We start from the raw sequence: 288,358 nt of genomic DNA, 5'->3' as shown, positions 1-288,358 counted from the left end.
GAACCTAACAATTTTTTTTTTATGTTAGTAGGAAAAAGATTTTTTTCAGTTGTACCATATTCAGAAAAAAGGGTTTTCCTGTGAACATAAAATAATCTGGATAATATATTATGACATATCAACCCTGCTTCTGGATCCAACTTCCTACTCCGTTCATTAACCCTTTAGAGCCGGTCGGAGCGGCACGCTCTGTTTTGCCTAACTATTTTTAAATCCTGGTAGCTCTGCAACCACGTAAGCTAGCGCAACAAATTTTTTTTCATATGAAACCGGAGGAGTTGTACTTACATCTGATGCCATCAGCTTGTCCTAGGTCACAGTTTCCTTCCACATATAGCTTTGCAAAAACTTCATAAAAAGCACTTGCATCAACAAAAACATAATATTCCAGAAACACGCTTTGGCGATCCGATCAGCTGTTCATAACACTTCCTACGTTGGAATAGACGTCAGCACGAACCATGACCTGCCCGAAACCGGAAGTGATGTCATTTTTGCGGAAATGTAGTTTTTTTTACCATCAGGGCCTCATGGCCTATACTGGTGTCTTTAAAAGTTATCTTTGACTTTATGACTTTCTGTGTCTTTTCTGGGATGCTTAGGACTCATATTGCACTGCTGGAAATAGTTTATTTTGATGCATACGCTGCTTTTTTGCAAATTTGCAGTATAATATTTATTTTCGTTTTTCCTGCAGTGTATAAAAATTGGTGTATTTCAAAAATAAAACTATGAAGATACTCAAAATAAATTTCCTGTGGTAGGAAACTATTTTGTGCAACTTTTTTGTATTTACAGTTTTGAGGGATAAGCCTCTTAAATTTCTCTAACTAGAAATATATGTTAAAAAAGCAAAAACGATTTTCAATTTCTTTGTAGTTTATTGCACTTTTTTGCAATTTATGTAATTACTATGCACTTAACGAATACATATTATTAAAATCTGGGCTATAATGGTTGTATTGATGTATAGCAACTTGAAATGCTTCCAAAAATGGCACTACAGCATGTAAAAATATAATATAAGCTCTGGCGGACTTGGTTCTATGGTAGGTCTTAAAGGGTTAAGAGTGTTGTAATGCTTTGTATCTTGTATTATTTACTATGTAGAGGCCCTTTATAAAATCATTGGTCATTGTTGGTTTCTCTGGCTTTTTATTAGCACTATTCATGCCCATCATGTCTTTCATAACAGTTTTTAAGACCTTTACAATGCCCATGGCTTCACACTTAACCAGACACAAAATGTCTGAATGCTTCAGCAAACAGTCACTCTAAGGCTAACTAAGATTTCAGTGGGTTATTGAAGCTTAGAATCATTTAAACCATTTAAAATGATTTTTACTAAATCTCTATCTTATCTGTTTTCACTGATGCCTGCTGTGCTGGTGTCTTCCTTCTGCTTTCCCTGCCTGTAGCTTTCCATATATTCCTGCTGAGATTTTTTCTGAATGATTTTCCATTAAAAAGAATTTGACTCTTCATTCCTTCAACGACATCTAGCCAATAATTCCTTTTGTCTCTTCAGTCTATGCCAGTTCACAGCATGTGGATAGTTCCTTCAGTTCAAATAAACACCTTTAGTTGATAACTATAAAATTCAATTTAGAGATTTTTTAGAACAATAAGTTTGCTCATCTACTTATTCTCCAGTGCTCCAACCAAACCAAAAAAGTTGACATAGCTAAGTCACACCATAAGTGTTTAACTAAATCAGCTTTTTAAGCATTTTTTTCACAGTTAATATATCCAAATCCATGAAGCTGAAATGAAGACAACACTTTAGTCCACAAATCTATATTAATGTGCTATATTGGTGCTTTTTTCTTTCTCACAAATATTGTCATGGTTTTCTGCATTGCACAAGCATACAAGAGCATGCAAGACCTTTGATACTTCAATCAATCAATGAAAATTTAAATTCTGGTATTTCTTTAGTTATTTTAGTGTCTCTGTATGTCCTCACTGAACTTTGGGGGATTATTGATATGATTTCAATCTCTTCTTTTCCCCCGCCCGTTCCCTCCAGATATTTCCAGGGTTTCTATCCAGCTCTGCTCTTCCGGTGATATTTCGGAAATTACAGATTTGGATTTTTTTGCACCACTGATCTCCAAGCCTTTATTACTATATAGCTTCACAATGTTCTTTAATTGCACTCATATGAATGGGCTTTTTTGTCTCTGGGGTCAAACCTACTTTTGTACTGACCTGACACTCGAAAGATGGTAAACATAGACTTTTTGAAACCAGCCAATCAACTTACAACTAATTACCAGAGTTCTGTGCATGCAATGTCTGCAAGGAATGACTTTTGGGAATCAAAGCCTTTATGTACATTCTTACGGGGGGGAAATGTACATGATTATGCACTCTATAATTTAGGTCACATTACTTTTTGGCTGAGAAAACAACAGGAAAAACACGCACGTTTTGATGGTTTATTGTGTTGCATTTTGACCAGCATGACCCTGTTGGTAGGGGACAAGGGCGTGCATGAAGGAGCTGTTAAAAGAAATCCCATTCCATATCTTTAATTCGGACTGCTTTAAACTGCAAAACCTTCAATTATATCTTTTCTAAATTCAGTTTTACTGAATGTTTCAGATGCGTATGCTGCCATTTCATTCCAAACATCACAGAAGGTTTTTTCATTTCTTATTGCTGTGTTTAGCAACAACATCTTGTGCTTTTTTTTTTTAATTCATGTTTGGCAGATTCAATGTTTTTACTAGTATACTGGCTTGTGCATGTTCAAGAATTTATATGCCGGATAAGAAAAGTAAAATTGTAAGAAATAATACAAATCTGTATCTTAAGACTTAGCTAAATGTTCACCTCTGTCGTCTACATAGAGAATATAGTTTTATTCAACTTCTAAAGAGTTATTTTGCTACGGCTAATCAACTATGCTATAGCTTGGCTAGTCATCAGTGTGTCTTGGCTTTCAACAAATCTTTGATGCTGGTTAAAACTGTTCACATTTAAGAGAAGTGTTGTGTTCATTTCTCATAGTCAGTAAATAAATCAACCAAAGCTATCTAGACTAGAGACCCTGCACACCATGTAGTACAATGATATTGTAAAGTAAGTAGCAGTCTCATTTTTAGACTTTTTACTAAAACAAAACAATATGGACCATTTTGAGAAAAAAAAAACAACCTATGTTTTACCCTTCTAAAATCCCTACTGTCTTTGCAACCTTGTTTTTAGTTGGGTTTTTTTGTTTGTTTGTTTTGTTTTGTTTTTTGCAGCCACAGAAATTGTGTAAAGTAAATGGGGGGCTGTCCGGGATCCTTTTTGTTTCCATGGGTGAGTGTTTAATTAAGAAAATCCTCTTCAGCAAGAGTATTTTAGCTGTGTTGCTATGCTGTCCTCCCATCTAAGCATGTGTTCGTTATTTTGCTTTGGTACATTACTAGACTTTGATAGTTAAGTGTATTTCTGGCCTGCTTCTGACTTTAGAGTTTATCATTAAAGGGCCAGACTGATATACACTGAAGAGATATGATACAGTATAAGACAATACAACGATAGTTTTTATTTATTTTTTTCTAATTTTTTAGTTCATTTTTATTTCTTAAGATGAGATTTTTTGAAATATTCCACGTTCTTGCTCCCAGTAGAAAGGTGACACCACTCTCAAGTTGGTACAGTAAATATGAAGCAACCAGCAGCATATCAGCAGACTGGCTTCTTGGCTTGTGCTAAAGTCACCTATTCACATAGCATGCTATATTAAATTTGTTCAATTAATTAAAACACATTTTCCATTTATACTTGAGAAGGCTTTGAGGATTGTAATCAGCAAGAAAGTACAGCAGTTTACCATAGTTTAAAGAAGGAATGGCATTATTACTATTAGTAACATAAAGCATATTGCTGCAGTACATATCATATCAAGTGTGTTTGAAAGGTACGTCAAAGGTGTCATTATAAATCTGTGATACTTTTATATTAAACTCTTGATATACAAATACCTGAAATCATGTCTAAACTTGAACTTAGTAAAATTGATACCCTTATGACAAAAAGTACTTACTGAGGCAGTGACTTTGCTAAGAGCCAAAAATACATATTCTCAAAATCTAAACTTAATCTTTCAATGTGTAACCTCAAGTCAAACTTTGAGGTGTGCTGCTGAAAGGAGGGCGATGGGTTTTTTCATTAGAGATGGGAGCAAATGCAAACTCTTGCAAATGTGTGTATGTGCGAGTTTGTGACACTCTGAGGATTCAGTCAGAGCTGGAGGTCGAGCCGGGGAATGATGAGGTGGCGCTTTCCTCCCTTTTATTCTTTTCTCCCTCTCTGTTCTTCCTGAAAGACAGATTGCATTCCATCCTCCCTGTAAAAAAAAAAACGAACAGGCAGACACATGGATAATATGAAGGTATCTGCAGTGTGTGTGTGTGTGTGTGTGTGTGTGTGAGAGAGAGAGAGAGAGAGAGAGAGAGGAGGAGGAGTGAATTAGAGGCTTGCTTGGCCAGCTTCAGACTGTGCAACGTGTCTGATGCTGGTGGATCAGATGGCAGAAAGCTACTGTGTGTCTCCCCACAGCTCATCTGCTCCATAATGTCTGCTTTCTGCTTAATTACAGCTCACCTGCAGTCGGGCCGGCGCTGCACACAGAATACTGTTGGGGGGGGGGGGGGCAGAGAACCTTCTATATAAACCTGTATTTGTACTGGGGGGGGGAATTCAACAGCAAAAAAGGGCTCTTATTATTTAGAGCCGATAACAATCATAATCTGTGCAAACCCCACAATTGTGCAGGTATTTCTAAACAGAGGCAGTTTTAGCCCACTGCAGCTGCTCACTCCAAAAATGCTAACATCTGGTTCAGTCATATGCTATTTTTTTAACAGTCATCTGTTATTTAATCTGTCATTTGATTGTTCCATCCTTATGGAACACAAGTTAAAATATCAAATACATAGTATGATGATTCAAGTAGATCTTAGTAGTCTTTCTAACACTTTCAGACATAATTAGAATGTTTGGGTTTTTTGTTGTTTTTTTCAAGTTTGCAGGTAAATTGTCTCTTTAAGGGTTCAGTTCTTATCAAGTCCTAAATTTCTAACTTCAGAGCATCTCAAAATGACTTATGTATTTGTTTTTCTCAAAACCTGTCGGGTTTTTGTTTTTTGTTTTTTTTACATTGACCATGGTGATATGATTTAACACATTTCTAAGCGTAAATGTTACACAAGATTACTATTATCTCATAAAGTGACAATTATTACACATGGTACCCTTTTTATGTACTGAGGCTCCAGTTCATCCAGAACTGAAGGGGACAGCATGAGTGGTCTAGTCTATCCGTACATGCTGACGAAGAATAAGAACACTCACAGTTGCAGAAAAAATTATTGTGCATTTGTTTACAAAAGTGTTGTTCAGCGTTTCTGTTTCTACTGTGGTGATGAAGGACCCACCAGAATTCTAAGGGGAATAAAACTGCACAATCAATCTTGTTAAAGCAGGTTTTTAAAATAACCTTCCCCAAAGTAAATGATTTTCTGTCTTCCCAGAACAGGTGTAAAAGAGGCTCTAATAGTTATACAGTGGGCGCATACACAAAGTTTAGACTATAACGACCACCAGAGAGTTTCTGCTCTGGACATATGTCCCATGGTTTCATGTTTTTTGACACAAAAGTAAAAAGTAATCACAGGACTGATTGACGGACCTACAGTATCTACTTTTTAAAATGGAAAATCAGAGTGTGTTGAGTTATGATGACGTATACTGAACCAACCTCTGCAGCCCATTCTTTATCTCTGCTTTGGGCCTCATAAGCTACCATTAACATGCGAAACGGCACAATCATAGCTAGCAATTTATGATTTTGGCCACCCTTAAGGTCATCCACCTTTATTGTCCTTTTTACTATAATCGGGGTCGTAATTTACAAAACAAACATTTTGTTGTACTCAGCAAGATTTAACAATAGCTATCAGAATTAAAAACTCCCGAGGAAACAGTTTACTAGGGTCTGAGCTTTTATATAGTCAAATTTCTGTTTTTAGTCAGAGGAGTCACCCTCTGCTGGCTATTAGAAATAATGCATGTTTAGGACATTTCCGCTGTTAATTCCCTTTACAAACCCAGAAGCTACCTCTATATTTTACATGTGTTCTGTGAATTTGATAAGGAAAAAGGCCCCAAAAAATTGTGAAATAAACAGGATGACATGTGAAGTGTTTGAAATTAACAATCTCTTTACTAAAGTTTCCTGGGCTTACTGACGTAAGCATGTATTCCAAAGTTAGGAGAAACCAAACATGCAAACCCCATATAGAACAGGTCTACCTACCCGAGTGTGAATCCAGGAGGCGATAGTTTTAACATATTAGCCACTATGCTCGGTAATGTTCTGAATGTATTTCCATCAGACCTGAATCAGGTGATCAAAAACAATGACACAGTTCTACAAATGCTAACTTTTCTTGTGTCACTTATAATCCTATAACAGAAAACAAATCCCTTCCGTCATCGACTTTCAGCAGATTCTTTTGGTTATTTATTGATTGTGATCCATGGACTGTCACAAGTGAGCTTTACTGGGACACTCCAGTCTTTTAGTTCTGCAGTATAGTTTGTGGACTTGTGAAAGGCAGATTTCTCTTTTTACACACATGCATACTGTATTAAAATAAGTCATTAGGTGGACTTTGTCAGTGTGATGATCTATGTTCCAGTGTAAATGTCTTCCTCCCCCTCACCCCAACTGGTCACAGCAGATGTCTGGCCCTCTCTGATTCTGCTGGAGGTTTCTTCCTGTAAAAAGAGCTTTTCTTTCCGCTGTCACCAAGTTCTTGCTCATAGGAGGTTGTCTGATTGTTGGCATTTTCTATGTTACTTTAGAGTATAAAGCATATTGAGGCCACTGCTGTTGTGATTTGGCACTGTATAAACTGAAATTGAATTAAATTAAATGGAATCTGATAGAATCAAACTGAACTGAATTGAAATAGTTCTAAACATGGAGCATGTTATTATACAGTTCTTTGAACAATTTTTCCAAACCTGACATGAAACCTGCACGCTGATCACAACGAAATTTAGAAACTAAAGCAGAAGATACACATACAGCCTGAGGCAAGTGTCTGTGAGGCTGCAGCCATGTTCAGGACATGTTAACACTCAAACAGATAAAACTATAAAAACACTCTGTTAAGCTGAAACAACTGGCTCAAATCTACTACCAAAACCCCAACTCAAACCAGAACTACAAGATGTAAAACTGGACTAAAACTGATAGAGTCTGAGACATCAGATTGTGAAAATAAACCCAGAAAACTGAATCTAAACAGTCTTAGCTTTAGCTCAAATCAAAGCGAATCAGGAAGTGGACCACAACCAGGAATAAATTCTGGATTAAACCCGTGCCTGTTGCAGGAGATCCTCCTCCAACCGTCCGATGCTCTTATGGATCAGGTTTCCTCCTGCTCAGCCCCCCTCCCCTCCTGCTCCTTCCTCTTCTGATCCAAACTATAACCCTTCTGGTGTGGAGGCATGGAAGGAGGGACCTTCTGTTTTTCCCTTCTTCTTTCTCGCTGTTTTTTTTTTTTTTTCCTTTGAAGGAGTCGTCCATTCTTGTCTTCCCTAAACGTGAGCAGAAGCAGCAACGGGGTAATGAGGGTGCGTCCCTACAGTCGGTCCAGTCTCGGGTACCTCCCAGTTCTTGAGGCTCCCATATAAAAACCCTTGTGGAAAGTCAGTGTAGGCAGTAGGGAGTTTTCTGCTGGGGTCAGGAGGATTGTGAACAGACGAGTGGATCCTGCCCCAAACACCCGTGTATGAGTGGAGTGTAGCAGAAAGAAACATCCCCAACTTTTTTTCCTCTCTTGCCTCAAAGAGTCTACATGTCTAGTGGCATCTAGACATGTTCAGCTTTGTGGATTTGCGGCTGGTGCTGCTGCTCAGCGCAGCAGTGCTTCTGGTCAGAGCGCAGGGCGAGGACGACCGTAAGTTTCATCACTGTTTACTGGAGCTTCTCAGACTTTTTCCCCTTTTACTTTATTGCATTTTTTTCTTTACTGGGTTTGGAAAGTGGATTTTCTCTACGTGGCTGGACGGCTTCTGAGATCTTAGAGAAGAGGAGAAAGGAAAAGTTTTAAGTAGAATTAAGTTTGCTTTGTTGTGCTCTATTGTCTCCAGACAGATAGACAGATAAAGCAGGGTGTGTGTAATGCATTGGGCATCTCAAGAAGGCCCCTGTCTCTCCCTCTCCTTGTGTTTGTCTAAGTCTCTCCAACCCCCACCTCCCCACCATGCATGCAGAGCGAGTTGCTGCAAGTTTTCCATTCTCTCCTCCAGGCGAGGGTTATCCAGCTGCATAGGTTTGAACCTCCCTTTACCCCAAAATTGGAGCATTCAAATGCCTAACCCTAATCCTGTGGCATTTTATCAGTTTGACACGACTACCTGCGTCACCTGTACCCATTCAAAAAATGGTTTCCACGAGATATGAGCCAGAAGGCGAAGCCTCTCACAGGCCTGATTGATGTGACAGGGAATTTGCAGCCTGAGGCCAAGTGCTGAGTTGGACAGGTGACTGAGAGGGAGAGTAGGAAGAAAACAGGGAGCGGAGGAGGAGAGGAGCAGGCGTAGTCTTGTCTGCCGGAGTATTTGACCTCCACAGCCTGAGCCAGCTTTCAGCTTTAGAGCCCACAAAAGCTCAGGTGGACTTTTGAAGAGATCATTTTGCACAGAAAGAGGGAAGCGGATGCCTCTGCTGGTGCTTAGAACAACCAGTATTCTCCTCTGAGAAGACAAAGGAAAAGCAGTTCAGCTCTGGAAACAAGAGCCCAGGAGGCGAAACTCGGTTTTTCCAGATGTTCCTCTTCTTTTGGAAAGGACTCAGCTGTGCATAAAAAGCAGATGTTTTCTGGCCCTCTGAACGATCTCACAACGCCACCCAGAGGCTGCTCTCAGCACTGCCAGACACATCTGGCCGCCACGTCCCCCCGTGCCATCCCCTCCCCCTCTTTTCTTTCCACTCTTTTTTTTTCTTCTCTAATTGCATCCACATGTGGAGTGTTTCCACCAGTCACTGCCAAGCCTACAGTCTGCAGTTCTCCTGGCGCTTCTGCTTTTCCCCTCTGAGCTCAGCACTTTGGTACGCTGGAAGATTTAAAAGCACTCTGAGCAGAGTCCCAGTTTGAGTTTTGCTGAGAATCAAATGCAGCCGCCACAGTGTCGGGGTGGAAAATATGACTTTGAGTTGATGTACAGGGAGATTAAATCCCATTTAATCAGTGTCTGTGTGTGCAATGATGGCGTGACCTGCAGACAGACACGGCACACTGGTGCCCTCTCTGTCACCTCTGACCTGTTCCGGTCTGATTCCAAAGCCCCCCAGTTCCTGTCCACGTCTTTATCACCGCTAAGCTTTGTGTATTTATGTTGCTGCTGTCATTATTTCCTGTTTCACACGTAGATTTTACACCAGTTTAGCAATCTATCTTTTTCTAACATTTTTCTCCAAAAAAGTGTTTTATTGAAACTATTTTTTCACTGTAATTCAAAATTCTCATCTCAGTTAATCCGTCTGACTAAATTTGAGAACAAATCAAATTTTTTAATTTGAGAAAATGATCCACATATTCAGGGTTTTTTCACAATTTATTTTTAGCTTCATAATTAAAGCACTTTAGTTTCCTGCCCTAGTTTTACCTGGACTCCCACCAGTGTAGATACTGAGTCTGCATGTGCGTTCAGGTAGCTCACCTGTCTCTTACCGTCCCTCTCCCTCTGTGTCGCCCCCCTCAGGCACGGGCAAAAGCTGCACTCTGGACGGCCAGGTGTTTGCAGACCGGGATGTGTGGAAGCCGGAGCCATGTCAGATCTGTGTGTGCGACAGTGGCACGGTGATGTGCGATGAGGTCATCTGCGAGGATACAACGGACTGCCCCAACCCCATCATCCCCCACGACGAGTGCTGCCCCATCTGCCCCGATGACGGTATAATAACTGCATCTCTCTCTGGACAAAGCACAGATACACAAAACAGTTTTTGCACATCACATGTTCTCATTTAAACTGCCCCCATGACACGAATCCATCATCTGTCCTCAATGACATGCCAAGAGTTACTGGTGTGAGTGAGACACTGTCTTTGAAAAAAAAAAAAATTTTTTAGTTTCTGTTTGAACACTTAAAGCATTATTATGAGCTTTTCTGGGTGCTTTCATCTGTTAATGCCAAACCTGTTTGCTCTCTGCAGGCTTCCAGGAGCCTCAGACTGAGGTAAATATACATTTTCCACTGACACTTGTAAATAAGTTTGTACAACTCCCATGAGATCAGATACACATTGAACACACTGTTTTCTTCTTTTCACCACAGGGAACCGTGGGAGCTCGTGGACCCAAGGGAGACAGGGTAGGTTCACACCCTCTTCTTTCCTTGTTTTACTTGTGGAGTAACTTTTGGTTGTGTGGTGAGCTCAAGATCTGTCACTGTTTTTGCTGGAGCTGATCAGTTACACTGATAGAATGTAGCTCCATGTGTTTTAAATCAGGCAGATGTGGAAACGTGACTCAGATGACTTTGAAATGCAGTGAAACTGCAAACTGCTTTTAGCTTTCATTACACATCATACTTAATCTAAAACCATACCAGATACCAGAAAACAGTATCTTACATGTAAAGTTTCTGTAAACTGTAGTTTTTGATTTGTGTTTTTAAATGTCACCCTAGGGCACTGGTTGTCCTTTGTTACATCCAATTTTGATAGTTTAAGTCTGTTTTTTTTACCTCACACAAAACATGATGAGGTCAGGTTAAATCCTGCAGAGCAGCATGACTTGGCTTACATTTCAAAATCAAACCAAATATTATCATGGAGAAATATTATTACCTATATAAGGATTTGGTTTTTATCAATGAAAAAAACAACTTCTTTATCCATGATTTTCAACCGTGGAGCTACATTCATTTAAATTGGCGCAATCTTAGGAGGAAATTATGACTTCTGATTATTTATTTGGATTGGATTTGATTGAACCTTCATTGGTCACTTTACAAGTTGAATCTTAGACTCTAAAAGAGGCTCTGTGGATCAGCTGTGTTGTTTTTAAGAGTGCATTTAATAGTGTAATAATAATGTATTTCGTGGTGCTATTTTGGCTACCGAGCATGATGGTGACAAACAGGTGACTGTTCCTGGTTAGTCTCATAGTCAGCCTCAAAGTAAACTGCACTTTTAATGATTTAAAAGACTTTGAAGACACAAACATGGAATCAAATATTAACCAAACATATGTCTTCAATGATAAGGCCAGACCATAGGAAATGCACATGATTAATGGTTTAACAAATCAGTTTTCTGTTTTAGAGTATTGGACTGTGGACATCAGAACTTTTAATCCAAGCGACCTTCTTGAGTATGACCCTGATTTCCTCTATCTACAGGGTCCTGCTGGTCCCCCTGGTAGAGATGGTATGCCTGGCCAGCCTGGACTGCCTGGACCTCCTGGCCCACCTGGACCCCCTGGCCTTGGTGGAGTAAGTTGTTGAATTTTAGTTATTCTGTATTTCACTCATTAAAGGTCAATAGTGGCCGGTCAGTTAGTAACGTAACTATGTTGTTTAATGTATGCAAATGATTGACAGCGTGTTAATCGTGCTGCAGCTAGAGCGGAAAAAGTCAACTGTCAAAGCTGAAGCCCAAATGTGATGTGCTATTAGTGTGATGAGCTGTGTCTGGAGTTTGGCACAGTGTCTCTGATCAGAAGGTCAAGAAGTCATTACTAAGGATGGAACGACGCCTCATTTCCTTTTGAATGGAAAGCAGACAATATTCTGGAAGTGGACAAACTTTAGAAAGTTAGAGTTTGCTAAGCTACCATTTTTAATTTTAGAGGTTTATTTACATTCTAATATACCCACTGACTCCAGGTCTGATTTAGAAATCTGATCTGGCACCTCCAAAGACTGAATTCTGCTACAGGATCATTGTTCCACATGCTAGGCTAGCACTGCATATCTTCATGCCTCTGTGCAGCCTGTTGTTGACATGACTGCTAATATACCAAAAATATTGATTGAAAATATTTTAAATAGTAACAAAATATAATTTATTATTTGCTGATTCATTTTACCATTTGCCTCTGTGCTAAAATATTAAGAGAACACACTGTCACACTCATATTCTTTAATGAGATACTTAGTTAACATTCAAAGCTAATTTGCATTTCTGTATCTTGCTTAAACATGAGTCCATACTTTTGTAGAATCAACTTCTAATTAAATATTCTATGTTTCAGTTTGCCAATAACTTCGACTACATATGTGTATGCTAAAGTAATAACTATAGCGTGGATAACATGTATAACTTTACCGAGGGTTAGCATGATGCTGTTTTAGATATGGTTAAATATCAGCGTCAAATTTTCCATGATTCAGGACTTTAACATCTATTAACATACTTCAGCATTCACTCCATGTAACCACAGTTCAGTAAACTCCTACAGTCTTCCCTGTGTATACATTATCAGTGACATACTTCTATGCCAATGGTCCACGTTAAGCTGGACAATTAGAGACTTGGCAGTCACCATTAACATATGTTTGACTTCAGACAGAATGTTCCCTATCTACATTATACAGTATGTATCCTCCAGAGACACCTTTAAATACTACTGTTGAGGTCAAAGGTCAATGACTTGATACGCACTGCTCATTTTAGAACTGGATTGTTATGAGTGGCATTAGCATTGAGATTCCATATCATCAAATCTGCTGCTGCAGTTTTGTTATTGTGTTTGCTTTTATTTGGAAATATGAAAAAATTATGCAGTGGGGAAGTGCATGGTAAAAGAAACAACAGACAACTATACTTGATGGAACATGACACAACTATGCATGATTTAGATATTTAATTTGGACTATGGCTCAGATGATCCAGAATCAGTGATTCTATTCAACTGGAAAAAGTACATTTAGTGTTGAGATTTGAAATGCATTGCTTTACTCATAGCTAACATGTAGCCTATGTCATGTCACAACACAGATGGAATTTAATATTTTTTCATCCTAAAAACAATCATTTTGGTATTTTTGTGAGATTAACATGTCTGTGTTTATTTTTTTCCAGAACTTCTCCCCTCAGATGTCTGGTGGCTACGATGACAAATCTCCTGCCATGCCTGTGCCTGGACCCATGGTAGGTTACATATGTATTTAAATACACTATATTCAAAATATTTCCATGCGCAGCATCTGAGCTTTTCTCTGTTGGATTTATAGGGCCCAATGGGACCCCGTGGACCTCCTGGACCTCCTGGATCTAGCGTGAGTATATGATGGGGGTTTCTATGCTTAGGTTAAAAACTGAAACCTGGAATGCTAGCTGGCATGAATCCAGTCCTTCCTTTTTCTGCTGCAAATAAGATAAGATAACCTTTATTAGTCCCACACGTGGGAAATTTGTTATTTGTTGAAATAACACAAAGACTGTGTTTTTTTCTGATTGATTACTATTAGGAAGTAGTATTGATATTGATTACTGTTAGGCTGCAAAAACACCTTTTATTTTCTTGAAAAAAATTTTGAAAAATTAACAAACTGCTGCTTACAGTGTGTTGAAAAAGTGAGTAGCATCAACATATTTGGTGTAGTGATGGTGTTTGTGTTTGTTACCAACTATAGGGACCTCAGGGATTCACTGGCCCCCCTGGTGAGGCTGGAGAGCCTGGATCTCCTGTGAGTATTCAGGACAGGGAAACAAATGCACGTTGCACTTTGCTGTGATGTTAACACTCTCACCTTATGTTTGATTTTCGCTTCAGGGTGCCATGGGTCCCCGTGGAGCTGCCGGCCCCCCTGGAAAGAACGGCGAGGATGTAAGTGCACTGGATTGATATCATATCAGTTCATCTACCTATAGATATATATATAGGTAGATATTATATTAAAAAAGAGACTGAGGAATGTCTTGAGACATCATTTCGTCCCCATCTCCCCAACTCTCTTTCTCTCAGGGTGAGTCTGGCAAACCAGGTCGCCCCGGTGAGCGTGGACCTTCTGGCCCTCAGGTAAGTTGCTGATTCTTACCACCGATATGTAAAACAAAAACAGAGCTGAGATAATAACTTTTGTCACCTCCTTGTTTTTTTGTTTTTGTTTTTCCCAGGGAGCTCGTGGTTTCCCAGGAACCCCAGGTCTGCCTGGCATCAAGGGACATAGAGTGAGTCAGAACTTGTGCCACCCCATTCAACTCATATTCAACTCAAAATAAAAAATGTTGAAAGTCGTGGCTGGAAACTTCATCTTTGCATGTCTCTTATTCTGTGTAGGGATTCAGTGGCCTGGATGGTGCCAAGGGAGACAGTGGCCCCGCTGGACCCAAGGTGCCCCTCCCTTTGTTATAACACTTGTTCTCACCACATAAGTTGTAGAAAAAAGTCACCCACAGGTGGGCTACTTCACTTATAGTGCAGTGTTGAGTAGCTGTAATCGTAGCAGTGCTATAAATGACAGTAGTAATTGAAAAAGTAGTTGTAATATTGGCACTGATATCTAACTCATAGTGGTCCTGGTGGTGGGAGCACTAGTGCCAGAATTTGAAGTACAATAAAATTAATCGCATTTAATTGTAATTATAGACAGCACCATATCACAACTCCCTTTTAACAGGAAGAGATCTCTGGCAGAACTATCAATATGGTTCTCAAATGAGTACCGTTTAGTGTTTAAAGACACACTGAAAAAATTAACCCATAGATGCAGAAAAATCATTAAAACATTTTCAGCATTTCCTCCATTATAACCAGTGTATTTTCTTCACCTACCACTCCACCGACAAGTTGGTCATACAACATATTTTAACCTAAAGCTAAATACTACTTCTATTAACAGCTAACAGTTTGAGTATCAGTGTGGACAGTAAAAGCTGTGGCTACAATAATGCTACAAAAAGCAGTAGTATCAACCATTTAAACACTAGCAAGTTACATTAGCAGTCACTGGCTACTTTTTAGTTATAGCAGCTTGATTGGCTAAATGCTGCATTGACGAGCATAATTTCTGAAAGTTTGATAAAGTTTCTAGAGTTTAATCAATGATTCTAATCTTCTCGCCGGCCCATGTGTTTCTGTCCATTTAGGGAGAGGCTGGCACCCCTGGTGAGAATGGAACCCCTGGTGCTATGGTGAGTAAAACAAGCACCCCATCTCTGCTACATAATTATAGTAGTATAGTTTCTTCTCTCCACAACTGATTTTGGCTAACTGACACTGTCTTTGTCTATCTCAGGGACCTCGCGGTCTGCCTGGTGAGAGAGGCCGTGCTGGTGCTACTGGAGCTGCTGTGAGTCCATACATTACATAGTTGCAGCTAGTGAAATCAATTTATTAGTGAATTGAGAAACCAGTCGACCACTCACGTTTGTCTTTGACCTGCAGGGAGCTCGTGGTAATGATGGCGCTGCTGGTGCTGCTGGACCTCCTGTAAGTCTTTCATTGTCCAAAGCTTCAGTTCTTAAAATCTCAGCTTTGTTAGCACTGACCCAAAAAGATGCACTATGTATATCTGAGTATCTGTGTTTTTGTTCTTCTCAGGGTCCCACTGGCCCCGCTGGACCCCCTGGATTCCCCGGTGGCCCTGGAGCCAAGGTATAAACTGCTCCTGACCCGCTCCAGTAATCCTCAGTGCTATCCATTTTTCTTCTGAAACGCAGTATAATCTATTTCCTCTCCTCTCTTAGTTGTGTTTTTACTGTGCCGACTTTGAAGAATTTATTTTCTGAAGCATGTAGGTAGCCAACACGTACACCTGACATGTAGAATGCAGGTCATAAAAACCATCTGAGCTCCCACTACTGTTTGAGTATAAACAGTAACTATTAAGAAATTAGATGGATGGGCGCTATTTTTATTTTTATTTTTTGCAGAGTTCTCAGTATATTTTAAAGCTTATGATAGAAATTCACAGTAATTGTCTGTGCATGTGGAACTGGGTCATAGCTGAAGCTGTGGGGTTCTTTTTGGCTGAGGTTAGATGTTGAGTGTTTTCTCTAAAACAAATCTTCTGTTTATGCCGACAATTTTATCTTTTTTTTTTTGTCTTCCACCACCAAGCTGTTTGTATTACTAAATAATCTTTTCTTTCTCCCCAGGGTGATGCTGGAGCTCAGGGTGCTCGTGGACCCGAGGGCCCTGGTGGAGCTCGTGGTGAGCCCGGAAACCCCGGACCTGCTGGCCCAGCTGGACCTTCCGTAAGTATGAGTGACTGTAATAAAGATCCTTGATGAAAACAACAACAAATGGGCCACAAAAAATAGGCCACTAGAATCTGATTCAAGGCAAAATAAAACAATTTACATTATCATTTAAATTGTTAAAAGAAATTAAAAATAATTCTGCCTTCTGGGACAATAAATAAACTTCCTTCCTTCTCCTCTCAGGGAAACCCTGGAGCTGATGGAGCCGCTGGAGCTAAGGGAGTACCTGTGAGTATCTTTAAACAAATTTACTCTATTTTTAATACTTTCTTATTTTTACTAAAGCTACAGATAGTCATCACTTTTTCTACAGCATGACATTAAATGACTGTATTGTTGTGTGCTGCCACCTACAGGGTGCTGCTGGAGTTGCTGGAGCTCCTGGTTTCCCCGGACCCCGTGGACCCCCAGGACCTCAGGGTGCTGCTGGTGCCCCCGGACCCAAGGGCAACACTGTAAGTAAAGATCTCTTAGATCCAAAAAAAAGCAAAATCACCCAAAATTTAAACTTGTATGTTTTGTGTGAATACTTTGACAGTTACAACCTACAGAGATAAAAACAAAAGTTAGAGATTTGTTTTGGGCATTTGTTGTTTGCTGAAATTATTTTTCTTTTAGATTTATCCAAATAATAGTAATTTCTCCCTAGTTTGTAGTTTGTTTAATTTTATGTTTTCTTGTTTGTTTGTGTCCCATAGGGTGAGGCTGGTGCCCCAGGATCCAAGGGAGAGCCTGGTGCCAAGGGAGAGGCTGTGAGTTCACCATAGATCATGACAGAGCACACTGCACTAAAATTATGTGTGTATCAGCCTCTTATGCCACATTGCATGTTACATTGCTCTTCTACAGGGTGTTTCAGGAGTTCAGGGACCCCCTGGACCTCCTGGTGAGGAGGGCAAGAGAGGAGCCAGAGGAGAGCCTGGTGCTGCAGGAGCCCGTGGCGGCCCTGGAGAGAGAGTATGCATCTCACTGGATTCCACTTTATCCGTACCCTAATCTGTAAAATGATGGCAGAGGGACCTCTAGTGGTGTTTCAACACAAAGGACAAAAGACTGAAATCTTTATACTGATGGTCAAATCTAAATGATTGAGATTACTTGTGTGCAGCTGTAAACATTACAAAGGTTAGTTTGACTGAAAAAGCAGATTAATCTCTGCTTGGAATGAAAACATAATAAACACCATTGGGCTCTTAATCATGATGTAACCAAACTACTGAGTGAGGTTCAAAATGTTCCCAAAACATTTGACCAAGAGTATTACAGATATGGACATACTGAGTGGTGCTAGTACTAAGATAGAAACATTCATTTCATTGGTTAAAAGCATTAAGTCTTTTGGATGTTAATTTAAGTTAAAAATGATGCCAGAGACCTGAGGCCCGGATCTCTCTGATGGAATTCGACTGTATGCATGATACAGGGTGTTCAATTTTAAACCTACAGTTTGAACACATTTCTGTTTAAACACTTTTTACTGTTCAGAGCTAAGCAGGACATGTTTGATTGTCTTTACAGGGTGCCCCTGGTGGTCGTGGTTTCCCTGGTTCTGATGGCCCTGCTGGACCCAAAGTAAGGAAAATGCACACATACATACAACAGATATAAACCTTAATTCCGCCCGCAGGCTTCCACAATTTTGGTTTAACTAATTTTTGAATTTCCACCATTCTTATTTTCTTCTTAGGGTGCCAATGGTGAGCGTGGTGCCCCCGGTCTTGTTGGAGCTAAAGGTGCCACTGGTGAGTCTGGCCGCACTGGTGAGCCTGGTCTGCCCGGAGCTAAGGTGGGATAGCATACTGTCTGTCAAATAATTCTCTGCAGCATCATTTATTCATTATACCCAGTCCCTCCTCTGACCTCTGACCTCTGCTTTGTAGGGAATGACTGGCAGCCCCGGCAACCCTGGACCTGATGGCAAGATGGGACCTTCTGTAAGTTTGTATGCAGTATAGTTAACCCTAGTTCTTATAATTTATGTCAAGAAATAGCAAAACCCTTAACATGCTTAATCTTCCTTAACAGGGAGCCCCCGGACAAGATGGCCGCCCTGGGCCTCCTGGCCCTGGTGGAAATAGAGGCCAGCCTGGAGTCATGGGATTCCCCGGACCCAAGGGTGCTGCTGTGAGTAGCGTTACAACATCTATACATTATATTTAATCATGCTTAGTAATAGTGGGCATCTAAAATATGGTCTCCGTGTTTTTTTGTCTATAGGGTGAGGCTGGAAAGCCCGGTGAGAGAGGAACCATGGGACCTACTGGACCTGTTGTGAGTGCTCAATATTCTGCTGTTTTCTTTCTTGTTATCTATCATCAATGGTAGGATTGTGTGTGTGAAAGCCTTCTATCTCTCTACCCAGGGTGCACCTGGAAAGGATGGTGATGTTGGCGCACAGGGCCCCTCTGGACCTGCTGTAAGTAAACAACACTAACTGGCTACACTTCGATATTAGCACCCAAGTTTGTGTTGATGTCTCTCTACTGAAAGCTACATAGCTGCAAGAATAAGTCACATCTACTCAATGCATTACTGCCACCGTTGCTGACTCTCCCTCTCTGCTCATCTTAAGGGTCCTGCTGGTGAGAGAGGAGAGCAGGGACCTGCTGGATCTCCTGGATTCCAGGGTCTCCCAGGACCCCAGGGAGCCATTGGTGAGAGTGGCAAGCCCGGAGAGCAGGTACTGATTGAAGCGGAACTATGACTGGAACAGCATCATTTCCAGTGAATAAAAGTGCTTATTCCTGTATTTCTGTTTTTCCTTTTAGGGTGTACCTGGCGAAGCTGGAGCCCCAGGACCTGCTGGAGCTAGAGTAAGTCACATATCCTCATAATTTTCACAGTTAGATAAGACTCTAATTGTGGTTTAAATATAATTAAATATATTCATTAGTTCTTTGTCCAAAATCCTACATGGTGTAGAAAACAACTTCCTAAGTTGCTAACTAGCTTGTTCAAACACATTAAAGTTATTACTAGCAGCTTATAACTGCTTTTTTATTCTTTAAAGTGGATTCTTGTCCAAAATGCTCGATGTTAGACCTGGAAAACAACTTTTAGCCTGCTAACTAGCCAGCTACTTTCAATATTAGGATTGCTAACAAGCTACTGTATCATTAATAGTGATAGCAACTATGCAGATGCTATCACTAGCTTCAACTCACATTACCTGTAAACAAAACAAAGGTACCATACCAGTGTCGATATGGTCACAGGAGGAAAACCCTTGCACTGCCATTTACAAAGTAGCGCTTCGTGTTGATCTGACATTCTGTTTTACCCTGTCATTCATAAATGAACAGATAAATTATGATGAAAGCTTCACCTCACATATGAACCTCCCTTTGGGGAATATCATCCAACTAGAACTGATATTAGATTAGATTAGATTAGATTAGATAGAACTTTATTAATCCCTCGGGTGGGTTCCTCTGGGAAATTCGATTTCCAAAAAGCACAGCACCGACAGAAGTTTCAGAGTTACAGAATATTATATATATATATATATATATATATATATATATATATATATATATATATATATATACACACACACACACACACACACACACACACACATATATAAATACAGAGACAATATAAATAAAAATATACGAAGGGGATAAATAGAATAAATAGGAATAAAAAATAAAAATACAAGTGAATGAATTGCACATTTCGAGTATTGAGGTCTATTGAGGTCTATATAGCAGATCTAGTTCTCATGGTTTCAACAAACCATCCAATAAACTCATTCCAACCTACTCTTCTCCTCAGGGCGATAGAGGATTCCCTGGTGAGCGTGGTGCACCTGGGCCAGTTGGACCTGCTGGTGCCCGTGGATCCCCAGGAGCCTCTGGAAATGATGGTGCTAAGGTGAACACATCTTATATAAAAACTAAGAAGTTCTCAGTTGTGAGTAGATTGACTAAATTGCACATATTTCACTATTCTGAACATCTCTTCCTCAGGGAGATGCTGGAGCCCCTGGTACTCCTGGTGCTCAGGGTCCTCCTGGACTGCAGGGAATGCCTGGTGAGCGCGGTGCCGCTGGTCTTCCAGGACTGAGAGGAAACAGAGTGAGTTGCCTTCTGTAGTCCTATTACTCTTAGTATTCCGATAGTACATTGGCGGTCACTGCCATTGTAGACTGCTATCCTAGGTGAGATTTACTTTAGCAATCCAACAAACACTGATCAGTGTTTCTACTATATGTCCATCCATTTTATTGTCATTACGACACAATTGGGATGCAAATGCCCAGTGTAATCGCTGATGGGCTTTACGGTGACTTAGCAAATGACCCCAGCATTGTAAGACCTGATATACTATGTGAATGTTCGTCTTATTACCAACATCTTTTTTCCTTTCAAACACACAGGGTGACCAAGGATCTAAGGGTGCTGATGGAACTCCTGGTAAGGATGGTCCTCGTGGTTTGACTGGACCAATTGGACTTCCTGGACCTGCTGGCTCCCCAGGAGACAAGGGAGAGTCTGGTGCCCAAGGACCTGTTGGACCTTCTGGAGCCCGTGGACCCCCTGTAAGCACTGCTGTGTCTGCTACAGATAATGTTTAATTTAAAGTTTTTAAGTGTGTTAATCTTTGAATGTTCGAATTCATTCTGATTCGTCTACCTACATCTTAGGGTGAGCGTGGTGAGGCCGGACCACCTGGACCTGCTGGATTCGCTGGACCTCCTGTAAGTAAATTCTACAATAGTGTCCACGCTATTTTTCTTACTCTAACACAGAAGTTACTAAAAAACTATTTGGCTTTTTCTTCACAACCACCAATCCACTCTAGGGTGCTGATGGACAGCCTGGTGCTAAGGGAGAGCCTGGAGATAATGGTGCTAAGGGAGATTCTGGTCCTCCCGGACCTGCTGGACCCACTGGTGCTGCAGGACCTCAGGTTTACACAATAACATACTCCCAGCATATCCCAGTTCACAAATTACAGCTATTTAGACATACATGTGACCACATTGTGTGCTGCTGTTTCTTTGACACTATGCTGTTGCCTTTCAGGGTCCCGTTGGAAACACTGGCCCTAAGGGAGCCCGTGGACCTGCTGGACCTCCTGTAAGTCACTCTTCCTACTTTCCCAAGCAACTTACATTTCTGACATTAGCTTAGAGGTGACAGTACCTCTAGCCAAACTGGCAATACTTCATAAAACTGGGCAAAGAAAATTAAAAAAAGGAAAGAAAGTAGTGAAAGATTTTATTTATTTTCCAAACACGTACCACCATCAAATCCATTGTTTGATACATGTCTGTTTTTTGTTTGTTTGTTTTTTACTGACTTGATGCAGTATTTTTGCAGCCTGAGTTAGCTAATTGGCCTCGATCTCCCTAGGGTGCTACTGGCTTCCCTGGTGCTGCTGGCAGAGTTGGACCTCCCGGCCCCGCTGTAAGTTTTTCTTAGGTGTTTCTGACACAGTGCGCAAAATCTATGTGTTTTCCTGGAATTATTTTCAATTCTCCCTGTCCTCCCCACAGGGTAACGCTGGACCTCCCGGAGCTCCTGGACCAGCTGGCAAGGAGGGACCCAAAGGAAACCGTGGTGAGACTGGACCTGCTGGTCGCCCTGGTGAGTTGGGTGCTGCTGGACCCCCAGGACCTCCTGGAGAGAAGGGTAGCCCTGGTGCTGATGGTGCTCCCGTAAGTTATATCAACTTTCAGTACATTCTAAAATGCTGTGACACAATTTATAATAAACCATAGCCTTCAATAATCTTCTTTCAGCAATATCATTAAATTTAATTTCCATCCTTTCACTGACTGCACAGTTTCTGCTACCTGTGTCTCAGTGTCTAACTACTTTCTGTCTGTCTTTCACAGGGTAGTTCTGGTATTCCTGGACCTCAGGGTATTGCTGGACAGCGTGGTATTGTTGGTCTGCCTGGACAGAGAGGCGAGAGAGGTTTCCCTGGACTTCCCGGAGCTCTTGTAAGTTCCTATTGGTATTCTAAAACCCAGAATTTCAAAAATTTAAAAATGTTCAGTGGATCTGATAAATCCAGAACATCAAGTTACATGATTCTAAATCAAGAGAAAAGTCTATCTACTTCTAAAAGACACAAAACAATAACATTTAATTCTCATTTAGCTAAGCAAAAAATAAGACAGACCAGTCTCAGTCAGTTAGAAATATGAATGAGGTTAATATAACTGGACTGACTGCAATTGTTGCACTAATAGGGAGAGCCTGGAAAGCAAGGCCCTGGTGGTCCAAACGGTGAGCGTGGACCTCCCGGACCCATGGGACCCCCTGGCCTGGCCGGAGCCCCTGGAGAGTCTGGACGTGAGGTATAAAGTCCCACTAGAGCAAGTGGAGAGCCAAGGGGTGGCTCTCCCTTTGGTTACCCTACCCAACCAACTGTGAAGCCCATTGAAGGGCCAATTATATGCTCATGAACATGTAGTTGCATCTAGTGACTGCTATATTCCTAATAGAACTTTTTGCGTGACAGTATTTTGCTATAAACACTATTTCTGACACATCTCGTTATGCATTCAGCCATATAAATTTTAAAAATTTTCAACAAACTTTCAGTGAAGTCAGTTCTGAAGGTTTTTGTTAAGCTTAACTTGCTCTGTGCCTGTGTTTAAGGGAACCCCTGGTAACGAGGGCGCAGCTGGTCGTGATGGAGCCCCTGGACCCAAGGTAAGATAAGCTGACCTCACCAACAGCACACAGCTATCTTATTTTTTGTTCCATAGCGCCAAGTATGTTGGCAGCCTACAAGTTAGCATGCTAACATGTTAACATGCAACTAAATAATTTGTGTAGCATCACAAGTTATCTAGCCTAAAGCTTACCTATTAGCCATCATCCACAACTTCTAAAATGGCAACCAGAGGAAGAAGTCACACTTTCTGTGAGTACTGCCATGATTTGTGAATCCCACCCTGGAGGATATATATGTGTGTTCAGCATGTTCATACATATTCATACACTACTAGAATTTTTAACATAAAGCTTAACGGGCAAATGTAGTCAGATACACTGTTTGAAGCTAGTGATAACCTAGTTTTTATTTTTCCTTTAGGGAGACCGTGGAGAGAGTGGCCCTGCCGGAGCCTCTGGTGCCCCTGGTCCTCCTGGCGCCCCTGGACCTGTCGGCCCTGCTGGAAAGACTGGTGACCGTGGAGAGACTGTGAGTGACAAATCTGCTTCATTAATGTTTCAGCTTGGTATGTCATGCCAGTCAAAGACAAGGCTGTAAGTCACTGCAACCCTGTCTCCACGTAAAACTTTTTTTTTTTTCCAATTTTCCAGGGACCTGCTGGCCCTGCCGGCGCTGCTGGCCCTGCTGGACCTCGTGGCCCTGCTGTAAGTAACAATATTGGTTGCAAAACTACACTGGATGGAAGAGCATGCAAGGAAGGTTAAACCAAATGATGTCTGTCATTTTTCCTTATGACAGGGGGCTACTGGACTTCGTGGTGACAAGGGAGAGGCTGGAGAGGCTGGAGAGAGAGGCATGAAGGGACACAGAGGATTCACTGGCATGCAGGGACCTCCCGGACCTGCTGTATGATAGTTTATGCTTGAGTCTGCATATACTATAGTCAAAGAAAGTAATGCCATACACCAGTAAACTTAGTTTTAAACTGATTGTCTTCTTTTGTGCACCCATAGGGACCTTCTGGAGAGTCTGGACCCGCTGGTGCTGCTGGACCCGCTGGACCTAGAGTAAGTTAACTTAGTCTGGAGCAGTTGTGTAGTTTCAGCTTTACCTAGTTTATTTTCAGATACTGACATTTGAAATTTCCTGGTATCTGTAGGGTCCTTCAGGAGCTGCTGGTTCTGCTGGTAAGGATGGTATGAGCGGTCTGCCTGGACCCACTGGACCTCCTGGACCTCGTGGACGTTCTGGAGAGATGGGACCTGCTGTAAGTCTAACAAGCTAATCTTCTTTACATTCAGCTGTTTACTTAAGTTGTGCCACGTTGTACCTTTATACCTAGGGTTTTTGAGGGTTACATTTTGATAAAAGCAGCACATTACTAATGAACTAACCAACCCACACTTTTTCTTTACCCTTCTCCTTCTGCAGGGTCCTCCTGGACCTCCTGGACCTCCTGGAGCACCTGGTGCCCCTGGTGGTGGATTTGACCTTGGCTTCATGGTCCAGCCTCAGGAGAAGGCTCCTGATCCCTTCCGCATGTACCGTGCTGATGATGCTAACGTTCTCCGTGACCGTGATCTGGAGGTTGATAGCACCCTGAAGAGCCTGAGCCAGCAGATTGAGCAGATCCGCAGCCCTGACGGAACCCGCAAGAACCCAGCAAGAACCTGCAGGGACCTCAAGATGTGCCATCCTGACTGGAAGAGCGGTGAGCAGTTCAATACAGTGACAGGAGAGCTAGTCCAAGGGCAGTCAGATGTAGGCCTAGCGGAGTTTTGAAGTTGTTTGTGTTTTGCAGGTGAGTACTGGATTGACCCTGATCAGGGCTGCACTCAGGACGCCATCAAGGTCTACTGCAACATGGAGACCGGCGAGACCTGCATATCCCCAACTCAGCGTGAGGTTGCCCAGAAGAACTGGTACATCAGCAAGAACATCAAGGAGAAGAAGCACGTCTGGTTCGGAGAGGCTATGAATGACGGCTTCCAGGTAAGCGTCCTAATTTATAGAACCTACCTGTTCTCTCTTCTTCTATTCTTCTTTATAGTTTCTTCTTCTGTCAATTTCCATATTTCTCTTATCTGCAGTTCTATTGTGATTTGCTGCAGCTTGAGTTCATTTCTCTTACCCACTTTCCTAAATGTCTGCTTAGGTTCCTCTTCTACTCCTCTCTACCCATCTCCACTTCTTCCCACTTTGTCTTTACCCAGTCTTTTTCAACACCATCACACCTTTGCCCATCACAGTCAGTAATCTATCCCCTATTCACTGTCTTGTGCAGTTCGAGTATGGCAGTGAGGGCTCTCTGCCAGAGGATGTCAACATCCAGATGACCTTCCTGCGTCTCATGTCCACTGAGGCATCCCAGAACATTACCTACCACTGCAAGAACAGCGTCGCCTACATGGATGCTGCCGCTGGCAACCTCAAGAAGGCCCTCCTCCTCCAGGGCTCCAACGAGATTGAGATCAGAGCCGAGGGCAACAGCCGCTTCACCTACAGCGTCCTCGAGGATGGATGCACGGTGAGGAAACCTTTTACATTAAACTCAATATGTTAATTATTCAAAGTTAACAGAGATTGAGACGGGTTAGAGGCTAGAGGTTCTAATCAGCACTGTTCTGAATATGAACCCTAATTCTGATTTTCGTTGTCTCTCCTTCCAGTCACACACCGGTACATGGGGCAAGACAGTCATTGACTACAAGACATCGAAAACATCTCGCCTGCCCATCATTGACATCGCTCCTATGGACGTTGGTGCTCCAGACCAAGAGTTTGGCTTTGAAGTTGGACCTGTCTGTTTCTTGTAAAAAGAGAAATCTGGACTTGAAATTGTTGTTGTGTGCGTGTGTGTGTTTAATTTTTTTCTAGCAGTCATCTCTCTCTAAAGCAAAAGCAAAAAAAATGCCCCCAACAAATCATTCTCCCGATGCCATTTTTCTGAAAAATCTGACCCTTCGTTCTACAAGTTTCCATTTGGCCATTGCTCCGATGGTCCGCTTTGCCTAAAACCTGCACTTCGACGAGAACAAGATGGCGGTGGTGTAGAGGCATCTGCATCGTCGCATTTGGGACCACTACTTTTTTTTTGTTTCTGACTTTTTTTTGTTTGTTTTTGCCATCACCAACACCAAGGATCCTGTAGAGAAGACATTTTGTTTCACTGGCAACAAGAAAATAATATATGCCTCTGTAAAGTGTAAAAGAAAATTGACTTCCCCTCATCATGCGGCCAAACCCGGCCTCTCTGGAGTTTACAGAAACAGACACAGGTGACTTTTGTATTTTTATACACCTCTGCGGTGAGAGGAATGAAAGGACAGTCCCAACAGACAGAACCCAATTGCTTTGTACCACGTTTCAGGTGTTGATGAATAAACGGTGAAACTGACAGCCATGTTTGTCTCTGTTGTTCTGCCCTTCCCCTTTTTCCACCTGCCCCTAGACAACGCCTCCTCAAGAGTTGTTCCTTCCTCACCTGCTGATGTTGTAGCTGTTGTGATTTGTTTGTTGTTGTGGTCTCTTTCATGTTTATTCCTCTCTATGTCTCCCTTTTTTTCCTAAAGAAAAGCCACATTAAAACCACCAGCAGAGAAACATGGGTTTAAACCTCTTTTTTTAAGGAAAAAAACACAAAAAAATCCTTATGCCTACCTCAGAAGTGAAAGGAATTCCAGCTCTAAAAAAAGGGCCCAGTGTTTTTTAAAGTGAAGCCTGAAGTAGAGTTGTGGCGGTCAGTGGGGGTAGTTGAGGTTTGCAGACACTTTAACAGAAGCAGAGAGGGCAAAAGCCTGAAGGTGCTATTCTTTCTTTCTCAGAGGTCTGCTGGCTGCTCAGTATGACTATACTGTTGTGTAGTAGTGTAGCTACGGTCACTCTGGCATGGCAGGGTCCTCCTCATGGTGCTAAAATAAAACCACAGTTTTTTTTCTTGGTGTCCAGAATGAGACAGACTTCTTCTATTTCCAGCTTTGGTAATGTTGGCAACCAGCGTAGCGCCTCTTTAAGCCTCTTTTTTTATGTTTTGAACTTCCCCCTTCACTTTTAACTGTCATCCAGATTCTAGTCCACCAACTATCTGTTGTGGTCTGTTTCTTGTTTTTCTTTTCTTGAAGTTTCTCAACAACAACAAAATTCGAGCTGTGATAAAATGCGCAGAAAGAGAACCATCAGTGAGAGTTTGTGAGAGAAGGCAGACAGACACACCCATGGGGGAAAACACCACAAGGATCTGTACCTATTTTGTATATGTATAATAAATTGAGATGTTTTTAATTATTTTGAATGCTGAAATAAAGCATGTTAAGTGGTCGAACAATGAATCCTGCCTAATTGCCTGACTGACCCCCTGCACTTCTCCCCCCCTCCAAAAAAAGAAGAGACTTGAAGTAAAGCACCTTTTGCCTTTTTTACAACTTGTACAGTAACAGAAAGAGACAAGATTAAAGAAACATGACAGAAAGATTTCTGCCTCTTGTTTAATATTTTGCTAATATATTCCTCTGTAGACGAAAGATGTTAGCAGATTTTGAAACATTTTTGAAGGTAGCACCTTGACTTGTGTCTCTTGATTATGTAAGCCTTTGCTTCTCTTTGCAGTTTTGAGTGCTACCACGTAAAATAAGCAGGTGAATAACGCGGCTTCTAATTGTGAAACCTGTCCAACTTACTGGGGGTCAGAAAAAATGAGGAGAGCAGCCTACCTTTCAGTCAGATTCCACATTGTGACTTCTTCCATGCCATTAAATCCATATAGAAAAATGCACATCCATAATCCGCCAAGAAAGTGTCAGCCTGATAGTCCATTTATGAGTAATTCTGTCCATCTTGACAAGTCCCTACAACAATCTTTTACCCCACTGTTTCCACAGCTGGTCAGCCCGTCTGCTCATCTCAGACTGCAGAACTGAGGGGCTTGTTGGTGCTGGAGGGAACCAGCTCTGCTCTCAGACTGTTGGCATCAACTTGGCTTCACAAAGACACTGATTGTCCACCTTGAGGGAGCCAGGGAAGAGAGGGTAGGTTTGCACTCCCCGGTGGGAATCTGGATTATTTCCGCAAGAATTTAGGCCTTTATTTGAGGCCTGGGCAGAGGAATGTTAACCTCTCCGGTTTCGGACAACAGAGGAGGTTCTGTTTGCAGAGAGGAAGCTTCTCTTCAGGCTTGTGTGACTTTATACCAAGAGTAAACATCAGAAGGGTGCGATGAGGCCAGAAAAAAGGAGAGAACAGATACAGCTAGAGGATGACTTTTAAGCAAGATCTTTGAAGGGACAGTTTCTGTTTATTCTTTTAGGCACCAGCTACTAAATATATGAACACATAAAATAAAAAGAAGCTTTGTAACAGATTTAGCTACTGTACCACCTAACTTCCATCTTCAGTGTTCTATCATCTAAAGATGGTATTGACATGAAATCCACACATGCAAAGAAAGCAAACCATAGATGACCGTAAATTATGTGTAATAATGCAGAACACACAGGGAAAAAGTATTGAGGCTGGTAACTGAAATTTATTAAATACTTTCTACTCAAGCCTTTGTTGGTGAGAACCGTTTCAACCGCTCCACCTCCTGTGTGGAGAAACTAGTCCCATGCATTGCTCCAGTGTGACTTTGGCCCATTCCTTGGCTGTGTGTTTGGGATCATTTAATCTTCATCTGTCTCTGTACATTTTTCCATTCATCCTTCCTTCAATTATGCGAAGCATGCCAGTACTGTATGCTGAAAAACAGCCCCACACTATGACGTTCCCACCTCCAAACTTTACTGTTGGTATGGTGTGTTCGGGTCATATGTAGTGACTTTTGACCTCCAAGCATGGTGTGTATCCAAAGAGTTTAATGTTGGTCTCATCTGACCAGACTATATTCCCACAGTATTTCTCAGGTTCGTCTAAATGTTGTTCAGCAAACATTAAAAGTCTTGCATGGTGAGTGTGCTTACAGGCCATGGTGGCTGAGTGCATCAGAAACAAAAACAAAACAAAACAAAAATACCACCCAGGACTCTTGAGAAGCTGCAATCCTCTATCACACAGGAATGGAACAACATTCCTCTCTCAAAAGTCCACCACCTCAGTTTCCAAATGTTTATGGAACATTAACAGTAAATATGGTTTTCCCCCAGTTACTTTCTTTCTTTTCATCTTTTTGGAATTTCTACAAACCTTTTTCATTGCTCACAGTTAACTCAGGATTACTCAGAGTTGACTGACTGTTGTTTGAGCTCAGTGTGTCACCTTTTGCTATCTTTTCTATTTTATTTACCATTAATTTAATACTTGAGTTAAATTTCAATCTCCAGAAACCCAACCTTATCAGTTCATTTTCAGTGGCCTTTTTTTAGGCATTTTTTTTATTGAAAGGTAAAGACGCTACAATAATACAAAAAGTACTGTTGTGCTACACACTCTACATTTATTTATATTCATAGTATCAAGGGTTCAGTACCCTATTAATGCCAAGCAGAGGCGCTAAATAATCACAGTTGTGTAAATCCATGCCACCACATGGAAACACCTCTTAGGCTGTCTCTGTATCACACAGTGTCAACAGCAGTTGCACAAGTACTCTTTGTGATTCTCTGGCTTTCACCTTCACAATAATGATGCTCAGACTCCTTCAATTAGCTGCTCTTCCACTATGTCTAGCAGGTAAATTCCTGAGTTCTGTAAGTACTGATTTAAATATTAATGCTTCTAATAACTCCAACTGTGTGCTTCAATTGTGTTTTTTCTGTAGGGCTCTCATCAAAAACTGTCCATCAGAGTCCTGCTCAGATGTTCAAAGTGGCTGGAAAACAAGTCCTGATTAACTGCAATCACAGTAACAGTGATTTTTACATGATCCAGTGGTACATGCAGTCTACAAGGAGGAATGAAATGACTCTCATTGGATTTGCACGATATGACAGTCAGGCTGTTGAAGGCCCATTCCAAGCACTTTATAACGTGAGCGGAGACGGCAGAAGTGCTTCGTCTCTTCACTTTTTAGCCCACGGCAGTGCGATATATTTTTGTGCTGCAAGTGAAGCACCCTGCTGCATCACCCGAGCGGTCTGTAACAAAAACCCTCACCACACTCATCTGCTGTAACCACACATTCTGCAAACACTTTGTCAATATCTGGTGTCAGACAGCCGATTATGCGGGATTAAAACAAAACTTTGAATGGTGGGGCATGGCATTACCAAAGACAGTTTGACACGTTTGCTCCATGAAAAATCGTCACTCTTCCCCAAACCCTGCAATTCTGGGAGCCTGACCAGCCCCTGGTGTTCTTCAGATGTTCAAACAATGCCAGTCCTTAATTGTTCACCTTTTTGCCATTCCCTGTTAGTATTATCACAACCTCACTTCTTAACAGTTAGCAGAGCTTCATCAGGTTCTTGACATCGTACTAAACCCCTTGCCTTGTAGCTACATTTTGAGTGCGTGCATGTGGGTGCAGAACATTCAATTCAATTTTATTTATATAGTGCCAAATCACAACAAAAGTCGCCTCAAGGCGCTTTATATTGTACACTAGATCGCACAATAATAGATACAGAGAAAAACCCAACAATCATATGACCCCCTATGAGCAAGCACTTTGGCGACAGTGGGAAGGAAAAACTCCCTTTTAACAGGAAGAAACCTCCAGCAGAACCAGGCTCAGGGAGGGGCGGGGCCATCTGCTGCGACCGGTTGGGGTGAGAGAAGGAAGACAGGATAAAGACATGCTGTGGAAGAGAGACAGAGATTAATAACAGATATGATTCAATGCAGAGAGGTCTGTGAACACATAGTGAGTGAGAAAGTTGACTGGAAAGGAAAAACTCAATGCATCATGGGAATCCCCGGCTGCAATAGACATAGGCCTATTGCAGCATAACTAAGGGAGGATTCAGGGTCACCTGGTCCAGCCCTAACTATATGCTTTAGCAAAAAGGAAAGTTTGAAGCCTAATCTTAAAAGTAGAGATAGTGTCTGTCTCCTGAATCCAAACTGGAAGCTGGTTCCACAGAAGAGGGGCCTGAAAACTGAAGGCTCTGCCTCCCATTCTACTTTAAATACTCTAGGGACAACAAGTAGGCCTGCAGTGTGAGAGTAAAGTGCTCAAATAGGGTGATATGGTACTACAAGGTCATTAAGATAAGATGGGGCCTGATTATTTAAGACCTTGTATGTGAGGAGCAGGATTTTGAATTCAATTCTGGATTTAACAGGAAGCCAATGAAGGGAAACCAAAACAGGAGAAACATGCTCTCTCTTTCTAGTCCCTGTCAGGACTCTTGCTGCAGCATTTTGGATTAGCTGAAGGCTTTTCAGGGAGTTTTTAGGACATCCTGATAATAATGAATTGCAGTAGTCCAGCCTGGAAGTAACATCTCACTCTTTTTTATTAACCTTTCTGACTGAAGACTTTCTGTTTTTATCTTCCTTGCTTTGTAACTGTTTGCCCTGTTCCCACCAATGTCCCATCACGTAATTAGTGTAAATGCAGTCTTGTCGTTCCCTTTATCTTTTTCCTTAGTCATCCATGTCTGCTCTGGTGTTCTCCTGGTTAAATGTATGCTCCTTGTGCTTACTATAATGTCATCACAACCTCAACAACCACTTAGAGTGGCAGTTGAGGCAAACCAGATTTGTTGCAGTATTCTGACTGATGGTGTTGCCACCTTAGAATCTGTGACATTGAGTTTAGACCAGGTGTAATCACTGTGAACCAAACGCTTCAGGCTGCACTTAATAATTAGTCTAGAGTTTTTCTTGCTCTTAAGCTGCATCCACACAGAGAACAGTTCACTTACCATGCATCCCTTTGAAGCTGTTGATTGGTTGTTTGCAAACATTTCCAGATCCAGTTGCCTAGGTAACCCTCTAATTTATTTATTTCCAGGTCATATTTTGTCAACTTACAGCTTCTTACACTCTTATTGGTAGCTACTTCAATATCTCGCCTAGAAACTGAGAAAATGTTATCTTGGGTCCCACCCACCTCACGTCGACGGGGGTCATTTCATCCACAGCCACCTGAAGTAGCATAATGTCATTCAGTGTCTCCGGTCAGTGTAATATAAACACATCGCATATAGCATAGTAGTTAGACTTTAATTTATATATATGTATTTGTGTATTTATACACTGAAATCAAACATTACATTGTAATCTTTTTTAAACCATGTGCCTGTATTAAAAAAACCAAAAACAAGCTTGGCTAGTTTAGTATTATTACTAATAAATATGTACAGTGGCCCTGACAGCTCAAAATGGTTTATACTGAACAATGACTCATCTATGATTCTGTCCTTCCTCTGCTCATGAGGTGGCAGCACATCTTTACATACTTACTGAACTAATAGATCATGGCAGACAGGAGAATGTCACCTCCCACTTTAAGACTTTCCGAGTATCAAGGATGTGGGTGAACAGTATGACTGCAGATCCACTGAGAAAAACAGAATTTGACCACATCAGCTGCACAATAACTAAATACTTTAAAATACCCAAGAATGAAAATTTTATTCCTGATTCTGATTCATAATATTCATTTGGTTTCAGGTAATGGCGTGAAAGAGGGAATAACCGCTGCCTAAAGCGCACACCTTCTTCTTATTGCTGTGTGTAAAGTATTTTATGGTGTTCTTTGCTGTTTCTTTCACAGGTGTCTCACTCAGTGACCAGGTCCACCAGACTCCAGCTGATATGTGCAAAAACCCAAATGAGACAGCCACACTCAGATGTTTGCACACCATTTCCACCTATAACAGGATCCTCTGGTACAAGCAGTCACAGGGTGGACAGTTACAGCTGCTGGGATACATGTGGGGAAGCCGTCCCACTCTAGAGGCCAATGTGTCTGCAACCTTGGATGGTAGTGCAGATGAGAATAAAAACTGCACCTTAACAATTGAGAAACTCCAGCAGGACAGCAATGCGGTGTACTTCTGTGCAGCTAGTTTACACAGTGTTATCTATGGCTGCTTCTCAGCACAAAAACCTCACCACCACACATAATATCATCTGTGTATTACTGTTCCTGCATCTACTCAGCTTTTTATTTCAGTTGTTACAGCTGGAGTTCTTACTGTAGAGAGATCAATTCCTATATGGAGGTACAGACTTTTATTTTGAAACAGCTAATGTGATTATACAGTTCTTCCTATCATGTTTTCCTTTTTCAAAAAATAATCTGTACATAATCTGTTATACAAATTTGCAGAATTGGAGAAGTAAAAGAAAAATGGCTACTCAAAATTTATTTACATGTATTTTTTTTCTTGTTTTATTTTACACAAACATGCCTCTAAAAATAATTAGTGGTAATTGTTGGCCTCTCTGGATTTTTATTAGCACTATTCATGTGCAGCACTTCTTTAAGCTCAGTTTTTAAAACCTTGATATGTGATCACAGCCCATGGGCAAGACACCAAATATTTGAACTCTAAAGACATCAGCGTGGACATCAGGATATCTGGAATTTTTCATAGCGTGTCATTCAAATCATACAGCATGATATTATCAATCAAAGCTTTATTCGTCACATGCAGGTTGCCCTGCAGTGAAATAGGACCCCCCCCCCCCCCCGACCTTACACATATAGCACAAACATTACATAGGGATACAGGTCGGAGATTGGTAGAATCAGAGAAAAACATTGAAATGTACACTACACTGGGTACAAGAGGAAAAAAAGAGACCCCTACTCATGCTATGCTTCCATGGTAGGACAGCATGAGAACAGGAAACAAAAAAACTCCTCTGCACAGAAAGCACATAAATGTCCACAGCACAACATTGTGAAGACATGACAAGCCACAGGGGTGGGTGGGGGGTGAGGAGTAATCCGAAGCGAACACAGCAGCCGCCCTGCACAGCGCTACCATTCCAGCGCGGCACACAGACCCGCCGTGTTCCCTCGCAGGAAACAAGCATCGAAGGCGTTGGAAGGGGAGGGGGGATGAGTTAGTGCCTATCAGTGTAAGTGTATGTGTGTGCGTGTACATAATTCAGCGGAGACACAGTGTCCTTCGGCCAATCAGGCTAAGTAAACAGTCCTCCAGCTGATCCAGGTGTCCTTGCAGGGATGGGAAGAATAGTCATCACACAGTCGTTATCAGGGAGTTGTTTTGGTGGGCTCCAGCCTTGGGCCTATTAACGGCTAACCTCATGTTGTGAATGAATCAATCTCCAACCTTCCTTTTATACCCAAAATTTTTGAAAGAGTAGTTGTCAAACAGATAACTGATCATGTGCAGACGAATGGTTTATTTGAAGAGTTTTAGGTTTCAGACCTCATCACAGTACAGAAACAGTATTGCAGAAGGTTACAAATGAAGTTAATGCGTAAGTTCAATCAGGAAGATCAGTAGTCACACATCTGTCTGCTTTTTCGGTATTTGGTGGCTAATTATGCTTTACATCACTTACACTTTTCCATACTGTCAAGCTCATTGCTGACATCACTAATCCAATCACTTTCCTGCCCTTCTTCGGGCCAATCAGCCTCCACTCCACATACAGTCTCACTGGACATCAAACATTCTCCCTTGTGGAACCAACCTGCTACTCACTTCTCCCATACTGCTCATGCTCTATTTAAGCTTCCATCTTCATCTCCACCACTAACGTCTAGACTGGGGTCCTACCCTGATGGGCCATCGGTGATGGGTTTGTAGCATAAACCCATTCGCTGGAACGTTCAAGACAATTCAGCTACACAGCAAAAAGCATTGAACACCAAGCAGAGCTCTTTATGATTCTCGTATACGAGGGAGACCAACTGGACACACGCCGTTCCTTCGCTTGACCCCAGTTGCTCTCGTCTGCTCCCCCGTAACACTGCTCTTTTATTGAGGTTACATTAATATACATAGGTTCATTAACATATGACGTCTACATACACACAAAGAGTACCTTGCCTGTGCGTTGTCTAAGTGTCTGTGTGTGTGTGTGTGTGTGGGGGGGGGGGGGGGGGGGTCAGTGTGTGACCCCATAAACGACTTCCCTAAACCTGGAAGTCCAGCAGTTCATCTAAACAAAAGGCACAGATATACGTGTGTTTGCTATACCATATATCAGCAAGAAAAGATACGACCTCTTCCCATGACCCTAAGATTGTGAGTGTGCATGCCAGAACACTCTGGAACAGACTATTAAGGATCAAACCTCTACCAACATGATGTTGATTATACAACTCTAAGCATATATGAGTAGATATTTCTAAGCATAAATGACAATCAACAATACAAATCTAACAATTGGAGTCTAATTGCAAAAAGTTTAATTAAATTCTATATATCAGTGAATCATGTTCAATTCCTTCTGTTGATATTTCCTTACTGAAATGATCTTCTTATGGCCTCTGACAGTGGACTCATCTCTGTGCTTGTCCTGCTAGACCTCAGTGCAGCGTTTGATACTGTCGACCATAATATCCTATTAGAGCGATTAGAACATGCTGTAGGTATTACAGGTACTGTGCTGCAGTGGTTTGTATCATATCTATCTAATAGACTCCAACTTGTTTGTGTAAATGGAGAGTCCTCTTCACACACTGAGATTAATTATGGAGTTCCACAGGGTTCAGTGCTAGGACCACTTCTGTTTGTATTATACATGCTTCCCTTAGGCAGTAGTGATGGGATTTCCAGCTCTTTTTAGAGAACCGGCTCTTTCGGCTCCGAACCGGCTCTTCAGGTTGTTTTGTTGCTTTAATTAATTTATTATTAACAATAATATAGAATTATGCAGAAAAGGAATTACTAATGTAAAAAAAAAAGTGGTTTTATTTATATATGTTTATATATAAATATATGCGGTGGCCCCTAGAGACAAAACACGTACAAACTCTAAAACACATTTCTAGCATGAACTGAACTTCCAAAACAGAGCTACCTAGATCACTTAAATTACACAATTGAAAGCATGAAAGCATATGTGTATTGCTTGTGTATTTATACACAAGCACTCAACTTTCAACTTTTAACTATTTAAATTTTCAGCTTTTTCCTTTTAAAAATTTTTTAAAGTGAAACAACACAAAACACTGCAAACCACAACACAATTAAATATAAATTAAAATATGAAAACAAAAAGAAGATGCATATTCTCTGTCATATGGACCTGCATGAATAAACTTTCTGAATCCTTTATCATCTGCAACTGAAAATAGTTGTGGATGATTACTATACCTTTCTAATGTGACGTTGTTGTCCCTGACTCTCTTTCTCTCTCTCTCCCTCTGGCTCTATTCCTGTGCTACCAGCATAAAGCACAAGGCTCGTATGCGGAGTGAAGCGGGGGGGGGGGGGGGGGGGGGGGGGGAGTGCGAGAGAGAGAGAGAGGGTGAGAGAAAGAAAAAAAAAACACGGCTCGGGATAAGGAGCCGGCTCGCGTCGTTCACTTCAAAGATTCGGCTCTAAGAGCCATTTCGTTCGCGACCGACCCATCACTATTAGGCAGCATCATCAGAATGCATAGCATACATTTTCACTGCTTTGCAGATGACACAATCTTATCTATCCATGAAGCCAGATAACACAATTAGTTAAACAGCAGACCTGAGTGACCTCTAACCTTCTGCATCTAAATTCAGATAGAACTGAGGTTGTTGTACTCAGACCTAAAAATCTTAGAAATATGGTGTCTAACCAGATTCTTACTCTCGATGGCATTACCTTGGCCCCCAGTAACACTGTGAGGAACCTTGTAGTCCTTTATGACCAGGATATGTTCTTCAATACACATATTAAACAAATATGTAGGACTGTTAAATCCAGAATCAAATTTGAAATCACATAAAATGTCTTGAATAATCAGGCTCCATCTTATCTTAAAGGCCTTATAATACTATATCACCCCAAGAGCACTTTGCTCTCAGACTGCAGGCTTACGTGTGGTTCCTAGGATATTTAAAAGTAGAATGGCAGACCCTTCAGCTTCCAGGGTTCTTGTATTGAACCAGCTCCCAATTTGGATTTAGAAGACAGACACTATCTCTACTTTTAAGAACTGTCTTAAAAATTTATTTCTGATAAAGCACATAGTTAAGGCTGGATCAGGTGACCTTGAATCTTCCCCAGCAGGCTTAGGCTGCTAGGGGCTTCAAATGATGCACCGAGCATTTCTCCTTCTCTCACCTTGTTTCACTCATGTTTTTATTCACCTCTACATGTAAACATTAGTTGTTAATAATCTCTGGCTCTCTTCCACAGCATGTCTTTGTCCTGTCTTCCTCCCCTTACCACCGACTGATCTCAGAAGATGACAACCCCGCCCTGAGCCTGGCTCTGCAAAAGGTTTCTTCCTGTTAAAAGGGAGTTTTTCCTTCCCACTGTCGCTAAAGTGCTCACTCATATGATTGTTAGGGTTTTTTCTGTATTATTGTAAGGTCTTTACCCTACAATATAAAGTCCCTTGGGGCAACTGTTGTTGTGATTTGGCGCTGTATACAAGTGAGTTGAATTGAATCAGCTCAGGTATTAAAGTGTTAAACTTTATTGTTTAACACTTCATGATTACTTCATGATCAGTGTGAATACAGAAGAAGAGTTTGGACTGGAAGACCCACTGTGGTTGAGCATCAGACACAACTCAAAACTATGCTAGAGAGCAGTTCACTTTCCATTGACCAGACTTTTCTGTGCATTAAATTATGAGGAATATATGGAGCTGAACACATCTCTGTGTATCACTCATGATGCACAGGCTTTGAATCACTTGTGGTTTCCTGTAAGGCAGACACCTGTTTCTGTGGCTGCTTTTATAATGTAGTCAACTACATACTAGACTATTTCAACATCACGCAAAAAAAGGAATCTTTCTGACATCACTGAGACTCAAAACAGGTAACAATTATTATGAAGATTTCACATTAAGAAAGTATCAAGTGTGAAGTGCTGATGGGACTGATGAAACCAACATGTGACAGAAGAAATTAAGAGGGAATCAGTTGTCACTTTGCTGTGAGAGGCATTTGAGAGTTGAGAATGATGTCACCATTTATCATCAGCACTGTTTCTCTCCTCTGTACTGCAGGTATGGTTTTAAAATCTTTATGCTATCTTTATGTATCTTTTTCTTCTTAAAACACATATATTGCTAAAGTTCACGTTAAAAAAATACTTGTTCATGTGCTTGGTTCTAGCTGTTATATGGACTAACGATGTCACACAGACCCCTACCTTACTCCTGAAAACCGGTGACTCTGCCCAGATGTACTGCCATCACAATCTGCGTGGCAGTTATTACCATATGTACTGGTTTCAGCAGTTACCAGGGGAGAGCTTGAGGTTGATTGTCCACATGCTGCCTTACAAGGCCCCAGACTTTGGAAACTTTAGTCAAGAAAAATATTCAGCCAACAAGATTGTAAGTGAGAGCGGAGCTTTCACAGTGAAACATCTGGAGCCAAGTGATAGTGGTGTGTATCTCTGTGCTGTCAGCTCACACACTGATGCAGATACCTGCCAGGCTATACCAAAACTCAACAAAGATGACTGAATATTGGGAAACTGTCAATTTGCGATCAAGGTAATGTGTCACGGAAGTTTGCAATGTGTCACAGTTCTGGGCAGGTTCGACCCAGCATTTTGAGTTCTTATGTTTTGTTTTATTTTTGCATGATTGTTTTGTTTCTCTGATGTTATGATGATTATTATTATTAGAGTTCCATGTTTCTGTTTATCCGCGTTTAAGGATTTGTTATTTCATGTATTGTTTGAGTTGCATGTGTTATATTCTGTCTGCCTCTCTGTCTGCGTCTTTGTTTAGTGGTTTCTTGTTTCCTGTTTTATTTTGAAGGTCTGTGTATCCATCATGTTTCATCCGTGTGTTCTCCCTGCTGTCCGTCATCACTTACCTCTGCCCATCCTTCTTCATGTTCGTGTCCTGGTTCGTGTTTCGTAGTTTAGTTGTTCCCAGTTCAGATAGTCTGCAGTCCAGTTTGCCGTTTTTCTATTTTGTACTTTACTTTCAATAAACCACCTTCACACCTTTACAAGTGCCTGCGTTTGGATCCTACTTCATTATCTCCACATGGCTCACTTCACTCGCCGTGACACAATGTCCACCCGATAGTTCATTTGGATTGAGGTTGGATCAAATTCATGCCATAAATGAACCACTCGGGAGTTGATTTGGAACTGTATCAAGACCACCTCCTCCAAAGAGTCTGGGTGGGATTGATACTCTCTAATACTAATTATAGGATTTGCATCTACTAGCTATGCTGAGGGGTAGCTCTGGCAGCCGCCTGTATTTTTGGTTGATTCCAGCCTTTTTTTTCTTGTTCTGACACAAGCGGCATCTGATGTGGTCTTCTGCCACTGTAAATCTACCTATATCAAGGTTCAACATGTTGTGTATTCAGAGATGCTCTTCTGCATATCTTGATTTTATCAAGTGGTTATTTGATATACGACTGCCTTCCCATCAGCTCAGAAAAGTCTGACTATTCTCCTCTGACCTCTGGCATTACTGCCACTCAGTGGATATTTTCTCAGTTTCAGTTTTCTCAGTAACTAATTACTGATTACTTCCCCCAAAAAGTAATCCTGTTACTTTACTGATTACTTATTTTCAAAAGTAATTAATTACTTTAGTACTTTTTAAAAACACGATTTACAACCTGAATAGGTGATAAAGTGATCTGTCAACCCAGTTCTACTTTTTCTGCATAATCCATCATACAAAATGTAATCAAATGGAAAAGTCTCTTTTTAACTTGTTTTATCAGTTTTAATCTTTTAACTTTATGCATCAAGCAAAAATTTAATTATATGCAACATTCTCTGACTTGAAGAAATTAGTTTAACATTTAAACCTATTTTCTACACATTCCAGCACATGAAAAAAAAATGTTTGTGTGTGTTTACACTCAGTCTTTCAAATAGATGCAAGTAAAACACAGCAGAAAATAAATAAAGTCAAAGACTCAGCGGTCCTGTTGCTCTATTTTCACCTGTAAAGCAGGAGTGTGCTCTGGTGCAGGTGTGGCGCAGCGGTCAGTGGAAGAATCCACGAGTTTCTCTGTGAATTTCCCATTACGTCGTTGCGCACTCGGTGCTTGTTTAGGGTTTTTTTCGGTGTAAAAAGAAGTTTTCTTCCCACGCACAACGGACGCTAATGTTTTTGTCACTTTATATGAATCAAACTCAAAGTAAGGTCAGTACTTCCAAGCTTTAAACGTTGCACGCTCATACTCTCTCCCACAATCGATATATGATCCATTGTTGATCTGCAGACAGCTGTTGTCACGAACGTCGCACTCGCTTACGTCACTGTCATGAGACATTCTCGCAAAGAAATCACGGTTTTAGTAACGCAGTAACGCAGCGTTCCTACGGGAAAGTAACAGTAATCTAATTACCGTTTTTGCAATAGTAATCCCTTACTTTACTCGTTACTTGAAAAAAGTAATCAGATTACAGTAACGCATTAGCGCGTTACTGCCCATCTCTGTATTATATGCATGGAGAGAGAGAGAGAGAGAGAGAGAGAGAGAGTTATGCTGTGAAATGCCACATGGTGGAGCCATTCTTACTTTTCAGAACATTGTGTAATTTTAGATTAATACCAACACCTGATATAAAAATGTACACAAGAATATGTTAAAGTGTTCTCATCTTAAAAAACAGGAAGGAACAACCAAGAACCAGATGACCATTCACATGTAAGGAGGTGGAGTCATGCTGTGCATTACCCACACCCCTTTCATCCTCTTTCCTCCTCAGACCTCAGAGACACAAGCTGATGTGACAAAACTGAGGAGGAGCTCTCCATTATAGAAGACATTAAAATGATCTACTTTCTCTTTTTCTTTTTTCTAGCAGGTACTGACTCATATTCCTTCTCTCATTTATTCATTGCAAATAATATATAACAAGAAAAAATGTTCTTGTGTTCTCTCCAGATTGCTGTGTGGGTATCCATCAGACTCCCCCGGCTCTCATCAAAAAGCCCGATGACATGGTGCAGCTAGTCTGCACCCACAATCTAACTGAATACAGAGTGATGCTGTGGTACCAACAGCCAGCTGGCCAGACAGATATGAAATGCATTGGATATATCAACTATCGGGATGTCACAGTGGAAGAGACATATAAACAGAATTTCGAGATCAGTGGAGATCTTAGTACAAGTGATATAAAAAATGTTTCACTAATAATCCAGTTGACAGGAGCTCAAGACAGTGCAGTGTACTATTGTGCAGCTCGTTTTGCACGGTGACACAAAATCTTTCTGGTATTTACAAAAACCCCAAAGCACAGGCTACAAGTGCTGATAGATTTGTAGATGGCACAGAGGAGCAGGCACCTGTTTCTGTGGCTCTCATTTGGGTTTATGTCCTATTAAGGCTGTTCTTTCCCTAAGACGTTGTGCAGAAATACAGTAGCAAGGTTGGTGTGTGTTTCCAGCAGCATTCATAGGGTTCCTTGGAAAAACTCCTGACAGCTCTTTCTAATACACCTCACTAACATGGCTACGGCGGGCTAATAATGTGTGACGATACTATTTAGTTATCACGCATTAACCAAATAATGACTTGGAATCAGCTGAGACTGAAATTTACATAACTGGGGCAATAGTGTGGAAACAAATGTGACAGTGCAAAATCAGTTTGTAATAGTAAAAAGTCATTTATTTGTTCAATGATTTCATTTTAACATTCTTTGTAATGTGTTGTACCAAATAAAACTTGGTTGCTTTGATATTCATTCTAGGCCATCTCTAGCAGTGGATGGGGATGGACACCAAATTGGCATTTTCTCCAAGCAATTGAATGTTTTAAAAGAAATCATTTTGTTCAGCCAATGGAAAAAGTACCATAACACAGCAATAACATGAAAATAAGCTTCTTATCTTATAAGATATTCTATTTTTTCTGATCACAGATACATATTTAAATGTGAACAAGAGGGTGAGACGTGTGCTGAAGGCAGATTACATGTTTACATTTTCTTTTTACTAGATATTCATTTTACTCACCAACATTTTTTTTGTTTTAATAATGATGTATTGCATTTATATAGCGCTTTCCTAGGCACCCAAAGCACTTCACAATTCCACTATTCATTCACTCTCACATTCACACACTGGTGCAGGCAAACCACAGTTGTAGCCACAGCTGGGGCAGACTGACAGAAGCGAGGCTGCCATATCGCGCCATCTGGCCAACACCAGTAGGCGGTAGGTTAAAGGACACTGCAAATAATGTAACTAATTTGTAATATCCATTTTCACACTATACATAATTATTGTGTTCCTCTTGCTACAATAATACAGGGAAAACCACTCGGCGAAGGAAAAACTCCCTTTTAAGAGAAACCTCTGTAGAGATGCACAGAGATGAATAGTCATTGTTTTTAGCAATTTCGATTCAAAATACATTCTTTGTATATTATAATGGGATGGGTATAGAAGCAGGTCATCTACCAATTGGTTGTGGTGGTTGGTGGTTCGATTCCTGGCTCTATGCAGACAACAGTGCCCATCCACATCAGAAGTTTAAAGGTTTAAACTTTGTTTTTTTGTTTGATTTTCTGTCAGACAAAATTAATTATTTCCTCTTAATTTATTAAGTGCAGTAAATCTCTCAAGTATTCACCAAAATTCCCTTTTCAGAGAATTTTCACTTGTTTTGGAGCACCTCAATATAAAATCTTTTCACAGTACGCTGTCCCCTAAAAATGAGACTTGACTTTTAACTTCTTCTAGATTCTAAATGAGACGGCTACACTTTAACTGGTGCTGACGTGAGACTTCATCATCGTGGTGAGATGCTGTTGCCACTTTGTCTCCTCCCTTTCCTGCACCAGACTCAGAGTTACTGTCAGTCAGCAGGTGTGAACATGAACAGTTTTTTAATATCAGTTATTATTGCACTGTTGGGGATCAAAGGTAATTATTTACTTAATATTTCTGTCTGCTCAATGCTGCAAGTTTCATGACAAGATTTGATTAAACGTTAGTATCTTTTCTACAGGGGCATCACCAAATCAAAATGAAAATGTTCATCAGACTCCGACTGATCTCCTGAAGAACATAACTGATGGAGACAAGCTGACCTGTAAACACAAAGTCAAGAGCTACGACACTATTGTGTGGTATCATTGCCCAGCAGGAGACACCTCTCTGAAGCTAGTTGGTTTTACAAGTTATAAGGAAATTCAGACTGTGGAGAAACCCTATGAGGGCTTATTCAGCGTGAGTGGAAATGGAGAGGTTGAAGCATTCCTGCACTTGGGCAAACTCAGGCACCCTGAAAACAGCGGGCATTATTTCTGTGCAGTTTCTAGTCCCACCACAGCAGAAAAGCCTGAAAGTCCTCTACAAAAACCTTCATCTGACCCTGAACACCTGCAGCAAACCACATGCCCACAAACCTTTGCAGACAGTGGGAGGAGCTGCGCTGGAGAAGTTGACAGAAAGATACAGCGAATTCTAGTCCTTTTCAAACGGTTGAGTTCAGCTGGGATTCGAGCTGGTTTATCACATTCAACATGAACTGGTCTCATCTCTTCATACACATCATCATCTGCATTAAAGGTATTCATAGAGACTCTCTGTCCTTTAGAATTTTGACTTAGAAGTGGTTTCCATGTTTTCTATTTGTATAAAAACTATAAAACTTTGTAATTTGGGCATTCATAATTGCATTCAGTTAATGGTTTTATTAGTGTTCAATGATCAGACTTTTAGTTTAAACCCTGAAGTCTGAATCCTCAGTTCTAACAATAGCTCGCTGTGCTTTCCCCAGTGTCTTTGCATTCAGGTAACAAAAATCATTGTGACTGAAATATATCAAAAACAGTTTGTGTTATTTATGTAGAGAGTTCTTCTACTTGTTGTCCAATAGATAGTTTAGAGGTTCGACTTGAGATTATTTCCTGTCGGTCTTATTTCCTACTACTTGACACTCTTTTTTTATACTGCCAACACTTTATTCACTGTTAGTCACTTATAGTTTTTTATTCACTTATTCAGTCACTGTCATTTAAAAACTGTGTACATACTGTATATTTTAAGTTTTTTTTTTTTATCTCACTCTTATTGTCTGTTTATGCCCTGTCCTTATTTTTAAAGTCATGCTGCTCTGTTGCATCTTAATTGCCCCTTGGGGATAAATAAAGTCTCTGATTCTGTCATCAATGAGGACCACAAAGGGTTAATCTTTTATTGGAAAATTAAGTGCTGCAAAGCATCTGAACTAGTTATTTCCAATTATTTTACCCTTCCATGGTCAGCCTTCAGCAGAGACATGTTCCAGATAGTCAGCCACATTAGAGTGATTAGTTCTGATTTTCAGTATTTCCCTCCCTCTGAGTCCGTCTACAAGACAGCAAGACACGGGACAATACAGACCAGGTTCTAAAAGATTAGGAATTAAAGTTGCTAATAGCTGTTATTTTAAATAGGGAGTCCAGGGGAATGTACGCACAAGCACAGGTCATTTAAAGAGGTTAAGAGAGAGAGTTAGGGATAGGGTTTATAAACTCTCTGATGTCTAATCGTATTATTAATTATCAATTAGCCAACAAACCCTCTTTTAATTCGTCATATTCTCAGATTGAACTACATTTTGTGTACTTTTTATTCTAATCCTATAATTAGCAGTTGTCTCAGTGAGCATAGAATCCTTCAAAAGAAATGCCATCAATTTACAACCTGTCAACTTTTCTTTGTTTCTCTACAGGAGTGTCCCTCGATAAAGAAATAAAGGTTCTTCAAACTCCAGAGCAGCTCCTGAAGCCGCCGAATGAGGAAGTCAGGCTGACCTGCAAACATAAAAACCAAAACTTTAACACTATTTTGTGGTATCAGCGCTCCAAAGGAGACACTGCTCTGAAGCTGATTGGCTTCATGTATTATCAGTCTCCAACTATTGAACCATCATTTGTAGGTCAGTTCAACATTAGTGGAAATGGAGAGAGTGCAGTGGATCTTCACATCCTGAGACCGAGACACCCTGAACACAGCGCAGAGTACCTTAGTGCCGCAAGATAGCACAGTAATGAATGCAGCTCATCTCTCTTACAAAAACTGCATATGCTAACAGATGGTAAACCACTGGTATCATGTGATGAGGTTGGAAAGCACTGAGATAAGAAGCTTTTTTCCTTCAACGATGCTTCAGTTTAGCCTCCATAACAGTACAGACTGATAAACAATAGAATTAAAGCGATACCCCACAAGCGTTTTACAGCTGAGGGGTAATGATGATGTGGTTCAAGCTTCTGGTAGTCAATAAAAGGTAACAGTTTTTAAGCATTTAACACTCTTTGTAGTTTTTAATGTTACTTATAGACTAATTGGTCTATATTATAATTTCCATGCTTATTTGGGAAACTGTAAAGGTGAAAATAAAATCTATTAAAAAATGATTATGTGTGTGCTTATGTATTATATTAACATAACTATGGCAAGTTATGTCATCCTCCAGCAATTTTATTTTGTGTGAATTCAAAGTTTACAGTAAAAGAAGTGAATGATTGTTCCTAAATCAGTCCAACCAGCAATTCAGTGTGAGTTTAACAGCTCCTGTGGTCAGGCACAGAAAAGGAAGCTAATTCTTTCTGCAGGTCCAGTGTATGTAATGTGTTACTGAAACCCTCCACGTCACAACTTCTGATGATAAGAAGAACAGACCAGACACACTCTGGTGGTTGAGCCTTGTGTTTTCACTGATACACTTTAGCCTCTGTGGAATGTTTAGTCCAAGTACACGACTCCTGGATCTCGACTCAGGACAGTTATATTTCTCTGTTAACCCAAATGTTTTTAGTTCACACCTACACCACACAATGAAGAAAAGATTAAGCTAATTTGTGCTATTTCTGAGGGTTGTTTGGGTTTCCTTTTAGGATGTTGCAAGCCAGTTCAGATGGGTACCATGGTTATGCATTTAACCCCATCAATTTGGTGCTATATATAAAACATATTTTAAACTAAGGTCTTCCTTGTGTGTGTGTGTGTGTGTGTGTGTGTGTGTGTGTGTGTGTGTGTGTGTGTGTGTGTGTGTGTGTGTGTGTGTGTGTGTGGTGGCGGGAGGGGGGTGCATTTGGAAGAACAAATCCCACAATTGTTAAGTCCCATAGTGTAACCACCCAAAAAACCATATGATGGCCCTGCTCTTTCTCATTTAGTATAACTATGATCCACTTATCAAAATAAACGATTCCAGAGTCTATTAAAGGTTAGATTCAGCCAACAGGTGGAGGTAGAGCACGCAGCATAGAGGCTTGATGAATTAGCACCTCCCCATTCCTTTTTTTTTTTCCTGTCCCATTTGGTTCTTTAGCCGTCAGAATTGTTGTCTGAAGACCAACAAGGAGGCCTAATGGATTTACTTTACCAAGTGGATCATCACGGCCTTGCCGTATTGGTCCATTTGATCAATCTTTGTTGTTATTATTTATTTTATTTTATTTTCAGTTGTTACAGACAGACATGACTGAGGGAAAGGAAAGGGAGAAAGAAAGATGAAGGAAAAGAAAAACAGAAGGGAAGAGGGACAGTGAGAAAGGGCACTTAAAAAGAGAAAGAAGAGGAAAAAACTCTCCTGGATCACCTGTTGAGAGAAAAAGAAGAGAAAACAAGCAAAAAAAAAACAGAGCAACATACTAAACACAACACCATCACGTTAATCTAGCTAAGTGTAAACAGCAGTAAATACTAAATATTGAATGTTGTTGTGTAGCAAGCAGGACCAACAGCGCACAATGTGCTTGGAAATAGCACCAATAGAGGTGTAGTTTATGTCTATGAACAGTGAACACCCGTGTGCACACCTGTGTGGATCAGCGCGCTTGTATTCAAAAGGTTTCCCCATGTAATGGTCTGCTAGAGGATGTAGAGAGCCATAGCCCCGTCCCCCAGGGCATGAAGCAGGCATGGAGGAGATCCAGGTTCCAGACTTCCAGAGGCCCCAGAGTGCGAGAACCCAAGGAGGACCACCGGAGGGGCATCAGTGCCACCCTCATGGGAAGAGCAGAGGAGAGCCCCAGATGAGGTGTCACCCAGTAGCCACGGAGCAGAAGCCAGAGGGGGCTGCAGTGGCGTGCCCGCCAGCTCTGCCGGCAGCCAGATGTGCCAGAGTGAACCGAGCCGCAGGCCCAGTGGCCGGAGGCCCGAGGGCCCCCTTTGCCCCGGAAGAGGCCTGACCGAGCAACAGGCACCAGGCCCCGCCAAGTAGTCACCGGGAGTGAGCTGGTACATACCTGAGTGCCCAGGCCCGGACACCAAGAACCACCAACGCACCGACCCCTGAGGGCATCTGTTACCAGCAGGGAGTGTGGTGTGGGGAGACAGGGGAGTTCCCAGAGAGGTGGAGTGTAAGACCCGACCTGACATATAGACACAGACAAACAGGCACACACAGACACAAACATGCATTCCCACCCTCATGCACACATATACAAATACTCAGCACTCACCCAACGTAAGGATTGACATAAATGACAATGACATCTACCTGAAGCTGCCGGAGGACACCGTAAAGAACATCGACTTCGATAGAGTACATCGCATAGCAGATATAACACCGTCACCCTCCGTCATTACTTTAATTGGAATGTTTCCGTTTCGTTTCTTTTTTTTTGTTGTTGCTCACAGTTCATGTGGTTTCTTTCTTTCTCTTGTCTTTCACTGCTGTGATCACCTACTTCCCCACTCACCTACAAACAACACCCTCTATTTCTCCATATTTTCACACCACGATCACGCAAACACATCCGCTCAACGGCAGCACATTCACAACAGCCTCACAGCACGCACAGACTTGCAGGACACATAAGCAAGCCATGCTTGTTCATATTAGTGAATATTCACACATAGTCAGACTTATGGAGCCTCTCACCACACTTTTTTTTTCTCTCTCTCTTTCTATTTACAAACAAGGGATGTTTCCACATTCTCTCCACCTGTCTAAACGAAACACCCAGCGTACATCATTAGACATACACACACAATTATGGGCATTCTGAGGCTTGTCACATGGAATGTAAATGGAGCTGGCTCCAGAGGAAAGAGGTTAAAGATATTTAACCAGCTTAAAAAACTACAGGCAGATGTTGTTTTATTACAAGAAACTCACAGACCTGTCACAGGTTTAAACGAACTTAAAACACCTGAGTTTCCTAACGTGTTTGCAGCCTGTTATAATTCTAGACAACGGGGAGTAGCAATTTTAATACATAAAAATGTTAATTTTACAGTACTCGATACAGTTATAGATCCAGAGGGTAGATTTCTAATTATTAAACTATCAATATTGAACAAAAAACTATGTATTGTAAGTATATATGGTCCAAATGTTGATGAACCCTCATTCTTCCACGGATTTTTTAGTGCACTCTCTGAACACCTCGATTGCGCACTCATTCTTGGCGGTGACCTCAACCTTGGACTAAATGAAGACATGGATAGGCTCAACACAACAGGAACTCAGCGCAATTGGCAATCCACAAATATAATCAAATGGTATATGAGCGACTTTGGCCTTCGCGATGCATGGCGCTCCCTTCACCCCAACAGTAAGGAATATACTTTTTTCTCGCATGTTCATCACTCTTGCTTTCGTCTGGATTATTTTTGGGTCAGCAGCTCACTGCTGTGTGACATTTCAGACACTGAGATTCATCCTATAGCTGTCAGCGATCATGCTCCTGTATCTTTAAAACTAATGCACAAGAATAATACTACGCAAAGTAAAAACTGGAGATTTAATACATCACTGCTTAAAGATGAAGACTTTATTAAATATTTTAAAAAGGAATGGACTTCATATTTAGACTTTAATGACACTCCCGGAATATCTGCTTCTGTTCTATGGGAAGCAGGGAAAGCTGTGATGAGAGGTAAAATAATTTCTTTCTCATCACACAAAAAGAAAGAAGAAAACAAAAATATTCAGGAATTAGAAAAAACCATCAAATCACTAGAAGAAGCCTACGCGTCCCACCAAGATCAGGAAACATTGAACAAAATATGCAAGACAAAACTAGAATTAAATGAAACTATTAATAAAAAAACAATTCCTTATACAAAGACTTCGCTTGCAGAATTTTGAACACAGTAACAAATCAGGTCGATTTCTAGCTAACCAGTTAAAAATAAATAAAGAAAAAACAACTATATGTGCTGCTAAAGATTTATCGGGGAACACAACATATGATCCTGGAAGAATAAACAACATTTTTAGGGATTTCTATGAAACTTTATACTCACCACAAATAAACCCATCTAAAAATGAAATTGATCTGTTTCTTGACAACGTAACTCTCCCAAAATTACTAGACAGTCAAGCAATGGCACTGGATTCACCACTGACGCCAAGTGAATTCCAGGAAGCCCTGATAAGTATGCCCAATAATAAGGCTCCAGGTCCAGACGGCTTTCCTGCAGAATTCTACAAATTATTCTGGACAATTTTGGCACCAGTATTCCACGGAATGTTGCAGGAAATCGAGGAAAATGGCAGACTACCACCAAATATGAACTCTGCCAACATTAGTCTCCTGCTAAAACCAGGCAAAGACCCTGTATATCCCTCAAGCTATCGTCCAATTTCTCTTTTAAATGTAGACCTTAAAATAATCTGCAAAGCTCTCTCAAAGAGATTAGAGAAAATAACCCCCCTCTTAATTCATCCTGACCAAACTGGTTTCATAAAAGGTCGGCACTCCTCAACAAACACTCGTAGATTACTTAATTTAATAGACTACTCATACAATAAAAATGTCGAAACCATAATATTATCTCTAGATGCAGAAAAAGCATTTGACAGAGTTAATTGAAAATTTTTATTCGCAACTTTACACAAATTTGGTTTCGGAAACTCTTTTATAAACTGGATAAGAATATTATACAATTCCCCAACAGCTCGTATCAGAACAAATGACCAGACATCCTCCAGCTTCTGTCTCCTGAGGGGCACCAGACAGGGATGCCCACTCTCCCCTTCACTTTTTGCAATTTTTATCGAACCTCTAGCAGCAGCATTTAGACAGGCTACAACAATTAAGGGCATAAAATGTAAGAACATAGAACATAAAATCAGTCTCTATGCGGATGATGTGTTGCTTTTTCTGCAAAACACACAAACCAACCTCTCTGAGGTAATTACTCTAATAAACTGGTTTTCAAGAGTTTCAGATTATTCAATTAACTGGCCAAAATCTACAGTTCTCCCCATCCCAGGATCCTCCAGCAGCCACCAGGCCCAGGCTCTTCCAGCAGCCACCAGGCCCAGGATCCTCCAGCAGCCACAGGCCCAGGCTCTTCCAGCAGCCACCAGGCCCAGGATCCTCCAGCAGCCACAGGCCCAGGCTCTTCCAGCAGCCACCAGGCCCAGGATCCTCCAGCAGCCACCAGGCCCAGGATCCTGCAGCAGCCACCAGGCCCAGGATCTTCCAGCAGCCACCAGGCCCAGGCTCCTCTAGCAAGGCACCAACAAATAAATCAACAGTGACTTCAACGGGCCATCACAAGGAAATACCAATCTCATCATTTTCAAAATGCCACCTAAAAAAGCAAACCCAGGAGTTGAAGAGGAGTTGGAGGAGATTAGGAAATCGCTTAATTTCATGTCTGATGAACTGAGCAAAGTGGCTAAACAACAAGGTATGCTACATGACCTAATGGATGAAATAAAACAACTAAAAAACCTCATAAAGGACAAGGACAAGAAAATAGACGACTTGGAACGGCGAATCGAGGACCTTGAACAATACACAAGAATGGATGATTTAATCATAAGTGGTCTGGAGACGCAACACCGAACCTACGCCAGAGTAACAGCTGGCGGAGGTAAAGACGGTGAAGATGCCCCGGTAGAGGAGCAGCAAACGCTTGAACAGCAAGTGATAAAATTCCTTCAAACGAAGAATGTAAGTATTCAGAGCCATCATATTGCAGCATGCCACACGCTCCCCAGAAAAGACAGTAAAACAAAGCCAGCAATCATTCTTCGGTTTGTGAGTCGCAAAACAAAGATTGAGTTACTGAAACAGGGTAAGAAGCTAAAAGGGACTGGTGTGTATTTAAATGAACATTTAATGAAAAAGACTGCTGAAATTGCAAGACAGCCACGCATCCTGAGAAAACAAAATAAGATACAAGCGACATGGACGAGGAACTGCAAAGTAATGATAAGACTAAATGGCAATCCCGAAGAAGCGAAAGTTGTGATGATAAGAGAACTCAAAGACTTAGAGCAATATAAATAATCAGGAATCTGCTATGGAATCTATTGGAAAAGTGACGATTGGATAATGAACAATGGGTATGGAAAGTATTTCTGGCCTTATGGCTCAAAAACAATGGAAACAACAACAACAAAAACACATAAATGACAAGTTTGGACACAGATTATAGGTTTCCATTCGGAGATATTGAAGAGGAAGACTTTGATTATGAAAAGGACTGTCAAGGTGGTTATTTTGCCACACACGCTGAGAAAACGAACTTCAAAACGTTTAACTATGCAGAGCACAACATGAATGACCCTGAAAGTAGCATTGACCCAGATACCCACTTCTACAATAACACCAATAATACTTGTGAGTACTATACAGATGACCAAGTCAATGTGAATATTAAAATGGCAAATGCATTGTCGGTCATACATTTCAATAGTAGAAGCCTGTATAAAAAATTTTCTAAAATTACAGAATGTTTAAGTAAGTTAAAAAAGTTTAATATAATTGCAATATCAGAAACATGGCTCGATAATGAGAAAGTTAGTGAAATGGGACTGGAAGGATACGAATTATTTACAATGAACAGGGTGAATAAAAAAGGAGGTGGTGTTGCTTTATATGTAGATAAAGTTTTGAAATGTAGTCTGATTGAATGCATGTCAAGCACCATAGATAACTTATTGGAATGTGTCACTATTGAAATTCATGTTGAAAAAGCTACCAATATAATTATAAGTTGCATCTATAGGACACCAGGTTCATGCCTTGAGATATTCAATGAAAAACTTGCTGCTATGTTTAGCAACCTAAATGATAAAAAAGTGCAAATAATTTGTGGTGATTTTAATATAGATTTGCTAAACCCAAATGGACATCAGAAAACAACAGATTTCATAGATACAATGTATAGTAACTCCCTTTTCCCTGTAATTATAAAACCAAGTAGAATAACAATTGATACAGCTACATTGATAGATAATATATTCACAAATAAAATTGACCATGAAATAGTAGGTGGACTTCTTATAACTGATATAAGCGATCATCTTCCTGTTTTTGCAATTTTTCAAAATTATTTTGGGATTAAAACTAAACAAAAGAATCAAATATTTGATATGATACGACATAGAACAACAAGAGCCATTGCTGCCCTCCAGGTGGACTTAAAGGAACACAGTTGGAATGAGGTTTTTGCAAATGAAGATTCAAATAGTGCATATGATGCATTCTTATCAACTGTAATTTCACTATATGAAAAACATTGTCCTTTAATGAAAATCACTAGAAAGCATCACAGATCAAATAAGCCATGGATCACAAAGGGGATAGAAGATGCATGTAAAAAGAAAAATAATCTATATAAGAGAGTCATAAAACCGAGGACAAAAGATGCTGAAATAAAGTACAAGTTATATAAAAATAGATTAGTAAATATTATAAGAACAAGTAAGAAAGAATATTACCACAAATTATTGGAGCAAAGTAGAAGTAACACACAAGAAACATGGAGGATATTAAACAGTATAATCAAAAAGGGCTCAAAAAATAAGAATTATCCAAATTATTTTAAAAAAGATAAAGATATTGTGCTTGATAAAACTAAAGACATTGCAAATGAATTTAATGATTTCTTTGTAAATGTTGGCTTTAATTTAGCAAAAGAAATTCCAGAGTCAAGAAATAATAACGACCTAAATAAACATATTACTCAGAATGTGTCCTCCATGTTTATTGGTGCTGTAACTCATAGAGAAATAATTAACATTGTGAAGACATTTAAAAATAAAAAGTCCACTGATTGTTTTGGTATTGACATGATATTAGTTAAAAGTATTATAGAATATATAGTGCAACCTTTCGCATACATTTGTAATCTGTCCTTTCAAACTGGTGTGTTTCCCTCACAAATGAAAATAGCAAAAGTTATTCCAATCCATAAAAATGGAGAGAGATGTCAGTTTACCAATTATAGGCCAATATCAGTACTCCCAAAAGTTATTTGTTAATAGACTTGATCGAGAAGCATAATCTCCTAAGTGATAACCAATATGGCTTTAGAGTGAAAAGGTCCACTTCAATGGCAGTGATGGAACTTGTTGAAGGGATATCTAATGCAATAGATAATAAGGAATATACTGTTGGTGTTTTTATAGACTTAAAAAAGGCGTTTGATACAATTGATCATTCTATATTAATAAATAAACTAGAGAGATATGGCATAAGAGGGATAGCATACAAGTGGATGAAAAGTTACCTGGATGAAAGATATCAATATGTCGAATTCAATAATGTAAAATCTAAGCAGTTGAAGGTAACTTGTGGTGTTCCTCAGGGCTCTGTGCTGGGCCCTAAATTATTTATATTATATATAAATGACATATGTAGTGTTTCCAAACTGTTAAAATGTGTATTGTTTGCTGATGATACGACTCTGTACTGCTCAGGTAAAAACTTAGAACAGCTTCTGACTACAGCGGAAAAGGAGTTAAATATATTAAAAAACTGGTTTGATGTAAATAAGTTATCATTAAATATAAAGAAAACAAAATTGATTATTTTTGGCACTAGACAAGTGAAAAATGTATCTAAAATAAGGGTTAATGGAATTGAAATTGAAAGAGTGTACGAAAATAAATTTCTTGGAGTGATAATTGATGATAAGCTGAGTTGGAAGTCTCATATAAACCACGTGAAAACAAAAATGTCAAAAACCATTGCTATTCTCTATAAAACAAAGCATGTCCTGAACAAAAAATCATTATACACACTTTATTGTTCTCTGTTGCTTCCATATATGACTTACTGTCTGGAGATATGGGGTAATGCATATAAAACGAACACTCTTCATATTTTCAAGTTACAAAAAAGAGCTATAAGAATTATAAACCAATCAAACTATATAGAACCAACTAACATTTTGTTTATTAATCTGAATACCCTGAAATTTTATGATTTAGTTGAATATAAAATGGCACAGATAATGTATAAAGCACAAAATAACTTGCTTTGCCCCAGTACTCAGAAGCTGTTCAAAGTCAGAGAGAGTCAATATGACTTAAGGGGAACAGATTTCTTTAAGAAAAACAAGATGAGGACAAATATAAAGCAGAGATGTGTTTCTGTTAGAGGAGTTAACCTGTGGAATAGTTATGACAGTGATTTAAAAAGGTGTAGTTCATTTTCCTTGTTTAAAAACATGTTTAAAAATAGAGTATTAGAAAAATATATAAATCAAGAATGAAAAGAACAAAAAGGAGAAAAAAAACAACAACCTCTTGATTCTTTACTTTGATGTAGTTACTTATTTAAGGTGGAAAGTTTTTTTTTCTTTGTTTTGTTTGTTTGTTTGTTTGTTTGTTTGGTTTGGTTTTTGCTTTGTTTTATTATTTTCTTCAAGCCCTGTGTACAGGAGCTGCATACAAAAAGATATTTTGTGAAAAGGGTTGGCGTAATAAGCAAATGCTTCAGCCAATACCTTTTGATTAGCCTTGTCTCATGCTTTCTTTCTTTATGGTAGATTTTTGTTCTGTTTTCACTGTTTTTTGTTTTTTTTTTCTCACTGTTTTCACTGAGATTTGAATTTGAATGCTAATCAATAAAATCAAATCAAATCAAATCAATTAACTGCTCCTTCCATAATTCTTCCTCTGCCCCACTGCAATCCAGAAATATTAAATATTTAGGTATTAATGTTTCTCCTAAGCTTTCAGACTTAACTAAATTAAATCACATCCCACTTCTAAAGAAAGTAGAAGGCGATCTGACTAGATGGAAATCTTTACCCATATCACTCATGGGAAGGGTCGCCACTATAAAAATGATGATCTTGCCAAAAATAAATTACTTATTTTTGATGATCCCTAACAAACCGTCACAAGATTGGTTCAGATCTCTGGATTCATATATTTCCAAATTCCTTTGGAAAGATAAACCCCCGCGTATCAGCTTAAAAACGCTACAAAGAACCAAGGATAGAGGAGGATTAGATCTGCCTAATTTTCACCAATACTTCTTAGCCAACAGGCTTCAGTTCATCTCAGAATGGTCAAAACATACCTTCCTAGATGAGCCCTGGCTAGATGTTGAACAGGCACTATGCAAGGATCTAGAGATTTCAGACCTACCATTTATTAGCTCAAACATCAAAAGACATGAATGCTTTAAAAGCATCAACATCAGCTTCTCTCAGAATCAGAATCAGAATCAGAATCAGAATGGGTTTTATTGCCAAATGTTGAGCAGGTTTACAACATTAGGAAATTGCTGCGGTGCTTCAGTGCAAACATACTGTCATAAAAATATAAAAATAAGAATAAGAATTAAAGGTGCTAAGTGGATAGATATATACATGATATATACATGAGTGCAGGTGGTGATCAGTGCCAAACATGGAATGATGCAGTGAACACAGCGTAGGGTCATGGGTTAGTGATGGGAACAGTCATATGGTTATTGTTCATGTGTCCAACAGCAGAGGGGAAGAAACTGTTCTTATGGCGAGAGGTTCTGGTGCGAATGGACCGGAGCCTCCTGCCTGAGGGGAGCAGGTCAAACAGACTGTGTCCAGGGTGAGAAGGGTCAGCTGAGATCCGAGCTGCACGCCCCAGTGTCCTGGAGGTGTACAGGTCCTGCAGAGATGGGAGTCTGCAACCAATCACCTTCTCAGCAGAGCGCACGACACGCTGCAGTCTCTGTTTGTCCCTGATAGTGGCTCCAGCGTACCACACGGTGATGGAGGAGGTGAGGATGGACTCGATGATTGCGGTGTAGAATTGCATCATCGTCCGTGTTGGCAGGTTGAATTTCTTCAGCTGCCTCAGGAAGTACATCCTCTGCTGGGCTTTCTTGATGACGGAGGTGATGGTGGGCTCCCGCTTCAGGTCCTGGGTGATGGTGATACCCAGGAAGCGGAATGAGTCCACAGAGGTGATGGGGGTGTCAGACAGGATGATGGGGGGGAGTGGAGCTGTGTGCTTCCTGAAGTCCACAATAATCTCCACTGTCTTTTGGGCATTCAGCACCAGGTTGTTGTGGCTGCACCAGGACACCAGACGTTCAACCTCCCTCCTGTAGGCAGACTCATCCCCGTCCGAGATGAGTCCAATAACGGTGGTGTCATCTGCAAACTTGATTAGCTTGACAGACTGGTGGGTGGAGGTGCAGCAGTTGGTATACAGGGAGAAGAGCAGAGGAGAAAGAACACAGCCCTGAGGGGAGCTGGTGCTGATGGTCCGGGAGTCCGAGACATTCTTTCCCAGCCTCACGTGCTGCTTCCTGTCCGTCAGGAAGTCAGTGATCCACCGGCAGATGGGATCAGGCACATTCATCTGGGAAAGCTTGTCTCGGAGATGGTCTGGAAGGATGGTGTTGAAGGCAGAGCTGAAGTCCACAAACAGGATCCTGGCGTAGGTTCCTAGGGAGTCCAGATGCTGCAGGATGAAGTGTAGGGCCATGTTGATTGCATCATCTACAGACCTGTTGGCTCTGTATGCAAACTGCAGGGGATCCAGGAGGGGGGCAGTGAGGGTCTTCAGATAGGAGAGAACCAGGCGCTCAAATGACTTCATGACCACAGATGTCAGAGCCACGACAGCATGGTGGGAGTTTCTAAAAATAACGGAGCCTTCATTAATCCCATGCAAACGTACACCTATCTGGAATAACCCTGACATATTACAAAACAATAATATGATTAATTTCCCAGAATGGAGTTGTAAAGGAATTAAATACTTAAAACATATATTAGAGGGAACAGAATTTATCCCATTTGACAGACTAGTTGCACAATATGGGATCAACAAGAAAAAAATTTTGGAATATCAACAAATTAAATCCATAATAAAAAAGAAATTTAACCTCAGTCAAGTTGAATTACAAACACCACCAAGTGCGGCACATTTCCTTACTCTTAAATCCCCCAAATTATTATCCAAAATATACAGAACACTTTCTAAATTAGATGAATCAATATCCCTTCCTATTGCAAAGTGGGAAGCAGATTTATCAGTCAGTTTAGACCAAAACTTCTGGTCTCAGGTATGCTTAAAAACCTTTAAATTGATTAAAAATCCCAGTCTGCAATTAATACAATACAAAATATTACATAGAGTGCACTATACAGGTCATCGGATGTTCAAGATGGGCTTTACATCTTCCAACAACTGCTCACACTGTCAAAGCAATACACCAGACACTTACATTCACGCTCTTTGGTTCTGTCCACCAGTGCAGAAGTTTTGGCGTGAGATATGTGAAGACTTATCAAAGTGTCTGAAATGTAACATTCCAACTTCCCCCTTAGTGTGTTTGTTGGGCAGCTTAGATAATGTCACTTCAGAAAAGAATATCGCCCATATGGTTTTCACTGCCCTATGCATAGCCAAGAAAACTGTCCTCATGAACTGGAAAAATAAAAACAATCTTAATTCTAACCAATATAGAAATTATCTATTAGATTACATTAGTTTTGATACAGCCTCGGCCACCACATCAGATCAATTGCTCTGGGCTCCTTTGATCGGCTCCATCACCTAGTGGGGGTGGGGGGTCATAGTTTGGTCCCGCCTTCAATGTTGTGATTGGTGTGGGGGCAGGGACAGGCTTAGGGCGTCGGGGGGTTCCCCGGAGGCATCTTCTTTGGGGGGCTCAACCCGGGGTAGCGGTAATGTCCGGTTGGGGGCTCTTTTCTGACTATTTCCTCGTGGCTGCGTGCAGCGGGGCTAGGGGAGGGTCTGTGCTGATGGACGTGGGTTACTGACCTGGTAGCCTGTCTGCCCCTGGGTGGGTCCGGGATGGGCATGAGGGTCTGGGGGCGCTCCGTCTCTGGGCCGGGGCCCTGGCCGGGCCTCGGGGCCTTGGGTCCTGGTTTGTGTGTTGCCGGGGTTGTGGGCGGGTGGGTGCATGGGGGCCCATCCCTGGCGCAGGGTGCCGCCGGTGTGTCGAGCCGCCTGTGGGGCTCTTCAACCGGTGGGGGAGATTGTGACAATCTCCCCCACCGGTGAGATTGTCACAAGGTGTGACACCTTGCAGGAGCTTTCCTCCCCTCAGGAACTCTCTGCAGGAGGGGGAGATACAGGAGAGGTGGAGGAAGATCTCAGCCTGGGCTTCTATTGTCTCATGTAGTCTGGAAGACGAGTGGATGGTGGGGTGGGTGCAGTTTTCTCTGTGGTGGGGTTGGGTGGACTGTGTGGGGCCGGGGGGCGCTGCTGCGCTGGGCCCCGGTCTGGATGGGCCTGGGCCCCCTTTCCCTGGCGGGTCGCAGAGTATGGGAGTGCCTACTGGGGTCAGCGGGGGAGCTGGCCCCAGGGAGGGGTCACCTGCCCCTCCCTTCCTTCCCTCCCCATCTCCAGCTGCCTCCCTCTTCCCGCTCCACCACAACCACCCACACATGCAGGGCCTTGGAGTAGGGGTATGTCACCAGGGTGCAGAGGAGGCTACCCCCCTCCCCTCTGTCCCCTTCTGGCTGCCTCTACCTCAATTTTATCCCACAACTTAGACATTCACATTACTCACACCCTCATTACACATACATATAGGATCTTGGGGGTGGGCACGGAGTCCAAATTACCATCAGGGTGTAAACCTCACCCCTGGCATCGTTGCCCACCTCTCAATTTTAAATACACGTAGACATTGAGGGCTAGCAGGAGGGACTATGCGCTTACCTGCTGCTCTCTGGCAGGTAGCTCCATGCCCTCCTGGGTTTTAATTGCACCTTAGAACACACATGCATCAACACTACAATGAGCGGGTGGAGGGAGGTTTGGAGTCTTCTCTCACCCCCATTCTCTGCGGCCTGCTGGAGCGGGGGGGCTAGGAGGAGTTGGCCGTCCGACTGCGGTCTGGGGTGTGGGGCATCCCTGCTGCTGCAGAGTCGGGGCGGTCTGCCTCTCCCCACCGCAGGGAAAAGGGTAACACCACCTGGGTCTGGGATGCAGTTCCCCCCTCCAGGGGCAAGGGTACCTAGACCCGGTTTGTAGAGTACGCTTGGGGAGTGTGATCGTGTATACAGCGTCTCTTTATGTCTGTCTCCACGTCGGTTGAGTGTGAAGTGCACATGAGAGCATGAGGGTGGGAATGGATGTTTGTGTCTGTGTGTGCCTGTATGTTTGTGTCTATATGTCAGGTTGGGTATCAGACGCCACCTCTCTGGGGACATCTCGGGCCCTCCAAGGTTTGGAGGCCTATCTCCACCCACCACCACTTCCCCTGCCGGTGGCGGACTCCCTCAGGTGTCGGTGCGTTGGTGGTTCTTTGTATCTGGGGGTGGGCGTCCAGGTACACACCGGCTCACTCCTTGGCGGCCGCTTATTGGGGCTCGCTCGGGCCACTTCGGAGGTGAGGTGCCCCCGGCCTCTCGGCCTGGGGCTCGGTCACTCAGGCACAGCTGGCTGCCGGCGGAGCTCACGGGCGCGTCACTGCAACTCCCCCTGACTTCTGCTCCGCGGCTGCTGAATGAGCCCTCATCTGGGACTCTCCTCAGCTCTTACTGGGACAGTGGCGCGGCTGCCCCTCTGTGGGTCTTCCTTGGTCTCTTGTGTTCTGGGGGCCTCTGGATGTCTGGAGTCTTGATCTCCTCCATACCTGCTTGATACCATAAAGGACAGGGCTGTGGCTCCCCACACTCCCTAGCAGATCATTACATGGAGAAACCTTTGGAATGCAAGCATGCTGATCGGAGGAGTGTGTTTCATGGTAAACAGAAAGTGGTGCGATGCCAGAAGCATTTCTACTCTCTCCAGCGGCTGCTCGCCACATCTGGAGTTCCTGAGCATTAAGTGCCGCCCTTTCTATCTGCCCCGTGAGTTCACCTCAGTCATCGCCACGGTGGTCTACATCCCACCCCAAGCGGACACAGGTATGGCTTTGTCCGAATTACATGATGTGCTGAGCTCGCTTCAAAACAAGGACCCGGGCGCAGCCCTCATTGTAGCAGGAGACTTTAACAAAGCGAACCTCAGACAAGTCATGCCAAACTTATACCAGCATGTCTCGTGTCCAACGAGAGGGGATCGGATTTTGGATCACTGCTACACGCCATACAAGCAGGGCTACAAAGCTGTCTCACACCCGGCTTTTGGGAAGTCTGACCACAATGCCATCTTCCTCATTCCCCAGTATAAACAAAGCATACGGAGGGAAGACGGGACCACGAGGGAGGTAAAACGGTGGACTGCCCAATCAGAAGCTACGCTACAGGACGCACTCAACGACGTCGACTGGGACATGTTCAGAGCATGCGCAGTCGACATCAACGAGTTTACGGAAGTAGCAGTATGCTTCGTCAATATGCTAGTGGAGGAGATTATCCCCACTGCGAGAGTCACCACATTCCCAAACCAGAAACCATGGTGGACAGATCGATCCGCACTGCAGTAAACGCCAGGACCGCCTCCTACAACGCGGGTCTCGCCACTGGCGATATGAGCGCCTACAAAGCTGCCTCATACGGCGTGCGGTGAGAAATGCCAAACACCGGTACCGGGAACGTGTGGAGTCCCGCTTCCACCAGGGCGACACACGGAGTATGTGGCATGGACTACGCACCATTACGGACTACAAAGCCAGGGACACTGCGCCGATTAACGCCGACTCTGCATTCACCAACGAGCTGAATCGGTTCTACGCCCGTTTCGAGGTTAGCCAGACGGCTAATGCTATCTACCGCCTGACTACCGAGGACAGTGACGTCATCAGCGAGAGACCGGTGACCAGCATCGCGGAGCATGACGTCCGAGCGGCACTGAGGAGAGTGAACACAAGGAAAGCGGCGGGGCCAGACGGCATCACCGGCCGTCTGCTGCGCTGCTGTGCTGCCCAGCTAGCAGGTGTGTTCACTCACATCTTCAACGAGTCCCTGGTGAAGTCTGTGGTCCCCACATGCTTCAAAAGATCCACCATCATCCCTGTGCCCAAGAACAGCAAACTCTCATCCCTGAACGATTACCGGCCAGTTGCACTGACCTCGGTAGTAATGAAGGTGTTTGAGAGGCTGCTGAAGAACATCATCTCCCCTCCATCCCAGACACCACAGATCCGCTGCAGTTCGCCTACAGATCCAACAGATCCACAGAGGATGCCATCGCCCACGTCCTACACACCACTCTCAGCCACGTGGACAAGAAACAGGGTAACTATGTGCGAATGCTGTTTGTTGATTACAGTTCAGCGTTTAACACAATAGTGCCCTGCAGACTGTTCACAAAATGGCCTGCATTTGTATAGCGCTTTTCTAGTCCATAGGACCCCAAAGCGCTTTACACTACATTCAGTCATCCACCCATTCACACACACATTCACACACTGGCGATAGCAAGCTACATTGTAGCCACAGCTGCCCTGGGGCGCACTGACAGAGGCGAGGCTGCCGGACACAGGCGCCACCGGGCCCTCTGACCACCACCAGTAGGCAAACACGGGGTTAGTATCTTGCCCAAGGATATTTGGCATGCAGCCAGGGTGCAGCCTGGGATTGAACCACCGACCTTCTGATTAGTGGCTGACTTGCTCTGCCACCTGAGCTACAGCCAGCTGTTAAGTCCCAGCTCAGGGATCTGGGACTTAACAGCCATCTGTGTGCATGGGTGTTGGACTTCCTCACTGGCAGAACTCAGGTGGTGAGGGTGGGCAGGTGCTTCTCCAACAGCATCACAATCAACACAGGAGCACCTCAGGGATGTGTCCTCTCGCCACTGCTCTACTCCCTCTACACTTCAGACTGTGTGGCCACCCATGGCTCCAACACCATTGTGAAGTTTGCTGACGACACAGTGGTGTTGGGTGCCATCTCCAACAACGATGAGGCGGCCTACATGGATGAAGTGAAGAATCTGGCATCGTGGTGCCAGGACAACCACCTCCAGCTGAACGTCTGCAAGACCAAGGAGCTGGTGGTGGACTTCAGAAGGGGTCAGCACAGAGACTACAAGCCCATTATCATCAATGGAGCTCCAGTGGAGAGGGTGCAGTCCTTCAAGTATCTTGGTGTCCACATCTCCTCAGACCTGACATGGGCTGCCCACATTCAGGTCCAGACCAAAAAGGCTAGGCAGCGCCTGTATCACCTACGACAACTGAGGAAGTTCAGGGTCTCTCCAAAGATCCTCAGGATTTTCTATACAGGCACTGTGGAGAGCATCCTCACACAGAACATGACATCGTGGTTTGGGAACAGCTGTGTGAAGGACCAAAATTGGGCAGGGATAGCTCAGTAGGTAGAGTGGTGGCCCCATGATCGGAAGGTCGGGGGTTCGATTCCCCTGAACAGCTACCCTGAGGTACCCCTGAGCAAGGTACCGTCCCTACACACTGCTCCCCGGGCGCCCAATGGCTGCCCACTGCTTCACTGAGTGAATGGGTTAAATGCAGAGAGGGATTTTCCCCACGGGGACCAATAAAGTACACTTTCTTCTTCTTTCTTAAAAAGCTCTCCAGAGAGTGATCCGTACAGCAGAACGCTGCTGCAGGATTGCTCTCCCCCCGCTCCAGGACACCTACACCAGGAGATGCCGGACTAGAGCAGCGCAGATACTGAAGGACCCGTCCCATCCTGGCAACAAACTGTTCCAACTTCTGCAATCTGGTAGAAGGTTCCGCATCTTCCGGGCAAGGACAGAGAGACTCAAGAGGAGCTTCTATCCCCAAGCCATCCGTGCCCTAAACACACACATCCGCCCTCTCACATCATCTATAATTGACTGAGACAGGACTCTTCCAGACACTCTAAAACCAGGAACAATGTACATTTGAAATTCCTTTAATTTTAAATATGTTTATATTGTCTATCCTGTAAAATAGTCAGATGTCTATTCATATTAATGTACAGAATTCACCTGCTTGCTGCTACCACTGCACATTCACCCAGTGTATATACTATATGTATGTATGTATATATATATATATAATGTTCTTCCTCTACACCCCCCCCCCCCCCCCCCCCAAAATTTTTGCACATGTCGAGGAGCGTGTCAGGCTACATTTCACTGTGTGTTATACTTGTATAACTATGCATGTGACAAATAAAGAACCTTGAACCTTGAACCTGATCCACACAGGTATGCACACAGGTGTACACATGGGTATTCACAGACGCGGACTACAGCTTTCTTGGCTGCTGCATCAAAGCACACTGTGCGCTGTCTATCTTGCGTGCTGCACAATATCGTTTATTATTTAGTAACTATTGATATCTATGGCTAGCTAGTTTATTGTGATGGTGCTTTTTTTTTCTATTATTATGTTGCTCTTTGTTGTTTGCTGTCTCCTCTGTTTTTTTCTCCATACAGGTGACCCAGGAGTTTTGTTTTTTTTTGTTTGTTTGTTTTTTTCTCTCTTCCCCCCCTTCTCACCGTCTCTTCTCCCCTTTGGTTTTCTTTCTTTCTCTCCCTCTCTTTCTTTCATTCTTTCTCCCTGTCCTATCCCATAGTCATGTCTGTCCCGTTTGCAACTGAAAATAAAATAAATTCATAATTATAATAAAGGTCAATCAAATGGACCAATATGGCAAGGCCATGATGATCCACTTGGTAAAATAAAAAATTTTAAAAATTTTTAAAAAAAAAAAGGATTGACATAAATGGACATGTACACACAATCACACTCCCCAAACATACTCTATACCCCGGGTCCAGGTACCCCCAGCAGCAGGGAGGCCCCGCATCCCAGATCCCAATCAGATGGCCAACACCTCCTTCCAGCCCCCCCCCCCCCCCCCCCCGCCCCGATGGCCAGCAGAGAACAGGGGTGTGTGAAGACCCCAAACCTCCCTCCTCTTGCTCATGTGTACAGGGAGTGCAGAATTATTAGGCAAGTTTAATTTAGCAGGTTTTTACACCCTTTCTTATGCAACACCCAATGGAAGTCTGTTCACTCACAAAACACATCTTTGCATGTCTGTAACTCATAATGTAAAATAGAAAATTGCAAATAAATTATTTAATATTTAATAGAAGGTTTCTTGAACATACTCTTTGTTCTTTGTACAGGGAGTGCAGAATTATTAGGCAAGTTGTATTTTTGAGGAATAATGTTATTATTGAACAACAACCATGTTCTCAATGAACCCAAAAAACTCATTAATATCAAAGCTGAATGTTTGTGGAAGTAGTTGTTAGTTTGTTTTTAGTTTTAGCTATTTTAGGGGGATATCTGTATGTGCAGGTGACTATTACTGTGCATAATTATTAGGCAACTTAACAAAAAACAAATATATACCCATTTCAATTATTTATTTTTACCAGTGAAACCAATATAACATCTCCACATTCACAAATATACATTTCTGACATTCAAAAACAAAACAAAAACAAATCAGCGACCAATATAGCCACCTTTCTTTGCAAGGACACTCAAAAGCCTGCCATCCATGGATTCTGTCAGTGTTTTGATCTGTTCACCATCAACATTGCGTGCAGCAGCAACCACAGCCTCCCAGACACTGTTCAGAGAGGTGTACTGTTTTCCCTCCTTGTAAATCTCACATTTGATGATGGACCACAGGTTCTCAATGGGGTTCAGATCAGGTGAACAAGGAGGCCATGTCATTAGTTTTTCTTCTTTTATACCCTTTCTTGCCAGCCACGCTGTGGAGTACTTGGACGCGTGTGATGGAGCATTGTCCTGCATGAAAATCATGTTTTTCTTGAAGGATGCAGACTTCTTCCTGTACCACTGCTTGAAGAAGGTGTCTTCCAGAAACTGGCAGTAGGACTGGGAGTTGAGCTTGACTCCATCCTCAACCCGAAAAGGCCCCACAAGCTCATCTTTGATGATACCAGCCCAAACCAGTACTCCACCTCCACCTTGCTGGCGTCTGAGTCGGACTGGAGCTCCCTGCCCTTTGCCAATCCAGCCACGGGCCCATCCATCTGGCCCATCAAGACTCACTCTCATTTCATCAGTCCATAAAACCTTAGAAAAACCAGTCTTGAGATATTTCTTGGCCCAGTCTTGACGTTTCAGCTTGTGTGTCTTGTTCAGTGGTGGTCGTCTTTCAGCCTTTCTTACCTTGGCCATGTCTCTGAGTATTGCACACCTTGTGCTTTTGGGCACTCCAGTGATGTTGCAGCTCTGAAATATGGCCAAACTGGTGGCAAGTGGCATCTTGGCAGCTGCACGCTTGACTTTTCTCAGTTCATGGGCAGTTATTTTGCGCCTTGGTTTTTCCACACGCTTCTTGCGACCCTGTTGACTATTTTGAATGAAACGCTTGATTGTTCGATGATCACGCTTCAGAAGCTTTGCAATTTTGAGACTGCTGCATCCCTCTGCAAGATATCTCACTATTTTTGACTTTTCTGAGCCTGTCAAGTCCTTCTTTTGACCCATTTTGCCAAAGGAAAGGACGTTGCCTAATAATTATGCACACCATATATAGGGTGTTGGTGTCATTAGACCACACCCCTTCTCATTACAGAGATGCACATCACCTAATATGCTTAATTGGTAGTAGGCTTTCGAGCCTATACAGCTTGGAGTAAGACAACATGCATGAAGAGGATGATGTGGACAAAATACTCATTTGCCTAATAATTCTGCACTCCCTGTAGTGTTGCTGCGTGTTGTTCTAAACACGCATTTAAAATTTAAAACACGGGAGAGCATGGTGCTGCTGCCAGAGAGCAGCAGGTGTTAGCACGGCACCTCCCGAGAACCCTCAATGTCTACATGGATTTAAAATTGAAAGGTGGGCACCGGCGCCAGAGGTGGGGTTGAATACACAGACGTCCACTGGACGCCGTTAACGTGCCCACCCACAATATATGTATATGTTATGAGAGCGTGAGTAATGTGCATGTCTAAGTTGTGGAATAAAATTGAGGCACAGGCGGCCAGAAGGGGACAAGGGGACTGCAGTAATAATCGTATCCAAACATCCACAGCAGCATCATATTTAATCAAAGTCTTCCTCAGATTGTGAACGTGAGCTCTAAGGTCCGCATACATGCAGCCACGGTGACGGGACCCGCCTTGTGATGATCTGGTACCAGCAAAGAACAGGCAGTCAGTCTATGACCCTCATTGGGTTTGGATATGGCACACGAGACCCGACCTACGAGCGTCAATATAAAGAAGAATTTAAGCTTGAAAGAGAAGACAACGTCAAAGGAGCTCTGATTATTCCCACAGCAAACCTGTTACTCTGCCAGCACACAGGGGTGTGGTTTAATACTGCTCCCTCACAAAAAGTCCCTCAGTGTCGTCTTCTTTTCTTCAGCTCTTACGTCAGAGGAAGCATGTCTTCACAGAGCAGAGAAGATAGGCAGTCGGTCTCATACTCGAAGATGTGTTCAGCTGGAATCACACTTTTTTTTCTGCTCTTATTTCCATGTAATTTTTCTTCAACAATAACAACCTTCAGAATTTTTCTACTTGTTTTTGTCAACTAGTATTAACCACATTTTAAATCTCTTTCCTGCAGATCAAGCCAACTGTGTGACATTCCAGCAACCTCAGTCCAGGATAGTCAACGTAGGCGAAAGAGTAGAAATCCAATGCAGCCACGATGATGACAGTTTATATGTGATGCTCTGGTACCAGCAAAGGGATTATGGAGCGATGAGCTTAATTGGATATAGCTATGACACAAACAAACCCGACTATGAGCCGGCGTTTCAGAATCACACCGAGATTTTGAGAGAGACCAGAGTGAAAGGAGCTCTGAGCCTCCCCAGTGTCAAACTGTCACACTCAGCTGTGTATTTCTGCGCTGCCAGTACACAGTGATGTGGTTCAGTGACACAGACTTACTAAAACCATCTGTGCAGCCATGCTGTGCGAGACAGCATATTTCTGCAACAGTTTTGTAGAGATCGACATCTCTCATCACTCAAGTTTTTGGAGCTGCCATGTTGACCTGTCCAAAGCACATGAGGAGAGCAGGAGGTCAGACACAAACCAGCACAGAGAATGTGCTCTGGTGGTGGTACTCGCCTTCTCCACAAGGGCTGCGTCTGGATACCTGTGCCTCCCTGGATCTCCCATCCTTTATCTGCTCACCTGCTCATCCTGGCTGATTGCCTTGATCTAATTTAAGGCTTCGCTGGATCATTGTACTCTTCTCAGTTAGTGTAGCCCAGCTCTCTGTTGTATTCTTCCTTGTGCTTATGGTTCTCTGGCTAATCGTTGTTTCTCCGTCTCCCCTGTACCCTGGACCCCAGCCTGCCTTTCCTGGAACCCTTTTGGATGAGTGAGAGTGTGACTGAGGCACAGCGTGGATCTTTTGGACCGAGTGTGTTTCTTTCACGAGTGGAGTGAGTGTGAGCATGTCTGTTCTCCAGGCCTGGACCTGCCCACGGAATCTCTGGACCCCTCTTCCCCCTCTCACTGTACATATGTAAATATTCCACTTGCACTTCAGTCCTACCTAGTAATTGTGACAGAATCAGGTTAAGTTAAAGAAATAAAAGACCCCACTTTCCAATGAATTGCAATAATAGATTTGAGATAAATGCAGGTAAAGTAAAGGTAATAATTCAGTTCAATTTCATTTATACAGTTCCAAATCACAACAGTCATCTCAAGGCACTTTATATTGTAAAATAGACCCTACAATAACAGTCCCAGAAATAATAATAAAGTAAAGGCAACAAAGGAAAAGACATCTCCTACTGTTTTTGTTGGGGTTTTTTTTTCATATTTGAAGAAGAAATAAAATATCATAAATCACTTAGGGGGGAAAAGGACATTTGGACAAAAATGTAGTTGTGGCAGAGGTGTCGTCTCTGGCTCAGGGGAACAGTAGGGCAGTGAGCTCAAGGGGGGAGTGCCAAGGAGGCTGGAGGGACAGGTGTCTGGGATTCCACTAGCGAGGTTTCTCCCTCTAGAGTGAAGCCTGAGACCTGGGGAAGGAGGTGTGAGTGCTGGAGACCATCTGAAAAGCTGAAGTGGGTGCCAAACCTGTCAAGAAAGCATTTTGTGCGATTTGCAATAAACACTACTCAAAGTAATACAGTGTGTCGGGTCAAACACTACAGTATCGTAGAAGACGATCTTGAAGAATGTGATCCTATGAAGCCATCAAAAACAAACTTTTGGAACTTGGTTGAAAAGGAAAAGGACATTCTTCAGTTCACTAACTCTGTATCTAACTAGGGCTATAGGGCAGCGACTGAGGGGGCACTGAAGTGTTTGAGTACACAGAGGACCAGCCGATCACAGGTTTACCACAGAGTGCACTTATATCAGCAGCTGCAGAGGACCAGCACATCCATCTCCAAATTGTTCTTGCTGTGAGATGACAGTCATGGCACAACAACAATGTACTTTGGACAATTAACCCAAAAAGCACTTTATAATGTTTTTCTTCAGTGAAAAAAAGAAAAGCAATGGTGTTACTCTGCCTCACAAAGATTTAAGATATATATATATATATATATATATATATATATATATATATATATATATATATATATATATATATATATATATATATACATACATACACATACATACAATACTGCTCAAAAGGAATAAATGAATAAACGCGTTGTTCAAACTTCAAAAACCACCTTTTGCAGCAGTTACAGTCTGGCAGCTCCTACACATTACAGCTCATGTTTTAAGGTAATCTGATGACATTTAACCACACACTTCCTGGAACATCTCCCACAAGATTGCCTTCCTGGAGCGTCCTCCCTACCATCAGTATGTCAAACAGTTCCCACAGCAGCTCAGCAGGGTTCGTACCCAGAGACTGTTCTGGCCAATCCATTTCTGTCATTATTCTGGCTTACTGCTTATTATCTTGCAATATAAAGCACCTTGAGGTGGAATTAATTTGAACTTGAACTAAAGGGTTTCTGCTTATTAATTAGCCTTTTATAATGACTTGAATTAGCAGTCAGCAGCCTCCCCACAGAGGCCACGCCACCATGGGCAGGGCTGTAGCTGTTCTCAGTGACTGTGGGTGGAGCACTCGTGGAAAACTCAGGAAACATTCAAGCATGTGAACATTCCTTTTGATGAACCCTAATGAACATGAAGCTCTTCTCTCTAGCACTTCTCCTGTTTTCCAGTAAGAAAATTGTTTTTGTTTGTTTGTTTTACTTGACTTGATCTCTACACCAAACCCTTCAATTAACCTTTTTGTTTTCTTCGTTGTCCAGGATTCTGTTGCAGTGTGAAAATATATCAACCACCTTTTACTTTGAGCCGTGAAGGAGAGAAATCGGCGACGCTGCAATGTGAACAGGACAATGATGAATATTTATACATGTTTTGGTACAAACACACAGACTTTAGGCAAATGCAGCTGTTAACGTATTCTATTAATAAAGGTATTCAAACCACTGAAGCTCCATTTAATGAAACAAAGTACTTCATGTCACGTCCTGCGGTGCGTAATTCTAGTCTGCACATAAAGCGAGTGGAGCCTGGAGATTCAGCTGTGTATTACTGTGCCTCAAGACTGCCACAGTAGCACAGACTCACTCTGTGGCTCATCAACAACCCCAACATCACAGCAGGTCGACGGCTGACAAGCAGCTCACTCAGTCTCCCTGCAGATGTTTGTTTTTGTCAGAACTCTTTGTGTTCAATTAGTAAAGCTTTGGCCTGACTTTAAGAATTTGTCTTTAAATTATATATTAGATTTGATTATATTTGTATATTATTTGTTTGGAAGGTGCTGGGCTCGACTCAGGAAGACCTCCAAAAGTTGACCGCGGCCCTGCAGAGGGAGGCAACGAAAGTTGGATTAAGAATCAGCGCCAAAAAAACCAAGGTACTCCGAGTTGGCTATGCACGTGCCCGCATTCCTGTCATGATCAACCAACAACGTGCTGAAGAGGTGGAGAATTTTACATATCTTGGCAGCATCATCTCGAATGACGGGGTCTCTGATCGGGATGTCGACGCCAGAGTAGGGAAGGCAGTTGGTGTCCTGCGACGTCTCCAACCTATTTGGAACTCGACCTCCCTGAATGTTAGGGTCAAGATCAGACTACTAAACTCTATCGTCTTCCCTACTGCACTTTACGCTAGTGAAACCTGGCGCTCAACAAGTGCAATTATTCAACACCTGAATGTGCTTCAACAACGTGGCCTGCGGCGAATCCTGAGAATTTCCTACCGGGACCGAAGAACAAATGAGGAGGTCCTACGAAGAGCAGGCACCCGCCCAGTAGCCAAAGTTGTTGCAGAAAGGCGCTTTCGCTTTGCGGGACATATTTTACGCCTACCCCCTCATCGCCCAGCTAAGATTGCCATGACATGGCGTCCACGCACTGGCAAGCGAAAGCAAGGCCGACCAAAGACCACATGGCGTCGAACATTTATGGACGATCTGAGAACTGTCGACATTGCCTGGGACGAAGCTCGAAGCAGTCGCTGCTGACCGACATCGATGGAGATCACTAGCTGCCCGATGCGCCGCTCGGCGTTGGAGGAACTAAGTGCTAAGTTAATTATTTGTTTAAAAGTGTAATTTAGAAATGTAATGGTAGTATTTTTCTTAATTTTCTTAATTTTTTAAGAAAAGAATAGAAAATAAGGCTCTTGAATTTGTTACAATTTGAAGGTAACATGATTCAGATTTCCAGTTTATCTATAATTTTTCTGTCCTGATTAAGATACATAGATTATTTCAGCATCCTGTTTGTTATGAGACTGAAATTTTGTTTATTTATGTAATTTGTAGAAAATTGTAATCCAATTTTTTTTACTGTTGTTTTAATCATTTTACTATTTTTTCTCTAAATGTACTGTTGTGAAAAGTTTTGTTCATATATTTTGTTACACATTGAAATGAATCAAGCGTTATACATTACATAAGGCCATTTTTGTGCATATTATGTTTGCATTAAAATGCCTCAAAACCCTGCTATATTTACAGCACTAAATATAAATATGAACCTGTCACGATCCTGGGTCTTAGGAGCCAGTGTTTTGAGTTTTAGTTCATTTTGATGTTTAAAGTATGTTTAAGCTCATTAGGTCTCCTATGTTCATTTGCTTATTAGTTCCCCCTTGTGTTTCCAACCCATGTTAAGTCTCCCCTGCTCTTCATATGTTTCATGTCTGTGTCTTACGTTGTCAAGTTCTGGTTGTCATGTCTGCGTCTTATTATGTTACCTATTTTATTTTGAAGAGATCTTGTGTTTTTATATTATGGTTTATGTTTTGAGTCCTTTGTACTGTTTCTTGTTTCCCTAGGTCTCAGTTATGGTTATCATAGGTTTAGTTCTTTGGCTTTGTAATATGGCTTCCCTGTGTTCCATGTTGTGTCTACTGGGACCTTTTTGTACCATGTTTCTGGTCCCTATGTTCTGTCTCCCCAGTTGCTGTTAAGTTTGCATGTCTAGAGTTCAGTCAGTGTGTTTCCTGTTTTACTTTGAAGGTCCGTGTCTCATGTCAGTATTTCTAGTTTTGCTTCCCTTGTCTCGTCCGGCCTGATTACTCCCAGCTGTGCTCTCCTTCTGTGTCTTGTTCCCTCCTTATCCCTCTGTGTATTTGAGCCCTGTGTTTCTCTTTGTCAGTGTCGTAGTCTCCCTCATGGCTGTGTTTCCATGTGTGTTAGTCATCCATGTCCCAGTTTAGTTTTCCACGCCATTCTGCAATAAAGCAGCTTTTTGAGTTTAATTTCGTTGTCGTGAGTTTTGCGTTTGGGTCCTTCTCCTGCCTGTACACAGCCGAACCATGACAGAACCTGAAACAGTCACAGACAAAAATCCAAGGCAGACCTGCAGGTAGTCACATGACAAAACACATTCAGTGATATCAAAAGTCATAAAAGGCGCTGCACAAACACGAAACTGAAAGTAAAAATCAAGCACAAGTTTAAAAAAATAAAAAATAACAGCAGCACAAAGACAAAATAACAGGAGGGAGGCCTAACAAAGACTGGTGACCAGTGTTGGGCAAGTTACTTTAAAAAAGTAATTCGTTACTGATTACCTCTCCAAGAGAATATGTTACTTTTCTGATTACTTGTTTTCAAAAGTAATTACTTACCTTATTACTTAGTTACTTTTTAAAAACATGATACGCAACCTGAATATGTAATAAAACAACAGACCTTTCAGCCCAAATCTATTTTTTTCCTGCATAATCCATATAAAATTGAATCAAATGAAAACATCTTTTTTAAAATTGTTTTATGAGTTTTAATCTTTTAATTTTATGCACATTGCATTAAACAAAAATGTAATTATATGCAGCTGTCTTTGACTTGCAGAAATTATTTAACATTTAAACCTATTTTCTGCATATTTCAGCATATAAAATAAGATAATGTTTTTGTGTTTACACTCCCTCTTTCAAATAGATGCAAGTAAAACACAGCAGAAAATAAATAAAATCAAAGACTCAGCAGCTCTGAGTCCTGTCGCTCTTAAATCTAATTTTCACCTAGCAGGAGCGGGGCGGATGGAGGTTTGCCGGTGCAGCAGCGGTCATCACAGCGGGGGTTTCTCTGTGAATTTCACATTCCCGTGGTAGCGTGCTTGGCGGGTACTCAGATTTGAAGTTTAATTTTTCAAAAAAGAAGTTTTCTTCCCACTCAGAGTAACAGCGGACACTAATGTTTTTGCCACTTTTACAGAATCAAACTCAAAGTAATGTCAGTACTTCCAAGCTTTAAACGCTGCATGGTCGTACTCTCTCCCGCACTCCATATTGTTCATTGTTAATCTGCACACGTCTGTTGCTGCCTCATACGTCAATGTCATGAGACACTCTCAAAAACAAAATCACAGTTTAGTAACGCAGTAACACTGCGAGCTTACGGGAAAGTAACAATAATCTAATTGCTTTTTTGCAATAGTAATCCCTTGCTTTACTCGTTACTTGAAAAAAGTAATCGGATTACAGTAGCTGACCATCTCGTGACTGAAATGTTACATTTGCTCTAGTCTGCCTAAAAACAATTCCACAGTGTGGAAAAAGTCCCTGCAGCAGTGTTTGCATACCAGTTGAAGTTGAAATGAAATAGAAAATGACAGCATCCCCTCACTGCCACTCAGGAATCGCTCAGCTCCTCAGTTGAAATATCACTGAAACCCTGGTAGATGATGTCCTTGTGTATAAATTGTACCTGTTACACCTCACAGTAATTCTCCAATTTTGAAATGATCTTCCTGCTTGTGTATACTATGATAAAATAAGTACTTTATACTATACGTGCAATTGTGTACATTAAGACAATTATGGGTTAAAGTGGAAATTAGCAAGGGGGAACCCTCAGTCACAATTCATTCTTCTGTGGTAGATTTTTCTTTGCATAGAGATCAGCCGGCTTTCTCTGCTGATACCAAACTACGTCTTGGATTTAGACATCCCGAGCCATCATGCCTAACCTTTCACCTCTTGACACTATAGAACTAGTGCAAAGGTCTTATTTAGTGAATGAATCAAATCAGCATTTAAACTGATGTTAGGTGGGGCTAAGGTAGCCTTAGCCTGCTCTGCTGCAGTCCAACATAGTAATTGACTGCAAACCTCAGCACAGTACAGACAGACATTTCACAATATGAATAAACCAATACGTGATTAAAAACGCTGAAATGGGACATTAGCTAATATTTTCACTTACATTTCCAGTTTATCAAAAATTACTAAAGTGTGAAAATAATCTCTGATCCTTCTCGTCTCTCTTTGAGCATGATTGATATTCTAGTTGCCACACGCTGCCTTCCAAATCGAAGGTCACAAGCTATCTGTTTATCAGCTTTAGTTTGCTCTGCGGTTTTTAGATTTCTGACATGGTGGGGTAATCCAAAAGTACAAGCTGCTTGGACTATGTTCTCTGGTTTTACCACATAGAGCTTTTTCTAGAAAAATTTAGCTGAAGCAAAACTTGATCAGCAGCAGAGGAGCAGTCGCTGATCCATGAAGTCATAAAAACGTATCTGTTTCAGTTCGCTGACGTGTCTGCAGTACCACAAAGCTGATCAGTTAGATAAGTACACAGGTGCTATAACAGAGGGAGCAGTGTCCCGTACAGTGTAGCTTCTCAGCATCCACATATCTTGCATTTTGCTATTCTGCGTTTCTTTTTCTCTTATTCTTTAAGTGTTTGCTGTCTGAGCACACAGTTGTTTTGTTTAAGAACAAGTTGATCACAGCCTGACCTCTGCTGGCTGAAGTTGGGGTTACATATGTCTGAAAAATCATGCTGATGATGACCCTTCAATGAGCCGATCTCAGATTATATTTATGTCTAAAGTTATACCAGACTGATTTAACTTTGTGCTTAAGCATGATCTGAGGTCCAACTGCATCACTGTTAAAATTCTTTAAGAAAGAACAACAAATGTTTTATCAGTTGTCCCACAACTTTATTTCTCATGTCGCGTTTACGTTTATATTTTTTGATTACAAAATCACATAAGACCTTTTTTTCCCCCTTTTTTTCCTTTTAGGATTGTGGCACTAGTAGTAACATCAGTATTAATGTGTTTGATATGTTTTTATTTTCCATCTAAAAGTTTAGTTGTGGTTAGAAAACAGTAAAGTGAATAATTTGAGCCTCCACAGCAGTGTGTGTAATTCTGTCAGGATGAACAATCTGAAAAGAAAGCAAACAAAATGTTGTCTTGACTGCGATTGACTTTGAAAGGGTTTCCCTTCATATCTGATAAGTTTGATCATATACTTGCTTTCCTTTTTATTCATCTAAAAGCCTTGTAGGGGTGTCAAACCATAGGTTTAATCACTGTAATTTGGGAAACATTATCACAATGATGATGTGGAACTGCTGATTTCCTCCAGTTTTATACTGACTGGGCGGAAATAAAGAGGTGTGACCAGAGAAGACGTCACCGTGCAGCTACTGTATATAGAAACACGGGCTTCGTTTTCTTTGTGCGTCTTTTCTTAGCAGTCACAGAAATAGCAGCATTCATGCTCACCTCAGGCCTCCAGGCAGCCTGCACAGCTGCTCTCATCCACCAACAGAGAAAGATGGAGGCTGAGATATGGAGATGCTGGGTGGGGGGAGGAAAGACAGCAGCAAAGTGAAGTCAGGTTTTTGTCTAGTGCTTTTTCACTGTGGGGACAGGGGGGGCACGGTGATACAAACCAATAGAGCCGCCGTACAAAAACCTCCTGCATTTAAAATGCACAGCGAGGAGCTCTGCAGATTATTTTCAACACCTGACAAGCATAAAATGAGCAGTATTTTAAAAAGTGCAGGTAGCCCTGCTCTTACTGCACAGAAATATGATTAGTGAGGGAATTTGTTTAGAATTCAATAAAAATTTTAAACACAGTGCAGCTTCTGAGTTTATTTCACTCATCTTTTTTTTTAACTAAAACTCAGTTGGTGGGATTAACATGTCCTTTGCTAAAATTCCAAGTGTTTAGTGGGAATTTAGTCTCATTTCAAGTGCCTGCTCTGGACTGTTTGGTTACTTTTTCACAAAGGATGCGTTCAATGTGACACTGGAGCTGAAGCCTGCTTTGGAAGTGGAACTAGACTAACTGTTCTGGGTAAGTTGGGGCCCTCACACTTTCTGTTCATTGAGAAAAAAAACACCTTTGCAATGTTTAGACTATGGCTGAAGCAGTGACCTACAAAAATGTGGTCCTGTTTATTACTGGTCCAGCTCCGTGCTATTTGATATTAAGCTGGTCCACAGTGCTACTTACGAAGCCTATTTTGGTGCAGGCAGAAAACTGACCGTTCTCGGTGAGTAAAACGCCCGCTCGTCCCTTTGGAAGCGTTACAAATGTGTAGATGTTGGAAAGTATTTGGATATTAGCCTGTGTGTACAAAAGAAAGCAAATCCGGCATGTTTAAGGTGATTGGAGTAAAGTTCAGTTTACTGTGCTGGTGGTTTTGTTTTTGAGGCTTTTTTCGATGGAGGCACCAGGTTGACTGTTTCAGTTAAGAAATAAAGTGAAAGAACTAGAATATAAATCAGAATATCATTTAATGGTTGTTTTTCATCTGATGGCAAAATACCCAAAAGCCTGAATGACACCTTCAGGTAATGAGTGATGCAATAATAGCCATAAAACTCACTATATTTATATAGATTTATATATATCTATATAAAAATGTGTCCTGTTGCTGCCGTTTCAAGGGCGATCCTTAGCAGACTCTAGCTGTCGACTACTGTCGATCTCTATGAAACGCTCAATGTCTGAAACTATGACAAAGCTTGATAAATTGCAAAGAGGAGCCCCAAGAGACAAGGAAGAGGTTTTTGTAACAGTCTGAGAGCTCTGTGTTCATTCAGCGAGGCTTATTTCGGCGCTGGAACTAAACTGACCGTCTTAGGTAAGATAATCTGCAGCGAAGACTCAAACTGCACGTCTTAATATGATAGAAATAATGTGTGATAAGTGTGCTTCACTTTTTGGGTGGTTTTATTAATCAGCCATAAACATATTCAAGCTGTTTTTAAAAAGTGAAAGCTATTAAAGCACAAAGTTAGTCTTGTGTCAGTGCTGATTAGTCTTCAGCAAAGTGCTGCAGCTATAAAAGAATTGGCTCTATGCCCAGATTATCTGTGGCTATATGGAGTTCTGATCAGCTCTGTGAGCGACTGCGTATTCCCAGTCCGAGGCTCACTTTGGGAACTAAACTCACAGTTTCAGGTAAGGTGCAAAAATAGAACATTTTAACAGGCACAAATTTATTTTATCATGCAATAGTCCATAAATTAAAACCTAACTGTAAGTAAGTTGAGTTACTGTAGCATCATTTAAGGTTCCTGACTTTGTCTAAAATCTAAAATCTGTCTAATTAGGTTTTGTTATGAAGAGTAAATTTGGAGAAATTAGAATTTTTCATAAAGAGAAAAAAAAGATCGTTTCCAGCTGTTGATAGCACAAACAATTTTTACTACGCTGCATATCAGTGTGGCAAACTACAACCCAGCTTACTTTGGTACTGGCACCAAACTGACAGTTTTGGGTAAGAAACCTTATGCATGTTTTTTCTTCCACTGCCGAGAACCTCTGAGAAGTTCTAATGTACGTTTAGGGCTGTAAAAAGAGCAAAGTTTGAATGTCGTTTTTCATATTTGGGTGTAGACAGAATCACAAAGTTATAAACATGTTGCTGTGGATTTAAAACAATGTGCCATGAAATTTATTTCAAATGTCTTCTATATCTAAGATATATGTTGCAAAAGCAGCATTTTGGAAAAAAGAAAAAAAGAAAAAAAGAGATGTGGCGTCAGAAGCTTACATATTAACACCTTACGCCATTATTTATTTCATTTTACTTTCTTTTTACCCAGTAATCACCTGCTGTTTTTCCAAAAGATCCAAAAATCCAAAAGAAAATGATGAAGCAGGGTTTTTTTTACAAGTGTTACTTTTTTTATCTTTGGGTATTCAAAATGGGAATAATGAGACTGTTTGCATTCTAATGATTCGATTCTCTTTGTCCCACAGCACCAAATAGAACAGTTGAGCCACCAAAGGTGAAAGTGTTTAAACCTTCAACAAAGGAGTGTCAAAATGAAAAACACAAGAAAAACAAGAAGACCTTGCTGTGTGTGGCCTCTGATTTCTACCCGGACCATGTGAATGTGTCCTGGCAGATTGATGGGGTGGACGTCAAAGATGGCGTCGCCACCGATCACTCTGCCCACTGGAATGGTACCCACTACCGCATCACAAGCAGGCTGAGAGTCTTATTTTCACAGTGGTTCAAACCAGGCAAGAATTTCACCTGCACCGTCGACTTCTTTGATGGGGAACAGACGGTTTCTCGTGTAGGCTGGGTCGCAGGCATTCGAAGTACGTTCATTTACAATCTTTAAATGTGTCAAAATCATCTGAAATAGTTTGACTTGATTTCACTGAAAGAAATCGTTTTTCTTTTTCTTAGATCCAGGAGCTGCAGCAATAAGAAGTAAATATTATTAATAATATTATTAATAACAATAACCCAGTGTGTCTGCTCTATACTGAGCTGGGAAAATAATACAAATCTTACAATTTTGTGCAGACAAGTATCTGAAGACCACCCACAATGCCAAGCTGTCATATCTGGTTTTGATCATCAAGAGCAGCATCTACGGACTCTTTGTGATCATCCTGGTGTGGAAACTTCAGGTTGGTCCAAAACGATCCAGCTCCTGTTTGTGCCACGAGCAGTGGTCGTTATATGAAACATATCTCAATACAAAACAATCATTTAACAGCACCACGTGCTTCTTCCTCCAAAGGAACCTGTCTGAAACTGAATCTAAATGTAATGCAGGATCGATTTGTTAGACCGCCGTAAAAATTAGCAGCTAAGAAAAACATCAGTTAGCCTGTTTATCTTGAATATGTCTTTTTTCTCAGCAACTATCACTCAACAATTAAAACCTATTGAAAACATTTTAAAAGCTAATGAGCTAAAACTAATGAATATAAAGGTATCATTTAAAATAACAAGGAAGGGGTTTTGTTGTTGATGTTGTTTAAAGTTTATAGATTTATAGATTCTCCATGACAATATTTCAGTCACCCCAGCAGTATTTTTCATTAAATATCTCAATCAATCACTTTTAAAATTAGTGTAATAATATTTTCTCAGTAATCTCAGCACCGGTGGTAATATATATGTAAAAACTCTGACAAAGTGCTCATTATTACCACAGAAGCTCTGAAAAGGATTTCTTATAGTTATCATTTAGTGTATCCAAGAAAACTACTTTACATCCACGTCATTTCTGAATTTCTTTGTGCTTGATTGATAATTAAAAATTAGTAGGAAGGTGAAGCTTGCCTTCTTTATAGTCAGTTTGTTTAGTGAAGACTCACTGAAAACATGAGGCTTTACATTTAAACCTTTGTTTAAAGAGCGACTCTGTAAACTGAAAACGTGTTTCCTGTCTTCACAGGGGTTTTCAAGAAAACCAGAGAAATGAGAGCTGAGCTGAACGACTGAGCTGCTTTCTGTGAAAACAAAAACAGTCACAGTATCCTAAAGCTTTGCTTTCCATTTGACTTTCTTCCATTTAGTATATAAATAAGTGGACATCCTGTGCTGTTATTAGTTATTATTCTGTTAGTTTGTGTAAGTGCTTTGTGCTCAGTTTGCTTCTTAATAAAAGTACTCCTTAAACACACAACTGTTTATTTCTTTCATATATGAGTCTGAGGCAGTTCTACCTGACAGTACAACATACAGTTACTCATCAGGTGCAGTTTCAGGTATTATTCATTTATGTCTGAGCCTTCACTACACTGCATGGCTAGCAGGGAGCTATTTTTAGCAGCCTGTTATCTGTTGGGTTTCTGAGAACTCACCCTTATATTTTCCATTTTCTATGAACTCCAACTCAAAAACATTGGGCCATTTTTACTGTGACATGTTCCCCTATCTGTAAAACCTGTTCAAGATTCACTTTTTCCATTCTCAGTGAGTAAAGCTGTGTTTTTTTCACAGTAGGTGGAGGGCTATACATATTGAAGTATGTGTGTAAAATGTGAGTCAACCACAGCTGGTAGGAACAGGAAATCAATACTCTCCTCTCTCCAGAGAAGGAGGTTGAAGCTGTTGTTTTGTGAGGAACAAACCAGGTCATGACAGCTTACGGAGGCGTTGAGAGCAACAGCAGAGCACAGGATGTGGTCACAGAGTGAGACGAGCGAGCGGCAGATTGCTGAGAAGCTTCAGAGGTGCAGACTTCCGCTTCACCGCAACCTTCACAAGCATTAACACACACCTGTGCACCAGCTCCCCACTCTGCAGCGCTGCACCAAGCACACTAACTGTGTCAACTGAAGCTACGCTGGGAGACAGCAGCTGCTCTGTGTGCATACGCATTACTGCAGCCTTTTATTTAGAGTTTGAGGTCACATAAGTTCATCAGAACTATCAAACACAATAAAGTGCTCATTTCCTTTTTCCTAATCAGAGGATGTTTATATCACAACAGAGTTTTGATCTCCTAAAGCTGAGAGTTCTGCTTCAGAGTTAAGAGTACTGACCGTAATCCTTTAATGCTCACAACAGCATTACATAACAAGAAGGTAACAATAAACTACAATGATTATAATAAAACTATAATATAATAAATCGTTTTGGGGGGCTTGACTTCTTATTAGTACATAAAGCTAACATCTGTCCATCCACTTTCTTTTGTTAATCCAACTCAGCCCAGGGCTGGAAAAAAACAGCTCATTTAATTCAATAAAGAACAACCTCATATTTCCCCTTAGTCTGCATTATCAGATGAAGGAGTGTTTCATGGGGATATGTTAACTAGTCTATTTTATTCTCCCCACACGTCACATCCTTCATATAACAGCAGTCTCTATCTGAAAGTGAGATCAAATCTAACTTTGTTAAAGTATATTTACCATTAAAACTGGGATCTGCCTCTATCGCCCGATAATTGCTCTCATTTTTAGACTGCGTGAGAAAGACTGAACTCAAACACGCTGCCTATTCTTTACCAATAGCCACCTCCTGCATCTGCTGGAAGATATTAAAATAATACATTAAAATGTCCTTTAAGAATTCACACTCTGAGGTGCTTTTCCAGTTTAAATATGATTGTAGTTTAAGTATGACACTGGGATGGTATTCACTTTGTGCTATTTTTACTCTTACTGGCCACCAAAGTGCTTTGTAATAAAATAATTATTATTGTGTATGTGTTTTATCTGTCAGAAGAGTAACAGATGTGATAGTAAAATTACAAAACTTATCACAGTTCAACACTCTTTTTATGAACATGCTCAGGTTATACATTTAGAGTTTTGAGGGAGTGTTGATGGGCTTAGTGTAGGAACAACTCAGGAACAACTTCAGTGCTGTGTTCATCTATCAGCTGTGACTGATGGGAAATGAAACAAGCTGTACATTAATAAATTATAAATATGTTTACCTTAATCAGAGAGTGCTAGTGTTCCTGAGAGTAACACACCCAGGCCTGCTGGTCTTTTAATTAAAGAATAACATCGTACAGCCATGCATAGGATGCATCTGCACTATATCAGTGTCTCCATCTGCTGGGCAAACCATGCCACTACATCAAGAGCTTAAAGGCTACTATAGACGGTAAGTTTAACACATAAAACAAAAATCAGCACAAATAGTTTTCAAATGTTTTAATGATTCAAAATGAACATGATTGATTTTATTGGCACATTTGGGGATGAAGGAACAAAGTGAATCTTAAATATTAAAATGTTTCTTAAAGAAGAAAAGCTATCAAGCTCCAGAAAATTACACTAGAATAAATGCACACACGGTTGCAATTAATCCAGGAGGATCCAGCAGAGCTGCAGAGCGATGGCTAACAGAGACAGAGTGATGCTCCGGGTTGCAGAGCCGGTCAGCTTGTTGCTACCCAGAAGGGCACGAGCTATACTTCACTCCTATCATGGACACACCCTCACTTGCCAGCAGCATGCCAGAGAAGACAATTGATTTTGGGTTTGTGTCTGTACCTAGGTCTCCTACACTGACATTGAGCCACTTGTCACTTTCTTTAATACATATTAGTCTGTTATCCTCAACAACATACTGTACATGTGCTTCTAGGAGGGTGGAGCACAGCTGGAAATGACTAAGCTTCATATATCATATGAACTGTTAAACACACTGCACCCTAGGAAAACACCAGCAAATAGAAAAATGCTGGAAGAGCACAAAGTGTATTCATTGTGTTTCCATAAAAAATACAATGGAAGCAGAAATTTAACAAAATCACACCAAACACAACATTTTAGGGACCTGGAAACAGCTATCATGCCTTTGCTCGACTGCTGCAACTCTATGTGTACAGCAATGCCTATTCCACTCCCTCCCACAGAGAGTTCCAAACTGATCAACTCTTAACAAAGAACGATCTCATAACCATCTCTAAGTATTGATTTTGTTTCATTCAGTCCAATAATGTAGGCAGACCCTACAATATTCTATGTATTATTGTCGGGTCTGCCTTACAATATAAAGCACCTTGAGACACTTGTCTTGTGATTTTTGTGCTGTATAAATAAAATTGAATTGAAGTGAACATTAGGAACATCCTGTTCACCTAGAATGTCATTTTAAATGCAGCTGTCATCCAGCAGATAAAACATCATCATTAGCTCCCAAAATTCACTCTGCCACGTCCTTTCTGTCAGTCAGATGTGGAGTGAATCTCACTCTAATCCCTATTGTTCCAGCTTTAAAACCTGTTACCTAAAAGTCAAAGAGAGGTTGACTGTATGACGTCGGTTCATCAGTTCATTGCTCTAGATTTTACAGGTGTTAGAGGAAAAATGATTCTATGCTTCTTTACCTTCTTTAAATGTACAAAGATGCCCTTTGTCTGTGTTTAGATTAGTTTAGAAGTGCCTTTTAGACTTTCCCAGCAAGGACATATTGTTTCAGATTGTTTTATCTTTCCTAGCTCTCTGCTGACTAGACTAGCACCATATATGGAGTTGTTTTATTTTATCTGTTTATTATTTTCTTATCCTGTTCTCACTGTCTCTGTGATCTGTGCCTATAAAAAATGCCAAGCCTCTGTTCATGGTGTGAGTTGTTCTCAGCGGCTCACCCGTGTACACGTTTAGCACAGAAAGTAATTTTGTCTCATTGTGTCTTTATTCCTCCTGGGTTTTTTTGCAGGGTTTTCTACCAACAACAGGTCTACAGCAAATGGGCTAATAACTGCATATTCACTCTTTATTTATTCAATTTTTAACATAACACTCTTGGAGTTTGACTTGATCAGAGGTGGCAGTAATGCGCAGGAAAAACAACACGAGTCCATCTACAAGGAGGCTGTGGGGTAGCACGGGCAGTCACCAGTGTTTTTAATTGTCATCAGGGGTTAGATGGTGGGGTGATATTTGGAATAATGTGTATGTAAGCAGACAGTTTGGTCGATAACCATGGCTGTATAAAGAGAAACTAAACTTTATAAATAGTGCCCCATTCACTGCACTGTTGAAAACCCTCCACACAGCTAAACAAAGCACCATATACCAGACATTAGACAGCTCCTGCAGAGCTTCCATTACTTATTCAAAAGAATTCAAATTAGAAAAATTATATCTTGTGGGGTGAAAAAGCTGCTCTTTTCTTTGGAATTTTGGAAAATACTGCAGTGCATTTGTCATGATCTGAGTGTTTCAAAGAATAAACAGAGTAAACATGCCTGGGCTCGGTTCAGTTAAGAATAATTCAGAAAACCTAAATTGCTGTTGCCCACTTAGCAGCTAAACATTCGCTTGGTTTGAAGTGCAAGCAGTTAGCATGTACCTAAACTGGAGAAATTCATGTTCTGCTAACTCCAAACTGGTCTGGTTCCACTTTAGCTTGCTCGATATTATTAATAACTATTATCAATTATTATCAGTCTAAGTCCACTGAATATTTGTAGAGAGCTGTACAGTCACAGAGGCTAACAATAAGCTCAGTGCTGGATCAGTAGACCAAACTGTGGGGCTAGCTGCTTATTAAACCCAAATTTCTCATATTGAAATTAAAGCTGCACCCTAGCAAACATATTGGAAAATATTACTAAAATTAAAGATGAAACGACACTAGGGACATTATCACAGTGTCAGTTTGACATATATTTTCAATATCACTAAGAATTTGTTTTCAGTAACTGTTTTCTATTATCTATTTGGTAATGAGAATAAACAAAATGTAAAACATTTTAACGTTTCTCAATAAAAAGAACAAGCAGATATCTGATGTTTCAAACAGTGTTCGGCCCACTTCTTATCTTGTTAAACTAACTAACCGCACATAAGAGCGGCAGCATTCCTGAGTTTATGATGCTGACATCTCAGACAGAGCGAGCATAATCACACGATGCAGAATTTAGAAATATTAAATCATCAATAGCTTCACAGTGTCATTTCTTTTCCTAAAACAGGCTCCAGTAATACTAGTCTGTGTACATGGAGACGACTGACGTCTGATCACCATCAGTTCTACGCATATTAGTTGTTGTTTTTTGAGAAAAAACAAAGGTGAACACTTTAATCCTTCTTTGCAATAATCTGATGTGTATTTCTCGAGTTGTAAGCCAAGTCAAACCCAACCTCTACTCTGCTTGGAAATAAGACTGACATCCATCTGTCCACCATTCTGTTTTTGGCACAGTACCACGATCAGCTTTAATCAGAGGTGAGGTTTGGGTTTCAACCCTGTTTGCTGGAAACTGTGACAAAGTTTCCAATACTGGTCCTAATAGTTTCATTACTAAAAGATTTTTCAAAAGGACAGAAAAACACAACAATTAAAGAAGAGATGGATGAAAGGAGGGCAGTCTACTGCTGGAGGCCAGACGGCTCTCTTTCTCTGCCTGTTTAATACCTCCAACACACACACTCACAGTTAATAACTGTATTGCAGATCAGCAGTAATCATCTTGACATCTTTGACCTCTGTGGGACTTTGTCCTTCTCTTTCCTTCCATCAGTCCTGCACTAATCCCCTGTGGAGTACAGACACATATGGTCCTCATGACCCCCTCTATCTCTATTGCTGACTCTCGGTCTGACTGTCAATCAATAGGTTCAGACATTCCTGGGGCTTCTATGGTGATAAACTACAAAGAACAAAGAGTATATTCAAGAAACCTTCTATTAAATATTAAATAATTTATTTGCAATTTTCTATTTTACATTATGAGTTACAGACATGCAAAGATGTGTTTTGTGAGTGAACAGACTTCCCTTGGGTGTTGCATAAGAAAGGGTGTAAAAACCTGCTAAATTAAACATCTACGACAGCTGCCTGCTGTGGTGATCCCGTGAGATTAAAGAAAAGCTCAAATTAGCGTAGGTATTATAAAATAGGTGGAAACGAGATCAGTGAAAGGGAAAGAAAGAAAGCACAACAGAAGTCAGATTATATGTGAACATTCAGCTGTATCCACACAGGGAGCGATTCACAGTGATGTGTGACAAGAGACCGCAGACAGTCAATCTGACATTTGGTGACTTCAAGAGACTACAGGTGAATGAAACCTCGGCAACTGTTAATACAAGTCAGACATTTTTTTACTCTTCAAACTCCACATTATGTGTATTGGCCTTTGGTCTTTACCAAAGTATGGCTTTTATTGCGAAAAATCCCATTGCTGACAATGGTCGTTCTTAAAAATTCATCGAAAGAACCACATTTTTACAGCAGTTCACTGGTAGCAGCAGATCACAGCTGCAATATTAAATTTGAACAGATACTCCAGGTCTTCTTCAGTTTTAATTCCAACTCTGTTTTTCACTTTTTGAAAGGAAAAAGAAATCAAGTACGATCCATTTGTGGCAGCAGTCAGGAAGTGTGTGCTAAAAGCATTTTTGTAACCAGAGGAGCCAGAAACATCTGCTTATCCTCTCACTAATTTTGCCTCAGGATGGAGGGCTGTGAGTTTGCGTCTGCGACTCGGTGTCCCAGTTCTTCCCTCGGTTCCTCTTCCTGTTCCTTTCCGCCATCACCAGAGCGGCCACCACGGTGACAAGCATAGTGACAGTGATGACGAGTACAGTAGCGGTCTCAGCCACGCAGAGTTGGCTGTCTACCCAGGCCAACGAAGCCCCCATCAGCTGCGGAGGGTCCTGGCATGTCACGTTGCGGTAGTCGTCAATGTGGAGGTGCCGGACGTGTAGGATCTTACTGAAAACACGATGCAGCTCACAGTCACAGCTCCAAGGGTTCCCTGGCAGGGAAAGAAGGAAGGCAGGTATACAGAGTTCAATTAAACAAAGAATGCAAACCTTAAAATTGTGTGTCAGAGTGTTGAGTCAGAACTTGATTGTAGAAGAGGGGGTGTTGATCAACATCATCTATTTTATATTGCATGATAATCAGTCCAAACGTTTTAAACATATTTCAGTCTGTTCCGTCAGTTTCTGACATGGAGAACAATGAATGAAATAGAATTAAAGTATTTCTGCAGACCTGACAGCTGTATGTGTGTTGCTGTTGTATGAAGGCTGATGAAGGTCTTAAATTTGAGGTTATGCAGGTTGTTTCCCTCCAGATCAAGAACAGCCAGGCTGTACAGAGGTGCCAGGGCATCAGTATCTATCTGAGAGATGTTGTTGTTGCTCAGCTGGAGTACCTAGGAAGACAGACAAACAGGTACTAATTAGAAAGGCAGACATACAGAATAATGAAGTCATCGAAAATGGTGTGCCACAGGGATCTGTTTTTGAGCCACTTCTTCTTACAATAATTAGACAATTCTTCCAAAGCAGCACATTAAAGTGTGCATTAATAGGTAGAGATATCATAGTACTTTATACTTTATAACTAATGATGAATTTCAAACTTATCATTATTCAGTGTACCAAAACACTAGCTGTCTTACGTGCAGATGAATTAAGACATGAAATAAGATTCATTTACATTATTATACTTTTTAGAGGCTAAATCTACAACAGTCCACAATCAAAAAAAAACTTTGAGGTACCAGTTTATTTACCCATTTAAAAAAAAGTCTGTTCACCTCCAGTCCAGGCAGCATGTCCAGGCTCCCATGCTGCACCACAGTCAGTTTGTTGTTGTGTAGATAGAGTTGTCTGAGCCGGGAGAGGCCTCTGAACACGCCGGGGCCAACAGACACCAGTTTGTTATAACTCAGGTCCAGCTTTTCCATGTTGTCCAGAAACTCCAGGCTGGCAGCAGAGAGACAACGAGAGCGTGAGACAGTGAGAAGATACTGTGAGAGACAGGCAGAGAGAAGCTCTGTGCTGAATGCTACTGTCTGTAACTGTATTCGCTATATAAATCCAGTCCATTATTATTATTAAGACAGCTCCTGGTCTTTTGGATCACTTTAAACATATTCCTGTTAAGCCAGACGATAAACAGAAATATGGAAGCTGATGGAAAAGTGAGATGGAGTTTCACGGCACTCTGATGACCCACAGATAGCCATGTACCTGTATCCAGATAGATAATGCAAGATGTTGTGCTCCAGTCGCAGTTCTTTGAGAGCAGGCAGACTGGATGAGAAGTCCACAGGGAGAGTTTTTAATTTGTTCCAACTGAGATCCAGTTTCTCCAGAAAGGACAATGAGAAAAATGCCTATTCAAAGACAAAAAGCATCAATTAGGTGTGCTGTTTCAACTTTCCTACTGTCAGGGACCTGGGTCTGAGGGTCCATGAGCAGTTTTGAACTTGTTTATTTGTTGCTGTGTGTACCATGATTTTGTGTGGTGCTTGTGCCCCTGGTTTCCCTTTGTATTGTGTATGTGTGTGCGTGTGTGTGATGTCCTGGTTTTCCTGGCCCACCAGGCCTAGTGGGTGTGTCCTGTTGGGAGGCTGGCCACACCCGAGGAGGAGTAACACACACACCTGCAGCTGATAAGGATCGTTAGGGGAGCTACATAGCAGTGTGGCTGAGTGCTTCTCAACGCTGGATCATTGAGTGACTTCACGTTAGTCTCTTTGTCAGTTAGAGAAGGTTAGTCTGCCGCAATTGTGGTGTGTTCTGACAGCTGCCTTTTTGTTATTTCTCAGGTGGTGTGTGGAGTCGAGAGGGCAGTGAGCACGGGGTGCTCGAACACTGCCGAGCGCAGACACACTGGGCACTACTCTGGGAAGAGGACACAGCACGGAGTCGGGAATGCACTGTGTCAGTTTACTTCACTGTAAATAAACACACTGCTTTGCATCGAAGAGCCCTGCCTTTGGGTTCTAATTTCCCCACATCCCCACGGTCTGCCAGCGCGACCGTGACAGATTCAGTTTTTATATGACATATCAGTGACTGGCAGTGATGTAGTGGTAAACACATTTCCTTGCAGTCCATGTCTCTCATTTCTGTTATTTTCTGTAAATGTGTTTTTTAAATATAAAGTATTATTTTTTATATATACAAGTCGATTTCTATACAAATACAAAGTTGCAATTTATTTTCTATCTATCTGTGAGCTGCAGACAGATAGTCAGTCACAGGCAAAGAGGCAGCGTACATCCTGGACCAGCACCAGCCTGTTTCAGAGCTTTCACTTAGACACAGACAACCACCCACACTCACATTCACACCTAATGCCAATTTGGGATCTCCAGTTAAGCTAACTTACTTGCCTTTGGCCGTTGGGAGGAAGCCAGAGTAACCGGAGAGCAGTCAACCCAACCCTGGAGTGTTTTCCATGCTTGTGATAATTTGCTTTAGTTACATATTAAATCTCTAAAATACGTCTTCGTATTATCCTTACAACTGTAATTGTGCAACATTTTCAGATGCATAAATAGTTTTTCCACCACTTTGTTCTTACCTGTGGTTGGATTTCCTCTATCTGGCTGTTGGTGAGCACCAGCACCCGTAAGGACCACAGTCCTTTGAAGGCTTGAGTGCCTATCACACTCAGATTGTTTCTTCCTAGCTCCAGCAGCCACGTGCCGTGCGGGAGACCCCTGGGAACGTGCTCAAACCCACGGTCGCGGCAGTCCACCAGGTCAGCATGCTCATAACAAATGCACTTGTGTGGACACAACTTTGAGCACTGAACACATGGGAGAAGGGACTGCGGGGAGTAAATGGCAAGAAGGAAGAAGAGATGTGTTGTGGAAAGAAGATTCATATTTCCCAGGACAGCTGAAGGAGGGTCAGGAGATTTTAAGAAGCAGAAAGCTCACTGAAGGGCGGGAGTTTAATTCTGCTGTTCTTTTTCCCAAACCTCGCAGTCCATGTCAAAGCAGCCAAAGTAACTGGCAATAGAAAGAAACAGAATATATTTTCTATATCAGAATATAATACTATACTCAGTACTAATAATAGTGTAGTCTTCACTGGCTCGCTGTTAAATCCAGAAATGAATTTAAAATCATTTTCTTTAACTGATAAAGCTTACAGATATCTGTGAGCTTCATGAAACAACCCCCCTGATCCAGTTCTCCCTTATTCATGCTGTAATCAGCTCAGGCTGCCGTGGAGAAGCACTCCGAGAGCACAAACCTCCACCAAGGTAGCTCACTGTCTGGACAGCATTTACTTTTAAGGGAATTGTATTGTTTTTTTATATATATAAGCATTATGTAAGATCAATAGATAATATGTGCTGATTTGTAAATAACTGGACATGAATAACTTGAGAGTGCCTAATTAGTACATTTGTAACTGATAACCTGATAATGCTTTCTTTAAACATGTGACACATTTTGGGGTCAACTTGGAAAAAAGGCAGATGTGACATGTCAAAGTGAGGTCAGAGGTTATGGACGCAAACCATAATGTGATATTGAGAATCCCTGTGTATCCCTATATGCCTGTATGTGGTCAATTCATATAGTGGCAGTAGGAAATATCGTTTTAAAAGCTCTATATTATCATTATTATCGCTTTGGCGTTAGGATCAGTCTGTTGACCTTGAAGGGGAGTTTAAAGGTCAAATGTGACATGATAGTTCAAATTTTTATACAGTACTTACTATATATCGATAACATATTATATATGTTGATAATTCACACCAAACTTGTAAGAATCATAGTTTCTAAGGCTTTTTGCCAATTTTCCAGCCAATAAATCACTGAGTTCACTTTCACCCTATCCGCAGGTTTTATTAAAGACAGAATAACATGCACACATGGAAACAGTACCAAAGAAATTATGGCTTTTGTGGAAGTAGTAAGCTATATTTATAAAACACCTTTAAGAATAGAGGCGAGAAAAAAGAGAACTGTAACAGAGTGAATTTAAAAAAGAGAAGAAAATGTAAAGTTGCACACAAAAACTTACAAGTTTTATCTGGTTTTTTGTTTGTTTGGGTTCCTACTTGTCCTGACAGAAATGTTTGGATCATTAGCTGTTAATTGTTCCACTGTACTCATCAGTATACTGTACAGTTTATTATATCAATTCTGCCTCCTGCAAATGAAGGCACAGTTTATGACAGTTGAATTTGTATGCTTAGAAATTAAAACAATGAGCATAAAAGTTCTGAAAAGCTACGACATGATAAACATGACTTTCTTCATTTTTTTTCTGTAAATCTCCAAAGGACAGTTTTACCTAACAGGCTGTAGGACTACAGGGATACGTCTTTATCTCGTCTCTCCATGCCTCATCCAGATATAGCTGCATAATCAGATCATGAATGAATTCAGCCAGTCTGATGAAACTGCTATTTTTTTACTGTATCAATTTTTTTTTTTATTTGTTAGCATGTAGTTTTCTAATGCTTATTTTGGAAAAACAATCTCCAAAATAAAACATTTTCCATGGTAAAAAATAAGAAAATAAAGACAGCAAACAAAGAGGATCAATAAAGTTAAAGTTTAACAAGTGGGATATTTTTTATCAGTTATTTTGACAATGGATACCTGACTCACCCCTTCTGCTGCTGAAGAGCCAAAATATATCCATGCTAGCTCCTCAACTTGTACATGCCCTCGGCTTTGATGGATGATGCTGAGACAACAGGCAGAGGAAGGAAGGAGCGAGAGAACCAAAGACAGGACGACGATGATGCTGATGGAGCCTTCCAGTGCAGTCAGCTGCGTTAATAATCCTCTAATCCTCTCCAATCGCCAAACGCTTTCTCTCTCTCACTGAACTCGTCTGATGTTTGTCATGGTGTTTCTCTCTCTGTCCACCCTCCCTCTGGTTTCCTAGGCATCGCTCCATCTGTCCCTTTTACCGACTTAAATATTATATAAAGACTTTTAACATTTTGAGAATATTGCGTGTGTGTCTCTGTGTATATTTTTGTGTGTTTCTTTATTAAGTAAGTAAAGAAGCACACAAGTAAGGATAAGTGCAGATTTAACTATGAAAATTCACTTGGGCTATTTATTAATTAATTATTACTTTAATACAAAGAGTCAACTGTTTCTACAGCTTCTTTAGCTAGCAATGCTAGTGACTACTTGCAAATTTAGCCCCTATTAGCATCAATATAACAACTGATAAGAACTTCTAGAAATTGTTGCAGTCATTAATTCTTATACTAGATAAATTAGAGAGGAGAAGTACAACATGTTAATTTACTTAAGGCTCATAAATCACAGAGGAAAACTCTGGAGGTCTACAAGGTTCATTTCCTGGGCCTTGCAAGACAGATGCAGCTTACAGTTCTGAAAAGACAAGCCTTTGTGGAAGCTCCTTAAACTGCCATTCTTTTTCATGACCGGCAGGGGGCCAAATACTGTGGATATAAAAAATAGTTAAGATTGTAAAAAAGTCTATCCAGTCGTTAAGTGATGGCGTGGCGAATCCTACTTCCGGGCCTAAAGTAGTCTGCGTTTAATATGGCTTTTGTGTTGTTAAAATTTTTAATGTTATGTATTTTCTTCTATTTAATCTCAAAAAGCTCCTAAAACAGTCAGTGATCACTGTTGACCTCCCTCGGCTTTTATTACCGCTAATCATTTATTTAAGCTCAGTTTTTAAAACCTTAGGATGTAACTACAGCCCAGCCCATGCAGCAGTTTATGAACGACTAACCTCGTATTGTGGATGGATTATCTCAGTTGTTCTCCTGGCTGAAGTTTGGTCCTTTTACAGCATCCTGCCTTGCAATTACATTTGTTCCTGACCACCGAGAACACTCACATTAACTTTTATCGAGTGGAAAAAAAGTTAGCTTGTTTATATTATGCTAACATAGCTGTGTCGTAGTGATGTTCGATTCGTGAACGAATCGTTCAATACTCGAGAATCACTTTACTGACTCGTGAATCATGATTCACAAGCCCAACTGACTCACCCCTGTTGCTGTTAGCAAACTAATTCCATTAGTAGAAATATATCTAGCTTATAATTAAAATTGTGGGGGGGGGGGAAACAACAGCCAGTTTCGTAACAAAAGCATTTCTGCTCGGAACTGGAAGAAAAACCCCTAAGTAGAAGCTCACATCAAGAAAATAGCTCCTCGGTTCACAGTAGCATCGCGCTGCTAACATGCTAACACCACATTTGAGCTACTCACTAGTGATGTTCGATTCGTGAACGAATCGTTCAATAATCGAGAATCACTTTACTGACTCGTGAATCATGATTCACAAGCCCAACTGACTCACTGACTCATCCCTGTTGCTGTTAGCAAACTAATTCCATTAGGAGAAATATATCTAGCTTATAATTAAAATTGTGGGGGGAAAAACAACAGCCAGTTTCGTAACAAAAGCATTTCTGCTCTGAACTGGAAGAAAAACCCCTGAGTAGAAGCTCACATCAAGAAAATATCTCCTCGGTTCACAGTAGCATCGCGCTGCTAACATGCTAACAGCACATTTGAGCTACTCACCCCCTCCCTTCCTGTGCTGAATCGTAAGCATAAGCGAATCACTCAGGACTCGCTAACCCCCTCCCTCCTGTGTTGAATCATAGAGCGAGCAAACGAATCACTCACTCACCCTGTCACTACCCGATCCGTACCGGAAACCCAATCGGTACCCCGCATGCGCAAATCTTACGTCACTTCCTCTCTTTGCCAACATTGCGACATTCAATATATTTGAACGATATGGTTAGCGCCCAGTTAGCTCCTAGCATTTCTCTGCAGCTCTGCCTCCTTTTCGACTACCAGGACATTTAAACAATGAATAATCCGTATCCGCAACAAATTTTTGCTTTTCTCCTCAACAGAAAGCGTTCCACAATTGAACAACAGCGCCGTAAAATAAGAAGAATGGTGCCTAATGACAGAGTTAATAATACAGACTTTATAATATGTCACGTGAAGATTCAGCAGCCAGATGAAGTGTTTACTGGCAATTGACAGTGATAGCGGACATTATCATCACTTTTCCAACAATCCTCTCCCACAGACAAGCATAAACACACTCGATTATCACTAAATCAAATTTAACACACATTTGTAATGACGCTAATTCAGTTTACAATAGGGTTCATTCGCTCAGTCAGCAGGTGGCGATATCCTCGTACACTGGGGAGTACACTGCCATTAAACGAACAGAAGAAGAAGAAGAAAACCCCTGCACATGCGCGGTACGGATCGGGTAGACCCGATTTGTACGGTCTGACTTTGCACATGCGCAGTAAGGATCGGGAGTCCCGATCTGTCACTATCTTTTAATTTTTTTATTTTTGTCTACATTATATTAAATGTTTCATTATCGGAAACATGTTAAGAGATACTTGTTATTCTTAACATCTTAACAGATACTCTGACCTGTAACTATCGTAAAATGCTTCGACCGGAAGTAGACACCTTTCGCGCATGCGGGGTACCGATCGGGTTTCCGGTACGGATCGGGTAGTGACACACCCCCTCCCTCCTGGCTCACAGCTTCTTCTTCTTCTTGGTTGGCAACCAATGTTAAGGCGCATTACCGCCCCCTGGCTCACAGCGCAGTGGACATTTAGATGAGAAAATATATATTTGACACACTTAAGGAAAATACTAATAAAATACAAATAAACAAAATAAATGTTTATTAAGCAATTTTGATAAGAAATTGCTTAATTTTAGAAATGTTTTTGCTCTTTGTTCTCTATAAAATAGTTGTTTTTTTTAATCATTCATGTTAGCAGTGGGATTTACATGAAAAGGGAAACAAATTAAGTTTGAGTGAAAATGTAAAATTTTTGCACTCTGTGGTCAACTGACTCAGTGAATCAAATGACTCAAAACACCCGATTCACTTTGGTGAGTGACTCATTAACACTAGATTCAGTAAAAAGAATCAAATTTACCATCACTACTGTGTTGCTAGCGGTCACGTAGCACATCATTATATACCAGCTAGCCCAACTTCAGTAACCCTACAAACGTCACTGCTGTTTACTTTTCTGTCTTCATTTATGCTGGAAGTGATAGCAGAGCTGTACGTTTTAATTTGTTTCCAAAACCCTGCAGTCAGGACATGCTATATTATATTTAGATAGAAGCTAGCGAGCTAACTTCCTGCTAACTTCTAACTCCGTTAAATGTCATAAATTCCGTTTTCATGGATGCCTGGATGTTAAACTCAATTGTTACACCTGGTAGAGCAGAACGCTGATCATTTTATTAAAGATGAAAGACTTTAGACAGTTTTTCAACTCTCAGTAATGCCATAGTGATCGTCTGATATATGGACCTGCAGCGGAGTTTAGACCCAGACACGGCTAGTGACGTCAGACTTAACGACTGGATAAGACAAGCCTTTAGCTCCCTTTGCTCTCAGTACACTTTCCCCATATGGTCGTTTCTTTTAAAATACAACATGATTTTGTCAATCAAAGTCTGTTTTAAAGTCAAAAAAGGACAACGGGGACTAAGCTTTATCATGTGATCAACAACATTAGGTTACTAGGATGTAATGCCTCAGTTAGGTCGGCCCCTAAATAACCACATCTGATTTCAACACACACCAAGATGGTGATGGCAAAACATTTATTTTGAGGGTTCACAAAAAAGGTGTCCATTTTTATATACAGTCTACGATTTTATAGTATCTACGCAGACGCATGCTTGATTTATTGTAACTAGCAGTAACTAATTTCTACTGTGCAATTTCTGATGAGGCTTTGGTGAGCTTCAGAAATTACAAGTGAGCCAACATTTTGGCACAGCACTGTAAATGTGCTGTCAAGTTGACTGTGTTTTATTTTACAGAATAAACGATAATTCAGTGCATAAGTGAAGAAAAGCCACAAAATGTTGAATAATGTGTAATGTTGGAATTTATATTTGCATATATGAGGATTAAACTGTTTTGTCTTCTTGTTTGTGCACAACAATTTCAGCACATTATGCAATCAAGAGGTTAAATACCCAGCATCCATTCACCAGGAGGACTGCACAGTCCCTGAATTCAAGGTCATTATAACAAGCTGCACTGCTGCAGTGATGTTATTGGGCCTACAGATTTTTGCTTTGTTATGTGTTAAGCCTTTACTGAACTCAGACAACTGAGAGCAGGCAGAAAATGAAGAGGATAGAGAGAGAAGGGCATAGGATCAAGAGATTAAACCAGACTCAGACCCACATGGAGAGCTGGATATTGTTCATGTTTAATTATCACTTTTTTTGTTTTTAGGTACCCATGTTAGACACAAGACAACAAGGAAAAGAGCACAAAGACAGCCTCCAAAATTCCTTCCTGATTGATTGAGGAACCTTCACAGGCTAAATGTGGGCAGAACGGATAAGGAAGCAGAACCATCACGTTTCACAGACTGTATATAAAATAATGTGTTTTATATCACCTGCTGGTTTGTCACTGCTTCTAAAGGCACAGTGGCTGTTTGATAAAACCAGAAATAGATTAGATGACATCATATTAAGAGAATATATATAAGATGATCAAAAAGAAAGAGAAAAAAAAGAACCCTTGGACACTGCTAGCATCATTGACAGGTTTTTGACGGGGCTCCCACACAAACGCAAAGCTGGAGATGAAGCATCGCCAAATATGTTTCCAAACCAACTTCCTTCCAAGCCAAATGCTAGTAAATATGCTGAAGCTTATCTTCCCTTTGGCTTCACCTGCACAAGTGCCAGGTAGGTCTCTGCGACAGAATTAGTTTCCCTTTCGTCGGGAGCATGCTCTGTGCTCTCGAAATTACGGACTAACAGTATCCCACAGTTGTTTTTGAATCCATTTTGCACACAGAGGCATTTTTTTTGAGAAATGTATTGATATCAATGTTGAATATTATTACACAGGAAAAAAACAACTACACATAAAATAATTACACTGTGACGCCTCTGCCTTTCTAAATTGGGGGACAGTAACTGCGTGTGTATAGAGTGTAAAACTGTAGATAGTCAGATTAACCGTATTTTGTCTCTATCTGCCATTCTGCAATTCATCTCATGCAAACAATAACGTGACGCACAGCGTGACGTGAAAAAAGGCACATACCTTTGAGTTGCATGACGAACTCTGTATTCCCCGTCCACACGTAAACGCTAAAAACGGCGTTTTAAAAAAAAAATCTCAGTTTTCGGTGATTCGAAATGCCGTTTACGTGTGGACGAAAGGTTCGAACAGCGGCGTTTTCAAAAATACCCGTTTAAGTGTGGACGTAGAGTAAAAGAGTTAGTAGTGGGGGGGGGCGGCGAACATTTTTCTTGTAAAACAAAGTAGCCTAAAATTTCTATCAGTGCCAAACTCACATTAGTTCACCAATGTGTATTATTAATTTCCACAATGAAATAAGGTGTAGCGTAAAAATAAAATAATGCAATCTTAATTTCTTGTTTTAATTAAAATAAATGTTACATTCAAAAGTATAAAAAATGGTCATCTTTAAGTTAAAATAAAAATAATGAAAAGATGCAGCTGGTTTACCCTTTTCTTCTTCCTTTACTACATGTCCCATGTAAACTATGAGCTTCAACTCCTCCCTTCTGTTTCCTTGACTTTGCTACTTCGGACTTCTGCATCTCGTAAGATGTGTTACAATTTACCTGATTGGTCTATGTGTTTCTCTGTGTTATTTGGACTCGGTGCTTTGTTCGACTGCTGTATGTATAGAATAATGTAAAGAAAAACGCTGCCCAGATTAAAATCGACGATACATCAAAATCAAGTAATTAATATGAATCCGTAAATAACGTAAATTAAAAATATGTTTAAACAACTGTTATTTTATAGTTGTCTAATAACTGCCCTCTTGACTCTCCCTCTTCCTGAGGTGGATTTTTAAGGTCAATTGCACTTTTTACCTGTATAAATAAAGGATGTAGCGTCGCTTTTGCAAAAAACTGGTTGCATCTTCTACCTTGTGACTAGTGTGATTTTTTGGGCTGAAAATTACTTAATATAATTAATGACAGATATGTTTGGGAGCTTATAGGCCAACAAGTCATTTACAACGGTTTAAATACAGGCAATCATCTTTTTTTGGCAGACTACCATTATTTGGCACCGCCTGGCTGCGTCCACCTATCGGTGGCCTAGGATCTATAGCGTCATCGGTTGCTTGATAGCGAAACAGCCAATCACCGTAGAGTTACAGGGTAGTCGCATACGTATTCTTGCGCGATGACGTTGTTGAAGAAAAAAACAGAACGTGTGTAAACGGAAATGGTGAATTGTTGTGGACAGTACACGTTGTGGGGCGAGAGAGGAGAGAAATGGGACAAAATCAAACTCCGTCCTAATGTTTTGCTCAGCGCTGCCGTGTGAGTTAGAAGGAGCCTAAAGAGAATCGACGCTAATGCAGACCTGCTAGCTGGGAGCTAGCAACCAGCAGAGGAAGGTACGTGTGACCACAGAAATAAAGTAGTGAAAAGTAAATGCTACCCCGCGCCGTCAGTACTTCTTACTGTTTAGTCTATTAAACTGTGTTAAACTGGTAATAGCACCTGTCCAGTGCTTTACTTACCTGGCGTTAGCACTGAGTAAGATGCGACACTAGCTGGTGTTTACCAGCCGTCATTTCAAAACGTCACTGACATATTAAGTGTTTCACAAATGCTCATATACGCGGCTTGCGTTTTAAAGACTTTAGAGTGTTGCACTGAAGACACCTGGGCCGTTTAACGACACATGCAGCCTTCAGGGACAACTCACGCTGAAGTAGGTCATGCCAGCTTTGCACCTTGTACCTCGGTTCTAAGTTCATGCAGCAGCCGCGTGTATCCGTCATGTTGCTTACTGAATCTCTGTAAGGGAGACAAGATAAGTGTGAATCACAAAGCCCCGATAGAAACCTCCTTTTTTGTGCTCCAGCCACCTTAAAATAGTTCCTAAGACTCATTTGGGCAGCAATTTTCAAACTTGAATTAGGGCTGCTCGATTATGGCAAAAATGATAATCACGATTATTTTCACTGAAATTAAGATCTCGATTATTTGACGATATTCATTTAACCCTTTAAGACCTACCATAGAACCAAGTCCTCCAGAGCTTTTTTTTTTTTTTTTTTTTTTTTACATGCTGTAGTGCCATTTTTGGGAGCATTTCAAGTTGCTATATATCAATACAACTGTCATAGCCCATATTTTAATAATATGTATGCATTAAGTCCAGAGTAACTACATTAATTGCAAAAAAGTGCAATAAACTACAAAAAAATTGAAAATCGTTTTTGTTTTTTTTTTACATATATTTCTACTTGGGGAAATTTAAGAGGCTTATCCCTCAAAACTTTAAATACAAAAAAGTTGCAAAAAATAGTTTCCCACCACAGGAAATTTATTTTGAGTGTCTTCATAGTTTTATTTTGGAGATACAGCAATTTTTATATACTGCAGGAAAAACAAAAAACAATCCTATGATGCAAATTTGCAAAGAAATCAGCAGGTGCATCAAAATAAACTATTTCCAGCAGTGCAATTCGAGTTCTAAGCATTCCAGAAACAAGTCAAACATGACTTATAAAAACACCAGTATAGGCTTTTAAGGCCTACATGTAAAAAACTAAATTTTCCGCGAAAAATGACGTCACTTCCGGTTTCGGACAAGAAATGGCGGACATGCGATAGTTCGTGTTGACGTCTTTTTCAATGTGGGAAGTGTTACGAACAGCTGATCAGATCGGCAAAGCGTGTTTCTGGAATATTATGTTTTTGTTCCTGCAAGCGCTTTTCATGCAGTTTTTGCAAAGCTTTATGTGGAAGCAAACCGTGACCGAGGACAAGCTGATGGCATAAGATGTAAGTACAACTCCTCCGATTTCATATGCAAAACAAATTATTGCGCTAGCTTACGCAGCTCCGGTTCTACAGGGATTTAAAGGGTTAACAATAACAATGTATTGAATAATGACTTTAAAAAATAATATAAAATAGTGTGCAAATACTGATTACAGTGCAAATGTTTGCAATATAAAAAATAAATGAAAAATGTAAACATCTATGTTTAGTGAACTTTGCAGTGTTGCTCTGTGGTGCAGCTACGACACTGTAGCAAAGTTTACACACTATGTCTACTTGACCCACGTCTCGACTCCGCGAACCCAGAACCCACTGAAGTTTTTTTTACCTCTCTTTTCAACCAATGGCAGTCACTCTCCTCTCCAAATAACTTCTGCATAGCTTTCCGAGCTTCCCTTGGGTCCTCTTAATTGTTGTGACGCGTGTTCGAAATGCAGAGAGGTGCGCTCGATTTGCCACACGGAGCAGCGCCAGAGTAAAGCACGAGGGAGGGGCTAATAATCGGCTCAGTCATTTTTAATGATCGTTGAAAGCCCAGATCGTAATCGTGATTAAAATTCGATTAATTGAGCAGCCCTAACTTGAATAAATTTTAGTTTTAGTGAGCGCCGGGACATAAAAACTGCACAATTGCCCCTCAAACGGGAATTAAAACTGTTTAAACGTGACTGACTGACAGATTTCAAGTTAATATTAGTCGTGAGATTCCCAAGAAAGTGCATTTCAAGCTGTTCCTCAAACGCAGCACCACATGGTGATTTTCTTCTACCATGCCAGTGTAAACCCTGCTTTGCGCTCTGTGTTCAAAGATTAACAGAAAGGTGGAAGTAGGGCTGGGCCATATTATACCGTTCACGGTAATACCGGTATAATGTTAGGCAACGATAGGAAAATGAAATATCGCGATAGAATGGGAGTAAAACGCGCATGCACAGTGCCTTTGTTTTCATACGCACATGGCCGATTGTTGAGTGAAACAGATGAACCAGAATTGGTTTGTAAAAATGGTGCAACTTCCGTGATGTGGAACTGGTTTGGTGTTTGTCCGTCAGATACACAACAAAGCACATTTTTTTGCAGAACATGCAAGCGGCCGTTGTTATTGTCATATTTGTCGGACTAAGATGCTCTTAAATCTGGGAGTAATCTGGGTCCTAAACTCCGTATGTTTCAGGTCAAACAACACTGCAGCATCACTGAGAGTTAAAAACTGTCTAAATTCTTTCATCTTTAATAAAACGATCAGTATTGCTGCTTTACCAGGTGTAACTATAAAGTTTAACTTCCAGGCATCCATGAAAACAAAAGTTATTACATTTAACGGAGTTAGAAGTTAGCAGGAAGCTAGCGGAAGTTAGCTCGCTAGTTTCGCTAGTTACCTAAGCATGATATAGCATGTTCTGACTGAGAGATTTCTGAAAAAATTCAAACGTACAGCTCTGCTATCACTTCCAACATAAATGAAGACAGGAAACTAAACAGCAGTGAAGTTTGTAGGGTTACTGAAGTTGGGCTAGCTGCTATATAATGATGTGCTACGTGATCGCTAGCGACACAGCTATGTTAGCATAACATAAGCAGTGAAGCTGGAGGACGAACACTAACACTTTTCCACTTATAAAAGTTAATGTGAAGGTTCTTCATGGTTAGAGACAAATGCAATCGCATGGCAGGATGCTGTAAACGGACCAAACTTCAGTCAGGAGAACAACTGAGATAATCCATCCACAATACCAGGTTAGTCATTAATATACTGCAACAACATGGGAATAGAGCAGCTGCCAGAGAATTCAACATTAATGAATCAATGGTACAGAAGTGGAGGAAGCAAGAAGAATGAGTTTAATAAAGTTTGATTTATCTGACTGCTTTGTTTCGCTTAATGTGCCTTATAATCCCGTGCACCTTATGGTCCGAAAAATACGTACTGCACACTGCAGTTTAATGTTGCAAAGCACCTCTTTTTAACTTCAGTGGATATTATACATGGTGATGCTCAGGATATGTCAGCCCATTTCTACTGGAAATGCCTTTTGGTTAAACTTTCAGCAAGGAATTTGCATTTGCACTGATACATTTTTATAAAGCTTTAATGTACATAAAAAACAGCTTCTTGTTTAAGTGAAAATAAATGGAAGGTTGTCTTTTTGCGCTAGTAATGTTGTGGAGTTGTATTTTGTCTCGCATCAATTATATCGTCTGTTATATCGTTATCGCAAATTTTCAAATATATATCGTGATAAATATTTTTGGCCATATCGCCCTGCTCTAGGTGGAAGATACAGATGGAAGAGTCTCTCAGTCTGGACTTGAGTGCAGTGGTCATACAAAAGGCAGTAAAAGGTAACTGTGCTGTGTTTGTGCAGCAGCCATGGCTGAAGCCGGAGCCCATCTCACATCCACGGTTGTCAGTGAGCAGCCATCAGTGTTTGAAGTCCTGGCACAGGAGTCTTTGATGGAGGCGGTCAGACCGGCACTGAAACATGCAGTCAAAGTGAGCGTGTGTGTGTGGTGGTACTTATACTTTCCATAGATCAGTGTTAGGGTTCTAACAGCCTAGCTCCTGGTGTCCTTTCCAGGTTCTGGCAGAGTCCAACCCATCCCGCTTTGGCTTCCTGTGGCGATGCTTTGATGAGCTCTACCTGCTGCTGGACCTCCTCCTTCAGAACCACTTCCTGTCTAACTGCAGTGCCTCCTTCTCGGAGAACTTCTACGGACTGAAAAGAGTTTCAGGCAGGCAGAGACTTCCTGTGCGCCTCGGGATGACCAGGACATCCCGCTGGTGGTCTCTTCTTCTTCTGTGCCTGCTGCCATACCTGCAGGCCAAGCTAGAGGCTACATTGGCACGGCAGAGGGATGAGGAGGATTTCTCCATCCGGTTGGCGCAGACGAGGAGCCAGAGGCTGTACCGGGCGGCCGTAGCAGCATATCCGTACGTCAGCTCAGCCTGGCAGACCTGGATCTTCTGTCAGCAGCTGCTGTTTGTCTTTGGAGTCTCCAGGACCCACAGTCCTCTCCTGTGGCTGGCCGGGGTCAGACTGGAACGACTTAACACTCAAGATATCAGAGACATGGAGTGGAAAGCCAGGACTCCCGGGAGACCAGCTGGAGGAAGGTACAGCTCGCAAACTCCTTGCTGTCTCTGTTTTTACCCACAGTGGTGTCCTAACAGGTGTGCTTTGTACCCAGATAGATCACCAGTTGCAGATTCTAAACTGAAGGAAGTTTTTCATGCAGCCTGTTTAACTCTATGTTGCTGATACAACGTTCCATGCATTAAAGTGCATTTAGTCAGTGATGTAAAAACCACAAAACTGTTGTGTCCTTATGGTCCAAGCCTGTCTGCTGGGATGGCTCAGATCCAACACATTAGAAAACAGATGTTTTTCACAGAGAATATTCAGACAGTGAGATTAATTTCACTTTGTTTGGCCAAAGGTTTAAGTACTTTAAACACTTATCAAGTTTAATGTTTGCTGATGTGCACTGTGTGGCTTTAGCTCATTTGGTGAATTGATTTGAGGCCACACAAACATACACTCAGTGATATTTTTTACAGTTCTTGAATGAGGAATGTCATAAAAAAAAAAACATTGCTAAACACCCACAATGCATTGTTTCTGTGTTCACAGCGTGATGCAGAGAGCGTGGTGGATGATGTCACAAGCAGCGAGGGGCATGGCTGTGTCTGTCTCCTCTTCCCTCTCTATGGGTGTTTTCTTCCTGCAGTTCCTGGAGTGGTGGTACTCGTCGGAGAACCTCAGCACAGTGAAAGCTCTCACCTCCCTGCCGGCTCCTCCACCCCCGCTCCACCTGCAGCAGGATCAGGGCGGGCTGGGCTCAGAAAGCAGGAACTGTCCTCTGTGCAGGAAGCCCCACACCAATGCCACCGTGCTGTCCACCTCGGGCTTCGTGTTCTGTTACCGCTGCATTTACACATACGTGAAAAGTAACCACCGCTGCCCAGTCACCGGATATCCCACCGAACTGCAACACCTCATCAAGATCTACTCACCAGAGAGCTAAAGCATCAAGCAGTCAAAGCAGACAAGATCAACTGTGTGAGAGATGATATACAGACACAATATGAAAATTATATTTGAGGGATATTCACAGCTGTTTTCCTTTTTCTATACAATAAACTAATAATGTCCTTAAAGTTTCTGAAAAAACTAATTCATTTTAATAATATTTCTTTTTTACTAAGTTTCAGCTCTTGTCAAAGTGAAAATTGAATAATAATAAAGCCTAATTAAAAGAAATCTAATAGGAGTGTAATTGTTTTTGTTTTTTTGAGGAATTTGCAGGATCCCTTAATTTGGTCACCAGTTGGGTTACTGGTTACAAACTGGCTGCATTTTAGCAGCTTTTTCCAGTGCTAGGACCAGATTTAGGCCTGTCACAGTTAGCATAAAAGCAGATCAGTCAGTGGGTCTTTTCCTCACAAATGAGTTGTTCACAAATAAGTTGTCATTACTGATAAAAATGTCTGTGACCTGGCAAAGATGTTTAAACTCCTACATGGTGGATTGTAAGATGCAACTTCATTTTTGTGGCCTTGTTGAACCGTTGGCCTGGTTCTGCCCAAAGAAGACCTGAGGCACGACCAGTTTGGGAACTTGGTTCACTTCCCTTTTACCCAGAAACCTAAAAAGTGTTCTCCTGCTGCACAGAGAAACATTGTCGAGCTGCTCCTAGTAGAATCAGTTTCTATGGTGTGAGTGCTCTGCTGCATCCCATAATGAGGACACATGCTAATGGAGATGGATTAGAATGAGATCTGGCCCTTTCCTCAAACAAACTGCAGAGGAGTTGGAAGAAAAATAAATATACTAATCAATAAGGTTGTGTGAACACACTCTTAGAGGAGCAGATGCATTTTGAATGAGCCTAGAAAGCATTTGTGTGTGTGTGTGTGTGTGTGTCCTGTTTCCTTTTTGCCTAAGCTGATCTAACAAGTAGAAGAGTTGTTTCAGATATGACCTTACGATCACACTAATGACTGACAGTAGGGCATAAACAACATAACAAGGTTAATGATGCTCTCATGTCTACACCAAATATAAAACCTTATCCAAATGCGATTCAAAGGCTCATAGCGATTTAGTGCTAAGCTAACAGTGTCCATAACGATGATTACTTCAAAAGTTTGGTCTCCATTCTCCAATCCAGAGTTTTCAGAGGAGGGTTCTCCTCGTGCACTGTATGACTTTTCAGCAAGCAGCCAATAGGCTGTACAACCCCGAGCACTTGCTCTACAGGCCACTTGAAAGACAAGTCGATCACATCAAAAACCCCAACTTCAACAATGAAATTCAGTCTATGGCTAATTTCAGCTGCTGTTTTGTTAAGGCTTAGTTAGCCATGGACAGATGTTCCAACACAGACCTCATCTTTGCTAATTAGAAGTGGACTTGTGAGTCATCTTTAAACCATTTTACTGGAATCATATGAAACAATATGGTTCGCTGTGTGGTACAGACACGCCTGAGCTTCAGTTTTGGCTTGCTTCAGCTCAATAACCACGCTTGCTAGCTCAAATATGCTCACTTCTGGCTCGAGAAAATCAAGACAGTCAAAAAGCTAAACTGAACAAAGAGTTCAAAAATACTGCCACCCACCAGGGTAACTCCATCTCAGCCTCCCAGTGGACGCGCCTGTGGTATCAATTTCAAAAGCCGACTTGAATTCCTTCAAGAGTTAGCGCCAGTTGATCACATCATGATGGCAACTTTCAGGCTTTGCAAATAATCCATAGTCTGTATACAGACAGCCTCTTGCTGTATCTGAGACTAGAAAAGCGCTCTGTAAGTTTCAGAATACAAGTTACTGCACAGACCATCGGTGAATTGCTTTATTGAGTTTCCAGACAAATTTAACAACAAGCCCACTTAAAAAAAAACAACAAAAAGAAAAAACAGAGAAACAGGTAATCAGGGTCAACATCACAACATTACAGCGAGAGTAATAAAAAAAGGGCTTCGTTAAAATGTCCACAAACCCCTGAAATGAAACTGAGCGTGAAGAATCACAATAGTCACCTTCCCTTTTTAGGCTCCTGCAACACAATCCATCAACAGCAAATCAGGACGAGGAGGGGAACAAAAAATAAACAAAACAAACAAAAAACAGGCTGAAACTTCAAAAAAGGGACAAGTATCATCATCAATAATAGTCACAGTAATAGATTGCTCGAATAGCGTGTATTGCACATGTGTACACATATATGCACTTTATATACATGTGAGTCAGCAAGAACTAGACACATGTTATATCGTCGCAACAGGCAAGAATCTGGAGAAAACAACAGCACAGACAGAGAAGAGTCAGGAATGTGCTCGTGATCAGTTTCAACAAAAATGGCGTTTCCCGAAAAGAAAAAAACAACGTTTCAGGCGCGAGCTGAAACGAGTGAAAGGTAACAGAGAGAACGCCTCCCCTCAAAAAACAGGAGGTAAATGAGGGAGAGAGGGCGAACCTCCTCTGTCTCCCTCCCACCCGACAGCCCAAATGTACCGCTCTCCCACCCCCGCCCCTGAACACCGCATGATAGCAGGACACTACATTTACACCACAGTATCAAACATATCAAGAAATACACAGTATCAACTCGTAGCAAAATAGTCCGAGTGTGTGTGACTGTGTGCGTTTCACCTCAGTGTCGTGTGGGTGGCAGCAGCAGTAAAGCTATGTGGCCTCCAGGCTGGGGAGGTGCCCTGACAACCCAAACTATCTCTCTGCATCAGCACGGTGTCCTGAAAGAGTTCTCCATTCCCTTCCCTCTTCTCTTTGGGCTCTTCCAGCTAGCGCAATCAGCCCCCGTGCTGAGGCAAGATCCCAATGTTTCCCACCTCGATCTGTGCTCATAAGTGTCCTCGACACCAAGCAGCAACCACTACAGCTGAAGGGTTTGGCCGTCTCTTGGTAACGTGCTAAATCAACGCAACCACAAGTGGTTCATTCAGTTTTTCCAAATTAGGCCAGGTTTGTCCATCGCATCTGTCGACTACGACGACACAGAGGAGCTCACTCAAGCTCGAATCTTGGACAGTAATGCTAATATGAAATTTGGGTATTTTTAAAGATGAGCAAAGTTTAGAACTGTTCACAACCATGTGTGAAGAAAGGGATAAACGTTTGCCGTCATATACTTTGGAAACTTTGCTGGTGTCAAGTTTTGCTCGCTTGGCAATTCCGTTTCTAGATCCGACTGAGTTTGCAAGAAACCCATCTGAACAACATCTTGGGAGGATTTTCCTGTTATTTTTTTTCTAATTCTTTTAAATCTTTAATTTTTATTGTGGAACTAATAAAAACCACAAAATAAGTCTGACCTAGCGAGATAAGGTAGCTAATCATGAGCTCTTATAGGTTTACATGTTGACTTGTTGGGTCAAGGCTTTTTTTTAATGTGATTTTAATTCTTGAAAATACCTAAATTGTTATCCAAACTTGATTTACAGGAAATCAACTAACAATTTGTTCCCTTTGTGAATGCAAGAACAAGGAAAATTGGAAAAATTGTGTGCACTTCCAAATCAAAGGACTTAGAAAACCAACATCTGATTTATTGGTTGTTTCCATTTTACTGGTTTCTCTTCACTTGTTTGCATCTCAAAGGAAAACCTACCAATTAGATTAGATGCTAATTGCTGCTACTGAACCTTTTTCCTAATTATTACAAAAAGCAAAACTACATTTCTATATCATCTTTTCTAAAATGGAAAACAAAGTCTTACTGTTTAACTACATCAACTCAGTCTTTTCTTCTTCACTGGTTTAACAGTTTAGGCCAGCGGTCCCCAACCCCCGGGCCTGGGACTGGTACCGGTCCATGAGTAGTTTGGTGCCGGGATGCGAGTATTGAGGCTCAGGTGTGAAATTCATGGTTTTCAGGGTTTTTTAGCATTATTTTTTTATCGTTTTTTTCGTTAACTCGGTTTCCCTGGGTCCTTTCCGTGTGTTATGAATAAATCTTCTTTTTTTTGGTACTGGTACTGGTTTTATTTTGTTGCATTTACCCGCTACACCTTAAAGGCCAGTCGGTGAAAATATTGTCAGACATAAACCGGTCTGTGGCGCAAAAGAGGTTGGGGACCGCTGGTTTAGGCCACAGTGACCATGATGCCCACAAGATGCTAGTCTAGTTATTGAGGGAATGGAAGATCCTTTAACAAAGTGAATCTTTTACTTGTTGTTACTCATTTTTATAAATGTTAAGGTATTTTTCATCTGAACCAACACCTGTGGTAGTTGCTGCTTGCCTCCAAAGTTCTTCATTTGCTCCCTTTGTGCTTGCATGAACTCCAGTCGAGCTCAGAAGCTGACCCCGTGTAGCACTGCGGTGTCGGGTCATTAAAATGACCGACCTGTCCAGCTCTCGCTCACTCTACGGCCCCCACGAACCCGACGCAAGGCGCTGCTATTACTGACTGCGTGTTAAATGGACAAAATGCCCTTAGTGTTTACAATAGTACAAAAAGACTACACTAAACCACCTGGAAACACAGGTCAATAAATCAATCAATCAATACTGCCTCTCCATTCCACCTGACAGATAATATACACAAAGAGCACTCAACCACACTGTGTAAAAAGGTACAGAGAGTTCCTCCGATCATCGGTTGCTATGGCCTTCTCGCTCTCTGTTCCCGTCACTGCAGTTCTACCACTGTGGTATTGCTTTAAATGGACGAGACCCAGAGGTAGCAGCGTCGGCTAGAACACCACAAAGGGTCCTGGGAAATGAAGTTTAGTGAGGTTGACAATTACGTCGATCAGAGTTAGTCCCCTGACGTCCCAGTATAGTGTTTCTGAGTTGAGTTTCAATAGGTTTTCATAATAGGCCGGTCCAGCTCTGAAGCTTCTGTGTGATTGGTCAGAATGGGAAGGTGGTGGCCAAACAGCAGTCAGCAGGCTTGAGCCTGAAGTTGGGTAGGTTGAGTTTTTGAGACTGAACAAACCTCAACACTTTCAAACATTCACTTTAAAGATTTCATGAGTGGTGCAATTTGACTGCACTTTTTTAATGAGGATGTGAGGATTATATCATGTAACAAAGCACTCGCTCCTTCATTACTGCACTGAAAATAGTGGATTGTCAGCACTGATCCAGGAACAGCACACGATGCATTCTCAGTCATTGTCACAGAATGGAAGCGAAATTTGTGTTAAAAGTTTTAACAGCCTTCATATGCGCTCTGTTCATTGGATGTAAGTCACCATGATATATAGTCGTGGTAATAAGAAAGTACGCCCTATGTAACTTCTAATGTTTCACATATCAGTACATAATCAGATAAAGTGCAACCTCAGAATCACCCCAAGGTCAGAGAAACTGACATGAACCCAGGCAGAGCACCTCGGGTATGAACTAAAGCAATGTTGTAAAGAAGAGCTGTTCCTCCAACAGTGTGAGGAAATGATAGTCATACAGCGGTTACTGCTGCTTGTGCTTCTACAAACTACTGAATTATCCCAGCTTTTATTTATCTGACTTTGTAATGACCTCATTTAAAGAGCTGGTGACGACTCAGTCATTTTGTTTATGCCCGATACTTAAAACCTTAGAATAAACAAAGCATGTACTTTTTTTTGACTCAAACGAGACTGTTAAAAAATCTGAGCAATGCTCTTAAGTCTTAATTTGAAAAAGAACAAGCTTGAAATGAGAAATCATCTCGACACGAGGATGCAACTAAACAATATGAGAAAACAGAAAATGAATCTATCAAGAAATTCTAATTCTAGGCGGATCTTCCTGTGATCTATTGATGTAACAGTGATATTGATAAGCCTGCTGAGTTGCACATTTTTCTGCCAGCTTTGGCTACAGCTGCTGTGTAGCTTTCAGCCTGGATTATATCTTTAAATTCCTCATATTTGTTTAGGATTATATATGCAGGATTATATTTGCTCCCATTAGAAATACACACCTTTAGACCTGTGTCTGTTCACCATTGGAAAACTAGTGATAACATCCCAATTTGAACATGCACAAACTGAGAATCATGTAGCTTTAACAGCAATTCAGGCAATCCAAGTGCCAACCTGGACATTTACTGCTAACTCGTGCATGCAGCTTCCTGATGTGTCCTCAACAAAAAACGGTCTTCTCCATTAAAGTTGGTGCAAACCACGTCCAATAATACCTGAGGAAGCAGGTTTTCCTCGCTCTCAGTACTTACTGCTTATTTCACCTTGATTGTAATCAGTTTGTAGTGAGTTTATTCAAGTTTACTGTGGACAGCTGGGGATGAAATACCAATATCCCAGTCCAGCCTCATGGTCTAGGCTCTGGCTGATCCCCTGGTCCTCACCCAGGACCACTTCACCCTGACAGACCCTACAAGGGGCAACAATGACTTCTGAACCCATGGGATCACTCAGCCAAAGCCCTCCACTGTGGTAAGGTGGTGATTATGCTTTCTGGGTGAGGTGTTTTGGGCATGTCCAACTAAATGTGGGGCAGAACCAGGGCACGCTGGAATGGGAACACCCATTTATCACCCCAGAAGAGATGGAGGGCGTGGCTGAGGAAGACCGTCTTAGCATGTCTGCTTAGACTGTTGCTGTGACCTCTAGAAAATGGATGGTAGTGAGTTTAACAGCATTTAAGAGGTCTGACTGTCATCCATCCAGCGAGGCTGTTTTCAACACTCCTGCTGTACCTCATTTCACGATCCATCAAGTGACCATCATTGCTTCACTGCTTCCTGGATCAGAGCTGATACAAACCTAACGTATGAGAATTACAGGGCTCATGATTTGGTACCATCGTGTGATATGTAGAATGAATACCACAGTCTCTGGAGGAGCTAGCGTCATTTGGACTACAAAAACACATAATCACTGGACCAGCCTATTTTACTCAGCCATGACTTTTGACCTTAATATCACCTTTCTGTAGTTGCTGCTGTTTGCCTGCGGAGGGCAGCGCTAGTCCTGCTAGAAGAACTAGAGCTTGCTGACCACCCCCCCTCCAACACAACAATATTCAGCCATCCTGAGCATCTATAAACAAACAAACAAACAGGTCGTGGTCTGATCGCATCAGACCATGTGCTTACTTCCTGTCTAACAGCCAAACCTTTTCAAACTTCAAATCTTCAAATAGAATATATTCAGAAATCCAATCTGATTGGATAAAACACTGTTTACATATATATATTTATATAGAATATTGTTTTTGCTTTTTTATACAAAAAGAGAAAGTCTTTTGTGGTTTTATACATATGTGTATGTACAGATATAGAAAAGTGACCACACCAAACCTGCTGTGATGTAACCATGGCCAACAGGACAGGAGACGCTATTTACACCAAACAGGAAATATTACAATTATTTTTTTTAAAAAAGAGAGAGAGAGAGAGAGAAAGATAACGTGGGACGTGGTGGTCACTGCGGTGTTTCAAAAGTACAATCCCACAGTCCCCTCCTTCAAAGAAGAAGGGGCAGGGTTTAGGTCACATGACTAGATCAACACAAATGATAAAGACAGAGCGAGGGAGAGAGAGGACTGATGGGTGTTGCAGTTTCATTAGTTACATGAATCCTGCTAAAGCTGATCTGATCCTGAGACGCTTCCACCAGATTCCACAAAAGTCTGATTGAATATTATTTTAATCTTATTACTAATATTCAACTGAGATTTTTACTGGAGAGTTCTAGTGTGTGAGGATGGCTTTAGAGGGGTTTCTTCCCTCAAAAATGTGAAAAAAAGCAAAACTCAGTCTTTTGGAATATAGCCAGATATTAAAAAATAGTCAAGAAGCAGAATATGTATTTACATGAGCTCATGAGTCTCTCTCTCCATCTCTCTACAGGCTGCTAAATAGTGAGACTGGGACAAACTAAGGCATCCAGATGAAGAAACAAGGACTCAGAAATGAAGTGACCAACTGGATCAACAACAGCGTGTGTGTGTGTGTGTGTTTGCGTGTGTGTTTAAAAGTGTGCTTCTTCAGTCCTGATCAGCTGGTTGCTGTACTGAGGTGCTGCGGTGGTGGTTTGTGTTTTCTGGACTTAGTTTTAGTTTTTGTGGACAGAAAAAAAGGCACCTAGTTCCTCCTCCTCCCCTGCGAATATTAAAACCAGTTATTTCCTCCAACGGGCAACCCTGCGCTCGACACACGCAAGAGGACCAGTCGTCCGCTTGGTGTGCGGCATTTAAGATTCAAGTTTTTCCACAGTCATCGTCCCTCAGTGGAAACAAAGGAGCAGGGATGGAATAAAAAGGTCACGAGAATGATTGGAGGGTGGAAGAGAACATTTCAGTGGTGCTGTGTACAGGTGGTCAAATATTCAAGGGCTCCCTCTCTGCTGAGACCCACGGAGGTGCTAACAAGTCGTCTGCTCCTCCTTGCATGGACGAAACAGTAGAGAAAAGAAGTGCATCCATGTTTTCGCATGACACGGTTTCTCCTCCGTTAAGTTCTCCTTTGCCAGTTGGAGTCCTCCACAACAGCACGACTGCGCTCTGTGTGTGTGTGTTGTGTTTACCAATGCACACTCCATGGAGGAAGAGGAAGAGAAAGAGAGGTGCTAGAAGGAGATGTAAGTGGAAGTTTGGTGGGCTTCTTGTTTAAGCTCCTCCTACGAAAAGGGCTCCTCTTCCATTGGTTCCTCTGTGGACCTGAGAGAAGGTCAAAGCAAAACAACATAAATGAATAAATACAAGCCTGAGAATTTGTTTGAAAACATGATTCGTTTCATTTCATTGTGAATTACAACACTAATGTTCTTGGATGACATGCGTGCTCTCCTGGCCCTGTAGCATAAAGCTTTCACTGTGCACTGCTGACCTGCTGGTTTCTGTGCTATCAGGAACAGAGCCTGGCTGCTCAACATCAACGCTCAGAGACGCCATGGCGCTGACCGTTTCCGCCTCATCCTTCTCTGACTGGCCTTGAGCCCCCAAGGGGCCGTCGAGTAGTGAGTGTCCACTGGTCTGAGACAAACTCTGGAGACAGGACCAGTGTTTACCTGCAGGGACACAGTGAGAGAAAGAAATACAATCAGGAAGTTGAGAAGATACGATCTCATGGGTTTCTGGCAGTTTAGCGAGCGTTTCTTACTCTGGATCTCTATTACTCTCTCCAGGGAGGCGTAGGCTTTTGGACAGGGCTGCTCCTGAGGCCACTGAAACACAGAGTCGCACTGACGGAGACAGAGAGAAGGGAAAACCAAAAAATAAGTGCTCAACACTTCAAGAAAGTCTGCTGACCAGTGAGGAGTGATGTTCTCATCACTGAATCACAGAACAGGCTAGCTAACATGCTTTATCTCTTTATTAGTTTATGAGTTAGTGGATACTCTGGCTTCCTCCCACAGTCCAAAGACATGCACTACATGGTGTGAATGTGGTTGTGTGTGTATCACAGTGTAATCGGCTTCATAGCTTTTGTCCCAGTAAGAAAGCTACGAAGCAGAATTTACATCATTTGAGTGAATTTATTTGGACAAAGCAGTAATTGCAGTTTGCGCTCAGTCACCTCAAACCATCACAAAACCTTGTAAACACTGGTGTTGTTGTTCCATACTGTTGTGGCTAACACCTCCACGTGGTAAAAGTCTAAGGTTAAGACATAAATATTAGACTCTGACTCTCACCGGGTCTCCCAGAAGCGCAGAGACGCAGGCCTCCGATGCGTCACAGATAGCGGTGAGGTCATGACCGCCCTCCAGCGCCATAACAACCCGCCCACCCGCCAGACCCATGAGCAGCTGCGTTAGCTGACCAAAACCTGCCAACACACAACCGTCACACGTGAGAAACACTGCATGTGAACCATAGTCACATAGACTCCTCAGAAGACGGCTCTGTACAGAGACAGCATGTTTCTATTCGTTTGTTGTCTTACTGTTGAAAAACAGTTGTGGTCAAAAAAGAAAAAAGAAGTTGAGCAAAAACCCCAAATTAAAACAAACTAAAGGCTGTACTCACATTTGGCAGAGACATTGTAGCCTCCCAGAGGAGACTGATGACCCTCCACTGCATCGAAGCCTGCTGACACCAGGACCACATCTGGACTGAACTGTTGAGCGATGGGCATCACCACAGTCCTACACACACACACACACACACACACACACACACACACACACACACACACACAACAACAACAGAATTTGATTCCACTTATGTTGCAAACCTGAATTAACACCATTCAAATGCATACAAACATCACGAAACGATGAAATCTCCACGTTGAAAAGTTTTACCTGAAAGCAGTGAGGTACTCCACATCACCCATTGGGGGATCTACTCCCCCGGTCCACGCTATGTTCACATTAAAACCAACACCTGCACCTGATCCCACCTGCAGACAGCAGGACAAACAGGGACAGAGCAACAATCATCATCACGTGTCTTTAGCCATTCTGTTTGTAAACTCTGCTGTCTTTGCATTTCTGTCAGTTTCACTTTGTGTCTTTGAGCCTCCAGCTGTCTGCCTGCCTGTTCACCATCAGTTAATCTCTCTCTGTATTCTTGTTGCTTTCTCAGTCATTGGCCTCCTGCATCCTGCAATCAGGTCTTTTCTCTCCTGTGACCATATTTGCCATTTAAACTCAAATAGCCACCGCTTCGCGTTGATTTGCCTCTTGTTCGTTCCTGTGCACTACATTATGCAAGTGGAGATCTTTTTGGCCAGTTTGGTCAGCCAAGGTTGAAACTTTTGGTTTGTCGAATCCTCACACCCACAGAATGACCGGTGGGATTGTGTGATTACCTCCTCTGGAGCGCCGCTGCCAGGAAAGAAGTTTCCGTCGTCGTAGCGATGGAGGGAAATGTAGAGGACGTTGGGGTCACTATAGAAGGCCTGCTGAGTGCCGTTGCCATGGTGAATGTCCTGCAGTGACATATCACAGCAGCGTCAGAGAGAAGGTTAGAGGGAACGTATGGTACAGACGCAGTGGACACACAGGGACGGGTTAGCCTTTCACTCAGATTCATTTCCCTTTTAGTTTAACTTTTTAAAACCTTTTAAAAAAATGTTTTCCCAAAACTCTCAGGGATCGTCAAGATGCTGTTCTGGTAAATGTGAGACATGGCTTTGTTTTCCTTTTGCTCTAACTGTTTTTCACTGGAGTCTTAAAGCGTTAGAAACGGTTTTATAACCATTTCCAGACAGATAGATGGAGAATACTTCAGCAGCTTTCTGAGAGTTAAAGCGGGATAAATAGAAATGACTGTGTGATAACATTGTGTGAGTGAAAGGACCGATGTAGAGGGTGTACTGACGCTATAACTGATGTCTTGATTCGGCAGGTCTGCTAGGAATCAGGTCTGGGTGTGGCTAGCAAAACTGAACTGTGATATCCTAATAAAATGTGGTGAATCACAAATAATTCATAATTTAACAAAGATACAATGAGTCCACTAGGTTACATACACAAAAGGTAGGTTTGGATAGCTTTTCTTTATCCTTTAACACATGAAATCATTATTCAAATAGTGCATTTTGTATTTACTCAAATTATCTTTGTCCAATCACGTCACTTCACCTGCAATAATGAACAGTCACATTTAACCCTGATCTTACCCCAGTAAGCCTAAATCCTGCTTCCAGCTGCATCATTAATACATTCATCTTTCAGTTCATTGATAGATGAATGTATTAACATGAATCTGTTTCACCCAAACTGAAGAAGCATTCATCTGTTCAGGGGGGGAAGTTTGGAGTAAAAATGAAGTTATTATTACACTTTCTATTAAATATGAAATGCCTAAAAAATGTATGCAAATATAATGTTTTCTATAGTCATAGAGAAACTGTGTGTTCCTGTCTAGCTATCTTTGTGAGGACCGAAATCTGCATTCTACTATACTTGTGAAAACCAACAGTCACTTGTGAGGACACACACACACTGGTCCTCACACGTTTGAAGCCTTTTTGAGGCTCGAAATGTGGTTTTAGTGTCAGGGTTACAATTAGGTTATGGTTAGGTATTAGGGTTAGGCATTCATTTTTAATGGTTAGGGCATAGGTGTCAAACTCTGGCCCGCAGCCTAATTACATTTGGCCCGCGAAACCATACAAAATTACTATCAGAGCTGGCCTGCCAGTATTATACAGTGCATGTACTGCTAATACTACAATTCCCAGAATGCTCTGTTGGTGTTTCGGCGCGTCAGTCATGACAGGACCCATTAGCACCCTCTCCTCTGTTGACCATAGCCATAGCAACCATGCAAATACTGCCATGCTATCTATTCCAAAATGGCAAAAAGAAAGGCAGAAAACAGGAGCTTTCTGGACAGGTGGGAGAATATGATGAAAATCTGATAAATGATAAAATGATCAAATTTAATTCAGAAGGCTGCAAATACATTTTTATTTAAGAAATGAATTCCACTGATGTGTTATTTAATTGGAATTTTGATTTTGCATGTGTGCAATTTTAAGTTATACATACGTTTATATAGTTATATATATTGTTCAGTATTAAGTTTGCTTGTTCCATATTCAGATTTTCAGCAAAACTTGTTTGAGTCCATAAGAAAAGATTCCTTGCTATATTTGGAGGAAGATTTTTTTCAATGAATATTAATGTTAGCCCGCGACTTTGATCCAGTTTTGAATTTTGGCCCACTGTGTATTTGATTTTGACACCCCTGGGTTAGGGTAAGGGGCTAGGGAAACCATTATGTCAATGAAGGTCCTCACTAAGATAACTGAACGGGCTTAAGGCATTTTTGAGATGTGATTTTAGTGTCAGGGTTACAGTTAGGTTTAGGTTTAGGCTGACAGCATTATGTCAATTAGATGTCCCCACAAAAATATGAAAACATGACTGTGTGTGTGCGTGTCTGCCCTCTCACCCAGTCCACAATGAGGATCTTGCCCACTCCAAGTTTCTGCTGCAGCAGCTTGGCAGTAATGGCGACTGAATTGAAGAAACAAAAGCCCCTGTGCAAACACATTAAAAAAACATATTAGTCAAGCTGGAGATGTAGTGAGAGAAATGTAGTCAGAATTCTGTGACAGGTGTACTGACATAGCCGTGGACTCCTCAGCATGGTGCCCTGGAGGACGAACAACTGCGAAGCCATTCTAGAGAAACAAGCAGAGAGTGAGGGGGACGCGCACGCAGCATGAGCTCACACTCATGGTTTGTGGTTGCCTCGGTGAAAGCCTTACTTTTAACTCCCCTGCAGCCACTCTGAAGGCCAGCTCGATGACCGAGCCCACCGCCATGCGCACTGCAGCCGATGAGTGCATCTCATTCCACACTGTGTCGCTGTCCACCTGCAGGGGGCAGCACACAGTTCAGACCAGGGCTAACACTAACACAGGCAGACCAGCTAGAAAGAGAGAATCTCACCCCTATTCCTCCACAGGGAAGAACAGCGTACATCTTCTGGCTAATCGGACCTGGAACGAAAATCAGCCAGAGTTGAGGTTACGGCACAGGAAGTGCTCGATACATTTATCACAAGTGGAAATAATAATAACAGGCAAACAGTAAAGTGGGTACGACACCCACACAGGCAACAGCCAAACACAGGATGGAAGGACCATAACTGGGTTGTCAGAACACACACTCAGTCATCACGACATCTCAATGTTATCAACCTTTATGTAATTACAAATGATGTTTCCTGGGTAAAGTATTCAGTTACAGTGGACACACTGCTGGGTCCTGAGCTTATTTACAGTAAGGATGCTGTGACATTCCTGTCTTATTTTCCTCTGTGGAGTTACTGTGAGGATAATTGATCTGGGTGTCTGATTGATGTATTGCTTTATTTCTAAAAATTAAACAGGAACATTTAAAGAAGCGATAAAACTCATGCTAACTCGTACAGCAAAAGTTAAGCCAGGGCTGCATTTTTCTCTATAATTTACTCTGTAATTTATAATTTACAGATTTACTGTAGTCAAGCTTCAGTGTATAGAAAGTGTAGACAGACAGTCAGACAGACAGACGGGTACCGAGCAGCTTCTTGTGGTCCAGTTTGTGCCGATTGAGCGGACTGGTTCCATACAGCAGGGTGTGGAACTCTGAATGGACGGACTGGATCTCATCCAGAGATGCTTTACGCCCACGAATCCTCTGCTCACACACAGACAGAGAGTAATGTTTGCATACAACAAAATCAACTTTGCAAGAAATGACAGATGTGCTGTACTTGCTTTTACACAGTGTATAAATCAATAAACTGAATTGAACAAATCATTGCAGGCTCTGCTGTCAGTGTGAAGGCCTTATCTGAAACTTAAGAATGTGTGTGTACCTCACAGCGGCCCAGCAGGCCTGTCTCCTGCAGTCTGGACCAGATGCTCTGAACTCTCCCAGCATGCTCTGGGTGGATGTGAGCGTTCCCACACACACACTGATGTTTCAGCATCAGACTGTCATATACGAGCCCTGGAGAGGGAGAGGAAAAAGATACACACAGATATTGCAATGAAATAAAAGCCTGTAGTTCAGTGGTATGGACACCGGGTCAACAGCAGCTGTAGTACCCAATGATCACCACAAGATGTCAGGAGCAACTACCAATTACATGTATTTGTGTGCAGCTGCATAAAGTCTGTTTTTATATTCGTAAACTGGAATTTAACACTGGTTGGTCTGTTACGGAGTGGAAAACAAAAGATCCACTTTAAGCATGAAATGAGTCACAGCAGCACAATAAGAACACAATCTATGAAGATTTAAGATTTCAAAATTTACAGCCACACGTTTACTCTGAAATAACTGTCAAAGAGAGACGGGTCACCTTAATCACCAGCTTTCATTATCAGGATTAACATGAGCATGCTCTCTGGAGCCTCTGTTTTCAAGCTTGCATTTTTACAAGGCCACATCTGTCAGATCTGCCCTCGTTTCATCCTGGTCAGACCCCATCTCAGGCTAAGCTCATGTTAAAGTGAACCCTTTTCTACATAAAAGAACTGGACTAGGAAAACAACAGCACAAAACTCATGGTTTGAGTCTTTATTTGGTACCAAAGACTTAAAAGCTAATTTAATACCAGAATAAATCTGTTTAATAACAGACGCAGTGTGAGATGAATAAGGATTACTTATGAACTATGATTCAAATCCAAGAATTCAAACTTGGAGCAGAACAGGTCATTACTGTGACGCTCCCTCTCTCTGGCTTTGAAAATGCCAAGAACGCAGCTTACGGTCTGAATAAACTTTATAAGTGTGCCAGCTGCACAGTGTGAGCTGAAGTAAATCTAGGTGAGGCGATTAAAACGTGAAGTGCTCAGACTCCTCTGTGTAACAGTTTAGTTTACAGTACTCATGCAAGGAAGTCTCATATGGAGCTGTTGTCCTGTGGATTCAGAGCATACAGTAAAGAACACCCTGACCTGACCTGCACGTTCTCGTCCCAGCACATCAATGCAACATCAAAACAGGAAGAGCTCTTACTGGAAAATAATCAAATATAAAACAAGGTACGAGTGATGGGCTCATGCGCTGTTCATCTGAACCGTCAACCGAGAGAGTCAGCTCCCTGTTGCTAGGCAACAAGTATGGAGGCCTCCAGTAGGCAGACTTGACACCATCACATTGTTAACCAATGGGAAACCAGATGTGCGCACGCACAACCACATAAGAAGCGCAAAGACAGAAAACTGACCGGTAGTGAAGAGGTGTTTGATGGGATTAACGGCAGCTGCAGGAGAGGACTGCGCTCTACCCAGGGGTCTGTGGGGCAACGAGGACTGGAACACACCCAGCTGCTGCAAGGCCTGATGGGACAGGGATGGAGGGAGAGAAGAGATAGAAAGTAATGATTCGCTGCAGGAGGATGAATCAGAGATCAGCTCATTCACTGCAGCGATGGAGGATGTGTGTGTTTAAGAGGAGAGCACACTTAAAACCAGTCCTGTCTCTCTGTCTCTGCACACACACACACACACACACACACACTGAAATCACTATTCAAAATATTGTATCATTCACAAAAATTGTGTTCCGTTTTCATGACATTTGGACTGACTGTCCTGAAATCTAACTGATCACCACCCCCTCATGGTATGTGTGTGAGATTTCAGGTTTGTGTAACCACTCCCCTCACACACACACACACACACACACACACACACACACTCTGTGGTGTCTATATATAGGGAGTGTTGCTGTGCTCCCTGCTGCGATCTGGGTGACTCATCACGCGTGGGTGGACACTAAAAGACACACACTCGAAGATATACAGACATACAGGACACACATACACACACAGCGGTGAGTCCAGTGGTTGAGTCATCAGCTGGTGATGTCACTGCGGCATCAACAAGTGTGTGTGTGTGTGTGTGTGTGTCTGTGCATCATTATCTTGAGGCTGGGTCAGCTTTAAAGGCTTTTGTCTTTCCTCCACTGTTCAACAACGTGCCCCAAACATCCAACCTGATACTTGCAGTACTGAGCAACAACAGGTCCTGCAGCAGAGGACGTGAACCCCTGCAGAGCCCTGATCTCATCATGCAGTCTCCCAGGAAGCATCCTCCCTCTGATTTTGCATATTACTGTATACGCTGCATAAAAGCAGTGAAGTTGTTCATATTCAAATGCCATCTTGTTTTGTTTTGGTTAAGCATCTGATTTCTTCTTCTTCTGATGACTCATCAAGTACCGGTGCAAAAATAAATAAATAAAGCTGTTTCTCCACAATCACAGCATCCACTTTAACCCTCCTCTCAGTAAGTACCACCCACAGTGAACACGGGTCAGAGGTGTCATGGGGCTGGAGAGAGAAAGATGACTGAAAAACACAGTGAAATGTGCAGGTTAAATGCACTTAAACTCAATGACCGCTAGCACGCACGTCACACACGGACCTTTACGGTCGGGTCCAGAAGTATTTAGACAGCAGCACAATTTTCCTACAGAAATGTTGCCTCCGTACTAAATCAATGAAATGAAGCAATCAAGATGCGATTGAAGTGGAAACTTCAGCTTTAATTCAAGAGGCTGACCACAAATCTTGCATTAAGCATTTAGGAATTACAGCTATTTTTATACACACTCCCTCCACAGTAACAAGAGCAGTGTACCATAACTGAGTATATCAGAAACCTTTAAACATTCGGAAGCCAAACCAAAAACTGAGAGTTCTCCTTCTGTGGCTTCAGTGTTGTGTGCTCAGGTAAGCTGGTAACCACTGAAGACCTCTCCATGTTTTGCTTTAAGAGGTGCTTCTGTTGGACCATTGCAAGGCTGAACTGTGAAGCACTATCTTATCAGTTTTGCAGCATCTGATTGAAAGTACAGTTTGCACCTGCAGTCACATAATCAATAAAGAAGAGTGGTGACCTGAACTGAATGATTGTGACCATAAACTCATCGCAGAAGTGTTTACAAAAAAAACGTCGGCACTTCTTCAGAGCTGGTGAAGTCGCCCTCTGTTGGCCATTTGATAAAAGGCAGGCTTAAAGTATTTCTGTTGAGGCTTTACTTCTTAGATATGACAGGTACGTCCTTAATGCCGTCTCTACTATGTTGGAGAGGCGATCAGGTGTATGAATAATGATGCTTTCTTGTCCCTGTTCATGCTCTTATCATGTTTCACATTTGTAAGGCTGTTCTAATCTGGCTGTTTGTGCTCGTCACTGCAGCCACTCACTTTGAGGTTAAACTCTACTTACATTCACTAACTGTAGATTTAAATGTTCTCAACTTTACTCAATGTTATGTAGGGCTTTTGTTTACCAGGGAAACAACTCAACTGTGATTATCACCTTTATCTGCCATGTGTAGTCTCCGTGGTCTTTTGGTGTTGCTCAGCTCATCCTTCTGTTTTTGGCCAATTCAACTGTTGATACCAAATGTTGGCATCAGAGTCTGATTGTGGAACGACATATTTAGAATACCAGATGGCAGACTAAATAGGAAAGAATTCATGTAGTTAGCATCACTGATCCACTTTGAGCAAAGTGATCCTTACGTTCAGTCAGAGTCCTTGAACAGTGTTGTGCTCACACAGTTAGACGTCACCACCCTGCACACTGCCAAGTGGTCTGAGCATCACATTGTATAAGTTGGCTCTTCAAGAACGCTTAGCCTCGTCTAAGACGAGAAAAATATGCGTTTGGCAAATTTTGGAAAATTCAATGTGTGTTCTTTTTCCTGAAAGCAGATAAGACACGCTATGCAATGAGCTCAGCCCAAAAGGAATACTCTGAAGTGATACGTAAATGTACTGCAGCTCAGAATTGCTATGTGTGAAAACAGTTGCGCGTGGGTGAAAAACACCTGAAGCCACCTCAGCTTTAGACTGAAGTAAGAGGCCGACCATTAGCTGGGATGAGTCAGATCACTAACGCAAAGCAACCGCTGTAACAGAGCAAACGCAGCGAGATACAAAACAACAGGAAGGCGGTCAGTGATGCATTTGTGTGACTCATCCCTCTGTGGGATGACGCTGTGGAACCAACAAGTCCTGAGTTTTAAGACAGACCGTGGGCTTTGAAGGAGCTCCTGTTGGACACCTTGTCATTATCAGATGAGCCCAAGCTCACTAACTGACCACACCCATTTACATGAACCAAGCTGATTATCAATGATGCAAAGCTGCACTGTATTCACACACAAACCTGACTGTAACTCCCTCTCTCCTCTTCGTCGCCCTCCCTCAACTGAATGATATCTTCATCCTCTTCCTCTTCTTCCAGCTCACTCTCGGTGCTCTCCCCTTTGATATGCACGCTTCCACACTCCTCCTCACCCTTCACGTGCACGCCGAGACGCTCAGATGAAGGCGTGCTATCATCAGACCCCTCCTTCTGAAGCCTGATTGGATGAGAAGACAGAACAGAGGGAAAAGGTGTGTCCAGGAGCCAGATACACGTGCTCTTTACGAAAACTAGCTTCTGGGTCAGATTTACAAAGCAGGGCAACTGATCGACAACCTGCAACTGAACAACGCACCAACGAGAGTGTAAAGCTATGCGAACAGGCACAGCCGGTTCATTTCAATAATGATGTCGGCATGATCTACCAAGAGCAGCACAAATTAGCAGGCTGGACACAAGTAGGACCTGGTGAGAGAATGAGTCATCTATTGTTGCTGAAATCTGACAAACATAACAAGCTCATGTTTTACAGTGTTTCCTTCCAGGAAAAACAGCAATTCAGAAAAATGTTTTGATTCAAGAGCAAAACCAAAGGAAACTGAACAAGATCCGTTCGGGTCTTAAGACTGAGTCCAGGGCTGTTTCATTTCCACCTTACAAACCTGAACTCTGACAGCTGACTGATGGGATGATTAGGCAGTCAAATATCTACATCAATAATAGAAGCGACACACTTTATGTTGTTATGCAAGTCATAGAAAATTCCTAAAAGCTTAATTGTGATGATGAAGAGCTCTATAGCTCTCTGCAGTTTTCACTCCCAACGTTTGTACAGAAATCTGACTATAAACCAAAAACACTGCACACTGCACACTTGACTCTCTGTAACAGATCCATGACCTGCATGTGTTTAGCACCAAAGCACTTGGGTTCACAGTTTGAGCCACCCATTATAAGCTTGTTCCGCTAACAACCATCTCAGCTATGCCAGGAACACCAGTTAAGATAATGTGTAGAAATAATGGCAGGCAACCACAAACCTAAATCGTGTTGTGAGTCACTTAAATATTTCTCAAAACTCTGAGCTCAGAAGAGGAAACTGTGATGACTACGTCAGCCAACAAGATCAGTAAAAATGTAAAAATAGGAGCAGCCACACTCTTCATTTCTACAGATATATAATAATATATACATATATATATATTTATATTTATATTGTTATTAACCAGCCTAATAACAAAGCCTAAATAATAACAAACTGAATTCATGTTTTTATACTCATATTTGAGCTAACGGAGTGGACATCTCTGAGAACAGAACATTCACTTTTTATATTCAGGAATTGTATTTGTAATTTCAATTAAAAACAAATAACAGCTTTTCAGCTTCTTTGTAAAGCAACAAATTTGAAACATCACAGATAAAAACAATATTTCTATTTAGCATTAAACAGCCTCCACATACTGCTGGAGGAACCATTACTGAACGAGGATTTTGGCATTGGCATAAACCTCACATCAGGCTGGGGCTAATAATGTGTTAAGCACTGTGTGTCACACAGAGACACACAAACACAGAAATACTGGCACACCTGTGAAGGCCCACCCCTTCATCCTCCTCCTGCATGTCATTGGTCTCTGTAAGCTCCTCCTCTGTTTCCTCTGGGTGAGTGGGTGGTGGCCTAGGTAAATCTGTCCCCTTTGACAGCATCTACACACACACAAACACACAAAGATTATGTGAGAATCTGCACATGTGCTCATCTGTGTGTGTGTGTGTGTGTGTGTGTGTGTGTGTGTGTGTAATTGTGTCTACCTTGTAATGCTTCTCCAGGAAGTGATGGTGCTGCTGTTGAACCACCAGTTGCTGCAGGGCCTGGGGGGACTGGGGCAAAGGTGCGCTCTGCGTACGAGCCAGCGGCCGGTGGCGAGGCAGCTTGTTGACGGCCCGCATGCCACCCGACACACCTCTCTCTGCCGTAACCAGCGGCGATTGGCTGTACATGGGCACTGGACAGGTCAAGGGTCACAGAAAAAGGTGATGAGTTAGGCGCTGTCGTGAATTTTTGTGTATGTGCTGTGTGCGCGATTGTGTTTGCACCACCTAGCATAGCAGTCTGTTGCCTAGCCTGCTCCAGCAGTAGTACGTGTTGCAGTAACGAGGAATGGGCTGAATGAGAGCTGGGGGGCGGAGTCTCCACATCATGTCCCACACCTGCAAAGAGATATTAAATCATAACTAAAGAATTCAATTTAAACCAACTACAGTCACGATGCACTTTTATGATTAGTGCACAATGACTCACTAAACTCTGATATGAGCAGCGGTCCAGCTCACCTGCTGGAAGGGAGGACGTGGAGAGAAACTTTCCTGTTAGAGCTCCACCCCCCCGCAGCGACTGGATGGCCTGACGCTCTGCCTCTTGCTGGGCAGACAGCTTCTGGGAGGGCTTTAGAGGGAGTATTACCATAGTTACCACACAGACACAAATTGACAGGCACCTCATATAATAGCGTGGCATTTTTTCAGCTGCTCAGCTTTTTGCTTAAATCCTCTCCTTGAACAGGAACTGTTTATTTAACACAGAACTCAGAACAACAAATCTATGAAGTGCTGGATTCCTTCTGATGGTACAGATTTCCTACAGTGGTGCAAACAGAGCTCGGAGCAAACGGAGCAACCAAAACTCATCATGAAAATGTATCCAAAGCCAAGACCAAAGAAGTCTCAACACCGTGTTTGGTTGTCTTAGCATATTTTACCTTTATAAAAATGCAGGAATAACTAGCTTTACACTGAAACACAAGAATAGGACTCTTTATTGTTTCCATGTATTCCATAAGAAGCAGCCTGTGGATATCTTTCCACTGGGTTCGTGTAGAAATGTGCAGACATAAAAATCCCACTGGAGAAAGAGCTTTTAACCAAATCATACATTTTAAGGATAGCACTCGCTTACACATGCAAGCTAGAAGTGATCTCTCACCAAAATGAACAGTCATGGAAATAAAAAGGCCTCCTTTGGTTTACTTCTGTGTGGAAAACTACACACATATAGAAAAAGAAGAGCCACTGCTTCATGGATCACTTAGTGTAAGTGAGTAAGACTGACTGCTTTGTAACAAAAGTGCACGTCAGCTAGACGAAACTCCTGGGTTTAAAAAGCAAAGCAACAAGGAGGCGACTTCTACGCTCACCACAAGGAGGCCAGTTGGAAAGAAGTGACTGATTGACACCCTCAGTAAGCCTTTTCCCAATTCATTCATACAGCTCCATTTAACAACAACAGCTGGCACAAGGTACTTTATATTGTTAAGTAAAGAACCTGCAGAGGTAAGCAACCCCAGCAATCACACCAATCCCACAACTGTCTATGACTGAGCATTTGGTGACAGTGGGAAGGAAGAACTTCCTTTTAACAGGAAGAAACCTCCACCAGAACCAAGCTCAGAAAAAACAGGATACGCAGATACTTATAGAACTACAGGTTACTGTGTAACAGTGTGTGTGGCGAGTCCATCAGTGTGGGGGTGTATAGTGTGTGTTTGTGTGTTCTTGTGTCGATGGGTACATGCAACGCAGTGACTCACCGTGATATGTGTGTTGGCAGGGAGACCCAGCGAGATATTCGGCAGGGAGGGTGAGGTGTAGAGACTCAGAGGACTCAATGTCCCATCAGCCCCCAGCGTCTGATGGAGAGACCTCAGCTGCAGAAAAACAAACACGCAAGCAGTTTTAGTGTCCTGCACAGGGAGAACTCAGTTTGTTAAATTTAGCACATACTGGGGCAAAATATAATTAACTGCTTCTTCTTCTTGTTATAGAACAAGACCATTTCCTGGAAGTTTCTTGGAAGAGCACAAAAACAGGAAACTTCCATGGCATTTGTTCCACACTCGCTCAACTTAAATAAACAGAGGAGTATTGTCAGCCTTGAAGGCCTTTAAGAATTACTCCATACAGCCTGCTTTAACATGCATTTGATACAGTTGTGCCCAGTATATTATCCATATTCAACACCACTCTTAGAAATATGCCTCTGGAATAAAATGAAAAAATGAAATCACACTGTCTTTGGCCATGCTTGTCTTTAATCTCTAACTAGAGCCCGACTGATATCTCAGTATCAGTGTTTATAATGCCCAACAAATGAAAACTCAAAAGGTAAAGAGACAGGAAACCATGTTATGAGCACTGATGTTGGATAGTTTGACCACCAGAGGGCGTTCTGCGTACCTGCTTGTAGCCAAACACAACAACCAGTTAATTCAAGTGGCAATGAGTGTAAATGAGTAATCCGAAACATGACTATTTAACTGCTTTGTCATATTATCTTCATAAAGACCTACAACGAAAACATAAAAAATGTCAGGGGAATCATTTCATGTGTCTTTAAAGTCATATACTGAAATAACCAATCAAAACCAACCAACTCTGCTGAGGCTACAACTAGGATGATCTGATACCCTCATGTTGGTGTTGTTCCCAGACCATCATGAAAATGTTGTTCCAGGTTCAACATTGCAAGTGACCAATCACATTGTTGTGACGTTATTCTTTTGCGCGCCAAGCCATTCGTGCATTTATGAAATTCCAATGTTGCAAGGACAATATCAATTCTGCTTACTGTTTATTAAAGGGTTACGGTTAGGGTCAGGGTCCGTTGATCGGCAGACAGAGGCGGTTTCACGCAGCTTAGGTACAGTTTTTTGTTTTACGCCGGTTTTTCCTGAAGTCGCAAAAGTATGACGTCACAACATTCTGATTGGTCACTTGCAATGTTGATCCTGGAACCACATTTAGTATGATGATCTGGGAACAACACCAACACGAGGATATCAGATCAACCCTACAACTACGGTTTGTCTGTTAGGTGAACTCTGGATATCATCTTAGTATAGTTCCTTTCTTATCAACAAAACAGCAAAACTTATTGCAGATATGGCACATCTGGTGGTGTACCACAGGGTTCCATTATGGGACCTATGTAATTTGCATCACACACTCTACATTCCTAAAAATAAGGGCACAGGAAAAGTGTATTATTCCACTGAAACCCTTTAACACTAATCACTGTACCTCATTCATGAGTAGTAAAGGCTACATACTTGAAATTCTTCTTGATTTTATTCTCCAGTATCGAGAATCAATACTCTGTCAAATAAAAAAAGAAATTATGTTAAATTATAATTTTACATTTAGATTTGTAGGTTTTGCTTTATTTTCTCCAAAAATAATTGTAGACATTACAGAAGTTTGATCTTGTAGGGGTGGTGCAGATGCCTCACAGCAAAACGATTCTGGGTTTTCTGTGGCCTTTTTTAAATGTCTCTTTTTATTCTGTTATACTATTGTGAAACTGTAATTAGAGGTTCAAGATTTGTTTCTGTAAGCACAAACCACAAGGGTACAAATAAAATCCCCCCTCCAGGGTGCAGGGAGTACTTTAGAGTTTCCCTCCAGTGACTAGCTCTGAACCACTAAAGGTACAGTTAGATATTTATAACTTAGTATTTTTGCAGCCCTATTTCTGCGTCAAAGTGAGCAATTTTATCTTTGACATTTGACAAACAATAAAAATTCGAGAATGTTTTCTTTTCCAAGATTGCAGTGCTAAAATGGTTTATACTTTGGCTGTGACCCAAACAGCATCAAAGTATGCACAGCAAACACAACGTACAGAACAGAAAGCACAACTACACGCAGAAACACTCTGCAGATACAGCAAAGAAGACAACACAGGGGCAAAGCCAGAGTTCCTGCAGAAGTTCAAGGTGATTAAATGCTGCCTTTTGCTGCTCAATCATCACTTTCACACAGCTGCTTACATGTCGCCTGTTACAGTTTCCCCCATATCGTCATTTTTGATTCAGTGCTCCACACTGAACTGCAGGGGGCAAACTCGAGCTTCGTGTCGAGTTTGAAGAACTGAAAATGAAGCCAGCCTGTGTGTGTGTGCACGTGTACCTCAGTCTGTATGTTTGGGACTGATCCAGTATTGCCGTTGGCAATAGCTGTATTGGAACTGTTGGGACTGCTGGGACCTGACCCCGGAGCACTGTTACAGAGAGAGGAAACTGGTGGAGAGACACAGACACAGGAATAAATGAGCAGCAAATTCATTTTAAATTTCTGATTAAAGCAGCTATTCACACTAAACACTCTGCACCTGAGAGCTTATTTGCACTTCTTCTCAGAATGAAAACGTAAGCGTCTCTGCTCACCTGATATCTCTATGGCTCTCTTCTTGAAGGTGCTGATGACAGTTCCGTCCTTCCTGCGGAGGAGAGGGGAGCTCCGCCTCTCTGCCACCTTTTGCTTCAAGCGTGAACGCACCTTCAGGTTAGGCTCAGAGACTGGACGAGTAAAGAGAGAGGGGAGATAAAACTGTTCAGCGCAGAGACATCAGTGTAACGCAGACCATTTCCTGTAAATACTAAGCTGTGCTCGGAACGCAGGTGAAAGAAGAACAGTTATTTTGTCGGCTGCTGATCTGTCTTGTTTCTTTTTCATTATAGGTCACTGGTAACATGCAGTGGTTTGTTTTGGCAGAGGGCTTCAGTGATATTTTAAGTCACCTGGTGACTTGCCAACAAGATTCTATCAGGGCAGACTGAGAAGTCTGCTAATCCTACATTACAATTTGGCTGGGTCGTTTGCTAAACGAGCAGCCACAGTGGAGTTTAAGCTATTTTTGGTGTATGGGTCAAGGTGAGGATAATAAACAGTAGAAGGGAAAACATGAAGTTTTCAGTGGCATAAACAGTATCTGGATCCAGAGGGATGACATGTCACTGCTTACCCGGTGGCATCAGGGCAGCCAATGACAGCTCGGCCTGGCATTTGTTATGCTAAAAACCATTTGTCATTATTGTGAGCCAGGCAGCAGAACCTGCACACAGTATCCCGGGACACACTGGAGTATATTTACAAAGAGTGAGTTTAATCTGGTCTATGTGATTTACACAAGTGCCACTGAAGAGCACCCGTGTCATGCACATCTACAAAGTGTTCCTGCCTCTATATTTGGATGACTGGCTAAAAGGAAGAACCCTTTAGAGCTGAAAACATCACGGCATGGATGCTTCTATCTGCAATTGTAGCCAATTTTCCATCTAGCACAAATTTGAACCTCTTAAAATCTGGCAGGTTGCTGGGAGGTTAGGGTACGTGCACATCTACATGGCATAACTGAAACAGAAACCCTGTAAGAGACAAACTGTGAAGCCATGATGCATGAAAGAGTGCATGTGGCTAAAATACAACCTCGTGCTAACCTTACACCGAAACTGCTTCACCCTGGTGTTGGCTATGATACAGACTATGATTATAATTCAGTGTAGGAGCATCAGAAGCTGGGTTTATGGACATGTATATGATCATATCACACACACACACACACACACACACACACACACACACACACACACACACACACACACATATATATATATATATATATATATATATATATATATATATATATATATATATATATATATATATATATCCATCACATTTTAGCTTTACTATATAAAGTAAAGCTAAAATACCTCAGACCTATGTGCTGTGCACGAGTGACAACTACAGTCTTTGCGGGTGGTGCAGATCCAGTACGGAGGTCCTGCCACACATCCATGTGAGCTTCACGTAGCCCAGCTGCTGCGCTCTTGTCTGTCTTGGAGTGTTGTGGCTTTGTACGCTGAGCATTTAAACAATTTAACTACAGAGGCAAACATGTTATCCGGTAACTGCTACTTCAGCTGAGACCACAACAGTCAAAAGAAAATGATGTTTCCATCTGCAGCCATTTATATTTGGCGGCATCTATTTGAGAACCTCCACTTTCCATGTGCACACATGAAAAGCCTTAGGCGGGGAGAGCAACAACAAGATCCCACCACAGGACAAATGACGACAGATAGGACAATTCAGAAATAGCATGAAAGAAAGAGCTGGGGTGGAGGTGGGCTGCAAACTCCCTTCCAGATGTCCAGCATCTGTGTGCAGGCTCAAGCAGCTTAAACACAGCTCCCTGTGTAAGAGTTAGCAACTGTAAATCGTCAGCTGACGTGGGGACCAGCTGATGTGCTCTGACTGTGACCGAGCTTCAGTTTGTGGGCTTGTCGCTCATCGCTTTATGGCGGACGGCCGGTCCCTGTTAGACACAGACTCGGACTGTGCAGATGACTGTGTCATTGTTTGACGCCCCTTCATAAGTAAAATGAGGTTTTCTTCACCTCCATGGATGCTGCTGAGTAAAATGAACCTGAGACGTGCCCACAGTTGCTTTGCATGTAGCATATCACAGCTACATTGTTACGTGTGTTTTAAACTTTCTCCATCAGCGAGTCCACTAGGGTCCATTTGGGTCGAACAGTGAGCGAAATTTACTTTACTCACTCCGTCTTCCACAGAGACTTTGATTACACCGACTACTCATGCACCCAGGCAGCAGACTGCAAAGTATAACAGGAACAACTGCTCGGCCATCGGGACTCCACCTGTTGTCATGTGTGGATCCACCTAAACACCTTTAATATATATGAGATGTGTCTGGTAGGTTGGAATTGTCCGTTGCATTGGGGAGTATCTACACACTTTTGTTCCAGGTCCAGGTAAGGCAGTCTGCAACACTTATTTCACAAGTAAATAATTATATGACAATACTGCACCACCTTTGCATACCTTATGAATTGTGTACGTGCAAACACACACACACACACACACACACACACACACACACACACACACACACACACACACACTCGTACCCGTCTTGCGGAGTGGGAAGTCGTCTTTGCCCTCATAGTTCCCCAGGAGAGGGGGCAGTTTATAGGAAGGAGGAGTCCCCGGTGTGTTGCTCTGCGGAGGCGAGCTCTGCTCCAGGGAGGTGTGCTGGGCTCCCCTGCAGACACAAACACCCAAACAGACGGCAGATTAGCTGCCTGGGAAAACCCTTTTATCGTACCATGAGACCAAGCGCTGAATGTCATTTTCTGCCCAGGTTCTCGAGGGACGTGTACGTCATTTAGTCATTTCCTACACTTCCTAGAATGCTGCGTTATTTCCTTTGATTGTCAGTGTGGAAACATTCTCTCTGTGCTTCTTCCTTTAATTTCCTCCTGTGTTATAGCTGCTGCAGAATGGGTCTGAGTAAAAGCTTATGACACTCAAACCTGACCTTTTCTGTTGTTGTTGTAGATCAGTGAACATTGCCGGTTGCTTCTGGCCCTGCTGATTCTAACAGGACGTGGCATCGTGTTGTCTGCGGCCCTTTTCAGACTGGGAACTCATTACGTTCATGGGAAGTGACAGCTTTTTGTCATTCAGGCGTAGGTGTCTGGTATGTTAGCGTGTGTTATGGAGATGTGTCTGAGGTGTTGGAGCAATATTTTTTAACATGATTCAGGTGATTATCCACACATCAGACTGAAAAAAACATACATCACAGAACGATGGGTTTGTGGCTGTTATTAATAGTAGAAAACGAAAAAGAGCTCAGCTCACTGAAAACACAACGCGAGCAGCTTTGGGATCGACGTTTTCTATAGGAGGATCAAAACTGGACAATCTTTGGTCTGTTCTGCTGTAGGAAAACTGAACATGTGATGCTTCTGTTAGAACAGGCCATAATGAAACTTTAATACAGGGGTCCCCAATCCCAGTCCACGAGGGCCGGTGTCCCTGCAGGTTTTAGCTCTCACCCTGGGTCAACACACCTGAATCACATGATTAGTTCATTACCAGGCCTCTGGAGAACCTCAAGACATGCTGAGAAGGTAATTTATCCATTTAAATCAGCTGTGGTGGATCAAAGACACACCTAAAACCTACAGGGACACCGGCCCTCGTGGACTGGGATTGGGTCCACACTTTAATAGCTGTCATAGACAGCGCCTCATTAAGATAACACAACCAAACTTTATTTTGAAACACTCGAAACTGCTGGAGTTTTAATACAGGCAGGAACTTTTATTTAGATAAACAGCACTAAAACACTCGAGAGGCCAGTTCAACAAAGTGGGAAACATTTACTAAAATAAAAAGGGGGAAAGTACATGACTCACTTCCCACCCAAATTCAAAAATGCTCCTGCTAGTCTACATAAGAGTCCCGTCAACTAGGGCTGGGTTTAAAAATTGATTTTCCAGATTCAAATCGACTTTAGCTTCAATAAAATAAAGTAAATCCTGAAATATTTTTAAATAAAAATGCATTTTGCCAGAAATGCCAGAATCTCAGGTTGAAGCTCACAAAACTACTTCAACAACCGCTAAACAGCTACAACAACAAATGAGAGCAGGTACACGGATTCCACACAAAGATGTAAATACAAAGCGCGGATCGTTCACCCGACGGCACGGACACGGACACGCCGCCGGGCCTGAGAGCCGACAGCTCACAGATTCTGATGCTGCAGGTTTTGTCGCTCTCGCTGAACCAGCAGCAAAAGATCCAAATTTTGCTTCACGTTTGATAAACATCGTCATGGATTCCCTCTTACTTTTGCTGTTTTGCTTCCACCACGATAAAATCATACTTCCTCTCTCTCTCAGTGTACTTCAAGAACGGTTTCCCATCTCAAATCTCTGTTTTCTGCATTATTAGCTTGCTTATTACCGTTTTGTACAGCGCTGTACACAAATGACCTCCGATAAGAAAGCCTGATTTCTGCTGTTCAACACCGAAGAAATGTCAATGTTTTAAAATGATACCAAATTCCAAATTGCTTTGCTGTGTCTCTAATGAAACCTCTAACTTTGCTCTGCTTCACGTCAGCAGCATCAGATAATGCTCATATGTCGATTTATGGTTTTCTTCAGTTTTCGATCTAATGCAGAATATTTTTTAGGTCATCTGCTATAAAAAGCCAGGCCAGGAAAATCTGCTTCATGTTTTTTCTGTTTTATCCTCAGTTACTTTGACACAAAGGCATCTGCTGTGATGTTTACACCTCTGATGAAATCTCACAAGTGTCAATACTGATAAATAATCAGAAATATAATACAGTGGAACCCCGACTTACGAATACCCCCTTTAACAAAAAATTCAAGTTACGGAGGGACTTAACGGCAATATTTCTGCCCGTGTTACGGCAAAATGCCCACGTAACGAAATCCGCTGGCTCTGATTGGCTGAGCCCAGAATGCCTTCTGAATCATGTGACAACCCCCTTGGCTTTGGTACTTGCACTTCGCTGTTCCACTTAAACGACGTATTGTTGTTGCAGTTAGCAATTAGCCTGTAGCCTATCGTTCACTGAAAAGGCGCGATGGGTGCTTCGACTTACGAAGACCCTCGGGAACGAATTAGTTTCGTCAGTCGGGGTTCCACTGTATTTCTGACTGTCAGTCAAAATTGATTCAAATCAAATCGATTAGAAATGGAAATCGATGCCCAGCATGACCCTCAACGTCTCTCTGTTGCATTCAGGATCCAGTCTGAATGTTTCCTCCTCCAGAGCATCACACGCTCCCTTGCATGGTGTCCTAAATGCGTCATCTTCACCCTTGAGCTTGCTCACTCAGCTCTAACAGTGTTACATTATTGTTGGAACCATGAGTCCGGCCTGTGGACGGCTGCACCTGCACCGGTGAGCTCTGCTGTTAAAGTCAGCTGAAGACAGAGCAGTGTCCTCGGATGTTCGAGTAACGTGTTTCTTCTTTGCTGTGTACGTTGCTGTCTTTGTAACTTCTCTTTAACTAATGTCCGCGTTCTTTAATTAGCCGAGCAGTATTTTTGCATTCTCAAGTTTTTCCTCAGGTTTCTTTCTCACTGTTTGCATTATTCACAGCGTTTTCCATAAAACACTTTGTGACTCGTGTCTGGAAAAGTGCCACATAGATAAACATTGCTTACTATTGCTATTGCTGAGCCATAGCACAGAGGATTTGCATGTGCATCACTGCACCATGCACATGCCGCGGTGTCACAGTGATTATGTTACTATCCAGTGACCTAAGACATGACTCTAGTACATTAACTGCATACATAACATCAATTTAATGAGATAGAGCTGCTCACCAAATTGCATCATTTTCCCTCAAATACTACATATAACCATGGTAACGAGGTATAACTGCGTAAAACCAAAGCCATGTGTGTTTTAATGCTTATTTCTCTACATAAAGACAAACTAAACACAACTTCATGATATCGCGGGTAAAACAGCACCCTCACACTCTCCTCAGCTTGGAAAGTGAAGAGTGCTTCCTCGATATCTCTCAGGTCCAGCTTTGTTTTATTTCTGTTTTGTTTTCATAGCGAAGTGTGTTAAGTGCATGTTATATTAGTTCTGGTGCAGAAGATCAAACCATCAGTGGGAAACACTTTCCCATTTCTACACACACACACACTCTGAAACAGTTTTGGTCCTCACCAGCACTTTGGGGAGAAGGAATGGTTTAGTCCGCCAGAACCAGGCTCCTTCTTACTGAGAAGGAACTCCTGCAGCTTCAGCTTCACCTCTGTGCTGGCAATGGCACCTTCCAAAACACACACACACAAACACACAAAGCAATCAGGCCACTTCCCTGTCTGTATGCAAACAGCCTGTGGTCTGCGAGTAGCATCAGGATGACCTACTCTCTTTGCCTTTCTCCTTGTTCCTCAGCAGCAGCAGTTGCTGCTCCAGCCGTTGTTTCTCCTGCTCTTCGTGTCTTTGCTGCTCCAGCTTCCTCTTCTGCTCCAGCTCCTGCTGTCGTTTGGCTGCCAGCAGCTCCTGTTGTTGCTACACACAAATACACACACAGGTTATTGAATGGTTCCTGGAATAAGGCAGCGGGAAAGAGAGCTGGTGCTTCAGCTCACCTTTAAGTGTTCCTGCAGCTGGACTTCGTGTTGTCTTGTTAGCACTTCGTGTTTTTTCTGAAATTCTGCAAACAGCAGCTGTTTCTGCAGCTCCTGCTGCTGCTTGAGGAGAATGAGTTCCTGCTGGAGCTGCTGCTCTCTCATGGCTGTGTCCACCACTGTCCCCCCGGACACAGACCCTACCCTGGGCTCAGTTCGCAGGTCCACCGGGCCTCCTCCTCCTCCCGGGCTTTCTCCAGGACTCCCACCTGGAAATGTCAAAAACAACATGGCATCAACTTTAGCCAAGTGCACAGCTGAGCTTCTGATTCTGTATATCTGCAGTCTGATTTGAATTACTGCATTTTTTCCATTTCCTAATTATTAATTTTTTTATTTCCTTCGAGCAAAACTGTGTGAAGAACAGTACAGCAGCCATCACACTGGACACTATTTAAAAGCTAAAATCTGAGACCTTTTATTTATTTTATGAAAAATATTATATTCTGGCAGCAGCAACAAAAAAGAGAAACTAAAGGCTGCAAAGGTAAGTGTTAATAAAATGAGCTGGAACAACATTTTGCATCTAATATTGGTTTATTGGCAACACGTCAGTAACAGGATTGGGTCTTTGGAAAAATTCCTCAATGTATAATTGTGATGACTTTGAATATCTTATCATCTAAAGCAGTAGTATCAAAAGATTATGAAAATCTGAGAAATCTCTGTGCAAAGAGGATAAGGCCAAAAACCAGTCTTGGACGACCCTGATCTTCAGGTTCTCAGCACACAGTGCACCGTCCCATCCACAAACTTAGGTTAAAGCTCTTATGTGCAAAGAAGAAGAAGAAGCACTATGTGAACATGATCGCTAAACACCACCGTCTTCTCATTTAAAATGGACTGAGGCAAACCTTTCTGTCTTCAGATGATTAGAAATTTGAAATTCTTTTTGGCAAAAACAGAAGCTCAGTCCTCCAAACTAAAGATCATCAGTATCAGTGCTCACTTGGTATGAAGGTATGAAGCTTGCACATCTGTAAATCATCAGTGCTGAAAACTATACACAGGTTCAAGAGAAATGTGTGCTTCCATCCAGTTGATGTTATTTTAGGAAAAGCCTTACATATTTCAGCAAGGCAATGCTAAACTGTACCCTGCATCTATTACAGCAGCATGGGCGCATCGTGGAACAGTTGCTTCATTAAACTGAAAACTATAAGAAAGTAGAACCAGGACTCATGAGCTGCTCAAATCTATCAGGCAGGAATGGCACAACATTTCTCCCTCTGAAGTCCAGCAACTGGTCTCACAGATGCTTACAACCTGCTAAAATAAGAAGGGATGCTTTGGAGAAGGTTTTATCCAATCAGGCCTGTGCTTGAAATGTAAAGGCTAAGCACAGTCCTGATTGGCTGCCTCATTCCTGCACACTTTTTGTGGTCCGTGTGAAAATGACCTCTGTAAAAACTTTGAATATGAGTCTAGGTTAAGCCCAGTTTTGGTTATTCTGATATTACTAAAGAAGGGTTTTACACTTTACACTGGCTCATGAATGGCACGCTGTAGTCAGACCCCTCGCTCATCACAAACACCAGCTCTGATTTGAAAGTTTCGTACCAGGAAACAAACCGGTGGGTGACATCACGATAACTACATCATTCTTGCACACTGTCCATGATACATATGACATACATAACCATAGGTATGTATATCATTCGCTGGGGTGAGGAACGTTAGGCACGCTGTGAGCGTCAAATTTGAAGCATCAGACACTTCACTTCCCACATTCTGGTTATTTTTTAAAATTTGTACCACCACACACACACAGACACACACCTCCCACTTCAAGGACTCTTAGAGGACTCCCTACTCACCACCTTCTCCACCACTTCCTCCTCCTCCTCTCTGCTCGCTTGCTGTTCCTACTGGGCTCTGCATGCCTGATGGGAGGCTGCTCTTCACCTCCACTACTGCAGGAAAGAGAGCGAGAATAGAGAAATGAGTGATTGATTAGTGTGGAAAATGTCAGGGACACAGCAGATTATTGCATCACTCATCGCATACACACCCACATAGAGACAGCTTCCATGTCATTCAGATGGGCTGTGATAGTGTTGTAAGAAAAGTGAGGGGGACAGTCCTGCTGCCTAAAAATATTCACAAGCAGCAGTGGGTAGCACTGAGCTCCAGCGCTGAAGTCAGCCTTTATTCAGCATGGCTACACTAAAGGACACTGCAGCAACATGCTAACATGTGCTTTACATACTAATAGTGACAGATTATTACAGTAGTACGAGTAGCAAGCAAAGAAAAAGGAACAAAGAAAAAGTGTCTTGTAACACTCGTTTCTGTAACACTTGTTCTTAATTGAAATGCCAGATTCATATTGATTTCCTGCTTCAGACAAAGCCTAGCTAAGCCCAGCAGCTGACTTTTTTTAAGTGTGTCAACAGGCTATGACCTCTGATTAATAATTACGAGCTGTGATACTGATTAATTGGTGAGCTTCCTTAATATAACCTACAAACAAAACCTGCTTTTGGACACTGGCTACTCTCTTAAAGACTTTTTCACAATAACTTATAAGATCGGCTTCATTTTAACAGAAATGAAGCATCATTTGTGTACGTACAGAAATGCACTCAGTTTAAGCTGACTGTCGTCACTCGCTCGCTGCATTTGTTGCAATGTACTCTTCTTCTTTTTTTTCACAAGTACATTTAAGCTACAAGCCTCAGCAGCGCTTAGATCGGAAGGTTCCAATCAGCTTAGCAGCTCCAATCAGCTTATACTGATCACTTGTGTGTATAAGTGAATGTTAGTGAGAGAGAAAGAGGAAGAGGGGGGGAGAGTTTGTATGATCTCATTTGGACTGATTCTTTAGTTTTGGCCCTTGGAAGCGCAAAGAAGCAACAGGTTAACACTAGGGATGAGTATCGCAAAGGTCCTGCGTAGCTGTCCGGGACTTTGGGAGATCAGATGACGTTTTAACCATGTTGGACTCGATGCACGCACCCACAACAGTCTGTCTGCTAATATTTACTTAGATCATTAGCCCATGTTTATATTTTAGATAAGATAACCTGTAATTTAGATAATGATGTGCTCTCCAGGCTGCTGCTATAAGATACCTGGAGCAATGCTAGATGAACTATGAGCCAGGCAGTGGAAAACTCTCCTTTTCTCACTTTGAATGTTTAAACGTTCCCTAAATGTTTTCATAGACTATTTGTGTTTTTCCCTTACAAGACAAAGAAGTGTTACATTTGCACCAACAAGCACCGTCAGCATCAACACATAGTCTGTACGCTGGGACGGAGAAGCTGCAGATCCCGCACCTCAGAGGGTCTGAGCAAGACACAGAAAACCTTCTTCTTCTGTCTACGTTCTGTCTACATCAGTGAAGGGGGTGTCAGATAAAATGTGAAAGGTAACTTTAATAAACCAATAAAAATCTGTTTTCTTACTTTCTTCACTCCCAAAGGCTGCCATATAACGGAGACTCTGGTCATTTGTAATTTAGGGCTGGGAGTAAAAGATGAGAGCAATGAGAGAGAGGGGCAGAGAGGTCCTCGTATTCCTGCTCCATCAGCAGCCATCACTGTGTCCGGGAGAAGGGCTGTAACCGTGACCTGCCTTTGCTCTCCTGGTGACCCCTATGAGAGGATCAGGCTATTTCTTTGGAAACGCCACACACGGCAGCACGCTGTGACGTCAGGACATTTCCTGTCTGCAGACCAGGGAGGAAATTTAATTAGGTTTTACCTACTGTGAAGTCTGACCTTTGACCTTTCTGAGTTGGACCGATTGGTCTCTGATGTCTGACGCTTCCCATGTGGCTTCTAAGCTAATCAAACAGGAACATCGACAGTAGGGCCAAGCCTGTTAGATTGTGACGACTTTGGCTTCAGATCATAGCAGAGCTGAAGAGAAACATGAAGTGGATCTACAACGAGTGAACAAGTGCTTCATGACACAGGTATATGAAATCAGCAGAAGCTTTTCAGGCTGCTGGTTTGTGACCAAAAATGCCCAAAAAGTGGGAGCTCTGGATAAACAAGTGTGCCTGTGCATATGTGTGCAGCCGTTCACAAATTACCTAAACAAATATTCTGGAGTTTCACTGTGACGCACGTGTCTCCCCTTCCACTACAACACACACTCTGTCTGTATATGTGTGTGTACGTGAGAGACCGGTCTGTGAGTGTGGGTACAACAGTCCGTTTGGCAACAGAGCAGCATTCCACAGCAGCCAGCGTCTGACGTCAAACTGAAGACATTTATAGTCTGGTAAACACACACACTAACGTACAGTCTGACACAGAGGCAGGGCTCAGGCAACATTTTAGTCAATCATCCAGTATCGGCTTCTAACTGACTACTGCTCACTGCAGCACCACGCAGTCATTCATGCACCACGGCAGATGCAGTAAAAAAGAATGAAAGACAGACTGTGGGTCCACTTCGTCCAGTCAATGAATCTGGATGGAAACAAGACGGACTGGTCATTATACCCTGGCCCTAATAAGATACACAGGCACACTTCTTCAAGAAAATGAATGAACCTCGTAAAACCAGAGAGTTTATTATAAAGCAAGCTAAAAATGAAGGCGTGAAGAACTCCAATTAAATAAATGTGTATCAGTGGCATTCAATCAGGGCAAGCAAAGCCACCACTGCATGTTACTGGACAAACATGTTACTGCTTTTCCAGTAACATGTAAAAAATCAACATCAATATTTCTCCTTGCATCTCAAAGAGTGTTCTGTCCCATGAGCTTCTCTCATTGCATGTGTGCACCATCCTTTAAATTACTGTCATCATGCAGCCACAGTTAGCTGTTAACTCTGTAAGCAGGCTTAAGTATGCTTGCCTCCCTAGAATACATAGCACCGGTCGATTTGATGAGCATGTGCATGTGCCATTAACACTGGCTTGAGCTGGGCAAGCTAGGAGGACTGTTAATTTGTGCATGCACATTGTGAACAAACTTCTGGTCTTTGAGGGTAGATTAATAGTGGATAGACAAACTAGATAACCCGCTGCTGACTCTGATTTACCTGATCCGAGATCAGGTACTATCTGTGGGTTGATGGAAACAGCTAGCATTAGTAATTTAGCAAGCATTTTGTGATTTTCTATTACTAGCCATGTCCTCTTTATTCAAACAGCAAGTTGAAGTGGCTAATCAATGGACCACAAATTGCAGTTTAATTAATGGATAAGGACCAAGCAAACAAATGCAATGACTGTTAGCTTCCATCGCCCAACGCTACGTCCATAAAAGCAAGTCTGTACACTCTGTGCATCCATCCATCACACAAGGAAGCACTGAAATCACCAGCACAAGGAGATTCCATTTGGCCAAAGGTACTTCAGGAAAATTGTCAAACTACTGGATAAAAAGATTAATTAACAGAAAAGTAGAACAGTGTAAATGTGAGAGCAGTAACTATTGACTTCATTTTGTATTAAATATTGTTACTTTTTTAAAAAAATGAATTTTACATTTTTCCATTTTCTTCTAAGAATTGGCATAATGAAACTAAGATTCTTCAGTATTTACTATTATTTGTCAAATGGCTCATTTTAGATTTTGCAAACCATATAAATATTCTCCATAATAATGAGCATGAAGGAAATAAAAATGATCTACAGCCGCTCAACTATAAATTCAGGATAAAAATCCCCAAGTACTTTATTTTGTTGTTGTTGTTGCTTGGACCGGTGAAATGAACCATTTGTGTCTTATTCAATTCAATTTTATTAATAAGGCGCCAAATCACAAAAACAGCTGCTTTATAATAGAACCTACAATAATACAGAGAAAAGTCAACAATCATATGACCCCCTATTTGCAAGCACCTGGCAACAGTGGGAAGGAAAAACTCTCTTTTAACAGAAAGAAACCTCCAGTAGAATGAGGCTCAGGGAGGGGCGGGGCCATCTGCAGTGACGGGTTAGGGGTGAGCGGAGGAAACGGGATAAAAGACACACTGTGGAAGAGAGCCAGAGATTAATAATAACTAGTTATTAAATGTAGAGGTGTAAAAAAACATGATGAGTGAAAAGAGGTGGCAAACGCTCAGTGCATTGGTGAAGCCAACTGCACCATAACTAAGGAAAGATTCAGGGTCACTTGATCTACCCCTAACTATAAGTTTTATGAAAAAGGATATTATTCTTAGAAGTAGCAATCAAATCTGGGATCTGGAAGCTGAAGGCTCTGTCTCCCATTCTACTTTTGAATATTGTAGGAAACACATATTACCAAATCGCCCTAATATGAGGTCTTTAAGATAAGGTGGGGCCTGATTATTCAAGACCTTGTTCATCAGGAGAAAAAACGTAAATGTGATTCTGGATTTAACAGAGCCAATAAAGAGAGGCCAGTATTCGATAAATCTGCTCTCTCTTTCTAGTCCCTATCAGTACTCTCACTTCAGCATTTTGGACCAACTGAAGGCATTTCACAGAGTTTTTAAGACATTCTAATAATAATGAGTTACACTCGTCCAGCCTAGAAGTAATAAATGCATGAACTAATTTTCCAGCGTCACTCTGAGACAGCATGGTTCTAATTTTAGAGATATTGTGCAAATGGAAGAAAGTGGTCCTACATATTTGTCTAATATGCGCATGTGCTGGTCAACAATGACTCTGACTGTTATTGGAGGACAAGGTAGTGCAGTCCAGAGTATCTGGTTAAACACCATGTTTCTAAGGTTTTTAGAGCCAAGTACAATATCCTGAGTTTAGAAGAAGAAAATTAGAGGTCACTCAGGTTTTCATGTCTTTAAGGTATTCTTACAGTTTAACTAATTGGTGTGGTCATCTGGCTTAGTAGACAGATAAAGCTGGGTATCATCTATATAGCAATGAAAATGTATGTAAGAATGTATAATGTAAGCAGAGTCCTGCGGAACTAATTAACATTAGTGTGTTTATAAGACTTCCCCCATTTAAATGAGCAAACCAGAGTCTGTTAGATAGATATGATACAAACCACTGCGTTCAGCACCTGTAATACCTACAGCATGTTCTAATCGCTCTAATAGGATATTCTGGTCAACAGTATCGAACGCTGCACTGAGGTCTAGCAGGACAAGCACAGAGTCCACTGTCAGAGGCCATAAGAAGATCATCTGTAACCTTCACTAAAGCTGTTTCTGTGCTGTGATGAGCTCTGAAACCTGACTGAAACTCTTCAAATAAGCCTCTGCAGATGATCTGTTAGCTGTTTGACAACTACTCTTTCAAGGATTTTAGAGAGGAAAGGAAGGTTGGAGATTGGCCTATAATTTCTACGCAAGCTGGGTCAAGTGATGGCTTTTTAAGTAACAGTTTAATTACTGCCACCTTAAATGTGTGTGGTACACAGGCCAGTAATAGAGATAGAGACTGATTATATTTAAAACTGAAGCATTAATTAATGGTAGGACTTCATTAAGCACTTTTGTAGGAATGGAATCTAACAGACACGTTGATGATTTGGAGGAAAACAATTACTGAAGTTAACTCAGAAAAATGAATCAGAGAGAAAGAGTCTAAATAAATATCCGTACTACTGAAAGTATCTGTAAATAATGATATGTCTGTGAGGTGGTTTTGAATATTTTTTGAATATTTAATATTTTATTTGTGAGGAAATTAATGAAGTCTACTAGTTCAGTTTAAAGGAATGCTTGGCTCAGCGGACCTCTGACTCTTTGTCAGCCTGGCTGCAGCGTTACAGTCCTACAATCTACTAACTGGGAATTTCCCACTAATGCCTCTGACAGGAATACCTCATGTGGCTGCTTTAAAGCAACTGTGATCCGGTCAGTATCCAGACAGAGTCAAAGATGCTTTACTAAGTGTTGGCCAAGATTTGTCACTGCAAATATTTTGAAAATCGCATGATGTATCCCATCAGGGATGTGGAGTTTGAAGTCCAATTTGGATTACTTTACACTCTTTCTCTGGTTCTATCACTCCTATTTCACACTGGTGCTGCTTCTGCTGGGAGGTATTTCTGCAAACCAATATTTTTCTCCTGCTTTCTTTCTCCCCGTCTTGTTCACTCTGCATTGCTAAAAGAAAATAGGCACTATGACGTCAGCCCTGCAAAACACTCTAAAAAAAGCCATGAGACAGAGAGACAGAGCAAGAGAAAGAAAAGGCAGAGGAAGAGGGAGAGTGAGGTAAAAATAGTATAATGGCTGTGTGTACTTTAGACAAATTAGAAGCTTAGAGAGAGGGAGAGGAGTCACATGTGTGGTGTTGCTATAGAGACTGATGGGTGGGTTAAGCATTATGGGATGGCAGACTGTAGGTCATCCACAGTGGATCTTGTCTGTTGTGTTACACTGGGCTGAAAGTACCTGAGAACATCTGGTACAATTAATTGTGCCACAGAATATACGTAGCTTTAAAGATGCACCAAGTTATGTTTTTATATTTCAACTTCAGTGGTCACGTACAATGTAAAGTGAACCAGTAACAGTAACGAAACCTCAAAGAATTATCACCCCATGAAGCAGGCCTCCTCAGCGTTTAACACTGTACATTTCGTCATTGTGTTTTTACACTCTATAGCTTCTGGTTGAGTCTCACGGTTGTGATCTTGCTTGGTCATTTCAGCATCCGACATCAGTTTAGAGTACAAAAAGCTCTCATTGAATGCTTACAGTTAAGCAGATGGAAAAGTTCAGAAAGTATCGGATGAACAAAGCAGAGCACATTTCCTACAACAGGCGGTGGAGACCAAAACAGACAGTGGTGGATTTAAACATGACTGAACAGATGCGTCCACACAGACTAGCACTGATTATAGTTGTGAACGTCAATGAATTTAAGCTACTTACAAAGCCAAAATAACCTTTACTGACACATAGTGGGCAAGGACTAATTTAAACTTTCAACTTTGAGACAAGGGATTGGATCAACTACCAATAGGAAAAAAGGATACGGCTGATGGGTGGTAAATACATTAAAGGGTTATCTATACAACAGGAATAGCAATAGGTGACAGCTGCTGTTACTTACGGTAGAATATCATACAAAGTTCATTATTTTTCACAATCTCATTTATAAAGGTAAACCTTTACTTTGTGGTTACATAAAGTTCCAGCCTACTAGAGCAAGAGAACTGTCGTGCATCTCTTGCGCTAGTAGAATACAAATAACCACAATCAAGGGAAAACTACCGACTTGACAGTTGTTCAGATTACAGTCACTGACGCCTGCAACAACGAGAGTAAGCCACATTAGGTCATTGCTGAAAAGGCTGGATACACAGGATTCACAGAGTGCCGTACCAAAGCATGGAAAGTTTAGTGGAAGGGAAAAGTGTGATAGGAAAAGATCCAAAAGGAGCCCGGGTGACTGACGTCTTGAGATGATGGTCAAGAAAAGTTGATTCTAAACTTAGGATGGACTGAGGCTGTTGCCAGTGCATCGAGAACCACCGTGCACAGACGTCTTCAGGAAAAGATGCTACATCTGTCACTTCCCTACGATTAACCCACTACTGAACCAAAGACTTGAGAAATGTCTTACCTGTTCATCAGTGGCCCAAAGTCTTTTCAGATGAAAGTAAATGTTGCATTGCATTTAGAAATCAAGGCTCAAGAACTTAAAGGAAGATATCCCAGTGTTTTAAGTGCAGTGTGAAGGATCCAGTCTCCTCGAGATGTTGATATCTTTATCTAGGTATTAGCACTTGCCCACAGTGCAAAATGAAACTGGCCAACGAACTCACCTGACCTGAACCTTACAGAGAATCTCTGGAGTACTGTCTAGATGAAAATGACAAACTCCCAAAATCCAGAAAAGCCAAAGGCCACTATCAAAGAAACCTCAATAACAGCCTTGCAATGCCACAACTACGATGCACTGACGCAGTAATCCACAGTAAAGGAGTAACGGAGTAGAGTCATGGGTGTACAGACAAACATTTCTTTGAACATTTTGGCCATTTGTGTGTTGTAATATATCTCTTCTAATAATAAAAGAGGCTGGCTTTGATTATAAGCTATAATCAAAATTCAAACAAAAGAAGACTCGATATATTTCAGGTACAATTGAAAGTTCTTTTTTTAAGTTCTTTTTCGTGACATTCTCTTTTTTTGAGAAGCTTAAGATGTGCACATAGTTCACCAGTTATAATGATATAAACAAACAGGCGGTTATCAGGTGTGTTGATCCAGGAGTTGTTTTCATTTTGCAATCTAAGAGGAAATTCATTACTTCATTTAAAGGAATTTTGGGCCACTACACATGTAAATCTAACAAATCTTGAGCTACTTCATTAACAGCGTCTTCAATCTCTGCAAGTCTTTTATTCTGAACACACACACACACATGCACGGAGCCAACATTGTAACTGCAGCCAAAAGAAGATTAGAGTCAATATACATCCTCTTTGTTCCAGCCTGCTGTCATCAAGCTACATTTCAACATTGCTTTACCTCATTTTGGCACCATTGTTTGGCCAGTTCTACTCTACCTAAAGCTCAGAAAATCCATTTTATCACCCATGTTTCCTACTAGTGTACATTTGTGTTTGGCATTATAGGAGTAGCCAAAAATAAATAATTAAAACACTGTCAATTTCCTAAAGATGCCCAAAGGATTCCCAAAGCTAACTTAGTCTACAGAATGAGACGGAATGACAGAAAGTGTGTCCAGACAGAGAAAGCCAAAAAGAAACCATCTACATAAACTACAAAAATACTCAGACCTTTTACAAGAGATCAAGAGAGACTGGTCGGGGCTTTCTGCCCTTCTTCTCTAAGAAATGTGAAGAAGAGCGAGAACTGCTTTTTTGCTTTAAGAGTGAAATATTCTTCTTACAAAGAAGACTGAATCTCATCTCTCTTTGACCTTCTGTCAGGCTCGTCAACTTGCACTTTATTTCTAAAAATCTGATTCATTTTTCTTTTTGTTTTAACATAAAATGTGGAGCTTTCTCTTTCAATGTCAAACGAGAGACTTTTACACATATTTCGATTTTTTTTTAAAGAGTTAAAAGTTCCAATTGTGAGAAAATGTCTGTTTAACTGTACTGCAGGGATAAACTATGGAACCAGGATATTTTCTGAGGTTGGGTATCTTTTGCGTTGTAACACTGACGCCTAGCACTGGAAACCTGCACACAGTTATTCCACTTAAATCTATGATTTCTAAACACATCCATCAATATTTATCCTCAATGTGTTTGCTGGAGAAGACGATACAGACAAGATGTGGGAAGTCACGTTGAATCTAAAAATACGTGTATGAGGTATCTGTGGAGTGCACAGTTTGACGCAAACTGTGGACACCGAGCACTTAGTGTACTCAGGTACCACCGTCTCCTCAGCGAGCTGCGAGTGCTGCTGCTCCAGCTGACAAACTTCAACACAAATACCACACAGGCGTTACTTATGAGAGAAAACATCAAATTATTCATCAGTTTTAATCAAACTCCAGCACACCGCAGCACCCCCACTCCCTCCCTCCCACCTTCCCTCTCCCCCCACCCCTACTTTCCCATAGATGACTCACCAGCAGTGGGCATGGCAGCGCTGGAGCCCCTGTTGCCGCTCAGGAGCTCCAGAGGCTGATGGTGGCTGTCTGTGCTGCTGGAGGAAAAACAGGACTCAGTCTCATAGATGGTCTGCAACATGGCGCACAATCCTGACACGGTGGGATGCAACAGCATGCCAAGGCGAGAGCCGGCGCTTTATTTTATTAAACCAGTCACTTCTTCATCCGAGACGCAGGCATGCCGTAGACCCATACAGTTAAACTGAAAACTTCAAAACTAACTTCTGCAGGGAACGGCCGCAAATTACAAGAAAAGAAAATAATCGAACAGCTCTGTGCTTCTCTTGTGTAATCCAGTCTCCATCGGACTCCTGGAGCTTCTGCCGTCTCTGACTGCTCAGCTCGAGTTGTGATGACGAGCGGGCGACACTTTGAGCAAACTCCTCCTTTCTAATATCGTCGTCTCGGCTGCAGCCCACAGAAAGCCTCCCCTCCGCTGGGTTTCGTAGATCAATCAAAATGTCAACAGCCAAAGGAGACCACCTGAAAAGTGTCTGTGTGGTCTTTTGGTTTATTTCTCTGTACCTACATCACCTGGAGTCCTGATCCATGCAGAAACACAGTGCTGGCTCCAGTGCTGTTGGGGTGTGTTGCAGATGGAAGGAACAGAAAGTTTGTTTCTTCCATTCAGCTGCGAGGGAAAATCCAGTCACCCACAGGCTGTGAGAGCGAGGAGCGACGACGAGAGGAGCTGCTGCAGCCTCGTCAACACAATAAAAATACAGACAGAGGAGCAGCCCAATTCCCCAGCTCTGTGTGCATCAAAGAATCCTCACGCTGTTCTCCTCCTGGCTGACGAGAGGGAGGAGGAAGAGAAGGAAGAGGAGGAGAGCAAGGAGGAGGTGGAGGAGGAGGAGAGGCGAGGACGTAAATAGCTTTGGGAGAGCGCTCCCCGAGGTTCCATGTTTCCAAAATTAGAACGAAGCACTGAGAGAATGACAGACAGAGAAGGAAATGGAAGAACGCTGGGACGGCGAGTTTGGAGTCCTCACTGAGAAACTGAGCAGCAGGAGAGGAGATGGCACGCTGTCCTCTTATCATAAGACAGAGGATAGTGGAGCTCCACACAGCGACCACAAACAGCTGCTGGTCAGACGGCTAATATTCACTGACTGAGAGTCACTGATGAGTGTGTGTGTGTGTGAGAGAGACGCTCACTGAGCTACTGAATGAACGTCGACAGAGAGACAGGAGACGGAGGGAGGAGGGTGACCGAGAGAGAGAGAGGCTGAAAGTAGATCACTGGGTGGAAAGGAAGTTAGACGGATACAGAGAAAAGTCAACAACAGCTCATTTTACTTCATAGAAAGGAGAGGGAGCAAGGACACGAGAAGAAGAGAAGAGAAGAGAAGAGAAGAGAAGAGAAGAGAAGAGAAGAGAAGAGAAGAGAAGAGAAGAGAAGAGAAGAGAAGAGAAGAGAAGCATTTACAAACACAGGCGATTGGGGTGGGGGAACAGTGCTGAAAATAGCCTGCTAGGGTAGAGGAGGAGCTAGAGATAAAAATAGACAGAGAGAGGGGAGAGAAGGAGAGAAGGAGAGAAGGAGGGAGCAGTAAGCCTGCAGCTCTGGGGTGGGGATGGGAGGGTGGCGCTGGGTGCTTTCATGTTTCTGTGCTGTGCTTGCCAAATACTGTATGTCAATCAAAGAGTGTGGGCGGGCACTGTGGACCTCTTCTTGCTCTGCTAGCTCCACGACCCCCCTTTTTTTGGGTGCACAAATTGTGGCCGTGCAGGTGTTTATGTTAGCTAGCAGCGGGCACTGGGGGATGGCACAGTCAGTGTAAGATCGCAGTGTGATATCAGCTCCAAGCATCCACAGTGCCAAGAGGATAAAGCCTGCTCATCTGCTGAATGGTCATTTAGTGCCACCGGCTGGCCGATATGTCCACCTGACCAATAAAATATGTCAACATTCAGCCAAAGGATTGGCCAACATTCATGGCTCCCAGAGGAGGAATCATGACAACTGTTCCATTTAGTACCACCATCAGGTTGGTGCTGCGAATGGTTCTGCAGCTTTAAGCTGTACTTGCTGTTAAATTGCATTAACAATATTGTTAATCATTGTTTTTGTGAGGCTTCATTCACTTAACCCATAAACAGGTTTTTATTGAAAAGAAACGTTGAAGCCTTAAAGACACTTGTTTGAATTAGCTACAACTTCCACCATCAGGGGGCAGTGTTTTACTAGTTTAAGATGTTATTATTTGATGGCTGCTTAACTTTTTTTTATTCGCTACCACCATTTCTTTAAGAGGATCTGCCGCTTGCCAGGCTGCCAATACATCTGTGGTCTTAAGGACTTGCTGGGTTAAACAAAGAGTACACCGCCTCACTTGCACCATCTTGTGGTTAAAAGCTGGTAGTTAAAGTACAGCCAGATCTAGTTAGGCTTTCGTTAAAATCTCTTAAACACAATACAAAGACGCTTTTGGACACAAACTCACAACAGTTTCTTCACATTTTGTTGAAAACTGTAATTTTCAAAAAGGAATTTAAATTAAGTATAACTACAAGACTGTGCATAAGTCTTAAGTCACCTCTGATTTCTTCCCATTTTGCTTCCAGTGAGCCAGACTTTTGTTTTCTTATATTCTGATCCTGAGCAGTCGTTCTCCGTGCTTCAAAAAAAATTTTCTATTCTTTCGGACATTTTTCAGTCACCTCACTTCCAATAGAAAACTGTCACAGAGAATCCTGCAAAGGCTTCTTTGTAACCAGAAGCTACACGCCTCACTTTGCTGTCAGCGTGGATATTATTCATTGAAACTGCTCTTTATAGAATTTGTTTGTTCCATTCAGTATTCAGTCATAACAGAAGCTAGAGATTAAGAATAGGTTTTGGTCCTCATAACGAAATATAATGGGATGTCTCAGCTGCTGGCAAATGCAGAGTGCAAGGATTAGAAAAAGCAAAAGAGGAGAACAAACTGAGCTCTGTGTAATCAGTGATTTTACATTTAACAGACAAACAAATCCAGCAGACCAGCTCAGGACTCGTCTAATTCATGTATTTGTCTGCTTTTCATCTCTGCGTTGACCACTGTCGCTGCTGTTTCCTTTCCAGAAATGTTTCTTTGAATCATTTTATCATCACTTCTATCCCACCTCCTCCTCATCACCTTCATCTCCCTCATCATCCTCACCTCCTGTGTAAACAGCTCCCTGTGTCCTCCAGCAGATCTAAGGCTGCCTCAGTATGACTCACAAGTAAAGACTATATACACAGCAAAGGGAGAAAATGTAAATACAGAAAGTTAACTTGAAGTGTCCTGTCTTGTTGAAACTGAATGGGCTGCTGTGTTGCTGCTCTGTTATCCAACACTATGATTATTTATTAAAGACATGCGCTGTTAGCTTAAAATCAGCCTTTCGTGTGTTTATAGTAGCAGATGAAACTGTCCAGGCAACATGTCTGACATCTCAGTGGTCTAACATACCAAACACATCTACTAAAGGTGAGTGTGTGTGTGTGTGTGTGTGTGTGTGTGTGTGTGTGTGTGTGTGTGTGTGTGTGTGTGTGTGTGTGTGTGTGTGTGTGTGTACTGCAGCAGCTTGGCGGATGACTCATCTCTGCGTTTCTATTTGAGGCGCATCAACCCCTGGAGTCACACTGCTGTCTGTGCGTGCTCGTGTGCGCGTGTATCTACTACATCTGTATCCATGACAACCAAATTACAGCCAGTCAGTCACCCCGTCACTCGTCCCAAGACAAAGCTGTCAAAAAAGCTGTGAGAAGGACGCACAGGTACCTACTACTCACACATATACAAACATGAACGGAGTTAACCAAAGCGATCCAGCACATGGAGCAAAGCAGGAGCTGCCGTTACATTCACCGTGAATGAAAAATGTCTCCCTCACCTGACTAACTCCATCAGTAGCAAATATCAAGCATTTTTTTTAAATCATGAGGACTGTCGACAACTCGATTTAAAGACTCCAACCTGGTCCACTCAGATTTCTGACATAAGCCATGTGTCCCAACATTTAGTGCCCTTAAACATACACCTACCAGTGATGATGTAAAACGAAGATGACTCACAAGTGTTCAAAAACGTATTGCTTTCGTTAAAGCACACGTCTGCAACGACACCCAGAGACTTGTAATATATTAATATATGCTTTTCTTTCCCAGCATGCTAGCAGCTTGACATAGGAATAGCAATGATGCTCAGTTCTCCACGTGTGCCTTTAGTCCAAACAATCATAGTCTATGGTGCAGAGGATGAATTCTATCACGTGTGCTGATCCCCTCACCTTTCCTCTCGCACCACCATGACACTGGCATTTTTGTTGCCATTCAAATGATATGCATTAATAAATCCTTCTGCATGCTCTGGTGTCATTGTCAAGGCCGAATTTTCATTTTTGTTTATAGTTGAGATGAGCAATGAATGAAAAATGACATAAGTGTGTGTGAATAAAATAATCAATCAATAACTGTAAACTGTTCAGTTAATCAAGGTTTTACACTGAAGTTACACTCCACTAGCTAAGCAAATTAAACAAGCACATTTCAAGAAAACTACTTTTCATCCTTTCAAAGACCCCAAACCACTCTCACACGATTGCACATGCTCAATTTAGCATGTTTTGCCCAATGTAATGATTTAAATGCTGTGGTCGCCTTTAGATTTGCAGGTTGCTCCGGTGACCGTACCATCAGATCCTCATTCAGTTTTGATTTCTTTCATTTTCATCTATAATGTCCAGAACTAAGATGTAAAGAAATAAATATCAGCTCTGAGTTAACAAATAGCATCGTTAGCACAAAGCTATTACAATACAACTTATAATCATCTGTCCACGGATTAGTCCCATACTTTGCCCAGTATAACAGCTGCATCATAACTCAAACATAACTGTTTATATTATGCTAACATAGCTGTGTCGCTAGCGGTCACGTAGCACATTATTATATACCAGCTAGCCAAACTTCAGTAACCCTACAAACGTCACTGCTATTTAGTTTTCTGTCTTCATTTATGTTGGAAGTGATAACAGAGCTGTACGTTTGAATTTGTTTCCAAAACCCCGCAGTCAGGACATGCTATATTGTATTTAGATAGAAGCTAGCAAGCTAACTTCCTGCTAACTTCTAGCGGAGACGGCGAGCAGTAGTGTATTTTGTGAGAAGCTTGGATAAATAATCTGGGGCTTGGCCATTTAGTGCTCTGTACGTTAAAACAATAATTTTAAAACGAATTCTAAAATCTATTGGGAGCCAATGTAAAGAACATAAAATAGGAGTGATGTGAGCTCGCTTGCTAGAGCGAGTTAGTAGTCTGGCTGCTGCGTTTTGTATAGCTTGGAGGCGAGAACGAGATGATTTATCCAAGCTGGTAAACAGGGAATTACAATAATCTAAACGCGATGACACAAATGCATGGACAATTTTTTCCAGTTCAGCTAAGGAGACCATATGTCGCAATTTAGAAATATTCCTTAAATGAAAGAAACAGGAACGAGACAGAGATTTTACGTGTGAGTCAAGGCCCAAAGAAGAGTCAAATATTACTCCAAGATTTCGAATGTTTGGCTTAGCAGAAGAACAGAAAGAGGCAAGAACCTGACTGATTTTAGAATGTTATTCAGGAGGAGCTATGATCATGGTCTCAGTCTTGTTCATGTTTAAAACAGGGTGATTGCTAGAAATCCAGTCAGAAACCTGAGTTAAGCACTGGAGTAGAGTGGACAACCTATCCAGCTGATGAGGCTTAAAGGACATATACAGCTGAATGTCATCTGCATAGAAATGATAAGACAGGTCACTAAAAGACTGAATAATGCCAGCTAAAGGAAGCATATAAAAAGAAAATAATAATGGACCCAAAACTGAACCCTGTGCAACCCCGCAAGTTAGGGCAGCAGTGTTAGAGGAGAACCTATCAGTCCTAACAGAAAAAGTTCTGTCTGATAAGTAGGAAGAAAACCAGTCTAAGGCAGTGCCAGATACACCAGCCAGAACCTTCAGCCTGTTGAGTAAGATTTTGTGGTCGATGGTGTCAAAGGCTGCACTAAGATCAAGAAAAATGATCACGGAACAATTTCCTGCGTCAGATGCCATTAGTAGATCATTATAGACCCTTAAGAGAACGGACTCCGTAGAGTTCTGCTTTTGAAAGCCAGACTGAAAAGGGTCAAAAATCTGCAATCGGCATAGTAAGGGCCTGAACTGATTTTCTACAATCTTTTCTAGTAATTTACTTATAAATGGCAATCTTGAAATAGGACGATAACTACTAGGGGAGGTAGGATCTAGATTCTGTTTTTTTAACAGAGGGGTTACCTCAGCATGTTTAAAATAGGACGGAACACAGCCTTGCCTCAGTGAGTTGTTGATGATGGATAGTAATGTGGGACCAAAGCTGGTGAGAGTCCCAGACAGGACAGAGGGAGGTAATATATTTAAGGAGCATGATGAGGATTTCATTTTACCTATTACTACAATTAAGTCATTGAGTGTGATTGGAGAAAAAGAAGTAAATGACCCTGGACACTGTTGTGTAGAACAATTCCTTGGGATCCTCACAGTTCAAAAGCTGTTTTTTACGAGTTATGGTCTTGGATTTAGATGCAGTTTTTCAACAGGTGCACCAAAGCAGATTTGACAGGGTTTTGCCACAGAATAAGATAAGATAAGATAAGATAAGATAAGATAAGATAAGATAAGATAAGATAAGATAAGATAAGATAAGATAAGATAAGATAAGATAGAACTTTATTAATCCCTCGGGTGGGTTCCTCTGGGAAATTCGATTTCCAAAAAAGCACAGCACTGACAGAAGTTACAGTTACAGAATATATATATATATATATATACACACATACACACACATATATAAATACAGAGACAAATATAAATAAAATATACAAAGGGGATAAATAGAATAAATAGGAATAAAAAATAAAAATACAAGTGAATTGCACATTTCAAGTATTGAGTCTATTGCACTGTTGACTATTTACAAAAAGTATTGCACAAGGTATTGTACAGTGAGGTGCAGAGGCACTACAGCTTAGTTGTTCCCCCCTCCTTTGTCCTCCTGTTTCCTGTTTCCCCTCCCTCTCCCCTCCAGAGAGGAGTTAAACAGTCTGATGGCGTGTGGGACAAAGGAGTTTTTAAGTCTGTTGGTTCTTGTCTTGGGGAGAAGCAACCTGTCACTGAACAGACTCTTCTGGTCGTTTATGGCCGTGTGCAGAGGATGCCCAGCATTGTTCATAATGTCCATCAGTTTCTTTAATGTCCTTTTCTCTGCCACTGTCACCAGAGTGTCCAGCTTCATGCCGACCACAGAGCTAGCCCTCCTGATCAGTTTCTCCAGCCTGCATGAGTCCTTCTTTGCTGTGCTCCCCCAGCACACCACAGCATAGAAAATTACTCCAGCAACCACCGACTGGTAAAACATCCTCAGGAGCTTCCTGCAGATGTTAAAAGACCTCAGCCTCCTGAGGAAGTACAGTCGGCTTTGGGCTTTTTTATACAGGTGCTCTGTGTTGCATGACCAGTCCAGTTTATTGTCCACCCACAGCCCGAGGTACTTGTACTTGTTGACCACCTCCACCTCCTCCCCCTCTATCTGAACTGGCAGTGGACCTTCTCTGGACCTCCCGAAGTCCACAACCAGTTCCTTAGTCTTTGAGGTGTTGAGTTGCAGGTGGTTTGTGTGACTCCATGCGACAAAGTTCCTCACCAGACTTCTGTACTCCTCTTCTTGATCATCCCAGATACACCCCATGATGGCCGTGTCATCTGCAAACTTCTGAATATGGCATAATTCAGAGTTGTAGCAGAAGTCAGAGGTGTACAGGGTGAAGAGAAGAGGGGACAGCACAGTTCCCTGTGGTGCTCCTGTGCTGCTGACCACAGTGTCAGACGTGATGTCCTTCAGCCTGACGTACTGTGGTCTGTCGGTGAGGTAGTCGGAGATCCAAGCCACCAGGCAGGGGTCCACCTCCATCCTGTTCAGTTTTTCCTGAAGCATACAGGGCCGGATGGTATTAAAGGCACTGGAAAAGTCAAGAAACAGGATCCTGACCGTGCCTTTTCCCCCATCCAGGTGTGAGTGGGCTCTGTGTAGGAGGTACAGGATGGCATCCGACACCCGTATGCAAACTGTAGTGGGTCCTGGGCATGTTGTACCTGTGGTCGGAGGAGGTTGAGGAAGAGCTGCTCTAGAGTCTTCATAAGATGTGACGTCAGTGCCACGGGTCGGAATAACAGTATGCCAGTAGTTATTGCAGGCCAGCTAAATACAGCATTCTGATTGGCCCATTAAATTCAAGCTTATTGTTCATTGGTGGTTCAGATCTCGGCAGTTGAAGTCAGATGATGACTTAGAATCATCTTTTCTGACTGAATCTTACAACATTTAGTTGTCTTTAGTGGATTTTCCCATATTTCAGTCATTCAGAGATTTAAATAATATAAGGTTTCATATTCATTCAGATGTTTTCTGACTCTAAATTTTCTTTTGTCTTTACTCAGGTTTTTCTAATTCACATTTTAAACATGTTCACCTACTTTTCAACTTCTGTGTGAACGTCAGCTTTCAACAGTTCTCAACTTTTGTTTTCAGGTGAAAATTTCTGTATTTTTAATCTCATTCAGCATTTTTTACTTAAATTCAGCATTTGCTTCATTTCAGCTCAAAACATTCAGCTATCAGCATTAGGGCTGCCACAAACGATTATTTTGATAGTCGACTAGTCACCGATTATTTTTGCGATTAGTCGACTAATCAGATCATCATCCATTGGACGTACAGCGTACAGCTTATTGCACCAGCAGCATCTGGTCTTATATAACTATCATTAGCTTACAGCTTGAAGTGTTTGTGCTAACTAAAAATAAAGACAAGATGGTAGTTTATTAATTTTTAATGAAATTTGCAGATTGTTTTGGTAAAGTTTAATAAACTCCTTGCTTTCTAAAATATAACAGGACACCGGAGTATATTCTCCAGCGTCTCACACTTCTGATAATCAGCTGTCTGCTTGACAGTTTTAGCTGTGCAAAAACTATAACTTTAATCTCAGCCAAACCGATTTACTCAGGAACAAATAAAATACTAAAGAAAGCCAAACAATAACATTTTTAAGTTATCTAAGTGACTTATATATATGTTTAACCTGAGTAGCGAAAGACAGCGGTGGGTTTGAAAATGATTTGCCAGGAGTCCGGTGTTCTCACGGCTCTAGTTAGCCTTGCCCCCGCCTAGCTAACGAGCTAGTGGGTAACAGACGTCTCCGAAAACGTCGGAGCGCTTTTGAAAATATGTGGTGTCCTGATAAACTGAGCAGATATTTGAAGTTTACACAGCTACATTCTCGCCTGAAAATATGTTAAACGTTTATTTTGTGACCCAGAAAGAATAATAAGAGTAAAGCTAAAACTAACTAGCTGCCGCCATTGTTGACAACTGCGCTGGGCTGCGCTATGAATTCTGGGACACAGCTTCTTCTTCTTCGGGGTTTAACGGCAGCTGGCATCCTTGTACATCTTCTGTTTCAGTCTGTTATTACATTCTTAAATCCTACTACTCATTCCTGCGTCCTTTGTGATCTTACAAAGCTTCAAACGATGCGTCGACTATTAAATTAGTCGTCGACGATTTTAATAGTCGACATAATCGTGACTAGTCGACTAATCGTGGCAGCCCTAATCAGCATTCACACTGCAGTTTCTTCAGAAAATGCATTTTCTAGTTATTTATTGATGTCTTACGTAGCAACACAACCACACGATGCATTTTCATACATGTAACACACGATCATGTAACATGGTCATGTCACATGTAACTCATGTAATCAAAGACTGATACCGATGCTAGCCACCAAATGCACAGACTGAGCTACAAGCTGTGTTTTAACACAGCTGTTAAGGTTCGCTAACACTTACGTATTCACTTTTATTAAATGACAACCAATTAAAATATTTGCATTCAATTTACTAAGAGGAGCATTTTCAGGGAACTTTATAGTAGCAACATTAGCATGTTAGCAAAAGTAGCTTTGAATGGAACTAATTTATATCTTAGGTGATCTCTACCATTGCTTAGTATTCATGCAATGAATGTGACTGATGATTATATGATTTACACTGACCGAGTAGGTTCTATAAGGGGCGAGGTGTCGATTGACTCAGGAGGGTTTGTGCAGCTCAGATAGAAAAAGGCCAACTGTGCAAAATCATTCTTTCTGAATAGTATTTTACGATTCCCTCTAGAAAACGATCAGGTTGACGTGTTTTGATCTGTGTAGATGATAATAATCATCACAATATCTGTGTAACAAAGGCAAAAACCAACATGATGTAACTAGAAAACCAAAATAATGTAATTATACACTGTACTGTGACATGTGCATATTATCACAGTTATACTAAACGAGGATGGGAGCACCCCTCCTAGGTCTGTTTTGCTGGTGTAAACACAGTATTGTTTTGTATGTTCAACACAGACAGTATATTGTTGTGCAGATGGATGAAACACAGTGTAACAGACTGTAACTGGATCTAGCTTGCTCCTTATGCTAATGCCACAGCCAGTATACAAATCAGTAAATATAACTGTTCAAGATGTACCTACAAACATGCTGCCCAGTATGGCACAAGCTCTCAAACCAACACAGCTCTATAAAATAAGCTCAAGTCTTGCAAGGCTGTCAGTTTTGACCTGGACAAATCTAAATTTTGACCTGGCTTGAGAAAACACTGTAGATAAAGCACAGAGCGGGCTTCAGAGACACTTTGTCTGCCACAGGAGGAAGTCACACACACTTAGCGCTGTCAGGCAGCTGGAGTAAAGCTACCTACAGTATGATGACATGACTGCTTTTGATACTGACAGCTTAGATGAGCCAAACATCTGCTAGAAAGTGCCACTGAAGCATCGAGCCTTTTAGTCGTACTCACAGTGTTTACACAGCACTCAGCACCTTATTGAGCCAGCGCTCAGTATAATTGACCTGAGCTCAAAGCGCAACAACAAAATCACACTGCACAGTAACCCAACCACAAGAACAAGGCCAAAGTTTGCATTGCTCATATGGATTTATCTGGGAGCTTAGAACTTCGACACATTAAACACAGACACTGCATGAAAAAATGAACATTCACCAGTCCAAACTGGGCAGTTTTACGCTTCCAGGATTCAGGACCACTGTTAACTAATTACATATCATGCTGTTTGAAGAAGACTTTACCTGAGGGGTGTGATGAATTCATGATGGCTGAACCTGGACTTCTTTCCCCTGCCCTTACACTGTGTGTGTGTACGTGTGTGTGTGGGTTAAAGCGGGTCCTCTGAGTCGGCCATGTGTAGAAGGACGCACGGATGATTCAGACCTTCTTCTCGACGTCTTTCTGCAAAAGACAAAATTGCGTTTTTCAGCATTCACACTCAAAACAACCAACACCTCAACCAAACAGCTACAGCCCAGTCACAGCGTAGCAGACAAACTCGGACTGCAGGTTGATTTGATCCTGCTCGACAGTTAACTGCAAAGATTAGCATGCTTAATGTCTCTCTTGGCTTCTGTTCTTCTGTCTGCCAGAGGTCAAGTCAGAGCCACAGTATAGTTGGAGTTCTTTATTTCCCTACTTTTCACAGATGCATCCAAAAGCCTGAGAATGCCTGTGAATATGTTTTTATTGGCATGTGTCAATAAAATATTTCATTCAAAACAATGATGCCAGCTTAAACATTTTAGTGTTGAGTTAAATCTCTGAAATTTCCCTATTTGACAGCTTTTTATAGCACTTGCTCACGTCCAATAATCCAGGTTACTGCAGCTACTGGTGATGTCTGTAAAGCTTCAATAGGTCCCATTAATGTTCAGTAGGGTTTAGGCAGTGCTGGGCAGTCGTTCACAAAACGAATCAAAACTGACATTCAGAACATTTTATCCATGTTGGTTATTTGTTTTTTATTTTATTATTGCTTCCGTTATGTACTGTCCCCTTTAAAACACACTAGAGAAAAAGTATCATGAGGAAAACTCAAACACTGAGCCGACAGCACAACCCGAGCAGCTTGTGTGTGTGTGTCTTTGTGCAAAATAATAAGTATTTATTCAGTAAAATGATGGTAAAATGTTCAATTAATCGTGATTTTGATTTGAGCTTCAGAGTAAAGTCCATGACAGGCATAAGTCTGAGGTCTTTTCTGGTGTTCTTCAAAGCTTTGAGGTGTGTTTGGGCTCATTATCCTGCTGTGAATCCTTCTCCACAAAGATGAAGTATGAAATGCTACTTCTCCTTGATCAGGATGCACTGCAGGAATCCAAATCAAGAGACTTTAATATTTCCTCCATCATATTTCCTTACTGATTTAATCTGCCGTGTCATTTCTTTCATGTCTTTTTACCTATATTCTACTCTTGCTGCAACAAATTCTGTCAAACATCAGAAAACAGGATTCCATCATCTGCTGTAAAGTTCAGGTTTATCTTAGTCACTAAGATAACCTTAGTTACTGATCCAGTCCTGTCATGTTTTGATGGTGAGAAAGTCTGACCTCTCTTAGTACCGATACCTCGCATCCCCAAAATTGCCAAAGCCATATAATACAGCTGTGCCTGAAGTTTAATATGGCTACAGGTTGATGTACTTTATGTCCTAATCTGCCCTCATCTGAAAACAGCTTCAATGACAACGAGTAAAGGGAGGTAACACAGGTCTGAACTGCTAACCAACAAATACCTCCAGATCCTTGGGTGACTTGAAAGGCGCTCATAAATAAAATGTATTATTATTATTATTATTATTAGGTGTTTTTGATAGGGTTTCACATTCCAGGGCCCAACTGTACATGTTGTATTATCTGTGGATTAACTGAAATATTAAAATGAAATGTCAATCTTTACACCAATAAAAGCCATTCATCAATAGCACAAATGAATACAGAAGTAGTTCAAATAAAATCTTTATGCACACAAGCTGCTGGTACACTTTTCCACAAGCTTTCATTTTATGTTTTACTGAAAGCTGCCATTCCTTGTCCTCTCTGTCTCTTTCTAGCAGCAATGCCTTCAGGATGCAGCATTCACTTACTACTGTTTACAAGCTTTAGCTACTTATATAGACTATGTCTTATTCTTACAAACGCTAGCAATACATGTAGTAATAAAATCTTCTGTTTTTGTGACAGATGCTCCCGTCACCTCTATGCACTTTTGCCAAATATAAGGCCTGGGGGCCACAATTGGCCCGGCAAAGACTCCAATCTGGACCGCTGGAAGGCTTTGGACAATATGAACCAGTGCATAGCTGAACTGTCACAACTTTTATAGGTTTTCCTGCTGATAAAGAGTCCACACATTCATACTACACCAAAGCCACAGAAAAATAATCAAATGACACAAGACTTTTTCCACTATCTACTACAGAAATTTCTGCTTTTATTATAGTGGGTCCACATTTTTTTTAAATGTAAAAAAAAAAAATCTGTGAATTAACAAAACTTTATACATTTTCTGTCTTTTCACACATTTATCATGTCAAGAAACTGAGACGTGCAGTTGAAATCACACTTTGTTTGTCTTATATTAAAACATTGCAGGGATTAAATGTTCAGTTACGTTTCTCTACACTGACAGAAAAGCTGTTTCATTATGATATACGACAATAACATCACAAAGAATCATGAAGTACAGTCTGATATGATGACATTCACACTGGCTATATGTCAGACTGTTCTGATCTAGAATAATGAGCACATTTGTTTTGTTTTATTATTTTAAACACAGAGAAAACCCGAGGCTCGCTGATGCTGCTTGATCCTCTGGCTCCACCTACTGGTTTTGTACTGAAAAAGGGTTTATGGAAAATATACTGACACCCTAAATAGTTCCCAATAAAGTGTGTAATAGGTGTGTGTGTGTCTAAGTGTTGCAGCTGAGTCCTTGGCTACTTAGCTGTAATGTGATTTAAAGTCCCCTCACCTCCTCCATTCTTTTTGTGTCACTCAAACCACACACACTCATTTGTTCTTGGACACATCACACACACACCGACATAGAGCAGCGTGGCGGCAGTTGTGTGAGGACTGCTGGCTCTCAGCCCAAACACTGATAGCAGTCGATTAATGCTTTTAACTGATGGAGGGGGACATCTCAGCGTGGGTGGATTCTTCATCGCTGTCATAATGTCACATACATCCAACATTTACTCGCCTGTAGATGCAGCTGAATCGGCTCAAAATAAACCTTTTTAACACATGTAGTCAACTAACCTGTATGTACAATATAATGGCTTTGACTGGTTGAAAGTACACTGGACTGCTTACAGACGCAGATAAAAACAAGCCTACAGGTGCGTGCCTACGTACTGTATGCCCACAAATTCAATTTAATTCATTTATATAGCACCAAGTCACAGCAACAGTCGCCTCAAGGCGCTTTATAGTGTAAAGACCCAACAACAAGCAAGAAGGAAAAACTCCCTTTTAACAAGAAGAAAACTCGAGCACAACCAGGCTGCATCTGAGCTCATGTGATGTCAGACGGGGTCAGGCCTGGTTAGTACTTGGAACTGGAGACTGGCTGGGAATACACATTAAACTGGAATAACTGGTGGCCCAGCAGAGCATTAGTTTTCAGTGTCAGCTCACAACAAGGTTTTTAAAAGCTCTTTTTATTTGGAGTCAGGAGACAGATACCTTCTCTACTTTTAAGATTAGACTTGAAACCACGCATTTAATCACTAGTTACTATTCATGTCTGCCTCGCTTCCACAGCATGTCTTCATCCTGTCTTCCTACCCTCACCCCCAACCTGTGGCAGCAGATGACCTCCGCTCCCTGAGCCTGGTTCTACTGGAGGATTCTTCCTGTTAAAAGGGAGTTTTTCTTCCCCACAGTCACCACAGTGTTTGATCACAGGGGGTCATTTGATTGTTGGGGTTTTCTCCGTTTTCTTGTATTATTGTTGTTGTGATTTGGCGCCATATAAATAAAACTGAATTAACTGAACTGGTAAATGGTAAATAGTAAATGGACTGGTTCTTATACAGCGCTTTGAGGCTGTTTGCCAGCACTTTTCACACTCTCCCTGTGTCTGCATGGGTTCTTTCCAGGTTCCTCCCACAGCCCAAAGACATGCCTGTTAGATTAAAAGCTGATGCTAAACTGGTCATAGTTTCTGCCTCTCTGTGTTAGTCCTGATAGGCTGATGAACTATCCAGGGTGTACCCCAGTTCTCAGACTGGGGTAGCTCACGCAGTCTCCGCCCTCTGTGAACCTTTACCACACAGCAATCCATACTTTAGTCGTGTAATCCATTAGAAATACATTAAAATCCTCAAACAGCACACCCAAAGTAAAGAGGTCCAGATTAATAACAAAGAAAGGAGAGGCCAAGCAGACACCACCTACTGCTGCCTGCGTTGCACACCTGTCAGTCAAAGCAGCCACACCACTAACTACTGCTGACTTCTAAAAATATACCAGATTTGTGTGAAAAGGGAAATTAAGCACAGAAGCCAAAACCACTCTAAAAATATGTTTTTAATGCTGTAAAGTTGGCTACTTTATGATGGAAGTCTACGGGGACTGACTCGCTTTTGGAGCCAGCCTCAAGTGGCCATTAAAGGAGCAGCTCTGGAAGCTGAAAAATGAAAAACCACTGAAGAAAACAGCAGAGCTGAGCACAAAACTGAGGCATAAATCATGAGGAAATAAATCATTCAGCTGTCATTTTCCTCTACCACCTTAACAATCCCACCGACTGAATAGCTTCAGCACATTTAAGAAACACGACCTGTATGTTTGTGATTTTTAGTTCAGACTTTTTAAGCAGTTATTAAGTGTTAAAAAGGAACTGAACATATTGACCTAGCACTACAACACAGTGGAGATCAGCTAGAGGAACAAATGTTTCCCAGAGAAGCTGCTGAAGAACAACCATATGAGCTCCAAATAAAGTCACTGTTGCTCTTGCTGACAACAATACGACACAAATGTAACCGACATTACTGATAGCAAACACTAGTTTGTCGCATTCACTGATTTTGAAACAAAATGAGTGCATTTACGATAATGCAGCTGTGGCCGGATCATTTCCCGGCAGATATGTAAACATGTTAAAAGAGGAAAAACAGAGGAGTAATTAACAGCATTAATGAGCCAGGTCCTGGGTTTGCTGGTGCACATGGGACCTCGCTGAGGCAGAAATGAACAGAGCTATTGTTGAAATTAGCAGCAGCAGCTGCGCTTTTCCAGCTCTGAAACACGTTGTCCTGTTGGACACGTTAAAAACACTCACAGCTCACAACAACCGCTACGCAACACCAAACTACTGCAACACAGGTGCACTTCTTTAATCACAACTGAAAGCACAACAATGCAAATGATAATAATGAGCTGCCTATTTACACAGAGGTAGGCTGGTGTTACTTACTAATAACGACCGTGCACACTGCAAAAAAAAAGTGTCAGGCAGTGGAGAGAAAACAGGCCAGGAATGAAAAAAGAAAAGCGACGGCTCGCACTCTGCGGGGCCCGGTTCTCACCTATTATGTTAACTTTGTTCTGTGTCGTTTTTTGTTTTCCTTTTAGATTGCTTTCAGAAAACTGTAACTCTGTATAATTAGCTCTCGCATTAAGTCCAAACAATTAGTGAAAATAATTAGTCAGAGGGTCAAAATGATTTAATACGATTAGTCACAGCCTGGAACAACAGTGGATTTATTCAACTTAAACTGGTGGGGAATGAACGTGGACTTTTATGGAGGAACGGGATGTCCTGACATGCAAAACAAGAATTATTGCAAAGCTTGTGTAACACACAACAGTTCAATAATATCAGAAATCAAACACAACAAGTGAAACATTTCAGCCTATAATTAGCTTGGGACTGACTGTGTTACTGGCTGCTGTCCGACTGGAGGAAAGCTGCCTTTGCAGCTCTCCTCCAACTTCGCTAATTCCTGAAAGAAGTCACAGGATGTCAGTGTCAGGGCCTATATAATGGGATGAAACGCTGTGGGTGTCAGCATGTCTGCGTGCCTCAGTGAGTGTGTATGTGTGTGTGTCTGCACTCAGGCTAAAGAGCTAACTAGCCATGACAGACTAACCTGCTGGCCAACTACTCCATTAGCCTAATAACATGCACACACACACACACACACACACACGCACACACACACACACACACACGCATGGGGAGGTCGGGAGAAAGAAAGAGGAAATACGTGAAAACAGAAGAGCAGAAGCTGCTGCTTCAGTGTCCAAATGTTGCCAGAAAACCAAGAAACATAAATTACTCTGTTTCTCACTCTGCCACCTCCTCCTCCTCTTCACACTATCATTTCCTAAAATACCTGGCCCCTCCCAACCTGGAAAGGAGCAGGAAGTGCTGCCTGGCAACCACGGAGCTGGGTGCCGTGGTAACGGTTCACCTGAACGCCTCTTCCCTAAACAAACAGCAAGCCTGAGCAAGGGAGACAGGGGGAGCAGGATGTGGAGCTAATGTCAGAGGCGATCTCCTGCAGGATTTCTTTGGAGTCCCTTTGTCCTGCTTGCTCTCACCTGTTCTCTGTCACACACAGCAAGCTGCTGGACCATGACAGCATTTAACACCGGCCCCACTGCCCGCCCCCCCGCCTTGAGTCCAGCACATTCAAGGAGAAAGGAGACAGCAACTCCAACGCGCCAACACACACATGGTGTAGCTGTCTTTACCAAAGTGACCTTACTGTATCAGCACATATTTAAAATAACTGTTAAAGCTTCAGCGACTAGCTTTTAATCCTCAGGGAGTTAATAATGCGCAAACATCCTGACTGTTACAAAACTGATGCTTTACAGCTTTTCTATCTCTTAACATAATAACTAGTCCTAACCTGAACACGACAGGGACAAACACCATAATCACACATTTATACAACCATTAGTCATTCCTCCTTCGAGTGTTATCAAGATAATTCTCAATATTCCTCTGCTTCACTCAGTGTTACACTGTCCAGCAGAACAAAAACAACAAACCCTGAGGGCTATTTTGTGACCTATTTGAATGATATTGAATCATACTTGTTATTAATCTCTGGCTCTCTTCCACAGCATGTCTTCTATCCTGTCTTCCTTCTCTCTCCCCAACCAGTTGCGGCAGATGGCCCCGCCCCTCCCTGAGCCTGGTTCTGCCGGGCCTTTTTAAAAGGGGGTTTTTCTTTCCCACTGTCACCAAAGTGCTTGCTCATAGGGGGTCATATGATTGTTGGGTTTTTCTCTGTATGTATTATTGTAGGATCTACCTTACAATATAAAGCACCTTGAGGTGACTGTTGTCGTGATTTGCCGCTGTATAAATAAAACTGAATTGAATTTGTTACAGTGTTGACATACTGCTGGGTTCACTGCAGGGCCCTTACAGAGAGACGTAATCATCACAACAACCTGTCACTAAAGAAGGCTCTGAAGTGGCTGAAAGCTCTAGAAATAGAAAGCAAGAAGCATCAAAGTTGGAAGGCAATGAGACAGAGTAACATAACAGAGCAAGAATCCAATTATTATGATCACTGGAGGTCAAAATGAATGGCAGATGATTATCGCTCTTACATAACTAAAAGGCTGGCCTTTACCTCCAAGATCTGACCTCTTGACTTTGGAGGAAGGACGGAAGAAATAAAGAAATATCTGCTAACATGATGGTAGAATTCACAAAGTGTAACAAATTCTAACCAAACATGAAGGCAGATAATCAATATCATTTAAGCCAAATCACTATTCTGTTTTGTTCTGATCTGAGTAACTGAGCCAGAGCTACTGAGACTTTAATACCATTACATTACAGACTTACATCACCGAATGAAGAAAAGCTCTGCTAATATTTACTAAACACATTTTAATATATATTCAATGACTTACACATAGACTCTTCTCAGTCTGAGACAATTGCCTTACTAGTTTGAAAGTTCAGTCCCCGCTAACTAGCCAGCACCGCCCCATCCAGTGTCACATTTCCCTGCTTGCAGGATCATCAAGTCACAGTTTTCAGACTGTCATCCAGCAGTCTGCAATGAAAATGTGCTGTGAGGTGGAGGGTCGCTCTAACCAGAACCTGCGGCAGGGGAGGAACTAGTTCATGTGATGCTATGCTGAGTTTATCAGAGCTGTCAAACAAAGCGCAGTTCAAGGCTGTTCCCACACTGCAACTGATTCACACATTGTTTTGAAGCTGACTGCCTGTCACCTGTGGACATTAAAGCCTCCGGTTGCCTTGGTAACTCTCTAATGTTTTTACTACCAGGTCACATGTCAATCAGCTATACTCTCAGTGGTAGTCGCTTCAGTTGCTCTGCTGGAAGTTGAGGAAAGTTTATGTTGCATCCTGCTCACTTCATGTCACCAGCAGTCACCTGAAGTCGCTAAACATCCTTCACTTTCTACAGTCTCTGGTCATGACATCACTGACATTCACTTCCAGTATGGATGCAGCCCAGTCAAAGTCCAGACCTAAATCACACTGAGATGCTTTGGCACGAACATGCCCTTCTTCCTCAAAAACCCTCCAATGTGACTGAATTAAATATATGTGCAAAGATGCAGGCCCAAATCCCTCCATGGTGATGTGAAAGACTCATTGCCAGTTATCGCAAATGCTGCCAAGGATAGCACAACCACTTATTAGGTTTAAGGTTTTTAAAATATTGTGATGATAAAGAAAATTCTTGCTTGTTCCTTGTATTACCCTTGGGGTTGTTATAAACTCTTCGTGAACATCTACAAATCAGATATAATGGGTAATTATGCATATTACCTACAGTAGCAGTCAAGAGTTTCAATACACTCTTAGAGCAGAGCAGTTAAATACAGGCAGTATGTATAATTACCTGTATGGCATCCAGTTACCTTGGATTCTCAGGAGAATGCAAATCCATAATGACAGGCCTTAAGCTAAGTGTTTATTGTCAAACCAATCATTGTCCTATACTACTACTACTAGGCTGTTTTAGGTAACAACAGAAAAACAAGACTGGCAGAAATAACCTCACCTTACACATAGTACCTGTTCAGTCTTACCTAGGACAGGCCGATATGACCTCATGAACCCTGTGTTTGCGTAGTTTCTCTCTGGATACTCCGGCTTCCTCCCACAGTCCAAAGACATGCAGTTAGTGGGGATAGGTTAACTGATGATTCTAAATTACCTATAGAAGTGCTGGGTATTCAGTACCCTTCAGTACCCTTAGATTGTTTAGACTTAGACCTTAGACTGCTGTTAAAAGTCTAAAATTCAAAGCCACCATAAGCAGTAATAATGAATCTGCACACAGTGATGTTGCAATATTGCAACATCACTGTGTGCAGTTTACCCCAAGCTATAAAAGACATGACCTCACCAATAACTAGTAACTAACAAAATAGTACTAACCAAAGACAGGTAGCATGGTAACAATTTAAAAAAAACATCTTATGGTAGCATGAGTGTCCCGGGTTTGATCAATGACCATTAACAGAACCAATAAAGCTTTTTTCATTCTTTAGGGAAGAGATTTTTCTGTCCACACTCAAACACACTGTGGCAACTGTCCATCGTCTAAGGCCCGTTAACCCAAATGATGGGTTAACAGGGAAAATTTTCACAAAAATCCCTGGAAGTAAACCATGTCTATAGATGATACATCCACTTCAAAGACTTTCATACATGTGCCGTGTTATCTGTGTGACATGAACTTATTCCTTCACTCACTGCTCTTAACACACTAGCCTCTCTGTGAATGTTGTTTTTCCTTTACCAATGGCTTTTAAAATAGAAAGGCAATCATTGGTTGATCTCTCTCACACACATTGAATACATGTAAAAAAAAAAAAAAAAAAAAAGAAGCCCTATATCAACCTGTTATCATTTTTTTTTTTTTATTTCTTCCAGGAAACACCAATTAAGAGGAAGCTATGATCATGTAGCAGTTTTTATGAAGTAAATGAATAAGGGGCACATTGTGGGGTCCAGTTATGAATACAGCAATTATATGAATTTGAATCCTTAAACTAAGGAAGAATAAGAGTACTGATAAGAGTTAATACAGATAAGCATTACCAGTACTGCTACTATTCAGTCCTTGTGACTGAATAGTAGCATCCCTACCCGTGAAATGTGTTCTACCTCAGCCTGTGCTTTGAGTTGCTGGATGATCTATGGCCAAACAACTCAGCCTCTAGGTGTTTTCACAACAGCTGATGCTGACGCACAAATTTGTGCTCCCTCTTGGGAGTAGGACCAATACTCAGCAGAACCATGCAGGATCAGTGCAATGAACTTTAATCCCTTTTCAAGTGGTTTTGGCAAAGCTTTTGGATTTTTATCACCATAACCGACCTGCATGATTTGCGGATGAGTCCCTAGTCATACTGGTCACAAGCATTAGTGATGAGTGCTACTGTCCAATACAACATCAATTTCTTCAGATTGTTCTTTGTTTGAAATAGATTGAGGTTTAATATTGCCAGAGGGCAAAATAAAAGTAGACAAAGACACTGTCATCTAGTCCAACTGCAAATCACTAACTTTCCAGCAGAGATGCAAGGAGGCGGGATTACAAATCTAATAATAAAGACAGACTGTGGTCGTCTTATTTTGCAAAAAGGAAACTAAAACCTTGATGTTCAGAGAATTCCATACACGATGACTGATTGTCATTTTGGCTTTCACATTAATATAAAAGTACTAGTTTTTGGTTTAGCTGGGCGATAGAACGATAACGATATGTATCGCGATATAACTTTTACTCGATAGAGAAATTAAGCTATCGCGATAGACCTCGCCGCTCTTGTCCTCTTAAAAAAAAAAAAAAAAAAAAGGTCAGCCGATCCAAATTAAGTAGCGCAGTGCCGAACCAATCACAGCCGCAGCGTCACGTCGCGTGACTTGTTACGTACAGCACAAGTGCCAAGCCGCACGTGTGTTTGTTTGGGAAGCAGCCAGCGGGTAATGGAGCCAGCGCATAATGGAGGAAATGAGAAAACAGATGATGGTTCCAATGCCGGAGAGATTGTCAAACGGAAGAGCCATAGAAGTTCCGTAGTTTGAAGGTACTTCGGCTATTTCAAGTCTGACAAAAAACAGAGTAGCGTGCACTGTAAATTGTGCCGAAAGCAAGTCTGGAAATACAATAAACTGGTGCATGCGTCACACTGTGCGCCACGTTATTGTTTCGGTGAAATGAATTTCTACAATACTGTTAATTCTACTCTCTGCAGTGTTTAAATGCTTACATATACACACAGTTACTGTCCGTCCACACATACGACTCTGTTCTGCTTCTATGCCCCAGCTTTGTTTACTTTTTCCCACCGAGGCTTCTAGACTTCTGATTGGCCAACATTTCTGCACGGTTAGGAATCTAGCGCCACCTGCTGCTTTGGCATGTTCATAGCAGCGTTTTCCTTCATTTCTGCCTTTATGTGTGGACGGGATTATTTTTTAAAACGAAAACGGAAAATCTCCGTTTTCAAAAATACCCGTGTACGTGTGGACGTAGCCTCAGTCTCTGACTGGAAGCTCTAATTCGTCATTCGGCTTTTGTCAGACTAAAGTAACTGTTAAAACTGTTTGAAAAGCTCAGCTATACAACAAGGAGAGATTGAGAATTTCCTTTTAGTTCTCAGTTTATTTGATACTGACAAAAGTTAGTCAGTTTTGTCTGTTCTTCTGTAAAACAAACTAAGATTTATTTTTAGAATTAATATTTTGTTTCTAAGTGGAATTGACAATTTAGTCTGTTTCATTTGTTCTATTTTGAAACTTAAACGCTTTAGCAGCTGCCTATTGTGTAGTTTGTAATATTTGCCTTTATTTATCTGAAAAAGTCTCATGTTCCTTAAGTACATCTACCCTGTTGAACTTATTATGGGAAATAAATATTTAAAAACAAGCTGCTGATAATTTCACATTTTACTTGTGAGCAACGGCACATTTAAATCTTACAAATATAGTTATTTGGCTTATATCGTGATAGATATCGTTATCGCCTGAAATGAAAAAAACATATCGTGATATGAAAAAATCTCATATCGCCCAGCTCTAATAGAAACCATAGAATCTAAACACTGCGTATGTACCAAAGCCAGTTGGGGCACCTGTCTAACTTTACATACCGAAAACAAAGGACACCCACAAGCAAAACAAAAAAAACATGGCGAGTAGCCCTGCCTCATTGATAAGAAACAGTCAGGCATGAAAGTACTTTGTGTCGAAAGTGGATGACCAGGACATGCTAACTGACACGAGGCAGTATGCAAACAATCCCACTGTGTTTTTTGGACAAAGGAATGAAATGCTTCTAATTTAGCAAAGCACCTGAAAGATCAGCATTCAGATCTGTTCAAACAATTCAAGGTGAATGAGTTTCAGTTCATATTACCAACATCCAAAGTATTATGTTATCCTCAAAAATACATTACCATTTTGTTTGAGACAGATGTGAAACCATCTATGTCTTCTCAACAGAATATATCATTAACATTTTAAATAAATGGTCTGCCAGCATCATGTAAGTGATTTAAAATCACTTTTTAATGAAAGAGTTTAAGTAGATGGGATACTGGCTTTGTTTTGTTTTCAGATTAGGTATCAAGAATCATGTAATTCTGCTGGTATTGGCAAAGACTGCAAACGTTCAGGTATTGTGGCATGCCTATAATGCAGTGCTATGACCAACTGTGGGGAAGAAGAACTCTGACAGCAGGGGACCTCCAACAGAACCAGGCTCACAGTGGGGGCAGCATATCTGCTACAGCCAGCTCAGGGGTGAGAAGAAAATGTGGCTGCAGGTTAGCTTGTTGGGTGTGTATTTGTGGCGCTCTGTTTGAGACTGGTGACGATGTAACAAGATGTCCCATCACATTACAGAAAAACATAAATATGATGCTTTTTACTGACAGAACTATGATATTTTATCAGCATTAGGGTGATTTTATTATGTTATGCTATAAAGTGTTGTAATTTTTTCAAACATAAATGTAACATATTCACAAATAAGTTTTGTAATATTGCTGCAACCAGACCCTGGTCTGCGATTTTTACATTAGCACTACTGGGACTAAAAGGTAAAGCAGACATTAAAGATCAGCACTGAATATTACTTCTGTAATGTAACCATATTTTGTTTGTATGGATCCAGTGTAGTATTATAAATCTTGAGTATGTGATACTTCCATAACATCAATGATTACATGGGCTGCCAAACATTACAAAGCTGCCTCTTGATCCAAAAAAGGGAAGAGAAGGACTGAACACTCCAGATTCGACTTATGAGGCGCTTCACTTGCAACTTTGCAACTTGCAAGTTATCAGGTTAATTGAAATCTCCATGAGTCCTGTAAGGTTCTGCTTAAAATCTCAGACGCGGTTAGCATTAGGTAAGCAAAATAACAGAAATAGTGCCATATGAAAAGCACTTTACAGAGATGTGTGAGGGTTAACATTTTAATGTAAATTACTTGAATTACTTCTATATTTACTTTAGAGCCCTTTAGAGCCATATTGTTATGATATTACTTCATTGTATGCTTTTAGTTAGCATGTTGTTGTTGTTAAATGTAAAATATAATTAAGTTTTATAAGATGTAAGCAGGTTATGACTATTTGTTAATGCTGTATTCTCACTGCAGAGACTTACAGGTTAAGAGCTGAGGCTTGCTTGCTTGTGATTTTCACAAATATCTTTCTACCAACTTTACTTACCCCTCTTATTCTTAAACTGACTGTCTTACACTCTCTTGTTTTTATGCTCCTTCTATTGCCTAAAGAGTAATTCAGTGAGCTCCATAATAAGGAGTCATTAATCATGAGATGACACAACTCCTGAACTGCAGCAAGATGGCAAAAATGCACATACAAATTAGACATTTTTAGTCAGTATACAACTCGACAATGATGCTTTAATGGCACTGCAGATGCAATAAGATTCAGGGGAAAAACTGGACAGCCTCAACATAAGTTAGTGTCTGAATACATGTGAAGACTTCATACCAGCAGTGGTAGTGGTACCCATAACAGCTACTAGTAGCAGCTGTTATGTTCTTCATTGGTAGCCCCTGGCAAGTAAAACCACCATATTTGTAGTTAATTGGTGCCCATTGCTAGCTCTTAGTTTATTAACTTGTGGTTGTCAGCTGTTTGTTCTGTACTAGTTAGCTGGAAGCTATCATGTCACTCCTGGCACGCCGCTAGTGCCTGTATGAAGCTGTAATAACTGTTACCTGTTTGGTAGCTAGTTAGCTGTTGTATCTGTCAGGTGTGAGCTTGTGTATTTTAGCTAGCCTTAGCACTAACTACACAGTTTCCAAGTTAGCCTATGCGTTAACTGTACGGCAGAAGTGAGGACAACGTTATAGCAAAAGCACAAAATGTTACATCTTAGCTCTGCAGCAAAATAAGACCAAATAAATGTCTACGCATAATGTTCTTGGACGGTCACGCACACACGCACGCGCCTCAATCTCTCGCTCACGCTCTCCCTCTCTCCCGCTTTCTCCCTCTGATAAAACCCCACGGTACCGTGGATGTCGGCGGCTCCTCTTGGAATGTGTATTAGAGCAGAGGTCGCTTCCTCCCGGCTTTGGTTTCTGCCGAGGCACGGTGTGTCCCTCCGTGGAGCTCCTTTGCGCTTCTAATTCACACGAAAACGCGTAGTTTAACAAGCGGGACGCGTCTCACCTCCTACCGCTTCACCTCCTCCATATTTACCGTCTGCCTCTCTCCCTCTCTCTCGCTCTTTCTCCCACCACCAACAACAACATTATTGACGTCCTCCTCTTGCCACGTGACCAGTCTGCTGAGGCTAAAAATAGACTCAATAGAAACCAATGGAGGCAGACAGACAAGGCAGAAGTAGACAGACAGACGTAAAGTTTGGCTTGTTTGCCTGCTTCACCTTACTTTGTCAGATAATCTTCGTTAGTGGAGGCAACCGGACAGCGTCTTACTTTCGAGCAACAGATAACACAGGAAAGACTTTCTAAGAGTATTCCCTTTAGTTGCGCAATTCATGAGCAATAAATAAGCTGACTGCCAGGTTTATGAACTTGTGAAGAGTGCTAAGATTCTTATCATCTATGAATATTTTTTGCTTTATTCATGAGCAAACTCTCTACTATCACACTGCAGGGCCTTTTTTGTTATTTTTTTAGAGCTCTAGTATGGCCATTACACTAAGCTAATCATTTGATTTCACAGAAGTCGCTTTAAAATCCAGACATGTTTGAAGAAGTTCTATAAAAGGTTAATACAAACTCTTAGTGATTTGATAGTATTTTCACATCCAGGAGACCAGGATTCAAGTAGAAACTTGGAATACAGTGTCTACTTGTACTGAAGCGCATCCCTGTCATAAGATGTGTCCGATCTATTGCAGGGCTAACTGAGAGGCAGACAACCACAAGTCTTACAGTCACAGGGAGAACATAGAAACGCCACACAGAAAGGTTTTGGGCTGAATTCAAAACGGGACCTCCTTGCTGTGAGGTAAGGCCACTGCACCACTTTGTCATCCAGTGCTCTTTGATAAGTTGTTTTTTTTCAGCTTCTTGTTTTTTTTTGTTTGTTTGTTTGTTTTTTACCACATCATACAACCCTAATTATACATTTAATTGTACTCAATGCACGGTGTTTGCGAAAGCATATATCATTTACAACATCAATATGTTGTAAATTATAGATTCACAGTTTATAGCTTTTTTACACTGACTGCTCACTGTTAGTTACACCATGCTAATACCAGGTTAGACCATTTTTGCCTTCAGAACTACCTTAAGTCTTTGTGGCATGCATTAAACATGGTTCAGGAAACATTCCTGTGAGGTTTGGGTCAATATTGATATGATAGCATCAAACAGTTGCTGCAGATCCGTGAGCTACACATCCAAGATGTGCCACCATTCATTTCTCAGCTCGTCATTTAATTTGTTTTTAAGTGACTGGTGAATTACAGATTTTATAAACACAGCAAAACTCAGAAACAAAGTGCATTTCCAACAGAGCTGCTAACAATAAAAAGTGTTTTGGTAAAAATTACTATGAATGGCATAATCTTTGTCTTGTCCTATTGTGTGCAGCAGTGTGTGTGTGAGTGTAAATGTTAGGCAAAGTGCTTGAATGGGAAAATAAGACTTTGTAGTAAGAAAATGCTTTGAGTGCTCAAATTAAGAAAAAGCCTTTATATATGTATATACACTAGGACATACATCCAGAGCATGCATCCAATAAGGGTCCTCAGGCTACGCCCATGGTATCAAACCCTACATCGGAATCTGAGCGAGAGACATATAGCTGAAGCCATAATGGCTCAGATGTGGCCCTGGTTTGGGCCAGGTGATAAAGAACCAGGATACTCTAATGAGAAGTGGGCTACTGGAACAATATATGCATGTATGCCTTGCCTGCTAGCATCTTGCACCCTGCTGTTATGTGCTGGATTGTCTCTGGGGCATCTTTACACAGCCTGCACCTGGGGTCTTGCCTGGTGTGATAGACCCCAGCCTCTATGGATCTTGTACTCAGAGCTTGTTCTTGTGCTGCCATGATTAGTGCCTCTGTGCTGTCTTTCAGTCCAGCTTTGTCCAGCCACTGGTAGGATTTCTGGACCATTCATGGTAAGGAGCTTTCTTGTCTTTATGTCAGTGGCTTCTATCTCCTCCTTTGGCCAGCCTATTACCCCAGCAGGGTACCTGATCACGGGTAGGGCGTACGTGTTGATGGCCCGGATCTTGTTCTTACCATTCAGCTGACTCCTCAGGACTTGCCTGACCCTCTGCAGGTACTTGGTGGTTGCAGCTTTTCTAGCGGCCTCTTCATGGTTCCCATTTGCCTGCGGGATCCCCAGGTACTTGTAACTGTCCTCTATGTCTGCAATGTTGCCTTCTGGTAGTTCAATCCCCTCAGTTCTGACTACCTTCCCTCTCTTTGTTACCATCCGACTACACTTCTCCAGTCCGAACGACATTCCAATGTCATTGCTGTATAGCCTGGTAGTGTGGATCAGTGAATCGATGTCTCGTTCACTCTTGGCATACAGCTTGATGTCATCCATGTACAGGAGGTGGCTGACAACTGCTCCGTTCCGTAGTCGGTATCCGTAGCCAGTCTTGTTAATGATCTCACTGAGAGGGTTCAGGCCTTTCCTACGTGTGTGTGTGTGTGTGTGTGTGTGTGTGTGTGTGTGTGTGTGTGTGTGTATACACATTTTTACAAATTAAATAGTAAAAAAAAAAAAATAATAATAATAATAATAGTAATAATAAAATATATATATATATATATATATATATATATATATATATATATATATATATATATATATATATATATATATATATATATACACATAATCCCCACCCTCTAGATTTGATACCAAGCTCCAAGAACACCTGGTGCGTTGTAGGCATTGAATGCAAGAGCAGCTGGCCTGAAAAAGAAAATTGTGGCTAAGCTGGAAACCTGGCCCTTGTGGTTAACTACAAAGACTAAAGAAAGTACCTCCTGAACGTCTACTAGAAGATATGAATGCAGCATTACAATCTCTACTGCGCTGCAATCATCACTGAAACCAACCAGATGGTTGACACCATGGCAACAGTGACTCCTGAGATGTTTGACTACAACATGAACAAGGACAAGGAGCAGTACTCTCCTTGAAAAGGGAGACTAGAGGCCAAACTCAAGGTTAGTACAGAGGGAAGTTAGCCAACTATCAGGACTGAAGAAAGGCAAGCTGGCCATACCTGAGACCTTAGAAACTGCCAAGGAAAGACTCATAGTCTTGGCTAACCCCCGAAAAAGTATACCAGAGAAATAGTAGCTAGGATAAAAAAACAGATGTCCTCCACTGAACCATCCAAAGTATACTCTCAGTGGCAGGGAAACAGTATAAGAACAATGCCACTATGCCTGGAGACTGAGCAATACTGTAAGGATATATGGAAGAGAGGATGCAACACATCAATACTCAGTTGCTAGTGGATCTAAGAACAGACCACAGCAACCTCCCTGAACAGGATCCAGTAAGCCAAGAACTGTCTTGAGTCTCAAGTATGAAGCATTGGACAGCACCAGGCCCTGACATGATTCACACCTATTGGCGAAAGTATAACTACAAGTACCTTAGAATCCCACTGGCAAATAGGAACCATGAAAAGGCCACTAGGAAAGCAAAGCAGCAACCACCAAATACCTGCAGAGAATAAAGCAAGTCCTGAGGAGTCAGCTGAATGGGAAGAAGATCCGTGCAATCAACACCTATGCCATGCCAGTCTTTAGATACCTTGCTGAGGTCATAAGCTGGCCAAAGAAGAAGATGAAAGCCACTGACATCAAGACTGGAAAGCACCTTGCAATGCATGGAGGGTTTCAGCCCAGGTTCACCTCCCTGATACTGTACTGTTCCAGTGAGTGTCAGAACTATGATCCAGGATGAAACAACAAAGATCCATCCAATAATGTGCTTAGTGAATACCTCAGGAGGCAGAAATAAGAGAAAGAAAAGGAGCAAAAAGAGGAACCATCATGGAAGAACAGGCTCTTGCTGAGCCTACTATTTGCAGGTAGAAGCAGTGGCTGATATTGGAAAATGGCTACCAACACCAATAGCTGAAAAAACTGGACTGAAAGACACCACAAAGGCATTAATCATGGCAACACAGGAACAAGCTCTAAGGACAAGATCAATAGAGGATGGGGTCTACACCAAGCCAGATTCCAGGTGTAGTGTGTAAGAATCCATCACATTATGGAAGGGTGCAATATGCTAGCAGGCAGGGTATACATGGGATACCATAACCAAGTGGCTAGCATAGTATGCAGGAACATCTGTGCCAAGGCTGGCCTGGAAGTCACCAGGTCAAAGTGGGATGCGGTCCGTAAGGTGGTTGAGAATGACCAAGTTAAGATCCTTTGGGTCTTCCAGATACAGAAGAACAAATGGTGACGGCTAACCAACCTGACATCATAGTGGTGGACAAGCAGAGGAAGCAAGCCTTAGTGATAGATGTAACTATTCTAAATGATATCAACATATGTGAAAAGGACCACAAAAAGCACGAGAAATAGCAGGGACTGAGAGAGGAGCTAGAGAAAATGTGGAGGCAGCAGTGGTCCCCATGGTAATCTGAGCACTCAGGGCATTGACCTCCAAAACTGGGTGAGTGGCTCCAGCAGATCCCAGGAACAACATCTGAGATCGCTGTCCAGAACAGCGTAGTCTTTAGACCTGTCCATAGGCAGTGTTGTGGCACTGACACATTTGGCTGCCAATAGAAATGGGTCACTGCTGTTTAGTGATGGTGTGACTGCTTATAAGTAACAGGGTAGATTCTGAAGCAAATAAAGCTATACTCTGTGCTGAGATTTAGTAAAAATGCAGAACATTTGACACTACTTCACAGTACACATGGACAATGAGCCAAAATGAACTGTAAAAGTGACTCAAAACAAGGTAATGAAATGTTCTCAAATGGGAAATTAAGGAACCTGAACTCAATTCATCTGAGCATTATATTACTTACTGTAGACTAATCTGATGGCAAAAAAAACCCATAAGTTAGCAATAACTGAAGGCAACTGTAGTGAAGGCCTACCAAATTATTTTAGGGAGCAAGCTTAGCATTTTGTGATGTCCATGTTCTGCTGAGTTCAGACAATCATTCACTGAAAAGGATACGTTGTTACAATAAGACACAATAGTTCTTTTTTTCATTATTATTATTATAACTACCTTTATTGAGGGCAGCACTTCAATCATGTCAGTCATGTCAAGTGTGCGGAGGTGCATGAAAATGTTGCCATTTTTTAGGCATTTCTGAATCTCACTGTAGCCCACTAAACATATGGTGACATGGATAAGATGTAGTAATACATCATAATGGACACCAAATTTCTAATATTAGGCCAATCAGAGTCAAAGTCCTGCATATCAGTAATGCAGGAGCACTTCAGTTCAAATTTGTCAAAATCTGATTTTTTTTAAAAAGCAATTAGTCTGATGTAAACAGGTGAAAACAACTGTCAGATTTAATTGGATAGCTCAGAAGAAACGCTGCAGAATCTCACTTTCATTCACAGTAAACAAAAAGAGAGGAGAGGAGGAATCATAGCTGAGGCTATAAATATATTCTCTCTTTGCACAATGTGAAAATGCTAAATAGATACATGCGGAGGAGGTGGACGGAATAAAAAATGGAGACTGGGAAAAAAATGAGGGAGGAAAGGTTTGGAGAGAGATGGGGTAGAAAGGACAAAAAAGGAAAGAAGGTGGGAAATGGAGGAGAGGGTTGAGAAGGAGGACATGAGGAGGAGAGGAGAAACAATGTGCATTAAGCCAAAAAGAGGAGAAAGGATGGGTTGCAATGAAAGGTCGGAGAAAATGGAGAGACAGAAATAGAGAAGTAAAGAGCTATTCTGGTAATGATGTTGTTGCCATGGAGATGCTGTCCTCGCTCAGGCTACTCCACAGGTGCCTCGTGGGTATTTCTAAGGAACTGTGCTGATTGGAGGGGTTTATGGAAGAGAAGGCTATGGATTGGTTGGTGTACATGGATGTCAAAGGTCGTGTCATTGCTTCCGATTACTCTCCACATATTTTCTTATCCCCTCCTTTTATGTTCTCCCTCTGACGAGTCATGAAATGAATTGAAATAAAGCTAAAATGAATGAGGTGCATCAGTGATAGTAAAATGTGTATCACACCTACACACTGTTATGTAGTAAATTACAAGTGCGTAGAGCGCTTAATGAAAGGGTTTCCATGGCCAAGCAGCTTCACCCAAGAGCTTGCCACCATTGGACTCTAGAGCATTGGAGATTTGTTCTCTGGAGTGACAAATCACACTTCTTTGTCTGGCAATCCAATGGACAAGTCTAGATTTGGTGGTTGCCAGGAGAATGTTACTTACCTGACTGCACTGTGCCAAGTGTGAAGTTTGGTGGAGAGGGGATTATGGTGTGGGGTTGTTTCTCGGGAGTTGGGCTTGGCCCCTTAATTCCAGTTAAAGGAACTCTTTATACGTCAGTACACCAGAACATTTTGGACAGTTTCATGTCCCAACTTTGTTGGAACCTTTAATGAGCAAGTTTGGTGTAGAAGAACTTGACTGCACAGTGACCGCTACCCAATAGAACACCTTTGAGATGATTTAGAGCGAAAACTGAGCCAGGCCTTCTCATCCATTATCAGTGTGTAACCTCACTTTCTGGAAGAAGAAAACGCCCATGAACATTCTTCTAAACCTTGTGGAAAATCTTTCCAGAAGAGTTGAAGCTGTTATAGCTGCAAATGGTGGGCCAACAGCATATTGAATCCAATGGATTAAAATGGGATGTCACTCAAATTCATATGCATGTGAAGGCAGATGAGCAAATTCTTTTGGCAATATAGAGTACAAGAATTATTTATCAGGGTTGGGGTCACAAGGGCAGCAGTCTAAGCGGAGATCCCTCTCACCCGACCAGCTCCTCCAGCTCTTACTAGAGGACACTAAGGTGGAGGACTGAGCCAGTCAATTGACGTAACATCTGCAGCGGGTCCCAGGTCGAGCCTTCGGCCTTCTCTCAGTTGGGCATGCCTGAAAAACCCCACCTAGGAGCTGTGAAGGAGGCATACTTGTTGCCTGAATGACCTTAACTGGCTGTACTCTGAGCCCCTCCCAAATTACCAAGCTCCTCATCCCATCTCTAATGCAGGGCCTTAGATCAATACCTGGCTGCTCCAGTCCACACTTCAGAAAGGACTTTGGCATAGAAAAAAATGCTTGTAAGAATGGGTGAATGAGGCATTTTGTAGAAAATGCTTTGAGTGCTCAGATAGAGTAAAAAGCTCTGCGTATTTACATTTACTCATTCAATATAGTTACTGAAAGGGTAAAAGTAGTATTGGGTTAAGAGTTTGTTTGTTTGTTTTTTTACTTTTGACCCTAATACAGTCATTTATGAGAACAGAAGCCCCACCCACATACTGTTCAAACTTTCTGTTTACAGGGGGTAACTAATCAGAAGAAAGCTAGCCAAAGGCAAAGGTAAACGAAACAGCTTGTTCAGACAGCAATAAATTGAGGGACTGCACCAAGGCCTGCTAAGTTTCACTAGACCAAAATGCAGGAGAGGACAACAGGTAAAAGGTAATGGGTTTATTTACAACAAACAGAGAACAAGTTTGACAGAGGTATCCAGGTGAGTGTTGCAAAGGTCAGGGGCAGGCGTAATATCCAAAAGTACACAGCAGAGATGTGACACACACGGGAGAAATCTGCAGCAGAGAAGAAGAGATACAATGTAAGTCTTTGTCAAGAACCAGAATTACTAAATACAGCTGAGAGCGAATGAGGATTATTTTCAACTGTGAATCATTAAACATAATCCAGTAGAGTCCATGAGTAAATATCCAAAGCTTTAAATGAGTACAATGCTCCAGTGGTATTAATATACTCATTAGCAACTAAAAGTATTTAACATAGTTTTATAAAATGAAAAAGTGAGCTTTACGTGCGAGTGTTTCTTTAATTGTGACATCATACAGCACCAGTGGGTGGAAGTACAATCTTAGAGTAATAGAAATGTGACAGGTTCAAACCCACAGCTGTAGGAAAAAAAGAAAAAATCTATTCATACTGAAGGAGGGTCAAAGAGACTTTATTATTAGAGTGAAAGAAGAGGGGGAGAACTGGGCACATGGGTGTCATTAAAAGTTAGAAGACATTAAAAGATGAAAAGAAAGGAAGGGGATGGAGGCTGTGAGGCTGTTGAGGACAGATTAATAAACAGCATGTCAATATGTGGCGCGCGCGCACACACACACACACACACACACACACACACACACACACACACACACACACACACACACACACACACACTTACGCAAAAGGAGCAGTGGTGAGTCAGCCTCCAGTGAGTCACAGGAGAAATCAGAAATGTCAGACTGAAAAAGAGAGCGCGCACACACACACACACACACACACACACACACACACACACACACACACACACACACACACACACACACAGGGCTGTAGCCACCCATTTCTGACATTAATGAAGATATCCTTGACAAACTGTTCTCTTTCCTTCTTCTAAAAAAAGGTGACAGCGTAAGGCTTTAGGCACACACACACCTGAGAAACATGTGAGTTTAACACATCCTGTGTTGCAGTGCAGCTGGACGTTTGGATAATATTGAGTATATGCAGATATTAGACCTCGTCGTGGAGGATGTATATTTTCTGTCATCTGTTGTTGTCCCTTAACAACTCCCCAGAACCCCAAGATCAACACCATCAAGGATTTGGCTGCTGCTCATTAAACACACGATCACAAGGTGAATTATCGGAGACAGCAGCGCCCTCAAGAGGAGAAGAAGGCAGAGTGCAGGGATGTTACTGTGATTGCAATAACGCAGTACTTTTACTACATTTTAGGAGTAAACGCAGTATTTTTAAGTGCACTTCAATCGATAGTTTTTGTTTTTTCACCCTTTTTTCTGCTTGTCCAAGTCCACTAGAAATGAGTGCATCTGTAAATGTGAAATTTACAGTGGAGCTTGTAATTGTGATTTAAAGGCCAAACAGCCACAAGCTCCCAGAATGCATTGTTATTTACAGAATATTACTGTGTTAAAAAAAAAAAAAACAACACAGCAAAATCATGCTGTGATTTTTGCAGGAAATTATTAGAACATATAATGTTGGGTTTTTTTAGTCTGAGTACAAAGTCTCCTATTCTATTAGTCTACTATTTATGAAGTTTAGGAGCGTTGGTGGTGACTAATCCTAAGGATTTATTGGCCTGACCTTCTTGTCTTCAGTCAGCCTCAGTAACACTGAGGAGATGAAGATGACTACTAAAAATCAAAGCTATGTTAAACCTTTTTTTTCATGAGTAAAACTGTACTTCAGCAGCTCCACAGGTTGACACTTTTCCCAACTGACAACTGACAACACGGATAAGGCTTCAGAGTGACGCTCGGCTCTTTGAAGTAAATTTCAATCTCTTTTCCTGATGTTTATCAAGAACGTATATTCACTCCTGATAAAATTTACAAGACAAGAGCAATGACTCATGATCACATTGAAACAGCAGCATTTGCTCCTGAGCCACAGCCGTCCAACAACAGCTAACAGGAAAAATTTGACAGCGACACAGAGTGCCACAGAGCCTCACTGTTATATTGTAGCTGATGTTATTACCTGCATGATTTGCTTTTCTTGTGTGTGTGTGTGTGTGTGTGTGTGTGTGTGTGCTTTCCTTTACTGGAATAAATATATTTCTGCTGTCATGCACATATTGATGCTTAAAGGTTTAAGAGAATGCAGGAAATGATGCGCAGAACGTAGATCTGTATCCGTGATTGTTTTAAGAAGTTGGGAAATTCTATCAGAAATTTTTTTTTAAACAAACAAAAGCATCTGATAATTCAATGAATTATAATGATTTTAATGTGCACAGACCCACCAGAATTCTGTAAACATAAAAAAGAAGGTTTAATGGTGACTTAATAGGGCTAGAGCTAATAATAAGATGTAGTGCTGCTTCCATCTATTAACCCAACATATTTCATCGATAGTGTTTCATAGTTATACATTTACAGCGATACACTGGTGAATTTTTCCGATTACTGTGCCACATCAACACCCCCGCCCCCTTCCGCCCCTGCGTCCATTGTCTTCATTACTCTGAGTGAAACTTGCTTTCTGGAAGGTAACGCAAACTGAGAATCCACACGAGTGGGTAGTGCCTTTAAAAGCACTGGTGGCTATGACTGTCTGCGTCTCCACTAACGAGCTGCTCTCATTCAAAGACGAGCGCTCCCATCTTCCTCCTCCTCTTCTTCTCGCTCACGCACCCACCTCCATCTTTCCCACTCCAGCGTTGTCAAGGCAACAAACCTTTACATCGAAGCTGTTAGTCATAAGTCCACGCAGACAACCCCCTCCCACCCCTCCCTTGACGCTGTCGTGACGTTTTATCACGTAAAATCTCATTTTCATGATTCATTTTTCTTGGAATCCTCTGTGTGAGCTGTGTGTACATCAGAGTTTGATCCCCATATCATCATCCTCATAATAATATTAATATTATTAACACGATCACATACATATATAAACATAAGTATGCTTTCCACTGCTCATCGCCGTCCTAAAGTCACGTGGGCTTTTTTTTTTTTTGGTCTAATAAGGCCACCCAAAACAAACACACACACCCACACACAGGCGCACTTGAGCCCGGTGGCAGGCAGGGGAGGAGGAGGAAGGCGGATCTGTAAAGTCCACTCTGCAGGACTTCCTCGCTACAGCCGAGCAGACCGTGGAGCGCAGTAAGTACTCCACGCTTCCTGTCAACCTTATGCTCTGTGCCTTTCCACAGTCACTGTGAACATAACTCAGACACAGCTAAAGCAGGCTGGAGAGTCCCGTTGATCCCACAGGTAACAGCGCACCGTGGGAGCGTGAACACGACTGTTTGACTTGCTGTCATTCTTCCCGTGTGTGTGCGCGCGCGCCGTGTGCGTGGAAGGTGAATTGTAACAAAGAGGAGCTGATAATGGAGTTTGAGCTGCAGTCGTGGAAATCCGTTGGATTCGGCTGTTCTGTGCTCCAGTCCTCATGTAACAGCTGTGACACACTTCCTGTTATGCATTGGGAGCGTCATTGATACCTTGTGCCTTTTGGGTTGATATGAAACATGATAAAACACAGCACACACGGGCTCCTGTGTGTTTTTATTTTTAAATCTTCCGCTTCAAGCCAGTGTGGTGCTGGCTGTGTTCGTGCCATGGTGATTCTGTTCTGTAACAGTGACATCAGGAACTTTAAGATCCTGTTGTGAAACGAAACAGACTTTTTGCTCCTTTTATGCGTCAGTAGTTTAGCGCAGTTCAGAGCCAAAGACGTGTAAGTACATGAAGGAGCCATTACAAATAGGTTATTCCATTTTATGCTATTTTTATACCTTTTAATGCATTTCTTAGACGCACATTAGGGAATGCCTAACAGCATGAAAACATCAACCCAAAGAAGAAGCACGGTGGCAGTGGCATCAGGATTTAGGCTTGTCCAGCTGATGTTTAGCAGAATTTCAGTGAGAGGTTAAGAGCAACAACCACAAGGTGAGCAGAGACCATAGAAAGTCAATGACGTTCAAGTGACTATGGGTGAAATAAGTGCTGGCACCAGAACAACATTTTCTAAACTTCCAGGCAAACTACTTCCTGTGAAACAGAAGAAGAACACCTGTTGCCTATTCGCTGTCCTATGTCAATCAACAGTGTTCTGCATTCCCATTGGCTGTTCCTTTAATCGCTTGCCTCAGAGTTGAGAATAATTAAACTTGGGACCAACAGCTATTTTGACTAATGCGACTACTAACATGAGAGCAAAGGATAACAGATCTATGTCAGGATAGCAAATTCATTAATTCAGGCAACCAGAGCCTGGAATGGCCATAAACAACCGACTATCAGTGACAAAGTAGAGCACAGCAGGTGATTTCCTTCCCCTGGTGGACATCCATTAAGAAACTGGAAGTTCAGAGAGCAAGAACGGTCTCCTTTAGCAGCAGTAAACCTTTTTTTTAACCTTGTTATTGCTGCTAAATGGAGGTTCATTGTTGCATTGCGTTGACCATGAACACCCTTTCATGGTAACGGTATTCCTTGATGGCTGTAGCTTCTCTCAGCAGGAAAATATGCCCTTCCACAAAGTGAATATCTGTGGGACGCGCTGGACAAACAATTCCAGTCTCTGGAAGCCCCACCTCGCAACTTCCAAGTCTAAAGGATCTGTTGCTAACTACTTGGTCCATGCTTTAGTGGGTCAGGGCTGCTTTGGCAGCAAAATGGGACCAACACAATAGGCATGATCAGACCTAATGTTATGCCTGATCAGAGTGCATGTTGTACTTGCATGTTAATGTAATTGACATGCTCTATGCTTATTTTATACACTAATACGGCATCTTATGAAAAACCTACCCAAGAAACTGAAACTAACCCATAACTCTTCTCATTCCTTATTGTAAGGAATGAGAAGAGTGTCGTTGCCGGATATTAGCACACGATAACAGACATGTCATGATGTATGTGTAGTGCTTTTTGTTACCAGTGTATGAAGGGTTTAGAGCCTGATTTTATGTTCTAGCAGGCCTGAATCCTGAATCAGTCACAGAGGGCATTCAGTATATCTGTTTTTAGATATTTATATTTCTTTTTATAGATGGAAGACTGTTCAGCTAAATCCTTTTAGCATGGTAGACGGCCCCTTGGTGAGTCTTTTCACTGCCCAGTCTTTGACACTGGCTGGTGAAAGACAGACCCTAAAGATGGAATACAAATGCAGGAGTGATGTTGGCTGATGTTATGTTTCATGGGTACAGATTTTCTCGTACTGCAAAATTTCCTGAAGCAAATATGAGTTCTTTTAGCTTTCTTTCCTCTCAAAAGCTCAAATAAGTCAAACTCTTTATAATGTGACATGATGAAAAATAATGTTTATGAGGTACTTTGTTGATGCTCTGTGTTTATCTTTGTCTAACCCATCCTTCTAATTGAATTTACTTTGATTTTATTCAGCAAATGGTGCAGCCTAAGGCATCGGTTCTAACTGCTCTGTTCCTGTCTCTCAGATCATGGAGGACTCTGCCCCCCGTCGTAGTCGCGCTGCGTTTGCGGGGCTGGTGGGAGTGTCCCAGGTGCTGGGTTTGGCATCGGTGGTGCTAACCGGTGTGTGGATGGGTCACTTCCGTGGAGGTTTTGCCTGGAATGGCTCAAAGCAGGAGTTTAACATCCACCCTCTGTGTATGGTGCTGGGCCTGGTCTTTCTGCATGGAGATGGTGAGTCCACACTGATCAATGAGTGTACAGGTAGAACCTCAGCCTAATCAGGATGTGGCTCAAACTGAGTGATGCATCTCTGTGATTGTATTATACTTTTTTCATTGTTAAAAAAAGGCTTTACTTTCCTCACCCATCACTCCCCATCAGGTCAGGCTAGATCGCCGCCCCTCCCTGAGCCTGGCTCTGCTGGAAGTTTCTTCCTGTTAAAAGGGAGCTTTTCTTTCCCACTGTGGCCAAGTGCTTGTTCAAAAGGGGTCGGCTGATTGTTGAGGATTTCTCTGTATTGTTGTCGGGTTTCTACCTTACAAGATAAAGTACCTGAGGCGACTGCTTTTGCAAATTTACTCTGCATAAATAAAATAAAATTGATATAAAATGTTTGTTTATTATGTATTTGGTTTTTTTCCAGCAGACATACCGACCGTGCTACTGTCAAACATTTTAGATCCCTAATGTTAGTGTTAAGCAATAATCCAGGGAAGTCATGAAATATCATCTGTATCATCTATAAAAGATTTATTGAACAGAACACATTGTACGAAGAATAAAGATAGAGACAGGAGGTTATTAATGCAAACAAGTGCTAACACACACACACACACACACACACACACACACACACACACACACACACACACACACACACACACACACACACAAAACCCAGAATCAACATGAAATCAAACAAAGACATCATGTTCAATTTAAAACAAGTTGAGCATTTTGGTAAGTGTTTCAATGTTATTCAAGTTAAACTCTTAACTTGCACCACCTGGGGTAGAAATAGGCGACTTAATTTAAAATGTAACATCTCGTAGCTGATACTGATATTTGTTTATTGAGCATGTGGCTAAAACACAAGCCAGCCCTGCTCCCAATCGTGGGCTTGTTTCCATTGAGCACCATAAATGCTTTATAGAAGCAGAGCAGAGAGTTCTTGCTGAAATATCAAAGTGCTGTCCAGCTGACCAGTTAGCCAGAGCTCAGCTGAAAATGTTAGAATAATTTGAAAAACTTGCAGTCAGTGATTGTTCCTCTCTCTTTTTTTCCTTGCAAAATGCTCAACAGAAAATGGCTGCTCTAAATTAGTAGGACTGTTGGTGTGTGTGTGTCTGAGCTTATGAGTGTGCACCAGTGCATCGTAGCCTCAAGCCACTGTTTTGCTGACTTGTTACATTAAGCTAACACTGGCCAGACACCCATCAATCCTCCCTAACCTGACCCAGCAGGACTGAGACAAACAGAGGAAAGGGGGAATGGTTTGCATCACTGAATGAATGTAAACAGCTTGCGTGTGTGTTTTTGTCATGCATCCAGTAAAGGTTTGACAGGATGACTCTAAAGGGAAAAGTGGCACAAAAAAAGCACCAGTCAGCAAACAACAGCATATTTTTCACTGACAGCAGAGGGCCTCCACTCTATTGGTCTTTAAATTCTCTTGTCCAATTATGGTATTTCTCAGAACTGGGTCTTCTTGTTTGTTCATGCTGTAGCCTCCCTGTGCTGGATATATTGAGCTAACCGCTGCTAGCTGCACTCCACCAGTTTTAAAATGTGTCAGTTGGAATTATTATGTTATTTGCACCCTGACTGTCAAAATTGTATAAACAAAATCAAATATTCTTGTGTTAGAGTTCAGGTTAGTTGCAATTGACCTTCATGCTAATTACCAGATTACCAGTTAATTTGATACCTGACATTAAGAAGGAAGTTAGTTTGTTAGATGAAAGTGAAATAATATTTTTGACTCAGCTTTTTCATGTATTTACTCTGCCTTTTGTCATCCTTTATGCACAAATGTAGCTAGTTATAACTCGATGAAAACAAAAGGATGAGGCTCTACAAAAAAAAATAAAGCAACACTTTTTAATCAGAGTATATCATCAGCTGCCCAACACTGCCACAAGGAGGTTCTGGGGGACAGGCATTTACTGTAGGAGAGCTGGACAGGGTGGTAGAAGGCCCTCAATCCATCACTGGGACTAGTATCTGTTCCTTTGTGCAAGGAGGAACAAGGTGTGCACTACCAGAGCGACAAAATGAACTCCAGCAGACCACTGGTGTGAATGTTTCTGACCCAAAAAAATCATAAACAGACTTTATGAGGGTAGAACCGTCTGGTACCGTAGAGCCCTGTATGCCATCAAATACCAGAACTGGCCGGTCCACCATTGAGAGCATGTTCACCTTGAGTGACACACGTGACCCTGGAGAAGCTCTGGAGAATGGGATGCGGCCTTTAGCATTGTTCAGACTGACATCTCTGGTGGTGGGTCAGTGATGGTGTGGGGAGGCATCCCCATGATGGGACACACTGACCTCTACAGGCTAGTCGACACCATCCTGACGGCCATTGGGTGTCAAAAAGAAATCCTTGGACGGATTGCCAGAAACTTGGGTTACTGCTAGTAACTCGGGAAATCACCTTGTTGGTGCAGGAATATTATTCTATATCTGTCACACTGTATTGTTGATTTTTTTTTTTAGGCCAGTGTTAAGTGGCTCAAAAAACCAAAAAACATTCCTCTTCAAACGGTCAGGTACAAGGACTGGACTGAAAATGGGTGAAAATGCAGTCAATGTAAGACCTTCAGAAAGCTGGAAGAGTTTCTGCTCAAGAAGACTTAAGAAAAACATAATGAAAGTCTGACTGCTGAAAACGGAAAATATAAGAAAATGAAGAGTGGCTTAAGATGTCTGCACAGCACTGCATGCTTTTGTATGTAGTCTTCATGTAGCTTTAGTCTTAGTCACTCTGCAACAGCACGATGAACATCATTCAAGACTGAACTCAGATCACCACAATACAACGTTACAACAGTGAAAAATGCAGAACACACTTGACCCCACACATTAAGACAGTTGGATGACACGCCCACACGACATACACATCCACACAGCCAGATTAAAGGAAGTGCAAATGACAGCTGAGGTGAAGTTGCTCTGTCACACACAAATGTTTTGTGAGGTGACCTAAATACTTAAACAGCATAAAAATTGTAGGAATTTTGTCAAATCTGACTTGAACTTCAGATGTCACATGTTCATTTGATCCAGACGCTTGGTATGTGAACATGATGTGGAGAGACTGCCCACCAGCAATTACTGTGCCACACAAGCCATTAATACGTCTAAATGTATTCATTCATTCATTGTTTCTAAATGACACTATATAGCAGCTTGGTTAGGCCATTCTTTCCAATTCCCGTGTTCAGTTTCTTTTTAATGCAGATTTTCCCTTTTGATGGTGCCGTCAGTCATCCAGCTCAACTTGATTTGTTTTGGACACACCGTCACTGTTTTTGACGTATTGCTGCCACCTGCTCATGCTGCAGCAGACTTTGCTTTGTGTCCGCAGCCCTGGGTACCGTTCTAATGAGAGTAACCACATTAGCTCAACTGGTTCAGTGCTAGATTGCATTAGAGCAATAAAAACAAAGGTTAACTGGACATTAGAATGAGATTGAGGAAGGATCTTGATGTGAAATGGAAACCTCCTGGGGGTGTTCCTCACACAGAAACAAACACATGTCCACACTAATGCTGTTACACTTCAGCTCATGCCCCCCTCCTTCGCCTTTAATATTGGGTTCTTTTGAGTATCTTGCACCCCCATGAGGTGGCTTAAATCTCTGTGACGCTGTGAAGTGGAAATTAAACAAAGCTGTTGGCTCAGGTGGGTGAATGAAGGATTTATGCTGAGAACAATTAGAGAGTGTGTGTGGTAGAGCTGGAGGCTCAGTTGCTGCACAGTATTAATGCTGACCTTTTACCACAGTGTCCCCTCACTTCCAGCTGGACCGTCCTGACTCTGGTTCTGCTGGAGGTTTCTTCCTGTTAAAAAGGAGTTTTTCCTTCCCACTGTTGCCAAATGCTTGCTTATAGGGGGTCGTGTGATTGTTCATTCTAAATTAGTGTGTGGCTGTGAGCTTGACAGATTGTCTGTCTGTATCTGGTACCCTGGAACAGGCTGGCAGTTTGTTTTGGGTGTACTCTGCCTCTGGAGCCATAACCATTGAGATAAGCTCCAGCCCCACTGTGACCTTATACTGGATAGAAGGAATGAAGGAAGGAATCTGTAATTGCTTTATTTTATAGAAAATCAAATGTTAGCTCCAATAATGGTGTCACTGCAGGAAGTGACACACAATCATGCTGTTTAGTTGTGTTGCCTTGAATTCTGAATAAAATACAGATTATGTTTCTAGCAAAGTAAAGATAGACCTCAAAATAACAATTGTTTCTTTTTACTTGTGATTCCTTCCATACTTTACATGGTCTTCTAATTTTGTTGCCCAGTGGTCAATGCAAACAGCTTACAGGCGTGCACCGTGTTAAAGACTGATTGCAGACATCTTCATCCATTAGTAACGTGTCACATTCTGCCAGGCACCTTTAAAAATGATGGACAATGGGTCCACACATGGCAGCTACATTGTAGCTACAGCTGCCCTGGGGCGCACTGACAGAGGCGAGGCTGCCGGACACTGGCGCCACTGGGCCCTCTGACCACCACCAGTAGTATCTTGCCCAAGGATATTTGGCATGCAGCCAGGAGGCAGCCTGGGATCGAACCACCGACCCTGAGGTTATGAAATATGAGTATGAATCATGTTTTGCTGTTTCAGACTGCATTGGATGAAAAAACAAAAGTCTGAAAAAGAACAAACAGCAATTAACATGTGTGTAATGTTTGATCAGTGTTAAATGCACTTAATGGATTCTATAGTCTTCCCTCTGTCTCCATGTCTCTGTCTGTCTGCCTCTCCAGCCATCCTGGTCTACAGAGTGTTTCACAATGAGCCGAAGAAGAACGTAAAGCTGCTTCACGGCATTATTCACCTGCTCGCTCTCATCATGAGTATTGTAGGTAAGGGAGCTACATCAGCCGGCGTCTGACTGCTGCAGATGTTTTTTTTTTTTAAATAACCATGTGTGTGTCCGTCTGACATGTTGCTCTATGCGTGCGTGCAGGTTTTGTGGCTGTGTTTGACTACCACAGGGCAGCCAAGATTCCTGACATGTACTCTCTACACAGCTGGTGCGGTATGACTACCCTAATCCTGTTCTGCTTACAGGTACACACACACAGACTGAATCTCTGCAGCAAATGTAACACATTACAACACTAAACTTTTTATCCCTCCATTTTTGCCAGTGGGTGATGGGTTTGATGTTCTTCCTGTTTCCTGTTGCGTCGGCATGGTTACGAGCCTCATACTTGCCTGTCCACGTGTTCTGTGGCCTGGCTCTGCTGGTAATGTCCGTAGGGACCAGCCTGCTGGGCATCACGGAGACGCTCCTCTTCAACATCATGTATGTCTGTACTCGAGTATCTGCCCCCTCGTCTCCTCTTCATTTCATTAGTGATGTTCTTTAGGCATAAACCACAGACAATATGACATCACACGAGTGGCTTGTGAAGGTCGTTGTGTTTTTGTCATTTCTTTTTGAAATCATTTCTTGCTTAAGTAACTACATTTATTTGATTATTTCCACATTATTGTATAGTCAGCACCAGTGGTTTGATCTGAAAATATAAAGCTGGACATTTGTCCAGGGAATATAACATGGCCGGTTTTAATGGCTTCATATCAGATATTATGAGTCTGGTGCGTAAAGGCCTTTTTAGTTAGGGTCATCGCTGATTACAGCTTGGATCTCAGAAGTCAGATGGCTCTGATAAAAAGAAATCCACCACTCTAATCCAGTACATCCGCACACTGCTCTTGTTGCCTACCATGGTGGACATGGTACAATCACCAGTTGCTAAGGAAAATGTGTAGTGGTTCCTGGAGGTTGTTGGCTGCATGAAATTGGTTGCAAAGAAGGCGCTACACCAAAGACCTCCTAGCAGGCTGCTGAGGTTGTGAGCAATTTTTAAAAATCGTTGTCTGTAAATACTTGCTAATGACATGCTAAGAGGTAGCAAAACTTTCCAAAATGCAAGTTTGTCATTTCCATTCTAACTACAAACACAGCAATATGATAGTGACCAAAGCAATCGGAAGAAGGTCATTGCCAACCGGAATAAGTTTTTCCCTGGTGACACGTGGTTGCCAGGTTGATCACTGACCAGTCTGTAGGTCTGTGTGATCCTTAAGCAATCATTTCCCAGCAAACTCCACCAACCACTCGCAGTAAAGTCGGGGAGTACTAAATTTTCCCTCACAACTGCTGGTTGAGGGATGGTCACTGAGTGACCTACATTCATTGATCCCACAATGTCACAAGTGCAGAATGTCAGACAAGTTAACATCACATGGTTTGTGGTCACATGTCTGCAAATTCTCAATAACCACCATCTGCTCCTGATTTATCTCAACTAACCTTAAATTTTACTATGCCCTTACCCACTTATGATGTCTCCTTGCTTCCTTGGGGCCAGGCCGACCTACTCTAAGTTCACCCCAGAGGGAGTGCTGGCCAACGTCTTGGGTATCCTGTTGGTGTGCTTTGGATTGGTGCTGGGACACCTGATGACGAGGGAGGAGTACAGACGCCCACCAAACCCAGAGGAAGAAGCTCTGTCCGTCCATTTCAAGACACTGACTGACGGGGGATCACCAACCACGCCTTAATCTCACTCTGAAGCCTCTCTGTGATCTACATCTACAGAGCCAACAGACCACCTGTGCTACCAGTCTCTGTTAGTACCTGCATACCTGTCAGAAAATGAGTTCAGCTTTAGGTTCAGTGAAGTAAGAACAGAAATCTGTAATAACTGTCCTTCTCATGTTATTATACCAACCAGCTCTGTCAGCTTTGTCATGAAAAACATTTATACAAACATAGTTAAAAATGTACTGTTTCACTACACATTGTGATATGGATGTTTGTGTACGTCATGTTTGTGTAGTTGAAGGGCGCAGTTTATATTTTATTGTTTCCTGTTGTGCAGTGTTCATGGTTAGGTTGGGATTCTCGTTTTGCTTAAATGTGTCTTGGATTCCTTCACTTGTGTTTTATCATTGTGTCTTAACTATATTAAAGATGTAGCATCAGCTGACCGGAGTAGCTGCAGTGTTCTCCTCTCCCGTCCTTTCCTCCTCAGCTCTGCTCTGTGTCGGCTTTGTGAGGACAGTTATTGACATTAATGCACTCCCAGCGTCTCACCCCCAATTTTAACCATATTAACTACAGTAAATCTCACACCTAACATAACTCTAAAACCAGGTCTTAACCCTCAGACAGACAGCGGTGTGAGAAGATTCAAGTTGTACCTTCCAGAAAGTCACAGCAGATGGCTGCCATGGGCGTTATTTGGTGATTGTGCTGATGCTATCCTTTTTAGTAAATCTCGCACCTTATCAGGGGAATTAAATTTGACTAAAGAAAGAAACCACAAACACAAATTTCTACTTTGACGCTCAAAAAGAAGCTACACTACCCTCAGAACAATTGTACAAATCCTGCAAACGTAGCCTTTCTGTGAGCAGGGTGGAGCATGGTGGTGCAGGGTGGTGCGCTGGTGCTCTGCTGGAGAACCACGTGTTCAAAAACTGTTCTCCGCAGCCGCTGTCTACTCTCCGTGCTGCTTTTCTGTCTGTGAACATTGGTTGAGTTCCCCTCATGTTCCTCTCTGCGTAACTAAAGAGCCACAGGTCCACGTTCATTTTGGGGTCAATATGTGGCATTAAAGGTGGTGTGAATTGGTTGTATGATAAAATTTCCTCTGCTGTTGCTCCGTCTTCGTGACCTGCAGTACCATAAAGTCCTGTTTTCTGACCGAATCCTATCATTAACTGTTCCTGTTTAAATGCTTCAATAACCTGTTGTGTGTATTCAAATACCTACATGTATGTTTTAAATCTACTTATTTTTGTTTTGCTCGCCTTCGGCTCGGACTTCAGTCTTTGTGCCTCAGAGAGAGCTTGGTGGAGGTTGTTCATTTTTCTGTAAGTTGTGACAGTGTCGTTGTTCACAGGAAGTCGCGATCTCATCAGGACAACCTGAAATAAAGTGTTTGAAATTATTTTCCCCAGATTTTTAACATTGGATGTGAAAGCAGCAAGAAAGCATATTTGAATTGTAGATTGTTTTAAAATGAACATTCTAAAACAAACATTTTTACTGTACGTAACAAGCTGTTCACGTCACCTTTATGCGCATTAAGCTGCACCAGTTTTGTCGTTTTGCCTTTGTACACCAACATAGTGGATTTTAAATCACACAGGCAAGATGTCATTGAAGTGCAGACATTCAGTAATAATCTAAGTGGGGATCACGTTAACTGTTCAGGGTTTACATTTTCTAACGCTCAAATGTAACTGGACATGGAACTGAAAAGCAGTTTGATGGCCAGTTCAGGTCTGTTCCCGCTTTATTTCCTGAAAGGTTAAACAGATAAAAGATCTGTAGTTCACCCTGAGAGCTGCACTTGCCACTCCTAAAGTTTTCCACAGCAAAAAGTTTAGGATGGCCGAAGGAGCAGTCTGGCTCATTCTTACAAAGCAATCATAAAAGGCCCGATAGCCCACTGACTGGTGCTTTATGTTAAAATCAATATTCTATTTAGATTGCTTCTGCTGCCCCCAAGTGGCCAAAAAACAATCAGTTATTGTAAGAGCACTGCATATAAGATCAACACAACAAGAAGGTAATGTTGTTGTTCTAATGTAAGATTATACCCAAAAAAGCTTTTCCTTGTTGGGTCACACAATGAGAGACAGACTTACAGTTCAGTCTTTTATTCAGCTTTATTCCTCTTTCTAACTCAGTGATTCCACATGAGCCAAAAACACATTCATGTTGCTTGAAATGTTTGATAATGAAGCTCTTCTCGTCACCATCCTTGGTTTTAAATGTAAGCTCATCTTACACACTGTGAAAGAGCCCAAAGTACACACTGACTTGGCTCTGTTCTGACGGGATATTTCACAGTCAGGCACCAATGCAGACAGAAGGTAAACATCCTACATGTGATGCACAACACACAGTTTTGCTAACAGATTTTCCACGTTTTCACTTTGAACATCAAATTGCTAATATCATCTCACAGCTGCAGTCCTCTGAGCAGTACGAGATGATGGCAGTGGTCAGAGACTGTACTGTGTGTGCTGTGTCAGACATCACTTGTTTCATCAGCAACAGCAACTGAAAGTGAGAAGTTTGGGGGAAAAAAGCACTACAAATGTACAAAAACTGGCATTCATGTTTATAAAAGACAGTTTTAAAGAAGCCTGATCTTAATATATCATTAAAGTGAAACTTGTCCCTCTTTTAAATATTCAGCTAGCCACCTCCCCTTGTCGTTAACAAGGTTAAGATGGAAAAGCTAAATCATTCCTTGCTGACATAGACAAAAGCATTTTGAGCAGTAAACCGTGTCTTTTGCCATAAATATGTTGTCTGTTTTATCTGTTTTAGCAAGCTAGGCAAAATACTGGTTTGAAAGGAAAACCTTGTAAAGACATAAATAAGCATGTGCTTGATGGATTCATAAACGATAGTGTGCTAAAAATTGGTAACATTCAAAATCCCAAGTAGATGGTGATCACTTTGGGAAACGCAAAAAAGAAACAGCGTAATTTCTGTATTGCAGCAGATGTTTGTTAGCCCTAGCATCTAAGGTACGATAAGAAAAACGCATTTTCCATTCAAAGTAACGACTTTTAAAACCCAGTAACGTGGCACAATGAGGAAAACTTTTTTTATGTCACAGTTACTGTTACTGACGCCTAGTCTTTGATATCACATAAGCAGAAACACTGTCGACAACTATAAATGTTTGTTATATAATAAGACTTTTGATTATTGACTTAAAATCATTTGTTGCAGACAAACATTTTAATTATCATCTTTGATTACGACAGTTTTTTTCCTATTTAACATCCAAATTTAGGTCTATGTTCTGACCTAAACTTCCTTTTTTTAATTATACTTTGCAAATTCTAACAAAAACTTTCACCACTTTTAAAAAAACTTTTCTTGTCTCTTTTTATTTCTGCCCTTGTTGCCTCAAGAGAATTTGCCTTTTCCCAGAACAGCACTATAAATAAGAACATTATTAAATAAAGGTTATATTGATTCACTGCACCAGCTCATGGTACAAACCGATTTCACATGAAAAGTCCTGCCTGGCTCTAGTACAACTTAAGATGGTGTTACTCCAACACAGTACAATGTACATGTTTTGGAGAAGTTGTTTCTTCACATTTTGTTTGAAGATTTTAAACTTTTTCTGAGCGCAGGCGTTTATAACAAGCACAGAAACACACCAAAGTTGGAGGAACCATCTGAAGAGTAAGTAAACACACGGCTACGTATGCTAATGTTTGTGAGACTACGATTCTGATCTGACTGTGAAATACACAGTGGATGATAAGATGAAAAGAGTGAACTGAACTTTAGTTTTTGAAAAACAAACAAACCTCAACACAGTAAATGAATGTAGTTGAATAGTGGTACATTTTTGGGCCTCATTGGTAAGGCTCTGTGGCTGCTGTTGGTGGTAAGATAGTTAGCTTGGCATGGTCATAAATTAAGCTGGTTTCGCGCAGATAAATAGATTGTTTCATTGGAATTTTACACAGTTATCTTTGGAAAGGCAAGAAAAACATACAACACCATCCAAAGAGTTCAAATGCACATTGTTGAGGACAAATATCCAGAAATTACATGTCAAGCCTAGTTAATGGTCAGAGTGAGAGTGACTGACAATACTGACAACCGAGGCACATACAAGCAAAATGTTTCCAACATAATACAGTATGAAGAGCCCTGGTGTATCACTTGGAATCATATGGTTTGCATAATTAGACCATTAGGACTACAGAATATAAAAGGCCTTCAGAGAGCACAGAAAAAGGCTGAATGGATGACCCTTCCAAAAAATCCAATTTTTACAAATGCGCTATATCGTTCTAATTGAACCCAGAAAGAGACCAATGTTAACCCAACATCTTTAGAGTTTCTGCTTCATGTAAACTAAAACTCTAAAGTTTCAGTTTACGTGTTCTCACAGACGATCCCCCAAAATAAACACGATGGCAAATCCCAAAGGAATACCGTTTTAAGAAAAAACAAAAAGAAACTTTACAGTTTAATACAGACATAACTTAAAAAGATAAATACAATTTTTTCTCCTTTTTTTTTTTAACTCAGTGTTTATTCAATGACAGTATTTTCGAGTTTCTCAAACTATGGCTTGGGTCTGGGTCACTAACAAGCGTTTGACTGGTACAATGACGCGAGCCTGGATTCGTCCATTTCTTTCAAGTCAGTGTTATTTAAGCGCTTCAATCTTGAAATGAGATCTTTATTAAAGGCGTCGGCAGCAGGCAAAGGTAATTGCGGTGCTTTTTCTCTCCTGTCTGGACGTCACCATTTAGACTTGAACTGCAGTTTTAAAATGTAATTCAAGCCAGAATTGTGCAAGAAGAAGAATACAGTCTTACTCCATAATTATCTTCTTCGTTCTTGTGCTTTGTGAGGTGAACACCTGTTAATGTTTCACTTCCAAATGGCAGAACCAGTTCATTATTGGTGAATATGTTCCATGCCGTTCTTATAGGTTAGGCATCTTCACCATGAAGGAGTCAGTATGCCTAAGATGAAGTGGCACTCTTTCCAAAAACAACATAGAGCAATCACTTAACCTAGCAAGTGAGGTGGAGTTCTCTGAAGCATACTAACAAATACAACCAAATGAAAACAAAAGCTTTTACCCAGTCTGAACTTGGTGTGTCTTGCTCTTATAAACATTCCAAGTACTAAATGTAGGAACTTGACATTACTTTGTTTCAAGAACAGTCTTCCAGTATATCGGTACAGTGACTTCATTTATACCACTTTTCATTAATGTTCTTGTATTGTCTTTACACATTGGACTCTACAAAGGGTCTTTTTGGTTTAACCGGAGACGTAGGACCCGTACGTCTCTCAGTCGGTCTGTCCGAGCAGCTGTGGATCATGGGCAGCGTCCGAGCCACCTTCACATCCATGTAGGAGAGATTCTGACAGGCAACCTGCACTGAGCCCTCACCCTGATGAACATTTCCTGGCGTCACGTCATAGAAGTCCAGCTGGTTATCATAAGAGGCGTGACCATTGTGGGCATTGTTGTTGCTGCGGTTGTGGTAGGCAAAGGATGAGAGCTGGGGTGGAGGGGGGTTTTTGCTGGGCGAAGTGACAACTGTGTCCACTGAAGACACGGCCCAGGAGCGAGACGGACTGAGACAGGACGCTGAGCTGGACGGAGCCTGTTGCTGATACTGCTGGTGCACCCTTGCCGTCTTGTCGATTACTCCCATAAAAGGAGTGTTCCTAGATGAACGTCCCACCTCTCCAGGGTAAGTCCCGCCTCCTGACATGCATATTTCTGACTGGGGAGAGGCGATCAGGAAGTTATCATCATGGTAACCACTAATGCTTCTAGCAGAGGCCAGATCTGAAGGTAGATCCATGTGCTGAACAGAGGCCGATGTCCTAAAGCCTGGCCCAAGATTAGCTGGCTGTCCAGTAGCAAGACTACCACTGCTGGGGGAGAAACGGACGCTGACACTCTGGGAATGGATGAGAGGCCTAGGGGAATGACCAGAGGAGGAGGTTGGGTGAGCACTGAGTGGACGTCGAAGACCACCCTGGTGTTGATACTGATAATCGTGCGATGACTGAAGCCTATCTGAAGACCCCATTGCTGCCTCTGTAACTTCCAAAGGGTAGTAGGCTGCTTTGGATTGGTTACGGCTGAACTGACGGGACTGGCCAAAACGGTTTACCCCCGCCCACTCGGCTCCTGCTGCTTTCCCATAGCCAGATGTGCCTCTGGCCTGGCTAACCAGGTCAACTTCTTCTTCTTCATCCTGTACATAAGAAGCTCCAGAGCTCAGACCAGGCTGAGCCAATGGGCTAGGCCTGACATCCATAGGATTTGAGCAAAAGCCTTCCCCAAGCTCTGCTAGTTCTTTGGGCAGATGGGCGAACTGGGAATAGGCAGAACTTCCCAAAACCATGCTGGAGTGGGTAGAAGAACTGGGCTGATTGGTTCGGACCACCTGTGCTTTGGCTGGTTGGAGCCAGTGGCCTTGGACGGGGTTCTGCTTCTGGAACCTCTGACCAGCCAGATGGGGGTGACGCTGGACTCCCTGGTTCTGATCTAAGTCAGACTGTGGATAGTTTTGTACACCTCCACTTTCGGACAATGTAGGCATACTTTCAGACACTATGCCACCTCGCTGCTGATGCTGGATTAGGGAGGAAGTAGGGCTGAAATCGTGATAAGATGTGGAAGGAGGGGGAGGTGCAGAGTGACTAGGTGAAGAAAGGGAGGCTGCGTGGGTGGGACTGGGGAGGTGATGATACAGATGAGTGGGGGAAAGGGAGGAGGGCGATGGTACCCCAGAGTGGCAGCGGGTGTCAAGACTTTGAACCGCAGGTTGAAGGTGACAGGGAGAGGAGTCTCTTTCCCTGAAACTGCTCTCTGCTTTCTCCTCTTCCTCCTCTTCCTCTGTAAGCCCCTCTCTATCCTGTACCTGCAAACAACCTGAATCTCTAGACCTGGCCTCGCTGATGGACATGTTCTGCTGATAGACGTGATTAGATGATGGAGGATGAATGTCCTTTTGCTGTGCAGCCTGCCGACACTCTTCTTTGACCCGTGACAGCAGGCGCTGAATCTCCCGGTTGGATGGGCACAAACGGCTGGCTTCAATCAGGTCCTCCAAAGCAGCGTGGAATTGTCTGGGTTGTGATAGTGACAAGGAGTGAAAACAGGACAAACTTCAGAAGATGACAGAGAATGTGTATATCAGAATGTTTCCGGAATTATAGGTTTCATATTGTCAGTGTTTAGAAGGTCTGTTCCAATCTTTCGATGTCTGGTTACCTGAAATTTGCTGCAATCACATTCACAAAGAAAAAACAGGCTTAAAAATGTGTCCCTCCATCTGAAATCTATGCCTTCAGTCACTGTGACTGTAAGGCAATGCTAGGTCAAAGCTTTAGGTCTTTACTCTCTGGTGAACGGTGCCAGTCAGTGACCCCACGGTAACCACTCGTCACTAGTGGAAAGTGTGTCTGGTTGGCAAGCGGTTGCAGGAAGTTGCATGTGGTCACAGAGTGGAATACTTTTACTTTGAAGGGAAATGGTCTCCGTTTCTGGTTTGTGCTGTACTTTTTCATGCTTCACCACTACATGGTGGTTAGTTAGTGACTGAGTGCAGACAAGCTGGCATCTTCTATGCAAACTATGAGTGACCGCAGTAATCTTCTAGCAATGAAAGCAATCACAAGATGGTTTTTGGTCCAGCACCCTTTTTGCTTTCCTAGTGATTGGAGGTTAACAGGGGATTGCCAGCTGGTCTCTGGGCCTGTGTAACTGAGGCCTTAGCAAACTGTGTAGAGCCTTAGCATGGAGGTAACTGGAAACTGACAACACCCCGCCAAGTTAAAACACATGAGACCCTTACCTGACAGCACATATGTCTTCTACTTCTTACAGTTCAGGTCACTCTATCTCTCAGGTTTTCTTTACATGGTAGTGAGCCTAAAACTACTCAACTCTTTCTCACTGCAATCTCGTGGCTAAGTTTCAAATAGTTTAAAAATGTCAAACAATAAAATCATCACAGTTCTACTACTGAAGATCCAAAGAACCCAAACTCTCAGAAGATGACGATCAGTTAGTTTTATTCAATTTCTCACGACACTGTTTACCTGCGGCTGCGTTTGGCACGGGCTCTGGCATAAAAGGCTTCATAAGATTTGGCTTTTAGCTCCAGGGCCTTGGTAGCAAACTCCTCAGCAAGGCTGAAGTCCTGTAAGGAAGATTAACGATATATCAATACTGAAATAAAGTTTTCGAGATGAGATTTGTTTCAAAATAATAAGCAAAATATTCTCAACATGTGTGTGTGTAAGAAGAAGCCTCACGTTCATCTTGCGGCGGCAGCGTGAGAGGTTGAGCAGCACGCACACCCTGAGCTGTTTGAACGTCTTCAGCTCGTCTCCTGGAAACTTCTGGAGAGCTGACTGATAGGAGTGAGCGGCTTCCCTCACTTTACCTTGCTGGAAAGAAAAAAAAAGAAACTCTTTCAGAAAGAACTTTGGAATATCGAATCAAATCGATATCGAGTCAATCAAATCAAATCTCATCAAGATGGAAATGTGCGCTACCTTGTACAATTTATCTCCTTCTTGGATCAATTTACTGAGCAGAACCATTAAGATATCTGGCTTAGAGGTCGCCATGGCCCAGGTTGCAGGTCCTACACACACACACACACACACACACACACACACACACACACACACACACACACACACACACACATGCAAGTTTAGTTTAGGGATATATGAAGGATGATTTAGAATTCATGAAGGTTCATTCTGCAGGATGATGTATTGCTAATGGAAATGAACTATATGGGAGTCCGGCCATGCAGCAGTGAAGATGCTTACTGCATAACTACAACATCCATGGTTTAATTCTTGCTGTTAAACTGAACATGCTTCATGCTTCTACCTATTTTGGCTCCCTTTTTCAGTAGAGCGATGACTGCAGAAGTGTTTCTGCAGCCGACTGCTCGATCCAGAGGGCGCATCCCGCTGCAGTCCACATGCTCCACTGACGCACCGTGATCCACAAGGTACTGCACCTGGACACGGATCAAAGCGACATTTTTCACCACTTTTATAAATTCTCCTCCGGCTACATTACATTGCCCTCTGCAGCGGCTGCAGAACAGGTAGGACAGGTAACTGTTCTAAATTAACTAACACAATCATGGTTACTCTGGCTGTACACACCACATCTGGGTCTCCGCAGAATGCAGCCAGATCCAGAGGCGTGCGTCCATTGCGGTCTGCATGGGTTGTGGCTGCTCCTCTCTCCACAAGCTCTCTGACCAATGAGAGCTGGCCTTTTAGACACGCCCAGCTCAGTGCCGTTAGCCCTTCTCTGTCGGTCTGTTCGAGGGAGGCTCCTGGAAACAGACAGATTCATTAGGGTCGGAGCTATTGTCAGGGTCAGAGTGATTAGAATGGGGGCTCTAAGGACGACCTTATAAATAATGGCTACAAACATGGCCTCACTAGTCTCAGCACACATGCCATTTCTGTTAAAACCGTCAATTCCTACAGTGGAGTGTTTGATCACGAGGACAACAGATTCATTTCATATTTCTTCTACTTTTGTTGTCAGTGTTAGGAAAGAGGAAAACACGTTTTTACAGCAGTGTACACGCTGAGAATACTGTACAGTATCACAGCTGTCCTCTAAGATTAGCGTTTGTAGTTAAAGTATTATTGATTAGGACCAATCTCGTTTTCAAGGGTTTTTTAACATCTGAATCTCCTGATCAAAGAAAAAGTAAAAAATACTTTCTGACTGCACTGAAGTTGGACATAAACAATGTTACTGCTGGTTTAATTGCATTGCTGCAGCAACTCTTGCTGTTTTTCTGGCTGCAGAGTGCAGTGTGTGATTACCATGATCCAGCAGCAGCTGGGCAGTGCTCATGTGTCCCTCTGAGGCTGCAGTCATCAGAGATGTTCGCCCCTGCTGGTCCACCATGTTCACCTCCACCCCCTGATTCAGAAACAACTCCACCACCTGACCGAAGGATGCAGGAGGAGGAAGACTGCAGTTATCTGCTGCAGGTATCGTGTGATCATGTGCCTGTTTGCTTTCTGGTTCCACCATACCTGCCAGTGACCCCGTCTCACGGCGCTGAAAAGTGGAGTGACACCCTGCTTGTTTCCTTGCTCCACAGCTGCCCCCTGATCCAACAACAGCCTGCAGACAGACAGACAGCCACATCCTGCTGCTGCTGTCAGAGCTGACGCAAACACACAGAGTGAGACAAGGGAAACCAGACGATTACAAACTTCAGCTCTGTAACTGAACACATGGCATTATAAAGCTGTGTTAGAGAACAAACATTAAATATAGAAGCCAGAGTTTACTTTGAAATGACGCGACGGATATTAAATGAATCCACGTCTGAGCTTTGGTAAGAAAAGTTTGCAATGAGACAGAATCACCCAGGTCTGATCCTGGCTCTGCTGGAGGTTTTTCCTTCCCACTGTCACCAAGCGCTTTCTCACCGAGGGGACGTCTGATGTTGGGATTTTCACTGTACTACTTTAGGGTCTTTATCTTACAACATAAAGGACCTCGAGATGACTACATAAATAAAACTTCTGTATTTCTTAGGAGAACCTTTTGTTTTCAGTGTAGTTTTCTATTGTGTATTTGCTCGTTTCCATTTCGTTTTTATTGCTTCAGTATAGTTGTTATTGTATCAGCTTGTTTTTCACATTTACTGTATGTTTTTATTTTTATTTATTTATTTTTTGTCTCATTTTAATTATATTTTTCAAAGACTTATTTTATTGTGTTGGTTTTTTGCTCTTATATAATATAAATATAATAATCTTGGCCAGAGGAACCAAACATGTAGAAGAGTCTAAATACTTATTTTTTCTGTTTTTACTGAAGTGAACATTTTCGTCCACTAGATGCTACTAATGTAAAGTATAGTGATCAGTCATGTTGTCTCCTGTTTGCCTCTCATTAATTATGAGGTTGTGGTGGGAAAATGATCCTGCTACATCATCCGTTATTGTAAATGACCTTTTAAGCAAACCAAAGCATGTTTATGAAAACATTGTTTCCCACCATGTTCCACGTGAATTTATCACACTGATGGCGTCTGGTTGACAGAAAAACAAAGCCTGCCGTGACAAAGTAGTTACACAATAGTAGTTACATGGTCATTACCTGTCTCTCCCCATAGACTGTCATATGTGTTGATCTCAGGTCTCTCCTCCCCTTCTTCATCTTCCTCTGGAAGGTCCAATAGGTATGACACCATCTACACACACACACACACACCCGATTATGTGATTGTATATTCTGTACCACACAGTGTTATACATTAAAGGTGTGTATGTGTGTGTGTGTGTGTGTTTGTATCACCTCTGTGTGTCCCATGCTGGCTGCAGCAATCAAAGCCTGCTGCACTGCTTGGCTCCTGCTTGCCCCCTTCTGTCCACAGCAGGTAGTACAACTCCACTCCGCCCTCTTTAGGAGAAAGCGCAGCACCTCGAGGTGGCCTCGCTGGGCTGCGTGAACCAGCACGCACCGACCGGAGCCGTCCACGTGACCCACCTGCACCCAAGGGGAGACAGACACTCAAAAACAGGGTTGGGACTCTTTCTAGGTTAAATTGCAGTGATGCCACTGACTATCAGAAAAGGTTATGAGACCAAGAATCAAAAGAAAAAGAGCAACTGAACTGCAACAATCTCAATTTTCCTTATTTAACATATTTCACTGTATGTATAAGGTTGGCCCCTTGCATACCACAATTACCTTGGAACAACGCGAGGGACAGAAAACTATTACTTTTTTCAGCAAATGGTGGATCTACAAGCTACTGAATTATGGGATGTACTGCACAGAAGCCTGTGAAAATCCTGCTGTTGTCATTCTTTACATTAGCTGCAAACATCTGTCTGACACCAAACTGCACATGTGGAGTAGAACTGGTAGCTACCTTGGCTCTGTGCTGACTCAGCATTGTGACGATATCCAGGTGACCAGCTGCAGCAGCGAATCCCAGTGCAGTCAAACCGTCATGTGACCAAGCATCCAGCTAAAAATTGAAGGTGGAATTGTGGTTGGAGTAAATCTGCTCTTGTTAACACCCAATGACGCGTCTCTATGAACTCACATGATGTTTAAAAAGCTCCACGGCCTTTTCTTTTTCCTTACCTGTGCTCCATGATCAAGCAGCAGTGCTACAGCATCAGTGTGGCCCAGGTGAGCGTGGACACACAGCAGGGGGGCGTTGTTCAGGACATCGCTACAGTAATCCACATCAGCCCCAGCCATAATCAGCAATCTGCTCACCTGCAAAAGGAAAAGAGGAAAGTTACAGCAGAACTGTGGTGGGAAATACACTCGTGTGTGTGTGAGTATGCATTGTTACCTTGATATTGGGGGTGTAGAGGTTGCGCAGTGACGCAAGAACAGGGCTCAGGCTCTGGGTGCTGTATGACAGCCACAGCCCTTGCAGAACTGAGGAGGAAACCCCTAGCTTCCTACTCAGGCCCTGGATGAGGAGAACAAATGCGACAGAAACCAACAGTTAGACATAAAACAGTGGCATCTCATTGGTTTGTGATCTGTAAAAAAAATCTACTGGTGTGGTTTCCAGCCCCATGTATCTGCGTATGCGTGTCTAACTTTGTGTGTGAGAGCTCGCCTTGTAGATGTGCGCCTTCAGGATGTGATGCCCGAGCTCCAGTGTCTGCTGTCGGGTCAGCTTTCCTGCCTGTCTGCAGAGCCAGAAGGACAGGAGAGTGTGGCCACTCCTGGAAACAGAGACACACAGCTCAGTGAGAAACATCTGTCCCTGTTTTCTTCTCTCTCCATTTGTCACTCATGCCCTCTGGCCCTCTGACTATACCTGGGATCGCAGAGGAACCGGTCATCCTGGCCCTCCTCCCTCCACATGAGCCACTCCCTGAAGGAGGTGTGGTTTAGCATCCGACTGCCGTCGCTGCGCCGCAAAAGGAACGAGGAGAGCTGCTCCAGGCGCTGTGAGAACTCCGCCCACTCCAGCGAACCTCCGGCCAGGGTGCCCGCATTTACCACCTCAAACAGCTGTGCATTGACAGTATTGTATCCACTGTTAGCAACTATTAGCATGCTAGCACTAACTGAAGCACAGCTGAGTCTGAAAGGCACATCAGGAAGTTTGATGATATTTGTTCATAAAAAAATATCCTGATAAGGTCACTGATTTCAAAGGACGGTTCTTACAAGGTGACACAATTATACACACAATCGATGCATTTCAAGTCATTACTTTGAGGGCTTAAATCTATTTGCAATATCAAATATGGCTCTGTGAGTAATATCATGGTCTAATTATAACGGTGTGGTGTGAATGAGACACGGCGGGTCCAGGGATCCTAGGTTTGAGCCATTTTATTCAATATTCACACCACAACAAACCAACCCCTGAGTCCCCGTGTTTATAACTAGGCGGGCGTGATGAAGGATGCCGTGCAGGTGCGTCCGCCCTCCCTGCACAACACCGCAGACCACGCCCCACCACAAACGGTGATAAAGATGACAGAGGAACATTGTACAGTTCCCTGAAGGAGGGACCAACAATCAATTTTGAGCCAGCGGGGGAAGAATATGTTGTCAGTATTGCTAATGCTCACTAGAGTTATTCGGTGTGTATATTTGTTAAACAGTCATCTTCACTGAAGAAAAAAGTATCTCGTGTATGTGTGCTCACAAAATTCAGTAGTGTTACAAACGTTACTTCCAGTAAACTCATCATGTTCCGAGTCCACAGTATACTACATAAAGTTTACCAACGTGAAAATGCTGGTGTGCTATGCTACAATCACACTGGGGACCACAGCCCACAAATTACTAAATTACTACAAACTTGTTGCCTTTGAAATGGTTGTTTTGAGACGGTGACCAGGCCTGTCAGCTCAGTCAGCTGCCATCCTCAAAACAACTTTGCTGTGTCAAGATGGCAGAATAACAGCAATAAGACAGAATCAGTCTACAACTGATTGGCGTCAAGTCAGCAATTATATGCAATGTTTTTCTGATGCTAAAACGAATAACTATGATAAATGTACTACCTGCAGTCAATTACTGATTTTTCCTAGTTGCAAGGAAGCTGCTGTCCTGTTTTTACTCTACTGCGACTGAGCCTTTACCTGCTGGTCAGTCAGCGGGTGCAGCGATGCCACAGTAACGTTGAGTAAAGGTAGAACCCTCTGGAAGGATGACTGGGTGGGAAAGCGCATGTTGAGCTGCAGCAGGTAAACCTCTGCTAGACTCACAGGAACCACCTGCACACACACACGCACGCACGCACGCACGCACGCACACACACACACACACACACGCACGCACGCACGCACGCACGCACACACACACATTAAAAGCCTTTTCGGTATATCAGATGAGCTACAAAGAGTGCACACATTTGTGCTTTATGGTTACACATCAGTATCTCTTTGTTTACATTGAAAATGCCACGCCCACTATTTTCCGCAGTGTCCAATTGTTTAAACTAACATGCTCTCGCTCTTGTACGCTTCAGTTATTTCAGCTGACATTTGTTTATATTATGTTTACACTGAAACTTAAACAAGTCACAGAATCGCTGCTAGTAAACTTTTTGGCATGCACATTTCAAATACAGATTAAGTTCAGGGTCGACTGAAACTGATGTTGGTGATTTTCAGTGGAAAATATGTTGCTGAGTTTCAGAGACTGTCCCTATCACAAAGTTGTTTGACATAAAATTCAATGACTGAAACGAATTTTAAAATAAAATGTAGTCAGAACAGTCAGTCCCTTTAAATACATTTACTCAAATGCTGATATAATCTCCAAGAGCCAACTGTGACGGACATTTTTCCAGCGGTATGGCACGGTAACTGACTGAATGTGTCTATAGCTTTTTAAACAGTAGCACACACTAAATATTTCCAGTATGGGGAAGATTAGTAACTGTCCTGTATTTTGGCTAAACAAATCTGGTAAAAATGACAAGCAGACAGTAGAGAAAATAATTTTTGCCGTCCATGTGGAGTTCCTGTAACAATGTGATGTCATGTGGAAACTATGAATACTGCTTGATTTATTTCATCCGTGTTTAAATGAAAGTGCTTTAATCTGTGTCGATTATACTTCAACTGTCAGTTACTTCTTTAGTCTAGTTTGTAGCAGTCTCGACTTTCTTCAGGACTTTATTTGACCTTTACCTTCTTTCTCCATCTCACCTTGAAGCTGGAGCTCTTCAGAACAAGGTATCCCCCCTCTATCAGGTCCAGGATCAGTTTTAAATAGAGATATGAGCCTCTGCTCAGGCTCTTCAGGTGGCTGATCAGTTTGGACAGTGCAGTGTTATCGAGGCGGCCATTGCTCAGTGACACATTGCTTTGGATCTCAGTGCTGCTGTGGATACGCTGCATCAGGTAACCCTGAGAAAAGACAGACCGATGCAGTACAGATGTGCAGACAGACAGAGAAATAGAAATCTATTTACACCTTACCTGCAGGTCCTGGTCTATGGCGCTATTCTCATCCATTCGGTCTAAAGAGATGCGGTGAAAGGGCAGAGAATGAGTGATGTCCTGATTGAATAAAAACACAAAGAAACAGATTTTGTTAGTTCAGAAAAAGTTGTGTTTATTAGCCGTGTGTGCTGCTCACAGTAATTTGGCAGCACAGACAGTATTTGCTTCAGAATAATATGATTTTAATCATATTCAGAAGGTTCCAAACTGATAAGAGATATTCAGTTAACACTGGTAACAATGGCAGAAACCAACACAACTCAAAATAGTCCCCATGTGCTTGTTTGTATGTTTATGCTCTCTTCACAATGCCGGGAACCTAGGACCCACTGCACTAGCATAGAGTCTTTCTCCTTTAATGTGTTCAGGGTGAACCTGCTCTCATCTATGGAGCTGCTAGTTCTGGATTTGTATGGCAGATGTCTATCAGGCTCCACAGTGCTGGGCTGTGACCAAAAGGCCCACTAGAGGACATCGGGCCCTGAGACCACCCTCATGAAGTCTGTTTCTGATTGTTTGGTCAGAATCATTCACACATGTTCTCATCCTCTTCAACCCTGTCCAGGTCTCCTACAGTCTCCTGGAATCTCTTCGATGTTCTTGAGACTGTGCTGAAAGACACAGCAAGCCTTGCAGGAATGGCACGCATTGGCAGGAGCCGGACTACCCGTGTGACCTCTGTAGGGTCCAGGTATCACCTCATTAGACCACTGTTACAGCACGATCAGGGGGGCCTATCGTGCGGTGCCCCGCGCTTCACTCGGACTTTCTGACCACGTCATGATCCACCTAATCCCCGCATACAGACAGAGGCTGAAGCTCTCCAAACCTGTCGTGAGGACCAAAAAACTGTGGAGCAACGAGGCTGTGGAGGAGCTTCGCACGTGTTTGGAGTCTACAGACTGGGACACATTGAAGGCTGCTTCTAACAGCTTGGACGAGTTCACGGACACTGTCACCTCCTATATCCACTTCTGTGAGGACAGCATTGTGCCATCACGCACCAGGGTGAGTTATAACAATGACAAACCCTGGTTTACTCCTAAACTCAAAAAGCTGTGGCTGGAAAAGAGTAAGGCGTTCAGAAGCGGAGACAGGGACTGCTACAGAGAGGCCAAGTACAGGTTCACTAAAGAAGTGGACGTTGCTAAACATCAGCACTCTGAGAAGATGCAGCAGCAGATCTCAGAGAATGACTCGGCCTCTGTGTGGAAAGGTTTTAGGAATATCACCAACTACAAGCCTAAAACCCCCCACTCCACTGACGACTTGCTCTTAGCCAACACCCTCAACGACTTTTACTGCCGTTTTGACGAGCCATCAGGCAGCCTTCACACCTCCAACGGCCCCAACAATAGAGACACTTTGGACACTCATTCCCCCACCTCTCCCCCCTCCATAGAGCCATCACCACCTTCAATCACTTCACCTGCTTTACCCCCCTCCTCACCCCACACAAAAGAGGATTTCACACCACCTCCTCCCACCACAACTCTTCATATTCATGAAGCAGATGTGAGGAAGCAGTTTAAGAGTCTGAATGCTCGAAAAGCTCCCGGCCCAGACGGTGTGTCTCCTGCCACCCTCAGACACTGTGCAAACGAGCTGGCCCCAGTGTTTTCTGGCATTTTCAACTCCTCACTGCAGGCATGTCATGTGCCTGCCTGCTTCAAGTCCTCTACCATAATCCCTGTCCCCAAGAAACCTAGGATCACTGGACTAAATGACTACAGACCCATGGCTCTGACATCTGTGGTCATGAAGTCATTTGAGCGCCTAGTTCTCTCCCATCTCAAGACCCTCACGGCCCCCCTCCTGGACCCCCTGCAGTTTGCATACAGAGCCAACAGGTCTGTAGATGACGCCATCAACATGGCCCTACACTTCATCCTGCAGCATCTGGACTCCCCAGGAACCTACGCCAGGATCCTGTTTGTGGACTTCAGCTCTGCCTTCAACACCATCCTTCCAGACCATCTCCAAGGCAAGCTTTCCCAGATGAATGTGCCTGATCCCATCTGCCGGTGGATCACTGACTTCCTGACGGACAGGAAGCAGCATGTGAGGCTGGGAAAGAATGTCTCGGACTCCCGGACCATCAGCACCAGCTCCCCTCAGGGCTGTGTTCTTTCTCCTCTGCTCTTCTCCCTGTACACCAACTGCTGCACCTCCACCCACCAGTCTGTCAAGCTAATCAAGTTTGCAGATGACACCACCGTCATTGGGCTCATCTCTGACGGGGACGAGTCTGCCTACAGGAGGGAGGTTGAACGTCTGGTGTCCTGGTGCAGCCACAACAATCTGGTGCTGAATGCCCAGAAGACAGTGGAGATTATTGTGGACTTCAGGAAGCACACAGCCCCACTCCCCCCCATCATCCTGACTGACACCCCCATCACCTCTGTGGACTCATTCCGCTTCCTGGGTACCACCATCACCCAGGACCTGAAGTGGGAGCCCACCATCACCTCCGTCATTAAGAAAGCCCAGCAGAGGATGTACTTCCTGAGGCAGCTGAAGAAATTCAACCTGCCAACACGGACGATGATGCAGTTCTACACTGCAATCATCGAGTCCATCCTCACCTCCTCCATCACCGTGTGGTACGCTGGAGCCACTATCAGGGACAAACAGAGACTGCAGCGTGTTGTGCGCTCTGCTGAGAAGGTGATTGGCTGCAGACTCCCATCTCTGTAGGACCTGTACACCTCCAGGACACTGCGGCGTGCAGCCCGGATCTCAGCTGACCCTTCTCACCCTGGACACAGTCTGTTTGACCTGCTCCCCTCAGGCAGAAGGCTCCGGTCCATTCGCACCAGAACCTCTCACCATAAGAACAGTTTCTTCCCCTCTGCTGTTGGACACATGAACAATAAACGTACGACTGTTCCCACCACTAACACATGACCCTACGCTGTGTTCACTGCATGATTCCATGTTTGGCACTGATCACCACCTGCACTCATGTATATATCATGTATATATCTATCTACTTAGCACTTTTAATTCTTATTCTTATTTTTATTTATTTATTTATTTTTCATGTCTATTTTAGCGTAATTTATAACAGTATGTTTGCACTGAAGCACCGCAGCAATTTCCTAATGTTGTAAACCTGCTCAACATTTGGCAATAAAACCTTTCTGATTCTGATTCTCATGCTACCAGGTGACCCCAGTCAAATGCAAACAAATGCAGAAGTAGTGAAAAAACAGTCGGAAAAGATGAGGAGGGAAAAATGTCTGTGTCCTCCAGTTGTAAAACCATTCCTGTTTTGGGGGTTGCCTCATTGTTGCCCCTCTAACGCACCTGTGTGCTCTTTTGTTCCCATTTCACGGCCACCTTTGTGATTTTACACTTCTGTGTGTTTGTGACTTGTGTTTACCTGCTGACTGGTCCTGACAGTGGTAATGACCTTCAGCCAGGAAGGAAATCTCTGGATGGTTCGGGATAGAAAGGAGGTCAGCGTGTCGCCGTAGTCCGGCCGGTGGAACTCTGCCTCGTTTAGCCCATCAATCAGTACAATAAGGCCCGCCCCTTCTACATGCAGTTTATTTTCTGGAAAACAAACAAAACAAACTCACATTGCATCACTGCACATCAGTTAATGTGCCACAGCAGAATGTAGTAGAAGCTGTACCTCTGTAGAGAGCATCGAGCGGTTCTAGTATTCCTTTCTGAAGGGCAGAGATCGGATCCTGGATACAGGAGCGCAGACTGAGCATGCTCTGGAGCTGTGGCGCCCGGTGCAGTAGTTCACGATAGGTGGCCAGCTGAGGCGCGCTGCTTAATGTAGCCGCCATGTTGTGGACAAACTCCGGAACGAGACAGGTGTGGCAGTTATCGGCCTGACAGAAATGATATGAGACTACCTACAAAACAGAGGCAGAAGAAAGTCGGTGAATCATCTGTAGATTTTCAGTAAAACTTTGCTGAGGTGGATTCACACGCTGGCCTTTTAGCTTGAGAGACTAAGTGATCATTCATTACACTGGTTGGTATTACAGCAGTCTAATTCATGTGGGTCTTTTATGGTCATTTCCACTGCTGTACACAAGCAGCCTACAGAAAATTATGAAAAGCACAATGGGTCATCTTTGATTAAAAAGTAGAAAGAGGAATGAAGTAGGGACACTACCTGTCCCGCGAGCCTCCTCAGCGCCTCCTCCTGTCTCCTCCTCATTTCTGGTGTGCCTGGACAGCTTTCTCCTGACCCCCCTTCATCTCCTCCTCCACCTCTTCCCAGGGAGTCGTGGGAAAAAGTCTCCACATCTGGGAAATTCAAACATACAAACGTGTCATTCTTTCTGAGCAGCTGTTGCCTTCATTAACTGCATGATTTTACACTGTTTTTCTGATGCCTGGCTCAGCTATGGGTCTGGCTACTGGCCCTGTGGATTTTATTGGGTTACATATGATGACTCTGTTACTCTGAGTGAATTTAAGTACATAAACATTTTTGTCTAAACTGGTCAAAGACACTCAGAGCCTCGTCTTGGCTGTGTGCTTTGGCTCTTTATCTTGCTGAACCTCTTTTCCAGTGTCAGTGGTGAGAGGCTACACAAGAAATGAACTTTCTGATATGCAAACGCAACCAGAAGACAGTTTAACTCTTGCATACGTTTTTTCTAGGGTTCTGCTAATATCCACATAATGTCTCTTGTACGACACAGTTTACAGAGCTGTGAAACAGGAGGGATCTTTTCCTCTTACGTTTGTTTATGGTCTGGCTGCTAGAAGCATTTGGCCACATACGGTTTCCATGACAACTAAGTGCCACCAAGCGAGCAATGATGGCCGTTTTGCCAAATCCCATGTTGCCGATGATAACCGCGCCCCGGCTGGTTGCTGGATCATCACTGCGGAGGCAGGTGTCCATTTCTTGGAAGAGCCACTCCCTGCCGGTGAAGAGCCAATCAGATGAGAGACCAGGAACCTCAAAGTGAAGCGGCTTCAGGTTCAGAGAGGGAGTGAAACGAACTGCTGGAAGAGAGGGAAGAGAGGAGCGCGTGTAATGCTGCCATTTATTATAACTGCATCTCAGGATGTTTGGCACCATGTGTGCATTTACCTCTGTGGTCCTGTTGACTACGAATCCCAGAATTCTGTCTAGGCATTCTGAGGGATGTCCTTGAAGGGATGTGTCTCTGCTGCTCATCAAGATAAGCCAGGTCTTCAAGGTGGGCTGAACTAGTGGCTAAAGAGAAATTAAAAAAAAAATGCTGTAATAAGACTGCTGCAAAATAACTGACATAATGTGCTTTATACAGATGCTAAGTTGGTTATAGAAAACTAAATTAGAGCCGTTTGTAGATATATTTTTTTCCACTGAAGAAACTCCAAAGTTTAAGTTAGCTATGGTGAATGTGTCCTTACTACTTGGTACAAACAGGTCTGGCCCTTTGGTAAACCGATGCATTCACGTTCTTGCCAAAGGTTAGATGAGAATATTCTTATAATTCTTGTTTCTGTTAAAGGAGGACACAGCTAGGAGAAATTAGTCAGTATAAAAGATGGATGTAGCCAACATGATGTCACCATCTGCTTTGTGAAGTCTTTTTATGTAGCCTAGAGCTATATATATGTAGAGTCACCTTCATCAGCGAGACTCTTGTTTTACATTCTATGGACTCATATAGCTCCTAGACTTTAAATCTCTTTTAAAACTGTTCTTATTGTTCATTTACCATTAACATACCTCCACAAATACGCTCCACAACAGTGAGAAATATTTAAAAACTCTCAGTAACAAATATGTTACAAATCGCTGTATGAACAATTTAACAAGTTAATCTTAACATAACACCAACCAAGCAAAAGTACTCATGTGTCTTCTAGCTTGTATGAAGACAAACGTGTTTATAGCTTTAGAACAGATTTCCGTATCTGTTGTTAGCAAAGCAAACAGGCAGGATTACTAGGATTTCAGCATCTTGACAGTTCCTAAAAAGTTGATATAAAACCTAACAAAGGACTAATACAAGTTAAAAACTTTAACTTTCCCTGGCTGCAAACACAAAGCTGTGAGAAACCTACCAGAACTTTTGTCTTAATGACTCCAGTAACAATCCTGTTGCACTGCAGAGAATACGAGTGCAGGCTGTGCCTTGTATCCTGTGTGTCACTTCCTTCCTTCCCCAAAGTGCTCATGACTTTTAGCTTTTATTGAAACAGGAGAAGGAGAAGAGGAAAAGGAGAATGGGCTCTGAACACGTTACCCAGGCACCATCTCCATTTTTCAGCTTGTTGCCTTTTATCAGCAGTTTATAAACTACCAATGACGAGCTTGTTAACACACCTGCCTGTGTACACATGAAATAAACCAGAAACTTGAAAGAAACCAGACAGTCTTAATAGGTGCTCTTTTTAAGGTGTTAAGGATTCTGTATTAACATCTGCCCGTGCCTCAGTTATGTCTCTGGTGAAGTATGGCCTGGATCCAGGACTGTGATTTTCTATGTGTGCTTCTGAAACACTGTCTTTAACTCTCTGTGTCTAACTGTAGCCCTAACCTGTATGATTATTATATATTTATACTGTATATATTTATTATTATATTTATGTTTTTACATAAAGGTGAGGTTTTTTTTTTAAAGACAGATTATAAACTAGAGAACAAGCTGTGTTTTAATTCCTCACTACTGCGTGCATGTGATCCAATCACACTGCAAAGTGTCCTGGCAGGTTTTTACAATAACAGCAACATTAAAAAACAAATTTCATGTTTTATTCAGTTTGATGCAAAATGAATGAACGTGCCCATAAAGTCCTTCGTGTCACTTATTAATAATATAGGAATCTTTTTCTAACTGTCGCCCCCACAATTCACTGCAATTGTTTGTATATTTGTATACAAATTTGAATACAAGTGCGTTGCGTATGCACTGGGACACACTCTGAATTCACTTTTGCAGAGCAGAGGGATGCACTATGAAGCCAGATTATGGGCTTAGTGAGCTGTGCTGAGTTTAAACTGAGTTCCCTGTCCTGCCGCTGGCTCTCTTTTTACCAGGTTTTCTTTTACGATTTGGTCTAAAATGAAATTATCTGTAAGCAATCTGCAAAATTATAGATTCTTTTATATGTGGAGCTTGTTAAGCTGGACTTTTATGGTTGGTTGGTGTCAGCCAGTTAGTTGTGACTTTTCTAGACCACACTGACTATAAATATCTGGTAAAATGCAATAGAACCTCACACTGTGCTGAAAGGCAAAAAAGGCCACATCGCATTCATCTGCCATCTTACCAGCAACCGAATTAGGGCGAGGCATGAAGTAGAGGGGGATGGAATAGGTGGAACCTGATGACTGGGTGAGGCCAGTGCCTCGATCTGGATGGAGTTTGTTTAGGCTGTAAGTGGAGGCAGCCATGCTGTCGTCCACCCTATACAGAAAACCCTCATTTCTGCTTCCTGACGCTACCACACTGGTAGACGAAGTGGACGCCACCACTGGTCGACCCCCCTGCTGCCACAGGTTGAGACTGCTGCCATGGTAACATTCTCCTGCATACTTAGCGCCGTCATCCCTCTCTGCAGCTGAGTCAGCAGAATAGCTAGTCAGCGTGGCTGAAAATTAGAGAGAAGGGGAAACAGGGGGCATTAGCAACAAGAGCTGGTTGTTTAATGGCCCATTTGAAGACAACTGCCCCTTACCTATGATCCCACTGTCTCTGCTCTCCAGTGTTGAGGTGGGGGAGGTGACGGAGGCGTGGTTCGGGGAAGCGTGCTTGTTGTTACTACTGCCTTCAGCACCAGTGGGAGGGTGCAGTGTGGAACTGGGCGAGGTGTTGCTACTAGCCAGACTGGAAGAAGGAGACATCCTCTGTGGGAAAGGCAAAAGAAAAATAGAAATATTCTTCTATTATTGTGCATTATAGGTATTAATGTTATATCGTACAGTTCTCATTCTTATAGTTATCATGTGTCTGTATAAGTTAGCATTTTTTGGCAAAACATCTTTAAATATTCAAATAGAAACACAGTGGATGGATGAAATAGATTTGTCAGTGGAACGAGACTTTCCACGACCTCGATAAAACATCGTATGGCAGATTCACAGTTAAATCTCTGAACCTAAGAGCATTCGATGATTTAGGTGGAACAAAAGCGTGTGTGTTACTTACCTGCCCATCCTGAGCATGGTAAGGGGAGCCTGGCTCTCCACTGATGACCTTTTCTCCAAGTAGAAAACCAAGCCTCGTCATCAGGGCATCAGCTGCCTCATCTACTGAGGGGGGTGGTCCTAACTCCTCATCTTCACCTAACGAGTGAAGAAAAGGGAATTAAAAAAAAATACTATGCTGATGATGTCATCTGACTGTTGACTGTGACATGTTAAGCAATGGAGACCGTATACCTTCATGTATTATAATCACATTACATTTTTTCAGTAATGCAGTAACATAAACCATTAGTGAAAAATGTAATTCCAGTTGCAATTATGCCAGTACTTGTGTTACAAAGATTTCAGCTTGTGTGCAGCAGAAGGAGAACGATGAAGTCTACAGCTTGTCAGGAATGAGATATGGACATTCATTTTATTTTTATGGCACAAAGGGACGAGAGCGTGATGATAACGTTGAATCTGCATGCAGGACAGAAACAACTGGATTATACTGGTGGCAAGATTTGAGCTTTTTGCAAGCACGGACAACATGCTAACGCAGGGCTAGCGAAAAACCTAGCGTGATGAGCAGGGAGAGGATGAGCTTCAACACAAGACAAAGCAGTGATGAGCAGTCAGCCTCTGTTTCTACCTGTTCATAGTAGAATCACTGTGATGATTGTTTTCAGGTCTCTCATACGCTCATACATATTCCATGTGTGTCCACCGTCCGTATTTGTGTCCATATGGGGATTTGTGTTGGTGTGTGGGACTGTAGTGATTCCACTTCCATCACTTATCGAGTCCATTCCTTATTGATTCTCAATGGCGTCACTTTGAGAGTCACCGCCATCGCCAAGCAGCTTATCAAACACATTACATTTGTGCAAATGAATTGCATGCTGGGTGATTACATTTTTTTGCATGTTGGAGGTATGTCCCCTCTTTCTTGCCATCTGGGTTGGAGTCATTACTCAAAAAAAAGTGTTCTGTATTACACAGAACACTTTTCTAATCCAGCACACGTTACATTAATTTCATGTTTCTCCATAAAATGACCTGAAACACACTGTCTCATGATTACCATTTAACAATATAAACCCACAGGCTACAGCCCCACACACCAACACAAATCTTTCTCTAAGTACGTAGGTAAGAACACAAAGCAAAGATGAAAACCAGCACAAAGAGACTTTAAAACATGAACAGATAGAAATGCAGGCTGTAGCCTGACTGCTCATCAGATTGTTATCTGTTGAAGTTCAGTGTCTGGCTGCTGGGCTGGGGTCAGCATATGCTCAGCATAAAGCTGCCTCAATCACAGTTTTCTACAGACATCCACTGGCAACCTGCTAAAAAGTCCCAATTTGATGTGCTGGCTTCAAGAGCAGACACTGTTATAAGTCCATCCAATCAGAAGAAATTATGAAAATAGAACAATTCAGAGAATCTCACACACGCTGCAACTCACTCAAAGCACATGCAAAACAGTGATTGATGTTGCTATTAATGTATTCACTATCATGACCTAAATATGCCAAGAGCACTGCACACGTGTACACACACACACACACACACACACACACACACACACACACACACACACACACACACACACACACACACACACACACACACACACACACACCAAGACAAGAATGTAAGCCGCAGCACGAAAGCTCCGACTCTGTTTCTCTCTCTCTGTAATTACAGCTTTAAACTGCTGACTGCTGGTGAAGAATCAGACACACACACACACACACACCAAAAAAAGCCATCCAACACAAAGCACGTGTGTGTGTGTACGTGTGCACATACATGCGTATGTGTGGTCAGTCAATGACAGGGTTGTGAGTCGTTTTTAGCAGAAGAAAAATAAAATGGAAAGATCAGATACAGAGCGCGCAGACATTTCCATTTCTGCTTTCTTAACTAGTTCAGCTTCTGATTGCTTCTCCTGTCTTTCCTCCCTTCCTTAGGAGCCTTCCTCTCCCTTTGCCGTCCCTTCTTCTCTTCTTTCTTTGTGTATTTCTTCTTTTTTCTTTCCTCCTTTCCATTCTTACGTTCAGCTTTTCTTTCTGTCATAGTTTCTCTCTTCTTCTAACCATTTGTTTTTCATCTCTCCTCCAGTTTCTTTCCTTACTTTCCCTCATTAGTCTTCCTTCTTTTGTTCCTTTATCTCTTCCGACTTTCTTTGCACCCTTTGTGTTTTCTCTGGTCCCATCTTTCTTTTGTTTTTCCTTCCTCCGTTTTTTCTTTTCTTTCTTATTTCTTTTATCTCTTCCCTCCCAGATTTCTTTCTTTTGCCCTCATGTACTCTCTTTACTTCCTTTCTTCCTGAACCAGAAGGACTTTCTGCTATAACAGAATCCTGATATAGAAACTCTAACATGTTTCTGTCAGTAAAATGATGCAATCATTTCTGAAGTTCTGGAGCAGTCTGAAAGTGTCACTATGATTCTGCTTGTTAACTGCACCTCTGACTTCCTGTAACATTCAGTGAATAAAATGATGAACAGCATCAAGAGCATAATCCTGGGGCAAGTACGTTTAGATAAATTAGAAACTCAGAGCTTTGTAAACTGGGATTAGCGTGCGTTTTAGCTGATCTAAGCACAAGTGACTGGATACAGGTAAAGGTGCAAATGCAGTCCACATACTTGAGATCTGATTGGTCAGATCATTTTGGTCACATAATGCATTTTTAAATGAAGAAAGACGTCCTTTCTTTGATGTTATTTTCTGTTTTCAGTTATGGTTTAGATACTGTAAGTGAAAGCAACAGAACAAGCTGGTTATATTTTTGGGAAAGTATGGTGGCTAAAATAGACCCTGTGAACTCTCTGAAGAATAATAATAATAATAATGATAAGAAATTTTATTTAAAAGGGCCTTTGAAGACACCTAAGGACACTTACCAATAGAATAAAACACACAATAGAACAATGACAACAAAGAACAATAAAAAAGGCACAAGATAAACAAAAAATTAGTTCACAGTGAATATGCAGATTTGAACAGATGGGTTTTGAGTTGGGATTTAAACTGGGGGAGAGAACCAGTGTTTCCTATATTTGGGGGTAGAAAGTTCCACAGCCTGAGAGCAGAGCAGCTGAAAGCTCTGCTTCCCATGGTGGTGAGGCGGACAGAAGCCACAGCGAGCTGGATAGAAGAAGATTGAAGTGAGCGAGCAGAAGAAGTAGTGCTTAACAGGTCAGAAAGGTAAGGAAGAGCAAGGTTATGAAGGGCCTTGAAGGTGAGCAGAAGAACTTTGCACACTCTCTTGAATTTCACAAGGAGCCAGTGAAGCTCCTGAAGATCAGGGGTGATGTGCTGGTAGGAGGGGGTTCTGGTAATAATGCATGAGTTTTGAACCAGTTGAAGCTTATGGAGGGATTTTTAGGGGAGACGATGTAAGAGAGAATTACAATAGTCAATGTGGGAGGTAACGAGGCTGTGAATAAGACTATTAACCACCTCACAGAGAGCCTGACACAAAGTCCTGAGGGCAAACTCAGTCTAAGGAGTTAGCTGTGACTACATCAGCTAACATTACTTAACCAAACAGCCTTGTGAGAGGTCCTGACTTCATTTTAACAACATCATTCAGTGTCACAGTAAGTACCTTGGGTTTTCTAAAGGCCATTAGTATATAACTTAACTCATTTCTACATTGTAACATCTGTTTGGAAACCAATATGATCTTGCTTTAGTTCTTTGCGAAGACATAAGACACAAGTTTCTCTCCCTTATTTCAGAAAAAAAACCTCTTACAAAGTGAAAATACAAAAGAGAAATGAAAGCAGCAGCTGAGTGTATACGCTGGAGTACACAAAACCAACAGTGAACAACCTGAGGCTAGGACACAAGCTGCTGAAGAGGAGGAGTCACCACATATCGATATATAGCGATGTAATACTTTGTCAAAAATGCAGATAATCACGTTCCTTAACTAAAAGGACAAACTTTCCTGCTCTGGCAAGAAAGACATGTGAGCCTTGTGGACACCTGCATAGCTGAAAAAATAACAAAACTGCAGTTCTTCAAACAGCCACTTGGGGCTGACTGTAAAATCATAGCACAGGTAAACATGTTTACAGGCGAGTTTTTTTCTAACCTTTCTGTTCATAAAAAACAAACTTTTTTAGATTCATTTGCTTACACGCTTGGAACAACATACTAATCAGACATTAAATGGCATCACCAGGTTTTTGCCAGCTTGAGCAGCTCAACTCATTTTTGGGGGGAAATGTAGAATCCACTTTTTTTTAGCTAAATTTAAAGGGAAAAAAGATATTTTCGCATACTATTTGTACAAAATCTGAAAAAAATCAAACACAATTAGAGATAACAGATTAGAGTAAATTAAAAAAATATGGTATTTGACTGATAAAACAAGAATTTCTGGCCATAGAGAGATCCATCACTCTCACCTTCCTCCTGTCTCCTTCCTCTTCGATCTCTCTCCACTCCTTGGATCGGACAATCCCCCCAATCGCGACACAACTGCGAACTCTCCTCGTGAGAGTGACAACAGCAAACGTGCAACAGCAAGCGCCGCAGGAGGGACGAGGTGTGGTTGACGAAGCCCCCCGCAAACACACCTCGACCACAACCGCAGCCATTCGCCGGCCCCCACGGGTGACGGACACTGGAGCGCCCGTGGCAACACCACTTGGCTCTGGAGCGGGCGCATGCTTTCAAAATAGCCGCCGTGCAGTCCATGGCTAGCTGTCAGCAGGACTCTGATTGGTTCACAGTACTTCCATGTAGGGGGCAGAGTAAACTAAGTCAGCTGAAGTTGTGCTCTTCTCCCTCTCCATTAAGTTTTGTTGGTGAAAATGTGATGACATCATGATCCCGTCTTCTTCACTTTGGTATCGAGCTCCTCCTTCTCCAGAGTACACAAAGGAGAGGGGGAGAAAAAGATGAAGGAGGTAGAAGTGAAGTGATAAGAAGAGGAAGAGACTCTCCGGAAAAAGAAAAAAAACACACCAGAGGTGCTCCGACTTTTCAGGCTGAGTGACTGCGGGACAATAAAACATGCAAATCCAGTGGTAACAGATGAACTTCTTTGTTACTCTTCAGAGGTGAAACAGCAATCTGCATACATGAGAAGTGCTCTAAAGTTGACTGCAACTCACACAAACCTGGGAAATGCATTTCCACTGGTTATTGTCCTTTGTAGCCAGAAAAATGAAAGCCTTTCTCATTCACAGGTAGAGTCCCAGAAAACAGAGTAACAACTAAAGCATCCAGTGCAAAAACAAGCAAAAAAGCCCACAACAATCCTCTCACATACGGTACGCTCTTAGGTCAGAACACACAAAAAAGAACACTTCTAAGTGTGCAAAGCCTCTTTCTCCACCAGCAGAGCCTCCATATCTGTTCTGAAAGACGACCTCCCTCGTCCGACTGCACCGCAAATTAAAACCTCCCCTCCTCCAACCCCCAAAAAGAAAAAAAACCCCACACAGGCGAGAAACAGAAAGCCTGCAGGAGGAGCTGAACCGAGAGCGTAATCTGTTACATGTCGAGAAGCACGAGGAAAGTTTAGAAAGACAGTTCAGCCTTGTCTCTTCTAAAAGAAGAAAAAACGCGCAGAGACAGAACAATTTCTGAAAAGCAGCAGAGCAAAGAAATGCTGCAATTAAAGTGAAACTCTTTCCAAGAACAGAGGAGAGTGCGACCACAAATCACAGTGAACATGGAAGACTGTAATCCACTTTAGACCAAGAAATGTGGAAAATGTATATGAACTAAAAAAAAACTAGTTAAATTGAAACAAATATTATTTAAAATGTGATTTTATGAAAGAGTGCAGAAAAAACGGGTTTAAATTTAAGACTTGAAGGAAAGATTTAGGCTGAAATTTGTGGAAGAACGAAGAAAAAACACAAAAAGCTGGTTTATGATTCTATAATGTCTCCAACTTTTACCTTTGACCTTTTGTTGTTCACCTAAAAATAGTTTTAGTGCAACCTAAAACATTTAACAGGTTACATTAATACCTTATAGGTAACATATAGATGTACAGAAAAATGAAACTACTAGAGATAATGTATCTAAAGCATTATCCACTCATCTTAGAACGTTATTACACTATTTATTTTTTTATTTAGTTTTCTAAAAACATACAGAGTAAGAACCTTTTGTAAAGCCACAGTTTAAAGCCTCTGTGATGTCACCCACTGGACTGTGAGGTCCTGCTATAAAGGCTCGAGTCAAACATTTTTACCATGAGCATCTCTTTGAAAGCCAGATGTGATAATAGAAAAGTGGAGCTGACTGTGAAACAATAACCTCCTCTGATTGAATAGTCATTAGCAAATAAGCTTGGGCGATATGTTGGCAGTCCAACAACCGATGACAGGCGATATATTCGCGCAGGCACAGACATTTTGATGGGCGGAGCCATGTAATCATGCATGGACTGATTTTCGCGTTTAGAATTTATACGTTTTGTTTGTTGAGGGAATATTTTACCTTCTTTTCTTGTTTGTTTCAGTATTAATATAGCTACTTTTTGGATTATTCATTCATTTATTTCTTTGTTTGAGATTCGCCAAATCATACAAAAGACTTAACATTACGTCTGAGATTTTTTTTTTGTGCTGGCTGGAAGAGACATTTTGATTTTTTAATTACTTTTTGTTTAATTTGTATTTGTAGTTTGGTCGAGTCTGTAAGACAAACACTGGAACAGCCTGTAAACACGGTTATAGTAGAAAAAAGATGCAGTTTCTCGTTGTTTCCCTCCCCACCATTGTTGTTGTTTTTTTATTCAAATAAAATGTTTTTGTGTTTTTTCTGAACACAGGCCGCTGCCTTTCGTTCTTTTTGAGTTTGAGTAAAGGAGTCGCTGCATTTTGCGCACTCTGAGTTATGTGCATTTGTTCACAGCTGGAAGAGTGTGCCATTAAAACAGCGCTATTATTTTTTTGGTTGACCGCTTCTCTTAGCTTCAATAAACAATATTAGCAAACTTACTCGTGGGCAAATAAATAAATACACCGCTCTTGTGTAAACGATCGGCGAAAGGCTCGGCCTATCGTCAATAGTCGATATATTCATCCAATCGCCCAACCTTATTAGCAAATGACAATATGTTAAACAATCCTCCTTTCTGAGTCTATAAACTCATTAATAAAGAGTCTACCAGACACAGATAGAATTGTATCCAACACAAAGTGTTTTCAGGTTGAAGGATCCCTCCGTGTTCATTAAAAAGAATTCAGATTTAAGCAACTTCAGTTTTGAATGAACTTTTCTGACCCCCGAACTACATCCATCTTTTACACTGTTGGACCTATTAGTAAATTTTTGCTAGTTAGTGTAAAATACCAGCATAAAATCTGATTATATGTTAATAATGTCTTTGCAGCTTATTTACACAGCACGTACATAGTTAATAACGGGAGGTTTAAACATGTTATTCAAAGAAAGTTTATCAAATATTGTAAACTGAAAAAAGGCTAAAAGCTAACCTTGCAGTTAAGCTCAGATATGATAAGCTCTAGTCAATCTTGAGCTAGAGTTAGCTTGTGTTTTTTGTTTTTTAATGACTGAATTTAACTGCAAAGGCTTTAATTATGGTGAATTATTATAGTTTTATAATAATTCATCAGATTATAGTGTTTACTAAGCAAAATACAAGTCCCAAATTGTATTTTAGCAAGAGATATCCATTCACTGCTCTTAAAATGAAAGATGCTAAATGTTGGTGGCCAAAAGATTTTACTGTTCACAAAAATCTGCTTAAATCTGCTTAAATCTAGGACTCTCCACCATTTGACCCTAGAAGAAGCTACTCAGATGAAAGGTGAAATATCTTCAAGCAACTTAAAGGAGTCCAGACGCTTTTCTTTCCAAGCTCCTTAGACTACTGTTGACAAAAAGTTCACCTGTGGCTTAAAAAAAGCATAACTGTGAGTTGAAATGTTAAGCAGGCATTAGCTCCTTTTTCTGGATTGAGGACATATAATTTATTTATTATGAAATTACTAAAAAACTAAATATTTGGCACAATAAAAAATGTTTTTGTACAAAGCAACAACTTAATTTCCAATTAAATTACTTTTAGCTATTAAAAAGCTAGCTTACACTTAATTACTGCTATAGCCCAAGCTACATACCACAACATACTTTGCACACTGCCTCTATCTGAGATCAGTACAGGCAACAACTCTCTGTGTTGCTTGTTCCTGACACAACCTCAAAGGTATTTGTGTCTTTTCAAACTGTGGATCCATGTCAGCAACTAATGATGTGTAGAAGTCACGGAAAGGAGCAGGACAAAACAAAGGACAGGGATATGCCGGGGTGGTGAAAAAGAGTATAAGCACAGGGGGAAAAACACAATGGGAAGAAAAAAAAAAGGGTTAAGAGAAATAAGCCAAATCTGAGATTGTCTGTGTTTGTGTGTGTAGACGTTGTGCAATAACTAAAGAAGTCTCCCTTCTTTAGTGCCGTACTTTATAAAGGGCAGAGAGATAAACTCCACATGGTAATGTTTAAGACAAGTGTGTCAAATCAGCCCCGAGGAGGAGGAAGAGGAGCAGCGGGAGAAGAGTTTAGGTGAGGAGAGGATTGGAGAGCTTGGCAGGGGGCTGGGTGTAATATTTCAGTGTTTTCTCTCTCACTCAGGCACAGTGGGACGATCAAATACAGGGTCAAAGGCCAACCCACCCCCATCTGCTACCATACGCTGTGTAACAGGTCACAGCTCTGTGTGTGTGTGTGTGTTTGTGTGTCTGAGGGAGGAAGAAAACACATAGTGCGCAGATGACACAAACAGTCTGCAGTTTTAACTGCCTTCGAGTGCCTTAATGAGGAACAGGCTTGTGTTACCATGGTTACAAGAAGATTTGCATAAATTGCGCGTATAGATTTCTTATGATATAGATTCATTATGCACACAGAAGAGGACACAGACCCTCCCAGCAGCTTGAATCCTGTTGTTTCAGCATGTTTCACACCAAACATGACGTTTTAAGCAGCAAAGCATTTGCAAAGATCAACTGATGAAACGACACAGACAGATATGAATATGTTGTCAGTTGACAATGTTTCATCTTCATTGAAACGTTCGCTTAATGACAGAGCTTATCAGCTCAGACTGTTCCAGAAGGATTCCCCAGCTTACTGCCATTGTCTGTGTGCAGCTGGAGGGTTATGATTTAACTTTGCATTAACAGCCATACGGACTTTCCTGAAATCCTGACAATATGTTACACTAACTGGTTGTCCTCCTTCTCCCCCTTTGGCAAACATTTGTGGGTTTCCACTGTATAAGTGTACTCACATGATAAACGTGAGTCGACGCTTCACAACAACGGGCAGGTTTCTTGAATTTGCAAGGATGCATTTCATATGTATACATGTATATCCAACATGTTTATTACATCTCTCACACAAATGTATTTTAGTCTTGTACCTTTCATTTATTCTTGAAGGACTTTTTCTTCGAAGGAGTTGAGCTTCACCCTCTAGAAACTATTTTAGTTTTGCCTTATAAACATTACTCCAGGTATGGATTTCTAGAAGTTGATGGTAAGTAAAAATGAACTACTAAAATACTAGTGAGAAAGAGCTGACATAGTGTTTTGGTTGGTTATTTTTTATATAGGCTCACTTTACAGCAACGGGAAAAGCAAAGGGTAAGCTAACTGAAGTTAGCAAACATTAACTACTAGCTACGAAACGATGAAGTAATCTAGTATAATGTGAGTTAAGATTTTTTGAAGTATTTTCCCTGTGTGTGGTTCACAAATACAACAACCCCCCAAGACTTACAGCTTCGTCCTGTACTAAGTGGTGGCACCAGCAGCACTGTAGCAGTTAAACAAGCTAACACAAGCTGGGGGATAAGATGGCATTTAGCGTGGTGAGTTAGTATCTAAAATCTACAATATCATGTAGTGAGCGGCATTATGAGGTATGAATTGAGACTATTTGTTGGCATTTTTGTTATTTTAAACAACTAAAGGCATGCAGAATTGTCTGGTAGTTATTCTTGCTTCTAGTGCACCTGTGAATGTAAACATACCTATCACTCAGTGTGTCTGTGCAGGTTCAGTCATCCAGGTCATGGATGGAGCTTGAAAAAAAGAAAAGCGACTAGATCTCAAGCTGGGTCAACACACCTGAATCAAATGATTAGTTCATTACCAGGCCTCTGGAGAACTTCAAGACATGTTTAGCCATTTAAATCAGCTGTGTTGGATCAAGGGCACATCTAAGACCTGCAGGACACCGGCCCTCGAGGCCTGGAGTTTGACGCCTATGATGTAAGCCAAGGTGTGAAAAAGGGTATGGGTCATTATCAGCAGAGGTTTCGAGTGAAACCGTTGTGAGACCTTCCCTCACCAATCATGTGACCCATTGAGATCAATTGGCACAACTTTTTAAAGAAGTCCAGCTGCTTTTCTTTCCAAGTCCTTCGACTATCACTCAGTGACGCTGATACTGATAACATCATAAACATGTTCAGGAAGTACAGCTCTGATGTAAGATTTAAGGGCAGATTTATAAATATTTGTATATCCTACCAGTGTGTTCATATTTTCATTGGGTTACAACATAAAAAAGTAGGTCTTGTCCATTAAAAAGAACCAGGGCTGTGGCTCTGACAGTGGACACTTGGTTACTAATGAATGAAACACTGCAGGTATTAACCCTTTTTGGTCTAAGTCGTTATCATTGATGAGTTTGCCCTAATCCTGTGCTTTCAGAACATGATGTTTCTGTTCTTTTCAAAAACTGTGCTCCCAGGTCAAAATGTACAGGTTAGGGTTAACTCCCAGCATTATTTAGACCTCAGATGGTTAACATGAGTATCACATTAGTAAGGTAAAATAAAATCAAGGTATGTACATTGGATCAGAACAGGAAAGGAATTGGATCAGTGCATTTACGGGGAGAAGAAGCCACAGGAACAAAGAAAATCAAGGAAGGAGTGCAGTACAGTTTATATATTATATTTAAAGACAATTTAAAGTTTTGGTTTTAAAATATCACAGTAGCCATCACTACTGGTAGTTATTTCTGAGTCCTATGCCATATCAACAAAAATATTTTTTATCAACCGTTTTAAATGCAAATAAAAATGTCAACAAATAATTACAATCACGTTCTATTAATAAGATGCAGAAATATATACACAGATACTGTGACTAATATTTGCACACATATTTCCAGCACTACTTGTTGTTTTTATAAGACCACATAAACGTCACACTAGAGCAGGGCGATATGGCCAAAAATATTTATCATGATATATATTTGAAAATTTGCGATAACGATATAACCGACGATATAATTGATGCGAGACAAAATACAACTCCACAACATTACTAGCGCAAAAAGACAACCTTCCATTTATTTTCACTTAAACAAGAAGCTGGTTTTTATGTACATTAAAGCTTTATAAAAATGTAACAGTGCAAATGCAAATTCCTTGCTGACAGTTTAACCAAAAGGCATTTCCAGTAGAAATGGGCTGACATATCCTGAGCATAACCATGTATAATATCCACTGAAGTTAAAAAGAGGTGCTTTGCAACATTAAACTGCAGTGTGCAGTACGTATTTTTCGGACCATAAGGTGCACGGGATTATAAGGCACATTAAGCGAAACAAAGCAGTCAGATAAATCAAACTTTACTAAACTCATTCTTCTTGCTTCCTCCACTTCTGTAACATTGATTCATTAATGTTGAATTCTCTGGCAGCTGCTCTATTCCCATGTTGTTGCAGTATATTAATGACTAACCTCGTATTGTGGATGGATTATCTCAGTTGTTCTCCTGACTGAAGTTTGGTCCGTTTACAGCATCCTGCCATGCGATTGCATTTGTCTCTAACCATAAAGAACCTTCACGTTAACTTTTATAAGTGGAAAAGTGTTAGTGTTCGTCCTCCAGCTTCACTGTTTATGTTATGCTAACATAGCTGTGTCGCTAGCGATCACATAGCACATCATTATATAGCAGCTAACCCAACTTCAGTAACCCTACAAACTTCACTGCTGTTTAGTTTCCTGTCTTCATTTATGTTGGAAGTGATAGCAGAGCTGTACGTTTGATTTTTTTCAGAAATCTCTCAGTCAGAACATGCAATATCATGCTTAGGTAACTAGCGAAACTAGCGAGCTAACTTCCGCTAGCTTCCTGCTAACTTCTAACTCCGTTAAATGTAATAACTTTTGTTTTCATGGATGCCTGGAAGTTAAACTTTATAGTTACACCTGGTAAAGCAGCAATGCTGATCGTTTTATTAAAGATGAAAGAATTTAGACAGTTTTTAACTCTAAGTGATGCTGCAGTGTTGTTTGACCTGAAACATACGGAGTTTAGGACCCAGATTACTCCCAGATTTAAGAGCATCTTAGTCCGACAAATACGACAATAACAACGGCTGCTTGCATGTTCTGCAAAAAAATGTGCTTTGTTGTGTATCTGACGGACAAACACCAAACCAGTTCCACATCACGGAAGTTGCACCATTTTTACAAACCAATTCTGGTTCATCTGTTTCACTCAACAATCGGCCATGTGCGTATGAAAACAAAGGCACTGCGCATGCGCGTTTTACTCCCATTCTATCGCCATATTTCATTTTCCTATCGTTGCCTAACATTATACCGGTATTACCGTGAACGGTATAATATGGCCCAGCCCTACGTCACACAATCAAATACTAAACATGAGTGATCGACCAACATACTGAGCTACACAGACAGCCCCAAAAGGTTGATTCTGTTCATCTGGACGTAACGTTTTCAGTGGGAGAAACCTTTCATTGAGCACGCACTGAGATAAATAGACAGTCCTACCAGGTCTCTTGCCCAGGCGAAGGTTAAGGAGAGGAGAGGAGGGGAGTGAACGAGTGAATCCTTCGATCATCCTGACTTCTGATGCCTCTGAGTCCGTGTTACCTATTGGAAAAGTGACAAAGAGCAAGAGAGAGACACTGCTGCATGAAACAGTGGTGTACATAAGAAGAACTCATCTGTATGTGCCCAAACAAACAGCCACCCATGATCTGCGTGTTTTACAACAATATTAGACGAAAATATTTTGTGTAATATAGCATTAACATATCTATCTATTTACACATCCATGACATGGCTTCATTGAAACACACAGACTAGAGGCACAGCTTCTGGTCGGAGCACAAAACGACGGGTGAAAAACACATATAATATGAATTTACTGACCACTGGTATTGTTCTTGCGACCTTTGCCGCCCAGTAGCATCTTCAGGCTGTTCCGGAACATGATTGCTCACGATGTCAGCAAACACACATGAGCACACTTCCTGTCAACACTCCTACAGAGATGGAGACAGAGAGAGAGTGTGTCAGTAAACCATTAGAACTAATCACTTCCTTTTCCAGCTGACTCCTTATGTCCAGTCATGTTATGATCCATATGTGTTCCTTAACAGAATCTCATTGCTCTAACAGTTTAATCATCTGCAGTGAATGTCATTTCCTTGTGTAAATGTCTCTGACCGAACTCAGTATACTGCTATAGTGCTATAACATCAATAGCAGCAGGTCCCCAGAGTATCTGAAAGGACACTTATGTAGCTTGGGTGGCAGAAACAGAAAACAGGGAGGAGACGTGGCACTCCTGAATGCCTGAGAATCCTGAATAGAAATATATGTAAGAATTCTGTTGTTGTGCATTGCATCAGTGATAAGCACGGAGGACTAATAAAAGGATAAGGAAATACATCTGTTATAGGATTATGTGCATTATATAGGTTCTGTCAGGTAGAAGATGAATCAGATTTCCATTTATTCTGGCATTATAAAAAGGAGCATGACTTGTTTCTAGAAGAACTTTGGTGGCTTTTAACAGGAAGAAGGCTCATGGAGAACCACCCTCAGGGAGGGGCGGCTGTCTGCCGTGATCGGCTAGGGAAGAGTGGATGAAGACAGGACAAAGAAATGCTGTGGAAGAGAACCAGAGATTAATAATAACACGAGGTGTATAAACACATAGTGAGTGAAACACTCAGGCTACGTCCACACTTTTCGTTTGAAAATGCATCGTTTTCTCTCCGTTTTGGCCTCCCGTCCACACTGAGACGGCGTTTTCGGGCTAGTGTGGTCATAGCCTCAGTGCATCATGGGAATCCTCCAACAGCCTAGACCTTTTGCAGCAAAGTAAGGGAGGATTTAAGCTCATCATTTTTTTGTCAGATGTGTTGATTCATCACATCCAGTTGAAAGCTCCGTGAAGCTAGCAAAGGCGTCATACCGCTGCGATGCTTTAATACATACATAAATGGACTGTTACTTACACAGCCCCGTTCTTTTCTGTTTGATTACTCAGTTTCTTACTACATGCCTCATTCACATACATTCATACTATCAATTTTGACTTAACCCCGTAAGACCCAACCCATCAAAAAACAGCCAGAAAATTCTGTTTTTTTGGAACTGAGATGTTTAATAAACCTTATAACAAAATGCTATAGCATGTATATATTTGCTATAGCATGTTGTTTATGGTATATCTTTATTATATATTTATTAGTGCTGTCAGTGTTAACGCATTAATGCTGTCATCACGATTAACACGATTACAATTTTTAAAGGGCTCAACCCATCTGGAGCGCAGAATGGACACACGTTGGACAAACTTCCTGAAATGCGTTAGCAGAGTCATTTCAGGGATTTTGAGTCAGTCTGCGCTCCAGACGGGTTAATTGTTCATCGCATTAGTCGTGATGATGGCGTTAACATGTTTAAGCTGCATTAACGCTGGATGCTGAGTAACCCCTTACATGGATTGATCTGCGTTAACTCATTAACGCGAATTAGCCCGTTTTAACGCGTTAATGCAGATCAGCCTGCGTTAACCCGTTAACGCTGACAGCACTAATATTTATTATATATTTTTTATATGGCATTTGATACATTGGGCATTTTTGGCAACTTTTTGTTAACAACAATGTTAATTTTAGACAAAAAAGAGTTTTGTCCATAACATTTTGAAATTATGGCAAGTATTGATCATGTTCATGAGATAGAGGTCTCAGAAACTAATGTAGGAAATATGATACAAATGGCATTATAGGGTTAACATTCACACATTCCCCTGGAGAATTCACAGACCAATGGATACATCAGGGGCAACTTGGGGTTCAGCATCTCGCCTAAAGATACTTAAATATACAAACCAAAGGAGCTGTATGCTCTACCTCCTGACCCACAGCTAAACATATATGAGCTCAGAACTTCATTCTAATCAGTCATTTGCTCATAATGGGGTCTAAACACGTGCTGAAATAACCAGAAGTATGTTACAGATATACCATGGCCAGTTAGCTAGTGTTATAGCAATAAGCTCACCAACCCACTTTTGGTGTTAGCAGAGGGTTGTGTGTGGTGCACCCTCTATGAACCTTTATGACCACTGTCTACGACTGTAGCTGCGGACTAAAATCCTTTTTCTACTCTCCAGCCTCCAAGTTTTAGTTGGGAATTCAGTCTTTTCAGAGCACATTTCCAAAGCTGAACAAGGACCACTGTCAGCAGCTGCAGTCCAAGATGGTGGAGGTGGGGTCTATCCATGGAAAACTAAAAAGCTGTATTACATTTAAGAGTTGATTCTACACAGAATCACACATCACACAACATTTCCCTTCTTTGCTCTTTTGCTTTACTACAGTGTGACTTTTGAACACACCCATACTGCTGCCTGGCAATGCTGTTGCTAGGCAACCATCTGCAGTTGCTAAGCAATCCCCTAATGATAATTCATATTGATGTAACCCTTTTTGCCTGGTGGTGTATGCTTCTCTGGTTTATCTGTGCCGTATGAAGGCTACAGAACTTCAGATGTGGGTCACTGTGTCAGTGTGAGGTTATTGATTTTGAGCAAATAAGCAACTCCATGAGACTTTACACAACTTTAACTTAACGTGAAAGACACTCAGGACAAATATGTGAAACTATTCAATTGAAAGATAGTTTGATTTAAAAAACAGATTTCTGACATATATCCTAAAACTGAAGATGGCAAATGCACATCTTTAACCTTGTGACGTCTAAGCTGTCAAACCCTAACCGACCTTGGGCAATCTAATGAATACCTCATTTGTGTTTTATTAAACTGTTCGCCTAAGTCAGCAGGGAAAAAAAATTTATTCATTCTAACTATATTTTTCCAAAATATAGGGATAGGTTAGGGCTACCACCTACTTCTTAGATCTCAGAGGGGTAAGAAGATAAAGAAGATGTACTCTACATTTCAAGGGCACTGATTTGATTACACGTATGGGTACCTGACATCTGGGAACAAAAGATGTGTTTTAGTGCTGACTTCAGATTTGGGGTTAGCCATGTGGTAGCGAATACGCGCTGCATTAGTTTTGTTGTGTTCCAGCTGTAACTTCATCAGACGACACAGTGTTGTTTGCACTATCAATGTGGGGGGAAGCTGGAATCCCGTCGGTCTTCTCCTGAATGACATTATCGCCACTCCGAAAAAACTCTGAAAAACTCATCTTTTCAAGATGCTGCTGTTTTTCTCTCTGTATAATCTGGGAATCTCTGAGCTCTTATACTGATATATCATTAATGGTAAATACAGGTGCAATTGTACATGCACATCTTTAACCTGACCACACTGGCCATGCTGGTTTCAAAAATTGAGAGTATCCAAGGCAAAATGACGCCAAAGCGTGGTGCACGGTGCTGCTGTCAATTTTAGCTCATGCCTCGTGCCTTTTCGCTCTCCCTGTGTTCTGAACTCTGCTGGTGATCCCTTTCCTGTTCCAGCTCACTTTTCTTCCAATCAGCACTCAATCTACACAGAGCGTGATCTACGTCGAGCTACATACTGTTCGGTTTTTAGGCAAATACCTCTGCAAACAGAAACAAATGCGGTACTATGAATAAGTGGAGTGGAGGAAAGTAAATGTACTTCCTTGTAAAAAATTTAAATAGTTTGTGATGTCAGTTAGAGGGATTATTTTCTTTGTTCCCTGATTTCCAAAATGTGGGAGAATAATGCAAATAAAAACAAAAGTTATATTTCCTGATAGCATAGAGTTAGGGTTACAGTTAGGGAACCCAATGCTGACTTAGACCTCACAGGGTTAATCTCAGTTGGTTCAAAGTATTGCTACATAACAAAACCAAATTGTGTCTTGTGTGAGAGAGCCTACATGGCAAGAGGGACGTTTAAATAACACAGGAAGCCCGAGTCGCAGTGGCATTGCTTCCTCACTGTTTTACTAAGAAAATGTCTCTGCTTCAGGATTTACACTCTGAAAAAAATCCATGTACAACATGCACTGAATAGTTTTAGGACTGGCACTGAAACCACACCAGGGGTTTACAGTTTAAACAGTTTAAGGAAGCACTGACCTCTGGCCCCCTCTGTTGACCATTGCTGATAACAGCAGCATAGATATAGTTTCCACTGGGAAACTGATGTTTTCACAGCACAGCAATTTAATAACTGTACTCTCATTCAGCTTTATTAAACTACCAGTGTGACTCGTGTCAGCAACAGTGCATATTAATTAGGCTTTTACACACACACTAATTTCTGTCATGTTACTGCTGGCTTATTCCAGTTCGAAATACGACATATGGCATAAGGTTTCTATATGATTTATCATTATCGTGTTTTCTTTTTACTGGATATGTCTGACAACCATAAGTCCAAATATAAGACCAAAAATATATATCACGATATACATTTGAAAATTTGCAATAATGATATAACTGACGATATAATTGACACGAGACAAAAAACTTTACAACTCCACAACTTTATTAGTGCAAAAAAACAAAAAAAACCAATGTATTTTCACTTAAACAAGCAGCTGTTTTTTATGTGCATTAAAGTTATATAAAAATTTAACAGTGCAAATGCAAATTCCTCGCTGACAGTTTAACCAAAAGGCATTTCCAGTGGAAATTGGCCGACATATCCTCAGCATAACCATGTATAATATCCACAAAACTTAAAGAGGTTATACACACACACAATATGGTAATATTATGTTGAAGCACAGTACGTATCACCCCGCGAGGCTCCGCCTACGATAGCCGTAATGCTCCGGCAATCCATCAAGCGGTGCGGCTTCGTAGGTTAGCAAAGTCGTACTGAAACATTTGACAGATTTTCGAGCGCCGTGTACATAAAATCGTTTTGAGGTCAGTAAACACAACCAGAATTCATACACAAGGCACACGGGATTATAAGGGACGCTGTCGATTTTCAGAAAAATCAAAGGACTGATTTTAAGTGTGCCGTATTTTCCAAAAAACACGGTAATAACGACGGCCCGCTAGCATGCTCTACCAAAAATAGTGCTTTGTTGTGTATCTGACGGACGAAAGCTGAACCAGTTCCACACCACTGAAGTTGCAGCAGTTTTAGAAACCAACAACAAACCAACTCTGGTTCATCCGTTTCATTCAACGATCCGCTTTCGTCCTTCTCATTCTCCATCGCCGCCGCCGTGCTTTTTCCGCCATGTGTGTAAAACAAAAGCACTGCGCATGCACGTTTTATCCATATTCTATCGTGATATTTTATTTTCTTATCGTTGCCCAACATTATACCGGTATTAATGTGAACGGTATGATATGGCCCAGCCGTATTGGCAGGAATATTTTAATCACAAGAAGATCACAAGCAACACTGCTACTTAGACACTGTGTGGAGCCACATGCCCCTTTAGTTCCATTATATTCATAATAAGTGTCACGGTTCGGGGCAGCGGCCGTGTGAAGAGTGGAAGGAGGACTCAAATGCAGCACTTATTCAGACGTGAAGGGTGATTTATTAACAATACCAGACATAAAGTGGAGATGGCAAACAGAACTAAGGACGAACTAACTGGGAGAAACTACACAAAGAAATAGCAAACCTGAGCATGAAGGGAGAACAGCAGGGAGAGCACGCAGGGGATTACACCAGGTATGAACACAGACGACGCGACGAGGAGCAGAGGAAAACACACACTAAAGTACACAAAGAGACACTGGGAAATCACACACAGGTGGGAGACACAGCTGGACCTGATTAACCTGACGAGACAGGGGAACACTAACACCAGGGACCAATAGAGGGAGCACAAACCCAAAACCCAGTATCTAAAATCCCAAAACACAAACCATCCCAAAACAGCCCAAGAATAATAAAGAGAATAATAACAATAAGGAACACAAACACAAAGTCACTGAGTCATGGCTGCAGGACCATGACAGTACCCCCCCCTCAAGGGCTGGCCCCCGACAGCCACAGAAACACACCACCAGATCCGGGCGGGCGGCAGGGGGCCCAGGACGGAGGGACCGGGCCAAGACCAAAGACGGAGGACCCAGAGTCCCAAACAAATGTTCACAAAAAAAAAAACTCACAGGGGAGCAGAGTCCAAAACACAGTTCAGGTGGCCGGCCACGAAGAAGGCCGTGGCGGCGCGTAAAGAGTTCGGGAGGCCGTCCACGAAGAAGGCCGTGACAGCGCGCAAAAAGTTCAGGGGGCCGGCCGTGCGGAATGCAACGGCGGCCGCTCAGGCGAAGAGGGTCCGGGGGCCGGCCGTGCGGAAGGCAACGGCGGCCGCTCAGGCGAAGAGGGTCCGGGGGCCGGCCGTGCGGAAGGCAACGGCGGCTGCTCAGGCGATGGCGGTCCGGGGGCCGGCCGTGCGGAAGGCAACGGCGGCCAGTCAGGCGACGGCGCCTGGCCACTAGCCTAGCCAGTGGTCTAGAAAACGGCCGTTTAGCTCCAGACCCAAACGAGGCTGGGCCAGGCGAGGCTGAAGGCACGGAAGCCGGGGCCGCAGTGGGCGAAGATGCTGAAGACGCTGCTGCAGGCGATGGTGCGGATGCTGAAGACGCTGCTGCAGGCGATGGTGCGGATGCTGAAGCGGAGGCTGGACCAGGCGATGCTGATGAGGATGCTGAAGCGGAGGCTGGACTAGGCGCAGTGGGTGAAGATGAGGATGCTGTGGCCGAGGATGCGGGCACGAAGGCTGGACCAGACGAGGATGCAGACACGAAGGCTGGACCAGGCGATGCTGAAGCAGAAGCCGGACCAGGCGATGCTGAAGCCGAAGCCGAAGCTGGACCAGGCGTGGATGAAGCTGGAGATGAAACCGGGCCAGGCGTGGATGAAGCCAGGCCAGGCGTGGATGAAGCTGGAGATGAAACTGGGCCAGGCGTGGATGAAACCGGGCCAGGCGTGGATGAAACCGGGCCAGGCGTGGATGAAACCGGACCAGGCGATGAAGAAGCTGTAGCTGAAGCCGGACCAGGCGATGAAGAAGCTGTAGCTGAAGCTGGGCCGGGCGAGGACGAAGCTGTAGCTGAAGCTGGGCCAGGTGAGGATGAAGCTGGACCAGACGAGGCTGAAGCTGAAGCTGAAGCTGGGCCAGGTGAGGACGAAGCTGGACCAGAACCAGGCGAGGCTGAAGCTTCAGGCTGAGGCGTGGCAGTAGCAGGTGGTAGCGCTGCAGGTGATGATACTGCAGGAGGCGGCGCTGCAGCCACAGGTGGAGAAGCAGCCACAGGTGGAGAAGCAGCCACAGGTGGCCGGACAGGATCCTCGGGCCCCCCAGCCGACGTGGCAGTCAGTGTGGCATGAGGCTGGACGGGCTCCTCGGGCCCCCCAGCTAGCGAAGCAGGAGGCTGGACGGGCTCCTCGGGCCCCCCAGCGAAAACAGCCGCAGAACCAGTGGGCACCGGGGCCCCCGGCACACATGAAACAAAACCAGTAGGCACGTGGGCCTCTGGCACACATGAAACAAAACCAGTAGGCACGTGGGCCTCTGGCACACATGAAACAAAACCAGTAGGCACGTGGGCCTCTGGCACATATGAAACAAAACCAGTAGGCACGTGGGCCTCTGGCACATATGAAACAAAACCAGTAGGCACGTGGGCCTCCGGCACACATAAGGAGGGCTGCAGCTGCGCAGAGCACTGACCCTGCTCATGCAGTGACAGCCCGGTGCAGTTCACAGCTGGCATCTTGGCCTCCAGGGGTCCAGAGTAAGCTGAGGGCAGAAACCCAGCCTCTGGGGAAGCCCCGGAGTGAGCAACAGTCTCTAATGTTGCCAGCTTTTGAGGAACAGGTCCGTAGTGAAACAGTTTTTCTCCCTGCTCAGAAACAGCGGTGGAAAAGCAGTGTGAAAATTGTGACTCAGCCATTAACTGAACTACGGGTTGCGGTGATGCAAGCGGTGGTGGTGGCTGAGTGGCTAACTGGAGCGGCGGCAGAACAGGTAATTGTGTCCTTGGGGAGGCTAGCGGTTGAGCTACAGACTGGGAGGCTTGTGGCTGGACACAGAACTGAGCCGGAGAATGGCGATAAAGTCCTGGCTCAGAAGGGGCGGCAGAGAAACAGTCTCTCGGTTTTATAGAGGGTTTGTACACGCCCACTTGCGAAGGATCTGTTACCACGAAGGTGGGTAAGCGACCCGTACAGTCTCCCATCCCGCTCTGAATAGCCCCAGAAAACAAAGTCCCGGAATCTGGGGAAGCCCATGCATCCCGTTCACTCACCGCCTCGGGCTGCTCGGAAGTAAATGCAGACGGGGGGTGAAGTCCAAGGTCCAAAAGGAGAAACTCCTGCTCCCACGAACAGAGCGAGTCCAGAAGCCATGGGAGACTGGTCACCAGACGCTGTAGCCGCCTCTCTATAGCGCGCTGGGACGTGCCACCCGGGCTTTCCAGCCACAGGTCGATCAGCTCCTGTGTGGCATCGATGAGCGTCTCCCGTAGCTCCCTGGACGGATTAAGCGCTGCTGGGTCCATCTTGTGGTCGCGTCGTACTGTCACGGTTCGGGGCAGCGGCCGTGTGAAGAGTGGAAGGAGGACTCAAATGCAGCACTTATTCAGACATGAAGGGTGATTTATTAACAATACCAGACATAAAGTGGAGATGGCAAACAGAACTAAGGACGAACTAACTGGGAGAAACTACACAAAGAAATAGCAAACCTGAGCATGAAGGGAGAACAGCAGGGAGAGCACGCAGGGGATTACACCAGGTATGAACACAGACGACGCGACGAGGAGCAGAGGAAAACACACACTAAAGTACACAAAGAGACACTGGGAAATCACACACAGGTGGGAGACACAGCTGGACCTGATTAACCTGACGAGACAGGGGAACACTAACACCAGGGACCAATAGAGGGAGCACAAACCCAAAACCCAGTATCTAAAATCCCAAAACACAAACCATCCCAAAACAGCCCAAGAATAATAAAGAGAATAGTAACAATAAGGAACACAAACACAAAGTCACTGAGTCATGGCCGCAGGACCATGACAATAAGCCAGATACCTAGATAGCTAACATCTCCAAAGCTGAGATTACTCCAAAACATTACAGACAGATGAACAGGACTACAGACTGGAGGTAAAATAGATACATTTGAAGTTTGATTTTTGGTTGAACGCTATGTCACAATATGTGAGCATAACATTAGCAAAGAAATCTAGATGTCTGATAAGGTGAATAGTGTTACGAAAATAAAAGCTATGTCATTGTCTTACCAGGATGGTTAACTGTAGTGTGCTGTACAACATCAAAACTACCAAGTGATCACAAGAAGTCATCTGTAATTCTGATTTTCTTCCATTAACATTTTTTTCTGCTTTTACCGACCCTAAGTTACAGTAAAGTAAACCAACTGCACTCGTAGTGTCACAGGTGTGCTACTCAAATATAAAGCTTAACAAAAAAGAGCATCACTGTTTTTCAGTTCTTTTTGTCCAGTTCTTTTTGTTGGGGTGTTGGGGTTACACTGGAGGTAAACCTTAGGTTTAAACTGCACAATCTTTAACACACACATTATTTAATAATGGAAATGTAGGCTTCCTGCAATTATGAGGTGGGATCCACATGACAAGCAAATTTAATTCAAATGACTGACACAGCACTACCTGTTTCCTGATATAATCTAAAACGAATCCAATGTATGCTGGGAGACTTCACTACATCAACAATTTAAAGTTGAAATTTCAAATATTTTCCTGCTTTTAACAGTCCTACATGAACCCTGTTAGGATTAAGTCACCATAGGTAATAAGCTACATTATACTTATACAACCAGAAATGTAATAATAAAAACGTTTTTTGGAAGGAGAAGAAGAAAAGAATCATTCTAACTGACACACATTAGAAAGTATTTATAGTGGATCCAAAAAATGGTTTTTTTTCTTCAAAACATTCAGATCTAAAACTGCCCATGTGAACAAACCTGTCAACCAAAGCAGCCACATGGTGTAAGCAAAGCAGTAAAAATGCTTCTGAATGCCATAAAATTGGGCTTATTTTAAACTTTTGTGCTGACAAATAAAGATATGCTAGAAAAATAAAGGTAGTCAAAAAATATTGACTTTCAGTTCAGTCTTTATTAACTGTGTTATACTTTAAGCTATAAAAGGCACAAGTAGTCAGCTAAGCGGGCACCCTTATGCCTTTCCTGATGACTGTAACTCACATTCATCACTGAAGACTGCCTGCCCTTTCCTCACCATGCAGGACTCACAAAGCTGCATCACGTTGTGAAGCTGCTGAAGTAAAATCTTTTTGGACATATTTACAGTCTTAGTGAGTTTGTACTTATTGACTACAGACATTCAAAAATACCACAGCGGTCTGTGCATGCCCTAAATCATTTCAACAACAAACACTGTCGTGATGGAAGAAAAGACTTTATGAAATATGTGCACACATATATGTATGACACATTTCCATCCAAACTTGTGCTGCCAGTTTGAGTCTGAGCAGCTCTTTCTCCATCGGCTGTTTTTATTTCCACTTTTTTTCTTCTTTTCTTTTACTGTTAGTCTCATATTCCATGGTTTCGATTTCTGTTTTTTCTGGAAAGACACACACACACACACACACACACACACACACACACACACACACACAAAACACACACACACACACACACACACACACACACACACACACACACACACACGCGTGCATAAAGGTACATGATGGATGAGGAAACCACTCAGCATATCATCATTACTGTGAGCAGAATGTGGCAGAGTCTCTATGCTGTCCAAGCCTCTTCCTCTTTTCCTCTCCCTTTGTGTTTGACTATGTTTTCTCTTGGGAACATTCTCCTTTGTGTGTGTGTGTTTAGTGTGTGTTTAGTGTGTGTGTGTGTGTGTGTGTGTGTGTGTGTGTGTGTGTGTGTGTGTGTGTGTGTGTGTGTTTTTTGTGTGCCCAAGGGAGAGTGGATCAGGTGCTACTACCAGGTGCACTATGAGCAAGAGAGCGAAGTGACTCCACAAGGACGAACCTTTCTTCAGTGAGTGTGTGAGGAACATGTGTGTGCAGTCAGATAAGCCACTGCTGTCAGTAAATAACACTTTCGAATGTTTAATTTCATTCTTGAAGAAAAGCATAGTGCTGAAATTAATTTAGCATAACATTCATTCCCAGTGCAACCTCTCTTGGCAGCAGATATTTCAAAACCTGAGCAAATAAACCCCATGGCTATCTGCGAGGGGAGTTTAGGAATAAGCCTAATCCATGTCTGAGAAAGAATCCCACAAAGAGCTTCTAGCTGCAGCAGCTAGAGGACTACTGGCTCTTTAGATATGATGCACACACAGCAGTGACTAGCTCAGCCTTGCATGGGTGTGTAATGTGTGTCAGTGTGCTAATCCTTGAAGGGAAGTAAGCTGGAGTGACGGGACTGAGTCTAAAAAATAAAAACCCAGACACCCCCCCAATCGACAGCACGCGCATGACTGAACTGCAGCACATATATTAATATGACAGTGCATGTGTCTGGGAAATGAGAGATGTTGGCCTTCTTATGTAAATGCACTGAAGACAAATTAGACAATGGAAAATAGACCACGAGTCCTTTGTGTCTGCCTGAGATGGAAAAATGAGAAGGCAAGCAATAACAAACATAAAAATGTTCACGTACACAAATGAAACAAAAGGAGAAGACAGGGGTTTGATGAGAAAAATGTTTTTGTATTTACCACATAAGAAAAGTCACCAGGATTGTAGTAAAAGCATTTTAGATCCGTTTTTTTAAGCTTGGTCTCACTTTTGTTTATCAAATTGCCAAAAATGAGAGAAAAATACACAAACTTCTGTTAAGTGAGTTAACATAAACTTTGTCTACTTACACGCATGGTTTGTTACACAAGGAGGCTGTGGAGCCTGTGTTTTGTACTTCTATCAAACTGAAAGAACGGTAAACCAGTGCACTGATTCAGACAATCATAAAGCAACAGTAACTATTATTTTGGCCACCTGGGTAAACAGAATGAGCTGTAAAAATGCTTTTATAGCCAACGTGCCAGCCTAGCTCTTTGTCAGGCAAATGTTAACTATTATGCATTAGGTCTAGCTCATCTAAGTCCCTGTTAGCAGATGATTCAATAATTGAATAAGTGACAGAATCAACAGCAGCAAGCTACACTATCAGAATTCTTGGAGCATGGGCCATGAAGGAGGAGCGGTGGCAGGGATCTTTCACTGCAGCTTGTGAAAGCTAGAAGATGTAGACCCAGATTTGTTAGCTTTACTCTCAGACTCCCCCCGAGTCGGCTGCTGTTTCGGCCTCTCTTCAATCACAGTCTCCACTCGCAGACATCCCACGGTGGAAGCAGAGCAGTAGGTAAAGCCAGTTGTAATTGTAAGATGGGCTTTATGTAAACTCTCTCTTTTCTACACTTTTTCATTCAAATTATTCTTAAAGTTTAAATAAAAAATGTACATGAAAAGAGATATTTTTAACTTATAACTGATAACAGCAAGATAATTGTTAGTTTCATAAATAATTATGATCAATAATACTGACCATAATGATCCTAATTATGATTTCTACTTTAATCAAGCAGCCTCAGAACAAGTTGTGTTTTTTTTCTTATTTCCAGTCACAGAGTTCCTGTGGTGGATCCTCTTATCAAACAATCGAAGTGTGTCCCAGCTGCAAGATAAAGCTTCATATTTAAACTGCTGTAAACAGCTTCTTCTTCTTCTTTCGACTCTGTATGATGTCATAAGGAGAGAGTATCTCAGCTCTTTTTTCCAAGGGACAGCCAATCAGCAGGAAGTTCTCTTAAACAGTCAGAAGCTGAAATATCTTGTTTCAGACAGTGAATGAACTGAGAAGCTCCATCAAGGCCTGATATGAACTAAAGAAGGATTATTTTAAACTATAAATTATGCAAAGCTACTCTAGTAAAGTACAAGAATAAAAATTATGGGGTTGAATGTGATAAACTGCGCCATTTCAGCCCGACATTCACCAGTTGTGTTCTTTAACTGCCATAGGGACTACACTTTTCTCCCCCAAAAGTTAGCAACCACAAAATGTTAGTGGCTGAGTAAGTTTCGACAGATTTTTTTTCTGTGAAAAACATCCAGTGGTGGTGCTTGAGAAACAACACTTATGTGAGTGGAAACTTAAGCTAACCATTAATATAAAAAAATTTAATGTAACAACACAGGAATTCACAATTTAATGCATTTTGAAGACAGATCATTCATTATGTCAGGAAGTTGTTCAAGAAACTCGCTGCAGTATCCAGCAACCTTTGAAATTTTGTGTTGAAGGAGAGACTGAACAACAAAACAATGTTGCTGCTGTCCAAATGTGTAAAATCTGCACTCTACATCACCACAAACACACCAGAAAACATGCAGAACTGAGGAGACATGCGGGAAACGAGGAATCTGATGTGAGTCACTCTGATCAGACGGAGGCCAGTAAACGTGACTCAGTGCTGACGTGGTGAGAAGCTCATTCATGTGAGTGCCAAAGCCACAGATAAGCGTGCTGTTTGCATGTCTCTCTCTCTTTCACACAAACACACCATCTGTCGTGAGTTCCTCCTCCATCTGACTTCCTCGAACTTTTAGTGAGTGTGTCACAAAAACAGAGTTCTCTCCAGATTTAACTGTAGCACAAAATATACATAATAGTGAAGCCGGCTGAGCTGCAGAAACTCAGCTCATATATGCACTCACCAAACACTTTAGTAGGTACACTCTGCTAGTACGCTTTTGCCTTTAAAACTCCCTGAACTCTTCATGGTGTAGATTCAACACGGTATTGGAAACACTCCTCAGAGATTTTGGTTCATGTTGACATGTCACGCAGATGCTGCAGATTTGTCAGCATGCACGCCTATGATGCCAATCTCCTACCACCACAACACACCAAAGGTGCTCTATTGGATGTAGACCTGGTGACTGTGGAGTGAACTCACTGTAAAGTTCAAGAAACCAGTTTGGAATGATTTCAGCTTTTGTGACATGGTGCATTATCGTGGTCAAATCAGCCATTGGAAGACGGGAACACTCTGGTCTTATGGGAATGAAAAATACTCAGGTAGGCTGCTGCGATTAAATACCGCTCAAATACTAACGGGCCCAAATGTGCCACTAAAACATCATCCACATCAGCTCAAAGCAATCTGCCAATTCTTATTAAACCTCTAACATTAACATCACATTGTTGTCAGTCACTGTTTTCTCTGTAAACCTTAGAAATGGGAGTGTAGAGAAATCCCAGTCGATCAGCACTTTCTGATGGGCAGGTCAGCTGCTCAGCCCAACTGACACCAAAAACCATGCCACGTTCACAATCACGTCAATCATCTTTCTTTCACATTCAAAATGGTTACCTGCCTAAATGCAGTTGCTTTCTGCCATGTGATTGGCTGATTAGATAGTTGCATTCACGAACAGATGAAATGTGCGCCTGAAAAAGCTGGTGCTATGCATACTGCTGTAGAGCACAGCTACCTGTTGATGCCAAACAAACACCCTAAAACCCTAAAGTGTTACATATTATTATCCCACCCATCTATCATCCATGTAATGGTGCGTTCACACCAGTGTAAAGAAAAATTTTGCCCTCCGTTACTTGTATTGTTGTCAGTTAACAAACTCACATACATTCATGTCTAACAGCCTGCAGAACGAAGACTATAACTGATAGTTGGAATCAAGTAATATGAACATATTTTAATAACTTACTATTAAGTAGTGTCGCTTGTTTTTGGTTTTACTTTATTTTGCGCTATCAAATATTTAAGTTTAACATTGAGTAGTTATGTTCTTTATCGTGCTACCACATTTATGCATGGAAATATGTTAGCTAGCATATTTCCATATGAGCTATATACCATCATGCTACCAGATGTAAGGACAGAAATACCTTGGTGCCGTTATACTAGCACACTTTGGTACAAAAATCTTTGCTACTGTCAAGCAAGCACATTTAGGGCCAGAAATACACTGACACAAAGCACATGAACAGACAGCACAGATAAAAGACTCAATTACTGCCCGATACACTTTTTAAGTATAACCAGGGTGACCATATTGATGACATTTACAAACACTAAATAAAGTGTGTGCCTTTAGCTACATGTGGCTGATGGTCTGGATTTACTTTAGATAACTGCACATTTTCTGTCTAACCACATTTGTGCTCAGAGAGAGCTACAGTGGTACTATGGATGAATACAGTAAAGTAGTAAATCAAGAATTCAATTTATGGCTGCTTTAAACAAAACAAAAACAACTAATTACTCAGCTAAAATGCCTTTATTTGAAATGTAGTGAATAGGTCTTTATTTAAACTGTACTTGTATTGTAGATAACCCTTTATTTCTGTTTGTCTCTACATCATAAGTTGAATCTGTCATATTTTATCATAAAGACTCTTGACTCTTTGCACATATAGTACAAAGAATTCCTTCATTGCCAAATTTATTTTGTTAAATTTACTTTACAGCATTATGCTGTTGACATGGTGGAGAGCAGTTTTTTTTTCTTTTATAGAGACTAGAGAGACCGCTAGAGAGATTGTTTCTCTGTGTAACTTTTCCCGTTGTCATAAACCAGAGAGCCACTACTGAGGATCGTTGCTGACCCACTGCACTCTTGGTGTCGCAGCTTTGCTAATCTAAAAGGAAGGTAACTAAAACACAGTGATTCTGCATCATAGTTTCCAAAAGTCTCAGTCTCTGTCATGCCAGATTTTCAAAGTAAAACTGGGTCAAAGGCATTTTCAAAGTTTTATGGATCCAGTGTGGATCCTGGTTTAAACAACAGAGTCATTATTTACCCTGCAGTTCTCAGGCAGGGTTGACATAGCATGCAAATTTAATTCAAATCGCCCCACCTCTGCTCTACTTGTTCCAAGACAAACTTTGGGCATGTTTTTCCAGCAGCTCTGTGGGGAGTCTAAAATAACCCAAGGTGTACTGGGAGATGTAGTCCTACTCGCCTCCCTGTTAGGTTATCTTGGGTGTTGCACCGATAGCCCCCCAACACCACAGAGAGATTTCCCTTTTTATCAACCACCCAAAGAGTGTCTGATTATATAAGCAGAGGAAATCACCAGTGATATTCACACCACACACTCAAACACAACTTCAAACACACTGAACCTAGAGCACACAGGTTTGTTTGACTAGCTTTAGTTGTGTATCTATAGGTGTGTCTGTTATTAGCAATAGCTGAGTGCAGATGGTCTTGCATTAGACTGAATCCACTTGTACATGCACACACACATGCACTGTGCCAGACTCTTATCTCTCTTCCCCAGAGAGGCCAATCCTGACTTCCTGCAATCACTCAGGACTCACTTGGCTTGCCCGCATACAGTACAGGAAGGGAATGAGAGTGTGTGTGTGCGTGTGTGGCCCCCAAAACAGCTTCCTGCAGATAAACAAACAAAGGCCTAAGTGATATGCTCACCTTTTACCCTTTCCTCATGGTGTAAACACTTCATCACTTTTCCACTCTTTGAAGTAATTTAAAGCTTCACAAGACAACTTCACACCACTGCCCTCCCACAGTGGGGTGAAAAGTGATTTAGAAAAAAACAAGCGGTCTCATGTACAGACACAACCTATAACTGTTCTGTAAGAAATAACTAAAAATCGGCCAACCATTTTGACCAAACAAATCTACTGTAATTAAGCTCCACTAAGCCAGACTGTCTAGCTCCAGCAGTCTTTCTGGGGACACTGGTCAGTCCAAGGGGGCAAAGTAAACAGACAGAGAAAGCAGCATGCTAATAATGCTATGAAATACTATTCATTTCATAAGAACATTTAGTTTAGACTTTAATCAGCATTTTGCATAAAAATGCTGATTCAGTGATAAAGTGATGAAGTCACATATTGTACTAATTGAGTCTTGTTTACTTCTTAAGTTACCAGGATAATGTTCGCTATTGCTAATGGCTGTTGCTCTGCTCTCCAAACATTCAAAGATTCATCTTGTGTGATTTTTGTAAAAGTACACAAAATATTTATTTTCTGCTAGCATTAATTATTTCTCTCTTGATGCATACTCAATGATATGAGCATGATAGTAAGTAAATCCTCCAAAATAGATCTGTTCATCTGAACAGAATCAGTTTTTGGGGGCATTAGTTCTGTCTTTCACTAGAATAGATAGTATTTGAAATGTATGTACAGTAGTGGTAGCAGGGGCTTTCTTAAATAAATTAGGTGAGCCTACTTTGTGACACTAAAAACAGAGCAGTAACCATCAGTTTCTTCAGGGAGTATCTGATGTCATGGATGAAGTCTAACTCCCCCATCTTGGATTGCAGCTGGTACTGGTGGTCCTTGTACTGCTTTGAAGCTTCCTGGAGCTTGGCTGAGTACATCAACCAGTACTCCACTGCTACAGGCTCTGGTTAGTGGTCTTCAAGCTTACAGTGAATCTTCAGAGCACCACTTCTGCTACAGCTGCTACGGAAACAGGAGGAAGCTAGCAGCCACTTAACTTTCAAAAATATGAGTGAGGGGATTTTCCATGACCAATGGGTATGAAAGTTCGGCCCTATAGACTCCAATGTTATAATGTTCCACTTTACAGCATTGTGGCTGATACAAGAAATGTTTTTGCTAATCCAAAGATTAGCAAAAACATTTCTTGAGTGTCTGTCTCTACTATTTAGAGTCGCTGAACTGAACTGAGCATTTTTAATTCCTTACCCGATTAATATTCTACCCTGCGGTCTGGTACATGCCATCTAATAAAGTGTTGCTACATTTTTAGTGAATTAAAGTCTAACATTTTATTATGCTATTCAATTCAATTCAATTTTATTTATATAGCGCCAAATCACAACATAAGTCGCCTCAAGGTGCTTCATAGATACAGAGAAAAACCCAACAATCATATGACCCCCTATGAGCAAGCACTTTGGCAACAGTGGGAAGGAAAAACTCCCTTTTAACAGGAAGAAACCTCCAGCAGAACCAGGCTCAGGGAGGGGCGGCCATCTGCTGCGACCGGTTGGGGTGAGAGAAGGAAGACAGGATAAAGACATGCTGTGAAAGAGAGACAGAGGTTAATAACAGATATGATTCAATGCAGAGAGGTCTGTTAATACATAATGAGCGAGAAAGGTGACTGGAAAGGAAAAACTCAATGCATCATGGGAATCCCCCGGCAGCCTATGTCTATTGCAGCATAACTAAGGGAAGATTCAGGGTCACCTGGTCCAGCCCTAACTATATGCTTTAGCAAAAAGGAAAGTTTTAAGCCTAATCTTGAAAGTAGAGATAGTGTCTGTCTCCTGAATCCAAACTGGAAGCTGGTTCCACAGAAGAGGGGCCTGAAGGCTAGCCCTCCCATTCTACTTTTAAATACTCTAGGAACAACAAGTAGGCCTGCAGAGCGAGAGCGAAGTGCTCTAATAGGGTGATATGGTACTACAAGGTCATTAAGATAAGATGGGGCCTGATTATTTAAGACCTTGTATGTGAGGAGCAGGATTTTGAATTCAATTCTGGATTTAACAGGAAGCCAATGAAGGGAAGCCAAAACACGAGAAATCTGCTCTCTCTTTCTAGTCCCTGTCAGCACTCTTGCTGCAGCATTTTGGATTAGCTGAAGGCTTTTCAGTGAGTTTTTTGGACATCCTGATAATAATGAATTACAGTAGTCCAGCCTGGAAGTAATAAATGCATGAACTAGTTTTTCAGCGTCACTCTGAGACAGGATATTTCTAATTTTAGAGATGTTGCGCAAATGGAAGAACGCAGTCTTACATATTTGTTTAATATGTGCATTGAAGGACATGTCCTGGTCAAAAATAACTCCAAGGTTCCTCACAGCGTTACTGGAGGCCAAGGTAATGCCATCCAGAGTAAGAATCTGGTTAGATACCATATTTCTAGGCTTTTCAGGGCCGAGTACAATAACCTCAGTTTTATCTGAATTAAGAAGCAGAAAGTTAGTGGCCATCCAGGTCTTTATGTCTTTAAGACATTCCTGCAGTTTAACTCATTGGTGTGTGTTATCTGGCTTCATGGACAGATAGAGCTGGGTGTCATCTGCATAGCAGTGAAAATGTATGCTATGTCTTCTAATGATACTGCCTAAGGGAAGCATGTATAATGTAAACAGAATTGGTCCTAGCACTGAACCCTGTGGAACTCCATAATTAACCTCAGTGTGTGAAGAGGACTCTCCATTTACATGAACAAATTGGAGTCTATTGTGGAGTCACTGTTGCTGCACAGCAAGAAGGTCCTGAGTTCAATTCCACCATCAGGCCGGGGGCTTTCTGTGTGGAGTTTGCATGTTCTCCCCGTGTTTGCGTGGGTTCCGTCCGGTTATTCTGGCTTCCTCCCACCGTCCAAAGACATGCAGCTTGTGGGGATAGGTTAATTGGATAATCCAAATTGCCACTAGGTGCGAATGGTTGTCTGTCCCTGTGTGTTAGCCCTGCAACAGACTGGCGACCTGTCCAGGGTGTACCCCGCCTCTCGCCCTATGACAGCTGGGATAGGCTCCAGCGACCCTGAAAAGGATAAGCGGACGTGAATGAATGAATGGATGGATGGATGGAATATTTTATTAGTCTGTTACTTAGCTGATATGTACATCTGTCTATTATACCTATACAGTTTATAGATACAGCTTGCTAGCCAAGCTAGTTTTTTTTAAGTGGTCTTAAGTAAAAGTTCTGCAGGCTTTCTATAAGTCTGTCAAAGTTTTTCTTTAGACACTGACTGGTGGTTCATTTTCAACTTTTCTCATTTTCAGTACAGTCCTTTTTCCTGAACATTTTCAGGGGAATGATTTAACTGACCAAAAAATCACTGCAGCACATAAAGGGCACCTAACTCAAGGGACAAACTAGTGTTGTGTTTACGTGTAACAGGTAACTTAGCAAAGAATCAGTTTTAAAAGGTTTCGATCCTGTGTCTGTATCCTGCATCTTTGTTTCAGCAACAGAGCTTTATTATGTTGTTTTAAATGTATTTTTGTTGTTCTGGTCTGTGTGCGACTTCACACATGATGTTTCTGTTTCTGCTCCTGTTTCTATTTTTATTGCACTGAGCATATAAATGTCACAAAAATTAACCATGAGAATAATAAAGTTCTTGTGTGTGTGTGTATATAATTTGCTCCCATTTGTGGAACCTACAAGAAAAATATCAACAATAACACAGTTTGACAGGTATACAATTGTATTTTTTCACCAATAAAGTGATTCCCAAAGGTCTCTAAGAAGAAAATCTGTCATATCTTAGCATGCTTTACAATGCATCCTTAAAAATTTTAAGTAAACTGGACAAAAGATCAAACACTATCTACAAGAGATAAACAATATCTGAAAGTCAAGTCCTTAAGAAATAAGAAACTATCCAGCAACGACCTGACGAAGGACCTAAGAGATGCATCTGCTCAATACTGTCTGCAGAAGTCTCAGCTAATGCAGTCAAAACACATCAGTCATGGCCTCCCTACAGCCCAGACCTCAACATTATTGAAGCAGGGTGGGATCAACTTGGCATAGAACAGAACAAAAAGCAGCCAACATCCAACGAAGCAACCTAGTATCAAGGCAAAATGTGACACGCATGCAGAAATTGCATTACCAGCAGGGGGAGATAATATATGCCAAGCCACAAAGTCGGTAGTGAGCAAGTAGTGACTCCGTTACTGTACATGGAAGTTTTTCAACTTGTTTTGGTGGTAATAATAATAAACCTCTCCTAATCAGGTGTTTCTGATATTTAGTCCACTCCTTGACATAGTATAGCCATCACATTACTGCTGAATTTCATCTGACTAATAAATAACTGAACAACTGGAAACATCATTGCAAACACCACACAGAGGGCTGCATTTCATGTAAATGGACTGCATCATTGGAAGCATCCTGATAGGGTGCATCACTCTACTTTATGACAACTGGGCCGCTTTGGATGGCGAGCTGCTGAAGGACGGAAGAGAAAAATATTGGCATCCCTCGCTCCATGAGAGGTGCATTAGTCACGCCAATATGAAAAGCTCAAAAGATCATCAAGGACACAGGTCAGGTGGTCCACACTCACTCTGTGGAAAATGATGGTGGGGCATTAAATCACAAGATGCCCATTTCCAAGAGAGTTTCTTCCCACAGGGAGTCAGAGTGGTGGGGTATGCTCACATACAAGCACTTACACTCTGGATTCCCTTCTATCAGTCATCATAGCATTTTGTGAGAAATATATCACTGATTACACTGCGCTGAGCTCAAAAATAGAATTAATCAGGCAGATAGGTTTGGGAGAACGGGTTTTATTTGCTGGGTGAATTTGGAATTCATGTTGAACTTGCGAAGAGTGTTTAAAAGAAATCCTAATAAAATTACATTGCTGGGGCACTTCAGTTTGTATTCCTTTAATTGGCACTAGTGAGGCCACGCAAGTGATCTAATTAAACTAATGACTGACATGGTGGGGAGGGGGAGGCTTTTAATCAGAGCGCCGTTAAACCCAGACTACGAAGTACAGGGTTAGGCAGATTAATGCAGGATTATGCCCATCTGCACTCCCACTGTCTAGGAACAGAAGCCAGCAAAAGGCTGGGAGTGCGCAATACATGACAAACAACTCCATCACAGAGACGTTTAACTGCATCCTGAAAAAATAAAGTTTGGTGAAAAATAGACCATCTCAGCTTCAGTTCTATCCATCACGCCTCAGCAGCTGTTGCCTACCAGCTTTAACATAGGGAGGAATCCAACAGAGTTTATTGGATAAAGATTAGAGTCCTGAATACTGACAAAAAAAGAGGAAGGTTACATTACTTTGCACAACTCTAGAGCTGAAATTATATTAGGGACGATTTAAGTTTTAGGTCATTCAAGCTAATGCTTAATTTCAGTCCATTACAGATATTTCTTGTGTGAAAAGAGGTTTTTATTTGATTTGTTTTACATATCAGGGCCTAAAAGGGAAGATTCTTGATGGCTTAAATTCTTTAAATATTTTAAGCAAATCAACTTATGCTCTGCCCGAGTATGGAAGTGGAATAGATTCACAAATTACTACCCTCATTCAGCAATTCTGACTTGCAACCTCATATTTGCTGAATGCTGAGGTCTGGACGGTACTTTGGATAAAAGGTTATAATATGAAATGTGACTTTTTATACTCTGCAGACTTCTGTATTCCCACACTCTGACAATAGTTTCTATGTGTGACTTTTGAACACTTTTTAGGGAGTACTGCATGAATCATCAGAGATATCATGAGAGAATCTATGAGAGAATTCTGATGGTGGTGAAATCAAATTTGACCGGTGCAGTTTTCCTTTTTTGTTACCACTGAAACGTTACGTTAACTTACCAGTAAGTCTCAGTAAGCTGTTGAAATTTTGTTGATATTTTCTTTGACTCCAGGAAAAAAACGACACCATTATTCTCAATAAAGAACCAGTTTCTTTTCTTACAGCTCCTCATCATATCATCTTTGATCATTTAGCCACAGTGACAGAACTAGGACTATACCTTAATATTCTTTAACTGTCAGGGAGTCAGCTGCCAGGACCTTAAATTTTTGCTGTTGATTACAACACTTTGCAATCAAAAAATACAATTTCTGCTGTTTTCCAAAAAGCCACTGATACGACCAAATTCAACAATAATCAGTTAAAATAGTTCAACAGTTTTGTCACAAAATACAAATAATTTTTTTCCACATTTGGTCTGGTTTTCTGTAGCTCAAGAAGTAGAGCAGGTCATCTACTAAGGTTGGTGGTTTGATCCCTGGCTGCTCTGGATGCCTCTGGATGTATTCGTGTGAGTGTTAAGTAGAAAAGCACTTAGGCATAGAGAAAGGTACTTATATGAAGGAGGCATGTTGTAAAAAGTGCTATATAAGCACCAGCTCATTTTATCGTTCTCTTTTCCTTAGTCCATTTTTGCATCTTTTCAACAAACTATCCTATCAAACTGAAAAGGATACCCATTTCCATACCAAAAGAAGCAAAAAAAAATTTTTTCACAAAGCGCTTATGTTTTGTTGTTATTTGGATGAGGTTGTGCAGATATGATCCAATATGATGCAGGCTGGTGTATTCAGTGATGCCCCAGATCCTTCCAGAAGGCCTTTGGCCACTGGCATACATCGCCAGCATTTGGCCATGTATTACACCGCTAATAGTTAGCTATAACTGCCACTAATACAAGACACATTATAAGACATGTCTTCGAAAGACTCCTGAATTGACATATATGGGAGAATTTCGTAAGAACAAAGACGGTGGGACCTTCCAGAGAAGAAAAAGGATTTCTTAAGAATGGTGATTTGACTGGTGTTGGATAATACTGTTACTGCTTTATTCTAGTGACCACTGAAATGCAAGTTAGTGTACAAAATGCCTCAGATTAACTGCTCATAAGATGTGTTACCAAGATGGCTTCCAAGTGCTGAGATATGCTTCTAGAAGAATGTCGATATTGGTACACTGCCATCAATAAATGTCAACTCATATAGGTGTCAGTAAGGTATAAATTGAAAGTAAGACAAATATCTGGATGGTGCATTCTCTTCACCCCTAGTAATTAGGTGTAATTTGTACCTATACTAATTAATTTCAACCTGTAACATGTTAGCTAAATAACAACACACACAGACAAACAGATCTGATTTAGCCATTCCAGCCAACAGAGACATCACAATAATGTAGCATGTACATAGTGTGGGAGATAATCCACTCATTTCCAAACAAAGGATTTGTGTTTCCTTCGAACACAACTGTAAACCACCAGCTGGCTCCATCACACATCCGGCCCAGCAGTGGAGGCAGGGGAAACTAAAATGTGACCAAAATGTGTGAGAAAAACAAGACCACACCAGGGCGGGAAAAGTAAAACCCGTGTCACACATGTACATGCACACAGTTCCAGGTGAGGGTCATCTTTTCCAGTCTGTCACGATGCTCCCTTCACTGTCTCTGCTGTTATTTTCTCCTTTTTATCTTCAACTGCTTTTTTTTATATCTCAGTACAGCCACAGTCTCCCGCTGTTATTGTTGCTTTGTATTTTACACGTGATGTTCAAATGTGTGTCAGCTATACCTTACATTAACAGCAATGATTCTAATATGATTCAGAGAATATGAGAATGTGCTCATGTGGTCTTCAAGCATAATTTTATAGTGATGTTTTTTGCTGTCAACACAATATTTCTGCAGTGACTAAGAGCTGCCGTGCTGAGTTCAGCATTAATATAGGACCACATTTTTTACAAGCACCAACAATACAATGATTATTAAATAAAAACACAAACACGGGGTAACAATAATACTAAACATGGACCTTTTAAGATTAATGGGCCTGTAATACGTTATATATACATACATATATATATATATATATATATATATATATATATATATATATATATATATATATGACACACGATATTATGGCTGTACGTCCACACACACACACACACACACACACACACACACACACGTACGTACCACCTTACTATAATATTTAGCTCCTTCCTTCGCTCACATACACGTATAAACACAGAGAAACACAGGAAAGACAAGGCCTACCTTAAGTGTTGTTTTTCCTCAATTCAGCGGCGATGAGAATAACAACCGTCTGACCGGTGGATAATAGGTCGGTCACGGTCGGGTTAATATCCAGCCCTCGGTGTATCCTCCTCCGTAAAACCCCGGTACAAACCAGCGGACCCGTTGTTGTGCGCGAGGCGGATTCCCACACTTCCCAAATTCCCCGTTCATTACCGGATATTAATATATTTTTATCAGTAGATGGACTGGTTATATTACGCTCATTATTCTCCTTCCACCGGTGAGCACGAGCTGACGTCTGAAGAGCTCCGGTGGCACGAGTCTCCTCCGGTCGACGGGAGGTGCTGCATTATTCATAAGAGGGGCGTGGCCAATACGCGGAGTGTGTGTGTTTGGGTGCGCGCGCGTGCTACAAACAACAGAATGCTTGGGCTGGGTTCAGTGAAACCAGCGTAGTCGCGATGAAGCGCTCGCGACGACGACATCTAGCGGCCAAAAGGTAATTTGCAGAAATAAATCTAATCAAAAGGCACATTTATTTTGCTGGAGAAAGTCAATGAGCAACATGGTTACGTTATATGATTCGTAGAGTAACAAATGCGTGTTAATCCGCATGTGAAAATAGACCACTGTTGTGTTAGTGTGCTTGTATCAGTTTTTTGTCTCTGTAACGTGGTTGTTTTTTGCTTGTTTGTTTATTGTTTTTAGCTGACCTGTTCACCTGTTATCTCAAGGCTTTAAGTTTGCACGATTTGGGCACGTTGAGTGACAGGTGAATCTAAACGATGAATCCTGAATGTCTTGCGGAACAAAATGATCTCATCAGATCAAATTACATGCTTCCACTCATCAGGTGTTCCTTGGCACATGCAGCAAAGAGGAAATATTAGTCCCTCTTTCCCGGGGTGTTTCTCATGAAAGCCACGGATATCTTTTGCACCTTCACAGGACGTTACAGTGATGTATTAACAACCTCTTTTTTCTCCTCTTGAGTAGTCTTTTCCAAAATATTGCTCAACAACTAATGACCTTAGATGCATGAAGAGCTAACCAAACAATTTTCAAGCTACTTGTTTAGTGAAATATTGCTAGCATTTTACAAAACTGTCATTGAACAGCAGCTACTCTGTGTGATGCTTCCACAGACTGAATATAAAAATGTAGAGCCACAAAGACATCAGTGAATACTCCCGGTCATGTAGTCTTTCAGAGTGTCAACTTGTCTGAGAAACCAAGGGACATTGGCTCTGATAGGCTAGCAATGACATGGTAAAACATACCCTACTTTCAAACTAGCAGTTTAGACCATCAAGTCGTCAGGAAGGTGCTTACTGAGGTCACAAATAAACGGAGATAACAACAATTGTTGTTTCAGTGTACACCGGTACTTGGTGCCACATTACCTAAGCAGATTTAGATGCATGCTCCACAGCTGTGTCCTAAAACATAAATCCAAAAAACTTTGCCTCCTCTTCTTCATTATTTAACATGCAGTTCTTGTTTGAACCAAATATTTCAAATTTGGAGTCATCACACCATAAGACCTGCTGTGACTGATTTTCAATTTAGCAATTCCATGGAGACCATGGATGGATCAATTATAAGGCATAATAAGGACAAAGACATCTTTCTAACATTCACACTGCACCGCATCCATCAGAGAACAACTTGAGGTTATCCCCAAGGATATCTGGCTAGAATGGAGCAACCAGGGATCAAAACACCAGCCTTCCTAATAGTAGAGGACCCGCTCTAACGCTTGAGCTATAGGAAATCACTTGCAAAGGTAAAGAACCTACAATAATACAGAGAAGACCCCAACAATCACGTCTCACTATGAGCAATGGCTTTGGTGACAGTGGGAAGGAAAAACTGCCCTCTCTACTTTCAAGATTAGGCTTAAAACTTTTCTTTCAACGCATAGTTAGGGCTGGATCAGGTGATCCTGAATCTAATAACCCCCAGGATGTTGCCTCTACCTGAGCTTGAAAGTAGAGAGGGTGTCTTTCTCCTGAATCCAAACCCATAGCTGGTTCCATAGAAGAGGGGCCTGAAAGCTAAAGGCTCTTCCTTTTGTTCTACATTTAAATGCCTCAGGAACCACAAGTAAGCCTGCAGTCTGAGAGTGAAGTGCTGTAATGGGGTGATACAGTAAGATGGGGCCTGGTCATTCAAGACTGTATATGTGCGGAAAAGGTTCTTAAATGTGATTTTGGATTTAACGGACAGCCAATAAAGAGAAACCAGTGTGGGAAAAATATGTTGTCTCTAGCTAGACCCTATCAGTACGCTTGCTGCAGCATCTTCAATCAACTGAAGGCTTTTGAGGGAATTTTTAAGACATCCAAATGATGTACATGCTGCACAACATGCAGAGATGTGCCACATTTTCATCTAATACCTCTTTGGGAATCAGAGACCACAGAGTCCACAGACCTCAAGCTCAAAGGGAGAGAGTTCCAGAGTCTGGGGGGCACCGTTACAAAAGTTGTCACCTGTCGTTTTCAGCCTTGTATGATGAACAACCAGCAAGCCCGGTGCAAGTGTTGTGTGTCTGCACATAACACTTGATCATTCCTTGAGTTAGATTCCTGTTTTGTTTGTCTTGAATGACACATTGGTCAGTTTTAATTGGCTCAAACAAAACGATTCCTCTGAAAATGGTCAGGTACAAGTACTGGACTAAAAAGGAGTGAAAAACAGGCCAGTGTTCAAAGAACCTTCAAACGGCCCAGAGAGCTAAGAACTGATTACATATGAAACATGTCTGGCACCTTGGAAGAAAAACAATAAGGGGCACACCTCTGGAAGGAAAAAAAAAACCACACTGAGTTTCAAGGTTTAAAATTTCTGCAAAATTTACTGCAAATTATCATCAGAATCAAGTAGAGGCATTGGAGAAAAAACAAACTCTACCAAAGAATGCTTGACTGGTGTGGTAATTTCAGCTGCTCTCTACAACTCTACTAATCAGTAAAGGTCTGCCTATATGGCAAAACACAGCAGGAATATATCAATATTACTTGCATGTTAAAAACAAAAGAAGAAGAAGAAGAATTTACACCAGCAAATAAAAGTATTTTTTTGTTGTTTCTATAAAAACACCTCTTCTCCTCCCACCATTTTTTTTTTGGAAGAGATGCACACACACGCTAAAATAAAGAATGACAATTAGTCTTGCAACATTTGTAGACTGTAAGAGACTGACAATAAATAATTTCTTATAGCAGCATACAGTTTTATATGCAGTTTTTTCATAACACTTTAGCTCCGAGTTTCACTTCCTTTGGCAGACAGCAGATCATATTAACTAGTTACAGTCATTAAGTGGCCAAAATAAACTGGCATATGTCTCGTATTTAAAAAGGGCGTCACATAACACTGTAATTAAGGTTAGGTAACCGATTGGTCTTCACCCCACTTAAATTTGATGAGACAAGGACATCATTAACCTCACAATACATTCATAGAAGCTCTGCAGTGGATGGCTTGCTTCTGCTAAGTTAACAGACTTAACACAGAGGCTATTTTAAAAGCAGGAAAACATTCTACAGTGCAACAGACAAAAGACACGATATTCACAACAGGCCAGTGAAGTTAAGTATAAGTGCTCGCCTCATTAATGGACAATATCGTAGGCAGGAGACAGGTTTAGGCTGTGCCAAGTCTCAGCTGTCACAACAGTATAAATGTGTGCCTTTTCAAAGCTGTTGAAGTCGGTGGTTACGCTGACAGTGTAAGCGCCCATGTTGTCGACGAGAAGCCAGTCGCCCACGTACAGCTCAGGAATCCAGTAGCTTTCGGTTATTTTGTCGATGCTGTCGCAGGTTGGACCCCAGATGACGGAGCAATATCTCGGTTCGCTCTTCTTAACAGCCTGCAGAGAGGTTATCAACTGAGATATATTAAAAAAAACAAACCCACAACCTGTCTGAACTAACACTATGCTCAAGGTTCCAGCAGGCGTTACCACAGTCCTTGATTCTAACCTTAGCACATGATGTCACTGGCCTAAACATGCAGAAACTGCTGCTGTTGAAAGCATGGATGTTTAGCACTTTTCACCAGATGTGAAGAGGAAAATAAATAAATAAATAAAACGGTGAAATTCTTTTATAGGGATGCTGTTGATATTTACCCTGTGAGGGTACGGTTCAAGTTTGCTGTGAGCGGGGTCAAAGGTGATGCAACTCATGGAGCCGTACACACCGTCGTTAATGTAGTACATCATCACCCTCTCGGGGCAGCTTCCTGCTCCGTCTGGAGAACACAAACGAGGAATGATGGTTAGCATAACAGCAGCTGAGATGCTCAGAAACTACAACCCTGTACGCTAAGGTGTGTCGAACAGTTACATATCACTGCAACACCTGCGCATTTATTGGCTCTGTCCTCCACGACGACTCTTTTGGCGATGACGTTCACTGCCAGCGTGAAGGCCGATTCCACGTAGTATCTGCCCGGCTCTGCAATCACCTCCAACCCACTGACAGGTGGGAAGAATTCATCTAGCGATCCGTTAATGACTTCCGAGAACTAGGAACACACACGGTTAATAACTTGACTCCATGGCCTTATGCCTCTGCTCACAATACTTACTCTTTAAAAAAAAGGCGGGGGTGTTTTGTGGTAGCGTGGGTTCCTCCCACAGTCCAAAGATGTGCGAGTTAGGTTAATAAATGGTTGCCCGTCTCTGTCTGTGTGTTAACCTGCGATATCCAGGCAACCTGTACCTGTGTGTCTTTACCCATGACAGCTGGGACAGAATCCAGCCCAACTGCGACCCTGCACTGAATAAGTGGGAGAAAATGGATGGATAGTGTTGCAGTGGTTAACTTGCACTATAAGGCAGATCTTATATTTAAAGGCTCCTCCACAACTTGAGTTATGCTTGAACGATCCGGTGTCTGCGTGAGAGTGCAGACAAAAAGCTCATCTCAGAACACACATACACACTCCAACTCTTTATTTACCATTGGCGAGCCCATTTTACATGCAGTCTTCAAATGACTGTGATGCCGTTACTGTTTGTGCTACAGACAAAATTCACTTTTATTCAGAAGAAGAGAAGACGAGCTTCTACAGGTTACTGCATTCCAGCAGATACTGGGTTCAGGACATCCAGACAAGTAAAGCAAAGACAGAGCTGAATGACAGCACGCTCCCCTGAATACCAGTCTGCTGTCGCCGTGGGGGAGAAACTAAACACACAAACATGTGTGTTGGCTGGTGTAAGAGTGGTTTTTCCTCCCTATAGCCTTTTAAATGAAATTTCTTCTTCATAATCAATAAAAATGATATGACAGAATAATTTTCAGCTCCTCTGAACGCCCTGGGAATCTCAAATGTACCAACAGCACCATCATGTGGCCACTGCTCTCCTTTCACTCTGCTTTGAACTACAAAGGCAGAAAAACAGATTCCAAATATCATCTGCAGCGAGAAGAACACCGTGAATGCTCTCAACGGGAACCATCAAGAAAAACAAGCAAACCAACTGATAGTGAAAGCATCAGAGTCACGTTTGTGTTCACGCATCGCTTCTTTGCTTGTTATATTGTTACATGTTGTATTTGTTGTAACTTCTAGACATTTTTATTTCAGTGAGACTTTTAGTTGGATAAATAAAGGATGACCATCAGGTGAACGTCTTTAAGGTTTCTGTGCGTTTATAAGTGCAACTGCCCCACACTCCTTCCCCACATTTTGTCACCCTGGTTGGCACCAGGCTGGGAGCTCACTGACCCTCAGGAGGCATTTCCCAAACTGCCATCTCAGGCTAGAGATCCTTGTTTACCATCCATCCATCATAAACTGTGTTTGAGGCTGTGGTTGTTTGCAAGTGAGTGAGAACTGATTGTATACTGCATATTTTTTGACTTTTCATACACAACTCTAAGAAACAAATCCTTTCAACCTGTGGGGAGTTAATGTGCCAGAGCTGGTGATTAGAAACAGGACTTATATAATGTGGTGGAGACAATGCTAAAGCAGAGACTTTACCTCTTCAAACTTCTCTTGGAAGTCCCCAATCTTAGAAAATCCTCCACCAATATCCAAGAGTCTCATCTGGAACCCCAAAACACTCTGAAAGAGATCAGTGTTGCATACTGGAGCTGCAAATAAACAATACAGGAATTATTGTTGCGTTTATGTCACAATGGCTCACCGCTACGTCAAAGACGCGCCGAGCGTCTTCGATGGCCTGCCTGAAGGCCGAGCTTCTGGTGCAGCCGCTGCCCACGTGGAAGCTGACGCCGACCACCTCTAAGTTCAGCTCTCTGGCACGGCCCAGCAACTGTCTAACTGTGGGCAGTCTGGCTCCAAACTTTGGACTGAGTCTTACCATTGATTTGGAGTCGTCCACTGCAATTCGTATTACCAGCCTGCAAAGTGATTCAAAGGTGTTATTGCAAATAACACCGATTCGATCCAAGATGACGCCGCGTATGGATGCCCTGGTGCTTCAGTGCGTTACTTCTGTCTTGTTTTTGTGCATAACTTCTGTGTCTGGGCACTCCTCTGGATATTCTTACACCAGAGAAGAGCTTCTTAACCACAGGACTACAACACCTGTGGATTTACTTCCAATATTTGTCGCATCCGCGGCAGATTTACTGCAGACTCTGATCAGGAAAGTGAGACGCCGAAAGAGAGGTAAGCGAGCCGGCGTACTGGTGCGTCTGAGGAGACGTGGACTGCGAACTGCTCTTCCTGGGATCTTCCTTTCCAATGTACGCTCACTCAGGAATAAGACAGACGAACTGGCCCTGATGAGAAGCATGAACAGAGACTTTGCCTCCTCCTGTGTGTTATGTTTTACGGAGACGTGGCTCTGTGAGGACATCCCGGACAGCGCGCTCAAGCTGGAGGGCTTTCATCTGCTGCGCGCTGACCGGCAGGCCTCTCTCTCTGGTAAGACCAAAGGTGGAGGTCTCTGCTTCTACATTAATAGTGGCTGGTGCACAGATGTAACAGTGATTGCTCAGCACTGCTCTTCCTCTCTGGAATACCTTTTCATTCACTGCAAACCGTTTTATTCTCCGCGGGAGTTTGCTTCATTCATCCTGGCCGCTGTTTACATCCCGCCAGACGCAGATGCGCAGGCAGCTCAGTGCGCACTTGCGGAGCAGATACTGCACATGGAGCGGACATTCCCGGACTCTCTCATCATTGCTCTTGGGGACTTTAACAAAGCCAATCTGAGCCATGAGCTTCCCAAATACAAGCAGTATATTAAATGCCCGACCAGAGAGGAGAGGACATTAGACCACTGTTACAGCACGATCAGGGGGGCCTATCGCGCGGTGCCCCGCGCTTCACTCGGACTTTCTGACCACGTCATGATCCACCTAATCCCCGCGTACAGACAGAGGCTGAAGCTCTCCAAACCTGTCGTGAGGACCAAAAAACTGTGGAGCAACGAGGCTGTGGAGGAGCTTCGCACGTGTTTGGAGTCTACAGACTGGGACACAATGAAGGCTGCTTCTAACAGCTTGGACGAGTTTACGGACACTGTCACCTCCTATATCCACTTCTGTGAGGACAGCATTGTGCCATCACGCACCAGGGTGAGTTATAACAATGACAAACCCTGGTTTACTCCTAAACTCAAAAAGCTGTGGCTGGAAAAGAGAAAGGCGTTCAGAAGCGGAGACAGGGACTGCTACAGAGAGGCCAAGTACAGGTTCACTAAAGAAGTGGACATTGCTAAACATCAGCACTCTGAGAAGATGCAGCAGCAGATCTCAGAGAATGACTCGGCCTCTGTGTGGAAAGGTTTTAGGAATATCACCAACTACAAGCCTAAAACCCCCCACTCCACTGATGACTTGCTCTTGGCCAACACCCTCAACGACTTCTACTGCCGTTTTGACGAGCCATCAGGCAGCCTTCACACCTCCAACGGCCCCAACAATAGAGACACTTTGGACACTCATTCCCCCACCTCTCCCCCCTCCATAGAGCCATCACCACCTTCAATCACTTCACCTGCAACACCCCCCTCCTCACCCCACACAAAGGAGGATTTCACACCACCTCCTCCCACCACAACTCTTCATATTCATGAAGCAGATGTGAGGAAGCAGTTTAAGAGTCTGAATGCTCGAAAAGCTCCCGGCCCAGACGGCGTGTCTCCTGCCACCCTCAGACACTGTGCAAACGAGCTGGCCCCAGTGTTTTCTGGCATTTTCAACTCCTCACTGCAGGCATGTCATGTGCCTGCCTGCTTCAAGTCCTCTACCATAATCCCTGTCCCCAAGAAACCTAGGATCACTGGACTAAATGACTACAGACCCATGGCTCTGACATCTGTGGTCATGAAGTCATTTGAGCGCCTAGTTCTCTCCCATCTCAAGACCCTCACGGCCCCCCTCCTGGACCCCCTGCAGTTTGCATACAGAGCCAACAGGTCTGTAGATGACGCCATCAACATGGCCCTACACTTCATCCTGCAGCATCTGGACTCCCCAGGAACCTACGCCAGGATCCTGTTTGTGGACTTCAGCTCTGCCTTCAACACCATCCTTCCAGACCATCTCCGAGGCAAGCTTTCCCAGATGAATGTGCCTGATCCCATCTGCCGGTGGATCACTGACTTCCTGACGGACAGGAAGCAGCATGTGAGGCTGGGAAAGAATGTCTCGGACTCCCGGACCATCAGCACCGGCTCCCCTCAGGGCTGTGTTCTTTCTCCTCTGCTCTTCTCCCTGTATACCAACTGCTGCACCTCCACCCACCAGTCTGTCAAGCTAATCAAGTTTGCAGATGACACCACCGTTATTGGGCTCATCTCTGACGGGGATGAGTCTGCCTACAGGAGGGAGGTTGAACGTCTGGTGTCCTGGTGCAGCCACAACAACCTGGTGCTGAATGCCCAGAAGACAGTGGAGATTATTGTGGACTTCAGGAAGCACACAGCCCCACTCCCCCCCATCATCCTGACTGACACCCCCATCACCTCTGTGGACTCGTTCCGCTTCCTGGGTACCACCATCACCCAGGACCTGAAGTGGGAGCCCACCATCACTTCCGTCATTAAGAAAGCCCAGCAGAGGATGTACTTCCTGAGGCAGCTGAAGAAATTCAACCTGCCAACACGGACGATGATGCAGTTCTACACTGCAATCATCGAGTCCATCCTCACCTCCTCCATCACCGTGTGGTACGCTGGAGCCACTATCAGGGACAAACAGAGACTGCAGCGTGTTGTGCGCTCTGCTGAGAAGGTGATTGGCTGCAGACTCCCATCTCTGCAGGACCTGTACAGCTCCAGGACACTGGGGCGTGCAGCTCGGATCTCAGCTGACCCTTCTCACCCTGGACACAGTCTGTTTGACCTGCTCCCCTCAGGCAGGAGGCTCCGGTCCATTCGCACCAGAACCTCTCGCCATAAGAACAGTTTCTTCCCCTCTGCTGTCGGACACATGAACAATAACCATATGACTGTTCCCACCACTAACACATGACCCTACGCTGTGTTCACTGCATCATTCCATGTTTGGCACTGATCACCACCTGCACTCATGTATATATCATGTATATATCTATCTACTTAGCACTTTTAATTCTTATTCTTATTTTTATATTTTTATGACACTATGTTTGCACTGAAGCACCGCAGCAATTTCCTAATGTTGTAAACCTGCTCAACATTTGGCAATAAAACCCTTTCTGATTCTGATTCTGATTCTGAAATCAATCCTCTCAAAGGAAGCTGCACCAAATGCTGAAACATAGTAGCGGTTGCTCACTTACTTGGCTTGGGGATGGACAAGAGAGATTTTTAAGAGTTCCTCCTCATTATCAAAAGTCATCAGATTCACTCTGTGAGCGCAGGCGTATCTGATGTGGGACAGCGGTTTGGTTGTGTGGGCGTAAATGATGTCATCGGGCTTCACGCCAAGCGATAGGGCCAGCTCGATCTCAGCCTGCGTGGGACCAAGATGTATTTATACAAGAGCTGACTCTCAAGAACACAAACTAATCCTCATTATTTTAAGATATTCCATCAGTACCTTGCTGGCACAGTCGAATCCGGTGTCCAGAGCGCTTAGCATCTTCAAAACTGCTGTTGTGTTGTTGCACTTCACTGCATAGAAGGGTTTCACCCGAGGCAACAGACTGATCCACTGCAGGTGCCTCTCTAATATATTGTCAAGATTTACGACATAGAAAGGCTCCTCGCTGCCCTAGAAGATGCATTTTTTGGAGACCTCTTCATAATCATACAATATTTTGAGAGCCATCTCAGAACATTTGGACAAAATTAAGGAATTTGAATGATACGATGCCTCTGATGCTCACCACCGAATACAGCTGTCTAATCTTGCCATCAATGATGTCACTGATGCTCCTTCCAGTCTCTAATATTTCAATGGGATTCCTCTCAAGAGACAAATCATGCATGACTGATCCATTTGTAGTTTCAGGTGCTGGAGGAGACACAGAGCAGGAAAAGGCAAAAAGGTCTAGATTCGTAAACAAGAATCAACTTCATTCACAAAAACCAAAACATCAAATTAAGTTTTTCCCCCTGTTTTCTTACCATAGGATGAAACGTTCTCCATACAGTGGAAAAAAGAAACCAACAAAGCTATATAAGCTATTTTCAAACAGGCCCGAGTGTGTTTGAAGGGCTTTCTAGCTATGCAGGCACACTTGACAAGGATTCAGTCCAACAGATACTCAGTGTGCTGTGTTTTATTAGCTGAGAACAGACTTTTCTCCACCTACCTTTAAGGAAAAAAAACAAAAAAAAACCCAAAAAAAAAAAACCCAAAACAAAGAACATCAGTAGTATTTACTTTACAAAACCTGCAATACTATTTTTTTTCCTGTGCAATGTCAATATGTCTCTAAACTAACTACACTAGGGAACAGCCCGTGAGGGTACGTTTCAGTAGTGTTTCCATGTATGCGTGCCATTCTGTCTCTAAACATGACAGCAGCAAGTTTTCAATGTAATGTAAAACTTTGTTAACATGACCCAACTCAGCACTCCTGCAATCTATTATAATCCACCAAGGTCATCAAGATCAACTCGAATGATTTATCAGTCAAAAAATAATATAAAGCCTTATAACTATGACTCTTATAAGTATGATGACAACATAGGCATAGAGGGAATGATACAAGGATGTTAAAAATGACATTATTTTGGCCTTTGAACTATTCTTCAAATAAAAAAAAATCTTCATGTCTTACTTTTAAAGCTATGCTTTTCATGTTTGTATAAGGTGACCTGAAAACCTGTTACATCTTTAAAGTATCATCAAGAGAAATCATCTGCTGGGCTAGGTATAAATACACAGTAGTATAACACTGACGTCTGCAATGGTACAATAGCGATGGGCTAATGGACATCTGAAGACTGCTGGGTACCACAGACAGGAGCTTCAATAACTTTATGAAAAAGTGATGATGCAATGACTACGCTGGGAGATGAAAATCAGGAGCCCCTCATGTTTTACAACTTTACCTGACTCATCAAATATGCCACAGAAGGCCAGCATAAACAGGCAGTGAAAATAAGTTTGTGCTGGGAATCCTGTGTGAACATGTGCAATAAAGACATTTTGACCTTGAGCACCCAGACCCACAATGGCCTGTCCTCTGGGTGCATACTTACTCCCTGAGCACCTGGCACAAACAGTGGCATGCTCTTACAGCAAAACAGCATTTCTCAGGTTTCTATATTTTTATTATGCTCCCCAGAAGTCCTGCGCTGGCCACTCCACCGCAGGCCTGCACCTGCATAGCGAGCAAATATGAATCTGTGTCAAATTGAACTCTTCTCTGTGTGAAAGGACGTTACTGGTGATAAGAGCCGCATCTCTGCGGCATTTCCCACACAGAGACGTGACTGTTACGTTTCGGTGTTGTCAGTGTGTTGTTTTTGGCGTGACTGTTATGTGTTTCCTGTTTTACTTTGAAAGTCTGTGTTATCTTAGTCTTTTCAGTTTACGTTTCCCTGTCTCGTCAGTTCTGAGTTGCCCCAGCTGTGTTTCCCTCTTGTTGTCCATTTTCCTGATTGCTCCCTCTAGGTATTTAAACCCTGTGTTTCAGTGTGTCATGGTCGCGATCTCCCCCGGTTGCCTAGGCCGGGGTGTAACATTGTGTGTGTGGTTTTTTTCCCCCCTTATTTTTCCTTTTTTCGTGTTGCACTCTGGTTGCCTAGGCCGGGGTGTAACAGTGACACAGTGTGTGCTTACAGCAACTGGAGTGCACTCCGACTCGTTTTACTAGCAGGCAAAGCCCTCGCCTTCTGCTCAGAGAACGAAGTTCACCAGAAGAACCAGCTGCAGTCCACAGGACGAGACACTCACTAATGATTACCAATTATGTTGCAAAAAAGTAAATAAATACTCAACTGCCTGGGAAGAGCTATTGCACTTCCTGTGAATAACAATGAGGAAATTACTCTAGAAACAGGCTGCTATTCAGTCCAGAGTGCTTGTGAGACAGTAAGTGAATGAGGAGCAACAACTTAATCTATTGCATACATCTGCTTCTACAAAAAAAGGCTGTATCTTAAAAAACCCCAGAAAACATCAACTTGTAAGATGATGCTTTACTCCAACTAAAAGCAAACCTGTAAAAACAAAGCTGCAGATATTGAAACCATGTAGCCCAGAGTGGGGATCTGATAGTATTAGAAGTTCCACTCCATTACTAGCATACACATACAGGTGTGCAGATGCGTCTCCCCTGACCAAAATAGACAAAATTTAGTGGGAAACGCTGCTGCAACTAATCTGAGCTGTTTTCAGTCAGCTAGTCCAATTTTTCAGCCTGAAGTCAATGCATCAGATGAGGAATGAGACCACAAGACCAGGTAACACATCCTGTAAAGCTGCCTAATTAACAGCTATGAAATCACTGACTAATGATGAATCACATCCATCAGACCTCTGTGTGCTGATAAGTAGGAGGGTCTGCAGTTTTTAAGTGTCACAATTCTCTGTGTCTTAAATACACCACCGAGGCTGAAAGAAATAAAACTAAAACCATCTTTGGTACTTCTAAACATCAACAGTCTCTCACGTCTTAATGACAGGACTGTGGTATTAACATTTTTATATTTTTGCCTGACTACAGAGAGGCTTAACTTGATTGATACAGTAACTCTTTTCCAGCCTTACAGAGCAACATGCTCTGTAAAGGACATACTGAACACCGAGATCTGGGCTAATAGCTTGTTGAGAATCACTTTGCTGGTGTAAAATACAACTTTATGCCTGTTAAACTGTTATCTTTGGAATTTTTGTAGCTTTAACTGAATAGGTGAGTTTCTGCAACAGGCTGCCACTAAAGGGCCTAAACATACAATTTAAAATGAGTTCTGTGCCAAGATGTCTGTTATGTGTAGACACGCCATTGGTTTGTCTTTTTTTGTTTTTTGTTTAAAGAGCCACAGGTCATTAAATGGCTTACAAATCCCTCGGAAAATGTTCAATGAAAGGACTGGGCCAAAAATGAGTGAAAAAGCACTTCACAAAGCCTGCAGGAGTCCTGTTTAGGAGAGCTTGGAAGCAAATACAGGGAAGGCTTAAGACTTTTACAAGCACTGTTTACTTCCGGACAAAAGCAACATTGACCGCTGGTATAGTGGAGGTGTGCATTGCCCGTGTTTGTCTGGACCATTTACCTAACCTGAAGATGGAAAAAGACATGTGGAAGCGGCCTCATCTCTGGGTCGTACAAGGCTGAAGTCCAGCGCTGAGTAGTGATATGCGGATCGATCCTGAAATATCGATTCCTCCGATACCAATCATTTATGTTCTAGAATCGATTCTCACATTAAAATATCGATATTTTAGTAATTTAGGGTAAATTGTAGTTTATCATTAACAGGAACACAGTGGAAAGAAACTATAACATTCGGATTTCTACATTCAAAGGAACTACTTCCTCTTCCGCCTTTCATAGTCATGTGCGAAATACGGCTGTATAAATGTCTCGCAGCCCCTTGGCGTGCGCGCTCACAACAATGGCTGAGCGTAATTGTGCGGACGTATTTTACCTCCACAAACAGCTGAGATGTGGTTTGCGATACATTTGGCAAAAAAGTGAGGTGTTGTGGCCATACTTGCCAACCTTGAGACCTCAGAATTAGGAAGACATTCAAAAGGGCTGTTGGGGGGGAGTGATAAATAAATTTTACAGTGTTTATCGGAGAAAATACGTTAAATGTCACCGTTATTATTGGCCGGCCCAGAAACAGCGGGGGTGTCCAAATTCAGAGGCTGCTTCCGCCTGAGGACCGGCCTTCATGGTCTAAAGAAAGCCGTCACAAGCTCCCTCGGTGGAGTGAAACTCTGCCGTCTGCTCCTTGCTGTCTAAAATATAACCGGGCGCTGACTTAAACTCTTCTGTTTAATCAGTTTTCTGCTTGATGTTTATTCAGCTGTGTGAAAACCCCGGAGGAACCCTCCCGAGGGATTAATAAAGTTAAATTTAATTTAATCTAATCTAATAATCAGCCAAACCGATTTACTCACGAACAAATAAAACACTGAAAAAGCCAAACAATAACATTTTTAAATTATCAAAGTGACTTATATATCATGTTTAACCCGAGTAGTGAAAGACCGCGGGGGTTTGAAGACGATGCGTCGGTCGGCTCAGATATTTGAAGTTTACACAGCTACATTCTCACCTGAAAATATGTTAAAAGTTTTTTTTTAATTTTTATTATGTTGCTCTTTGTGGTTTGCTTTCTCTTCTGTTTTTTTTCCTCCATACAGGTGATCCAGGTGTTTTGCGGGGTTTTTCTTTCTCCCCCCTCCTTCTCACCGTCTCTTCTCCCCTTTGGTTTTCAATCAAATGGACCAATATGGCAAGGCCATGATGATCCACTTGGTAAAATAAATCTGCTTGGCATCTTTCTTGGCCTTAAGACAACAATTCTGATGGCTAAAGATCCAAACGGGACACAAAAAAAAGAAAAGAAAAGAAAAAAAGTTTCTTTGCGACCCAGAAAGAGAAATAAGAGTAATATTAAAACTAAGTAGCTGCCGCCGTTGTTGGAAACTGGAATTGGCTGCGCCTGCTATGAATTCTCGATATGGTTTTTCAATTTTGTTGCCCGGGTGGAAAATCGGGAGAAATTCGGGAGAATGGTGGCTCCGGGAGATTTTCGGGAGGGGCACTGAAATTCGGCATTCTCCCAGAAAAATCAGGAGGGTTGGGATGTATGGTTGTGGCAACATCACTAACCTTGTCAAACACCTCAGAGTAGGGGAGACCGGGGATAGTTGTAACGTGGGTCAGTTACACTTCCAATTTCTCCAATCAGGGCTAAGTTTCAAATGATGTGACTCATCCTGTGCATGCCCAACTCAGTTCTGCTATCACATGTGAAAAATCAGCACATTTTGTCAAACACAGACAATTTAACACAAAAAAAGTAATTTGTATGCCAAAAAGTAAGTTTTTCTACTTTATTTCAATGTTTAATAGCATTATCTGCTTTGCAGTTAAACTCATCAAACTTAAATTATGTTATTTGTATGTCTATGGGGATATATTCTGTGTAGGTCCTTAGTGCTAATGTTTTAGCCGTTGGCTGTAATGTTAGCTAGTTCATGGCTATAGGAGTCTGGGTCAGTTGTAACAGCAACAGTCTGGGTCAGTTGTAACAATAATGCAGATGTTACAACTTACCACACTATTACTTTAACTTATATTAAACAAGTTGGGGCAACGACATCAGCAGAGAGAGGTTCACTGGTCGCTTTTGTATATGCGGTTAATGCCATTGGCAACACAATTCCTCCACTGTTTGTGTTCCCACACATACATTATGCAGACCACTGTGTCAGAGATGGACCAGTAGGAAGTACTGGTAGTGGAAATAAATCAGGATGGGTGCAAGAAACAGATTTCCTCATCTTTCTGAAGCACTTTGCAAACCACGCCAAGGTAAGCCAGGATAAAAACTAATGGAATTGCGATGCTGGTGAACAACTACATTTTTTCAGCTTCATTGTTATGTTCAAAATTGGTGCAAGAGTTGTAGGTTATAATGCCCACTGAGCCAATGAGGCCAAACTCAAGGAAGACCAACCAAAATTTATGAAATATTCAGTTGCAGAAAATTCCATAACTTGTCTTTTTTGGGGGGTTGGAATATGTTCAAAAGCTAGATTTCTGCATTCTGTCACACACACACACACACACACACACACACACACACACACACACACACACACACACACACACACACACACACACACACACACACACACACGGCTCTAAGTGCATTTGTGTGTTGAATAAACAAAGATTACTTGTTAATATTTTGTTAGTACCCTTATTTCATTGTGTTACATTTCACCCCGGGATATGTTACAACTAACCCAGACTATGGGGTTAATTGTAACATTTCACTCTTTGTGTTTGAGACCATACCGTGCAATGGGTAATTGTGCCGCAGAGAAAATAGCTGCACTATTTAATAGCAGAGACATGTAAATACTTTGCATTACATTTTGAATCCACTACCTTAAAAGAGCTCCAATTTACAGACAGAAATGTCAAAAATGTTACAACTATCCCCGGTCTCCCCTAAATCATATCACAGGATATGACAAGTGTATGTTGAGACGAACTGAAGAGGAGGACAGGGACAGGTGCTGCTAGGGCGACACAGACGTCTCTCACGAAGTCCTTTAGTGCTGCAGGCAGGCAAGGTGTTCAAATAGCGCACAACTTAAGTTTTTTTATTTCTATATGATGAACTCTGCATTATTAAGTGATAAGAACAAGTAATCTGATGACCTATGTCCAAATAATGATGTCCAAATAATTTCCCCCAGGGATCAATAAAGTATTCTGATTCTGATTCTGATATAATCATTATGACGCTATAATTTGAGATACAATAAATAAAATGAGTTTTTGTACAAAGTATCGGTATCGGATCAGTATCGTCGATACCACCCTGAATATTACTTGGTATCAGACCAGAAAGGAAATCAGTGGTATCGCACATCACTAGCGCTGAGTGACGGTGCAGGTAGCAGACTTACCAGGAAGAGATGCCCCCTACAGGCTTATATAGGAATCTGCTGAGGTATGAAAACAAGCTAGAATACCTTCTACTTCTGTCCAATCGCTAAGAACACCGTGCACACATAACTTCAAGCTAATTTTTGACTTGCCCTAAGGTTAATTCATTGTTTATTGTTTATTGTTGATGTTAATCCATCATCACAGTATAACAGGAAGCCAGGATATCAGTCTGTGCAGTTAGGAAAAAAAAATCATACATTTTAACTGCTTTGGTGCAAATCAAAGTGATAAAAGGTGAAAAGGATATTATGCAATTTACACACGCAATGCTATTTATATAAAAAAACCAAAGCATTTGCAGATGGATAGTTACACAATGGTGTAACTATCGTCTTAGTGTAATGTATGCTTCCTCTCTGGGCATTAATCACATATGAAATCTACCTCATGTTCCTGTTTCTTTCATTTAAGGAACATTTCTAGATTGCAAGCTACAGTCTGCCCCTCTGAACTGGGGAAAACTGGTCCTTTGTGTCGTTGTGTCAAGATTATTGTAATCCTTCGTTTACCAACTCAGATAAACTGTCGCTTTCATCCTTACAAGCTAGAAAAAATGTTGCAACCAGACACCAAACGTACTATAGCAAGCAAGTTCACATTGCGCTGATTTTATTGTTTTTATGATGGCTCCCAGTTTATTTTAGAATTTGTTTTGAAATTCTCATACTTGCATACAACATCTCCCACCCCATGCAGCAGACTGTGACAGCACTGAGCAGCTCCTTCAGTGGGAGACTGCGGCACCCACGGTGTGGGACGGAGAGATTTCGCAGGTCTTTCCTCCCCACTGCTGTCAGACTCCATAATAAAGACTTTAACTGATCAAGCACACACATCCATACATATGCAATAATACTAAGTGCAATAATCCTTTCTGTCATCGTTGTATTTTTACTCAGTTGTATATAGTATTTGTATTTGTATTCTATTTTTATCTTATTGTATATTTATTTTATTTTATTCTACTGTATATAGTATTTTATTTTATTCTATTCTGTACAGTTGTGTACTGTATTTATTCTTATTGTATTCTAATTTTTGCCTCATAACTTTTGCACTGTCCACTCCTGCTGTGACAAAACAAATTTCCCACGTGTGGGACTAATAAAGGTTATCTTATCTTATCTTATCTTATCTTAGCTCCAGACTAAATATTTCAGCTTCCTGTTAAATACACTGCTGCTCGCTGTCTTTACTCAGAAAACTGAGAGGACCGAGGCCTGCAGTGTGTGGCCCTAGTGTTCAGGAACAGAACCTCCTCTGTTTAGCTGCAGTTAAAAACTTTTCTGTCTAAACAGACCTTCTGTTTTTTTCATTGTTCATCTCTTTATCAAGTTCTTTTTTTTTTTTTTTAATTCAATGTGTTTCCTTAGTCTAATATGATCCCAGTGTTAATAGGAAAATTAGGAGCTGTAAACCCCAAACTGAAAGAGTGGCTCTGGCAGATTTCAGGCACAGCATCAGAGAAGACTGTAGTCCTAGAATCAGATGATGCAGAACGCACAGAGCTCTGGTAGATGACATGCACAACCATGCTGTGATGTGACTGTGCTGACCAGTGTTGTTCTCTAGCATATCGAGACTATCTCTCCACACCGTTACATATTCCATATGTACGGGGTACGACCCCCCAGGTCGTGGCGTGTGGATATTTCTTTAAGACACTCCGGCACGCCCGGCTACGCCCCACAGCTACGTATAAAACAGCTGTGCAGACGTGACACCGGTGATCGTTGATCTCCACTTGTTGTGTGTGTGTGCGAAGGAGTGCTTACCTTGAGAGTGCTGTGTGTGTGCGCGTCTCTTGGAGCGTGCTTCGGCATTTCTCCCTTCTAGGTCCCCTGGTAGCCCCGGTATTCCCCTGGTAGCCCCGGTATTCCCCTGGTGTCCCCGGTATTCCCCTGGTGTCCCCGGTATTCCCCTGGTGTCCCCGGCCTGTTGGTCCGGCTGTCGGCTTGCTGCGGCCCGCTCTCCTTGGCCTCTCTTGCGGGGAGACTCGGCACTCGGAGCGGGTGCTGTCGCCTGGGCGCTGGGTAGCTTAGCCTGTGGGCTACGCGGCGGCTCGCGGCGTCGGCTTGCTGTGTGACTACTGTCAGCTGGGCTGCTGTGTTGCTTGATCCCGGTGGGGACACTGCTTTGCATCGCTAGCGTGTGCCGTCGGCTAGGCTGCTGTGACAGCATAACACATAGGGGTAAACAGTCACGGGAAGTAAAGGAAACGGTTTCCAAGGCCTAATCCGTGGATCGACTTCCTCCCAGGCGTGGACGTCTATCAGCAGAGAATGTACCTTCACCTATCAGCAGAGAATGTCCCTTAGTCTGTAACACAGTCAAATATATTCTCAAGTAATATTCAAGCATGCCATTCAGCGTGTTAGTACGAGCTCGGGAGCAGCTTGGGAGAACAAGAAAACAGAGACTGCTTTAGATTGTCTTCCCAAAGTGACTCAACTTTATTCACAAGTACAACAGTTTATATAGAGGGTAAAATTCATGAGACAGCAGATTTATCAGTTTAAACCAGTACAGACCAAGATAAGGCAGCGTCTTCCTGCCCTTGGGTGAAGAAGCATCCTTTGTGTAGTGTATCAGTTCAGCTACAATTGTGATTATCTCAGCGACATATTTTCAAGGCACAAAACAAAGAGTTCTTACATTAGTGAAATCTGAAACAAACCATTTGGCCTCAACAGGCGTCTCCTAAGAGATTTAGAAACTAATGTAGCTGAGGGAGTGATCTCTGTGGTATTTCAACCTTGTACCAGCCTGTGATTCTCACACATCAATTCTTGGGTCAAAGAGAAAAATAACTAAAACAAAGGGGCCTTATTGAATGACAGAGTTTTCCTGCATAATGTCACTATAAAACAATATCCAGTAAATGCTCCCATGGTACTAAAATACCTAACAGGAAGTAAACAGCTTCAGTGTTGCTATCGGCTAGCTGCTGTGGCACGCTACATAGGGGTCACGCGGCTCGGCGTTGCTGTTACACCATCGCCTGCTCGCTCGGCTCTGCTGCGGCTGTGTGCATAAACGCCGCCAGCAGAGGCTGTGTCCCACTCTTCCCTGACAGTGAGGTGTGTAAGGAAGATCGCTTGCCTGCCCTGCGGGAATTAACAGTGGGTTTGGGTTTCAGGCTAGGGCGGCACTTCCCCGTTGGTGTGTGGCCCCGCCCCTTGCTAGCCACGCTGTGTGGCGGGCCACGCCTCCCCGACTTGCCTTGAGTGTGGCATTCCTATGCCTTTGGAGGATGGGCACGAGCACTGTGTGCTGTGTCTGGGTCCTGAGCATGCTTTGCTGGCTAGGGAAGCCCCTGCCTCGTGCATGAATTGTTTTATTCTGCCCGAACGGACTAGGGACGCTCGTGCTTGGTATTTTTCTGTCAAGCGACCCGCACCTCCCTCATCTCAGGCCTCTCAGGCGCAGGTGCGGAAGATAGCTGCTGCTGACGTAGACTCTGGTCCCGCAGCTCCATGGGCCGGGTCCCCTTCCTCGTTTGTCGACCTGCGGGCCCCTCCCATGCCTTTCCCTCCTGTGACTCCGCCCCTGGGCCTGTGCCATTGAATGTGGACTATGGGGAGGCGGACGTTGACCAGGCCTCCGTCCTCTCCTCCGATGCCTCCCCCCTGTCTCCCGAGGTGCCCCCTGCTGGTTCCCCTGGCACGGAGTCTGGCCAGTTGAGTTTCTTTCAGCTTTTGGAGAGGGCGTGCCGGGCGCTTGAGCTGTCCCTCCCTGAGGTGCCGGTCTCGGCGCCTTCTCGGTTTGATGACGCTTCACGGCCTCAGCGCTCCTTATCTCAGGTGCCGCTGCTGCCTGATTTTCAGGACCTGGTGTGCACACAGTTTGAGGCCCCCGCGGCCCTGCACCGTTGGTCCCTTGCCTGTAAGCGCTTTTCGGCCATGCATGGCCGGGAGCGCATTGCCTGTGGGTCCCTTCACCCGGTTGATCCGTCCCTGGCCCCCCTGGTTGCCCCTTCGGGCTCCCTCCTGGGGCGGGCGGCGTGCCCTAATAGGGATGTGAAAACCATGGACGGCCTCTTGGCTTGGCTGCATAGGTCTATGGCGACCCAAGCCTGCCTGTCTAATTCGTCGGCCATATTATCGCTTCATCTGCGGCATTTGGCCCGTCGATTGCAGGCTACCTCGAGCAATCTGGAGGGCGTGAGTGAGTTGCTGTCCACGTCCTCTCTCCTAGCCTCACTCATGAAACATCAGGCTATTGCCACGGGCTCTTCCTTGGCTGCTTTTTGGGTGGCGCGTCGCCATCTCTGGCTGTCTCAGTCCCGGCTCCGTTCGGATGACCAGGATTGCCTCATGAGGCTCACGACCCTGCGGCCATGTTTGGCCCCGGTGCGGCTCTGCTCCTCCAGCAGGCTACGGAGACTCGCCGTGCTACGCAGGAGATGTCGCAGGGCTTACGCAAGCGTCCGGTCAGGGTGGGGCGGGCTCGTGCTTCTGTGTCGCCTGCCCCTGCTGCTCCTACTTGGGGTCCTGAAGATCTCCGGACCCAGCTGGAGGCCTTTCGTAGGTGCGGCAGCCGCGCTCAGGCTCGGAGAGGGGGCCGGGGTGCCAAGGGCCAGTCGTCCTCTGGCCGCCCCCCTCCTTCCTGACGTTTCCCCGGGCCAGGCCGTCCTGCCCGCCTCCCTGGCTACAGAACAGCGTAGGGTTGCCTGGTCGGCCCTGGGGGCAGACCCTTGGGAGGAAGGAACTGGGGTCCCTTCTATCGAATGGCACCATACGGGAGGTGGACGCCAGGGACCGCCGGGTGGGGTTCTTCTCCCGTTACTTTTTGGTCCCGAAGCGGGATGGGGGTCTCCGTCCCATTCTGGACCTCAGGGGCCTCAATCGCTATCTCCGGCCCCTGAAGTGCAAGATGCCCACGGTCCCCAGGGTGCGTCAGGCCATCGCTGCGGGGGACTGGTTTGCCACCATCGACCTGAAGGACGCCTACTTCCAGATCCCTATCTGGCAGGGTCACTGGCGGTTCCTCAGGTTTGGGTTTGAGGGGCGGATCTTCGAGTTCCGCGTCCTCCCCTTTGGGATTTCCCTGGCGCCCCGTACCTTTACCAGGTGCATGGATGCCGCCCTTGCTCCTATGAGGCTGCGGGGTGTCAGGGTTCTCAATTATTTGGACGACTGGCTTATCTGTGCTTCCTCGGAAGAGCAGTGTCGCAGCCATGTTGCCCTGTTGGTCTCGCACATTCAGGCTCTGGGACTCCGCCTGAATCTCAAGAAGTCCAGGTTGGAGCCGTCCCAAACCACCACCTTTCTGGGCATGTCCCTGGACTCCGTCAAGGCCTTGGTCTCCCTGACGGCAGATCGCCGGAGGGTCCTCAGGGCGTGCCTGGCCTCCTTCAGCCTCCACTCTCAGGTGCGCTGGGGACTGTGTCTCCGCCTCATGGGCCTGATGGCTGCTACAGTGCAGGTGGTCCCATTGGCTCTCCTGCACATGAGACCGGTTCAGCGTTGCCTGCTGTCTCTCGGCCTCTGCCCGCAGCGGTCACACCTGTCCACCGTGCTGGTTTCCCGGGGCCTGGCCCGGGCCCTGCGGTGGTGGAGGGACCCTGTCAATCTTCGACAGGGTCAGGCGATGGGTCCTGTGACTCGCCGGCTCGTGGTCTTCTCAGACGCCTCCCCAGTCGGCTGGGGGGCGGTCCACGAGGGTTGCGGGGTCAGCGGCCACTGGTCGGGCCCATGGTTGTCCCAACACATCAATGTCCTGGAGTTGCGAGCCGCGTTCCTGGCACTTCAGCTTTTTTCGCCTCGGCTGCGGGGGTTTCATGTTATTGTCCGGACGGACAGCACCGTGGCGGCTGCCTATATCAACCGCCAGGGTGGGTTGGGCTCTCCTCCCCTCTGCAACATGGCCACCAGACTGTGGTTGTGGGCCCACCCCAGGTTTCTCTCCCTCTGGGTGGTCCACGTGCCTGGACCCCTGAACACGGCAGCGGACATGCTGTCCAGGGGGGGCCCGTGCCCTGGGAAGTGGCGACTCCACCCGCAGGTGGTGGTCGGGATTTGGCGCCGGTGTGGCAGGGCAGCGGTCGACCTCTTTGCCTCAAGAACTTTGACCCACTGCCCCCTGTTCTTTTCCCTGAAGGCCGACGATCCCCCCCTGGGCTGGGATGCCCTGGCACACCCCTGGCCCCGGGTCCTCCTGTACGCCTTCCCCCCCTTCTCCCTCCTTCACTCGGTCCTCTGTCGAGTTCAGACCGAGGAGATGCGGCTCATTCTGGTGGCCCCGCTATGGCCTCACATGCCCTAGTTTTCGGCCATTCTACCCCTCCTGGACGGCGTGCCCTGGCCGCTCCCGATTCGGAGGGACCTCCTGTCGCAGGCCGAGGGGGCTCTGTTCCATCCTTTCCCGGCAGGGCTGCGGCTGACTGCCTGGCCCCTGAGAGGGAGGGGCTCGGCGCCTTAGGCCTCCCTGCCTCGGTCATTGACACCATGCAGGAGTCTCGGGCGCCTTCCACCAGGGCTGCTTACTGCTACTGCTGGGGACTGTTCGCCGCCTGGTGCGCGGCCCGCGGGCAGGACCCCCATGGCGCGACGGTGGACGTCATCCTGAGCTTCCTGCAGTCCCAGCTGGAGGCTGGCAGGGCTGCCGCCACATTGCGTGGCCTGGTGGCTGCCATTAAGGCTGTTCGCCTCGGTCGCTCAGCCATTAGTGACGCCGATGCCGTCTTGATTTCCCGATTCCTGAGAGGCGCCCGTCGCCTCACGGCTCGTGCGCCAGGGTCCGCGGTCCCCCCTTGGGATCTGGACCTGGTCCTTGGTGCCCTTGCGCACCCTCCCTTCGAACCTCTGCACGAAGCGGGGTTGAAGTGGCTGTCGCTCAAGACCGCTTTTCTCCTCGCTATTACGTCTGCTAGACGAATCGGCGAGCTGCAGGCCCTGTCGGTCCATCGTGACTGTTGCAGATGGCTACCGGACGGTCAAGGGGTGGTCCTTCGGCCTAACCCCGCCTTCCTGCCGAAGTCCCTCTCCGATTTTCACCTCTCCCAGTCGGTTGAGTTGCGGTCAGCCCCCACTGGCGGTCTGGATCAGGAGGCGGCGCAGCGTCTCCGGGCCCTGTGCCCCATTCGTGCACTGGCGCTGTACATTGCTCGTACTCGGCCGTTTTGTTCCACGGACCAGGTGTTCGTCTCGTTCCATCCTGGGTTGCTTGGCAGGCCCCTGTCCAAGCCCCGGTTGTCCCGCTGGGTCGTGGAGGCCATCCGCCAGGCTTATGCCTCAGCCGGTGTCCCTTTCCCCTTGGGCGTTCGGGCCCACTCTACGCGTATTGTGGCCACTTCCTGGGCTTTGTGGAGAGGCGCCTCCCTCTCCTCTGTCTGTGAGGCAGCGACGTGGTCCTCGGCCTCCACCTTCACGCGGTTCTACCGCTTGAAAGTGGCTTCCAGCCCGTCCTTCGGGGACCGGGTGCTGGGTGCCTTTCGGCAGTAGCCTTGCCCCGGCCTGCCAAGCTCCTGCTGGCTGCCCGGGAGCGGCCGATTGTTGCGGTTCCTGCGCGGGACCAGCTCAGGCCAGTCTTGCACCTTGCGGACTGCACCTCCACCCCCCGGCTTGGCCTTCGCGTCTGGCTTGGCCCTGACCGGGGTGGTGTGTACATATGTGTATTTGTATATAGTTCTTTGGTCTTCACTCTCGGCGGTTCGGTTGCACTGTCTCCTCGCGGGGTGTCTTACAGAGTTACCCCGTACATATGGAATATGTAACGGTGTGGAGAGATAGTCTCGATATGCTAGAGAACGTACGGTTACGTTGTAACCTTGGTTCTCTTAGTGAGAGACTATCTCTCCACCGTGAGGCCACTCGGAGACGCGTTCCGATCAAACGATCACCGGTGTCACGTCTGCACAGCTGTTTTATACGTAGCTGTGGGGCGTAGCCGGGCGTGCCGGAGTGTCTTAAAGAAATATCCACACGCCACGACCAGAGGGGGGTCGTACCCCGTACATATGGAATATGTAACGGTGTGGAGAGATAGTCTCTCACTAAGAGAACCAAGGTTACAACGTAACCGTACATTTTGAGTTTATTGACTTTATTGACAATTGATTGACTCATGAATCACTAACACTGCAAGATCTGCCAGAATAGCTTCATCACTCTGTGTATTATGTAAATAAAACAATGTAAAGATATTTATGATTCTCATAAAACCATGTTTATTCACAACAGAACACAGAAACAGTGTTCAAACTGAGTCATACTATCTCACACTGCGGAGCAACTGAAGATTTTATCCTCAATGTGTTAGAAGCGGGGAAAAATGGGCAAGCATGAGGATTTGAGTGAGTTTGTTCAATTATGGTCAAATTGGAATGGTCAGATCATCTCTAAATCTGTACCTCTGGTGCGGTGTTCCCGGTCTGCGGTGGTCAGTATCTATGAAAAGTGGTCCAAGGAAAGAACAGTGGTAAACCAGGGACAGGGTGATGAGTGGCCGAGGCTTGAGTGGCACCGTGTGGTCTGATCCAACAGACGAGCTGCTGGTGAAAAAGATAATGCTGGTTCTGATAGAAAGGTGTCAGAATACACAATGCTTCAGGAATGGTTTGAGGAGCACAGCAATGAGATTGAGGTGTTGACTCAACCCAGTTATCTGTGGGATGTGCTGGATAAACAGATTTTCTCAGTTTAAACATTCAAGATGTTTCCTGTGTTCTGCTGTGAATAAAATCAAAATTTTACACATTGGTCACACGTCTTCTCCACCAAAGCAGTGCTGATGGGAAAGGAGTGCTTGTATACTGTATGTGAAAAGTAACCTAGTGCTTTATCAGCTGATCGATGATGCTAAAACACGGTATTCTGCTAATCATAAATCATATGCTATCCATGTAAATAATACACAATAAAAGACTGAATCAGTCAAAAGTACCTGCTGACATCATGAGAGACATTTTCTGTCTAAATGCTGGTTACTTCTCTTTGCACCCTCTAATAACGTCTCTGTTTTACAAGCTTGCTGCATTTGACTTTGTTTGGCGTAGATGTTTTCCCAGTCATCTAAACCAAACTCTAACTGTTTGGTTATTGGATACAGTGCCTGCCCCGCAGCCTGCAATACAAAGAATAGCTGTTGAAGTCAGCTCATTAGGCACTGGATGATGTTTTGAATTTTGAATTCAGTTTAGTTTTATTTGTGCCAAATCACAACAACAGTCACCTCAAGCAGCATAGCTTCCTAGCCTATTGCAGTGTAATTAAGGGAGGGTCCAGCTAACTATAACCTTTAGAAATATTTTAAGCCTAATCTCAAAAATAGAGATAGAGTCTGTCTCTTGAATCCAAACTGGGAGTTGGTTCCATGGAAGATGGGCCTGGAAGATGAAGGCTCTGCCTGCCGTTTTACTTTTAAATTTCCCAGGAACCACAAGTAATATTAGTCTTTCTATCAATATTTGGTTAGAGGCCCCTGGCATATGCGACTTCAGTAAATGACATGCACACACACAAAATGCTCTTTCTTCCCATTTCTGTTAATACACCAAACAATTCATATGTTAAGTTTGTTCTGTTAGTATCTCTACAGAGATAGACAATCACTGTGGAGCTTATGTCACACAACAATAAAGCTCTCATTACACACAACAGGTTCTTCATTCAGTCTATGAAGACACTTCGTGTTTGCTGTAAATTCAGATGATTATTATCAAAGACCAGTCCAGCAAAAATCAACACAGAAAAGTTTGTACTCGGAAGTCCACAATAGATCTAGATTGCTGTTCAAAAGTACAAATTATATTTCTTATAGTAGCTTTAAATGTGGCTATCAACAAGCTGGTGGGGGAGCATAAATCATGAGACTGAACTTTGATGCCACATTTTGAATCTAGATTCATTCAGTGCATAGTTTTACTTTCATTAGATGCTTGCGTTAGGTTTAGGAAGGCGTTGCTGTTTGAGGTACCCAGTGCATTTATACCAAGCAGTCCTACCCAAGTGTTTGTATACGTCTACTTGTACTTATGTTTTCACTTCTGATCATCATAAATGGTCATGATCTGCATGTAGTGGTACAATTCACCATGTCTGTTTATAAATATTTCTCTCAGATGGCTACCACTGATGGTGATGCAGCATTAGTCATGTGTACCTCACCAGGTGACACACTAAGCATGGGGCCCTAACTTGCTGTAACTGGTAGTGTTTTTTGTGTAAAGAAAGTCTCATTTTAATGCTTGTTTGTTGTAGGTGTGTATTTGCTCTTTTTCTCTTGAAAAGTCAACTGATATGTAGTATGGCTTGGAGGTTCCCAAGCTTGTACATAAACGTGGATATGCTGAACGCACAATGTGTTGCAGAAATAGAGCCGACACTATTTAACAACTACTTAACAAAGTAAGCTAATAAATAAAATACAAAAAAAGAGAGAAAAGGTACTGAGTCTGACACTTGAGATTGGCTGCTGGACTACTTGTTCAATGTGTCAAGCCTGACACTTCTGAAAGAGAAAACCAGAAGAATATAAGCCAATTACAGAGTTATTCACTTAATTTACTGCTAGTGTCAATTAGTGATGGTAAATTTGATTCTTTTTACTGAATCGAGTTTTAATGAGTCACTCACCAAAGTGAATCGGGGTTTTTGAGTCATTTGATTCACTGAGTCAGTTGACCAGAGAGTGCAAAAAATGTACATTTTCACTCAAATTTGTTTCTCTTTTCATGTAAATACTACTGCTAAGATGAATGATTCTTAAAAAAAACTATTTTATAGAGCAAAAAAGAGCAAAAACATTTCTAAAATTAAGCAAGTTCCTATCAAAATTGCTTAATAAACATTTATTGTGTTTATTTGTATTTTATTAGTATTTTCCTTAAATGTGTCAAATATATATTTTCTCATCTAAATGTCCACTGAGCTGTGAGGCAGGCAGCAGTAATGCGCCTTAACATTGGTTGCCAACCAAGAAGAAGAGGAAGCTGTTCGCCAGGAGGGAGGGGGTGAGTGAGTGAGTGAGTGGCTGTATCCCAATTCAGGGTCTGCAGCCTTAAAGTACGCAGCCTCAACGATCCTCAAGGGCCGCGTACTTAAGGACCGCTAAGGCCGGAAGTGCGAGGCTTGTGAAATGGGATGGTCTAGCCTCCGTTGCGCTGCCCAGGTTGCCTATCAACCATGATACTAACAGCTGGAAACGTGTCATACAGCTTTGTTTAACATAAATGAAGGAGAAAATCTTTTGTTCATTTGTTTGTTTCTTTCTACATGAGCTTTGATCATTCTCTGTAGGATTAAGCTCAGCTATTGAACGGCGTATATTTTAAAGTAAAGGCTTTAAAACCAAGCTAGTACAAACGTAACTAATGTCACATAACTTTGCCGACATGTGGCCAACAGTAATGTTTTAATGTTCTGCGTTATTAAACATTTGCACATAAATAAGTGACATAATATTCAGCACTTAGTTTACTAAGTTACTCTTCGGTCGCCCCTCGTCCGCCGTTTTTTTTCGGCAGAATTATCCACACCCACCGCCGCACTATGCATTCTGGGATATGTTGGGCCACGAAGACTACACTGCCACAGCCTTAAAATTCAGGGAAATGAAGGACACATTTCAGGGCCGCATTTCGAGCAGCCTTTGAATTGGGACAGCCTTCGGCGCGCCGCTGTGACGTAATCGGCCTTGAAATGCGTACTTTAAGGCTGCAGATCCTGAATTGGGATACAGCCAGTGATTCGCTTACGCTTACGATTCAGCACAGGAAGGGAGGGGGTGAGTAGCTCAAATGTGCTGTTAGCATGTTAGCAGAGTGATGCTACTGTGAACCGAGGAGCTATTTTCTTGATGTGAGCTTCTACTCAGGGTTTTTTCTTCCAGTTCAGAGCAGAAATGCTTTTGTTAAGAAACTGGCTGTTGTTCCCCCCCCCACAATTTTAATTATAAGCTAGATATATTTCTACTAATGGAATTAGTTTGCTAACAGCAACAGGGATGAGTCAGTGAGTCAGTTGGGCTTGTGAATCATGATTCACAAGTCAGTAAAGTGATTCTCGAGTATTGAACGATTCGTTCACGAATCGAACTACTTTGTGTTAAGTGCCAGCAGCTCCGCTCTTGAGTAGATGAAGGAGCTGGTTCCAGAAGTTTTAAAAAGTGCGTTATCCATACTACTGTATATCTAAGAGGTAGAAAGTAAAGTGACTAAAGGAAGGTAAAAAAAAAAAAGTTTGAAAGACTAGTCTAAAACAGTTAAAAGTTAAGAAACAAGTACGGTGTTGCAGAGTTACTTGGAAAGGCTGACGTCACTCCAGCGCCATCTTACTATCTTAACCTGCTACATACATAATGGATGACAGTATTTTCTGTTCTCCGACCTCCTTTCCTACCTTTAGGTCAGCGGTCCCCAACCCCCGGGCCTCGGACCAGTGCCGGTCCGTGAGTCGTTTGGTATCGGGCCGCGAGAGTTGAGGCTCAGGTGTGAAATGTATAGTTTTCAGGGTTTTTATTGGTTTTCAGTGTTATTTTGTTATCGTTTTTATCGTTTACTCTGTTTTCTTGGGTCTTTTCACATGTGTTATGAATAAATTTTCTTTTTTCGGTACCGGTACTAGTTTTATTTAGTTGTTTTTATCCGCGACACCTTAAAGGCTGGTCCATGAAAATATTGTCGGGCATAAACCGGTCCGTGGCGCAAAAAAGGTTGGGGACCGCTGCGTTAGGTGAAACATCTTAAAGAAACTCCAGTCACCTTCTTTCCAAGCTCTTTAGACTACCATGATCTGGATGACAGAGAATCTACACAGACAAACACCAATGTTCATGTTCACACATCAGATCATAAAGTTTTTGGCTTACCTTCCTTTGTAGTGTCCATGTTCTCCGGTGTGAAGATCTTGCAGAGAACTTCCAGAAGTTCAAAACAACGGCTTGATCGGCTGGTTTTGTTAGTGGCATTTCCCCACCCACTTTTTTACGTAAATTTGACTTTAACAGTTCATTAACGTTCACACAAATAATGTTGAACTTTAACTCATTTTAACTTGGATTCTTTTATTAACTTGTAGGTCCCTTATTGCCTATAAATTGAGGTTTAGGTTAGTGGAGACCCTTACGCTAACCTAAACATAAGCTTTTACTCTCTAAAAAAAAGTAATAATTTGCATTACTAGAGACTTTTTGCCTGTGTAACTGCATGAATACATTTATATGTATGACCTCATGAACACATCTATTTAATTATTACCCAGAGTAATGGTGGCAGAACACTAAGATCAGCAGTAGTAGTACAGCATGGAGAAAAGAATCAATTAATGGATTGGATTTATATAGCGCTTTTCAAGGCACCCAAAGCGCTTTACAATGCCACTATTCATTCACTCTCGCATTCACACACTGGTGGAGGCAAGCTACAGTTGTAGCCACAGCTGCCCTGGGGCAGACTGACAGAAGCGAGGCTGCCATATCGCGCCATCGGCCCTTCTGGCCAACACCAGTAGGCGGTAGGGTAAAGTGTCTTGCCCAAGGACACAACGACCAGGACAGAGAGCCCGGTTACAGATACGCTTCCCAACCCCCAGAGCTACGGTCGCCCCCTGACAATTAGAAATAAGTCACATAATAATTTCTATTGTGAGAGTTAGATTTTAATTTGTAAGCAAGTTTTGATCAGCTGACTGCCACGATCAGGGAAACACACACTGATTATTCTTAATAAATCGACGTGCCCATGTAGTGTGCTGGCTAGACCAAAATGCGGCAAAGGCTAGTGATGGGTTGGAAGAGGCACATACTTACTTTAGTAACACCTGGTGCGCTGACCGCGGCTTCGCAACCGGTGTTACGACTGGTCCACAGGCTGAACCAGCAGAGGTGTGCACTCGAGTCACATGACTTGGACTCGAGTCAGACTCGAGTCATTAATTTTATGACTTTAGACTTGACTTGAAAAAATGTTCAAAGACTTGTGACTTGACTTGGACTTTTACACCAATGACATGGGACTTGAATTGGACTTGAACCGGTTTACTTGAAAAGACTTGATATTTCACCCCAAATATAAAATTTAACATGCATATTATATAGAGATTGAAAATGTGACGTCATTCAGGGGTAAAACCGCAAAGGATTCTGGGAACTCATGGCAAGAGGTACTAGCGCACACAGACTTTCAATTGAAATCAGTCACACAGCGATAAAAAGAAACACAAAAATGTCAAGAAGCTGTTGTATTATTAACTGCAATAGCCGGTCGCATGACAGCCACGGGAAGCCGACGGGTAAAGAGATCGGTTGTTATCGGATTACGTTGTTGAAGAGAAATTGTTCCCGAAGTAACAAAGAGGCGACGGATGGCCTGGATTGCAGCCATTCAAAGATCAAATATAACGTCCCAGAACACTCCAGCTCACAGGTTAGTCTGCTCCAAGCATTTCCACAAAGGTCAGTCTGCTGTTGTAGTTAATACGTCATTTTCATAACATAATTGGTGATATAGGTTACAAGCAAGTCTGGCGCTGAACAGAAATTGTCGCGCTATGCTCCTTTATTTATTGTGCATAAATAGTGAATTGTCCTGACACAATATTGCGTTTCGCTTCTGTTATTATGGTACATTGACAAAAACATATACTTTTATTCACAGGATAAAACTGGTTTTTTGTATCACTAATTGCCCAGTATGATTACAGCATACAATATTATTGTCACTGCTACATTTCTGTGATGAACCAGAAATTATTTCCACTACTAATTAATTACCGTTGAGCTCAAAGGTCATATTAATAAACGGTTAACGAATGTGTATTTATGACGACAATTTGTGAGACTGGTAAACTTATGATACGTACGATGGTCTTTCGTTCTACACGGTGCATTTCAAGGTCCTGCACCCATCTGGCGGTAAACTGTACCTGGGCTTGTTGCAGTGACCTGAAGTTACTAAACTTCATGAGTGTATGCACTCACTCCAAGAACCGTATGATTATAAATATGCATATAAATATGCTACGATGAGATAGCTGACTTCATCTAACTAGCAAATGTTTTCCAGGCTACGTTGGTGATGCAGTTTTTTTTAATGTATATGATATTTTTGTCATGCGATTTTAAAGCCGGTCCTACAACCGCATCCAAGAATAACATGCAGCTTATCTCAGAACTGTCGGTGAAAATTATTCTTGGAGCTAGGTTTAATTGAGCTGCATTTTAAAGAGGTGCAATTTCACAATTTGTGTATATTTTCTAAGTTCACTATTTCGTCATGTGTTGAGAAAAACACAGATTTAAAAATTACATGGTCTAATATTTACATTTAGCATAACTGCAACATTATTTTTTCGTTTTTTTTTTAAAGACTCGAAAGGACTTGAAATTCAAAATTTCAGACTTGTGACTTGACTCGGACTTTTACACCAGTGACTTGAGACTCGACTCTGACTTGCCTGACATTACTTGAGACTTGACTTGAGACTTGAGGATAAAGACTTGAGACTTACTTGAGACTTGCAAAACAATGACTTGGTCCCACCTCTGTGAACCAGGATGCAAGAATGAACAAAGCTGAATGAGTAAAACACTCATGGCACCTGAGGCGAGCGGTGGCTGACGGAAGCAAAGGTTTTGGTGCTCCTGACATGAAGGAACCAATGTTTGAGCGCAGAACAGGTGATTCATCTCCCTTTTAAACCCAATGTCTGTGGTCACTTGACCACTACCTGACTCTGACCTGTGCTTCTCTAAGATTTAATGATCTTTCTGGATTTAGTTAACAGAATTCAACAAAATATAAGCAGATTTTTCACAAACTACACGACCGAGTTCCAAGTCCTAGACGCCATCAAGCTTATAGCTAATTTGGTTGACTGAACATTAAGAGCATCAGCCCTTTGAATTGAATTTGATGTCTCCACACTTGTAACTTCACACTGACCATGAACACAAGAGCCTACTGTCCATCAGTTCAGCATTGCTGTGCATTACTGTAAACTTAGCCACTATACCTCTTCAGCCTGTAAGCATACTAAACTCCCCAGTTTTCATGCAACCTGTAATTAACACTTAATTATGTTACTTCAAATTTGTTTTTCAGACACTTCATAAAATCATAATCCAGAAACAAATAACTTTTGGGGATATTATGAGTATTATGTCCATTGATGAGCAGTATTTACCTTTGAAAATAATCTCTCATTGGCTTCTCCTTTTCTTCTTACATCTTTCTCCATCACAGAGTGTCACACTTTAACTTATATTTTCTCGCTCTGTGAAATGTGACTTTATAGTACAATATTATCCCAACAGAGTACTTATTGTTATTAAAGAACAACCACTGTGATTACACAAATGGTGATATACATAAATAAAATAGAAATAAAATAGAACTTAACTGAAGTCCAAAATGATGTCTAGTCTAGAAAACATGGACATTACCAGATGCTGTTTTCTCCACCATGAGTAGCTGCTTGTGTGTGATGCTTCCTGAGTTAAGTTTTTTTTTAAATTCATAACTGAAACGCTTGCTTTATTATGTTAAGATCAGATGGGTGGTTTGGCCATTGAAAAATGGTTAAAGTTCCTTTAACCCTCAAGGCACCCAATGTTTATTCAACTAAGCTTGGACATCAGGGACAGTATTGTTTCTTTTATTGTTGCAATTATCCATCCATCCATTCGCTTCCGCTTATCCTTTTCAGGGTCGCGGGGGGCGCTGAAGCCTATCCCAGCTGTCATAGGGCGGGTACTCCCTGGACAGGTCGCCAGTCTGTCGCAGGGCCAACACACAGAGACAGACAACCAGTCGCACTCACATTCACTCCCGCATTCACACCTATGGGCAATTTAGATTGTTCAATTAACCTAACCTTCAATGTTTCTTTTATTGTTGCAATTATTATTTTTAATTAAAATGACAATACAATCTACAGGCCCCATCTTATCTTGATGACCTTGTAGTACCATATCACCCTATTAGAGCACTTCGCTCTCGCTCTGCAGGCCTACTTGTTGTTCCTAGAGTATTTAAAAGTAGAATGGGAGGCAGAGCCTTCAGTTTTCAGGCCCCTCTTCTGTGGAACCAGCTTCCAGTTTGGATTCAGGAGACAGACACTATCTCTACTTTTAAGATCAGGCTTCAAACTTTAGCTTAAAGCTTTTTTTCTAAAGCATATAGTTAGGGCTGGACCAGGTGACCCTGGATCCTCCCTTAGTTATGCTGCAATAGACGTAGGCTGCCGGGTGATTCCCATGATGCATTGAGTTTTTCCTTTCCAGTCACCTTTCTCACTCACTATGTGTTAACAGACCTCTCTGCATTGAATCATATCTGTTATTAATCTCTGTCTCTCTTTCACAGCATGTCTTTATCCTGTTTTCCTTCTCTCACCCCAACCGGTCGCAACAGATGGCCCCGCCCCTCCCTGAGCCTGGTTCTGCCGGAGGTTTCTTCCTGTTAAAAGGGAGTTTTTCCTTCCCACTGTCGCCAAAGTGCTTGCTCATAGGGGGTCATATGATTGTTGGGCTTTTCTCTGTATCTACTGTACAATATAAAGCGCCTTGAGGTGAGTTTTGTTGTGATTTGGCGCTATACAAATAAAATTGAATTGAATTAAATTACAATGCAATTGTTTCAGACAGTTGTTTCAGGTCTCTGTTATAAAAAAGACATTGAGTCTCAATGGGACTATCTGTGTAAACAAACAAATGGGCAAAACATTAAATGGCAGTGATTCTATGTCACTAGCAAATAAATAACAAAATTCTCCAGAAATTGTATTTTCCATAAAATGGTTTCTAAACTGTAGTGTCCATGGTTTTTGGATTGAAGGAACAATTCAACAAATGCTAAATTGGGGCAGTGTAAGAGCTGGACAGCTTTGAGGATTCAATTCGTAGGTGTTAGAAGCAAAAATTTAGTGTTGTTTTTGAGTTTATTTCATTTTGGATTTATACAGCTGAGAATTCTCTGACAATACAGAAAATACAGAAAGTTGAACTTAATTGAAATGAATTAAACTAACAAACAGAAACATACTGAACATTAGAGTCTGTGCTACACCACTGTCACTCATCATATCATGTGACATGATAATTAATAGTCATAATTTCATCACATTACTACTGTTTTTCCACATTTTGCTTTCACCTTGTCGAGTTACTGCTCAGGTTTGGATCTTCCTGATGCAGTGAGGCAGAAGAAGAGAGTGAGAGACATTCATATATTATAATAAGTAATGAATTTCAGGTATCTTTTCCACTTGGCTAACTTGCACAGACAAGGTTTCCTATTAACTTGACTTGAACTGTGAAATCAACAAATACGTTTCATCACATTCTGCTGTGTTTGGCAGGTTTCTCTGTGTCACATTCCCATGGAATTTTTCACCATAGAAAGTCTTGAGTCTTAATAGCTTACTTACAACTGGGCTCGTCAGGCACTCTGTTTGGCTGCAGTGGTTATTATTATATTTACATGCTTCCATCTCCCGTTTCTGCTCGGTGACAACTCGTACTTTTCCACTCTCCTTTTTCCTCCCTCCCTGGTGCTCACAGACACATAACGGGTATGGCAGTCCATTCTCCCTGCAGCACGGACTACACTGCCCATGAGGCTACATTTTTTTTAGGGCTATGCCTGTAGCATTCTGTAGCTTAGCACAACAACAACAACAAAAAGGTGCTCTCTCACCCAGGTAACACACAGTCGCAGAGCTCGCATCACCCTGTAACCATGGCAATCGCAACGCTGCCGCCTGGAACAACAGGACATGCTGTCAAACAAAAGGCAAACAGTCCTGACCCGCGACAATATGAAACAGGAAAATACCGCCATGTAATCCATTTATTTCAACAAAGTAACTATATTCTAAATACCACCTTTTTAAATGGTAACTGTAACGGAATACAGTTACTCATATTTTGTATTTTAAATACGTAACGGCGGTACATGTATTCCGTTACTCCCCAACACTGTCTGTTGCTACCCCATGGACATCGTAGGATCGTACGTCATTGTCATGGACAATCTTGGTTTAGTGACGCAGTCACACAGCCAGCTGACGGATACTCACTACTTAGAGAGAAGGGGGGGACTGTTTCATTCGTTATGTCACAGAT

General features: G+C 42.3%; 8 protein-coding genes, 1 long non-coding RNA gene and 1 pseudogene across 26 annotated transcripts; 6 read left to right on the top strand and 4 right to left on the bottom strand.

Moving 5' to 3' along the window:
- Nucleotides 1–7,602: 7,602 nt before the first annotated feature.
- col1a1a (collagen, type I, alpha 1a) lies at nucleotides 7,603–27,195 on the top strand. Its single transcript, XM_026165965.1, has 49 exons — nucleotides 7,603–7,970; nucleotides 9,778–9,969; nucleotides 10,232–10,254; nucleotides 10,354–10,389; nucleotides 11,422–11,514; nucleotides 13,106–13,174; nucleotides 13,258–13,302; nucleotides 13,660–13,713; nucleotides 13,800–13,853; nucleotides 13,992–14,045; nucleotides 14,144–14,197; nucleotides 14,307–14,360; nucleotides 15,116–15,160; nucleotides 15,265–15,318; nucleotides 15,414–15,458; nucleotides 15,570–15,623; nucleotides 16,127–16,225; nucleotides 16,415–16,459; nucleotides 16,588–16,686; nucleotides 16,930–16,983; nucleotides 17,081–17,188; nucleotides 17,750–17,803; nucleotides 17,919–18,017; nucleotides 18,112–18,165; nucleotides 18,257–18,355; nucleotides 18,449–18,502; nucleotides 18,594–18,647; nucleotides 18,804–18,911; nucleotides 19,000–19,044; nucleotides 20,009–20,107; nucleotides 20,203–20,310; nucleotides 20,613–20,774; nucleotides 20,880–20,933; nucleotides 21,038–21,145; nucleotides 21,262–21,315; nucleotides 21,592–21,645; nucleotides 21,735–21,896; nucleotides 22,077–22,184; nucleotides 22,437–22,544; nucleotides 22,849–22,902; nucleotides 23,288–23,395; nucleotides 23,518–23,571; nucleotides 23,666–23,773; nucleotides 23,881–23,934; nucleotides 24,027–24,134; nucleotides 24,299–24,578; nucleotides 24,669–24,859; nucleotides 25,152–25,394; nucleotides 25,537–27,195. The coding sequence occupies exons 1-49, from the start codon at nucleotides 7,889–7,891 to the stop codon at nucleotides 25,681–25,683; spliced, it is 4,344 nt and encodes a 1,447-aa protein (XP_026021750.1). The 5' UTR covers nucleotides 7,603–7,888; the 3' UTR covers nucleotides 25,684–27,195.
- A 5,164-nt stretch (nucleotides 27,196–32,359) lies between these two features.
- LOC113021378 (immunoglobulin lambda-1 light chain-like) lies at nucleotides 32,360–79,073 on the top strand. Its single transcript, XM_026166021.1, has 8 exons — nucleotides 32,360–32,419; nucleotides 32,523–32,827; nucleotides 38,558–38,562; nucleotides 76,239–76,279; nucleotides 77,404–77,751; nucleotides 77,843–77,866; nucleotides 77,963–78,069; nucleotides 78,846–79,073. Exons 1-8 carry the CDS (start codon nucleotides 32,371–32,373, stop codon nucleotides 78,870–78,872), a joined length of 906 nt encoding a protein of 301 aa, XP_026021806.1. The 5' UTR covers nucleotides 32,360–32,370; the 3' UTR covers nucleotides 78,873–79,073.
- Nucleotides 79,074–84,547: 5,474 nt separating this feature from the next.
- On the bottom strand, nucleotides 84,548–92,302 carry LOC113021365 (insulin-like growth factor-binding protein complex acid labile subunit). Of its 8 annotated transcripts, XM_026165997.1 has the most exons (8): nucleotides 90,249–91,179; nucleotides 89,929–89,994; nucleotides 89,656–89,784; nucleotides 88,196–88,628; nucleotides 86,854–86,999; nucleotides 86,394–86,586; nucleotides 85,868–86,030; nucleotides 84,548–85,625 (listed from the first exon to the last, which is right to left on the bottom strand). In XM_026165997.1, the coding sequence occupies exons 4-8, from the start codon at nucleotides 88,499–88,501 to the stop codon at nucleotides 85,318–85,320; spliced, it is 1,116 nt and encodes a 371-aa protein (XP_026021782.1). In that variant the 5' UTR covers nucleotides 88,502–88,628; nucleotides 89,656–89,784; nucleotides 89,929–89,994; nucleotides 90,249–91,179; the 3' UTR covers nucleotides 84,548–85,317. The 8 variants fall into 8 exon arrangements, with proteins under 8 accessions (XP_026021782.1, XP_026021783.1, XP_026021781.1 ...); XM_026165998.1 differs by lacking the exons at nucleotides 89,656–89,784; nucleotides 89,929–89,994; nucleotides 90,249–91,179 and adding an exon at nucleotides 92,274–92,302; XM_026165996.1 differs by lacking the exons at nucleotides 89,656–89,784; nucleotides 89,929–89,994; nucleotides 90,249–91,179 and adding an exon at nucleotides 92,165–92,193.
- LOC113021400 (uncharacterized) lies at nucleotides 86,932–87,593 on the top strand. The gene is made up of 2 exons (XR_003272292.1): nucleotides 86,932–87,352; nucleotides 87,435–87,593. It is a non-coding gene; the product is annotated as an uncharacterized LOC113021400 (long non-coding RNA).
- Nucleotides 92,303–96,841: 4,539 nt separating the features above from the next.
- Nucleotides 96,842–102,735, top strand: pex12 (peroxisomal biogenesis factor 12). 3 transcript variants are annotated; one of them, XM_026166004.1, is made up of 4 exons: nucleotides 96,842–97,074; nucleotides 100,843–100,967; nucleotides 101,053–101,588; nucleotides 102,106–102,735. In XM_026166004.1, exons 2-4 carry the CDS (start codon nucleotides 100,845–100,847, stop codon nucleotides 102,497–102,499), a joined length of 1,053 nt encoding a protein of 350 aa, XP_026021789.1. In that variant the 5' UTR covers nucleotides 96,842–97,074; nucleotides 100,843–100,844; the 3' UTR covers nucleotides 102,500–102,735. The 3 variants fall into 3 exon arrangements, with proteins under 3 accessions (XP_026021789.1, XP_026021788.1, XP_026021787.1); XM_026166003.1 differs by having other exon boundaries at nucleotides 100,840–100,967; XM_026166002.1 differs by having other exon boundaries at nucleotides 100,746–100,967.
- A 6,586-nt stretch (nucleotides 102,736–109,321) lies between these two features.
- Nucleotides 109,322–171,137, bottom strand: hdac5 (histone deacetylase 5). 5 transcript variants are annotated; one of them, XM_026165971.1, is made up of 30 exons: nucleotides 170,878–171,137; nucleotides 156,586–156,745; nucleotides 145,336–145,409; nucleotides 135,680–135,775; nucleotides 133,824–134,071; nucleotides 133,599–133,743; nucleotides 133,393–133,498; nucleotides 129,785–129,918; nucleotides 127,235–127,366; nucleotides 126,978–127,087; nucleotides 124,601–124,717; nucleotides 123,348–123,459; nucleotides 123,114–123,224; nucleotides 122,826–123,019; nucleotides 122,602–122,720; nucleotides 121,032–121,227; nucleotides 118,076–118,187; nucleotides 116,715–116,848; nucleotides 116,413–116,533; nucleotides 115,802–115,851; nucleotides 115,618–115,725; nucleotides 115,475–115,530; nucleotides 115,299–115,386; nucleotides 113,206–113,325; nucleotides 112,697–112,794; nucleotides 112,419–112,537; nucleotides 112,085–112,218; nucleotides 111,550–111,631; nucleotides 111,277–111,457; nucleotides 109,322–111,107 (listed from the first exon to the last, which is right to left on the bottom strand). In XM_026165971.1, the coding sequence occupies exons 3-30, from the start codon at nucleotides 145,346–145,348 to the stop codon at nucleotides 111,068–111,070; spliced, it is 3,276 nt and encodes a 1,091-aa protein (XP_026021756.1). In that variant the 5' UTR covers nucleotides 145,349–145,409; nucleotides 156,586–156,745; nucleotides 170,878–171,137; the 3' UTR covers nucleotides 109,322–111,067. The 5 variants fall into 5 exon arrangements, with proteins under 5 accessions (XP_026021756.1, XP_026021755.1, XP_026021757.1 ...); XM_026165970.1 differs by lacking the exon at nucleotides 145,336–145,409; XM_026165972.1 differs by lacking the exons at nucleotides 135,680–135,775; nucleotides 145,336–145,409.
- Nucleotides 171,138–181,550: 10,413 nt separating this feature from the next.
- cyb561 (cytochrome b561) lies at nucleotides 181,551–192,167 on the top strand. The gene is made up of 6 exons (XM_026166028.1): nucleotides 181,551–181,675; nucleotides 183,982–184,189; nucleotides 188,964–189,062; nucleotides 189,167–189,270; nucleotides 189,351–189,508; nucleotides 190,581–192,167. Exons 2-6 carry the CDS (start codon nucleotides 183,985–183,987, stop codon nucleotides 190,771–190,773), a joined length of 759 nt encoding a protein of 252 aa, XP_026021813.1. The 5' UTR covers nucleotides 181,551–181,675; nucleotides 183,982–183,984; the 3' UTR covers nucleotides 190,774–192,167.
- A 699-nt stretch (nucleotides 192,168–192,866) lies between these two features.
- Nucleotides 192,867–252,549, bottom strand: tanc2a (tetratricopeptide repeat, ankyrin repeat and coiled-coil containing 2a). 4 transcript variants are annotated; one of them, XM_026165963.1, is made up of 29 exons: nucleotides 252,233–252,549; nucleotides 227,587–227,699; nucleotides 227,203–227,304; nucleotides 214,387–214,523; nucleotides 213,917–214,085; nucleotides 213,509–213,829; nucleotides 211,335–211,460; nucleotides 210,977–211,246; nucleotides 210,402–210,535; nucleotides 209,904–210,135; nucleotides 209,649–209,821; nucleotides 206,240–206,320; nucleotides 205,967–206,167; nucleotides 204,893–205,027; nucleotides 203,611–203,807; nucleotides 203,407–203,515; nucleotides 203,131–203,253; nucleotides 202,914–203,051; nucleotides 202,696–202,794; nucleotides 202,116–202,307; nucleotides 201,918–202,011; nucleotides 200,840–200,973; nucleotides 200,624–200,747; nucleotides 199,943–200,118; nucleotides 199,659–199,791; nucleotides 199,310–199,401; nucleotides 199,067–199,201; nucleotides 198,851–198,951; nucleotides 192,867–197,875 (listed from the first exon to the last, which is right to left on the bottom strand). In XM_026165963.1, the coding sequence occupies exons 2-29, from the start codon at nucleotides 227,645–227,647 to the stop codon at nucleotides 196,012–196,014; spliced, it is 5,853 nt and encodes a 1,950-aa protein (XP_026021748.1). In that variant the 5' UTR covers nucleotides 227,648–227,699; nucleotides 252,233–252,549; the 3' UTR covers nucleotides 192,867–196,011. The 4 variants fall into 4 exon arrangements, with proteins under 4 accessions (XP_026021748.1, XP_026021749.1, XP_026021746.1 ...); XM_026165964.1 differs by lacking the exon at nucleotides 252,233–252,549 and adding an exon at nucleotides 236,347–236,365; XM_026165961.1 differs by lacking the exons at nucleotides 227,203–227,304; nucleotides 227,587–227,699; nucleotides 252,233–252,549 and adding an exon at nucleotides 218,801–219,778.
- A 2,505-nt stretch (nucleotides 252,550–255,054) lies between these two features.
- On the bottom strand, nucleotides 255,055–271,602 carry LOC113021355 (ornithine decarboxylase-like). Of its 2 annotated transcripts, none has more exons than XM_026165980.1 (9): nucleotides 271,069–271,602; nucleotides 262,523–262,650; nucleotides 262,234–262,407; nucleotides 261,974–262,146; nucleotides 258,384–258,600; nucleotides 258,218–258,301; nucleotides 256,585–256,750; nucleotides 256,353–256,474; nucleotides 255,055–256,091 (listed from the first exon to the last, which is right to left on the bottom strand). In XM_026165980.1, the coding sequence occupies exons 1-9, from the start codon at nucleotides 271,472–271,474 to the stop codon at nucleotides 255,834–255,836; spliced, it is 1,728 nt and encodes a 575-aa protein (XP_026021765.1). In that variant the 5' UTR covers nucleotides 271,475–271,602; the 3' UTR covers nucleotides 255,055–255,833. The 2 variants fall into 2 exon arrangements, with proteins under 2 accessions (XP_026021765.1, XP_026021766.1); XM_026165981.1 differs by lacking the exon at nucleotides 271,069–271,602 and adding an exon at nucleotides 265,866–265,948.
- A 1,167-nt stretch (nucleotides 271,603–272,769) lies between these two features.
- LOC113019944 (uncharacterized) lies at nucleotides 272,770–275,716 on the top strand (annotated as a pseudogene).
- Nucleotides 275,717–288,358: the final 12,642 nt, after the last annotated feature.

This window comes from Astatotilapia calliptera, chromosome 4 (genome assembly GCF_900246225.1).
Source record: "Astatotilapia calliptera chromosome 4, fAstCal1.2, whole genome shotgun sequence".
Classification (NCBI taxonomy): Eukaryota; Metazoa; Chordata; class Actinopteri; order Cichliformes; family Cichlidae; genus Astatotilapia; species Astatotilapia calliptera.
The sequence above is the reverse complement of the archived record's forward strand: the minus strand, read 5'-3'. Positions and strand labels throughout refer to the sequence as shown.

Excerpts from the sequence above, each read along its gene's own strand:
- LOC113021365 (XM_026165998.1), bottom strand. The coding sequence starts at position 88,501 with ATGAATCTTCTTTCCACAACACATCTCTTCTTCCTTCTTGCCATTTAC. Across the intron at positions 87,000-88,195 it reads TAGAGGAAATCCAACCACAG|GCATTTTTCTCATTGTCCTT; the intron begins GTAAGAACAAAG and ends GTCTTTGAATAG. Across the intron at positions 86,587-86,853 it reads CATTATCTATCTGGATACAG|CCTGGAGTTTCTGGACAACA; the intron begins GTACATGGCTAT and ends CTCTGCTGCCAG.
- LOC113021355 (XM_026165980.1), bottom strand. The coding sequence starts at position 271,474 with ATGCTGTCACAGCAGCCTAGCCGACGGCACACGCTAGCGATGCAAAGC. Across the intron at positions 262,408-262,522 it reads TTAGACAGCTGTATTCGGTG|GGCAGCGAGGAGCCTTTCTA; the intron begins GTGAGCATCAGA and ends TGCATCTTCTAG. Across the intron at positions 258,601-261,973 it reads CTTGTCCATCCCCAAGCCAA|GCTGGTAATACGAATTGCAG; the intron begins GTAAGTGAGCAA and ends ATCACTTTGCAG.
- hdac5 (XM_026165968.1), bottom strand. The coding sequence starts at position 145,492 with ATGCTGTTGCATCCCACCGTGTCAGGATTGTGCGCCATGTTGCAGACC. Across the intron at positions 115,852-116,412 it reads GGACCACAAGAAGCTGCTCG|GTCCGATTAGCCAGAAGATG; the intron begins GTACCCGTCTGT and ends TTTTCGTTCCAG. Across the intron at positions 112,538-112,696 it reads GAGTACCTCACTGCTTTCAG|GACTGTGGTGATGCCCATCG; the intron begins GTAAAACTTTTC and ends GTGTGTGTGTAG.
- col1a1a (XM_026165965.1), top strand. The coding sequence starts at position 7,889 with ATGTTCAGCTTTGTGGATTTGCGGCTGGTGCTGCTGCTCAGCGCAGCA. Across the intron at positions 11,515-13,105 it reads GACCCCCTGGCCTTGGTGGA|AACTTCTCCCCTCAGATGTC; the intron begins GTAAGTTGTTGA and ends ATTTTTTTCCAG. Across the intron at positions 18,503-18,593 it reads TGGGACCTACTGGACCTGTT|GGTGCACCTGGAAAGGATGG; the intron begins GTGAGTGCTCAA and ends CTCTCTACCCAG.
- pex12 (XM_026166004.1), top strand. The coding sequence starts at position 100,845 with ATGGCTGAAGCCGGAGCCCATCTCACATCCACGGTTGTCAGTGAGCAG. Across the intron at positions 100,968-101,052 it reads CACTGAAACATGCAGTCAAA|GTTCTGGCAGAGTCCAACCC; the intron begins GTGAGCGTGTGT and ends TGTCCTTTCCAG. Across the intron at positions 101,589-102,105 it reads GGGAGACCAGCTGGAGGAAG|CGTGATGCAGAGAGCGTGGT; the intron begins GTACAGCTCGCA and ends CTGTGTTCACAG.
- tanc2a (XM_026165961.1), bottom strand. The coding sequence starts at position 219,092 with ATGGACTGCACGGCGGCTATTTTGAAAGCATGCGCCCGCTCCAGAGCC. Across the intron at positions 210,136-210,401 it reads TGAGGAGGCTCGCGGGACAG|GTAGTCTCATATCATTTCTG; the intron begins GTAGTGTCCCTA and ends TCTGTTTTGTAG. Across the intron at positions 200,748-200,839 it reads TGAGACGGGGTCACTGGCAG|GTGGTGGAGTTGTTTCTGAA; the intron begins GTATGGTGGAAC and ends TCCTTCGGTCAG.
- cyb561 (XM_026166028.1), top strand. The coding sequence starts at position 183,985 with ATGGAGGACTCTGCCCCCCGTCGTAGTCGCGCTGCGTTTGCGGGGCTG. Across the intron at positions 184,190-188,963 it reads GGTCTTTCTGCATGGAGATG|CCATCCTGGTCTACAGAGTG; the intron begins GTGAGTCCACAC and ends CTGCCTCTCCAG. Across the intron at positions 189,063-189,166 it reads TCTCATCATGAGTATTGTAG|GTTTTGTGGCTGTGTTTGAC; the intron begins GTAAGGGAGCTA and ends GCGTGCGTGCAG.
- LOC113021378 (XM_026166021.1), top strand. The coding sequence starts at position 32,371 with ATGAAAATTTTATTCCTGATTCTGATTCATAATATTCATTTGGTTTCA. Across the intron at positions 77,752-77,842 it reads CTGGGTCGCAGGCATTCGAA|ATCCAGGAGCTGCAGCAATA; the intron begins GTACGTTCATTT and ends TCTTTTTCTTAG. Across the intron at positions 77,867-77,962 it reads AGGAGCTGCAGCAATAAGAA|ACAAGTATCTGAAGACCACC; the intron begins GTAAATATTATT and ends AATTTTGTGCAG.